Below are 288,358 nucleotides of genomic sequence, written 5' to 3'. Positions count from 1 at the left end.
CATTGTCATTTCCTCTGCAGCTGGAACAGGCAAGAGGGGAGAATAACACAGAGTTTTGGAAAACTAAACATTTACCCAGTGTGAGTTTGGGTGTTCCTCTGTGGAGCATCACAGAAAACAAGATCAGGAGAGATGGATAGAATCTGTTATCATCAAAGCACCATTTCTAAATGTCCAAACTAGAAATTACTATGTTGTTGTGCTCCAAGTTTTCTACTTGAAGGTTGTGGTTGTGGTTGATTGGTTCTACTGCTTTTGACAAACTGTGTCCCGGTGTACATCAAATAACACATTGTGTTATTATGCAGAATCCACAGGTTAATTTGTAAAGTGTTGTAGAGAGATTAAAGGACCGTATTTTTCTGAAGTCTGTTAGTGGTGTGTTACTCTCTCCAGGGTGTTTCTAGAGCACTGCAGACTGATTACTGCTTTAAAGGTCCACTGAAGTGCCTTGAAATGTGCAGCATTATTCAATGTGTTGATGTAATTTCCACTGAAACAGGAAGACAGGGCGGGACATATTGTATAGCTCCTCCCCTTTAAAAAAAATAACCAATAGAAGACAATGATTGATTTCTTTTATATCACAGCTCGGCCAGAGCCATTGAGCTTGGTAGAGCCTCAGTTTCCTCCTGATCTCTAACCGTTTCTCCTCCATATCGCTTTAAAATACAGCATTCTGTGCAGAAATCAAATGGTTCCGATACGTTTTGTGGTCTGCACCAACTCGTGCGTATGATCCGCTCTGTGCTAACATGTCTCTGGATCAGAACAGACTATGGACACTAACATGAAACCAGACTTCATTCGCCCCAATGGAAAACATATTTACACTGTCTAAATCATTTCCTCTTCTCTATATAGTGCACTATGTGCCATTCACCATGCAGAAAATAGTAAATGTGTGCGCAAGCGACCGATTTTAGTCACAGCTTCAGGATCGATTTATAATCTAGGGGATGGGATGCTTTAGATTCTAGAGAGCATTTGATTCGACAGAAAATCTGATAAGAAGCTAAAGTGTAGGGTGATGTCATCAAAATCATTGATCCATATTGGTGGAAGTGAGAGACTGTAAGTTTTGAATGCTTATATCTTCTAAATGCAAATTTTGTCATTTTTTTGGAGCACCCTGGCTTACAGATGACAGTAAGGCTAACATATTCATGCTAAAAGCCAAAACCTTTCAATTTGATTTCATGGGGACTTTAAACTGTTAAGAGTAGGGGATTGTTGGATTCCTTGAACTAGATGTTTTGTGGCCACAATATGAAGATTGGCTCTCTGGCTGCATTTGAAATGCATCATTCTGCATCTAGGTATGCACTTTTAACCCGTTTTGTTTTATTCTGTTGCTTGTTGTTGTTTTATTTATAGGTCTGGTGGACATAACATGGCCTAGTTTAGGGCTTTCTAAATAAAATCTATTATGAAAAGTGGCAATTTTGCACATCCCTACTACTTTTTGGACAACTAGTTGACTGTAAAACTGAGTAGTCATGCAAACCCTAGAAGAAGCCATTTAAAATTCCAAAGTAATGCACCCTCAGGCTCATGAAGAGCTCTTGTATGCTGAAGTCATGAAAGAAAGGGAACACCACTTTAAAACTCAATATTGAGTCTGCTGGACCACCCAGTGTCTGATAGACCCCCTGTGAAGGAGATCATGCAAACTGTCTTGATGCCAGACCTCATTACAGGGGCCATTCTGTGAGTAAACAGCCTTGTTTATTAAATAAACACAACATTACTGTGGCTTGGTTGGACTTCAGGCCTCAGACAACCGAGTAGTCCTGATCGCACTACAAGACTTACAGGCTAAAGGCCTTTGCACACTGAGTCCGAAACTTTCGCATGGGTTTTTTTGTATTTGTAATCCTAAAAATTCGTCACGCACAGAGACCTTGCACACTGAGTCCAATGCGTATTAATGAATGCGTTGCAAAAATAAATCACAAAACAATACAAAATGAAGTCTTCAAGCAGTGAGCACCATTTAGTTGTCCTCTCTCTCTTTAAAAAGAGGAAATATTGGGTCCATCCAATTTCGAGATTGCATAGAGAGAAAGGAAAGTTTCACCTCATCAAGGAGCTGCGTGATTATCCCGAGCATTTCAAAGTTTACTTCAGGATGTCAGTGGCTCAGTTTGATGCTTTGCTACTTGCACAATTTGTCTTTGTATTCCGCATGGTTTTGTCATTCAGTGCTGCTGTTTTGTGCTGTAGGCAACGTGGATCAACTTGTCAGATGGGCATTCGGGATTTTTGCGTTCGCTTACGGTGGCTCTGAATTGTCAAAACTTCTCTCAAAATGCGTGCCACAGATGCAAAAAACGCAGAAAATCGAACCTGATACGAATATTTTTTTGATGGACGAAAGTTTCGGAGGCAGTGTGCAAACGTGATTGACAAAACGTGAGGTCCAATTTATTTTTTAACGTGAAAATTTTGCATGCGAATTTCGGACTCAGTGTGCAAAGGCCTTAAAAGTCTATCTTTGTGGCCTTTAAAAAGTTTTCAAAAAATGTCATACTTTCTTGTCAGTCCTCTATAGACTGGTGCAGGTAAGACCCGAAAGTCTAATTCTCCACTGGTTCATTGGAGATTTTTCTATGGGGTTTTATAATGTTAATGTATAATGTTTTTTTTTTTTTTTTTTTTTTATGAGTGAAATAAAGCCTGTGGTAAACATAACTTGACGATACTTTAACGTTTTGTTCTACAACGTACACTGCACACACTCACACTCCAAGCTGTCTTATCCGATTACTTTTACAATGGGTGTAATTTATGTTATAGTAGAAAACAGTCAAGTTATGTTTACCACAGGCTTTATTTTACTCATAAATTGAAAAGCCCCATAGGAAAATCTCGAAGGAACCAGCGGCAAATTAACGCTGATTTATACTTCTGCGTCGGACCTACGCTGGAGCCTCTGCACCGTAGGCTATGCATCTGTTTTCATTTATACTTCTGAGTCGTTGTCCTCGTCGACGTGCATGCAGACCACTATGAGGCAGTGTCCGCGATCATGTTGAGTATCAAGGCAAAAGCCGAAGAAGCAGCAGCTTGTCATGTACGTTGTCAGAGAAGCTTACAAATCGAAGCGGCAAATAGGTAACGACTTTTGTTGCAGTATGACTGCATGAAACAGCATTTTTTCATTCATATGGAAGTTGAAAACGCTCCACACCAGTTTTTTGGCCTGAGCGAGGGGGTTCTAGCAGACCAATCACAGCCCTTGCTGTCCGCGTAGAATTGACGCGTTGTTACATTTTATGCTACGGCGTACACTGGACGCAGAAGTATAAATCAGCCTTCTGGGTTCTGATGACATACCTACAGCACTCTATTGTTCAGCAAAAAGGTAGTCTATTGGTTGAGCTCCCAGACCATTTAAACTGATTGCAAAGAAGTCTACTTCAGTTTGCTTCAGGAATCTCTGAATGAAAATTCTTAATAGAAACTGACTCCGTGAGATTCAGTGTATAATACAATTTGTCAGCATTTGTAATATGGACTTTCTTGCTTTTTGGCAGGTGGAGAGCAGAGTTATGGAAGCCATTAACATTCCGTGGCTACATGTGGACACTTGTTTATTTTTCCATATGTGGGTGGGGCAGGGAGAATATTGCACTTTCTGTCATTGGAGACAGAGAGGGGCTCTCTAAAGGGGGCCTGAACCCCTCCACCCTCCCCACTCCCGTCGAACAAAGAGCAAGGACAAACAAGTGCTGGAAGTCAGTGAGGTGGAAGAAGAGAGGCATTAGTACTGGATGGAGGGATGGCAGCAGTGAGGAGTTAGAGGAGATGGACAAAGCAGGGGCAATGAAAACAGAGGATAGCAAGACTATGCAGGGAGGTTCATTCCAAATATTCATTCTGCACCAAGAAGAACAGGGAGAAAAAAAGGATTTTACAAGCAAACATAAAAATATATTCTCATCAGTAACCACGAATATCATCTTTTTTTTTCATGTCAAATTAAATGGCATCTACTCTGACTAAGGTCTGTGCTGTAGATATTGATGTCAGCAGGTTGTTCTTGGGGAAAATTACAGAGTGCGGGCTGTCCTTAGAAGATCTTTCCACTGACCGTCACCAAACCTAATGGACACGCAGTAGTGTTTAATATCTCCTTGTGTCTGTTGTAAATCCATTTCAGGGACAAAAAGAAAAAAAAAAACATGGAAATATGAGAGTCATCCACCAGTTCTGAGCTCACACAATCCATACACTACGCAGGACTGAGAGAGAGATGATGCATTAAACAGAGAAAGGGAGAGAAAGAGAAATAAAAAAGAAACTGAGATCATAGAGGGTGTTTGAGTGATTTTTCTCCCCATTGGTCACTGCTAAGAAGTGAGACAGTCTGGAAGTTTTATTGGTTTACCAGTGACCAGTAAATTCAGACACACGCTGCCTCACCTTTAAAAAAGCTCTCACTCCTACTGTCTCACATTCTGTCTCTTGTGGCAAAAACATTTATCCGGCTGGATAGGCCTGTACCCTGTGTATACAGTTACATTTTGTGTGTGAGAAAGGGAAAAAATTGTAGGAAATAAAATAATATTCAAGAATGAGGTCTTGATACCTGTGTGTGGAAGTACTTTGTGGACAAAATTGTACTCAAATCTAAATATGATCAAACACTTAAAATGTCCTGAAGGTAAATGATTTATAAATATAGAAAAAATGCATAAATTATATAATCTGTTATTGTATAAAAACAATAGAGGCCTGTTGTATGTCCTTTCTCTATATAAGCTGAGTGTGGAGTATGTCCAGTCTAACCTATATTAAAGGGTTAGTTCACCGAAAAATGAAAATTCTGTCATAATTTACTCACACTCATGTCGTTCCAAACCCGTAAGACCTTCATTCATCTTCGGAACACAAATTGAGATATTTTTTGATGAAATCCGAGAGGTATCTGACTCCTCCATAGAAAGCAATTTAACCACCACTTTTAAGGTTCAGAAAGGTACTAAAGACATGGTTAAAATAGTCCATGTGACTACAGTGGTTCAAACTTAATTTTACGAAGGGACGAGAATACATTTTGTGCACAAAAACAAAACAAAAATAACGACTTTATTCAACAATATCCTCTCTTCTGTGTCATTCTCCTATGCTGTTCATGTTCAGAACTTCCAGGTTCTACTTTAGAACACCTGCTCAGTATTGGCCGACGCGGTTCGCGTGAGCAGAAAAAACAGAAAAACATTCCCAGAGCACAGGATTATATTTCAGTCTCAGTCTTTGGGGCATGTGGGATTGACACCCAGCACCTTTTATGAGCAGATACTTAGGTGATATCTTCATGCTTCAGTTGGCATGATTTGCGATGAGCAACTTTGCAGAAAGGAAACATTTTACGAACCTGTCTGGATCACCTCAGAATTATCACAGGTGTAAGATATCAAGGGATTTTACAAGCTGTGACGCAATTCTAAAACTCTTTCCTCAAATTTCTTAGGTCACATGTTCATTTTGTTCTTTAAAATTTGCTACAAATGATTTGCCTGTCTTGCGCCACGTGTGAATGTTTACAGTTAGACGCAGTGCAACAATTCCTTGAGTGGTCAGTACCATCCTCCCTGAGCGGTCTACACTCTATCATTACTCCCTCACTCCGCGGGGTGTGGAAGGAAACAGCTGGAAGGAGTGACCTTTAGTCTTATATCAACACACAAAGAGGGATACTATCCATATGACTTGGTGAGTGCAACCTACTCCAGTGAAAAGGCATTGCCGTGCCCCTCGGACCGCCTCAGCGACCCTGACTGTGACAGCTGTGTGCATTGGTGGTCCATTGTCAAGGCTTTTCCTGAGGAACAAAGTTTTCCATACTTGTAGGCAGGGTAAAATTTACAGTGTCCTGGATGAAGTTTTTAGAAGTAGGCCAGTGCACAGTGTCGACTATACCATGGAGGACCTTAGAAGACTTATTCTATCAAAAGATCTGGAATAATGTTCCAGGGTGTCCACCCCCAAATGACAAGCCCTGTTTGTAGAAAATGGGATAACTCCAGTTGATTTATATTGGTTATAGTTGTTTTTGGACTTCAATGTTGTTGAACTTGTTTGCAGTTGTTTGCCTCAATGTTCTAGAATTCCTGACTGGAATTCAAAACTGGAACTCTTCTTGTGAGTTTTGAATTTACTGTTGGTTCTGAGTCACGTATTACTCATGCTTCTGTCTCTTTGCATGTCGTCCCAGTGGACAGTGCAGACTCTGGCTGGATGCCTGTGACTCTGCAGGATCCCTTTGTCTATCAGGAAGTTTGGCTCCTTATTTTCTGTTTCTTGATCTTCCTCACTCCAACTGTGGACAACCATCACCACTGAGACATTAATGGCCAATTGCAAAAGCAGTAGAAACTGTTCTTGTCGCTGCTCTATTATTTGTGCTGTTCTCGTTCTGAAATTTTGCAGTAAGTCCAGTGACAGGTCCTGTTGTCCCTTGATTGGACAATGCGACTCCCACAAACTTTTCTATCTTTTTTGGGAAGGCTGATCTTGAACAGTGGTACTTGCTGAATGGTGTTTCGGCGGGAGGTGGTGCTGCATAAATGGATTTGGCAGGAGAAGTGATGGCTCCCGCTGCTGGGTGAGAGGACGTCTATGGGTCTCTGTCTTGGCCTTTACTGCTGGTTCAGCTTGGAGCTGACCTTCTGCTCACTTCACAGGGGCTCCGGAATTTTCCAAACCCCTGCCGATGGGTGTTTAGCATTGATACACAGTGGGGCATGCACAGTTCTCCCAGAAAAAGTGGAGAAATAACCACCTCGGTGGGAACTTGATTCACTTCCTCCAGCTGAACTGTCTTCTATTACAAACCTGCCAGATTGGAAAAGAGCCGTGCAGCTTTCAGTGCTAGTTAAAAGATCATTCATAATACATTATCATCAAAGACAACATTCAACTACATTTTCCTTTCATCTTAAAGAGATCAATTCAGACCTTGAATATTGAGAACCACCCTTTGATTTAGTTGACAGTCTTCTCAGTTTGCTTTTCCCCATATATTAATTTGCTTTTCGATTTGTGAGTTTCTCCTCTTGTCTATTGCATTGGAATTTCCATTCCTAGCTGATTTTTTAATTTATTTTTTTATTGTCTAAAATCCAGTCTCCAACCCAACCCAAGAGAAACTATTTTTAATTAATAAGCCAGAAACTAAGCTGTGTATGAAACCGTTGTTGCATCTACACTGGTTGTCTGCATCTAAACTTGCTTGTAGCTTGACTGTTCAAAACATGCACAGAAAGGCCTGGGATCAAAGTGTTTAACAAGCCTTTCAGAAGACTCTCTTGCCTTTAGATGAGACCCCTGAATAAAACTTTTCCCCCCCTTCAGTTGGGGGGGAATTCCTGAGCAGGACAAGATGACTGTGTAGGAGAAAATTCAGTGTGATTCCTTCATTCAGTCAGCGTGCTTTGAAAACACAAAGAGACCCAGAGGAAAGAAAGCTCGTAACTCCCCTCAGCAACCCTTCATCCTACAAATTACTCTTTCATCTAGTGGTTGAAAGGGTTGTAGTTCAAGTTCATGACCTAGCACGTATTTGTTCGCGCCTTTGGGATGCCTATGAAAATCTTCACCTCTAGCTTGTTACTTGTAGCTGGTGGCTGATGATAATGTCTTAATCTGGAAAGTACTTGATGTGAGGTCTCATACGAAGAATGAAGATTGAAGGTCATCCTATGTAATTGCATGTTTGCTCCATTACTTCTTAAAGCTGTTGTACACATGGTTTATGTTATCGTGTGTTTGAGATGTTTTCTATATATGAGTCCCTTGAAGATGGTAAAAAGAACCATATGTGAAATTTGAAGAAAAAGAAGGGGGGGGAACTTACCCAGGTTGATTGCTCTCTTAGGGCACGAGGTGGGGCCACAACATACATCTCCACTGTTTGTGTTTGTCTCCCTGGAAACCTCTGATAGTTCGGCTGAGTGGACAGCAGATGTTTTTAAGTGTGTGTGTGTGGAGGGCTGGTCATACAAAACTTGTGAGAAAGTCTTGTGGCTCATGGGGTAATACATCATTGTCTTACACACACACACACACACCCCCACACACAGACTGTTTTTTTTTCCTCACTGCGCAATACCCTTCCAGGAAACAGTTGTCCCTTCCTTCATCCATGCAAGTTTTGATTGTTTCAGTTAAATTTTGATCAATGACACAAATCTGTCCTTGTCACAAGTCCTTGTCAAGGCCAGAAGTTCAGCTTTATCTCATGAACTTCTGAAAGCAGTAATCATCTCTCTCGTAATCAACTCCACAATCGACATGACTCTGAAATTAAATTTTTCAGACTGCAACAATGGCATCTGCAGATGTGAATGAGTCTCTTGTTCCCTTTGTCTTTCTAATATTCTTTCTTTCTGTTTTTATTTATTCATTCCCATGCCAAGAATGTTGAAATGGCTCCACAGGGACAGTGAGATGGTTATGATGCTGTGTTAAAGGTTGCCTGTTGATATTCCCTTCGTTTCTGAATTCATCAAGTAATGTTTTGAGCTTGACCTGACCAGATAATGTTATCTGATATCAGATCAAGTAAAATGTTAGCTGAGACTTGGAGTTAGTAATGGGAAATTAAAAGAAGTTTACTGATTCTGGTTCCATTTCCGATTCCACCTGACAACTCCTGTTCCTTAATGGTTCTGTTACCGATTCTTTTAGTAATATTGATAAAGAATGAATGGAAAATTCTAGGAAAGCAATTATTTCCTTTAGAATCCTGTTATCAAAATGAAAAAAGTATTAAATAAATTATAGTAGGAAAAACAGGGTTGCAGTTTATGTTGTGGCTGCATTAAATTAGTAAACTATAAAGCTAAGATTTCCTCCTATGAACAGGTTTGACAGCACCATGTGATATCCACCATCAGGATCTACAGGATCTGTGCCTCTAAAATGACTCTGTCCTGAGGGGCTTGTACTTGTGTGGTCATGAAATAGAGAGTCACAGCAGTGCCATGTGATACATAGCAGTACACAAACATCCTCTTTATCAGTTTATTTATCAGCATCATCACAAAATGAGGTCTATTACACATGGCTGAATGGTTCTTGAATGGTTCTTTTGGGAAAGGATGTTTTCAATGCATGAGTTATATGGTGATTATTGGTGTTTGTTTGGTTAGTGCAGTCAGTGGTTGTCAAACTGTGATCCGGGGACAACTGATGGTCTGTGAAGGATTTCTAGTGGTCTGTAAATTGATTGGCAAATAAATAAAATACATTAAATTGACCAATTAATCATATCTTAGTAATTAACTGATTTGTTTGGACTTTTATTTTATTATAACTTCTTTGTTGTCTAAACTCAGTAATGTGCCTCCAATGTTTAGTCTATCTTTAATTTCAGTGAAATAAGAACAAAACAAGAGTCCAGCAAAATTATATGGCTCAGGACAAGATTTGTGACCGACCCTCAAATGAGGTTTGGTTGGTTAGGTGATTTATATAAATTGACACATTGTATATTTAGTATGCTAACAGAAACACTTGGAGTGTCTGAATGAAGTGTCTAATTTCATTGCAAGTTTGAATGATTGCCATCTCTATTATTCTGAATTGATGTCTTTTGTGATCAAAAGAGCAGCGTGTCTCTTTTTGTCATCAGCCATTACATAATATTTAAGCATGAATGAGCAAGCGAGTTAACAGGTTATTAGTATGAAATTAATGTTGGCACTGCTTTATGAAGAAGAAGCTTTGGTCTGCATTGAGAATAAAAGGATAGAATGGATGGCTAATTAAACACAGATCTGTAGCAAGATGAGAATGTACAGTGTTTTATTCAAGGTTTAAAAATACAGTAACTTCTTTGCTCAAGTTGCCATATTGTACACGTAACCTTTTTTTTTTTTTTCTTTAATGAGGCGTTTTTATACTTTTGCACGTTTTCAGGTCTGGTGGACTGGGAAGGGGGCTTTAGATTTTGAACTTTAAAGTATGACAACATTGTACATCAGACTCTTATTTCAAAAGAGCAAGGAAAATCCTGTTTTCCATTATATCCGCTTTAAAGTCTTTCATGCGCCCTGTGATGCTCTGACTCGGATTGAATTAAAACAATCGGAAATCAGCTCAAAACTCAAACAGTTCAAGGTAAAATCATTTCCCCTGAGGAACTCTCTCTCTAGATAAAACACACAATCATGGAGAGGTCACGACTGAGTGAAAACTACGGTATTTGTCAAGCTGCATCCGTTGTTTTTGGAAAAGTTGATGCACCTAGCAGGAAACTTCACCTTTTACTCTCTGACCAGGTCAGATTTTGGACAAAATAGGTAGTGTCACTTTTATCCTGCCCACATTTTAATGTCTTGGTCTATGTGTAGTTGAGTTGACATGGTTGTGCATTCAGAAGACTTGTTTACTATTTGCGCATTCCCATGGTAACTATTAACGGTTATCTGTTTAGAAGCCAAAATATGACGACGTACAGAGTCTGTTTATCTACTGTGTGCATGTTTTCAGGTCTGCTGCTCTGTATGTTACGCTTACTACACTTGGGGAATTCGTTGACAGCTATCAGGTGATGTTGCCCTTCAGGAGCTGCGGCGCTACAGGCGGATCTTGGCACACGCTTGTGCATCAACCATGAACTTTACTGTCTGGCCGACTGACAAACATGAGAATTTGATACTGATATGCAAGAATACCAATACAACCGTCCAAGCAGCTGTATTAAGAATGTAAATATATTTTCAGACACACTTTAAGTTGTGAAGCTAACAAAGTCAAACTATTAAAGACTTGCAAAAAAATGTGTTTTACCTACTTGTCTTGAATTGAAAGTTCAAACCTGTAACACTTTCGTTCATCTTTGGAACACAAATGAAGATCTTTTTAATGAAATCTGAGAGCTTTCTGTCCCTCTACTGACAGCCTATGCAACTACCAATTTCAAGCCCCAGAAAGGTAGTAAAGACATCATTAAAGTAATCCATGTGACTCCAGTGGTTTAACCTCAATTTTATAAAGCGACACCAGTGCTTTGCTTTGTTTTCGCAAAAAACAAACAAACCTAATTTACCACTTCATTTACGTAACAATGTCTGCTCTCGTGTCGACACAATATGCGTGCATCGTGGTGCTCTCGTGAACATGTACCGGAGATTAATATTTTGTTTACGCACACAAACTACCTTTCTGGGGCTTGAAAGTGGTAGTTGCATAGACTGTCAATGGAGGGACTGAAAGCTCACAGATTTCATTAAAAAGATCTTCATTTGTGTTCTGAAGATGAACGAAAGTCTTACGGGTTTGGAATGACATGAGTGATTAAAGGGTTAGTTAACCCAAAAGTGAAAATTCTGCCATTAATTAATGACACCTTTTAATATGTCTTGATGTCTAGATCACGATGTTTGCATTTGCCCATCTAGTTTCACTACTCCAGAACTAGTTTACCTAATAAATTCATTTCTATCCCTGAATACCACATCCAACAGTCTTTATTAGACTGTATGTGTATGTGTGAGTTCATGATCTTCTTAAATGCTTGAGATCACCAGTTTAATGAATTTGTCTCTGTTCCAAGTTTACGTGCAGGTTCAGTAAGAGTGTCATTTAAATGTGTGTGTTTGTGTGGAAGAGTTGTTTGACATGCACTGTCTGCATTGTTCAGAAGTCAAGGTGGGTTAAATATTAGCCTCTGGCCACAATAATTCTGCCCTTCCTTAAGAGATCAAACAAAAAGAGCTGCACTCTGATGGAACATGAGAAATGATGGCCTGATTTGATATCACAACAATGTGTGTGTGTGTGTGTGTGTGTGTGTGTGGTAAAGCCACAATTGTGGGCTACTTTACAGTTTTTATCAGTGCAAACAATGTTTCACACTGAACGCAAACAGTTCCTTAACACTTAGCAGTGACAAGGACTGATGTTCTGCAGAAGTCCGTTTGACATGAGAGTTCAGGGTTAAAGGACAGGTTATCAAATGTTGATTCGAACCAAGTGTACAAACCATGTGCAAGGCCCAGATGCCTGTTATTGGAGGGTAAGGCTGTCTGCAATGAGGTCTTTTGTTTCCATTCCGACATTTTTGCATCACGTAATGCAGTCGGACGTCGTACAATGAGATACCTGTGGGAAACATGGGGCAGACCGAGAGGACTGTACCACACACATCAGCGCCATCAGGGAGAAAGCAAACAGTGACTGGCGTCTGTTTGCGTAAGGCCACAGGGAAGTACGCACACACTTGCACCTGTTCTGTTGGTATTGCTCAAGTCAAATGTTAGGCAGGGAGAATTGTGGGAAAGGGAGCGATAACAGGGCATAGTCTCCGCAAAAGTGAGACTTTATTTCAGGCCAAACCACGAGGCAAAGATTTTCCACTCGATTTTGCCGGCTCACAGGAATTCCTCTCTGTCCTCTGGCTGTCAATCTGATTGACTGTCCTCCCACTGGACTTTTGTGAACTGTCTCATGGAAACCATTTATTTATAGTCTGTCTGTCTCTCTCTTTTTATCTGTCATAGCTGAAAGAAAGTTATTGGTTCACTTTGCCTTTAATCATATCCAAATGCTGTCATTAAATTGCACTCGATTTTTACATTTTCGGTAAAACTTTACAGTTAGGTCTCATTTGTTAAAAGTAGTTAATGCCTTAGCTAACGCGACTTAACAATGAACAATATGTTTTTTAAAAAAAAAAGCTTTTCTTAAACTTCGTTAACGTTATGCCTGTCACAGTTATTGATGAATCATCTGATTTGTGGTTATTAAATCTAACTGCAGTTATTTTAAACCGCAGAAAAGTAGTAAAGACATCGTTAAAATAGAATGCCGACTCGTCTTTGGCGTCAACATCACACGCATGTGTCGTGCTGCTCACGTGAACAGCGTCGGCCAGACATAGAACCAGGAAGTGCTGAGCGTAAACAGACTAACGAGAGAGACAAATGTTTAAATAAAGTTATTTTTGTTTTGTTTTTGTGCACAAAAATTATTCTTGTCACTTCATGATATTAAAGGGTTAATTCACCTCAAAATGAAAATTCTGTCATTAATTACTCACCCTCATGTCGTTTCAGACCCATAAGACTTTCGTTCATCTTTGGAAGACAAATGAAGATCTTTTTGATGACAGAATGCTGTCAAATTTCCCTCCATAGACTGCCTTTATAACTTCTATGACGCTTTAAAAACTTCATAAAGAGATTGGAAAACTAATCCAAATGAATCAAGCGGGTTAATCCAAATTTTCTGAAGAGAATTGACCGCTTGTTATGAAAAGATTTAATTTAGGCTTTTACTCGCATGTAAACATTGATCAATGAACATAAGCAGAAACTCAACCTAACTTGAATAACATACAACACTTTCTATGGGGGATAAAAAACTTATTGGATTTCATCCAAAATATCTTAATTTGTGTTCCAAAGATGAATGAAGGTCTTGCGGGTTTGAAATGACATGAGGGTGAGTGAGTGATGACAGAATTTTCATTTTTGGTTGAACTAACCCTTTTAAGTGACACGATGCTAAGGTGTTGCTAGGATATTCTGGGTAATTATTATGGTGTACTGGATGGTTGCTATGCTTACTGGCCCAAGTCTGAAGACCACACCCACAAGCCTCTCTGATATTCTGGTTTAGATTCATGTCTGTTAGATTGTACTGTTGGCTCCCTGTTTACACAACAGTCATAGGTGGAATAATCCTTACTTCCCTGATGTCATCTGAGATAAGATGTGTGTCTATGTGTGAGTTGTTTATCTGGGTTTACATTGACAAGAAAACAAGATTTATGATTGCGATATCGATGTCTGACGTTTCTGTCTACTCTTGAGCTGAGTTTTGATAGCTCACATTTTACATGCAGTACCCTTTGTTTGACAAGACAGAGAAAAAATATGTCTTGTTAAAGATGCTAACATCCCCAGAATGTTGTAGTTACAGCATCTACCTGCAGATGCTAACTGGGCCATGCTAACCTTAACCTCATGTTTTAGTCATACATTCTTGTATTACAGATGTTCACACATTGACACACAAAAGCACACTGATTAGAAGAGTATGCAAGTTATCAAAGTCAATATCATTATGTGATGTAAAGTGTCTCAAACTCTCTGGACGGCAAGTCGTGGGAAAATAGTTTAGTAATTTTGTTTAATTACTTGTGCTGGATGCTTTTAGAGGCCAATATGCTTGTTAAGTCTGACGTCACGCGTCATTGTTTATGGGTCCAAAAAACACTCTATCAGATGCCAAAAGCAAACAACAAATGGTACTAATATACACTCACAGTGTGCTCTAATCACGATCATAACCTTTATCTCCATACTGATATCCCAGATGGCCAGACAGTAATTCATCTTTTATGAATCATTAAAATATTGGTTTCCAGGATGCTGTGAGCCCAGAAACTGTAGTATATACACTGAGATACATATACAGTGCTCAGCGTAAATGAGTACACCCCCTTTGAAAAGTAACATTTTAAACAATAACTCAATGAACACAAAAACAATTTCCAAAATGTTGACGATGAATAAGTTTAATATAATATCTGTTTAACTTATAACATGAAAGCAAGGTTAATATTATAACTTAGAGGACACATTTTTCAGTTTTACTCAAATTAGGGTGATGCAAAAATGAGTACACCCCACAACAAAAACTACTACATCTAGTACTTTGTATGGCCTCCATGATTTTTAATGACAGTCTTCTAGGCATGGAATGAACAAGTTGACGACATCTGTCTTTTTCCATTCTTCAAGAATGTCCGCTTTTAGAGACTGGATGCTGGATGGAGAGTGATGCTCAACTTGTCTCTTCAGAATTCCCCATAGGTGTTCGATTGGGTTCAGATCAGGAGCCACTGAATCACTTTCACCCTGTTCTTCTTCAGAAATCCAACAGTGGACTTAGATGTGTGTTTAGGATCATTGTCATGTTGGAATAGTGCATGACGACCATCTTCTCTTTCAGTATAGAGCAGTACATCTGTGAATTCATGATGCCATCAATGAAATGCAGCTCCCAACACCAGCAGCACTCATGCAGCCCCACACTATGCCACCACCATGTTTCACTGTAGGCACTATGCATTTTTCTTTGTATTCCTCACCTTTGCGACACCATACAGATTTGAAGCCATAGGTTCCAAAAACATTTATCTTGGTCTCATCACTCCAGAGTATAGAGTCCCAGTAGTCTTCATCTTTGTCAGCATGGGCCCTGGCAAACTCTAGGCGGGCTTTTTTGTGCCTGGGCTTTAGGAAAGGCTTCTTTCATGGACGGCACCCATGCATGCCATTCCTCTGCAGTGTACGCCGTATTGTGTCACCGGAAATTGTCACCCCAGTTTGGCTTATTACTTCTTTAGATAACTGCAGTGAACTTGCATGCTGATTTTCTTCAACCCTTCTCATCAGAAGACGCTCCTGTAGAGGTGTTAACTTCCGTGGACGGCCTGGAAGTGCTACAGTATTATGACTGATAAGTAAAGCTTTGCTGATCTTCTTGTCGCCTTCACCTTTCTGGTGTAAAGAAATAATTTTCTATCTCAGGTCTTGTGACATTTCTCTTCCATGTGGTGCCATTGCTGACAGCATGAAATGGGAAGGGGTTTTAACACCCTTTTATAGTCAACTGTCTGCTGGACACCTGTGTAATGAATAATTAGACTCACCTGTGGTTGAATTCTTGTTAAATTAGACATTTGTAGTCTAAAATTTAGCTTTGCTCCAGAGACTTGGGGGTGTACTCATTTTTGCATCACCCTAATTTGAGTAAAAGTGAAAAATGTTGTTCTCTAAATTATATTATTAACCTTACTTTCATGGTCTAAGTTAAACAGATGTTATATTAAACTTAGTCTTGTCAACATTTTGGAAATTGTTTTTGTGTTCATTGAGATATTGTTTAAAATGTCAGGGGGTGTACTCATTTATGCTGAGCACTGTGTTTGTGTGTGTGTGTGTGTGTGTGTGTATATATATATATATATATATATATATATATATGTATAGATATGTGTATATATGTATATATGTATTGCTTGCTTTTTTAAACTAATGGAATGATTAGTCAAAATTATTGTCTGGTAATCCTCTGCATGTCACAGATGCTGTCGATTGGAGATGAACTTGTATTGAACCCAAAACATTGATTGAATCTGGAGTGCAGTAGAAAACAGTACCAAACTTTGCTGTTTATTTGTCATATTTTGTGTTGGCAATAAAACTGGCAGTATTTTTACAAGGTTGCTGTGAATCAGAGCTGTGTTCAAGCTGAATCTAATGCTTTAGCAGTGTCCTGTTCAGATCTATGTGTAGATTTCTTGTGTGTGAGCTATGAGGATAATTCAGTTACAGTGTGGATTTGTGTCATACTGTCATTATATCTCTCTCTCACACACACGCAGTGTATTGTAAACACTGACCTTTAATTCTTCTGGCTGGGACACGAGAGGGCGGGGCACAGTGGATATCCTATGTTCTGATTGGCCGATTGTATTTGTGCGCTCAGTGAAGGGGCCGGATTAGTAGGTCACATGACCACTTCAGCTTCTCTCACTACTGAAGCAGATCCTCACAAACACACACACACGAACACTACAGCCGAAAATCCCCCATTTACGAGGGCAAGAGGAGTGTCGCAGTGTGAGAGTTGCTTTTTGCGCTTTATTGAGTGGAATTGCGGACTGTTTGTGGAGTTTTTGGACTGCTTTTGTCGTGTTTAATCCTTTGAGGTAATCTGGGATTCTTCAGGCGGGAATGAGAGAGATGCGCTCGAGCGCTCACTGGACTTTCACTCTGTGAGGGGCAAACAGGTGAGTTTAACGGCATGAAGTGCAGAAAAACCACTCCGTTTTCTTCTCTGGTTTATTTTTTAACCCTACATTGTCGTTTAAATTAAACTTTAATGATTAAGTAAACGACAAGTATCGCTGCCTGTAATCACAATAGCGTTAAAAAGATTCAAAGAAGGACTTGACTATTTTTGTAAATTTAAACACTAAGTTTTTTTTTTTTTGCCGCATCTCATGTAATTTTATAACTTAGTACTTTTTTTTAGCTTACCTTATCGTTATTTTCTGCGCGAGCACGCACACACCCCCTCGCGCGCTGATAGTCCGCTATTCTGAGCGCGAGACCCTTTGCCACTACTGAAATCTGAGTCTGAAAATCTCTCGCGCTCTATTTATAGAGTTGCTAAAGATAAAAAGAAAAATAGTACGGCATGCTGACGATGATGAGGGGGTGTGGGAGGAAAAAGGGAGGGGGGTGCGCATTGTACAGTTGCCTAAAGGAACCTTAGGGTGCTTAAGACTCATCTAAAAATGTATAAATGTCATATGACATTCGCTTATTACAACGTTGCTGTTTTTTAATTCTGATTTAATATGAGTTAGTGTATATTACAAGTTCACATACAGTCCTCCGGTCACTCGGACCCGCTGTGAGTGGTAAGTAGTGATTGTAATGGTTCATTTGATGGTGGCTGCTGTCTGAAATGGGAATCCTGTCATACTGAATCTAAGCTGTGTGAGAGAAAGCAGTTACACAATGAGGCTTTGACTGTAGTACACACTGTGAATCTTGTGACTTGTACTGCTGGTGTCCCTGTAGTGTATTTTATTGTCTTCTGTGGCTATTATATTACTAGTGTCCTTTCTGTTATTAAAGCACTGCTCTCTATGCATTGTGTGTGAGAAATCCTGCTCAGCAGTTCATTATTGCCTGTATTCAGATGTCGAACAGCTGTTATAGTGAGGATTGAGGATCCTCCCCGTTTCTTTCTCCACATTTCCCACACTTTTTTTTTCTCAAACACCCACCCTGACAGTTTGAAACAATCAACAACACGTCCCAGATCAACACACTGCTTTACATAAAAGCAGTCGATAAGCTGAGATTGACAGTCAGGGTTATATAATTTCATGTACAGGACATCAGATAGATTCATTAGCAGTTTGTTTTCAACAGATGGAAATTTTTAAAGGGTTAGTTCACACAAAAATGAAAATTCTGTCATTCATTACTCACCCTCATGTTGTTCCAAACCCGTAAGACCTTTGTTCATCTTCGGAACACAAATGAAGAAATTTTTGATGAAATACGTGAGCTTTCTGGCCACCGATAGACTGAAACACAATTACCACTTTCAAGGTCCAGAAAGATAGCAAAAGACATTGTTAACCCTTAAATGCATGACTGTTTCGCCAATCATTCTTACATATTCAGGTCTTTATCGACCCAGATCTATATCTAACACTGATGGATCTCTGCCTGTCACGATAATGTAAAACTCCTCTGATATTAGAGTAACAATTATAGAAGAATAAAATAAAGCATATTTTGTTACCTTTTGGAGCTTGAAAGGGCTCCGTTTGAGCAGATGTTTTATGTCATCATCACTGTCCTCGTCAGAGATCATTTCCCAGTAAATTCAGCAAATAATGGGCTAGTTTTATGTTTGAGGTCACAAACATGAGCCCATTCGCGACCTCACACGTATTCTCAAAACTATATCATTTTCAACATCTTCAAAATCAATATTTCGATCACTAACAGCTTCACCAGATCCATCCAGTAACAGTTACAGTCATATTTGATTGCGTTCAGTACTTGCTCTGCAGTAAATCGCTGAGCCATTTAATGTTTTTCTTATTTCGTTTTCTGTCTGAATGAATCGTCACTTCATCATTGTGTATCAGACATTGCCACCTTGTGGAATAAAGTTGAATTGTACTTATTCCGTCATCTAAGATTCAATTATTGTTGTGAAGAAAAAGTATACATACACTCATACACACCTCGGGTCGTTAGTGACCCTGTACAATTTTTACAAAAAATGAATACAAAAATAGGCATTCTTTTATAATTTTATGATTTTTTTTCTTGTTATATTCTTTATAATGAATTGATTGAGGAATACCAAGAAGGTTGATGTCTAACTTTAAAAAATGAACGAAGAGGAGGGTAGTGAAAGACGTCCTTAAAGACCCGAGGTATGCATTTAAGGGTTAAAATAGTCAACGTGACTGCACTGGTTCAACCTTAATATTATGAAGCGGCGAGAATACTTTTTGTGCACAAAAACAAATTTATTCAACTATTTATTCTCTTTCATGTCAGTCTTCTACGCTGTTTACGCTCAGCGCTTCCAGGTTCTATGTCAGAACGCCGGCTCAGTATTGGCCAACGCTGTTCACATGAGCAGCACGTCACATGCGTGTGATGTTGACGCAGGAGCCGGCCAATACACAAAAAGTATTTTGGTCGCTTCATAAAATTAAGGTTGAACCACTACAGTCACTTTGACTATTTTAATAAAGTCTTTACTACTTTTCTGGGCCTTGAATGACAGTAATTGTATTGGAGTCTATCGGAGGCCAGAAAACCCACGCATTTCATCAAAATTAAAATATAATTTATTTTAATGAATTCATTTAATTTGTGTTCTGAAGATGAACAAAGATCTTATGGGTTTGGAACGACAATTTTCATTTTTGGGTGAACTAACCGTTTAAATGGTTAGTTTACGCAAAATGTACACCAGGGGTGTTCACACTTTTTTTGCCTGATGATCTACTTTTAAAATGATCAACTAAATGAGATCTACCAAAAAAAAAAAAAAAACAGCTTAATTTCAAATGCTTGTTGCTACTACTGCATGCATCTCTACATGGAATTCGGGAAAATAAAAATAAATGTTCATTGTTGATATTCAATTTTAACAATTTTCAATTTTAATACTAAACTCAAAATACTTACAGCACAACAGATTACATTAGCCAGGATGCATTTCCCGACTTCCTTAATTATCACTGTATTATACACTAACAAGCTCTATGTGCGAAAATGCAGAACATGAAAGAGATCGTGGATGTGTTCATGAAAATCGTCTGCTCAATACGTGCACGCTCACTTCAGAGACGGCTGTTTGTTTCGTGCGTATTTGGAGGAAGCCGACTTCGCGCTCTGTTCTCCGGCTAGTTGTCATGGCAACTGAATAAACAAAAATCTTGCCTGGTAAAAATGTATTAGTCAAATGCAAGTCAGACAGAAACTAAAAGGATAAGGGAAGGGTATTGTTATATTTCTTTTTAAAATTTAACAAAAGCATTTATTAGAATTGTGTGCGATCTACCAGCATTGTTTTTGTGATCGACTGGTAGATCGCGATCGACCTATTGGGCACCCCTGATGTACACTGACAAACCTCAAAAGTAGCATAAACGTGTTAGATCTGTGCAAAAGTTTGGGGTCAGCAAGACATTTTTTAATGTTTTGAAGTCTCTTATGTTCACCAAGGCTGCATTTATTTTATCAAAAATACAGTAATGGTTACATTGTGAAATATTGCAATTTAAAATAACTGTTTTATGTTGTATTATACCTTAATGTAATTTCTGTGTTCAAAGCTGAATTTTCAGCATCATTACTTGTCTTCAGTGTCACATGATCCTTCAGAAATTATTCTAATATGCCAGCTTTGCTGCTCAAGAAACATTTATTATTGTTATAAATGTTGAAAAGAATTGTGCTTCTTAGAAGTGTCTTTACTGTCACATATGATTTAATGCATCCTTGCTGAATAAAAGTGTGCATTTATTAATTAATTTATTTATTTATTTTTAAAATCTTTTTTTTTTTTCTCTTTTACTTTTTTATAGAACTAAGTAACTTTTTTTGTTGTCGTTCTGTGGATGAAAGGTGGTTTTCAAACAACAACATGAGGTTGAATAAACTGAATTTTCATTTTTGGGTCTTGAAGGGACAAATACTGTGGTTTTTTGTCTGGTAACATCCACCCATCTGCTGTTGTTGTCATTGTTTAGAGTTGTTCGTAGTTCTGCCTTTCAGGCTTGGCAGCCTTCGTGTTGTGTTTCTGTGTGGGTGTGTCAGAGTTGTCGTCATCTGTCAGCACACGACAGTTGTAGCCAGTGCTCGCTAGGTTTGAATATTGCATCATAAGTTGAAACGCGTGAGCTCTGTGTGTGTGTGTGTGTGTGTGTGTGTGTGTGCGCGTATGGCTTGTTGTCTAAAGCATAATAAACTTAAGCGGCGTCCCCTTAAGCTCCCCTCTTCCTGTTAGTCAGATGTGCTCAGATGGATTTTAGAGTTTGTAGCCTATTTGTTTGTTTTGTGTGTGTTTATTTGGCTTTTTAACCCAGAACACAACTCTTAATCAGGTTATAAGGGCTATTTGTTCTCTTTTTTTTAAGTGTTGCACGTGTGTGTAGTGCACATACCTAAAAATGTGTGGCATAGTATTGCTTCCTGTTGGCTTGGGCTCTGTTATTGAGCCCACCTTGTGCATAATTGTGTGTGTGTTTCTGGCAGAGTTGTGTGCCTCTAATCTGAACCATCTTTCCAAGTGCCATTTGACCTGAATGAGCAGCTTAGCAACGTACAGCAGAGAAAAGAAGCCCCCCACCCCTCTAGAATGAATTGGAGAAGAGAGTGAGTGTGAAAGCCCAGAGAGGTACAGGTGAAAGCTTTTTACTGAGGCCTGGGAAAATGCCTGACACAGTCTGGCACAACAGCAGAAGTGATTTGAAAAAAGGTCCCAGCTGAATGTCAAAACATTCACTATTGATCCTTTTAATGCATCCTTGCTGAAAAAAGTATGAATTTCTTATTATATTCTTATTATATACAGTAGTCAACATTTGAAGTGGATCAAAAAAGTTAATCAAAGTTGTCCTAAGAACTAAGCTGTCCTAAGAAGAAGATTTTCTGACAACTTTGATGAAAGGTTTTGATCCACTTCAAATGTTGACTACTGTATTTCGAATATATACACTACTGTTCAAAAGTTTGGGACCGGTAAGATTTTTACTGGTTTTAAAAGAAGTTTCGTCTGCTCACCAAGGCTGCATTTATTTAATTAAAAATACAGTAAAACAGTAATATTGTGAAATATTATTACAATTTAAAATAACTGTTTTTCTATTTGAAAATATTTTAAAATGTAATTTATTCCTGTGATCAAAGCTGAATTTCCAGCATCATTACTCCAGTCTTCAGTGTCACATGATCCTTCATAAATCATTCTAATATGATTTGCTGCCCCAGAAACATTTAATGTGTACAATTGTACAAAATATTTTTTTTTTCAGGATTCTTTGAATAGAAGGTTCAAAAGAACAGCATTTATTTGAAATATAAACTTTTGTAACATTATAAATGTCTTTACTGTCACTTTTGATCGATTTAATGCATCCTTGCAGAATAAAAGTAATAATTTCTTTCATTTCTTTTCAAAAAAATAAAAATAATTCTTACTGACCCCAAACTTTTGAATGTTAGTGTATAATGTTACAAAAGCTTTGTATTTCAGATAAATGCTGTTCTTTTGAACTTTCTATTCGTCAAGGAATCCTGGGGGTGGGGGGGGGTGAAAAAGTACACAACTGTTTTCAACATTGATAACAATAAATGTTTCTTGAGCAGCAAATCAGCACATTAGAATAATTTTTGAAGGATCATGTGGCACTGAAAACTGGAGTAATGATGCTGAAAATTCAGCTTTTCCATCACAGGAATAAATTACTTTGTATAATATATTCAAATAGAAAACAGTTATTTGTATTGTATAATTATATTAGTTAATTATATTGCAATAATATTTCACAATAACTGTTTTTACTGTATTTATTAATTAAATTTAATTAAATAAATGCAGCCTTTGTGAGCAGACAAAACGTCTTTTAAAAAACATTAAAAATATTACCGATCCTTTTGAACGGTATTGTGTGTGTATATATATACATATATATATATATATATATATATATATATATATATATATATATATATATATATATATATATATATATATATATATATAATATCCAAAACTTTTGAGAAATTCGTTTTTAGTACTCTACAGCTTGACTCAAACTAGAGAGAGAAATTCAACTGTGTGTGTGTGTGTGTGTGTGAGAGAGAGAGAGAGAGAGAGAGAAAAAATCAGGCCTAACTAAACCTGATAGTGTTATAGGATAGTGCTGCCCTCCTGTTGGTTGACCTGACGCCACCCTTCACTGTTGGCGGGACAGCCACTCTCTTCTTTTTGTCCAGGGTGAACAAAGAACAAGGTCCATTGTGAATAGTGATACTCTCAGCAAGTGAGTTCAGCTAATGTGCAGTTGCCTGTTTTTTGATTGTATTGATCGATGGGCTTGTGTGCATGTTTGTGTGGGATGATGAGTTTAGCCTCGGGACGTTTCTGATTTTGCCTGTCAAATGAAGTGCACAGACTTCCTCTCGCAGGTTTTTTTCATTCAGTGAGTGCACTATGTATTGTATTGCTTATTTGGGATGTGCAAAAATAAGTATTTACACATTTTTATATCTAATCGGTCTGGATAATTATGTTTCCACACATGCTCAAACTGAATCTTTTTCTTTCTCTCCAGGTGAAAACAGCAGGAAAATACATTAGAGATGAGTGGGGAGTCGAAACAGGGGGTGGTGACAACCCCTCCGCCCCCCAGCGTGGGGAAACGGGAGGGCTACTTCGACCGCATCAATGAAAATGACCCCGAATACCTGCGCGCACGCAACATGTCACCTGACCTGCGACAAGACTTCAACATGATGGAGCAGAAGAAAAGAGTCACACAGATACTACAGAGTCCAGTAAGAAAACACAAATGCTCACTGTCAATAAAATTGATTTTGATGTTGAAAATAAATCAAAGGTTATTGAATTGTTTTACAAGAAAATACAATTTCTGATAAATTTGTGTTTAATTCACTGGGTTACCTGCAATTTTTGGAAATATTTGTGAAATCTACCAGCAGTTTCATAGTGAAAATTGTTTTTTAAGTAGAATACTTTTTTCACTGCACTCCGAAACGACACTTGTGTACACAGTTTTGTTAAAACAAAGGTTTTGGTTGGTTTGTACTGTACAGGGATGTTTTTCCACTTTTCCACAGATTTAGTTGGCAAGAATGTGCTGTAATGTAAAACTGTTTACTTATAGATTTTACAGGTTGTCTCGAGCTGTGTGGTTTTGAATAAATGCCATGCCAGCATGAAGTTTACATTCAAAGCTTGGCATGAACTTCTAAAGTTAGTTTTGAACCCAGCTGCTTGCACCTTACTCGGCCTCTCTGTTCTCAATGAAAGATTTATGCTTTGTTCTTGTAGATTTGTCAGGAAGTTAATTGTGCGTCTGGTGTGATGTTTTGAGTTACAGCTAAATCGTACACACAAAGCCGCAGCTGCACCATAAAACCCATCTGGAAGACCACACCCCATTACATGCACACCACCAACATCCACATCTAACATACATACACAATCTTGCCAGCGAAGCACAGCCCAGCACCTCTGACCTACAGTAGAGAGAGATTATAGCGAACACACACAAGATTACAGTTAACACACACTGGAGAGATTACAGTGAACATACTGCACAGATTACACTCCTGCAGACATTTCAGTAAACACATACTGTGTTCAATTCAACGTTCTGGGTTCAATACAAGTTAAGCTGTATAGACGACATCTGTCACATACTGTTGATTAACATAGCGAATAATACAGACTCGTCCCTCACTTCATTAAAAAAAAATCCTAAAAAAATGTATCGCTGTTTCCACAGAAATATTAAGCAGCACAACTGTTTGCAACATTAATAATAATGAATGTTTCTTGAGCACTTCTTACGGACTTCGTTCAAAAACATTTAAAGGGTTAGTTCACCCCAAAATGAAAATTGTCATTAATTACTCACCATCATGTCATTCCACACCCATAAGACTTCTGTTCATCTTCAGAACACAAATGAAGATCTTTTTGATGACACAATGCTCTAAGATTTCCTTCCATAGACTGCCTTTGCAAACTACCACTTTGATGCTTCAAGAACTTCAAAAAGAGATCGTAAAACTAATCCATATGAAGAGCGGTTTAGTCCAAATTTTCTGAAGAGAATTGATCACTTGTTATGATGAAAACAATTTAGGCTTTTACTCGCATGTAAACATTGATCAGCGAACATAAGCAGAAGATCAACCTAACTTTAATACCTCACAAGAGCAAACCTCTTCCGGTAGCTCAATCGTGCTGCATAACATACGAGAATGAGCCTCATTTACGCCATTGGCGACCATACAAATTCACACGTTTATGACTGTAAAATTTGTATGTTATTTGCGTGTTCTGTGACCAGTAGCCTATCACATCATTTGTTGTGTTGACACAATTAAATGAGATGCTGCATGTGAATGTTTTACTGAGTTAGAGCGCCAAAATATGAACTGGTAGGGAAAAATATCACACACCAAACAGACGGCAATGAAAGCCGACTATGTTGTCGCCTCGCGTCTGTGCAAAACACTGCATTTTAACACACAGTTCTGCTCCTGCGTAAAAGAGACAACTGCCAATTTCTTCATATAAATTTGCAGACTGCAGATACACACACAGTGCAGCGCGTGCTTACTGTTTTGAATATCAATCATGCTGATCACTTTCATTATTTTACTCCGCTCATGCTCATCAGATAAATTTAAGGGCATAAAAGTCTTCAGTACCTTAAATAGTATAACAAGAGTATTAATGATCATTTTAAGGTTCCAGTACTTGTGATTTCTACAGATAATGTTCAACTAAAATATATTGTTCGACCAACAATATCTTATCAATTAATTATGACGTTCACACCCGGCGTTCTTGGTTTTCTTCCTATTTATTAAATCCAGGCAATTGGTTGATAAAACATTGATTAAAATTAAGATACAGTTTATACAAAACTAAATTCACTTTAAAGAAAGGATTACTACAAAACAAAACTTAATGAAGTGGTCAAAATCACATCTGACCCACTGAATGTCTCCCGACATATTGCTCATCTTATTAGCCTATCATGCTGTTCACTTTTAATAATCAACCTAAATGAAATTTAAAAACTAATATTAGGCTATAGTCTAATATTTAAACATAAATATGAAACTAAATAGGCTACGTTTTCTTTGACCCTCTGACCAACGATCGCGCCGATGTGTTCTGATGGATTTTTCCTCATGACAGCTGAAACAACTTAAAATAGGCCTACTCTGTCATTTTTGGCGAAACAGATTAGTGCAAAACATCATCACAAACTACAAATGGTCTATTTTATTTGTGTATGCTCACAATAAAAACAAAACCTTCTGCTTTTGTAAAATAAAAAAATAAAAACTCTGCGAATAATTATCACACAAACATGAAACATAGTCTACATCTAAAGAAAGTATAACATGTCTACTTTTAAATAAAACAATTCACATTTAAAGGTCCCGTTTTTCGTGTTTTTTTGAAGCTTTGATTGTGTTTATAGTGTGCAATATAACATGTGTTCATGTTTCGCGTGTAAAAAAACAGTATTTTTCACATAATTTACTTATCTGTATACCGCTGTTTCCACTGTCATAAAAACGGGCTGATGACTTCCTTGTTCTATGAAGTCCCTCCTTCAGAAATACGTAACGAGTTCTGATTGTGCCTGCGGTTCCTGTGTTGTGATTCGACAGCAGTTTAGCGCATCTTACCCGGAAAGGTCACGCCTCTTACCATAACGTGGAGATGCATGCGCTCAGTGTTATTGTAAACATGTCTTTAATTTTACCCTATCAATTTGAGCCGGAATCAGACCCGGTGATTGGACTGCGGGATGAAAATAACAGCGTTTCGACGACATGGCGACAAACACACTCTACAAACGCAACTCTTGTGTATTCCTGTGGGCGGAGGTTAGTCAAAAAACTGTTTTAGTGACGTCATTAAAGAAGGAAGTAGAGGGATGTAGTCCAAACTGGCCGTTCGATGTAGGCGACTTCTGTTAAATAAAATATCTCGCTTGGCATTGAACTTTGAGCTTTAAAATTTTACAGATTTTATTTATACTCTAACAACAACATTATACACTAACTAAAGTTTGAAACATGGGATCACGAAGAACGGGACCTTTTAAAACAAATATTCTCCTGCAATGTAATCTGTAAACTAAAGAGATGCACAATTTCTCCTGACTCATGTTGCAAATGCTGCGAGGGTGTTTCTAATACAATGACATAATGACATATAACAAATAAAACAAGACTATTCATTCTGTGGAATATTTTAATAGTTTCCTCAAAGTAGGCTAGGCTACTTATTGAATAGGCATAATTTGCGGGTGGAACATGTCTCGATCTCGCGGCACGCATGGACGTATCTAAAAGAAATAAACATCTCAATTCGATTAGAAATTTGTTGGTCAGTGTTAAATAAGAGGCGATCTCTCGCTGGAATGAGTTGTTTTTTATGCCACTGTTATCAGTTCTCTTGTTGCTCGTGCACAATGCACAGTCTTCACACAGACGATCATGCAATTCTTTCTGCTAAAAGCACAAAACAAAATGCACACAAATATGTCTTTGATCTTGATAGTTTTTAGTTTTAATGAGAAAAAAAAAAACTACAAGGACAGAATTATACAAAGTTTCAACAAGTTGCGTTTGGACGAGTGCGTTTATATCCGGACTGTTACCTCTTACCTGAAAAACAATGTCTAAAGAAATCAGAATTGAAGTTTAGCACAACTCACCAGAACTAAGCAATGTTGGGGTATGTTGAATTCAGCTTGTTCTTTCTGTTGCTTTCTCAGGTTGTAATTCTTTGAATAATTTATTGTACAAAAAATGGGTTACAAACGATGACAAAAACTGTTCCATAACTCAAAAGATATCGAAAAAACAACAAAGTTATAGAAATAAGTATTATTTCATGTTATTATTGTTAATATGTTATTGTTAACATGTTAATAATATATATATATTAAGTGAAAATAGTGACATTCGTTTCGCAGAAAAATCAGAGATAAGATGAAAATGCTGAAACTGTAAAGGGGAGATATATAAACACAACCGGATGAATAAAAGTAAGTGATTTAAAAAATTGAAGTTCCTTGTTGTTTGGCTCTTAAAAAGATTATTTGGCGCCTGTTTTTTCCCCCTATAGGAGCAAATGGCTCCTTAATGAATTTTTTTGTCTGGAGCCCTGTTTGGGGTTTCTTGAAACATAGTAACTGCATAGTTTCCAGATATTATTGTGAATTTGCTTTTGTAAAGAAAACATAAAATGGTATGTCACTTTCAGTATGTGAAAGTGAAATGCATTCTTTCTGTCATTATAATCTCTGTTATTGTGATAAAGACAGAGGTGGTGTGATAGCACGGTTAATTACGGCATCACCCACTGGGCTTTATTAGCAGCAGCTGTCTGAGCACGTGTTTCTGAGACACACTATATACTATTCTCACTCATCCTTCACTCTGTATGGAGAGGAGCCAGGCAGGGTAGGCAGCAGGTGTATCGACACACAGGGCTGTGTGTTTACTTCTGCACTATCGGAGCTGATTCAACAAGCCTCTCTTTCATCTTTCTCTCCCTGTAGCATCAGGGTTTCCACGTGTGTGTGTGTGGAAGAGAGCTGCTTAAATTACACGTCTGTCTGTAGACTGTGTTTAAGGTCAGACTATTATAGGCAGGGCGGAGCTTGCTATGCTTAGACCTCATCTGTGCTGTCAAGAACAAAACAAATGAAGACATCTCAAGTTCTGGAAACTGAGGAAAAATAGCAGTTTGCTCTGAGGGGCCGCAGGCATTGCTTGTCTGATATTTGCTTAGGAGGTTAAACAACATGTTAATGATATTAAACTGTAATGGCAAAATTGAATTTGTCTTGAATTTCCTCCCTTGAGTTATTTTTAGTTCCCCACTCCCCTCTGTTTCCCTCTTCAGCATTAAACCATGCCATTCCCAGAGTTGTAGCTGTTTTCCAAGAGCGCTGTGGTTTGGGTTGGTCAGGACCCTCACATTTGAGAGGAATTCATGCTGAGAGGCAGGCGGGATCGTTCATGCCTTGTCCCGGGCGTCCAGTTCTCATTCAAGCACAATTTAATACTCGCACAGGGAATTAGAGCACAGGATATCTCCATCTCACCTTTGTAATTCAGCTACATTTAGCCGGTTTTGGCTTGCGCCGTTGCGTTTGAAGAGCGGCCCATGTGCTCATAGAGTGAGGTGAATGGGTTACTAAAACAAATTCACCTTGTCGGATCAGACAGCACTTCAGTACTGACTGTTCAGTACTGAGCTTAGATAACATCTTCCACCATGACTGATTCAGTTTTATGGTTTGATATTAATGTTGCTATGGAGTTAGATCATCACTGCTTTGATCTAATGACAAGTGTGGGCATAATAACCCATGTTTTTGTGAGGGCGTAACCCTGTGCAAGCATGTTGGCTGCTTGGTTTGTTTTGGAGGCATGTTTGATGATTCTCACGGTTAATCTTTCATCATGCTGTTCACCTCTGAAGCAACTCGCTGAACGAAACCTGCACACCACAAAACTGATCTCAGAGTGCTTCTGTGTTCGTTCACACCTATTTAGTGTAGTTTACTTTGACAAGCCTCACTATTACTATTGCTCATAAAGTGCGTTCACATTAGCAAAATTTTAGCAAAATTTTCCAAGCCAAAAACATCCATTGTCTTTTGTCAATAGTGAAGTGATTTATGAAGCAGAGCTCACACAGAAGTCACTTTCAAACCAAGCAGTACTTTCTTTTGTTAAAGTATTAGTCCACTTTCAAATAAAATTATCCTGGTAATTTACTCACCCCCATGTCATCCAAGATGTTCATGTCTTTCTTTCGTCAGTCGAAAAGAAATTAAGGTCTTGTACGTGCTTCCGCTTTCCGTATTCTTCAAAAAGCTTACGCTGTATGTCCTACGCCTTCCCTATTCAACTTACGGAAAAAAGAGTAACTGCCACGTTCGTTCCGTAAGTTGAATAGGGAAGGCGTAGGACATACAGCGTAAGCTTTTTACGGAATACGGAAAGCGGAAGCACATACAAAGGCGATCATTTGTGTTTATAAAGCATATACAGTGGTCTTTTTTTTTCGAAAATGACCAATCATTTCCCTAGATAAGACCCTTATTCCTCGTCTGGTATCGTTTAAAGCCCTTTGAAGCTGCACTGAAACTAATTTTGACCTTCAACCGTTTGGAGACCATTGAAGTCCACTATAAGGAGAATAATCCTGGAATGTTTTCATCAAAAACCTTAATTTCTTTTCGACTGACGAAAGAAAGACATGAACATCTTGGATGACATGGGGGTGAGTAAATTATCAGGAAAACTTTATTTGAAAGTGGACTAATCCTTTAAGTATGGCGAATTTGCATGACCCACTTGAGCGTGTTATGAAATCTGTGTGGGGAAATTTTTCGCCTTCATGTGATTTTTCCCAATCTCATGGATTACTATTGAAATGACTGGATTTTGCCCACAAAAATTCTTTAATGTGACCACACCTTTACAGTTAAAACTTTAACAACCCCCTAACTGTAGTTATGAGCTATTATGTGAGCATTAAGGGCATGAATTTATGTGGCGGCTTACTTTCCCTTTATCTTCTCAGTGTATGTTTGATGAATTAGGCTCCCATTCAAAACCAAACAAACTTAAAGGCTAATTTAATTTGATTACTGTGTAGTTTGTGTCACCCTGGATTAGCTAATCAAGCCCCAGTAAACTGCACTGATGGACAAACCATATACATAAACTAGGAGAGAGTTTGGCAGGAACGGTCCGCACATGGACCGCACTTATTTTACACAGAATCACAAAGCAGAACAGTTCTGCTCATGGATATATAGTTAACTTGTATTAAGTGCCTCAAACAAGTTTCTGAGTGTCTCTCAAAGATTTGATGTCAATAACCATTGGCAAATTGAGTGATTGATTGATGCTTATTGCAGTCCGGTACTATATAAACACAACTTTAACCCATAAACCCAGTTGGTCAGATTAAAACTGCAGCTTTTTTGCTTGCCATTTTGTGTGCAAAATACATCAGGCTATCAGTGAACAGAGCATGCATACTAAGACTTGTTTACCTTTCTTATTCTGGTTTATGCATATATGTTTTTGCATAGTGTTTGCATGTATTCTCCATCTTTAGAACATATCAGTGTGACAGTCTCGCATACTGTGCCGAAGGAAGTTCACATTCATTAGCTCACATCCAGACACATACTCACACCTGGTAATAAGACAAGTCTTTATGCCATTGTACAGTAAGAAAGAACAGTCATCATAACTGAGGCATTGTGTCAGTGAATCTCCTCTGTTATTACCCGCATGTAAGCACTCCGTCAGCGTCTGTTTATCCTGTGATTCATTCTTTAGCCTGAACTCTTTGATCATTCAGCCTGAGACTCCGAGCAGGTGTGCAGAATGACAGCACATCATACAGAAGAGCTTTATCACTGGTTTTAAAATGGAGTTATGTGTGATTTCCTTCCTTAAACATGGAAAATACATTTTCAAGGCTACAAGGTTCCCGTGGACTTGAAAGGATTTTGGATGTTACCAAAGACAGTGTGCTTTATTGTGCTTTTATCCTTCACTGTCTCATTTTTGTCTGTAGAGAACATCAGATATCCTTCTGTTTGGTCACCTCTAGCTCTTCAGAGTGAGTGGAGTAGGCCTCTAGGTTAATATACTTAACTAGTTGCAGAGATACAAGTGGGAAAAAACTGTACATGATGGTTTAAACGTGCAGGAGTGTGAGAGGATTACAGCTGTGTGTTCATCTCTCATTACTGTGTGTGAGACATCTCTAATCTCATGCTTTCTTTCTCTTTCAGGCTTTTAGGGATGAGCTAGAGGGAATGATCCAGGAACAGATGAACAAGGGGAATAACCCAACAGGACTGCTCGCTCTGCGGCAGATCGCAGACTTCTTCATGGCCAGCTCCGTAGCGGGCTTCTCCACATCCCCCCTCAGTGAGTATCAGCATGGTGTGGCTCATCTCCACAGCAAAAGATTGCAACATTCCTTCAATCCTCCAATATCACAGACTGCCCCACTCATCCACCTGTTCAGAGATACACAGTTAAATTCCAATTTATTTATAAAGCACATTTAAAAGCAACCTTGGTTGACCAAAGAGCTGTACATAAAAAATACACAAATGCAGTTACAAAAGGCTAAAAGCACCAGAGAGAAGATGAGTTTTTAACATACAGGTCGTTAAATAATAGCTGCTCCCAACAAACATTGAGGGAGGAAATACAACCAGCCAACTCAAGAAAGCCTTTGCATTCTTTTATCTTACTTCTTCCTTCCTTATCACCCCATCCAGCCCTGCACACATGTGTCTGTTTTCTCTCTGTGCTCTGCAATGCGGAACTAATCAGTGGAACTTCAGTGGACCCCTTTCGATACTTACTGTACATTGAGTCAGAGCCTAAAACTCATAGGTGTCTGTATGTCTAGAGTATTTTCTAGAATATATCATGGAAAACTGGATCTGATATTTAGAAATAAGAGTTTAATATACTATGTAGACCGTTCAAAATGCAAAGCTCCCTTCCCATTTTGCCTTTCCCATTTATGTAAACTAAGTTGCAAAAACATGTCATTTAAAATGTCACGGTTGTGGTTTCTGAATCATTAACATAATAAAATATGACTGCCCGCATTTGAAATCTATTCAGTTGAGATTTTGAAAGCAATTCTCAGTCTTACACTGTAAACTCAGCTCCAGATTTATCCTGCTGGAGTTCTATAATGAGTTCTGGAATATTCAGTCAACTGGAGGTTTGAAATGAGTTCTAGAATGTTTAGTCAAGTGGAGTTCTGAAAATAGTTCTGGAACATTTAGCCATCTGGAGTTCAAAGATGATTTCTGAAATGTGTTATCAACTGGAGCTCTAGAATGAGATCTGGGCTGTGTTTCCCAAAAGCATTGTGAGCCAAAGTTGAGTGTGGAGACCACTGCCACCAGTGTTCTCTATGATCAAATTAGCTCTCTATGGTTTTGGGAAACGTAGCATGGGAATGTTTAGCCATCTGGAGTTCAAAGATGAATTCTGGAATGTTAGCTAGTGGAGGACTAAAAAGTGTTCCAAGGTTAATTTCTAGAATGTTTTGTGAAAACAGGAGTTTAAGGATGAATTCTGGAAAGTTCAGCCAAGTGGAGCTCACGAAACAGTTCTGGAATCCATAGTCAAATGAAGTTCAAGGATGAGTTCCCCAAACTTGTAATAACTGAAGGTCTGAAATGAGTTCCGGATCATTTAGCCACCTGGAGCTCAAGGATGAGTTCAGGAACATTTAGCCATTTAGTGGAGTTCTGTAAGATACACTGTGCTTTAACTGTAGTTCTAAAAAAAATATGTGATTATTGTAGATGTGAAGAGCTAATCAAGTTTTATTTCTTTTTAAAAGTATTATTGGATTTCCTTGTTCTTCTTTGACAATAATTCCTAAAGGTTCTAAATAAGCTATGTTAAATTGATTTCAGAAGTGTTTTTAGCTATATAAATTCAGTTGAACTAAAACATCTTTATTAGATTTCAGGCATATCAGTGTTTCATGGACACATCTGAGGTGTTATCAGTTAATCAGGACACACCACTGGCTTTATTTAGAGTCTGAGTTTGATAAGTATCAGGGTATCGATTTACACACCAATTTGTTGTCCATATTCCCATGTGAGCAGTTCTGAAATGTCAATTTTAAGTTATGTTCTCAGGTATTTTTTATAAATCTTAAATTGAAGTCCATCTTCTTAAATGATTAAAATCTATTAACACAAACAAATGAGAAAGAAGTGCTGTGTTTTTAAACCGTTCTTGAATTGTTCCCAATTGTTGTTTTCTCAGGTTTGGGCATGGTGACCCCAATAAACGACATGTTCAGCATTGAGTCCAGTACTATGGTGAAGGGAGAGAAACAGACCCGCTGCAAACTGGCCAGCCTCTACAGAATAGTGGACCTGTTCAGCTGGGCCCACTTCACAAGCTGTTATATTACAGTAAGGCATAGCTTTCTATCATTAATATTGGTACCAAAGATTAAATATTATAGTTGATTTTGTGTCAGTATTTTAGAACAAGGAAATGAAAGTGAATGATGTACATAGTGTTATCCAGTGTTTTGCAATCCATTCCTGCAGGCAATAAACATGGTTCAATTCATTGACCCAAGTAGGTCTGTAATACTTGGAGAAAGATATCTGCTTTTCTATTCGTTTCATCCCCAATAATGTCATATTATACTATTATATTATTATTGAATTATACATGGCTACATTTGAATGGCCGTCAATAGAGAAAGATGCTGTTTGTCATCATATTGTTTAGGGCTGGGACAATACTATCGACATACTATCGGCAATTTGTGAATCATTTCAAATATTTTCAAAATCCATCGCAAATCGATTCTGAGCTTAGTTTTTAACAGCAGATGGCACTCTAGGCTATTTTTTTACCGCATACTCAAATGCTCACGAAGAAGACCGCTCGTGCGTTCAGCTGAGTCTGAGAAGGTATTTACACCTCAAAATGCTTTTGTGATGCGAGATTAATGTAAACAGCCCACTGCAAACACCCTTGTAATTCGCTTCAACCTTTTCGAACTTTATGAATGATTATTTTATAGAAGGTAAGGAATTGGAAGGAAGCAGAGTATGTCTGTTTCTAAAGCACGCAGTGCCTTCTGCTGTTGAAAACTAAGCTCAAAATCGATTTGAGAGAGAATCGCGATACATACGCAGGGATCCAGACTGTGCATTTTGCGACCATTTTACGTGCTGGTGCAATCAAATTTGTTAGCAATCACGCTGACGCGACCACCATAACATTGCTCAGCAATAAATGGCAAACGTATAGGGGAACGAAACTGTGCTACTCATTTGTGCTTCACGGACCGTTTATCAGTTCGGACCAATGTCAGTACAGTGCAAGCTACTCACGACCCGATCTTGATAACGGAACATTGTTACTACACAGCACTGGGAGATCCAGTAAAGAAAGCATTTGAGTTCTCCACAGAATGAATAACATTGCTGCGAGATCTAGTGAGAAGCATTCAAATTTGGGTTCTCCATTATTAACCGCAGAGATAAGATCAAATAGAGCTGACGTGGAAACCAGGAGAAACATTGTGCCATGAATAAACAAGTTATAGAAGGCTTTCAGTCTACAAATGAACAACATTCGTCATGGATTTAATCTAGTAACACTAACTGTAACCGTGGAATTGTGGCAGAAATAGTCAAATGCCTTCAAGTACTTCACACATCTTTTTCCAGCAATTCAAAACTGTAATATTATCATATTTAAATGTTTTTAATGTGATGACCAAAACATTATTTGTTCATCCTTCATAGATTACCCCATTAATGAAACTAAAATTTTTAACATGTAGGAAAACTCACACTTATTTAAAAATAAAAAAGACATTAAATTGCCATTGTACCCAGTAGGTGGCTGTCATTTCCACTCCCTAATATATATTTTCAATCGTTTTGCTTTTGAATTAGTATTTAAACATTATGAATGATAATGCTGCCCTCAAATGTTAATCTGGAGCCTTGCAAACTTAAAATAAAGACGGCGCATTGTAATTTCTATAAGTTATGTCTATTTATTACAAAGGCATTTGTCAGTAATACAGTCAAAATGGGGGAAAATAGATTTAAGGTGTCCCCCTAAATTTTCTGCTTGTGCTCCTAAAATTTTCAGTAAGGGGCTACAGTGCTCCTAGTAAAAAAAGTTAGTCTGGAGTTATTAAATATTAGAATCGAATCAGAATCACTTCTCGATTCGCAATGCATCGATGTATTGTCCCAGCCCTAAAAATGGTGTAGGTACGGCATTTCTGCTCATGCTGATGTGCTAAAAAGAGAAATATCCAAATTTTGGAATATCTGGATGCCTGTTGGAACGGATTAAGAAACCTTGAGCTGAGTTGATCAGGAGAAGAAAAACACAGCTGCTTATTTGTGTTTTTTAAAACTTGTAGGTTCGTGTCAGTAAGGAGCAGGATCACATCCTCATCATCCCCAGAGGGCTGTCCTTCGCTGAGGCCTCTGCGTCCAATCTGGTAAACAAACTGTCTGTCTTGCATTATTACAGCAGAGCCTGATAGCGGTTCTGGGAACGGCTTGAGCATCACGCCCACAGGGCTGCCGGGGTCACTTTGAGGCTTTTGTCGTTCTTTCCTTCGGAATTAATTTATCAGTCACATATTATGTTGATTAAATGAGAAATTATTTCTTAATGCTTCATTTTGATCAAATAGCTTATAAAATAGGTTATATTTTGTGCTACTTTGGCATTTCTGTTTTCTTAGTGGTATAACATCCTGTTTAAATTGAGACATTAAGAGCTTAATAATGTTTTTTTTTTTTTTTTGTGAAATGTGCCTTGCACAGAGGGAACATGTTGGCAGACCTTGACTGATCTCTCTGATCGTTGCCAATGTTTGACGTGCTTAATCGGCCAGTTATTTCTTTGAAATCTCAGAGTGGGTTTTGGATTTATACTTGCCTGTGTGTTCATGTCAGTCGGAGGCTTTTAGTGCCTGTAGTTGTTCATGCTTAATTTGTAATTGTATTGTGGTGTTGTCTTTCCTGGTCCTGGAAAACCCCAGCACGAAACATTTTAATTTGGATATTTCCCCAAGTATACTCCAGTTGTGAAGTGAATGCACAGCTTTTTAAATTATACTTTGATAGCGTGCACTCGACACACTAGAGTGCACTAGAAAGCTGGGTGATAAAATGATAATCGTAATTATCGCTATATAATTTTCTTCGATAAAACGTTAACAAGAGTTTGATAATTGTTCAATATAATGTTTATGTGCCAAAAGCGGAATGAAACAGCACTGCTCGTTTGAACCACGCTTACTATAGTATAGCAGATGCGTTTACTCGCTGAACAGTCTCGGGCCTTGAGAAGCGTTTGATTTCAATGAAGAACACAAATGTCTCGGTGATTTAAGCTAGTTTAAAGGCAGGTGAAACAGCACTGACAAACAGGAGAAACACTGTGCGCAGCAATATAGTCCGAAGGCTTTTCAATCTACAAATTGCCATCACTTAGCCTACCCTGGATTTACTGTAGTAACACTAACTTCACCATGGTATTGTGGCAGAAATGTGGGATATTCATATTGAATTTTATTATATTATTAATGTAGACATGTTAAATGTATTAAAGGAGTAATGGAATATATTTACAGTATTTTTTGTGATTAAGCTATAGCATTTGTATAGCATTTATACTAAATGCATTTAGGCTAATGTTTTTCATATAAATACCACAGAATCCATATACTTATATTTCACCATGGTACTGAAGTGCTATGTGTGTGTTTTTTTAACTGTGGTTATCATGATCTAAATGTATGCTACTATATAAGACCAGTGAATTTTAATAAAACTCAAACAGTCAGAATATTTACATTTTACCATATAAAATGAGTTTTTACCTTGGTATAATTTTGTTGCAATATCTTACACACAGCACAAGGAAGCTTGACTTCGAATGGTAAATTGAATTTAACACTTAAATGCATACCCTTGGGTCTTTATCGACCCCTGACATCATTCACTACCCTCCTCCTCCTTCATTTTTTAAAGTTAGACATCAACCTTCTTAGAATTTCTCAATCAATTCATTATAAACAATCATAAAATTATAAAAGAATGCCTGTTTTCCCATTCATTTTTTTTTTTTTTTTTTTGTAAAAATTGTATAGGGTCGCTAACGACCCGAGGTGTGTATAAGTGTACGTATAATTTTTTCTGCACAACAATAATTTAATCTTTGATGATGGAATAAGTGCAATTCACCTTTATTCCACAAGGTGGAAATGTCTGATACACAATGCTGAAGTGACATTTCATTCAGATAGAAAATGAGAGAATAGGAAGTATCATTAGTAAAATGTGAAATGGCTCAGCAATTTACTACAGAGCAAGTACTGAACGCAATCAAATATGACTCACCTGATGGATCTGGTGAAGCTGTCAGCGATCAAAATATTGATTTTGAAGATGTTGAAAATGATATAGTTTTTTGAGATCGCGAATCGGCTTATATTCGCGATCTCAAACCTATTCTCAAAACTATCATTTGCTGAATGTACTGGGAAATGAGCTCTGACGAAGACAGTGATGATGGCATAAAACATCTGCTCAAACAGAGCCCTTCCAAGCTCCAAAGGTAACAAAATATGCTTTATTTTATTCTTCTGTAATTGTTAGGTAGGGATCCATTCGTGTTAGATATAGATTCGGGTCACTAAAGACCTGAATATGTAAGAATGACTGGCGAAACATTCATGCATTTAAGGGTTAAATAAGACAAGTAAACAGTAATAAGAACAAATAAATCACTAACAGCACAAATAAATACAATAGAATAAAGATACAAATGAAATAAACTGCTTTATTTTTCTGGTAGGTCTAACAGTAGTAGCCTAGCCCTAGCATTATTGAGGTAAGAAACTGAATAAAGAAACAAAGTAATCAAATTTAAAAAAAAAAAAAAAAAAAAATTGGATAATCTTCATTGTAAAAATTAAATACGAATCTGCGGGAATGAGTAGAATTAAGTAGGAATGCGCAATCTCGCGCTGAAATTCAGCCCCGGTCACACCAGCACAATTTAACTGGAGTGAATGAGACTACTGAATGAGAGGAGGCTGGTGCATGTCAACTTGCCGTCGGAGAGAAGAGCAAGAAGCTGGTATCGGTGTATCGATACTGCAGCAAGGAGTGTTGGTATTGTTTCAGATATTTCAGTATCGATACATATCGAAATATCAATATTTTTGACAACACTACTATCTTAACAATAATTTTTGAAGGTAACTATCATTCCTTCTATAGTATTTCTACTGAGTTCTAAGGTTTTTTTTACCATCACTGTAGCACAAATGTGCACACATCAAATATACACATTTGTATCTGTATTTACGCCCTTGCTAAAAGTTTGTTTCTGGCCTTAGATCTACAACCCTGGAGTTAGTTGGTGACAAACAGAATTGAGCATTCACTTTTGAGCTTTTTCTCTCCCGCTGGCGTAAAATGAGTTTTGACATGCTGCTCGTGGTGGATGGTGTTTTGACAAATTCCTACCAATCAGGTGATTTAATGCTGGAATGAATTTGTGAAGCACATTTGTCCTCCTGCCTGCAGCATTTATGACTCAGTGAACAGAATTGAAAACGCCTGAGGTGAGCAGCGGCAGTATCTGCGTCTGACTCGCACTCTTGTGCTGGCTAGTGCTGTTTTCTAATGCTGCACTGTGCTGGATTGTGTTTGGGGTACAGTTACGGCCACTGCCATGACAAACACATTTTTCACAGTTATGAAAAAATACACTCAGTCATTGTGCCGTTTCAGGGTTGCTGCAGATTTCTTTGCTCTTGTGCTTTAATCGGTGCTGTTGACCTTTTACTTATGGATCAAAGCCAGTACAGGTTTGTCCAGTTTCTGTTTGTGTGGACTGTGTTTTAGATAGTGAGAGTTGGATAAAGCCCAAATTCTTTTGCATATTCAGAACATACGGGATTTTTTTTTATCTGTGTGTGTCTGCAAGAGAGTGAGATCTCAGTGTTGCTGACACAGTCATTCAGAGCTCCTGTTCTCTGCTTCTGTGGGCGTGGCTGTGGGTCGTTGCCCGCTGGAATGAGGCCAGCTATCTGGGTCAGTTTTATTAACTCTCTGTGTGATCAGTCACTTTCACACTCTCTTTCATTTGTACACTCATTAGTGCTCAAAGCCCCTTAACAGAGAAGAACATGATGGATTTTAATATTTCTTGAAGAGAATGCCACACTGTCACGACATTGGGGTGTTGTGGGTGTTAAAAAGATCCAAGTCTTCATGACATTCTGATCTGTAGATTTGGCTTTGTTCTCTCCTTTTTAAGTAAATTTTGACCAAAAAAAAAAAAAAAAACACTATTTGGGGTCATTTTTAAGCTCCTAGCCAGTGCCAGCATTTTTGATCATGTTCACAAAACTTTCATGGCCCTCAGAATATTTTGTTGTCTGAATATGGAAACAGTCAATGTGAAACGCATGAAAGTTTTATTTAAAAAAAAAAAAAAAAAAAATCTGAAGAAAAATGTCAAAGACTTTGTCCTGATCAGATTCAGAATGACGATCAAGATGTGAATTAATGGAGATTGAGTCCATCAACACCCCCAAAGCTTACACAGTCCATTACCTCTTTGTGGGTTTCGGCATTTCATTCAGTAACATTAGGAAGTTTTGATTTATATGCCGTTGAATGTTTGATGATTGTGTTAGCTTACTTGTGCATAAACAACTTCTGTTCGCTCCTGGTTTACGCAGATCATCTTTTTCTTTACTTGTTTTTGGATCCGGAGATGCTGTACTATTTCAGAAGATGCGTAACCCCCATCATATAATGGTGAAAACACAGATTGCCATTAAAACTCATGAATGGCAGGGAAGCGTTGTCATAAATGACAGAAAATCAATCAATAGCGTGTAAAGAGTTAATGTCAATAGCACAAACTCTACAGGATGAGTTTAATAGTACTTAGGGTATGAAGGTGTGATCACATTAGCAGATTTTTGGTTAATTGTGGGCAAAAAAGGTCTTTGATCTATTTTTAATAATCGTGTACAGGGCTCTACGCAAACATTTCTCTTTAGGAGCACTTGTGCTCCTAATAAAAAAAAAATTAGGAACACATTCAAAAATTTAGGAGCATTTTCTGATCAATAACAGACATTAATTTTCCCATTAACTTTTTTTTTTCTAATCTGATTAAATGTATCATAGGCCACGTACACACTGCAGCTAAATTCGGTTGTCAGTTCACCTTTTAGTGCTTAATCGCGTTCTGTACACACACAGTTCAGTAAAATACGGGAGTGACAACCGCATTCTACAACCGTATTTACTCCCGAAAAATACAGGTAGTGACAACCGCATTTACAGAAATTCTATGCAGTGTGTACGGAACCGAACTGAACAACTAGTTGTTAATGACGTTTACGTGCACCGGTAACGTGTGTCTCTCGTGTATGCGCGGCGAATCACAGGGAAAGCACAAGCCTATCCAAATGCTTTATGCTGAAAATCGCGATTCATGTCTGCTCACTTTAATAACTCCATAAACCCATTCGCTTTTTGAGACGAGCTTAAACTACAAGCCCAAAAACGCTTATAGTGAGTGACCATGGCAACACAGAAAGAGCGCGCGCTGTGTGAAACAGGCTGTACAAACATAAACAAAACACGACGCCTCCGTCGACTGTGTTAGTGTGTTTAAATTGCTGAAAATATAACGACTGTTTTGTCACTTTAATATTACTTTGGTCACGATAACGAATACCAAACATGAGAGACGCCAGAATGTCGCTATGGTTTCCAAGATGTCAATCATTGCATTTTCGAGAGTGAGTTGTGTTCCGTACACACATGTAACGATAATTTAGGGGATTCACTCCCGCATTTAAATGCGGTTGTCACTCCTGAAACTTACAGTGTGTACGTGGCCATATTTTGTCAATTTCCTAAATTAAAATAGAATATTTGTTTTTAAAATCTTAAACAATAGTTAGAACAGTCAGTTAGAACAATAAGACCCAAACAGACTGTTACCTATCAAAAGAAATAAAAAAATCCATCTTTGCACTGCAGAAGTGGCACAGAAGCTCCATCTGAAGTGGTATTATTTAGACACATTTACAAACACTGCTTAATGCATCTCATTGGTAAATAATGTTGTACGAATGTTTTTAAATATTTTTTTGAATTTAGAAATATGTAAAAAAAAAAAAAAAAAAAAAAGTCTGATATTTTAAGTAAAAACAGTCTATATAAAGTGTAAATATGAAAATAGTTCTGGTGTGGCTTTGTTTGAAACTGTTTTCATGAAATGGAGCAAAAACAGACATCATTGTGTTTAATGTTAAATCACTTAATATCAACTTGTTTATTGGAGTTCAGTAAGATCAATAAGTATCACATATGCAATCATGCCAATACTCAGAGAAACAGTGATATTACATATTAGGCTTGCTGCGATCGGTGTTACCAGTGTTCATCCGCAACACCGGTTACATTACTTGCCCACCGTGACCGCGGCACCGCCCCCCACTGTTGTTTTGATTTTTTTAAAGTGATCAAAATAATTTAGTTTAGTTAGAGAACAGATACAGTTAAAAACTAAATGTGTCTGCTTAAATCAGTGAGCCGGACAAGTTAATTTTACCTCGATTACGATTAATGAACGATTTTTTTGTTTGTTTGTTTGTTTGTTTGTTTGTTTTGTTGTTGTTTTGTACTGTAGGTTTGTACTGTAAATATGCTTGACTATTAAAGGTGGGATATTTTTTCCCTATTGAAAGAGTGATCTGACATAACAGCTCACTTTCAGCAGTTATTTTATCTATGGTTCATAACATTTCTTGCAGAATTCTGCTTGTTGTAAATCAAATACAGATAAATTGGCACAGTACCAGTACGTAATGAGAGCAATTGCGTGTGTGAATTAGTCATAAGGTCTCTCTATTAATTGTGAAGCTGTGGGTTGTAAATAGTTACTTCAAAAGTAGAAAAATATATGCTATAATATTTTACACGGTAGCTCAATATAATAATACACATCTGATTGTCTAAATCGCTTGAATGTCCAAAGTGGCAAACACATACAACTGACAAAGTTTCGTGAAGACGCAAGGCTCACTGTTCGCGCACCATCTCTGTGTGTTGACTCGGCGTTCACGTGCGCGTTGACTGGACGGGCGGAGTCATGTGGCTACACACGCGGTAGTATGTTTTTAAGTGGGAAGTATTAACAGGATTAAAAAAACAAAATAACTGACATGGGAAAATTACTTTGGTTAGAGGTTCTGAACTTCGGTTTCGATTACTTTTCTATTATTCATCTAGCCCTACTTTAACCCTTTGTGAAATCTGCATGAGGAAATCATTCTCTCTCAAGCAAAACACCAGATTGTGTAGATTTCTATTGACATGACTGGATTTCGCCCATGAAATGATAAATGTGACCCACGTAAAGGAATGTATTCAAATCTCTAACTGCAGTGTTGCTTAGTAGCGTTTTTTAAAGCAAGCGTTTACTGTTACATAATGTGGCATGAGATTTCATGTCTATGAAGCAACTGCTGTAAACCTTTCCAAATGTTTGTGTAACAGGAAATTGTAATTTGTAACTCTTGTTTTTTTGTTTTGTTTTTTCCTTTTTATGCCTCTTACTTGCGCTGTTAAAAATGTATTTTACTCCTCAAAAATCTATTTGTAATGACGAATATAATAATGTTTGCTGGACTATTTTACAGCAAAAGTGACAACAGAAATGAAAGCACACATACACACTGATTAAAGCATCCCTCTGGGATTTACTGTACTCTTACCACTTATTACTTAATAAACAAAGATGAACTTTGAGCTACATCTCTCTTCAAATCAGATGAGAGATTTTGCCAGTTTTCTGACATCTCTTGAGAGAACTGCTAGATCTTGTTTCAGTCCATTAGCATTAGTGTGTTGGCATAAAACAGCAGATATGTCCATATTGAAGAGAACCAACTTCCTGTGCCCAGTTTAATAGTCAATATGTAACCAATAAAGAAAGAATTGCATGAGAAACAGTCATGTGATATCAGTGGCGTATGTAAATATGATCGGCATGAGGTTGGATGTCACTCGGAGCTCATTAACAGAGCAGTGGTACTGTGAGTTTATTTTGAGCTGGTAGTGATATGGGGTGCGGCACCAACTTGCATGTGAAGGGCATGTTGGGAGGCTTGTTACAGGACCAGCATGTGATGCAATTCAATATTTAATCAGAGCTCTAGAGGAATCAGACACGCACAAGCATCTTCGTTCGCTTCTCATGACAAAAACAACACACACAAACAATGATTGAAAAATAATTTATACAAATACACTGCCATTGAAAAGTTTGGGGTTGGTAAGATTTTTGTTTTAATGTTTTTTTTTTTTAAAGAAGTCTCTTATGCTCACAAATGCTGCATTTATTTAATAAAAATACAGTAAAAACAGTAATAATGTGAAATTATTTAAAAGTACTGTTTTAAATTTTAATGTATTTTAAAATGCAATTTATTCCTGTGATCAAAGCTGGATTTTCAGCATAATTACTCCAGTATCACATGATCCTTCAGAAGTCATTCTAATATGATGATTTGATGCTCAAGAAACATTTATGCTGACAGTTGTGCTGCTCTATATTTTTATGGAAATAATGGTAGATTTTTTTCAAGCTGCTTTGATGAATGGAAAGTTAAAAAGAACAGCATTTATTTAATATAGAATTCTTTTGTAAAATTATAAATGCCTTTAATTGCACCCGTGTTGAATAACAGTATCAATTTCTTTCTTTCAAAAATAAAAATCATACCTATCCCAAACTTCTGAATGGTAGTGTAAATTAAAAGCTTAATTAAGCTGTAAATTTCCTGGATTTTTCCCCCTACTGGTTATCCTCTGTTGAGGAGACCAGGAAATGGAGGCTTATTAAAAACATTAACCGAATTATACACTGGTTCTCAGTTTATCTGCAAGGATGGTTCCTTCCTGATTAGGTGGTTGATGTCAGTATTAATAAGAAATGAGAGAATGTGTAGTACACTGAAGAGAAAGGAAATAAAGACCTATAGTCTGTATATTGATACCTCTGGTTTGTTTAATAAGCACTCAGATAGGAGCAATCGGATGCTGTATCTGCGCTAATATCAAACTAGTTTAGCCTCAACACTGTTTGTGTTTTAGATTGTCATGAACTACATTATATGCCACATTGTGCATTTCTTTCATTCTCCAGGTGAAGGTGAACATTCTCGGTGATGTGATCGATCAGGGTTCCACCAACCTGCATATCGACCCGGCCGGCTTCAGCCCCCACGCTGCCATCTACTCCATGAGACCCGATGTGCGCTGCATCATCCACATACGCACACCGGCCACTGCTGCCGTAAGTATCCGCCCAGTTACACCAGCTTCAGCTTCATATGCACTATCATCAAACAAAACAGTTTATTTCAAAGAAATATGTCGCTTGTATTGAAATTATGCCTGTTAATTTTAAATGCCATGACTTGCATTAATTTCTTCTGTTATGTCAGGTGTCGTCTATGAAGTGCGGCCTGCTACCCATCTCTCAAGAGTCTCTGATCCTGGGAGACATTGCCTACTACAACTACCAAGGCAGTCTGGATGAGCCGGAGGAGCGCATAGAGCTCCAGAAAGCCCTCGGACCGTCAGCAAAGGTAAATTCAGTACCCAGTGACAGTTGCATGATGAAAGTGAGTATGTAAGTGAAAAATGCAGTACGTTTTTTAAATGTGCAAGATATTTTCCCCAAGATGTATATGTGTGTGTTGCAGGTGTTGGTTTTAAGGAATCATGGGGTTGTAGCTCTCGGGGAGACCATTGAAGAGGCCTTTCACTACATTTACAACGCTCAGTTTGCCTGTGAAATTCAGGTAAAATGCTCATGATGCTGGGTAATGCTTTTTTAAAATGGTTTTGGGTATTGTTTTTATAACATACACAAATTCACATGGCTAACAGAATGTCAGGGGCTCTTTGACCAAATGTTGATAGCTGTAGTCCACAGGGATATATTTAAAGTTTGATATGTAGTACATCCATCTTTACCTGCACACATACTGTACTCTTACAGCATGTCCTAACCAGATCAATATGAGCAGTATCACACGAGTAGCCATGCGAGATGACTTTCTATCAGCCTGTGGCCTCGTGCCTAGGGCCGAATTGCAGCTGTGCTAATATAGCTGTGCTGAGCCCCTTTAGGGGCTCCATACTAATCTGCTAAATGTGACTATAAAGATATTAAAATATAAACATTAACATCATGATTTATTGCAACGCTTCTTTGAAACATTGTGCTTTGTGAAAAGCACTAAACAAATACATTTTACTTGACACTGAAAAGTCACCATTAAGCACACTAAATGTTAAACTGCGCTCCCTTTCTGCAGAATGATCCAGAACTGCCATAAGATGTCTGACATCATTCTGTCTCTCTAGGTGAATGCGTTCTCATGCGCTGGAGGAGTGGAGAACCTGATCGTGTTGGATCTGGAGAAGTTTAAACCTCGTACACAGGGGGTGGCAGAAGCCGGGGTCAACATGGGATCTCAGCACAAGTGGAGGCTGGGAGAGCTGGAGTTCGAGTCGCTCATGAGAATGCTGGACAATCTGGTATGTTTGTGTGAGACTCAAGTACAGAGTTCTCCAAACTCGGTTCTGGAGGGCCACTGTCCTGCAGAGTTTAGCCCCAACCAGCTCCAACACACCTGCTTTAAAGTTTTTTGTATGCCAAGTGAGACCTTGATTAGCTGGCTCAGGTGTGTTTAATTGGGGTTGGAGCTAAACTCTGCAGGACAGTGACCCTCCAGGACTGAGTTTGGAGACCCCTGCTCAAGTACATTTACAATGAGCTCAGTGCCAATCATCTCCCAGTGTGATACAGAGACAGGATTTGAACTCTGCTTTGGATCAAGTGCCAAGTGTGAAAATAGTCAAAAGCATCTGCTAAATGACTACTTACTACTAGTCCAACTGTGTTTGAGAGGAATAATTACAGCGGAGAGACTGGAAAATCACTTCTTTTAGCCCTTTTCTTTCCCCACTCCCCTTCCTCTCCTATTAGGCAGACAAAAGGAGACCAATGCAAAGAGAGAGACAAACTGGAGTTGAAAAGCACTCTTGCCACAACTCTTTTCTCTTCTTTCTGTCCATGTCTTTCTCCAGCTGTGCAGACTGCACTGTTTTTTTCTCTCTGTCCGTGTGAAATAGGGAAGAATGCAGGCATGTGGAAAGTCTGTTTTCTCAGCCGAGGCAAAGTATGGAGTGATGTGGAAGATGATAATGATATGGTGTGTCGCTCAGTCAGCCGCCATTACCCACTTCCAGTGAAGTGATATGTTTTTCCTGCTTATGCTGGAGAGTTTCAGGATATGGTTACAGAATGCGCCTGATGTACCTTAAAGACTGTGTCTTTTGTAGTTGACTTTTTATGCACCTTCTGCAAAGTCATTTTTCAAGCAGTGGCTCATTTTATAAACCTATTCAAAGTGTTGACTTCTTCATTAGGCTCATTGATAAAAGGCCTCCGAGTCATTGAAGGCAATTAAATGATTTAATAGGTCTCATCCTTATATCATTCATTATATTTATTTTGAATTATTGTTATATTTTTACTTTCAGGGTTACAGGACAGGCTACACGTACCGGCACCCCATCGTGCGGGAGAAGCCGCGACACAAGAGCGACGTGGAGATACCGGCAACAGTGACTGCATTCATGTTTGATGACGACGACACTCCACGTTTCCCTCTGAAGTTGCTGCAGCAGCGACAGCAGAGGGAGAAAACACGCTGGCTCAATTCACCCAACTGCTACATGAAGGTGAACGTGTCGGACGGGGCTAGCGAGGACAACGGACGCACCAAGACCATGGTGAGACTCAGTTCATCTCTGTTATTGTGCTCTGAGATTTGTGCATTCCTGTTTTTGAAAGCCTTGCATTCAGGTAAATCTTTCTCATCAGAAAGTTCTCTGGTGGATTTTGTGGAAGAGCAAGAATGTAGTTATTTCCTGGGTATACCTGATGGTCTAGCTGCAGACGAAACTCATATTTCTGTCATTGTCACAGATAAACTTTTAAAGCCTCATAACTTCTGTCAGTTGACTGGAGGATGCCACTGTCTTCAAGGCTGAAGCCAAATGAACACAGTTCCTTACTGACCTCTAGTGGTCGAGGCTTTAGCATTACAACTTTGGCTGTATTTTCACCAAGAGCAAAATGTCAGCTGGAGCTAAATAGTCTAGATTTTCATAGCAAAAAATTGTGCTTGAAAGAAATTTGCTTGCAACTCTTCAAAACTGCTGTCCCTACTAGACTTCATGCCAATTCGGAATGACTGCAGAGGGCATTATCTTTCTAACAAAGTCTGAATTTATTTCTTGAATTCTGTACTAAATTCATTTCTTTTACACAATCTCTGCAGTGGATGAAGTCAGATGATGGTGGTAACACCAGCGGGACTCCAATCCGCATTGAAGATCCCAACCAGTTTGTTCCTCTGAACACAAACCCCAGTGAAGTTCTGCAAAAGAGAAATAAGGTGAGTTGTGTGTGTGATCAGATGGTGTATCATTGATGCAGAAGTTGTCATAGTTAGGCAAACTTCCATAGTGGGGGTTGAAAACTGCAACAATTTTTGTGTTCCAGTTTTCCCCAATAGCAAACATACAAAAAAAATTGATTCTGTGACTTTTTATGAAGAAAAAAAATATTGCGAGATTATGTTGGTCAGACCATCAGTCACCATCAGTCCCTCAGCTTATATAAGAAACACAAACATAGCAGTGCTAACTGGCTTTAATGTCAAGGTAATATAACACAAGTTTATGCTAGAAATCTACATTAACAATTTAAAAAAATAAAAAGAGGTGTTTTGCAAAATGTACAATGTTAATAAATGGAAACACATCAGACTCTTATTCACCATTTCATCACGGAGTCGTCACTGGGTCTTAAACCGCTTTCCTGTGATCTTTTCAGATTCGCGAACAGAACCGGTTTGATATGATGACAGCAGGACCGCAATCACAGCGGCTTGCAGGGATTGTGGTGGAAAGACCGCCGGTGAGTGTCAGAAAGCATTTTAAATAAACCATGTGTGAATCCTGAACAGTCAAGTAAGGGTTGCACAGACATCCGCGTCACTAGGTGGCGCCAGATCCTCTCAGAGACTGTTGAACAGTGTGAGTGGTGATGCATCACAGTTATGCTGGTGAAATTAGCAACAGTATTTGGGGAAAAGGTCTTACATTTTAAAGCAGGGTCTTATGAAGCTCTGTTTTTCTCTTTAAGGGACAATCGCCAGTTAAGGTAAAATCCCAGGGTGTTTTGTTTTGTTGGAAAAATCGCAATTTTCAGTTTTGAAATGTCTGCATGAGTCACTGTTATATTTGTAGTTTTGGACTTGCAATGTTCCTACTTCATTTTTTGTTTTTTAATATTAGAGGATTTGTGACACTTTTTTTTTCTTTTTTTTCAATCCACAATGATTAACATGCCTGTTGGTCTGTGTGTTTGAGTCGTTTTTGTCGTCGTCATGACTCATTTCATAACCAAGTTGCAATTCTGGTGTCTTATTTTGTGTTCTCTGCTCTGCCCACGCACATGCGTGCAGCCATACATGGGCGATGATGAGGAACAGACGGGCCCTCTTCCTCCAAACCCCTTCAGCGAGCTGAGCGAGAAAGAGCTGGACAACTACCAGAAGAGAGTAGAACGACAGCACCACGGATTAGATGGTAAAACATGCTCACGACCCCCTCACACCTCCACTTTATGCTACTGTTCAAAAGGTTGTAGTTAGTAACCCAGTAAGTTTTTCATTTTGTTTTTGTTTGTTTTTTTTAAAAGAGATTAACACTTATTATTCAGCAAAGATGCATTAAATTGATCGAGAGGGACCGTAAAGACTTTTATAATATAAAAATATTAGGGGTGTAATGATTTACTCGTTTTCTCGATGCATCGATTAAAAAACCTGAAGATGCATATGCATCGATCTTGAAACATGTTTTTTGAATCGTGAATCGTTAATTTCGGTCGATAATCAATGTAAAATGCTAAAAATCAGATTAATCGCGATTCTATGGACACTTTCATGGACACATTTTTGAGAAGCCCGCATTTGAGCTGTCCTCAGGACGGCCACTGTTATTCACATGAGCAGATGACAGCTCTCTATTGAGACAGCAATAGTCCTGAGTCAAACCGCTCAAGCCATTTATAAAGCTGCCAAGTCTTTGCGTGGTCACTACTGTTGAAATAAAACGATTTCATTGCATGGAAAGTCACCATTATTTTATATAAGATAAAATACTGAAGTTTTACGGAAGTGGGTCATACCATTGACATTAACTAAGCAGTTGAAGTAAAACCCCGCTTATTCAGGGGCGCGCATTTATTGCATGGACGGAGCAAACACATAATGTAAGTGTCTAAATGCAGCATATGCACAGTTTCAATGAATGATAAATTAAATTTAACTTTTGTTGTTAAACTGAATGTATGAAGGAAACTGCTGAAATAACTACAACATTAACAACACTGAAATAAGAGCGCAAGGTTTATCTATCAGTCAGATGCGCATTAAAGTTGTTCGTTACTATAGCAACAGTAGAAACTCAGCGCGTTTTCTTTCAGAATCATCATAAAACAGCAATATGCTCCGTATAAAGAGAACAAAGAGGGCTTTTATAACTATTCCGTGAAGAAAAGTTAGTTTAGGATTATTTGGGAAAGTGCATGATATTCTAGGGTAGTCTCTCCATGTAAGCATTAGTTTGTTTAATGTACCTGGAACACTTTAATAAGGTTGTGTAGCCATTAACACTGTCCTGCACTATAGTTAATATGAACATGAATTAACAATACTTTTAAAGCCTTTTTAAAATGTTGGCTTATGTAAATTTCTACAAATGCCAATTTTTAGGCTATTAAAATAAAGTTATGTAGCATCATTTAAGAACTAACATGAACTTACATAAACAATGGACAAAAGTTTTTTTTTTTTTTTGTCCTTACTCTCTGACCTCCTGAAGGCCGCTGTGTAATTCGCACCCTGACTAAGACACGTTGGGGTAAACATTTCAATGACCCTAATGAATGCATGTAAAAACGTCTAATCGAATTACATCGAATTTTAATGTGAATCGTCTCGAATCAAATCGTTCTGAATTTGCCAAAATTTGCAAAAATTTTGCAAAGACACCTATGAATCGTGAATCGAATCGATTTGCTGTCTACCCAAAGATTCACAGCCCTAAAAAATAAATAAAAAGAAGACTTGGTTAATGATAAAGAATTCATCTTTGCATCACTGGAATAAATGACATTTTACAATATATTGAAACAGAAAACTGTTAAAGTGTAATAATATTTCATACGTTGTATTTTTTGGTGAACATAAGAGACTTCTATCAAAAACGTTAAAAAATCTTGCCAAGCTCAAAACTGGTGCAAATGAATATAGACTGCTGAGATGCATGAAACCTCTTTTATTTTAAGAGCACCTCACTTCCTGTTCCCATGTCACTTTTATATGACCCAGTCAATACTAATGTTGTAACTTGGTGCCCCTTATTGCTAGAAATCAATACAGTGTGACTTGCACAGAACTAACATGAAGAATACATACAGCCAAGATGTCTGTCCTGAGAGTGTCTTACAGCTGTGACAATGTCCTTGCATGCTAACCTGTCTACTTCTCTAACTGTCTCCCTGCCTGTCTATCTGTTCACTAACCAACTCACTCCTGCAGATGAAGAGCAGCTCACGTCAGACGATGCTTCCACACTCTCTCAGTCAGTGTCCCAAACTCAGTCTCCTCAAAACACTCCAGCTAAAGAAGGTATAATGTCCTGAAAGAGCCAGCTGTCTGTCTCACTGAACTACAACTGTCAGTTTTTGTGAGAATATCACATCAATATTAGCACCAAATGTTTACCAGGGTAGCTGATAACAAGAAAACACAGGCGGTGAGATTGTAACATGCAGGTCATGTGTAATTTAATAGTGCTTTCATGCTGTTTGTGAATCGTACTGCAGTGCACATCAGTGTTGGTATTGTTAAGTAAAACTAAAACCATGAAAATGGCTATTTTCAGTCATTTTTAATAGTTGATGCTGAAATAAAATTAAATACAAATATTATATGAAAAAAAACTTGTGTATGTAACTGAAATAAACAAGTTTAAGTTGAAGTACTAGAATTAATGAAGAAGTATAAAAATAAAGAATAAAATGAAGTATAAAAATAAATTAAAGCTAAATAGGAATATTTAAAAAGTGAACAAAAAATGACAAATGCACTTAACAAAATTACAGAAAAATGAACACTGGTCCACCTGAATCATAGTCGTAGAAATCAGCTGTCCTGTTTGTTTTAAATCTATTTGCAACATGTTAAAATGGATGTTGCAAAACATTCTGGCAGGATGTTGCAGGACTTTACCTTGCTCTTCTGTGATGTTGCCTTTATATAAAACAAGCAATACCTGTTTCCTATTATAGAAGAGTGCAATTAAGTCAGCTGCAAGAAGTAGAGACCATTGCATAAACTGAAGATAAAGTCTTACATAAATGAAAGAAATGCTGATATGCGTTCATACACAGTGAGGATAAAGTGTCTCTTGGGTGGAGAAACAGGATGCGTTTGCCCTAGTCTCTCTGAACCAGTTGCATCAAAATTGCTGGGTTCCTAATTTACATGACCGCATTACATGACCGGTGATAAACAATTGAGGACGCTTTCAACATGTTTTTCTGTAGTGTAGGTCACACTCATGCCAGGACGTTTTGCCACAGAGCTTCTAGCAATGATGCAACATTTAACTTCTGTAACCTTAGGTATTATTCATTTAGATGTGAATCTGATGGTCAAAAAGCTTTTTATTAAATATTCATACAACTTTTTATAAATATGCAGTAATCAACTGTCATTCCGTCTAACTCTGTTCAAAGCAGTGAGTTAGTGATTTTTGTTTTACCATGTAGGGGTGTCAATACGATTATTTATTATAAATGTATAATTTTAACTAATTTATAAATAATATTAATAAAAAAGTACAAGAAATAATCGCAAGCATTTATTCTAAACTATATGTGTATGGTTTTCCAGCAACATTATTTATTAAACAATTTAAAAATCTATAATTTTTTTTTTTTTATAATAATAATTAGTTTAGAATTTGTTAATAATGCAATAAATAATGTCCACCACCATGAGCACTTCTGGCAAATAAAATAATTCATTAGCACAGCTGTTCTGTTTGTTGCCAAGCAACATTTTAACTTAAATGTAATAATTCTATTATGATATTATTTCTTCTAATTAATTTAATATTCAAATTTATTAATAATTAAATAACCACCACCACACAAATCTTCCAGCAAATAAAATAAATTTAATTAGCACCCCTGTTTCCTTTTTTATTTATTTTTTTAAGTAACATTGTAACTGAAAGAATTTAATTAATTTGTTATTATTTAAAAAAAAAAAAAAAAAAAATCTAATAATTAAATTTATTAATAATACAATACCAGTTCTTCTGGCAAATAATTCATTAGCACAACTTTTGGCTATTTATGGCTGCCAAGCAACAATTTAACTTAATTTAATTTATATTAGTTATTATTTTTCTAATAATTAGTTCAATGTATTAATACAATAAAAAGTAACCACCACAAACAATTCTTTTGGCAAAAAAAATAAAATTAATTAGCACAGCTATTTATGGTTGCCAAGTGTTGATTATGTGTGTTCTTCCAGAGAACCACACCGGCGTGATGCTGAACGGTAAAGATGACCACGGCGACGAGGATGAGCTCATCAAGCGTGTGAGCCAGCTGACCACCAGCGTGGAAAGCGTAGAGATCAACGTGCGCTCGGGAGAGAAGATCGAAGAGGCTCTGACACCCGAGAGCTCTCCCTCTAAATCGCCCAACAAGAAGAAGAAAAAGTTCAGAACCCCGTCCTTCCTGAAGAAGAACAAAAAGAAAGAGAAAGTGGAAGCCTAGAGGAGAGAGAGGATCCATGCCCACTTTGTCTGTCTTTCTGTTTGTCGTTGTATGTTTTTAAGTTTGTTTTTGTTAAGGTTATGTATGACAAAAACATGGCACATTTTTTGGGGAGTCGGTGAATAGATGGAGTAACATCCGTGCCATGTTCACGTGATCATAAGATGAGTTTTATACAGGAAGAGAAGCGAGGGAAACTCCTGGGAAACTGGCTCCTCTCACCTGATAGACTGAAAATGTTTCTGTACACAGTTTCCTGATGATTTTATCTCATTGATGAGCCCATACTGCATTATTTTTTCACATTGTATGTTTATTAGATTATCATACAGACCTTTTATGAGCCCCTTTTCTATCCGCCACATCATCTCTCAAGGTGTCAGTTCTGCTCGTTTCTCCAGCTGTAGGTGAACGGTAGGCGTAATTGGTTACACTACACAGGAGACGCTAAAGAATCACACTGGAAACCGTTCTGGGGTTATTTTAACAGGGTTTGTTTTATTTTGTTTCTCTCAGCTGTGATTGTCGAAGAAATGGGTGTGAAATTGAACAGCACGTGTGACGATCCTGTGTAGAGCCGCTCCAGTCTCCTCTCCGTACTGTTCTTTGCCAAACGAAAAGGTTTAAAAGCATAAAAAGCAGAGCAATCACGTTTTAGTGAACTGTAATCTTGGTAATTTTGGTTTCGTGAACATCCACTCTTTATCTCTAATGAAATAATTTAGCTTTTTTTTAATTGAAACAATTTAGGTTTTAGTCATTCAGTTTTGTACTCGTTTCTATACTTTAACAACGAAAAAAACAAAGTCTTGAAGCATGTTTTGCTAGCCTGAATTTATATGGCTGATAATGTAGCGGTGCCTGACTTCTCAGTCGTGTAATAGCTCAGATTACTAAACACATGTAACGAAAATATATGAAAACTGGAGTGATGTTAAAGATATATAAATATATAATATTTTTGTGCTGCACTTTTTAATGTGGTATACATAACAAAATGTGTCTATGGATGAACTTGGCAGTCGAAGGAGATCAAGAGTGAAAGAGGCGCGATACGAAAACATAAGAAACATGTTTTAGCATCTTGAAAAAGGGTGGAGAAGGGAAACTCGTTAACATATAAGAAACAATATATATTTGTAAACTGTATTTTTGAAAAAATGTCTCTGTCCCAAAGCAAAGTAGAGGCCTAATGGCTCTCACGGGTCTACCGTGGGTTCAAATCTGTTTAGTATGATTGATTCCCATCACGTTAGACATTTAAGGTTCATTCTGGGCCTTTATAGCGCTCTGGATGGCAACATCATTCATTATGACACCTTATGACAGTCATCACCATCACCATCCAACAGGCTTAGAAGTCTCCAAAGCATCAGTGTTACTATGGTTACCTGGGAAACGGCATTGTACAGTGTGGGGTTTTTTTTTTTTTTTTTTTTTTTTTTTTTTTTTCTGTCTGAAACTGGATTGATTTACTCATCTTCCCTCCGCCAGATGTAAGCCGTGAGTTCAGAGGTTGCTTGTTTCACCAGTTTTGAAGCGCCATGCCCCATGAGACACCACTCTGTGGACAGAATGTACTGAGTTTCACCAATCTGTTATGCTCAAGATTAGCAGTTTGACCTCAGTTTGAACTCCGTTAGGCCCGAATGTGGTCGTCATGCATCCCGTGGGGGGAGGCGGAACCACTGAGAAAGAGAGATGTATATCCCAGTGGGCAATGTGAAGTACTGGCTTGGGCACGGAGAGAGAGAAACAGACACTTCTAAGCTGTGTAAATAGCATGTGGTTTTGAACGCGGGCCAGACGTGGATTAAAACACATTTAAAGATGCATCGGGTGTGAGTTTAGAGCGACAACTGGGGAGATTAACTCATTTTATTGCTTTAAATTTTCTTGCCGTTTTCCTTATTTTGGTTTTGGCTCTTTTTGCTTCAGTTTCCATAGTGCACTGCGGTTTTTGCTTTCAGGAAGTGCAGTTCATACCCTACAAGCGTTAACTGGAATGTGCATCACATTCTCGCTTTATTTTACTTTTTGTTGCTTTTTTTTTTTTTCCTTTTACCCCTTCTGACCATTTTGCACCTTGTTTTACTAAAGCCTCTCTGTTGTAGTCTCTGGTTCAGAGGGCCTGTTTGCTTTGGCATGCGAGTTTGAGCCAAGCCTCTGTGACCTGTGAAATCATATATAAATGGTTATCTAACGGAATTGCTTCTAGATGTATTACTAATCAGTGTAAATTCACAAATAAACTATTTTAAGAAGCAAACACTGCACTCAAAGTCTGTGGGGGACAGAACCATGCTACATTTCACTCCATATTTTTAACATTTATGCATTTGTTTACATCATTCATTGCATTTCTCAGTTCTTCATATGCAACCATTTCACAGTTATGAAATGCAAATGTTAACGTCTAACTAAATGGGAACATTTGACTTCAAAGGTTAGTTTACCTAAAAAAAAAAATCATTTACTTGCTCCTCATGCTGTTAAAAAAAACAGATTTTGTTCTGTGGGACATGAAATGAGAGATTTTGAAGATGTTCACACTGCTCATTTCAATTATTTTGTGTTTTCTTTTTTTGTGGGGGGCTAATGAATCACACTCAAAATATGAGTGTTTTGAAGCAAGGAGTGTTTGTAAACCCTCTAGTGTTCTTCTTTTTAAAATGTTTTGACATTTTAAAAATCGCTACTACTTCAGAATGGTACGAAACTCAATGACTTCTATGGCAGTTACTGTGTGACCACAAAAAAACAAAACAAAACTTGATTCGAAAAAGTTAATGTTTGTCATGCATGTTGTTTGCGGTCGAAAATGACCCCCATTGGAAATGAATGGGAAATATGCAAAATACAGAAAATGTCTTGTGTGTACAATCTACAAAGCATCCACGCTGCAGAAAAAGAAGTGCACAGCAATGAAGCCGTGACACTTTAAAATATCAAGAGTGCAAAATAGACACATTCCACCCACCCCCTGCTCCTCATAGACACACATATACTGAAAATAAAAAAGTTTAATAAATAAATTGTTTTGACCACAAACAACACAAGTGTGACCCCCAAATGAACAATACCAGAGGGTTTACCATCAGGGGCCATTCAGACCAAATGTGTTTTTGCATTTTAAAACACAAGATGCAGGGCATGAAAAAATGAAATGGAAAGAAAAAACAAAGCAAGGTCTAGAGACATGTTTTTTTTTAAAGGTTGAACTCATTTTAACTGGAGTGCTGTATTTTTAGAATGGTGTGTAAAACACAAGATACTGCAAAATACACAAATGCAGTGATCAAACACGTCTGTCTAGTCCAGGGGTTTCCAAAGTCGGTCCTAGAGAGACACTGTCCTGCATAGTTTAGCTCCAACTCCAATTAAACACCTGAAGTAGCTAATCATGGTCTAATTAGGCATACTAGAAAGTTCCAGGCAGGTGTGTTGAGGTAAGTTGGAACTAAACTCTGCACAGTCGCCCTCCACGAGACCCCTGTGTAGTGCGTGTTTTACTAATAGAAAAACAACAGAAAAACTGCAGTAACAGTATCACTGTTAATTACCGGTCTTCTAAATATATACAATAGCTTTCGGATGTCATATCCATGCATTTTCAGAAATGGACCATCAAGGTTGATGTCAAGTTTGATGTCGTAGTTCTCGTGCGTCTTACAGCCAATCGCTGCAAATTAGCCTATGTTGTTTGAGAGTGATGATATGTTATGCATGCTGTTGTTTAGCACTTAAAAACGTATAGATTGACCTCTCGGTTTGTAAAAACATCCAAAAAAGTGTAGATATGCATAGAATGGAATTAGGGGCTCATTTTGTGTTCCACACAGTCTTGAGTTTACGGCATGAGGGTGAATAAACGATGACGAGATGTTCCTTCTTGAGAAACGTGGTTTCACCAAGATGTGTAAACAAACAGGATGTGCACCAAATTATCACTGTGCTTTTCTCACTTTCAGTTCTGGGATCTCTGACACAGCGAAACATGTTCCTAAAAGTCTCGTGTATGTGGTACAAAACCACATTCTCATGTAATAATGAGCCCTCGCTATCCCTTTGCATTTATGTTTGAAGCACTTTTAGTTGAAAAGTTCCTCTATGCTTCTTCTAGCTCAAATATGCACCGATAACTACCAAAGACCAACCCTGCTGCAGGATACAGTGAATTCTTTCTCCTTACTGCAAAAAAATAATGGCTGTACTTTACAGTCAGACAAGAACATGTTGAATTTTTAACATCCATATATTAACGTAATTCTCAGAGTTTGAAAAATCCAGTCTATTCTTCACTTTGACCTCTCAGAGACTGAATATGCATCTGATTCATTTTGCACAAGCAACAGACTGTTCGTTTGAAAGCAGGCGCTTCACTATTGTGTTTGTGCTGTTGTGCCTTTCTGCGTTTTTCCAATGAATGGAACAACTGAAATATGCAACACACTTATGGAGGCTGTATGCGTTAGTTAAACTGTGGGCGACAGAGTTGGCGGCAAACATGCTGATTATGGGTCAGCTTTGCTGTTTTAGCCAACAAAGTGGTCAGGTTGAGGTCAGGAAAGGCTGATTGTAAATCAGTAGTCTCACTTGGCTCATTTGCTTTCATTTTCCCTGCACATCTAATTTGATGATCCTCAATTGACCCATTTTGCTCTCGTAGCACCTCGGTAGAGCCATAGATTAATGCTGCCCTGAGGGCTGATCACGGGTCAGACCTATGCATAGTGAAACTGTTCAGATTAGCCTCTATGGTGTCCCAAATATTATCGGCCTTGTGATTATTTTGCCCATGCAGATGAATGTTTTGAAGATGTTTTGGTTGTATATGAAGCATCAAGATTAAATGGAAATGAATCAAAGAGGCTGTGTGATTATTATTCTTTTATTGTGCTCTTATTTTAAACAATGCTTTAAATTATGAACCACTGAAGTGTATGTTATGAAAATACAAACTTAAGATGGTGAAAATCATTAGATGTGCGAGATGCTTTTGATTGCAAAATGATTAAAGTCATTTAAAATTGCAGGTCCTAATAAAAGTCAGTTTAATAAGACTACTCTTCAAAAAACAATATTTACTCCTTGTATAAACTTGGTCAGTGTTTATTTTGCACCATTTCCATCACTAAATATGGAAGCTTGTTTCCCCACAGAATTTAAAAAAAAAAGAAAATGACTTTTTATCTCACAATTCTGACGTTTTTTTCTCACAATTGTGATTTACGTTTCACAATTCAGGCTTTTTTTTTCTGAATTGTGAGATGTGAACTTGCAATTACGAGAAAAAAAGTCAGGATTGCGAGAAATAAACTTGCAATTCTGAATGACTTTTCTCGCAATTCTGACTTTCTTGCAACTGACTTCTTTTCTCAGAATTGTGAGGAGGAAAAAAGTCATAATTGCAAGATTTAAACTCTATTGCAAGAAGAAGGGAAAAAAAGAATTGTGAGGTAAAAAGTCACAATTACCTTTTTTCAGTGGGGGAAACAAGCTTCCATAGAATACATCCTAAATAAACATATTAACAAAAGCAGCATTCAAACGTACTGCTAAGTAAACATTTCCATGTAAGCCCTTGCTTCAAAGCAGTTGGTTTTTAACCACACGTGCTACAGCGAATCCCAAAGCCCAGAAATGTCCTTCCTGTCGGGGAAAAAAGGCTCCTCGTTCCCCCAGCTGCATTGTCATTGTGTGTTTGGCCCTATGAGCTCATGACTGCAGGAGCTGTGGGAAGTTGGTCAGTGGGCCGAAACATCAGCTCTTAGACAATACAGCCATTCAGAGCCGGGGCGTCCCTGGAGAGAAGACAGACAAGAGCGCAAGCCGGGGCAGTGCTGGGAAGGAAGGCGGGAAGCTGGTCTTTCTTGTGGTCGTATCGTTTAGATGGGTTCTCGCGGAGGACTGCAGGATCTCGACATTAAGCTGGAGAACATTGAGAGGAATTTGGAGTGGGGGTGTTAGAAAGAGAGAGAGAGAGAAGGATGGGGGCCCCAGGTCTCCAGACGGTGTCTTGCTGTGAGTGTCAAAACAATAAAACTGCTCAAGTCCAGATGGATGCCCAGCCAGAGGGGATAAACAAGAGAGAGCAGATACAGGAGCGCTCCCTCTACAGGCAACTGCAGAGAGCTCTTTGGAGCTTATAGGGGGAGGGTGGATTTGTTTTCTGCAAAACCCTCAAAGACTCTGTTTTATTCTTTCAGCACTCCTACGTCACTCCTGTCCTCCCTGAAAAGCCAGAACAGTTTGTTCGTACACTCTCATGGACAGTCCTAAATAAACCATCAAGAGACACAATGTTCTTTATGAGCCTCGCCAAGTTCACTATCAGTTAGCAATACTAGAGAACTTGGTTCAGCAGCAGAAGTTGCCAGATGAATTGGATTTATATCCTGATATTTAAAATAAACTATTCTACTTAAGTAATGACACATTTACGGGAAAAAATGTACTGTATCTGTCAATCTGTCTGGATAATGTATTTGTATGTATAATTAATTTTATAATAATATATTACAATTTCAAATATTTATCACATTTTAAGATCTTTAAATTATGAATATATTGAATTATTTAATAAATATAACATTTAATATAATATCTAATAAGAGTATTGTGTGTATGTGTGTGTGTGTCATATATATAATATATGTATGTGTGTGTAATATATATATATATATATATATATATATATATATATATATATATATATATATATATATATATATATATATATATATATATATATATATATACATACAGTAGTCAACATTTGAAGTGGATCAAAACTTTTCATCAAAGTTGTCCTAAAACCTTCTTCTTAGGACAACTTAGTTCTTAGGATCAACTTTTTTGATCCACTTCAAATGTTGACTACTATATATATAATATATATATTCTAAAATATCAATATAACTAAAAAAAATTATTTTTTATATTTTATTATTAAGATATGCAAAATATGCAGTTTTTATATATAAATTATTTATAATGTATATTTAGTGAATTAAATATGTGTGTGTAACATATAATTTCCTTGGGTAACGAGTAACTACTGTGAACTGGTGTCCAATGGGCAAGACATCTGGAGCAGATGGTGTATTGGAGTCCCCCCAACTACTTTCAAGGAAGAAACTGTCCCATCCCTGTGCCAGGGGAAGAGAGAGGCAGACCCCATCCAAGCTTGAAAAGAGGTCAGCGGGGTCACAGTGGAGGGAGGTAGGAGGATGTCCCAACTAAGGGACAATGCCTTTAATGGAGACCATGGCACTGCAGGTCCTCACACACACACACACGCATAGACACAATCCCTAAGCATCGGCCTACCCACAATAGCACATGGTGACCTGGCTCACACTCTCTCTTTCTCACACACACAGTGTAGGATGACAGTGTAGGTCAGAGAGGGTTAATCAGGATCAGCCCTTGCGCTCTGCGCATTGTCTCCTGTGCGTCCCTCTACTGTGTTGACCTGAGCAGAGGGTCATGTTTCTTAAGTGACAGAGATGGATGTGCGTGGGTGTGACTTATAGCACTTACAGACCCATACCCCTGGTTTCACAGACAAGGCTTAAGCTAGTCTCAGACTAAAATGCATGTTTGAGGTGTTTTAACTGAAAGCAACTTGTACTGACATATCTTAAAAATATGTCACTGCCATTGTTTTGTCTCAAGATGCACACAAGTAATGTTTTTTCTAGGGTATGTTTATAAAAGCTACTTAAATACCCTAATTGAAATAAGGCTTAATCCTGGCTTAGCCTAAGCCCTGTCTGTGAAACCGGCCCTTGAAGTCTCAAGGTCTCCATGTGAAAGTAGGTGCATTTCAGCTACTTTTTTAGCTACCTGTTGCTGTGACTCTGCAAACAACAAGAAAGCAGAACCATAGACTGTTTACAAACTTGTAGAAAAAAACAATAGGTTTCGGTTTATATTGCAGCCCGGTGCTAAACCACCTTCCTCAAAAATTTAGCATGTTAACATATCTCTTTCTAGCTAATTAAGCTTTTTTAAACCTGTTAGTGTTATGCTAAGCTAGTAGGCTAGGTTGTTAGCTTGCTCACTGAAAACACAAAGAAATGTCTTCAGTTTTACCATTTTTAGCTTCTGTAAAATGTTGTGGTATGTACTTTAAAATATATTAACATTTTATTATGATTGATTAAGTAGATGGTATAGCAACTTGGCTTTGATGAGGAAGGACTTGATGACACTGGCGAAACCATGATTTGCTTCTTGCTAATTCCAGTCAGTGGCACGTGCTGTCAGGTTATTTTTATAGAGCATTATAAGTTTGTATACATGCCACTGCAAACAAATATTTAGAGGATTTCAATGCTAACAGACATGAACTAAAGGCTGCAAAACTGTATTCACAGGTGTTCGGTGGGTTTTAGCATGACTGGGACATTGTATTGACCAAACAGAAGCCAGAACTAGAATTATTCATTTTATAACATCTATTTTACAACAGCTTTGTTTTATAATTAGAAGTAAAGCGTGCAAGTCCAAATACATTACACTGCAATTCCACTTAAGCCAAGACTAAAATTAGCACCAGTCAGACTGTAACTGGCCTCAATCCGAGTTTGTTTCAGAGAGAACAGAAGCTTCTTGAATTGAAGCCAAACAGATCCAAAGCCATGTCAGCACTACGATGATAAACACGCTCCCATCAGCCCTCTAAATGAGGACAGGCCGCTATGAGTATCTGAAGGGGATTGTGTTTATACAGAATGACTTTGCAGCAAGACTCTAGGAGGCCAACTCGGCGCTGGGATCTGGCTCCGTCTTCACCAGTCCCTCTCTGCCTCCTTCCTAAATCTGATATTAAAAAGGGATTAAGGCACCGAAACAACACTGCCAATATCCGGCTGTATCTCTTCCTCCCTTTACCAGCCGGGATAGTTTAGGAACAGAGAGAATGCAACAGGGAAAATAAAAGGAGGGAGTCACGCAATGTGTCTCCCGTGTGACGGCTGGCTGCCAAGAATGGAGGGAGGGAAGTGAAGAGAAAAAGAGGGAAGGGGAAAGCATGAGATCATATTTAGGTTCATTTTGTACCTGTTGGTTCTCTCTTTCCTGTAATGCAATACTGTGAGAGCCGCCCTGTCCTGCAAACTCTCAGGATATCTTAGCATGCACAACAAGGACCTATCGGCCGTCTAATCCAGGACGACCCTGTGTCATAACGCACACACACTGGCCTCCTTGTGAGATAAGCCCATTGTGCGCATGTAATGCATCAGTCTCAGGGCAACTATATCGAGCAGTAGGTCACACTGATGCCATTGTGTTTCTCGAAGGGGGAAAAAAACAACCATTGATCAGTAACCTGACTCTGCAATGTAACGTGTTCTGAGCTCTATGGATTCTTAGGAACTGTACCTGGGTATCTGTGTCACTAGATCAGTGGTTCTTAAATGGTTTTGTTATAGGAGCCAGAATTTACACTGGATATCAAGAAGCAACCCAACAATGTACCAAAATTGTTTAGTATAGTAACTGTTTTTGTAGTAGTATGCAGCCAGCGGTCTTTTGTAATGGTATCGGGTTTCTTGCAGACCTTGTTGGTCATTAGCTGGACCAAGCTGGTCTTTAGTTGGTCAACCAGTTTCCATGTTCTGTAAACCTGATACGAAGACCTGGTAGTTGGTTTCTTGCTGGTCCAAGTTGGTGAAGAGATGGTAGACCATCTTGGACCTTTAACAAACCTTTTGTAGCTTTGCTTAAAATTTTCAAGGATGAAGACTGGTAACACAAAGCATCCGTCTATAGCATATACAAAGTGACAGATGAATTGACAAGTGGGTGACATGACGTCTCTAAACTGGAAAACTCAATTTATAAACAAATCTGTCAGCAAGTGCTCAGTTTTGCTGATTATAATGGTCAAGTCCTAGATTTGTCATGTTGTTTGTTTACAGGATAGATATGATGTAAGACCTCAGGATGAGATGGCTCTTCTTGGCAGTGGATATCAGCCTTGCACCCTATACCACACTGACCCACTTGCAGCAGGGGCTGAGAGTTGTTACTTCCCCAAGGACACATAGTCTCTGATTTAACAAAAACAACCCAAACTGTTCAAGACTGAGATTATAGAAGGCACAGATATGCCAGAGATAATGAAAAAAAGGACCGAGACAGGCGGTAAATTCAGAGAACATTAGCTGCATTTATATGAGGGGCTTTTGCACCGGAAGAACCTTTTCATAGTTCCTAGAACTATTTGCTAAAGTTCCCGGACTTTGCAAGGTCTGATTTTGTTCGCACTGCAGGAAATAGGAACGATTTTAGTTCTTGGAACTCCTTTTGGGGGAACTAATTAGCTCCTACTTCAGAGTAGGGTCTAAACCAGCACTATGGGAACTATATTTGAATGACTACGTTGATTGGTCAAACGCATGTCAAACACTGGCACCCGGCATTTTTTAAAAGCTGTGTAAACATATTTACTTCACAAACATGAAAAACTGCGATAACGGCATTTACCTGCTGGCAGGGTTGTGTTCTTTTCTCTGCCTCGATGATATGTAATACTGAAAGTTGTCATGGAAGATTTTGTATCTTAGCCCCACTTTTTGCTCTTTCAGTTGCGTAATTTATGCATTTACATTCCATCTCTGTTATCACGAAACCCACGACACACAACAAACACAGCTCCGATCACGGCATCCTCCATCCACTGTTTTTTAGAGCTTATAAATGCCGCGCTTAATGATACCGCTGCCGGCCGCTTCAGAGGTCCTATTGCCAGTGCGAATGGCCCGAGGGAGAAATTATTTTTCGGGGAACTATCCTAGTGGCTCGTTCCTATAACTGAGTTCCTAGAACTATATTTGGTGCGAAAGCCCCTAAGGACCATAATAATCTGATTGTAATCAGATGCATGTCATAAAATTTGAAGCTTGTGACATATAAATGCACACATCAACATGATCACTTTATTTATGTTCATGTAAACACTATGTTTGGATTGTATGAATGAATCACGATTGAAACCAAAGGTCAGTTGGCTGCACTTGGTTCTACCCAAAAATGTTCTACATGTCAATAAAGAGAAAAATGTGACAGCACAGTGAGCACACAAATCAAAAGACAACTTTTAGAATTTATTTTTTTTATATATATAAGAAACCATTCTAATTTGGAACGACATGAGGGTGAGTAAATGACTGAAAACAGTCCTGGTTTTATTTGGACCATTTTAGGCCCTCAACAGGGTGTCTCTCATATCTGTTTGAATAATCTTCCTGGTTAATAGTTACAGTACTGTCTGTCTCCTTAACTAGTTTTGGGTAATTCCTCCTTCCCAAAATACACAGTTAGCTTTCCAAAATGAAATGTCACACTCTCTCCCACTACTTCTTGCAGATGTCTGTCTTTACCCACCCCACATTCACCCCACCCTGAAGGCCATCTGCACCCATTGTCTGGGGCAGAGGATGAGGCTCCACCACCCCCTGCATAAACACACAATCAGCTTTGAGGAAGGGGGCAGGGGTCTGTAATTCCAACTGCAATGAAGAAACATGACTTACTGAGCAGTAAAACATCAACTCAAAGACCTAAAGGAACTAATCGCACTTCAACAGAAACTATCCTCAGCCCACACCGCTGTGCTGATTCTTTCTGTATGAAATATCAACTTTTTTTTTACCACCCCCTCCATCCTCTTGGGACAATATGACAGTGGATGTGCGAGACAGAGATAGCAGCAATGGACTTGGTCAACCAGATTATGGTTATTGTGTTTATAGAGTTTTTTTTAAGCCTTTCTGATTTGATATGAAATTTTGCAGGAGACTTTGTTCTAGATGGTTCTTCTGCAGTTTCTTGAATGAAATGAAAATACACAAATTAGACAATTATTAACATACAGCATGTTCAGAGTCATCATTGCGCATAGTATATTTTAGATCATTTGGTATTAGAAGAATTTGATTAAAAACATCTCTGAAATCATATCTCTGAAAATTGGTTGACTTTTGTATCTTGGCAGAAACATTTGGTAGAAATCTTTGAGACATTTTTTGAAACTCTAGAGTCTAGAGGTTAAATATGTGAGATTGCTGGGGAAAAAATCTGAGACGCAAATGTCCATTTTCTCTCCTTTTAATCTCATTGCTGTCTATGACAGAACTGCAAGGTTACAACCCGAAAAAGAGGTCGAGGACAGGGAAAAACAATGCTTATGCAAATAATTGTATTATCATGCTTATAAATTTTAACCCACTTTTAAAGCGGTGGAGAAAATGCTTATTTTGTTGTTGATGTCAAAGGTTGTATATCCAATCATACTCTGCCATATTTGACTCAAATTCATTTTGCCAACATGGAGAGGTTGTCATGACCACCATTTAATGTCAGAAAAAAATTGCAAATATTATTACATTTTTGAACTAAATTTGTATGATGGACCAATTTTTATTCTGAGTTGGTTTGCTACTTGATGTCCAATATAAAATCTGGGTTTTGAAGCAAAAGTCAGAAATAGGCTAACTCAGATACTAGCAATCACTCATTTAAGATTTGTAAGTATTGTTTTTCTTTTCTCTAGTTGGTTTTAATATTGCACCTAAACCTTGAAAGACTCTGTCCTTGAAGAAACTTACAGCCAGATATACCGAAGTTTACATGGCGCCATCTTAAATTTGCATTAACCTTCAAACTCAGACAAACAAAAGCATGTAAATCTTTAAGCTTCTAAGTTCATGTCCTCTTACTGAAGAGATCTCCACAATACTCGTGAAATCTCTATTCTACTGTTAAGTGAGTGAATAGATGCGCATGACGTCCAGATGTTCCTCAGCAAGAGGTGCCCCAGCGTCTCTCTTCAATCTGGCCCAGACGACAGACCTCTGGCAGAGTCTGCACGGGCCTTTTAGATCCCAGCAAACCACCGAGCATTGTCTGACCTAAACAGCCATCCCTAACGCCATGAATGGGAAGAATAAGGGTGAGCTGGGTTGAATGGAAGACCTACTTTACAGACGGATGATCTCTCTCGCTTTCTATCTCTCTTCGGGCTCTTATTGGCTGTCAAGGCCACGGTGAAGCAAGCGGAAGCCCTGGAGAGGAGATTGATTTTGGGATTAAACTCCAGGACTGGCGGCATTAACCAGACGGGTGAAGGAATATGTGCATCTGTCTGAAGCCATGTCCATGTAAACGATGAGAATTTGACTGCCGCGTAAGCAGAGTGAAGCATGCGACTTTGTCGAAAGTGATGTCAAACTATCAATGAAAGCTTTTTTTGCCCCAATGGCATGATGTAAAGAATGAAGGTTTTGGATGTAGGTGACTATGGGTTGGGGGACAAAAATGTCCTTGTGAGAGGGGGGCATTAAATTAAGGTGTTTAAAATGTCAGGGAGATGAGCTGTAGGCGGAGTCAGGGCACCGAATGATGAGGTTGTTGTTGCTCTGGGGCGATGCTGGCCTCTGATCCATGCGAATGTGAATAATGGCCATTTCATTAAGACTGGAGGTCTCTCATAGAATCACAATCAACAGCCATCATACTAAAGGAGACAGGCTTTGCTTCATCTGTCAGAGCAAATTTAAGACCTGGGAACATTAGTGTTTCTTTCAATGGTCAGGGTTTGTCAACTGCTCTGTCATCTAATCATTTGAATGATGTAACCCTTTGGGTGGTACTAATGTTTTATTAATCTTTTTCTTATGTGCTCAGTCTTTGATAAGCTTTCACAGTGATTTTCTTGTTCTAGAATCAACAAGCACAAATAATCCAAATACTCAAATCCCACCTCCAAGTCTGATATTCAGGCAAAACTTGTCCGATCATTCACTTGGGAATATAATAAATATGCATACACATGCACACTGCATATTAAAGCCACACAATTTGACAAATCATCCATGTTCGTGCAACAAATGGTGTGAGACGAGTCATGCACCAAAATGTAATACTGAAAAAACCCAAACCCTAAGTATGAACAATAGTAATGATGCTTGCCTCAGCAAACATCACTAACACAATAAAAACAGTGCCCTAGATTCTGACTGCAGTGTGCATGAGTGTGCATTTTCTTGCGGTTGACTTCCGGAAAAACTACCAGTTGTTAAACACACGTAAGCTAAATGATTCACCACTAGACTCTATCACATGATAGAGCAGCTGAGTCAAACATGAAGATTACATTTAAACACCCAAAACTAATAAAACCAGCTAACAATTGCGACACATGGAGTGACATCAGACTGCGAGGGCATTCAAATGCAGAAATCAACAAAGAAACAAACAGAAAAACAGTCAGCAAGATTATGGAAACAGACAACCACTCTGTGGTAGAAAGAGACAGAGAGAGAGAAACAGCTGTGAGGTGCCAGGAACTACATCAACTTCAGTTTAATATTAGCTCTGTTCCAAAACTTAGAGAGCTTTCTTGCTGTTTACTCCCTACATGACTCCCTCATTAATGACTGATTTGGATATCTCTACATAGGCAGCAACCCTGTGCACCTTAATAAATGGGACTCTCAATTCATTCCGATAGAGTTTGCCGGTAGCATGTTGCTAAGATAACAACGTGATACTCTAATATGCTATGTATTTTTAAGCTTATCGAAATATCACATACAATTTTGTAGTCAACATGTTGCTAAGTGAACAACATTATACTTTTATGCATAAAAACAGCACACAAATATTTAATGTCTTTTTAGGCTTATTAAAGTTTCACATGAAGTTTGTAATTAGCATGTTGCTAAGCTAAAAACACAATGCTTTAATAATTGTAAAGACTGTGCACTTTAATAATGTGACTCTCAATTGTTTCCAATAGAATTTGTTGTTAGTATGTTGCTAAGCTAACAATGTAATACATAATATGCTATATATTTATGTTTATTAGTGTACCATGTAAGATTTTGTAGTTAACATGTTACTAAGCTAGCAACGATACTTTAATATGCATAAAAGCTCTCACAAATGATATGTACATTTATGCTTATTAAAGTATCACATAAGAAGTTGTAAGTAGCATGTTGCTAACATCACAATACTTTAATAAACTTAAAAACAGCAGACAAATATGTATTTTTAGGCTTATTACCCTGTTGAAAAAACCAGCATATGCTGGTAAGGTAGGTTTTGAAACTGGTATGCTGGTTTGAGCATAGGACCAGCATAGCATAGGACCAGCACTTGACCAGCATTAACCAGCTCAAACCAGCATACCAGCTTCAAAACCTACCTTAACCAGCATATGCTGGTTATTTCAACAGGGTAATGTATCACATAAGAGATTGTAGTTAGCATGTTGCTAAGCTAACAATACAAAACTTTAATAAGCATAAAAACTGCACACTTTTTTCTGCTTTTTAAAGTATTCCATTATCATGTTAGCACCATGCTAACATCAAACTCTAATGATTTTTTGGAACAGACTTCAAGGCCTAAATTGTCATGTCGTTAGGCAGCTTATTAGGTTTTGGAACATAACAATTGTGTCAGCAGTGTAGGTGTGATTCCTGCCACTGTGTTTCAGTGATAAAAGCTTCCGTTTTGAGCTTCTCACTAGCTATACCATTAAAAACAAGTGCGTCACCATTCCTAGCCTCAATCACTGATTAAAAGTCCCCACCTAAATGTGTTTGTCCTACTGTTAAAGGAGGTGATGGATACATTCAACGTTCACAACTTCCACAACATCCTGGCCTTAGGCGGTCATTAGTTCTTCGACCTGTCCCTCTTCTTTAATCATCTCCTTTCCTTCCTTGTAATTTTCCGCGGAGGCCTCATGCTAACAGTTCCAGTGCTACGGCAGAGTCTCACCCCCTCAAAGAGCCGAAGGCAGAAACTCGTTTACTCATAGTTAGAGACCAGATGACACGAGAGACAGATGTCTCATCAGAGACAGGTGTCTGTGGCTGAGTGTCACACAAATAATAACTGGTTATCTGGTTAAGTCTGCAAACCGCAACAGAGTGAGACAGATCGCATTGAGTGGAGGAGAGTCTGTACCCCTCTTTTACACCAACCCCCTCTCTTTATCTTTCTCTCCCTAGTCCATTGTCACCAGCTGTCCCTCCTTGGGAACACAGGAAGACAATGAGATACAAAAGCCAAAGGGCAATTACGTGCTGCCGAGAGAGTGCGTAGTCATGTCAGGAGGGTTTGGTTGTGCATGTGGACGGACTTACGGTGTATGAGAGTGTGAGAGAGATGTGTGTGCTGATGGCTGAAATCCAGAGAGGGGTTCTGCTGTTATGATAGTCCAGCCGTGATAACTTCCAGGATGTCTCGGAGGCATCTGGTCGAACAAAAGACCCCCTGAGTGACATTTGATCAGCATCTGACCCAAACAAACATGATACAGCACCTGAGGGCCCAAAAGTATTAGTCAGGTCATTCCTATTATGCAGCACATTTTTATGTGATTTTCATGTCCACATACTGTACGTGTGAATATACTGGATAAACATAGATGTGATTTGAATAATTTCACTTGTTTAGTTTGAGTGGATATTGCCAATTTTTTTAATATCCATGTGCACCACTAACTTCTAACATGAAACTGGCAATTTATTCAGAAATATTTCAGGTGTTTCTTCATTTTCCATTTGCTAATCAAAATGTTTCAAACAAAACATGTTTTCTTAGTAATTAATGCTGAGTCTTTTGTAATACCCTAAGTTTCCTAATGACTTAATCTTCAGGAAGTGACATCAACCCTTTAGTGAGTATTAGCAATGGATTTCTGTGAATTCTGATATTTCGTGGTATTTGTCTCACTTTAAAATTATTCCATCCTGTTCAATAACATCCACAATTGATATAATACTATCAAAAATGTCATAAGATCTTGGTTGGCACATATTTAAAAGTTTTAATGTTCAAAGTTACTGCAGAGCAGGAATAACCCACTTAACTCCTATATTAAAGTGCTATCCAGAAGCTAGCAGCTAATTTTTGTAAATAGTAGCCTCACTGTTTTAAACATGATCTGGCAAAATCCAACAACTCTCGATGAATAAAGACCACACACACACAGCTGATTACACTTTAGACAAAGAAGGCCAGTTAAACAGTGCTGGTTTGTGCAGTCTGCTTAGTAAATGCCTCTAGTCACTTGCAGTTTACACTGATCACCATCATTAAGGATAGAACAACAAAGCAGCTAAGAGAATATTTGTAGTGGTGTTTTTATACTCATGGGTCAGCTTTACAGTGTAAACACACACCAACATGCACATACAAAACCCGAATGAGAAACACAGGGAAGGTCAGCATCACTAATTCACACTTAGCGGTGAAATGTAGCACCAAATGTGAGAAGACACACGGTTTTGAAATGCACTGCGTCACTGTTGAATGGTATACAAGTTTCAGAACAACTGCATATCCTGTTGCATTCGACAAGCTATTACTTAACACTGCAACTTACAGCTTGTCAAAATACAGTAAATCTGATCTCAATAGCTATATGTTAAAGAAGGATTACTGCTTACTTTCTGTACAATATTCTGGTATAATATGGCTTGAGTCAGTGTTAAGTTAATGTAAAAAAAATATATACGATCAATAAGTCATGGCAACCCTGCTAAATACATAAATAAATAAGGCCTAAGCTGGTTGGCTGGTCTTAGCTGGTCTTCTAGTTGCATAAACATAGCCACTAAGTTAAAGCTTTGTCTTAAGAACTAGTCTGACCAACTAGCATTTAGTCGAGGTTCAGTTGAGTTCAGATTCAAATTAAACATTCAAATTATGCAACCAGACCCTGGTCATAACTGGTTTAGCAGGCTGGTTTAAGAGGGGTTTTAGCCAATTTTTTAAATGGTCAGGCTGGGAGACCTGCTTGGTTAGCTTAAACCAGCAAAATCCAGCTTAAACCAGCTAAGACCAGCTAAGCTGGGATTTTTTTCAGTACGGATATGTTTTTTCATCAAAATAATTTAACCAATTTCTACTTCATTTTTTAAGTTATACGAGATTCAGCTAGACAATTTATACAGTCGAAATGATTTGTACAGCCAATTCTGTAAATAACTGAACAACTGAACTTAAAGGATTAGTTCACTTTCAAATGAAAATTAGCCCAAGCTTTACTCACCCTCAAGCCATCCTAGGTGTATATGACTTTCTTCTGATGAACACAATCGTAGATATATTAATAAATATGCTGACGCATCCGAGCTTTATAATAGCAGTGAACAGGGTTCACGAGTATGAGCTGAAGAAAGTGTCTCCATCCACATCAATCCATCATAAACATATTCCACACGGCTCCGGGGGTTTAATAAAGGCCTTCTGAAGCGAAACGATGCGTTTGTGTAAAAAAAAATCGATTTTTAACAAGTTACGAAGTAAAATCTAGCTTCCGCCAGACCGCCTTCCATATTCAAGTTACGAAGAAAGTGTAAACTGGCGTCGCGTCAGTTACGTTTTTTCCGTAAGTTGAATAGGGAAGGCGTAGGACGTAGCCTAAGCTTTTTGAACTGCAAGAGTTTTACACTTTCTTTGTAAGTTTTTAATTTGAATTAGCTGGAAATTTTCTACAGTGTGTAGGATTTTTACGGCCATAGAACTTGAAATGAAATGTACGGTTGTATTGATGCACTTTGATACTCTTTTTGTCTCACACCGGTGATTTTGTTGGAGGCTGCGGCTCGAAGCTAATTATCAAATGCTCACCCCCTAAAGTGAAGCTTTCCCTAGAGAGCCACAGATTGCTGGCATTTATTTTGAATGTCACAGAGTGAGCATGTAGGTGGAGAGACACCATCAGTATGGACGCACGTGGGTGGAGACTGCGATTATAGCAGTTTCATTTTGACAGTATTAGCTACTTATTCATCCGCACTCTATTATCACAATTACATATCTTATTTCCCCCAGGACCTGATGACTTCGAACAGGAGAGCGTCTGAATTCCTCGGTGAAGAATTTCAAACATGTTGTTGGAGAATGATGTTGGGCCCCAGAGCTTCAGCGACGACTTCCACTCACAGTCACAGCTTATTGTTTTTTTTTAAATGCTGCCAGCCCAGCAAGAGGATACTTTTTTTAATTTGGTTGTGTGAGTCTGGGCTGCGGGTTGTGTGAATGAGCGCGTTAAATATTTAAGCAGGTGGATGCAGTCTGGAGCCCGGGGGTGGAGGATTGGCTGGTGCCTGTTGTCATGGCTCCCAGACACACTCATGAGAATGACAGCGGTTATGAAGTAGTCTGACCCCAGATAGCCTGCAGTGCATGGTTGGTCATGTTGGCTCTAACAACAGCACTGGTCCACTCACAGTTCCCCTTTAATTAAGGTCTCAAAAGGCTTTTTTTTAACGTGCCTGATTGTAGAGTGCTGGGGGTTGTAAAATGCCATTAACAGCATTATACGCATTTAAAACAAAGCAGCAACAGGTTTAAGCAGCAAAGGCTGCAACCTTTTTGGTCTTGTCCAAATACAAGATATGTCTTTATGCTGTATAGGGAGACATAAAATCCATTTGCTTTGAAAGTGATATTACATAATACAGGACTACTGCAGTTTGCTACTCACTACTTCTACAGACCACAACAAGGACGCAATAACTTCACTGATGTACTAGTTCAAATATAAAACCCTATTCAGCTCAGTTCATCTCCCACCATGCTTTGCATCATCGTCAGGTGTGTGACTAGCACGCATCCACATCGGGTTGAAGGCCACGTTACCAATTCCTCTCTTTTTAGACGTCGCTGGCTTTCTTGTGCTTTCGACTTTCAAGTTCCCTGTGAACTTAACATCAAACGGTTGAAGCCCTGTGCACTGGCTTTGAAGTGCTGGGGAGAGCTGAGCTCTGCGATCCCCTTGTGTTGGCGCTGGTAAAAAGCTGCCATGCTAAAAAAGTCAAAGACCGCAGGGAACGGACAGTGAACTCAACCCACTCCGCCTTCCCTGTACACCTAATGGAGCCTCGGAGTCTTTGAAACATATTCCACTCTTGATAATGATGTTTCAGTGCTTCTGTCAGCCATGAGTGAAGGTGTGGGCATGTGTCAGGATTTGGGCCTTTCAAGGTTTCATCTAGCCAGAATCATTCATAACCTATAAAAGAGAGACCAATCAGTCTAAATGGGTGCTTATAAGAGGGTTTTCAAATATAAAATGTGCCATGTGCTATCATGAGTAAAAATTAAACCTTTAATTGCATCTCAAAGGCTGTCTCTGGATCAGAACTACAACTAAAGCTGCGATTCCGCTTAACTTGGAGCACACTGCAACAGATGAGATGTTGTCACACTCTGTGGCACCTTTTTAAAAAAAACATAAATTCAACATATGACAAATATACATACAAATATATATACAAAATGTATACATATTAGTGCTGTCAAATTGATTAATCGCATCTAACATAAAAGTTTGTAAATAATAATATAATATATATATATATATATATATATATATATATATATATATATATATATATATATATATACAAACTTTTATGTTAGAATATATGTATATATATAAAATATATATATATACAAACCCGATTCCAAAAAAGTTGGGACACTTTACAAATTGTGAATAAAAAAGGAATGCAATAATTTACAAATCTCATAAACTTATATTTTATTCACAATAGAATATAGATAACATATCAAATGTTGAAAGTGAGACATTTTGAAATGTCATGCCAATTATTGGCTCATTTTGGATTTCATGAGAGCTACAGCTGGAGAACCAATTTGCAACTTATTAGGTCAATTAGCCTAATATTTGGCCTAATATAATTTGATTGGCTATAAAAAGAGCCTCTCAGAGTGGCAGTGTCTCTCAGAAGTCAAGATGGGCAGAGGATCACCAATTCCCCCAATGCTGCAGCAAAAAAATAGTGGAGCAATATCATAAAGGAGTTTCTCAGAGAAAAATTGCAAAGAGTTTGAAGTTATCATCTCCTACAGTGCATAATATCATCCAAAGATTCAGAGAATCTGGAACAATCTCTGTGCGTAAGGGTCAAGGCCGGAAAACCATACTGGATGCCCGTGATCTTCGGGCCCTTAGACGGCACTGCATCACATACAGGAATGCTACTGTAATGGAAATCACAACATGGGCTCAGGAATACTTCCAGAAAACATTGTCAGTGAACACAATCCACCATGCCATTCGCCTTTGCCGGCTAAAACTCTATAGGTCAAAAAAGAAGCCATATCTAAACATGATCCAGAAGTGCAGGCATTTTCTCTGGGCCAAGGCTCATTTAAAATAGACTGTGGCAAAGTGGAAAACTGTTCTGTGGTCAGACGAATCAAAATTTGAAGTTCTTTTTGGAAAACTGGGATGCCATGTCATCCGGACTAAAGAGGACAAGGACAACCCAAGTTGTTATCAGCGCTCAGTTCAGAAGCCTGCATCTCTGATGGTATGGGGGTTGCATGAGTGTGTGTGGCATGGGCAGCTTACACATCTGGAAAGGCACCATCAATGCTGAAAGGTATATCTAAGTTCTAGTACAACATATGCTCCCATCCAGACATCATCTCTTTCAGGGAAGACCTTGCATTTTCAGTTATGTGAAGGCTTCAGTTGGTTATGGCTTAAGTGGACGTAAACAGGTGGGTAAAAACTGGATATGTGTCAGTATATTATGTCCATGCAATACCTGTCTGTCATTAATGTTAATCAAACAACACAAGATGTTAAATAAATGTATACATGTTAAATAACGTATCTGAAAAAAGATTTTTTTTAAAATTTACTATTGTTTTTGTAATTTGCTTCTTTGTTCTTTTATACAGCCTAAAAAAACCTTAAAATTAACTTAAAATTTCTCATATTAGCCTATGCTCATATTGCCCACCCCTTGCCCACCTGTACATTCCAGCTGATATACAATGTAGTCTTGATTTGGGTGGTCACTCTGCATTTGAAAGTTTCAAAGGGTTTCTAAATCATGTAAAATTACTCAAAATCAAGTAATTTAAGCATGCCAAAGTCAACTTTAATCATATAAAGTGTAATTTCCCAACAGCAAAAATTGTGGCCAGTGAAAATGCTGAGTGGCTAGTAGCTTTGGAAAACCACTAGCCACAGTGGCTGGTGAGCAAAAAAGTTAATGTCAGGCCCTGCATGTTTGAGCTTTATAAAGCTTAATAAACTTAACAACCCACAAACAAAGTTCTAAAATGTGTTTATTAAGGGAAGATGATTGACTAATGTCATTTTGTAAGCCTTCAAAATGAGACAAAGCTTACGGCCATTTAAATGTGCATTCTTATTATTTGTTTATGTTTAGTAGGCATGTGCTCTGTAGGCTGTTTTCAATGTAAAGCAGCATTTAGTTCCATGTTTATGTAGGAAAGTTTCCTTTGCTTAAAAGTAAATGAACTGTTCTCTCAATTTTCATTTTTTTATCTGAAACATTTTTTTTTACGAAGGCACGGGTCCACGTTAATGACGTCATTGATTGGGGGTCGCATTGTAGACGTGACAGGCGAGCACGAGGTGGGCGCTAGGACCCGGGAAATGCCCAAGTGTTTTATCTCCTCATCCATTACATTCCCCTCATTTATTCTGTAGATCCACTGAGCGCAGCACAGCACAATAACTCACATACAGTTTCAATTCCAACCATATTCGCTGCACGGGAACAAAATGGTGAGGAGTGAAAGGCAACGAAGAGAGGTGAAGACCGAAGACTTATTTCTGGAGTCCGAAACATCTTTGGATCAGCAAGATTTTGAGATGTCTACTTGTCCTTTCAATGACGTTTTCAACTCCAGAGACTCTTCCATGATAAACACTTTCCTGAAAAATGTACAAGTTTTACTGGAGGCTGCCAGTTACATTGAGAGCGCCGAGAGGAAGGATGGAAGTAAGTGAAATTATAGTGCACTTATGAGTGATTTTGACTCATTTGCGTATTGCAGAGAAACAGTTTCATTGTCAATAGACTCAGACAACAAAGGATTGAGTTCAACGAACAATCAGCCAAGTAGACAAGGAACATTGTACCCCGACATGCGATGCACAGCCACAATGCTTTTAAAGGATCAAGTTTCCAAAATGTAAAAGGAGCCCTTTTCATATTTTAACATGTGTTTATAATACACATAAGCTAATGCAGATAGTTAAATTGTTTGGGTTGATTTCAGAGCTGTTTTTAACTGCACAAAGTGATATAATGCCAGATTTTATAATGTTCATATATAATCAAACACACAAAATACAGGTGAGTAATTCCCTCTGCAACGCACTTAATGTCCCAAATCGCACACTGACTGTCCCAAGCTGGCATGCACTGTCATGGGGCAGTTCAGAGTCTAGCATTGTTCGGCAGTGAGACATGCCAGGCTGTTTGCCACCTCTTCCTCTCTCTCTTTTGAGGAACAACAAGTAAATAAATAAATAAATAACATTTGCTGGCACAATACACACACTGACGTCACCTTTTACTGGTACAGCGTTTCGCAGCTTATTACTCTCCATCGCGCACGTATAATTGTGTATGAATGATGATTGAAAACCACTCATCGTACAAATAAAGGCACTTGATCATATGACGTTGATTTTGTTTGAGCATTAAATTGTGCTTTGTCCAGATAGAGAATTCAAGGAAAAAGCTACTGTTTTTATTATTATCCATTTTAAACGTATAAGACTAATCGTCCCTGAATAGAAACTAAAATATTATAATGAGAAGGTTAATATAAAGCACTTCAGTAACAATAGAATTTGATTATACTTTCACCAATTCGCTCCATTAGATCGCCCGATTTATTTGCATTATACATTGCTATTTAAAGAAAGCACGAATCATACCGGGTAAATCTGAAATTTTATATGCAGACTGCATTTACTTCAAAAGAGTTCTCAATATTGCCTTCCTGTTTCTTAGGGGGTGTGTTCACATGACATCCACATGGCGCACATTGCGCTGATCTGATTGGTTAGAGCGTGTTGCGTTGGCGTACGCTTACTAGGGCCTCTGGCCAATCACAGAGCTGCGATGCTGTGATGTCATATGTTGCTGGGCCTGGCTTAAACGAGACTGGAAGTGAGGGGTTGTGGGAGTTGAAGTGCGCTGTATCCAAACTGGAAAAGAGCATTAAAACGGAATTTTTAAAAGATTAACAGCGTTATTATGCCCTTTACAATACATAACGCAGATGAAATTGTCCCTCTTGTTACATGGCTAATTACCAATGAAATAATAAATAAATGAATACATGAAATATTGAAATTTGAAATATTGTTATTAGCTTAGACTGCACTGCTATGTAGGAAACCTGGGTTTCAGTAACAGCATCGCCCGGTACGGTTGTTATTAAAAAAATGAAAATGAAAACAGTAATTAGTTTTGTATTAATGAATATAAAATGAATATTTAACATTTTCCAGCAAATAAGAGTAAAACATACATTATATATATTAGAGTAAAACATACATACAAATAAGAGTAAAACATACATACATACATTATATATATATATATAAGAGTAAATCATACATACAAATAAGAGTAAAACATACATACATACATTATATATATATTTATGTATGTTTTACTCTTATTTGCTGGAAAATGTTAAATATTCATTAGGTAGACTTTGTCTTATTTGTGTATAAATGTGCCCAATTGGCAATAATAGTTATTGAACTAATATTAAGGATAGGGTTTAACAATCTAAGCAAGGTTATTCTTTTAATATGTATCAGCAGGCTTTAAATCAGATTGTCTTTTCCGAGTTAAAGGGCCGGTTGGGTGAAGGACTCAATTTCCCACAATGCCCTGCGCCGAGGTCTCTATCCGCTCAGCTGTTAAAACAGTAGGTAAACAAACTGGGGGAGGAGAAAAGAGCGCAAGCATCAGGGACTTCGTAGGCTGGGCTCTCGGGGACTCTTTTGTACCTGTTTATATTAATTTTATACACTTTGTATTCGACTGTTTTCTTAAAGCACTTTTACTACTTTGATATTCAGGCGTCGGATGTTTTATTTGTGTTTAATTTCCGGTAGCCAGCTTGTTAACAGTGAAGGAAATACCTCGAGTCGACGGTTCAGCAAATAGAAACAAAAACACAAAACAAGTGAATCTTCGGAGGGTTATTCAATGCTACGTTTTTCTACGCGATAGCTGTCATCCTGATCACATATCAGATAAAACATCTCTAGATTGATTCAAACGATGACTGCTGTGCTGAATATCCAGAGGTTACTGGAAGCAGCCGAATATATAGAAAGGAGAGAAAGAGGTACATGATATTTGATGTTTATTAATCACTTTTACAACATGGCACCTGTCGTGTCGTGTTTTGAAGTGTATGTGGTATTTAAAGGGACTTGGACCGATTCTGTGCGATCAGAGGTGTGACACGTTTCTGCGGTGTCTTTTTCAGAGTGTGAACACGGATATGCCTCGACCTTTCCGTCTATTCAGCACTCCAGCTACCAGAGACAAAGGAAATTCCGAAATAAAAAGTGCAACAACAACCACAACAGGTAAGCACATGATCTGACTCCACTTCCACAAGTAGGGAAAAACTGCTGGAGAAAAGCCAGGGAGAGACGTGTGCATACTAAATCACACTGCTATGACATCTCTCAGGACCGATGACTTCATTATACGGCCTTGAATTATTGCTGCTGTATTTTCTTGAGCATTTTCTTTTTGCTTTTGAAACCCATTTCTGGTTTGGTTTTGTCATGTGTAAAAGCAGTATAAACTTTTAAATGCATGATCTCTGATGGACCTTGCTATACTTAGTTAAATGTACACATTTATGTTATCAAATGGGCATTGCAGCGTGCTTTATTATTATTATTATCATCTTCATTATGTTTCGTGCAATGTTTTGGGGGGAGGGGAACTCTCATCAGCTGATTGTCAAACGGGACTGCTGCAGCGCTGAGGTTAGGGAGCGTGCGAAAACTCACGTCCTGTTTTCGCCTTTGGGCGCCATGGGGTTTCGTTTTGTTTGAACCGAAAGTCTGTAATGTGGATATTTTCGGTTTATTTTGACCCGTAATCGCTTAATATCTGCCAAATATTCCGTTGAAGATAAACAACCAAATTAGTTTTTGCACTGTTTATCAAGAGAAGAGTATTTTAATTTGATCTCGGACCCTTGAACACACGACTCTTATTTACAGCAACTGTTGTTTTCAGGCTGCCAAGGTGAACAGCCTGAGGCGTCTTTATTAAATGATCTTTCCACGTTATTCTCCTCCTAAAACATGTTTTGGAAAATTATCATCGGTCATATCCCGCTAAATGTCTATTTAATGAAAGAAACAAATCGAAAAAGTAGTAACAGGCTTTTTAATCCGCCTTTTGTTGAATCTCGACAATGGTGCACGCGACTATGATGCAAAAAACAAACAAACATTAAAAACATTAATAAATAAAACATACATTATAACATACAAAAACACACATTAACATACAAAAACATTATTAAAAAAAAAACAAACATTAATTTGGTAGACAGTTTTCTAGCTTTTGAAATGCCCAAATAAATAAATATAATCTAGGTAGTCCGCTCACTAGTTTTTGTGGTGGCCAAAAATGCCAACTGGATAGGCAGTTCAGTATAATGCAGGCATAATTCATTTAAAAGGCTATACTCTCTTTATTAAATGATCATTCCACGTTATTCTCCTTCTAAAACATGTTTTGGTAAATTATCCCCAGTCCTTTTCCACTAAATGTCAATTTACTGAAAGAAACAAATTGAAAATACAGTAACAGGCATTTAAATTGTCTATTAGAAGATGCATCACTATAATGCCAACAATGTTACTTTGGTAGATGATTTACTAGTTTTGAGATGCCCAAATGGCAATAAATGCCAACTAACTTGGCAGTTCACTCTTGTTTATTAATGGATATAGGAGGCAACTCATGTTTTATGATGCCTAAAATGCTGTGGGTAAGTACTTCACTAGGTTTAGAGATGCTCCAAATTTCTGTTTCTGTAGGCATTTTTCCAGGTTTTGTGATAGCGCAAAATGCCATCTAGGTGAGCAGCTCACATGGTTTTGAGACAATGTGTGCGTGTTAGTATGTTTAGGGTTATGTGAGTGCCGTCTGTTTCGTTTCACTTCATTTCTAAGTATCAGACATCTTGATAACTGATCTCAGGTCTGTGTTACTGTACACAAAGCAAGCACTGATGGAGGGAATGTAAAGGAAACACTATCTGATCATCTGGCATGCCTGTGTGTAGGTGATTCAGTAGACTGACCCGAGGAGAGTTCATTCAGGCCACATCAGTTAAAATGGAGATGGTGGAAAGATAGTGGGAGGGGGGAATAATTTTCCACATATTTTAAAAACAAACTGTGTTGGGCATCCTCATTTTTGTGTTTTATCTGCCTTGGGCAACCCACATTTTTGTGCATTAAAACAAGATTATTACACTTGTGCTGTGAATAATAATTACAAATACAACAGTATGTACGTTATAAGAAAAAATTATCCGTTAAGTTTACGGACACAATGCAATGTGTAATTCAAACACCTGTGAAAAATACAAAAAATTCCCTCATATTTACACAGTATATTTGACTCTCTTTTTACAGACTTTAAGTATCACACAAAATTAAGACTATGAAAACAGTCATACTGTTAATGTTTTTTTTTTTCACGTCTTTTCCTCCCTCGCTCCATTTCTCCTCCCCACTGAGCTCACAAGCATCCTCCCGTGTGAAGCGGCAATACCATAAGGTCAGATACAGGATGCCAGAAAACATGCTCTTGGTATTAATAGTTGCCAATAAAGAGAAGTGGTCACATGACCCACAGAGAAGTAGGCCCTCGCTGCAGCCACGTCTTGCTGCTCCTGCAACGGCATTGCCATGCATCAGTTTGGCCGGCCATTTAGAGCTTTGGAAAAGCTTTCAGCATGTTGCCACACAAAGAGCCTCTTAGGGGGACGGCTGATTCACTTTACATTATTAACATAACACTGACTCGTGCTCTTAGAGAGGGCGAGAGAGAGAGCGTCCACTGGCACTCACTCATTGTACGAAGAGGAGAGCTCTCTCACGTGCTCGCATATAGGCTGGTCATTGTGCTCGCTTTCTCTGCTCTGCACACTTAATTTCTCTGTCTTTTTGCTGCAAACAAAGAGTTGCAGTGACATGTGGGTCATTTAGAGGAGCCTTTATAATTCCCTGAAGACACTGGATCGGTTATGATGGGGGAGCTGGTTCAACCCTCCAATAAAGATTAATTAGTAAATCCATTGGAACCTTTAATTACGTATAGTCTTGTTCTTTATGAGCGGCCAAGCTTTTTTCCTTTTGCACGGTCTCTGGTCTCACGATGAGAGCTGATGTTTAATTTAGGAGCTAAGTGCTCGAGAAATGAGCTTGTGTTTATGATGAGGGTTATGATAAATACCTTTAGTGCACTTAATTCCTCACAGACTCACAAACAAGTTGAAGTTTGCTCATTCATTGCTTCTGGTTTGTTTTATAGGTCCACACACAATGAGTTGGAGAAAAATCGGTAAGTACGATTATTACGTTTTTTTTTTTTTTTTTTTTTCATTTTAAGGCTAATTCCTGTTGCACCGACAGACATCAATAAATATGTTCTTCAGGTTTTGTTGAATCTTTGTGTTAACCCTGTAGGTGCTTGTTGTCATTGCTCTGCACATGTTTACACTGAACTTGTTTAGTCTGTGTTTGTCGGGTTGTGGAATGTCTGAGAAGTGATGTACTGTAATCTGGTGATTGTCACCGTCTGATGGTTCATTGTGAATTAGCCTTGATAGTATAATAGTGAGAACACAGGCTTAAAGGGTTAGTTCACCCAAATATGAAATTTGTGTCATTAATTACTCATCCTCATGTTGTTCCACACCCATAAGGCCTTCTTCGTTCTCCTACAGCGTGGTCTCCTACGCTGTTCACGTTGTAAACACAGTGCAATACAGGGTCGGAGTTCTGCCCTTTGTGTACTATGTGATCAGCATAGAAGACTGACAGGGAAGAGAAGAAATTGTTGAATAAAGTCATTATTTTTGTTTTGTTGTTGCACACAAAAAGTATTCTCGTCACTTCATAAAATTAAGATTGAACGACGGTAGTCACATGGAGTATTTTAACGATGTCTGTGTATTTCATCAAAAATATCTTAATTTGTGTTCTGAAGATGAACGAAATGTCTTTACGGGTGTGGAACGACATGAGGGTGAGTAATTAATGACAGAGTTTTCATTTTTTGGTGAACTAACCCTTTAAACTTGCATTAGCCTCATGAGCACCATGAATCAAACTTGTGCACTAATTGACCACATGATTACAAATAAAATAAAAATGATTAGAAAAAAGGTGAGAATCTGCAAGGAGCTGTGATACGATATTATATTTATATTTGGGCCCCAATATGAGAACATTGGTTTAGATCAGAGGTGTCAGTCTCAGCTCCTGGAGGGCCACAGTCCTACAGAGTTTAGTTCCAACCCTGCTCTGACACACAAACCTGTAGGTTTCAATTAAGCCTGAAGGACCTAATCAGCTGGATCAGGTACATTTAATTAAGGTTGAAGGTAAACTCTGTAGGACTGTGGCTGTTCAGGAACTAGATTCTTAGGGTATGTCTATATGACAACAATGTAATAAAAACGGATACGTTTTTCCTCTGCTTTTTTGTGTACAGATGACAACATTGTCAAAAGATCCTCAAAAATGACTAAAAACGCTGTGTTATACATGCCAGACCAGTAGTTGGCAATGTCACTTTGTAAAGAAACATTTCGCGCCTATAGACTGAACACATAATATGCATACACATGACATCACAAATTTGCATTTTTGGTGTGTACATTGAGATGATAACAGTATCATTTTCAAAAGCATTTTCAGGCCCTCAAAAGGCTGTTGTCTTGTAAATGAAAGACCAAATTGAAAAGTGAATTTTAAAATTCATAAAATATTAAAAAAATAAAAATTGCATTACATAAGGCTATCAGGAAGCTGAAGAATAGTCCTACAATTGTCCTCAGCTTGTCCCTGCAGCAACAGGTAAATAAAAGTGAAAGTAAGTGTTGACCCATTTCTGCTAATCTAAGGGCATTCCCTCTCCTCCTGGCTCGCCTGCCCCTCGGTCCTAAACAACTACTGCAGCCACAGATTACTAGCCAGAGTGCAGAGAGACAACAGAAACCAGAGACACAATCATATGTCCTTTCTTTCACAATGTCAGTTGCATAAGAAAATTCACAGAAGGAAGCTAGCTATTGTTGTAGGTGTACATTATTAAGAAAATACAAGTGTTATTTCTTTGAAATGTCCCAAACCCATGGGTGGAGTTTTTCGTTGAAATCACCACCCATGTGTGGCGTGAGCATAATGCGTGAGTGTTTACAGAGGATGGATTGTATGTTCTAGTCTCACAAGTTCTTATCTGATAGGCGTTCGACACCGGCAGTGCGGGGCCTGCTGTTTAGGCACTGTGCACGCGAATACTGGAGGCTCCACTTCAAAGACTCAAAATAACTCTTGTCTAGACGAGCAGGAACTCCTTTGTGACCCTTTATCTGAAAACCTGGAGCTCTATTAACTTGCCTTAAGCACAGCCTACATGGAGTGTCATGTGAATTTGCTTGCCAACCATTTTGGATGGGACATGGGTGAGACAGAAAACTTGTCCAAGTTTGGACAAAGTGAGCAGAGACTTATTGGTGGACCAAAACACAGTTTTAGTTCAAACTGTCTTAAATACAACATATGTATGTGCTTGAAAATAGTCTCATCTCCTCCCAGACCAGCTGTGTTTCTCAGATAACGTCAACACATTTGAAGGGTTGTCACTGTGCCGACATGGGGTTGTATGGGTTTGGGGCAGATAAAGATGCCAGGGCTTGTTGGACAGCCTTTAGTGTCAGCACAAACAAATATTACACAACACATAATGACGAGAGCAGCCACACCCAGCACTAAACCATATTTCCCCTGACTCCACATTAATATACTATCTATTACTGTTCTCAAATATTGGACACCCATTATTCTTATTTTACCTAATATCCCTATTTTATTTGACCTAATAACCCTAATATCCCTTCTAGCTTGTGATACACCACAATACCTTGAAATTGTCAAGCGCCTTGGGCGGCCCATACGGAAGCACAAGAGGACAGTTTCCTGCTTGCCAAAGCCTTACCGCAGTCCTGAGTGGCAAGCGGTAGCCATTTCGTGTCAGGCATCACATACACTTTCCGTTTGATGAACATGTAAGATAGCTCATAGTGTTTTTGTATGTCAGAAAGGAAGAGGAAGGAGATAAAAGCCTTGTGACCGCATTCCGGCTTCTCACAAGCCGCGACACATATACAGATAACATGTGTGCTCATACAAGCATGCCGCTGTTTGATCTTATGATGACTTTGAACAAATGTGGTGAACCTCAACTTCCTGAATTTGGGTTAGGTTGCTGAGTTCGGATGTCAGAATGTATTACGGGCTAAGGAAGATGTCGAATTGAACTGAAATCACTGATTTCATTTCCAATTATGGGTGTTATGTGGTTGTTAATTACTGGGTATATGCAAGTAAGGGTGTTTGTTTGTGTGTTAAGCACGTTGTCGTGGTTGTGTGGGCCGTGGTGTGTTTGACAGTCAGAATGCAAAGGCTCAGGAATAAAGCTGCCAAGCTGGCTTTCTGAAAATAGACCAACGGCCCTAAGAAAAGATCTTTTCAGAACGTAGGGGAGCATGGGCTGATTGGCTACAACAATCTTCAATGAGAATCATGAGGAATAAAGTCATAGAAGATAAACCGTCATCCGTAGTCAAGGTGTACTCCTCAAGAACTCGCTGCCGATGACCTTATGTGTTGTCCTCCCCATGTTCTAAGGCAGTTCAGAGGAAGCTGGAGTCAGAACATTCTGCTTCCCTTGGGAATTCCGGAAACCCTCTGGAAGGGAAGCCAGAACTGGCTGTTCTCGCTGACCTGATGCCTTGTAAGCTTTTCTTGGCCAGCAAAAGCAGCTTAGGAAGTGTGATCTTTGGTCAAGTAAGCAATGCAGACTCGTACACGTGCCAGGGCATGTTTGCAATGCACGCGTAGACGCACACTCATGCTATGGAAGGTTGACAAAGCTCTGGGTGTTTTGGGTGAGTCAGGAAGGACACACACCCTGTGGCAGTCTTCAAGTTCTGTTGGAAGGGTATAGCAGAGGACATTTGAGATTCGGAGGCCACTAATGCTCTGCCTTGCCCCACATATACTGTGTTCTGTAAAAGAACACTGTGTTTCATTGCATAAAGATACCCAGAGTCCCTTAAAATACAACACACAAGCAAATTCATGAATTACAGGCTGAAATCTAAAAGCAAGTAACATTCCTAAGTGGCATAATCAGTTGGATGTCATCAGCAACACCCTTAAAACCTGATAATGAAGTTTTTATGGTTTGTTTATACATTTGTGTCAAAGTATGACCATTTTTCAGACCTGTCAAGGTTGTAACCAAACACCCAAGACTGGGCAGGGAACAAATGTAATTGCTTAATGACTGGAGAATGAAAAACCCATCACTGGGCAAACTACTTATTGAAATATTGGGGTGATGTTTCGTTCTCAATGTATATGGTGGTTGTGGCCCTGGGGCCTACCGCAGAGTGTCATATAGTGAGTTCTGCTTGGTCTATGGAATCATCATGGCAAGCTGAACAAAGCCACACTAGCCACCTATCCAATTGGTGGAGCCCCTGAAGGTCAACCAATCATAACCAGCCACAGGGATCTGCACCATTTCTTTGTGTGTCATGGCCTTTGATCTGATTACGGAAGAGTCCTATGGCCGTTTGCCCTTCCACCACCGCTGTATTTATTTTTTGTGTTTGGATTAGGCATCCTTTTGTGGAAGTAAAGTGGATTGAGTGGATTTTCTGAGAGAGAGAGTGGTGTCATCCAAACATCTGGTGACGTTTCTGTTTTCTGATTTCATCCCGTTTGTTTTTGGGATCACCTCACGTTTATTAGATTAACCAAAGTGTCCACAATGTTCTGGCCAATTGAAATACACGTAATAAAGAGCCGTATAATAGAGAATCTGTGTTTGTCATGCACATGGCCATCTGCAGGAGCTTTAAGGATGGGGGAAGCAATCACATGACTACACACATAAACTCATGTGAGTGGGGTCTGCTGGTCTGGGCTGTGTGGAGCAGATTACAGCTCAGCACGTGTGAACTAATCCATGTGTTACTGATGGGCCAGAGCGGGCCTTGCTCCTCCACAGCTGTTACTGTCTGAGTTTATATGTGCTTCTTTATTTCCCTATGGTCTGTAGCCATCACTCTGCCAGTAGTGTGTTTATGTACATGTGTTTAATCAGGGGTGCAACAGTGGTATATCCTCGGCCTAATGTAAGTATCATTCTGTCTCTCCCTAATAGGGATGGGTCCCAATGTTCAGCTAATTGCTCAACAACTGACTAGATGATTGGAAGTATGACTAGTTTATCCATGTATTTCATTTGTTTTTAGTTTTTATATTTATGTGATAGTTCTATAATTAGCATGCTTTGCCTTAGTTTGTTAAAGGGTTAGTTCACCTAAAAACGGCGTCTGCCAATACTGAGCCAATGCTCTGAAGTGGAACCTGGAAGCACTGAACGTAAACAGCATAAAAGAATGACATAGAAGAGAAGATATTGTTGAATAAAGTCGTTATTTTTAGTTTTTGCGCACAAAAAGTATTCTCGACGGTTTATAAAATTAAGGTTGAACCACTGCAGTTACATGGACAATTTTAACAATGTCTTTAGTACCTTTCTGGACTTTGACTGTGGTTGTTAAATTGCTGTCTATTGAGCAGTCATAGAGCTCTCGGATTTCATCAAGAATATCTTAATTTGTGTTCCGAAAATGTCTTGTGGGTGTGGAATGACATGAGGGTGAGTAATTAATGACAGAATTTTCATTTTTGGGTGAACGAAACCTTTAATAGTTAATAGAAAAGTTGTGTCTTTAAATTAATCTCATTTAAAGGATTAGTCCACTTTTAAATACACTTTTCCTGATAAATGTACTCACCCCCATGTCATCCAAGATGTTCATGTCTTTCTTTCGTCAGTCGAAAAGAAATTAAGGTTTTTGATGAAAACATTCCAGGATTATTCTCCTTATAGTGGATGTCAATGGCTACCAACAGGTTGAAGGTCCAAATTGCAGTTTCAATGCAGCTTCAAAGGGTTTTAAACGATACCAGACGAGGAACAAGGGTCTTATCTAGCGAAACGATCTGTCATTTTTGAAAAAAATACAACCGTTTATGCTTTATAAACAAAATATCGCCTTGAACATACTTTCCGTTTCCACATTCTTCAAAACGCTTATGCTGAATGTTCTACGCCTTCCCTATTCTACTTACGGAAAAAAGCGAAACTGGCACCGCGTTCGTTCCATGAACATCTTGGATGACTTGGGGGTGAGTAAATTTATCAGGAAAAGTGTATTTAAAAGTGGACTAATCCTTTAAAGTAACTTTGCAACAACCTTACATGTACAGAAGGTTGACTTTGGCCATTGCAATGCATCTCAATGCATCACAGTTTTTTGAGTATCCCACCACAAGAATTGCAAAAAGTTAAAAATAGTCCAACTTTTAAAGATCCTTCTTGAAACCCTTGCAGCCCATTCCATTATGTTGTGCTCTGTTGATGTTGACTACTAGTCAGTCAAGTAGATATTTACACAACCCACCCACTAGTTGATTTTGAAAAAATGTATTTTTGCACACCCACCCCCCTTTGTGTGTCATACAGTAAGCTGTCATTGGTTCACCCCATGCACGGCTCAAAGGCTTCTTTGTTTGCGAGCATGTTTACATAGAGTGCCGTCACAGTGTCTGTCTGTACTGTATTTCCACCACTATCTCTCTCTTCCTCCCACCTCTTTATTCATCTCCTTTTCATTCCCTCCATCCTGACTACCCCCACCTTCTAACTTTACATCTGTAACCATCTCTCCCTCCTTCTCCCTCCCTCGCTCTCTGCCCACATTTAAAGGTTGCTTTTATTCCCAGCATGAGTGTATGTTGCTTTTAGGTTGGTACATCTCTTTAATGTCATGCTAACATAGCTTTTCGTCCAGTTTTCGGACAGATTACACGCGAACGGAAGACTAGCAGCAATAATGGCCACCCATCTGTGTGTGTTTACGTGGTGGGGGAGGATACCGCTCTCATTTAATCTGAGAGCTGTTTGAGAGCTCGGGACTATTACTGATATGATGGGAACACTTCTGACGCTCACTCATTGTGACATCATGACAGAAGCATGGGGACAAACCTTTAAATAAAACAAGGCTTAAACAAGCTGGTAACCCAGATGAAGCTGTCAGTCCCACTGTATTGATCCGATCCAAACTAGGGCTTGAGAACTCAGAGCCTGTTCTCGCTCTATAATCTGTGCACTGGTGTGCAATAACCCAGCCATGTGACCTAACACTCCAAAGGCATCATGTGAGGCATTAGATAAAACACACTATCAAAGGGGAATCTGTAGGAAAACCCTGCCTTTTGTAGAGTGCATGCATTGCTGTATGGAACCTCCATTTCTTGCATTTCTTATCAGTGCAGGGCTGTGCGGATTTATGTTTGCTGTGCAGACAGAGGTGCTGATTCTGCGTGGGAAAACGTGAGATTTCCTGCAGTGGATGAAGCAAGCTATGTTTATACACAAGTATATATGTATAGTTGGCAAATGGCCAAGCCTACACATAATATGCACCTTTTTTTTTTTCATGCGCTCTGTGGGAGAGAATATGTAGATTTTTGTGTTCTTGATGCAGATTACAATTTGAGAACGTGTTAGAATTATGTCCCTCTCTTGACCTTGACTTTAGTTATTACCATGTCAAGCCCATGACATTATGCCAACTCCATTCATTATTTACCAATAAACCACGCCGAATCTGGGGCAAGCATGTGTTTTCACCCCCTAATAAACTCCCCCACCACACTAGAGGGCCACACTCGCACTATATGATGTTTCGCTGTCTTACTGTTGTCCATATTCACATTCCATCCATATATGTCTAATATACATGTTATTTTACAATGTGCTGTATTTACTTAAAAATCTTAATTGTATTATTTCCCAGTGTAATTAAAGATATATGTTTATATTACAATGCAATTAATATCAATGCAACAGACATTGTTTGTATAGTTAAATGCAAACAAACATTTCATGATCGTGACAACCTATGTGTTTATTTTTATGAGTCATTTAAAGAGCATGTGAAGATGTTTTGTCATAATAAGATTCTTGCTCAGGGTGTAAGAGAGAGCATGTCTGAACATGCTGAACCATAAGGGGCACGTTTGATTTGAGTTATTATTAAACTGAGTTGTAGAGAATTCTCTATATGACTAATGCAGAGGAGTGTAAACTTCAGCGTGTTTACCAGAGCCAGATCTTGACCAGAAGCTTTGAAGCACAGATTCTGCACACCCACGATTATCAAGGGCCATTCATTTACTCTGTTTTAAAATCAAATTAACTGCCTACGGAGGCAGCATTTTAAGGCATCATAGTTCAATTGTTTTATTAAAATTCAAATGCTTCTTTGTGGAGAATGCAATCGCAGAATGCATTGCGACAATGACGAGTATTAAGAATAGTTGATAAAAATGGAATCGGTTAAGTCAAGTCTTTCTTGCAGAGGGCTGTTTTTATTTATGTCTGTTCATGTAGTGCTACGAATCAGCCACTTCCATGTTCCATCACTGTTCACTCTTGAAAATGAAGGTTCCAAAAGAGGGTTTTCTTAGGCAACGTTTACACTCTTCCGTTTTAAAATGCATTACTTTTGTTACTGGCGTCCACACTACTTCTGAGTTTTCGACCCTTGAAAACTGAGACTTTTGGAAATGCAGCCTACCCCATTTTAGATTGAAAACTCCAGGGTTGTGTTTTAGTGATGGACCAAAACGGAGACACTTGAAAACGAAGGTATGGCTGCCCACATTCACTTCCTGATTGGGTCTTCTCTTCTGGATCATTGCGTATCCTTCCCTGATTCATCAAGCCCCTATAATATGACCATTACGCTACTGGAAGACGACAATAACAGACCAGTGTAAACAATAACATGGAGACGGAACTGCAAGCTTTGCTGACTTCGTTCTTTTTAGCAGCCATTGCGCAGTTAAACTCTGCATTTTATAATACTGCAGCTACCTACAAGATGCAATCTAATATTAGAGCAATTGGCATGCCAAGTGTGAATGGTCATGCGTTTTTGAAAGTATAGTGTGGACAGAGATCTTTTCTTAATTGCAGTGGAAACTATTGTTTTATGGTAACACTTTACAATAAGGTTCATTAGTTAAACATTAGTTAATATATTAACTAACATGAACTAACCATGAGCAATGTATTTGTTAATGTATTTTCTAATCTTTGTTAACGTTAGTTAATGAAAATACAGTTGTTCATGTTAGTTCACAGTGCATTAACTAATGTTCACAAGATTTTAATAATGTATTAGTAAATGTTGAAATTAACATTAACAAAGATTAATACATGGTGTATAAGTGCAGTTCATTATTAGTTCATGTTAACTAATGTAGTTAACTGTTAACTAATGAACCTTATTGTAAAGTGTTACCGTTTTCATTGTGGACATAGCCTTAGCAATGCCATAGAAGAACCATTTTTGGTTCCCTAAAGAACTTTCAGCGATTCTTCATCTTAGTGTGAAGAATATTTCAACCCTTTTCCTCTGTTAAAAAAAACCTTTTGTGGAATGAAGAGGTTCCATGGATTTTAAAGGTTCTTCATGGAGCCATAGATGCACATAAAGAACCTTTATTTTGAGATTTAGGATGCCACCTTAGAAGGCAGCTGCCTATATGGGAAGCAAACTGTTAATTTTTGGAACAAAGCTAATGTGATAAAGTTCATCTGTTACATAACCTTGCTGTGTAATTCACACTGTAGCTAATTCATAGTAACGGAAACACACAGGAAACACACCTATGTTTAAATAGACCATTTGACGTCTAGCTGTTGTGTATGCGTGTTTTTGCTTTGTTTCAGTTTTGTTTTCTTACGTTATGCAATGGGTCTTTTTAGGAATCGCAGAATCTAAAGTGCATGATGTCATAATTGGGTCTTTTAAAGATGTTGTTTTTCACTTTGCCTTTGAGATGACGAACTTAGTGATTGTTGTTTGACACGGTCTCTGTCTGGTGAGTGAAGTGAAGTCATTTATCATGCCACACACACAGACCAAAGCAAACACGTATATATATATATACAGCCTTCCCAGCAAGCACTGCTTGTGTGTGTGAAGTGACGGCCATTATGTCTGGAGACAGATGATATGGGGGATAGCGTGAGAAGTATTTTAAAGATATTTGGGTTACATGTGGTTGCCGTGCTAATGGGATTGTAGGGCAAAATCGGTGTAGATGAACTGGAGGCCTGGTGCAGTAATTTGTACGTGCTACAAATAAGTCTAAAATACTAGTCTGCCACCTATAGCCATTAATGCACTAGGTTGATCAATCAATGTCCACAGAGACTGAAGGCAGACAGTGGAACGTCTACAACGTGTGTGTGTGTGTGTGTGTGTGTGTGTGTGTTAGACTGCTGTCCTGATAACAGTGCCCTCTCGGTGGTGCTCAGTCATGGCGATAAGGCTTGTGATAAATCTACCGCCATTGTCACAGGCCATACAGACTGTGTATGTGAAAGAAAGAGAGCAGCCATCTTCATTGCCGATAAGGAGGAATGCAAACGGAATTAGAGTTGAAAAGCTTCAATAACACAATTAGAGAGATGCTCACTGATACCGATCACCCATACGCAAGCATACTCATGCCAGTGTGCGCTCATAAAATGTAGACAGAGCATCAGCTTGTATTTTACGAAGGGGTGTTGGACATCAATATTATTTTAGTAACTTAAAAGTTATTATAGTTTTTGTTAATTTGTATGTTTATTTTGATATTTTCTGTTTTTGTTTTAATTATAGTTAAAGCTTTAGTAATTTTGTGCTTTTGTCATTTTTTTTGTTGCTTTTTTTTATAATGTTTTTAGTTTTTATTAAGTTTTAGTACAGTAAATGGAAATGAGTAATGTTTACTTATGAGACATTTTTTATATTTTATATTCAGTTCAGTAATGACAACTCTCAAAGTAGTTTAAGCATGTTAATTAAAATGGCAGTGTTAATGTATTTGGGCTTGGAGGACTAGATCTGTTATGCTGCTGCTGCATGAATAAACATACATAAATAATGGATCTTGTAACAGATCTAGGCAGGTGGAGCTGGGGGAGGTGGAGGGTTTCAGAGCACTGCAGGACTAGCTTACAGCAGATCGATAGATTTATCACAACCAGTGATTGAACCAGACTATTGAAATAACCCCGTTGGATGTATGGAGTGAATTCTGCAGCTCTCCTCTATGTCAGAAAGGAGACGATTACAACCTTGAGCACTTTGATTTCCCAGAATATAATCTTCAAGTAGTCAGTGGCAGGTGTGGGTGTGTGTGCGTGCTTTGTGTTTAAGGTAGATAATGAGGTGTTGTCTTGTAAGCTTTTGGCCAAACCACACATGCACAGCAAGTTCATTGCATTGTTTCAGGGTGTGTGCATGTGTGAATGAGGCTGACCATTCTTTTTTGTCATGTTTCAGACGAGCCCACCTTCGTTTGTGTCTGGAGCGATTGAAGGCTCTCATCCCGCTGGGACCAGACTGCAGCCGTCACACCACTCTGGGACTGCTCAACAAGGCCAAAGCACACATAAAGGTAAAGACACTTGTGAAGTGCTCCCATTGTCGTCTGATGCTCCTAAATTAAGCGAATGATGTCAGATCTGTGGCTTAGTGATTTACACACATCCTCTGACACATTAGCTGCTTTTCCACTGCTGGGCCAGTGCGAGCCAGGGCTAACAACGTGCCGTGTGGGGCCAATAGCCTTGCACCTCAAGTACCGAGGCCAAAATCAAGTTGCATTTCCACTATCGGGCCAGTACCCTCAAACCCACCCTTAACACACCACCAAAGAACAATGTCACACCATTTCACCAGCTGACTGAAAACTAGCTAGATTGCAAAATGAACATGACAGAAGCATACGTTTGGTCTCTACTTAAAGACTTAAGATTCCAACATCAATATTTCATCAATGTTTTACAATAAAAAATGTTACTGTTAACATGTTAATGTTAATGATCATGCTGAATCAAACTGGTTTTTACCATTGTACAAAACAACTCTGAGCATTTCTTTCTGATTTCAATTCGAGGAGGTTTGAGCTACCTCTCCGTCTCTATACTGTTATCCTTTCAGCCAGAGCAACAGAGGAGCTCATGAGAAGAAAACAGAAGTTATTAGTTATATGAGTTAACCGGAGTGTGTGACAGATCTGTGGATGCATTAGTCTTGTATTAACAAAGGCACAGGGAAGAGACAGATAAAACATTAAACCAAATAAATACTGGGTATTAAATAAATAATATATTCATATAAATAATTATATATGAGTTAAGCAGTCTCTGGTATTTTCCATAAATGTGTGTATTTATTATCACAATGATGAGCAGTAAAGTAGCCTTTAGCATCACAAATAAGAATATCTCTGCCTAAGGTGATCAGTAGCCAAATACAAGCTGTTTTATTTCACATGAATCAAGTCGACACAAGTTGGGGGCCAAAATGTTGGGATCACATGACTAATTTTATTAGTCTATATCACATATGTATTAGCTTATATATGTTTCTGATCTGAATCTGTGTCATAAACCACAAGCCAAAATGCATAGAGTATGTAAAGGATTACACCTAAGATATTCACATTATTAACATCCACACATTTAAACAACCACTACTCCTTAAAAAGAACACACCGCTTTCTGTAAATAGAGCCACGTCCCTTAATGTGACAATTTAGTTTCTATCCCTTAAGAACTTTATTGTAAAACACATGTCAAGCACTACGTACAGACAGATACTTGCTATTGTTGAAAATATGTATGTGATGATAACCCTTTATTTTCAGTTTGGTCTTCGTTTTGATGTCTTACTGGTTTTCCCTTCCATAACAGGTTAAGCTGTCCCGACCAGTTATGTGTGTGCGCACGTGTGTGCGTGGTTTTAGCTGGGGGTCATGCTGTATTGTTCTAGCGTAATGTATTATAAGGTCACGAGGGTCATGTGTGAAGGGATTATTGATCTGAACTGGGTTCGGAACTGTAGTAAACAAATCCATCAATCACATGAGCTTGACAAAACACACACCTCTTTAAATCATCCCATTATTTCCTGCTGTTTTATGTAGCATGATGTTAATTAAGTTATCAAAAGGTTTTTTAGCAACAACTGGTTAGTGTTCTTGGGGTCAACACAGGTTTGAATCTGGCTTGCAACATTTCCCAATCCTGAAGCAATGATAAAGGAAAAAATTAATTAAAAGTCTTGTAGTGCCAAATATGTCTTTACTTATGCATTAGTTGTAATAACCATTGATTACATTGTGAATTCTTTTGTATGTGCTGTTGGGGATTTTCTGTAATTATCCGTGAGTCACCATTCTTTGTCTTCCCACAGAAACTGGAGGAAGCAGAGCGTAAGTCTCAGTATCAGTTGGAGAATTTGGAGCGAGAGCAGCGCCACCTCCAGCGGCGACTGGACCTGCTGCGGGGCGGCGGGGGCGTGCTTGAGGGCGTGCTGAGGGCGTGCTGGAGGGCGAGAGGATACGCACTGACAGCGTAGGCTCCACCCTCTGCTCAGAGCGATCGGATCGCTCTGATTCAGACCAAGGTTGGAGCTTCATGATAATAATCTATTATATAGCCAGTAATAATAATAATGATAATAAATAAATAATATCTGTCTGTCTGTCTATGTATCTGTCTGTCTATCTCTCTGTGTATCTATCTGTGTGTCTGTCTGTCTATCTACCTGTGTCTGTCTGTCTGTCTGTGTCTATCTGTGTATCTGTCTGTCTATCTCTCTGTGTGTCTGTCTATGTATCTGTCTGTCTGTCTGTGTATCTATCTGTGTCTGTCTGTCTATCTATCTGTGTCTGTCTGTCTGTGTATCTATCTGTGTGTCTGTCTGTCTATCTATCTGTGTCTGTCTGTCTGTCTATCTGTGTATCTGTCTGTGTATCTGTCTGTCTATCTCTCTGTGTGTCTGTCTGTCTGTGTATCTGTCTGTCTATCTCTCTGTGTCTGTCTGTCTGTGTATCTAACTGTGTGTCTATCTATCTATCTATCTGTCTGTCTGTCTGTCTATTTATCTATCTATCTATCTATCTATCTATCTATCTATCTATCTATCTATCTATCTATCTATCTATCTATCTATCTATCTATCTATCTATCTATCTATCTATCTATCTATCTGTATGTCTGTCTGCCTGTCTGCCTGCCTGCCTGCCTGCCTGCCTGTGTATCTGTCTGTCTATCTGTGTATCTGTCTATCTGTCTGTCTGTCTGTCTATCTGTCTATCTATCTAATGTAATGAAAATGTTGTCTGACTTTGTTTCACTCTCTCTCTGTGGGCACAGAAGAGATGGAGGTGGACGTGGAGAGCACAGAGTTCTCTCATGGAGAGCTGGACAGCATCAGCACAGCCAGCACCAGCGATCTGGACGACCACAGCAGTCTACAGAGCACTGCCAGCGATGAGGGCTACTCCTCCTGCAGCATCAAACTGGCCTTCAGCTCATAAAACGAGCTCCCCTTTACACACATACACACACATACATATACACACACACATACACACTATCCCAGCCTTTGAAATGAGTCCCTTTCCCTCCTCAACCAATCAGAGACTTTTAAGTCAGGTGACCAGAACACCACCGCCCTATAGAATGCCTGATTTATTGTTTTAAGTTTGTGAATGTATCTGAGAGAATATGAATGAGATGGAAACAATCTGTGATTGTGAATTAATTGGGTTATTAGATGGTGTTTTATTCCTGAATAAGATTCTTCTGATAATTGTCAGCATCTAAATCCCCTTTTTCCGAAAGGAAAGCTAAGATGTATAAAAAAAATAGATGTTGATTTTTAATTCAAACCCGATTGTTAATTCTCTACATGAATGGGTCGTGAACTGGTCACTAGGGAAACTATTCAACTAAACCCACCAAAGTGGATCACCTGAGAAGCGTATCAACACAAGAAGCCCCAAACCTGTCGATTTCCTTTTCATCCGGTCTAATGGTTCTAACGCCGCTGCTCAACGGCGACAAGGACTGTCATTGGTGCTACGTGACAAAACCAATAAAGCAGAAAGATCTACTGCATTCATCAAAGACAACAGAAAAACAACTATCCCATGGCTGTGGGAATTTTTGGTGCATTTAAACCGTGGAACCACTTTCCACGCTGCAGCTAAAACCCAGCGATCTTTGCACTCGACCGCATAAGCCCTCTGTAGAACTGGCGCCACGTCAGAGAAATATCCACCCCTGCGTTTAACTAGATGTCTCTCCTGGCAGAAATAAGCAATAAACTCTTGTAGTCAGAACAACACATTAGCACTCCTACTCCTGAGACACAACGCTTGTGTCCGTCCAAAAGAGCAATGCCAACTTGCTCGTTTTTGTACATAAATACGATAGTTTAATAAATTAAAGTTAAAATAAAAAATGAGTTGAAAAAAGGTAGTTACCCATGGGTAGAAATTGCCTCTGTTGTCTTGTGTTTTGTGCATTTTAAATTATATTTTTGCAAAGATTGACTATCTTCCTCCTGAGAGTCTTTTGTGGTGGCATGGACAGTATTATTTGTTCATTATGCTGGATGAAACGCAAATAGTTTCAATTCTTTGGCTGCCCCAAGGAATTTTATTACTTTCTTTAAAACTAAACAACCAGAAGAAAAACAACACGCTGAAGTACTAAAATCGGACATCACACAAGAGGCAGTGGTCGTGGGACGCCAAGGCGTGGACCTCTGTAGAAGGTATGCTAACTCTGAGTGGCGCTCATTATTTATTGTTTTATAGCTGAAAGGCATTCCACTACTTGTATCGTGTGCTGTGGACGTGGAGTGAGCGGCGCTTTCAAAGGGTGCTTTCACACTGGCAGTTCAATTCAAAACGGGACACGGTTCACATGAAAATTGGTAATGTGAAAGCTGTCGTGCGGAACCCTGAGCACACAGGGGTACTGAACCCTAGATTACCTGTAGCAGGTGCTCTGAGTTCAGTTACACTGGAACTGTGGTGCGACACGCATGAATGTGAATGCAAACTTGGACTCGGGTGCGCACTTGTTCAGGAAGCAGAGTAACCTGCGCATGCAGTTTAGCCAATGGCAAAGTCATTAGTTAAACAAAATGCATGTAAGGGATGACATTGGTGATGATTTACCATGGATACAAGTGAGTGAGTGCAAATGAATGGTTCGCAATCCGCTGTCTCCTCGAAAATGTCCGTTTGCAAGCAGCAGAAGGCCGCCTTCTTGCGACGCACATACAGTAAACCCAAGTGTCCTTCACTCTGGTGCGCATAATAGGACCAAATGAATAAAAAAAACAATATATTGACCCTATCATGCACCGTGCACATTTGTGATGACGTACGATGATCGCGAATGCTAGAATTAAGTGTGAAACCAGACCAACGCTGCGGGGTCGCGCTGGGAACAAAATCGGACTCAGACCGCAGCAAACCTGCCCAGTGTGAAAGCCTCCAAACTCGGCACGAAGCGCTTCAAGCTCTTTCTTCCCGCTGTACTGTATGTTAAATTCATTTTTTTTCTCTCTTTATTTTGTGTGAAAAGAAGCATTCAGAATTTAACTTTCCTCAAGTCGTATTTATTTTCTTTCCTTGATCCGAAATCAGAGGTAAAAAGGTTAACTTATTTTGCTAGTAAAATCTATGATGGCATTCCCCTCCCAGTTCTGTTCCCTAGTTCTGTTGTAAACCGTAAATCCACTCCATCTGTGATGTATTATTTTTATTTTATTGTTCTTTCCCAAATGCAGAGCTGCTTTTTAGTGCATATTAAAGCCAAGTCTAATTTGTAATCGTTCTGCCTGCAATAGAGCAGCACGGACATCTGCTAGTGTCCCGATCCAGCATCAACCAAATGCTTTTGGCTGCTGAACAGCCCATATGTGTCGAGTAGTTCTACTCACCCCTGTTAAGAGAGTTTTAGTGTTGACTGTTTTAGTCGGGTGTAAATTCATTGTGTTTAGAATGAACTGTTTCAGTCGTGCGGAGGAAAGTCACTGTTTGCACGTTGGAACCGAATTCAAAGCGTTGCTCTATCAACACCTCGCCAAACCACAGACGAGAACCTCCATCGTCGTCCTCCTCCACAGAGGACACGGTTCTTTTTTTTTCTTCTTTTATTGTCTCTCCTTTTCATTCATATTGATTTATTGGTTTATGAATCTGCACTATTTAAAGCCAGGGCCCATACTTAGATGCCAGTGCTTTTTTGTTTTATTTTATTTTGTTTAATTTATTTTTTGAAGAGAATGGGCCATGTTCTTTTTAGGCCACCGTACCGACCCAGGCCCGTATTCAACGACACTTCCAAGAGAAATGGTGCCTGTCTGGGATCAGCTCTCCCACATCTCTGTGATCTCAGTCGCTCCTGAGGAAAAGAAAAATGTTTAACGGATCCTGAAACAGCATCTGTTTTTTTGTTTTGTTTTGTTTTTCTTTTTCAAGAGACTCGGGAAAAGGGGTTTGTTAAAGGCTGAGCTTTTCCACCCTGGGAGGACAGAGGTCCTTGATGAACTTGTGGCCATTCTTTGTAAACATGCACTCTGATTCTAGCTGTGAGTTAAAATGCAATACTTACAATAAACACCAAGATTGTCAAAAAAAAAAAAAAAAAAAAAAAAAAAAAAAGATCAAGTGCCTCGTGTTTCTCTTTATTTTAGCCACTGATGTTTTGTGCAAAATAGAAAACAGAAAATTAGTTGGTAATCTGCAATATTTTATAACACAGCATTTTTATAACATTATTAATTTCCAGTATGGTGTAATTCATTTTAAATATTTTGCTAATATTTCATAATTTAATTTACACACACAAATAATTGCATCTTCCAACACAAAATAATGAACTATTTTGAGAAAATACGAGCCATTTGTCTTGCGGTGTATGCAGCTGCAGTTTGGTTACGTGTGGTCACTTTTCATTTAGCGCCATCTTTAGGCAAAACTTGGTATATCCTCCTGAGACCCAGAAAAAAAAGTTTTTTTGAATTTAGTATTTTTTTAAAAATATATATTTTATTCATATGTTATGATATGTCCTCTGTAGAGGACACCAGGACTAAGTTGTTTAAAAAATAAAATGGCATGAAATGACATGTATAGGCAAAAACAATGGTATTTTTTTTAATCACCAATCAATTTTTAGGTTTCAGTTTTAACCAAACTTTGTATAAAGATGATTCTCAACTATGTTATGAAAGATGTAATGGAATTTATTGATATACCATTTTACTTTATGCAATATGTGGGTAAAATGGCCATACAGGGGTTTTCCCATTCAATACACTGTATCTATACACTGTATCTAATTTGCATATTAATGTGTTCTTGGAGCAACATGCAATGAAAAAAGAAGTGTAATAATGGGAGTAATAATTGGCAACATTTTCATAATAATATCTAATAATTAATAGGAATATTGATGTATAATTTCTTTCCCTGTTCAGTTCTTGTATCTCCTAAAATGCCTGATAAACATGATTTAAGTTCTGGTGTCCTCTACAGAAGTCATGTATGAAATCAATGTCCTGTTTCGTAACAGAAAGTCATATTTTGATTTGAAACCCCATAACATTTTCCTGAGATGTTGATTCATAACAAACAATTTGAAAATAAATTCGATTTAAATGATAATTACAAAATATTATATTTCCATAAGAGTTCATTTTCAGTCATATTTAAAGACCAAGAAGTTGTTGTCATATTGAAACCTCTAAAATTTTGGTTTCTCTGCAAAGCCCTGAATGTACTCTTTAAATGACAGCCAGACTTAAAACTGTGACATGATGTCAGAGAAAATCACTAAAATATAATGTCCACTACAGAGGACAAAACTTTATTCCTGGGTCCCAGGAGGATATAGTTTTCTTTTTTGCATAAAGAAACTATAATGGTGCAAAAATAATATACAAGTTATTATTATTATTATTATTATTATTATCATTATAAGATACATTTTCTAATATATCATTTCTAATATCTATTTAGTCTCATAACAAAGACTGATCAGAATAAATATATGCATCATACTATTATGGATATAAAGTTGTATATATTATTTATCCTCTTTTGCCCTCTGCAGGTCATTCATGAGAATGTAGAGTTGCGTATACCTCCTGTTCTAGGTACATTAACATACACTATATTGCCAAAGTTTTCGGACGCCTACCTTTACGTGCACATGAACTTTAATGACATCCCATTCTTAATCCGTAGGGTTTAATATGGAGTTGGCCCACCCTTTGCAGCTATAACAGCTTCAACTCTTCTGGGAAGGTTTAGGAGTGTGTTTATGGGAATTTTTGACCATTTTTCTAGAAGCACATTTGTGAGTTCAGGCAGTGATGTTGGCGAGAAGGCCTGGCTTGCAGTTTCTGCTCTAATTCATCCCAAAGGTGTTCTTTCGGGTTGAGGTCAGGACTCTGTGCAGGCCAGTCAAGTTCCTCCACACCAAACTCACTCATCCATGCCTTTATGAACCTTGCTTTGTGCACTGGTGCGCAGTCATGTTGGAACAGGAAGGGGCCATCCCCAAACTGTTCCCACAAAGTTGGGAGCATGAAATTGTCCAAATTGTCTTGGTATGCTAAAGCATTAAGAGTTCCTTTCACTGGAACTAAGGGGCCAAGCCCCAAACAACCCCACACTATAATCCCCCCTCCACCAAACTTTACACTTGACACAATGCAGTCAGGCAAGTACCGTTCTCCTGGCAACTGCCAAACCCAGACTTGTCCATTGGATTGCCAAACAGAGAAGCGTGATTCGTCACTCCAGAGAACACGTCTCCACTGCTCTAGAGTCCAGTGGCGGCGTGCTTTACACCACTGCATCCGACACTTTGCATTGCACTTGGTGATGTAAGGCTTGGATGGAGCTGCTCGGCCATGGAAACCCATTCCATGAAGCTCTCTACACACTGTACTTGAGCTAAACTGAAGGCCACATGAAGTTTGGAGGTCTGTAGCTATTGACTCTGCAGAAAGTTGGCGACTTCTGTGCACTGTGTGCCTCAGCATGCACTGACTCCTCTCTGTGATTTTACGTGGCCTACCACTTCGTGGCTGAGTTCCTGTTGCTCCAAATTGCTTCCACTTTGTTATGATACCACTAACAGTTGACCGTGGAATATTTAGTTATGAGGAAATTTCACAAATGGACTTATTGCACAGGTGGCAACCTATCACGATACCACGCTTGAATTCACTGAGCTCCTGAGAGCGACCAAAGAGTATAGAACCCAAGAGGCGACACTCTGATACTTTTTTGTTAACTGCCACTAGGTGGTGCTCCGGTAGCACGGCCGCCATTATGGGGTGAAAATACTAACTGGACCATAGAATCCTTCACATCTTACGCAACCAAAATCATCGAATTTCACTGCCAAATCAGAAGCACAATAGAATAGTTTGTTAAATTAAGTCACCAGTAAATTGTATGGCTCCTACAGTAAATGTTGTTTTGTCTTATATGTTTTATTTTACCAGTTATGAGTATGAGTATGAGTACTACCAGCCTACCAATACTACCAGTTTCAAGTCTTTACGATTTAGGGTTTGGTCTGCCCGATCACTTTTAGGGGAGAATACTGATCCTTGGAAAATTTAACAATAACAATATCATACATTCAGTTTTATGAAGATGATTCAAATTCACTGTGCTATGGAATTTTTTTCCAGTATTTTAAAATGTTTTTTTTTTCACCTGTGCTGTGTTTTCAATTGTAATACAAGATAATCACATTTGACAAATATTGAATAACTGCATATTATTTTATGACTATTTTCAGCAAAAAAAAAAAGAAAAAAAAAAAGATGGCTACAGCATGTTATTAAACTCATCTGAAACACAAACCAAAACCAGAAACGTAAACATGGTCTGTCACCTTTGTAAGTGACAAAAGCACAAATGAAATGACATTTAATAACATTATTTAGATCTAAAGTGCTTCTCATAGATCAGTGAGATTCTCTGATTGTTCTATAAAACCTCCTTCATCTGTTATTGACTGTAGAAGAGAGAAGCTGTACACGGTCTGACAAAACCTGCATCATACAAGTCATGAGAGGCTTCAATTATAGGATATTTTCACATGATCTGAAGTTCTTACCAATGTTTGCAATTAAAAACAATTATTGAAATAATTTTGAAATTTATTCTTCCAAGCTTGATGTGTTTTCTGACAAAGTGCAACTTAAAAATGTAAAGAATTTTAAATTTATTTAAAAAATAAAATAAAAAATACTATAGAAGAAAAAGGTTAACACCAATGTCTGAGAGGCCAAACCAATTAACCTTTGTATCCTGCAGTTGCTCTGCTGCCCTCTAGAGGCGGTAAATGGTAGTTTTCCACTCAATTTCACCAAGATCCACTGGAGATTTCTGGCTTCACCACTGGATGGCAGCTGTTACTCATTGATTTTTTTTTTTTTTTTTTATGTAGCTAATTGTCTGTTCACTGAAAACATCACACTTTCATATGCACATGTTCTTCATTTGCTTAGGATCAAACCCAGAATTTACATTTACAATGTTTATAGTGAACGTTGAGACCCTTGAACCCAGTCTAAACTGGGTTGGATTTGCATCTGTCTTTGTTTCAGAGCTGCAGTATACTTCATCTGAACTTCTGTGTGGAGAAACACAATTCATTGTCATAATCATGGAAACGTCATGAAGATCATTCAGCTTCAGTTCTGTGAGTTTATTACATGATATGAACATAAATTACTGAAAATGAAAATGAGGTTTATTGGATTTTACTGAAAACACCAGATCTTCCAACATTGATTCGACCATTCCCTACACCACAATCACCTATTTACTTAAATAAAACATTCAGAAAGAAATAATCAGTGCAGTTTAAACATTGCCTGGTTTGTAAATAATGTCACTGCTGATTAATTAGGACTTTACTGTATGAAAACAGGCACACCTCTAAAACTCAGCAACAGCTGACATTGATGCTTACATGTGTCATTTACTTCTTTCAGCTGTTTATGCACTTTATTTACAGAATCAACTCAATTAACAGTGTTACAATCATCCAGCTGTGGAGTTTATTGATCAGAATCAGACACAATATTAGATTATTATCATATCAGGTCTGATGAATGGGCTGCAGGTCACTGTGCTGATCGGTGAGTGACTGTTCTTCTCCAATTTTTCATTAATTGGAGCTTAATTGTGCTTAATTGTTTCCCAGTGTAATATCATGAGTATTAGAGACTGGGGCTGGTTATTATTTTTACACCAATAAAAATGGCTAAGAAATTGATTATAAAGTCAGTCAGTTTCTTTATGGACACATGCCATAAAGTCTTGGCTATAACAAAGGAAACAAGGAAACTAATGAAAACAAATTAAAGGTCCCGTTCTTCGTGATCCCATGTTTCAAACTTTAGTTAGTGTGTAATGTTGTTGTTAGAGTATAAATAAAATCTGTAAAATTTTAAAGCTCAAAGTTCAATGCCAAGCGAGATATTTTATTTAACAGAAGTCGCCTACATCGAACGGCCAGTTTGGACTACATCCCTCTACTTCCTTCTTTAATGACGTCACTAAAACAGTTTTTTGACTAACCTCCGCCCACAGGAATACACAAGAGTTGCGTTTGTAGAGTGTGTTTGTCACCATGTCGTCGAAATGCTGTTATTTTCATCCCGCAGTCCAATCACCGGGTCTGATTCTGGCTCAAATTGATAGAGTAAAATTAAAGACATGTTTACAGTAACACTGAGCGCGTGCATCTCCACGTTATGGTAAGAGGCGTGACTTTTCCGGGCACGGTGCGCTCAGAGCTGTCGAATCACAACACAGGAACCGCTGGCCAGTGTTGGGGAAAGTTACTTTTAAAAGTAATGCATTACAATATTGCGTTACTCCCTAAAAAAGTAACTAAATGCGTTACTTCGTTACTTTTTATGAAAAGTAATGCGTTACGTTACTTTTGCGTTACTTTTTCTCACCGGGGCTGGGCTTGCTTGTTTGTTTTTTAATAACAACAAAAAAGTTCTATTTTTGGCAAAAAGGCCCTTTCACACCAAAAGTGAAATGAATAAGCCTCAGGCTGAAGGAAATGCATATTTACACCTGTACAGTAGAGGGCGCAGCTCAAACAAACCTTTCAGCTGTGCTGCTATTCTGGATTAAAGAAGAATATGATACAGAAGGAAGTTCTAGTTCTTATTTCTAAATCTAATCTAAAGTATTTTTTGCTTATTAGTATGGTTGAATTAGGTATATTGAAGGTCAGCAGCAAAGACATTGGTTAATAATTGAGATTAAATACATAAAGTATATTTGTTTAATTTAATATAGTTTATTATTACAGGTTTGCAAAAATTGTTTTTATTCATTTTGAGGAATACTGAATGTTTTCGTGCAAGTGAGATGAGTAAATGCATGTTCACATTTAGTCTAAAACTACAATAATCATCATGTTCACACAGCGCACACAACACCCTCTGCACTTTATTTCTCTCAATATGGGGACAGGAGATCTGTCAGTCGATAAATGTGAAAAGTAACTTGCGTTACTTATTTGAAAAAGTAACTCAGATATTTTGTTGTAAATTGAAAAAGTAATGCGTTACTTTACTAGTTACTTGAAAAAGTAATCTGATTACGTAACTCAAGTTACTTGTAATGCGTTACCCCCAACACTGCCGCTGGCACAATCAGAACTCGTTACGTATTTCTGAAGGAGGGACTTCATAGAACAAGGAAGTCATCAGCCCGTTTTTATGACAGTGGAAACAGCAGTATACAGATAAGTAAATTATGTGAAAAATACTGTGTTTTTTTACACGCGAAACATGAACACATGTTATATTGCACACTATAAACACAATCAAAGCTTCAAAAAACCACGAAAAACAGGACCTTTAAAATTCCATGAAAACAGAAACTGAACATAATTGTGATATTACACCCCCCACTGAGAAGGCGTGACCTCGCGCCGTAACAGAAGAGGAGAGGGAATGTTGGGGACTTTGGAGGTGGACAAGGAGGCAGCAAAGGGATGGTGATTGGCGGTGGCCGATGGTACTGAGTGACATCACTGGCACTGGAGACCTAGACGGAGCCGTGGCGACGAGTGTCTGAGGTGGAGCCAGTGTGCCTAAGGACTGAGGCAGAGCTGGTGTGACAGAGGACAAAGGCGTGGCCGAAGGGAAGGAGGAATCCGCTGAAGCCATAGGGATGGAGACACTGAGTGCAGCGGAAGGCTCGCAAGTCCGTGGCATCAGCAGAGTGATGACTGACCAAGGGGGAGCCGGTGGGACGAGGGAACCTGGAGGAGCCACAAGGCCAAGGGTCTCTAGTGGAGCCGGAGATGGGAGGAGCCAAGGCGGAGCCGACAGGTCGACAGGCTGAGGTGGAGCGAAGGGATCAGAGGCTTTGTGGTGAGGGTGCTAGAGGTAAGCTTGACGTGATCAATAACGGTAATTCCAGTTCCCAACAGGTCAACAAAACAGTCTCAAAGCTGTCTTGAAACAAATAATACCAGGTGGGATAGGGTGGGAGCAGTGCCTCCGTATCCAGGTTAATCAGCCAGTCCTCAGTGTCCACTTCTACCTGTATCCCCTCAACCGCTGTTGTCGCGGGCTCACACCCCTGGTCAAACTCACTCTGGGACTCCTGTTTTGGGATGATGGTCAGCACTGTCCTCCTTTCCTTGGGCTCTGGCTCAGTTATTGTGGCGGGTGGTCACTCTCAGTCTGCGGTTGGGGTACATGCGAAATCTCCATGGTCGAAGATGGTGGATTGGGCTCTGGGTCTGGGCTGCATTTCCCAAAAGCATCGTAAAGCCTAAATTGATGATTGGTGGCAATTGTTCTACGATCAACTTAGGCTTAAGACTTTGGCTGTGCTCTGGACCGGGGGTAGACGCTCTCCTGAGGTGTTTGGGATGGTGATAGTTTGCCACGATACAGAATAACGACTTCAGACTCTTGTCATCATAGGGGCAGGTGACAGCGATATGGCAAAACCTCTCCATGTAATCCAGCAAATTGTGGCTCATCTGAGCCACAGCAGCAAGCTTTGCTGCATATTTCATTTTGTGGTCCAGTCTTCTGATAGAAGTGTAAGCACAAACTGAAGACAAAGCAATGAATAAAGCTCAAAGACAATATTTTATAAGAGTTCACTGGAAAATAAACAGAACGTAGCTGCAAACACATGTGATGTAATTTTAGACTGACAAGCCTATTGTTGACACAAGCAGAGTGAGACAAACAGTGAAACATCAGTCAAGAGACAAAACTACCTGTATAATCAACGTAAAATATTTTTTTCAATTACATATATGATTTATATTATATTTTCTTTAATTTAGTTAATCTATTATTCTGGTAAATTTGAAAACTTCTACACATACAGCTCTTTAGTCTAAAATGTAAAAATAAAGATGATGTTCAATTCAAAACATTCAAGTAAACATTTCTGCCTTTGCATATTCCTTTTCTGTTGCAGTGATGTACTGTTGTTAAATATTACCTTTTAAAGGGTTAGTGGTTAGTTCACCCAAAAATGAAAATTACCCCACGATTTACTCACCTCAAGCCATCCTTGATTTATATGACAATCTTCTTTCAGACAAACACAATCTGAGATATATTTAAAAATATCCTTAGTCCTCCAAGGTTTATAATGGTTGTGAATGGTAGGCCAAATTCTGAAGACAGAAAAAATGCATCCACCCATAAAAAAAGTAATCCATACAACTCCAGGGGGTTAATAAAGGCCTTTTGAAGTGAAGGGATGTGTTTTTGTAAGAAAAATATCCATATATAAAACTTTATAAATTCGAATAACGTAGATGACCGCATGCAGAATACGCAAGTTAACTTGTACCAAATGAGTAACACGTGACGCGATGTATGACTTAGGATGTAGGAGTATCGTAAGCTTAGATGCTTCTCATGGTTCAAACAAATACGGCTGGGCAACAAACTCAAGCTCCTCTTTTCTTATATCGAAATCCTCCAACATTTCTCTTTAAAATTACTCGTTTTAGACTTATAAATTTCTTACAAAAACACATCCCTTCGCTTCAAAAGGCCTTTATTAACCCCCTGGAGTTTTATGGATTACTTTTTTATGGATGGATGCATTTTTTCTGTCTTCAGAATTTGGCCTACCATTCACAACCATTATAAACCTTGGAGGACTAAGGATATTTTTAAATATATCTCGGATTGTGTTCGTCTGAAAGAAGATTGTCATATAAACCTAGGATGGCTTGAGAGTGAGTAAATCATGGGATAATTTTCATTTTTGGGTGAACTATCCCTTTAAATTACATCTTTATTAGTCTTTGTATAAACACTCTGTGTTTATGTGTCTTGAGTCTGGTCTGAACTTTATTCTTTTTGAGTCCCACTTCATTTTACAAAGGCAATTTATTTATGACTGCTGCACAATAAACATCATTAGCATTTATCTGCTTGTTATCACACGTAAACTGAATGCCAGTCCATGCAGGTCAGACCGAATGCTGCTCCGCGGGACCACAGCACAATGGAAGCAGAAAACACAAAGCAAGCGTGATGAACATTCCCATATTCTGAATATTGTTATAGTATTTTGAATACTATAACATAATATTACATCCACATATATTTTATTCATTCATAAAATACAATATTTTTAATCTCTTAAAAATTAACAAACATTAATCTTTACAGTTTCATCTTTGTTATTAATGGAAACATTACTTTATGAACTAATTTATCCTGAATGTATCATTATTGAATGTTATAGGAATAATAATAAAAAAAATATTCCTCCAAAATTTCAGAAACTCAACTGTGGTCTATGAATTAGACCTACACGTGACTCATTTTCGTCTGTCATTAGATGTATTCATCCAAACTCTCGATAGCTTGCTCTTTTGTGTATTGTCTCCATCCATACGAAATGTCATCCCACCTGTGGAATGTTTTCTCAAAGTAATCTTCCAGATCTTTCTGAAATCTACACACAAACCACTTCCAGTACGGCAGCTCAGAGAAGTCAGGGGTGATGCTCCACTCTGCATAAACATTTCCTGCATTTCTGTATTCTCTGCATGGAATCCACTGACCTGTGTAGAACATTTTACCAGTTCTCACTAATGTTGTGCAAAAATCTGCACTGAGACACTCTGTTTCCTCATAACAGCACCCGGTGAGCCCATCCACTCGATGAAAAGGAACAGTGTGGTCTCCGGTATGGTTTTCTAAACTGTTGGTGCAGGTGGCTGAACAGAATGGACACTGAATCCAACAACACTGACAGAGATGATCAATCAGAATCTCATCTGGTCTGTCGTTATGTTCCAGATTTACTGGAAATGTCTTTGTGCTGAATTCATGTTGTATTTCAGTTAACACTGAACAAAGTTCTTTGTGTATCACATCTTCTAGGAGATCGAAATCATCAACACCATCATGACTCACTCCACTGAGGTCCTTTACAGAGAAAATCAGCACATCTGAGAGTTGCAGTGTGAAGTGATCCAACCACTTCTGAACATCTCCGCTGGTAGTATTTACCCATGTAGTTGCTCTGTGAGCCGCTGCCATGATCTTCTGCTGCAGGAGGTCAATGTTCTCCTTCATCTTGGGCTGAACAATGACACTGAAGTTATCAGTAATGTACCCATTGACTTCATCTCTGATGAAACTCTTTAAGTGATCTCTGGGACTATTAAAGTATGTAAGGTATTTGTCAAAATCCTCCTGTTCTGCCAGTGTTTTGAGGATGTGTTTCTCTAGTTTAGATCTGTTTCCATTTAGCGATTCACAATTTGTCTTAATTTCATCAGTCAAATTTCTAGCAGTATCTTTGTAGACACTCATTTGAATGGGCTCTTTCAGTTTCTGACAGATAATCCCACCAAAAATGGCAGCTGATGTTGCACCTTGACAATATTTCTGGAAAATACTATAGTACTCTTTGCTCTTCTTTTCAAAGTACAAAACAGGATCGTTGGCTTCCCTGAACTTTCTGTACTGATCAGTAATTACTTGGTTTTCTTTCTTACAGATGGAAATAACCAAATCTATGTAAAATTCCTTTGTTAACACACAGTCCCTGGAACATTGCTCATAATTTTCTATTCTTTCTTTGATATGATTTGCAAATTCTTGAATGTAGGTGTTGTTGTAGCCCATCTTTGCAATGTTATACGACACAATCATTTTCTCTACTTGTTGAGCAATGTCATCGACTAAGTTTCTAATTTGGGTCTCAACCTCAAACTTCTGTTTAGCTGATCTGAAGGCATTTCCTGTAGTTTCACTGGATTTCTTTAACTGTACATAATCTGAATAATGGCGCACAGAGAAAATATCCCTGCTCTTCTTCCAGGCGTTTACAGGGACACTTTTGTAGTTGCTGAGGTGTTGCTTCATGTCGTTTAATACATTAATGTTTTTAATTTTAGGAGTTTCTCTGGTAATGTTCTTAACACAGTCTTTCCAAAAGGAATCAAACTCTGTTTTCAGGATTGTTTCATCATTGGCTTTGTCTTTGAGTTTTATTGCAAGTTCTTTGCTCTTTTCAAAGAGAGTATTTTCATGACGTGTCCTCTCAGCATCAATCTTTTTCTTCATATCTCGCTGCTGAAGAATCTCATTTAATTTCCTTGTTGTTTCTCTCACAATGTTTTCCTGAAGCTCATTGATTTTGATATGAAACGATGCTTTCCACTGTATCAATATATCTTTATCTTTGTCTTTGTCAAAGAATTTTGACATAGATTTTTCTACTTCTTCACTTTTTACTTGTAGTTTTCCTTGAAGATCACTTTCTGAAACCTCATTAATTGTTTCATTTCCTATGTTGTTGTGTAGTTTATTCTCAATTTCCAGCATGGCGCTGCGAAGACTCCAGGACCACTTGGTGTATTCTGTCTCCAGTTTTCTGTATGCTGCGATTTCCAGAGCATTTCTGAAGCTGAACACAAATCGTTCATTCAGTAAAGCCTCCCAGAGATCCTTAATGCGACTTTTCAGTTGTGTCAGTTCTAAGCCATCTGATTTTGAGGCATGGCTAAAAAACATTGTCTTTAGCTCTTGAATGTTTTCACATTATGATGGGTTTGGTGGTGCCATGGGTGGGCTGCCCTCCCAGAGCTGTGCAAAATACTTCACATCTTTCTGTATATCAAAAGTAATGACATCATTGAAACATTCTGCTACATAGACTTCGTCTTTAGCAGCGAGTTTTGTCATGTTATCTAGCGTCTCCTGTAGTCGCCTCCTTCCCTCCATGTTTTTCTCTCCAGCTGTGACTTCTGAAACGTTCTGATGCACAAACATGCAGCTGGGATTCAGTCTGACCTTCTTCATCCTCATGAAAGCCTGAACAACAATTTGAAGAATGTCCTGCAGCTCAGATGGGCTTTCTCCAAAGATATTGATCAATGTCAGATTGCCAAGACCAACAACAAATGTGGCCATTTCATTGTCCTGATGCCTTGTTGACCTTCCAGACAGTTCCAGAGCACGAAGCCCCTCAGTATCAACAACCAGAATATAGTCAAACTTCAGCTGTTCTTTCATCTTCTCTGACACTCTGACCAGCTGCATGAAAGCTCCCCTGGTGCACCTGCCAGCACTGACGGCAAACTGCAGTCCAAACATAGCGTTCAGCATAGTGGATTTCCCAGAGCTCTGAATCCCTAGAACTGACAGCACAAAGACTCTCTGGTCTCCCACTTTCTTGATGAGTTCATGTAGAACAGCAGTAACCCAGACCACAGGAACATGAGCAGCATCTCCATCCATCAGCTCCAGGGGAAATCCAGAGATCATCATGTCTGCAGCAAGACTTGGGAGAGAAGAAAAATTACACGGCAGTCCTTCCTTGTTACTGTTCACTGATTTACATGATTCATAGATCTGACCGATCTCCCTCAGGATGTGCTCCAAGCCAAAGGTTGCAGCTTGAAGTTCTTTTGATATCCTATCAAGTTCTGCATGGTCATTGGTCATGTGTTGGTCTCTGCATTTTGACCATTTTTCATTATACTTGTAATGAAGAGCAGAAAGGTCGGCTGAGGTATATTCATCCAGGAGGATTGCAAGCCATTTCAAAAAAAATATCTTCTCATTTGAAGATTGTGAATTCATTTCTGTAATAAACAACTTCATGAAACTACCAATATCCAACACATGTTGCTGTGCACGGATTATCTTCATATCTTGTTTCTGGTTTAGCTCCATGTCTACTTCATTTCCCTGAGATCGATGTAGTTCTTTGTTCTTTTCACACCATTGATGCCACAGTTCCCCCTGACAGGGTAGAAATGCTTCTTTGATTTTTGTCAATTCTTTTTCCTCCAGTAAACCCATCAACTGTTGGGCTGCTTGTTTTCCTTTTCTGCAGTCATTGTCATGTTCCTCATCTACTCTAATATCTGAGTATTTGGACACATTTTCAAGTCTAAAAATAGAAGATGATTCTGACGACGAGGATGAGAGACATTCATTTATAGCTTTTATGAGTTCCTCAGATACATCTGACTGATTCCTGTTTTTTAGTCCAATTTTGTATTTCCCTGTCCTCATCTCAGTTGCTCTGTATTCATCCTCAGTAAAAAGAAAAATGAGTGGCTTTCTGCCCCTGTACAGGTCTTGGATTTTTGTCGCATTCTCATCATTCTGGTCAAGTCGTGGTAGAATAACAACATTAACTGAAGACATTTCAGTGAGGATCTGCAGCTGTTTCTCATTGGCTCCTGCATCACCGTGGAGGTTACAGAACGCAACACACTGAGTAAATTTATCTGTCTTTTTCCCAGAGGGGCAGTACCAGGCGATCTCCACCACACCATCCATCAGTACTCTGGTTTTGCTGCTGCCAGGGCAGTTCCTGTGGAAGAACGTGTTGTGTTTCTCATTGATTAGATTGTTAATCAGCTGAGATTTGGAGGTCAATGAGCCAAACCTGAAAAAGGACACAATATGAGTTTCTGCCTTCCAGATTGGCTGGATTTTACTGATGATTTCATCATTGGCATTCTTCATCTTCCAGCTTTTGTTGATTTGTCTGAATGTCCAGAGAGGAAACTCAATCTCTTGTGTGAATGGATCAGGAACAAGCAGAGGCAGAGCGTACTGACACTGAGACAGTTTAGTCACAATGAGCTGCTTTAGGAAACTATCAGCACAATGAAACAAGGCCATTTGAACATCCATCGGGTGAATAGCGACTCTTCTGTTTGCTTCTTCAGGAAACAAAGATATTTCTCTGAAAATATCGGGATTACCATTGTCTTCAAATAAGTCATTGTTTATTTGTTGTCTATCATGCTGCGTATCTATAGTTTTAATGTATCTTGCTCTGTAGTTCATCATCAGTAGTTTTTGTAGGAAAGTCTGAATCAGGTCCTCCTCAGCACAAGACTCATGAGACTCTAATGAATGTTTAGTTAGTTGAAGAACATCTTCAGCTTTTAGTTTAAAGAGGTGCCTTTTATCAAGGCAAAGCCTGTGAAATAGATGCTCTGCTTTATCCCCCCTTCTGTTTCCTTTTCGATCCAATCTTGCACCATCTATTGATTGCTTCTCTCCCTGAGAAACATACAGCACAAGGCAGTTAGCTTAAAACAATTTACAATTAACTGAAAAAAAGATGAACCTTTGGATCTTAGTACAACCAGTAATTGTTGGAAAGAAATCTTCATGCCATCCATGTTCAACTGTGTGCACATGATTAGCTTTTTTTTTTTTTTTTTTTTTTTTTTACATTTAACCGTAAATATCTAAATAACTCCAAAACCATAAAAGGTCAAGAGAATCTATGATAAGGAAGGAATGGTCCCACTTTATATTAAGTGGCCTTAGCTACTATGTACTTACATTTAAATGAATCATTTGATACAATGCACTTATTGTGTACATACATGTTTTTACATTGTACTTATATTTTAAAAACACCTGCATGTAATTACATCTGTAATTAATTTCTGTAATTACACTTATAATTACACCATTAACCGATCCCTTACACCTTACCCCTACCCTTAAACCTACCCATATCACCAAAGCTTTCCCTAACCTTACCCGTATCCCACCTCAATAGCAGCAAAAGTGTTTTGCAATTCAATATGAACCCAATAAGTACATTGTACTTATTTTTTGATGTAAGTACATAGTAGGTAAGGACACCTAATATAAAGTGGGACCGAAGGAATGAAAATAAGGAACCACTCATTTAAAAAAATAAGCTGTATGTCTACATTGGTGTAATTCCTTCGAACTTCCTGCTCCTGTTCTATTTTTACACTAACTTGACACTTACCCCACGTCTCTCTCTTGTCTCGGTTGATGAGGTGTAGTCCATGCTCTTTTCAATAATTGTGGTTTGATCTTGTGACATAACAGAAAAGGTGACAGAAATATTAAAATTTTGTTAAAGCAAAGAGAAGCTCTTAAAAGAAACAATGACATTTCCTCTTTTTGTTGAAGACTGATATGACTAAAGTTTTCTTAATCTCATGTAAATAATTTTAGACTTAAAAAAATATATTTAACAAAACATAACACTAACATATTTGAGCCTATGATACTGTTCTAGCAGTTTCTTTTTAGCTTTTTGTCTTTTTTGGTTTCATTATCTTGGTTTCACTATCTTCTGTTAGTTAATTATTTCATTTAAAGTCTTTTGTATGGACTTTTTGTATGGAGCATGGACTTTAAATTGTGCATTTATAGTCTTTTCACAGTGTTGGTCTGGTCAAGTCTGTTCATTTATTTTGGAAGTTCTTGAATCTTGGCTCGACTGAGTAACTGTTACAAGTGGTAAATCATGAATAGAAGTGTTAGAGTCAGGGGAAAATAAACCAACATAACATCATTGAAACTAAATCTGTGTTCTTACCATTTTGACATGTCCTATCTTGCACGTCTTCTCTCTCTCTTAATGCAGTCTTGTAGATCTCACTAGTGTAGCACTGCTGGTTATTTTCAATAAACAGATGCTCAATCCTGTTCATCAGGTCTCTCATCTCTGACTGGATATTCATGGTTTTGCTGCAAGTATGATATCTTCCACCACATTTCTTCAGCAGCTGCTCCAGAGCATAGTTTTTCTTCAGATCATCTATTATAGAGTCAGACTCTTCCTCATTCTCATAGGTGAAGAGAATAATCACAAACGGAAGAACTCTGTCACCAAATACTCTCTGAAGCCACTCAATACCCATCTTATCAGCATCTGTTAACTGACCCAGTCGCACAACGAAGACGAAGGAGATGATTTCTTTTTCATTCATTAGTAGACCACTGAGTGGATCTAGATCAATCGCAGTCTCATGTAAGCCGATCATGTTGATCACTGAGACACATCGTCCTGATATCTTCATCTGCAAAGGAACGGTCCTGGATATTTCACCATTTTCAATATCTGCTTGTATTTCTCCAAGTAAAATATTGTCATGTTGCAACTGGACTGCCGCAGAGTTTCCAAATAACACAATGGTCAGATTATGATCTAGAATAAACACAGAAGAATCATTGTCAGATTCATCAATGCACTGCAACATAAGAACAATTATCATTCAGCAATGCAAAAAAAACAAACAAAAAAAACGTTTTCTTACCCATACTGCTGAGCGAAGGATCAACAAAGTCAGACAGTTGAGGTGCAAATTTGGAGATGCTCCTTTATTCTACAGGCTCTTCATTATCCTGAAAAAAAAATTATTTGATTTCTTTTTTAAGTCTAACATACTTTATATTTAGCTTGTGTTCACCGTCTGAGGGATGTATGAGTATTAAGTCATAACTACAGAGACTTCCTGCTTAGTAGATACAAATATAGGTTTAGATCCAGTCTAACAGGATTTGCAGTTTACAGAAAACATCTGATGTCTAGTAAATCACATGGCATTTTCTAAGAGCACCTGACCAATCATGCATTTTATTTAAATCCCACTCCCATAACTTCCTGTTTGTTTAAAAAAAGGTATTGTTAATTATATTGTTAAAACAATTACGTTGGTCTTTATTTAATCAGTATGTTTAAAGGTTCTATAAAACTTAAATCTAAATCTACAGTCATCTTTCAGAACTTTTTTCACCAAAATGAGATGTTACCACACCATTACTGTGCACAGTGACTAGGTCTGCATATCACAATGCTTCTTTCAGCTTCTTTCCTGAGGCCATCCATCTCCTCACTGGATACACCAAAATACTGACTCTTTATTTCCACAGCCTATAGGCACACAGTCTCAAAGGCTGCTTTTGTTTTCAATACAAACCGTCTGTGTCATGTAATACTTCGTCATCAACCCATTATTGTGTGCTGAATCCTTGTTATATTAAACTCCTCTATCCCTGTCTTGGCAAATAAATTGGCTAATATTTGAAAAACATTTAGGACACTAATAAACTAAGAACAAACTAATAAAATTAATGTTATTGAAAGCAGAGTTATAAAGCAATAAAAGAACCTGATTGTCTTCAGGTGTGTCATCTGTCCAGAATCCTAAAAGGCACATGAAAGCTGCTCATGTGTTATATGACATGTCAGAAAGTGAAAATGTATGTTCTCTTTTGTGATTGTGTACAATTTCACCAATTACTGCATATCTAAAAGGCTTTTTAAACAAATCACTAATGGTTTTTTATTTATTTATTTGTAATATTTAACTATAATTAAGACGTAATGACATATTGGCTTGCCATATTTTATTGTAAACTTAAGATGAGCCAGTACTATTATAATTTCCTCTGGTTCAAGTTTTAATTTTGGGGCACCTATGTACCTAAAAGTTCAATATTAACTTTCTTCAACTAATAATAAAGTTAACCAATGTTAGAACTTTATTAACTTATAGGGAAGTTGGTGATCACTGGTGAACACTGTGAGCAGTGTAAATTTACCTCAGTTATGTGACCTCACTTAAAACTGCCAGTGCGATAATTTACCTGACAGGAAATGAAGCAGTTAAGTAACTTTAAAAAATTACAGTTCTACCAGAAAGACTCGGGGAGGTAAGATAACGTGACAACCATATTTATTAACAATCAGCAAGCAAAATATTGTAAGATAAAGTTCTTTGGCGTAGGCCCCGTCCGTAGCTCAGATCCTAAAGGGTTGCGGACTCTGCATTTCCTGCCTGAAGATGAAGGCAGGGGCATAGCCGACCCCCCCTGGGAGGTATGGACAGGGACCATCCTGGTGGTGGTGGGGAGGATGGAGGTGAAGATTTACGTCAGCATCTGCGGACTCAAACATGTGTCAGCAATCTTATATACTCCAAGTGCAAGATAATGATTGGTTAGCTCTACACTAATTGGTGACGTAACATTGAGTCTTCCTGGCAGAACTTACGCTAGAGCTTTCATTTCTAAAGTATCATTTAATGTTTAGGAGGCAAAGCATTGTGTCAAAAACATGAATAAGAGATGTTTAATTTTTACCTTGCCCTCCTTGTTGAAAGCTGTCTCTTAAGTTGCGTTTTCTGAACATAAATATTCAATGGCCATTTCTCTTTTCATTTTTTAAAATGTTTTAACGAGTCACTTTTTTATCCTGATTAAAAGAATTGACATAACCAAGGTGCTTATCAGAAAGTATCTAAATCAGCAAGATTAAAGTTAGATTTATACAAATTTGAATAAAAGTTATTACAAAACTGGGAAATTTCTTTAGGATTTTCTGAAACAGACCCCCCAATATTTAATTGATAAATAGAATTTATTTAGCCCTATTTTTTGTAGTGAATTCCAGGGCCCAGTTTACGGCCGGGCCCCTCTCTCTCTGTAACAGTGGACAAAGGTTTGCTACATTTTGATTGGATCTCGGTGGACTAACACAAACAAACTGTCCAACGCCATCAGATAAAGATGTAAGGACAACATCCAGACCTCTCTTAGAGGGTAAGAAGAAGACCTCTTGTACCAAGCCTGGGAAGGACAAGACTTCTCATTGGTCCACAGGCAGTTATTACCCTTCACCCATCTAAACACTACTTCCTAAAGTTGGCCAGAGACTGCCATAAAAATTCCTTGGGACCTTGGCAGAAATGGGTGAAACAAAGAAAGATCACAAAGATCCATCCAAATCCATTCAAAACTATGTTTGAAAACCTTAGAACTGATGCAAACTACACATCCATTTCACACTTATTCACAGAAATAAGTATTCTCAGTGACAGCCATTTGTAGTGCAACATCTGATACAAATACAGCTGTTAATGTACAATTGAATGACAGTTCAATCTTTTTCCATCATGTTTAGTCTCTATTTGTTTAGAATATTGCCAAAGGTATTCTGGTGGTGGTTTGGAAAGTGAGAAATGCATTGGTAAACTTTAAAGACACTGTAAAGACTTCCAACTTTGTGCTTCATGCAAATGAGTTCCACAGGGGAGAGAAGGGTGGGCCACACTGTGTGTGTCCCCTCTGATGCCAGCAGCCAATCACAGCACTCGAATGGAGAAGCGCCAAAATGCAATCTCCTCCTCATCGGAAAGGGATAAAGGTACCCTTTCTACCGACACTCCTTGTTCTGAGTCTCCCATCGGGTGAGACAACAGATATTGTTCTGAGTCCCGGCTTGCGAAGCCGAGACACAACAGATACACGGTTCTGGGTCTTAACTCTGTAAGGAGTGAGACATTAACAGATATACCGTTCTGAGCCTCTGGTCCATCCAGAAGAGACAACAACAGAGACGACCATGTTCTAAGCCTCCAGCTTTTGAGGAAAGAGACGTTAACCAACACTACGTTCAAAGTTTCCATCCAGCGAAACAGTGACGACATCCGCAACAAGGTTAAGCTCAGGAGAGCAAACCTTCACTTCAAGGTACCTTCGTCTGCGTGTTCCAGATTGTTAAGGACCTTCTGCACCTACACCAGGGCCTCATCTGCGTGTTCCAGATTTTAGGACCCTTTGGTGCTCCAGGAGATCAGCATCCCACAGAGCTTCGTGTTCAAGACTGTTGAAACAGATTCTGGCTCCTCTCCACACTGCATTGTCACCCCGCACAACCAGTGGAAGACGTCACCATCATCGGACACGACCAAGTGGAACGTAAATATCACTTAACCAAACCTCTTTCCAGAGACCTTGGCATTGTTGTATGTTATCAGTATATAATTTCCTAATTTCCATTAGATGTAATATAGCTGATTTTAGTTAATAACAAATAATCGTTCGTTTATTTGTTTGGTGCATAATAAGGTTTTCCACCTTATTATTTTCAGAGAAACAGTTTATCTTTCCATAAGATAGCGTAACTCTTCCATAGCCACACCCAACTTAACCACTTGTATTCTATGTATCTTATGCACTTTATTCCTTTATCATTCATGGTATTCATTTAGTAGTTGTGTTAGTTATTCTTGTTTATCTTTTTGTTAATAAAATTTATTTTATTACACTTGTGTCTTCCTTGTGCTGATAATACAGAAGAGGTTCTACAAGTTAGCAATATCACCAATCTTTCAAATAAATCAGCTGACCACTTTACGTTAACTCTAAATGAATGAAAGCCCCTGTTGGGAGTGTTCTCATACTGCCAAGGTAACAGACCTTGACTGGTGCCCTGAACTAGGGAAAAAGGGGAAAGTGGTCATCTGATGTACTCATAACCACACCTCAAGAGACGTATGATCCAAAAATCACAACGTCAGCGGTGACTTGAGTACCAATCCCTATTTTACTTTGTGTCCTTTGATGGACAAAGTAAAAAATCACTACATTTTCATTTAATTTAAGTTTAAAAATAAGAAGACATCTGTTCTCCATATTCTAGCCACCTTTGCATTGACCTAATGAAAGCACAAATAGTCAACTAAATACACTTTCTGAATATCTGATCAATTTTCGGGTAAAATCTTGGTAATATACGAGATTAATGACAACCTTCATTTCTTCAACACGTTTTGATTTAGCCAAATTAGAACTAAATTTTCTTAAATATTTCCCACTTTCAAATTTTTACAATTTCCAGTTGGTGCTGAATGAATTTTCTTGTTTAGCTTTACTCCAAAAAACAAGCCTATCCAGCTCTGACTTAAAGGATTAGTTCACTTTCAAATGAAAATTATCCCAAGCTTTACTCACCCTCAAGCCATCCTAGCTGTATATGACATTCTTCTTTCTAATGAACATAATCAGATATACAGTACAGTCCAAAAGTTTGGAACCACTAAGATTTTTAATGTTTTTAAAAGAAGTTTTGTCTGCTCACCTAGGCTACATTTATTTAATTAAAAATACAGTAAAAAACAGTAATATTGTGAAATATTATTACAATTTAAAATAACTGTTTTCTATTTGAATATATTTCACAAAGTAATTTATTCCTGTGATGCAAAGCTGAATTTTCAGCATCATTACTCCAGTCTTCAGTGTCACATGATCCTTCAGAAATCATTCTAATATGCTGATCTGCTGCTCAAGAAACATTTAATGTGTACAATTGTACAAAATATTTGTGTACAATATTTTTTTTCAGGATTATTTGATGAATAGAAAGTTCAAAAGAACAGTGTTTATCTGAAATCTAATCTTTTGTAACATTATAAATGTCTTTACTGCCACTTTTGATTGATTTAATGCATCCTTGCTGAATAAAAGTATTAATTTATTTAATTTCTTTTCAAAAAAATAAAAATAAAAATTCTTACTGACCCCAAACTTTTGAACGGTAGTGTATAATGCTACAGAAGCTTTGTATTTCAGATAAATGCTGTTCTTTTGAACTTTCTATTCATCAAGGAATACTGAAAAAAAAAGTACACAACTGTTTTCAACATTGAAAATAATCAAAAATGTTTATTGAGCAGCACATCAGCATATTAGAATGATTTCTGAAGGATCATGTGACACTGAAGACTGGAGTAACGATGCTAAAAATTCAGCTTTGCATCACAGGAATAAATTACTTTGTGAAATATATTCAAATAGAAAACAGTTATTTTAAATTGTAATAATATTTCACAATATTACTGTTTTTTACTGTATTTTTAATTAAATAAATGTAGCCTTGGTGAGCAGACGAAACTTCTTTTAAAAACATTAAAAATCTTAGTGGTTCCAAACTTTTGGACTCTACTGTATATTAATAAATATCCTGACGCATCCGAGCTTTATAATGGCAGTGAACAGGGTTCACGAGTATGAGCAGAAGAAAGTGCTTCCATCCACATCCATCCATCCATCCATCCATCCATCCATCCATCCATCATAAACGTGTACTCCACACAGCTCTGGGGGGTTAATAAAGGCCTTCTGAAGCAAAGTTATGTGTTTGTGTTAAAAAAATATACATATTTAACAAGTAAAATATCTAGCTTGCGCCAAACCGCCTTCCATATTCAAGTTACGAAGAAAGTGTAAACTGGCATCGCGTCAGTTAAACACTTTCCCTAAGTTGAATAGGACAGGTGTAGGACGTAGTGTAAGCATTTTGAACTGCAAAAGGCATTACACTTTCTTCGTACGTTGAAGTTAGATTTTTTACATTCAAAAGAACTCACAAACACAATTAACCTGCTTTAAAAAAGATCTAGAAAATCAAAAAATTTTGAAAATAGGTCATAAAATCAAAAAGTGCTGAAAAAGGTCAGATAACAGCAGCACCATTTTATACCTCAAAAATTGCAAGAAGAGCCATAACAAAAACCAGAGGCAGTCTCTAAAAAGTATGTATGTCAAAATCCTTATCTGAAAAGTATACCTGACATATCAAACAGTCAAAGTCAAAATTGGCAACGTCAGGTATTAAGACGAAAACATCTTATGTAGAGAGAATAATTTCACCCTGTCCTTGAATGAAAGCTCTGCCTCTGACAAAGTATGCATGTGCCTTTCCCTTAGGGAACAAAAATAGGAATATACTGCAAAATATAATGATATATATTACATAATACATTTCTATAAATGGGAAACTAGTGCTCATTTATGGCCACCGCTGGGTACTAAGTACATATGAAGGATATTCATTTAAAATATGCATATCTTAATAGTGCATAATAAAACAAGTTTGTTCACATGATAAACTGTTAATTCATTATTATTAATAATAATTGCATATTAAGTAAATCACTGAACATTAATACATTCTTTTTATAACTGAAATATTTGGACGTTTAAAGTGCCCCTATTATGCCATTTTTAAGGTTCTTAATTTTGTATTGGAGGTCTCCTATAACATTTTCTCATATTATACATTGCACAACAAATTTTTCAATGATTCTCAAACGACTTGTCCAATGCTTCAGTCTCTCTAAATCCCTCCTTTCTGTGAGCCTACTCAGCTCTGATTGGCCAGATGGCATAGTCTGTTGTGATTGGTCTACTGCTTGTGGTTAACTACTCCCCAACACTGCTGACACTATTGTGTGCTGGTTACATCATGACGCAAGAAAAGACATTATTTAAAGAAATATTAACATAAGAAATTGCACCTGACCTATAGCCCTTACTACTTTCCAATTGTGGGTAAGCAATGTACAATACAAGACAAAATATATAATAATGCAATAAAAACTTATACTTAACCATGATATAAGATTTTGGCCAAGTCATTCATCCCAGTATTGCATAAATTAAAATTAAAATGTAATTATATTAAATATAAGTAGGCTATAATAAATAAAAATATCAGTATTCTTTAAAACAAATAGTTTTAAATGATGCAAACTGATGACTTCAACAAACTAGAATATCCATTAACATCCTCTGATAGTTACAGTAGGACTGTCTCAAACAATTTATTTTTGGAGAAAATGAAATACCATGAAAATAGTTTTAGTTATGATTTTCACCTGTTTGGTTTAGTCTAGTTAGTTTTGTATCAAATACAATGTGATTCAGTGATCGAGATCTGGCAGCAGCTAATTTTTCCACTTGGGCGAGCGATCTGCTCACAGCTTATCCTGGCCATGAAATTACCCATATACCAGCGAACCAATGAGAACACGGGACAGTGATGATGTTCCATAACAAAAGCGCAAAGGCGCATTCCTCCATTCAAATAAAATGCAGAATATAAAGCAGGATTAAAAATGGCACAATCCTCTCTGCTTTTGATTCCACTCCTTGGTTTCCTTTGCCGCCTGTAAGACAAAACATCAGAAAAACATTTAGAGATTTTTTTTGTTAAATCAGTCATTAACAGTGTATTCAAATTTGGATTTTTAAAAAAAAAAATAAAGACAATTATATGCAATAATATTGCATATACCTTCGATGAAAAGCTGTGTGCTTGGATTTTGATGTGTCTTTGTGATGTAGCAGATGTACTTTCCTGTATCACTGTATTGAAGTTTGTTGAGTTTGAGTGAGAAGTTTCCTTTCATATACTCCTCAGGGAAGGTTTCGGCTCTGTTCTTGTATGCCGGATCCTGCTTCTCCATTGAACCTTTACCCTCAATTATGTCATAAACATTTTGGCTGCTATTATGTCTCCAATACACTGTTATATCTTCATATTTAAGGTCATTGTCAATCGAAGAACAAGGCAAGACAGCAAAGCCTCCAATATTCCCTTTAACAGTGGCCTGCAGACACACTGAAAATGAGACACAGCCTTGAAAATCAATTCTACCTCTTTCCTGATTAATTTTTTTTAGTTTTTGTTACTGATGCATAATATAAAACAGTCAGACTCAGGGTGCTTTCACACCTGCCTCATTTAGTTCGTTTGAATCGTACCAGAGTTCGTTTCCCCCTTTGGTGCGGTTCGTTTGGGCAGGTGTGAAAGCAGCAATCGCACTCGGGTGCGCACCAAAAGCGGACCAAACAAGCGTACCGAGACCTGCTTGAAGAGGTGGTCTCGGTACGCTTTCAAACGAACTATGGAGCGGTTCGCTTGAGATGTGAAAGCAATCCGACCCAGTTAACGGACCAACGAACCAAATGATGTCATAATTCATAACGGGAAATTTGATATAAAAAGCGGTAGTGTCTGATTCTGTGAGTGAGCACATTATTTACCATAGCTGAAAACCAACGAGCGCCTCTGTTGTGTATTTGCACTTCTCCGTGCGAGAATGCTGTCCCGACAAAGCCTTTCCCCGCTCTGCTTCATTATAAAATGTATATGGTCTCTCTCGACACACTGACAACAGTTCGCCTACTACTAGACAGCGCTGGGAAACCAGAGACGGACCGAGAGAGAAAGAGAGAGAGGGCGTTTGAATTTGCCGCAGCATTAATATATGTAGTATAATTTAAAAGTGTTTGCGTGTGTCTCGACAGTTACAAATAAAGCCACAATAAACTCATGGACGAACTTGTCAATCATTATTTTGATGGATACGCAGAGAAAATTTGACCAATAAGAGGAAGTTTTACTCGCATGTGACTTGCCTAACGCATTTTGTACACTTTGGGTCTTTCACATTAGACTTTTGGTGCGCACCCGGGTTCGATTGACGTCAGAGTTCGGTACGTTTGGAATGTGAACGCGGTCTTCTGAACTCGGGTGCGCACCCCGAACGTACCCGAGTCCGCTTAAAGGGTGGTCTGGGGTGCGGTTCAAGTGAATCCGGACGGTTCGCTGATATGAATGCAAACGTACAAATTGCGGAAGTGAACCGCTATTAATGCCGTATTATTTGATAAAAATGTGTGTTTGTGTGTGTGTTTCATCACTTTCCCAACGAGCGTATGACGTTGCAAGCAGAGAGCTGATGTAGCCTTTCTTATTTCTGCTCACCTTCCGTACTACAGTCGCGGAGATAAGGCAATTCGTTATGAACAAAACCAACGGTTAAAAAACAAAAATATGAAATGAGGAAGCAAGTTATGATTTTGCCACCTTCTCCTGCGCCGTCGTTACTAAGCAACGGAGTAAACAGCGCTGGTTTGATGACGCAAACGAACCGCGGGTCGGACCCAAATAATATAATTGAACACAGCCAGTGGGGCAGGGGGAGGGGGGAGCAACGAACTCAGGTTCGGTCCAGGCAATCGAACCAAGGTGAAACACCCTTTGAAATGTTGCTATGTGAAAGCGAACCGAACCAAGAAAAAAAAGCAACATTGTAACAAATTTAGTCCCTGTTTCGGAAAAAAACAAGCGATCCATAGGTGTGAAAACACCCTTAGCCAATGAAAATGTGGTTCCTACTAAACTCACCTTTGTTTATCAATACTGCAAACACACAGATACAGAAGCTGTAGAAAAAACATTTTATATATATATGATTTGATTTGATTTATATATGATTATTTGTAGCACATAATAAACACATCACTGGCCAGTCTTGCCAACAGTACATGTATTGGTGGTCAATACTGGAGTTAAGAGCACATATAGTGTTATTGATTGACTTTCTAGAATAGCTGATGCAGTGCTGAACTGCAAAACGGCAGTATTTGTGGTGCACTGACACAGCACAAACTATTGCACAGAACTACATCTTTTTGTAGCACACTGTTATAAAATAATCTTACCCATCATAGATTACAGTTCATTACAGGACAAAATTCTGGGAAATACAACCACAGTTCAGTGCATTAGAATGACACTGGAGTGTAATCCAAGGACATGATATGAATAGCACACTAATGTGGGCCATTTGCACAACTAATCTAAAATTAGAACTTGCTCCAGTTTAAAGCAAACTGCTTGTTTGGAACAAATTAACAAACAACTAAATTAAATAATGTATTACCAGTTTTGCCTATGCATTTATTTGATTTTATGCTGTTTTACTTGAGTATTTTCTAGGTCCTGAGGTAATTAATGATAAAGAAAAACATCAATCGACTGTACTGTATATAACACACATAAAAAATATAGGCCATACCTGGTTCTCATGCTGCAAACTCTCACACAGGAAATACAACATAAGCCTTATTTTCTGCTGCAAACACTCCAGTCTCTTCGACGTGGATAACATGGGTTACAAGAGGAATAATTCACATTTCTATCTTAAACCTGAGCTTCGGCATAATAGCATGAACAGCCCTCTAACTCACACACATACAACTCACTGCTCTTCTCTTCTGCCACTGACTGGACCGCTCTTGTTTCTCAGCACCACCCAACCCTTACGGAACAAAAATATATAGGACTATACTGCAAAATATAATGCGATATATTAAATAATACATTTCCATATATGGGAAACTAGTGCTTATATTTTTCAATATACTGCAATATATGCATTAACCATGTATGGCTATATATTGATACATATAAAATATTTATAAATGAAGACAAAAATAGCATTACATTCATAAAGTTTTATCCTTTATTGTGTACATATATTGCACATACATCCCAGCAGGCACCGGACGTCAATATAACGTCAGATTGACGTTGGACCACTACGTTGGATAGACGTTGCATTTTGGTTGAAAATGAAAATCTGGTTGACGTCATAACCAGACGTCAGACTGACGTCAATCTCCAACGTTGGTAAGACGTTGCATTTTGGTTGAAAATGAAAATCTGGTTGACGTCATAACCAGACGTCAGACTGACGTCAATCTCCAAAATTGGTAAAACGTTGCATTTTGGTTGAAAATGAAAATCTGGTTGACGTCATAACCAGACGTCAGACTGACGTCAATCTCCAACGTTGGTAAAACGTTGCATTTTGGTTGAAAATGAAAATCTGGTTGACGTCATAACCAAACGTCAGACTGACGTCAATCTCCAACGTTGGTAAGACGTTGCATTTTGGTTGAAAATGAAAATCTGGTTGACGTCATAACCAGACGTCAGACTGACGTCAATCTCCAAAATTGGTAAAACGTTGCATTTTGGTTGAAAATGAAAATCTGGTTGACGTCATAACCAGACGTCAGACTGACGTCAATCTCCAACGTTGGTAAAACGTTGCATTTTGGTTGAAAATGAAAATCTGGTTGACGTCATAACCAAACGTCAGACTGACGTCAATCTCCAACGTTGGTAAGACGTTGCATTTTGGTTGAAAATGAAAATCTGGTTGACGTCATAACCAAACGTCAGACTGACATCAATCTCCAACGTTGGTCAGACGTTGCATTTTGGTGGAAAATTACAATTTGGTTAATGTCAGAAACCAATGTCTGACTGACGTCAATCTGCTACGTCCAACATATGTTGCATTTTGGTTGAAAATTTAAATTGGGTTGATGTCAGAACCCAACGTCAGACTAACATCAATCTCCTACATCTGAGACATTGTGCTTTGATGGAAAATAAAATCAAAATCGGTATCTGTCAAAAACCAACAACAAATTGTCAAGCTGTCAAATTCCAACTTTAAAGAAAGATATGGTTAGTATGGATTTTGTTGGCATGACATTAAACCTTCAATTTTGTTGTAAAATAAAAATCAACATTCAGAGAGAAAAAAAAAAAAAAAAAAACATACCAAGAAACTCTAACAATAAGATCAGAGAGAGATCAAGATCCAATGTGAGACTACACCAAATTATTACATTTTAAGACATTAGCAAAAAGAATAGTTTAACTTAATTTGAAAATGGAATTTACAAATGTTTGGTGGTTTTATCAGAAAAATGACAAAGAGATGAACTGGATTACAACAAATATGATTTATTTATTTGTTTTATTATTACCATTATTGGAACAGAACATTTTCAAAATAATTTAATTTTAACACCAACCTTATTGGAACAGAACATTTTCAAAATAATTTAATTTTAACACCAACCTTATTGGAACTGAATATTTTTCAAAACATATTAACATCAGTTTTATTCACAGCTTTTTTTCCTGCCACCTCCACCCACCCTGTCTGGGGCATATTTTAAACAAATCGCAAAACAATACAAAATTAAGTCTTCAAGCAGCAGTGAGCACAATTAAGTTGTCTCCTCTCTTCTTAAAAAGAGAAAAAGAAACAGGAAGTATTGGGTCCATTCAATCCCGAGATTGCATAGAGAGACAGGAGAATTCACCTCATCATCCGAGCGTTTTCAAAGATTACTTCAGGATGTCAGTGGCTCTGTTTGATGCTTTACTACTGGCACAATCTGTCTTTATATTCGGTCTCTTGTATTCCTCACGTTGTATGTCATTCAGTGCTGCTGTTTTGTGCTGTTGACAACGTGGATCAACTTGTCAGCTGGCATTCTGGATTTTTGCGTTCGCGTACGGTGGCTCTGAATTGTCAAAACGTCTCTCAAAATGCGTGCCACGGATGCGAAAAACGCAGAAAATCGAACCGGATGCGAATATTTTTTTGACGGACGAAAGTTTCGGAAGCAGTGTGCAAACGCGATTGACATAACGTGAGGTCGAATTTATTTTTTAACGTGCGAAAGTTTCGCATGGGAATTTCGGACTCAGTGTGCAATGACCATGTTTGATTGGAAGTGGATGTCTTGGATTAAACGACTTGAACGTTACAGCAGAATATTACATCTGCATATAAATGTGCATGTATTGTACACACATATATATACACATTCATGGAATTTACAATCAGTTACAACAGACTTCTAGTTTCCAGCATGCTTTGCTTCTGACTGTTAAAGGAGAGTAAATGTTAAAATTAAGTGTTATTTCATGTGTTTTGCTCGATATTGATATAGGGGGAGATCTATTAGTGTTTTCTGGTATGTGTGAGTTTTTGGGGTTACCATTGTGCTGAAGAGTAGAGCCTGTGGTGAGGTTTATGATTGGCTAAACACCATTAAGACTATAATAACTTTATTAAAAAAGTAACAGCTGTGCACACTATCACATTGATAGTCTCTTTGCTAGAAACTTCAGTACATGCAGGTGTGCTAACTTGAAAATATGAAACATTTAAAATATAAATCATTATAAAATATAAGAAATGTGTTACACAATATATTTTACCATATATGTGTGTATATCTGCAATATATTATGCATGGACTACCATATCTGATCACATATAAATCTATATATTATGAAGTATATTACTGAATATAAAATTACATACATTACGATATATTAGTAAATATATTATCACATATTTTTCAATATATGAAAAGCGGCAATTTCTTATGTATTATTCAATATATTGTATTATATTTACGCAATATATTTTTCTGTGTATTTTCAAATTTACTGTTAAATCATGTAATATATTGATCATTCATATATAGGGACATATGTTTTCCTTCCATAAGGGAATGCACAATGAAAAAAACATCAAGAATGTTCAAACCTATTCAAATATTTACTTGCATTATTTTCAGATTATTTTATATATTTTTATTTTAATGTGTGTATTTGTGTATATTACTCACTTGCATCAGCAAAATGATGTAACTGAGCAGTGGCCACTTCTCCAAAGTTCAGAGGTTTTAAACATCGTCTGATGATGAAGCCTTCCAACTGATGTAGCTCCTTCAGCCAATCTATCCACTCCTGAGCAACCGCTGCTGGTATGACGTCATCCCATCCTAACCGGTTCCGACACAGATCCTGAAGAATCCTTTTCGCTGTAAAATCTACAGGAGCTAGGATCCCCAGAGGATCATAGAAAGAGCTGACAGTTGAAAGGATACCTCTGTGGATTAATGGTCTCTCCTGAATAGTTATGCTGAACTTAAAGGTGTCAGACTGGACACATCAACGCACTCCCAGTGCTCTTTCAACAGGTAATGAATCATGGTCCAGATCCAGGTCTTTAACTTCTTTTGCTCTCTCCTCCTCAGGTATTGAAGCCAACACACCTCGGCTGTTGCTTATCCATTTCGTTAGATGAAAGCCGCCCTTGGCACAGTTTTTTTAAGATCTTTATAGAGGGATATAGCTTCCTGTTCTGAAGCTACAGAAGAAAGGCAGTCATCTACATAAAACCTGTACATGATGGTCTCAAACACTTGCTGGCTAAAGAAGTCTTTGTTGTATTCTGCGCATCTTCGTAGAGCAAAATTAGCGCAACTTGGAGAAGATGTTGCCCCAAACAAATGGACAACCATCCTGTACTCCTTCATACACTGAGTGAAGTCTCCAATGGCCACCAAAGAAATCTCAACAGGTCCACATCCTCCTCTGGAATTTGAACCTAATGAAACATCGCCTCCACATCAGACATCAAAACAACAGGCTCTTTGCTGAACCTGGTCAGGACTCCAATTAACGTACTAATCAGATCAGGACCACTAAGGAGTTGTGCATTGAGTGATGTGCCTTGAAATAATGCTGCACAATCAAAGACAACTCAGATCTTCCCTTTCTTTGGATGGCATACCCCATGGTGTGGGATATACCATACATTTCCATCACTGCGTGCCAAATCTGTGGTTGGCACTCTCTCTGCATAGCCATTGGATAGAAGGTTATCCATAAAGGCAGTGTAGTCCTTATGGAATAATGGATCTCTGAGAAACCTTCTCTTCAGGTTAAGGGTGCGTTGTTCTGCAATGTTACGGTTGTTTGGCATGCTTATCTTTCTGTCCTTCAGAGGTAAGGCAATACTGTAATGGCCATCAACTAATTTCACAGTATTGTTAACCATTTCTAAGAATATGCAGTCCTCCCTTGAAAGTCCTGGCTGTTCTTCCTGACTACACTCTGGAAAGTCTGTCTTGAACTGTTGTTTCCAGAGTTCATCAAGTGTTACAGCAGAAATTTTGTTGATTGATAACTGCAGACTGATACACGTCAGGTCCACCTAGAGGTCCATTTACCGTCCAACCAAGCATTGTCTTGATGGCATACGGCCCTTTATCCACACTCCTAATAATTTCAAGTGGTTCCAAAGCTCTGGGCACATTCATGCCTATCAGAAGCTCCACATCTGCATCTATCGCAGGTAAGTACACATGTTTCAAATGAGGCCATTTATGCAGATCCTCCTGTCGTGGGATGTTACTCCTATTCACAGGCATCCTATGTTGTGTGAAGATATCTGGCATTTCACAGTACTATCCATCAAACCCATTGTACAGAAGGATGCTGAACTGCCCTGGTCCAAAAAGGCATAGGTCTCCACTATCCTTTGACCACTGTTTGATTTTACCTTTACTGGTATGATGGCGAGCTTAAAGTCTTGTTCACCGGCCCCAGTAAGACCCCTGGTTTGAACTGTAACCAAAGAACTGCGCACTGCACTCTCTGAGTTGCTCTTGCCTTTCTCTACATCTGCTTCCTTATCCTTGTGGTGGATGTGAAGCATACTAGGGTGCCTTAAGCCACATGTTTTGCAAGAGAGACGTTTCCTACACTCCTTACTGATGTGACCAGTACACAAACAGCCAAAACAAACTCCAGTCTTTTTTAGGAAATAAATCTTCTCACTTTGAGCTCTCTTCTCCAACAGAGTACAAAACTCCAACATGTGTCCACCTTTGCAATACAGGCAAGTCTTTTCAGGTAAATTTTCATTTTTAACCTTGTGTTCTGTTAATGTCTTTTCAACTGTAGCAGCAGTGGCAAAGCTACTTCCTTTAGCCCTTGGGCGAGGTCTTGCTGCCTTCTTTATTTGCCACCAACGTTGGTGCATCCTGTAGGTTTCCAAACACAGGATCTATCATGATTTTCACTTGGCGCTCCATAAAAGTCACAATATCAACAAACATAGCTCTCCTGTGATGCCTTTCCTGAATGTGACATGACACTGTTCGCCACTTGTCTCTCAGTTTGTAGGGTAATCTTTTAATCACAGTGATCATATTAGCAGGTGTATTCAATTCACACAGACTATGAACCTCATCCATGGCACTGCAACATCCATGCAAGAACAGAGTATATGCTTGTAAAGCCTTTCCATCTTCTGACTTAATTGTTGGCCACGAAGAAACCTTATTCAAATAGGCAGATGCAATCATATACTCATTTCCAAAGTGTTCATGCAAAAAAGTCTTTGCCTTTGCATATCCTGAGCCATCAGTCACATATTGACAGCTCTTAACAAGTTGTTGTCGTTGCCCCCTAGTGTACTGCTCCAAAAAGTGCAGGCTATCTTCAACATTGTCAGTCTTTTCCTCGATTACTTGTTCAAAAGACAGCATGAAAGAATGGTACTGTAGAGGGTCGCCATCAAATATTTGGATATCTCTCCTAGGCAGTGATGCAAGACATTGCTGATGCACCAGCATTGATGTTATCTCATTCTGTTTTTCCATTACAGACAACATGTGTGTGACGAACAGGGCGGGCGAGAGCCGTGAGAGAACGGCGCGAGGCCGGTGACGCGAGTGATAATGAGCATCACCTGTGAGGCGCGCCGGCCTCGAGTCTCTCACGGAGGAGCTCCAGAGGCATAAAAGGAGGAGCGACGACAATGAAGGACGAGAGAGGACCAGGCCTGGACTTTATTTTATGTTTTATTATGTTTGTGTGGCTGGCAGACGTCCGCGAGGGTCTGCCGGCATTACTTTCGTTTTGTTCTTTGTTTATTTTGGTATTAAAGTTTTGTTGAATGTTCGCCGGTTCCCGCCTCCTTCTTCCCGTATATACGAACTGTGTTACAGTGTGGTTCTGGTAATTGTTATTGTTCATGGAAAGGGGTGCATGGACATATCTACGATGAGACGCTGGAGGTGCAGTAGTATTTGGAACTGTGAGCTGTCTCATGAGCTCCGAGGGCCTCTGCTGGAGATCAATAGTATTGTCTGCCCTTTTCTGTTTTGGCCTTCCAAAGTGTTAATCAGAATTTTCAGTCGCTGGTTTTCCCTTTTCATCCTTTTGTGGAACCATGCCATCAGATCGATGAGAAGCAACACTCCGCTCACCAGATCCAGAGGTCCTTAAAACATTCACTTTTGCCAATGATGCAGCTATATCGGCCTTAAGCTGAAGTTGTTCTTTTTGTTGTCTTAATTTCTCTTCCTGCTCCCCAAGAGAATGTTTATCCTTTAGCAAACTTTGACGGGCAAGCAGAGCAGCTACTTCAGCCTCTGCTTTGAGACGAGCAGATGAAGTAGTGGAGGACGAACGTTTGATTTTGAACCTTGTTTTCTACTGCTTAGGTTTGATATACTGTCACATGGTAATATGTCATCCTGATCATCATGTTGAGAAGATGGTTGCTGTTGACCCCTTTCTACAGCCTCATGAATTTCACTTTCTTCCCCTGACAGAACTTTCTGGTGACACTCAACGTCATGAGTTCGCTCTGAACGAGGCTTGTTGATTTCTGAAATCCATACTTTAACATCATTAATAAATCCTTGATTGTATTCGGTGATGTTTGCGAACCATGCATTTTGTCTTTCTTGTTCATCAGGATTAGAGGCATCAGAGATTTGTGCAATGCAGTGGCATTTTCAGACAATCGCAATAAAACATCAAGCTGTGCTTTAAGTTGTAAAACCTTTTGATCATCTCTCATGAGCTCTTTGAGAGACAATATCTGGCTCTTTAATTGTTTACTTCTCCTTTACGCTGTTTCTGAATTGACTTAATCTTGCTTGCCAAGGCCTTTGCAGTCAGAGTGATTTTTCTTTTCTCCATTTTAGATGAAGTTGAACCAGCATTTGATCCACTCATTTTGTGCATACAGGCAGATGCCAATAACCACCACAGTACGAACAACGTAAAGCCAACAACCAATAGCCACAGCAATCACATGTAGGCACGATATAATCAACCAGCGCACTGAATACAACGTAAAGCCAACAACTTCAATAACCACAGCAAATCACACACAGACGCGATATAATCAATGTGCCGAATCCAACATAAAGCCAACAGCATCAATAACCACACTTAAGCCAACAGCCCACTCTAACACAACAAACACATACCTGATCAGCGGCAATCAACTCGCTAGTAAACAACAGCAGCACCAAACTTCAACAAGTGGCAGTAACCCCCCAAACTGCGTTCATACAAGCCATAACACAGTACAAAACTCAGGTTACATCCCACTGTTTGTTTGAGATGTTATCAGGCAGCTGCCGCTCTCCAAATAATCAAGCCGGGACTGCGTGTGTGATCTCATGGCCGATGATCCGTTGCTCCATGAATGGTTACGGGCTTTGATGAGTGTTGCTTCCTTTCCTTTTGTCGTAGACATAGATTTACTGACAAATATTGGCGACTATCTTGGACCATAAAATTTTGCCGTCGAGAGGCTGAGTAGGGGAAATTTACTTATTTGATGCGCTTGTAATGATCATGAATCCAAGGACTTTGTTTCTAAATTTATTTGCACAAGAAATAAACAAAATCGTGCATCCAACACATACATCTAAAAGTCATGATGAACTCCATTAAAGGCTTTAGCGGTCAGCAAAAATAAGCCTTCCCCCGTCACCCTCTCTCTCTCCATGCACAAAACACACAGGTGAACACAGGATATACTTTTACTACTTCCGCCCCCACCAGGTGCAGTAATCACCATAAGTGGCCAAAAAAGTGTTAAAAATAATAAAACTATACCTGGCTCCTACAGCGCCAGTTCAATTATTTTTTTTTTTTGTGTTGTCTCGATCACACAACCACTAAACAGAGGTCTCAGGTAGAAGCTGCAAATCTCTCTGTGATTTAATTTAGTTTAAAGCCAGTTGAAACAGCGCTGACTTAATCAACAACACTAACGTGCAAATCAGGAGAAACATTGAGCCGATCCAGTTAGAATACTGTTCAACCAACAATTCAACAACATTTATCATGGATTTACTGTGGTAACACTAACTGTAACCGTGGTATATTGTCAGAAATGTAGGTTAATATCTTATTTGATTTGATTTTTAATGTAGACTTGTATGGAATGCCAATAAGGCCACATTACACACTATTTTTGTCATACATTCATATTTATATTAAATGTGTTTATAGACTAAATACCTTAAAGCTATTCTAGATATAGAAGCAATATTTTTACTTTTTACCATGTAGTAAAGTGCCATGTGTGGTTTTACCTGCGGTGAGAGAAACCATATTAACGGTGGGTGTTGAAAGTCTAGAGGGGAATTGTGTGAGTGTTTGGGGAAAGACCAGCCATATATGCAGCAAAGCCACAACTTTCAGCAATGGTGAGATTCTGTCTGATGACAAAAGTAAACAGCAATACCTCCAATACAGAAGATCCGTGGTAGTTATTTTCTGGTTGACTTTCCATTCAGCACAGATGTTTTGATAGATGGCTGATGTGAACTGTTTACCTCGATTAGACAGGATGAATTCAGGTACCCCCCACTGAGTGAGGTTGACTTCTCTGAGGTGTGAAGCGACAGTTTGAGCAGTGGCATTTCGCAAGGGTAATAGTTCAAACCTTCAGGAATAGTAATACACAAACACTAGTAGATATTCATGTCTGTGGGAGCTGCAAGGCAGAGGACCCATGATATCCACTCCCAACATCTCATTTGGAGGATTGGTGGTGGTCTGTTAAATTTTCCCAGCAGGTTTGCGGTTCTCATTTTTCAAAGTTTGGCATTTCATACACCTTGTCACATGTTGTTTGACAGATGTCCACATGGCTGGCTAGAAGGTGACCTGATGCACTCTCTGGTAAGTAAATTCCCAAATGACCACTTAAGGGATGAGCATGGTAATGTTGTAGAATGTTTGGGATGAGGATTGCAGGGACATAGACTATAGTGCACTTGACCATTTGTCAAATGAGTTTGATGATATAGTTTGTCTTCAACTACTTCATATTGGTCTTGCGCCGAATAATTATTTTCTGCTAGTGACTGAAATAGCTTGGCAATTCCCTGATCTTTGTGTTGTTCTTCCCAGATGTCTACTGTTGAAACTGGTGTGGTGGATTTTCATCTACGCACCTGACTAAGTTTACCTGATCACCTGGGGCATCTCCTAATCGACACCTGAGCATCTACTGGCGACGCTCAATAATATACCTGATCTTCCGGGCATCTCCTAATCCTGATCTGTAACTATTGTGAAGAGTTTCGGTTCTAAGCAATGTTGCCATTTTTCTAGCACCCACGCTATCGCAAGACACTCTTTTTCCATAGCTGAATAATTAATCTCAGCTTTGGTTAAAGTGTGGCTGGCATAAGCTATGACTTCTTCCAAGCCTTGCATTTTCTGTTGTGTCAACACTGCACCCAATCCTGAGATGACGAAAGGAAGCTGGAGATCTGGATGACGCAGGATGGGAGGTGAGGTGAGACGTCTTTAATTTCTCAAAGGCTTGTTGACATTGTGGTGACTACTGGAAAGTATGTCTCTTTTTCTTCAAGGCATTTATAGGCTCTGCTATCCGAGAGAATTTGGGCGCAAATAAGTGGTACCATCCCACCAATCCAAGAAATCGTTGAACCCTGAAATCGGTGCAGGGTAAGAACAGATGACCTCTACTTTGCTAGGGTCTGCAGAGATGCCTTTTGTGTTTACCACATGTCCCAGAAATGTTAATTCCTGAAGGTTGATTATTAAACCGGCTGTGTGCAACCAGGAGAAGACACTCTGCAGAGCATGTAAGTTTTGGGTGACAGAGGGCGAGTAAATGATAATGACAGTAAACACAAAACACATTCTTCCTCATAGTTCACCTAGCACAGTCACCATTAATCGCTAAAATATTGCTGAAGCATTCTTCAGCCCAAATGGCATGACACTTAATTGATATAAACCAGATGGAGCGATGAATTCTGTCTTGGACTTGCCAGTACCCACTGTTGAGGTTAATGCTGGAGAAAATAACTGCACCATAGAGGGATTCCAGGATGTCAGTGATATTAGGTGGAGGATAGTAGTAGTCCAGAATCTCAGGCTGCCATCTTTCTTTGGGACAAGAATAATGGGTGAAGCCCAAGCAGAGTATGACAGTTCTATGAGATCATTCTTCAGCATTTCTTTAACTTGTTCTTGAACTACATCTTGTTTCTCTGTGGTTTCTTATATGGACACTGTTTGATGGGTACGGGGTGGACAATGCTGGAGTAATGTCGTTCTTTCAAGCCGGAGGGTACAGACTTGAGGATTTCTATTTCTGTTTTCTAGGTGGTGAAGTAATTGGCACTTTCTTTCAGGTGGAAAGTGTGCTTTGTCTACTAGAGTCCTTATTAAAGTTTGGTCATCCAGATTATCTGTTGGCTGGGATACCCTTGTAATTTGTGGTGGTGGAATAGAGCTAAACAGTGATGCAGGATTCTTCTAGTGTTAACGCTTGCTTGTCTGGCCTGGAAAAGATATTCCTTGTTGGGAGTTGACTTGAAAGAATATTTTCCATCTACAACATTGATCTGCAGGCCACTGGTGAATATAAAATCCAATCCTAAGTCTACAGAGTACACAAGAGCTTTGGAGGAAAGAATGCCTACAGGTATGGAAAAGACTTGATTGGACTGTTTGTCATTATTACCCAAGTAGAGGGGACCAAGGGCAATGTGTCAAAGGAGGTGAGCTCTGTCCATAAGCTTTTGTATAAAAGACTATAGCTTGCCCCTGTGTCGACTATAGCTTTTCCTGTTCAGATGCCACTGGTAATTAGAACAACTAACTGTTGAGGTATGGACTCAAGTTAAGAAGTAATAGTTTCAGTCATGGCAGATGGTTGGGATGGGGTGTGACACACAGTGTGTTAGTTGATGTAGTTCCTCCTGTCTTCTGCATGGGAAAAGTTCACTTATTTCCTGCAGTTTGACGTGGACTTGGAAGCAATGTGGAAGGTGAAGTAGAGTATTGTGGACAGTATCCAAATTGATACTGACCTTTACATCTCCAGCATTGAACAACAGGTTGGTTGGAGGTAGGCTTATGTGGTATAGGTGAAGTTACTGTCCGCCCATCATAATGCAACTGTTGAGCATAGTTTTTTTTTTCCAGCTGATGAACAAGTTTTACCAGTTCATCCACTGTACTTACTCTGCTGTGCGAAGTTGACTGTCAAGGTACGGTTTAAAATTCTTTAGTATCATTTTGACTAACTCATTCTCTGTTCGTGAAGGTTTCCATCACTTGCATAGAGCTCTGTAAGTGAAAGCTAAATCTCTAACGGGCTCCTTTTCTCCTTGAAATCTGGTGCGTATATGCTCAACTAGCTTGTCTAGCGGATCTAGCCACTTCCCACCAGTCCCGTTCTGTTCCATCGAGGACAGTGCAAAAGGTTGCCAGAATGTCTGCATCATCCAGATGGTGTAATGCCAGAAGTATTGACATCTGGTTAAATATAACAGAGGGTAGGTTAGTTTCAAAAGATCACTCTTGTCCTCAGATGTTGGGTGCGGATGAAGTGGAAACATAGACATAGACTGTTTTGAAACATAGACATGCTCTGGATGTCTTTCTGCACCTCTAGCTGCAATTGTTGGACCATGAATTGAACTTCTGAGACTATGGTGCATTCACTTTTCCTTAGTTCTCCTGCTACCATCACCTTCAGGGCTTTTGTCAGTTGATCAGTGTCCTCTTCTTCATGTTGTTTCTGAGCAGTGATCGTATTCTGAAGCTCCAGAAGCTCCAGAAAATCCAGATGGTCGTCAACCCAGCTGTTATATAAAATGCTCTGCACTGAAGAAGCCTTTATTTGGGGTGTTGCACTCCTGCGTCCGCTCCAAATAAACACAGTGTTCTACCAGCTGATGGCTGATCGCCCAGGTAAGTGCAAATATGTTCACCAACTTCATCTTTTTTTCCACCCATTTATTTTACTTTTCCTGAAACTACCAGCAACAGATCTTCCATTTAGTGCTGATTTGATGGTTTTCAGCTTACATTGAATGTGACTTCACGGCTCTCACCTCGTTGATGCTCACTCAACCACAACCTCAAACACGACTTTCACAACACTTTTTCTTCCTCCCTCCTTTAGTTTAAATTCCTCCTTTTATACCATTACCTCATTTCCGTTTTCAATTTGGCAATGGAAATGGGCGGAGATTTCATGGATGAATTTGTTTTTGTTTCGTCATTTCAGCTCTGCCACAAAATAGATGTACAGCAGGGATGGGCAACTTCAGTCCTGGAGGGCCACTGCCCAGCAGAGTTTAGCTCCAACCCTAATCAAACACACCTGAACCAGCTAATCAAGGTCTTTAGGATTAGTAGAAAGTTATAGGCAAGTGAGTTTTTATCAGGGAAGTTGCCCATCCCTGATGTACAGTATCAGAAGTTGGATGCTTTGATATTAAATGTAATGTTTTATTAATTCTTCTTTGCTTCAATTCAAGACTCATAGTCCCACCAAAATACATTCTGCTCCCCATTGTTTTACTATAAATATCTATACTTTGTAATATCTCCTCTCAGTTGAAGGGGTTGGATTCTAGAATCCACTGCCACTTCAATATATCTTTTGAGTGATTTATAATCAATTTATTAATCAATATTTATCCTTCTAAATATTACAGTATATGAATATATACTTTAGCGTTTGTTAAAGAATTTTTTACTTTCTATCTTTAGTCAATAGAGTGTCTGTACCTCTTACTGTGCTGAGTGTTGAGAACATGTTATCAGTATGTTTTGGGGAAATATCCTGTTCGACCAACTTCAACCTTGAAGAAGCTATGTATCTGTGTATGTGCGCTAGGATTTTTGTTACAGATCCTGTATTAGAGAGGTGGACAAACTGGCACCCAGAAACACAATATCTGTGGCCTATGTAACTTTGTGCCTAAAACTGGGATCCATGGTGTCAGCCGTACAATTGATGGAAATGTGCTTCTGCCTATCAGTCCATGTGTGGATATTTTCTAAGTTTATGATGTAGTTATTGATCTCTGTTAGAGTATAATTGCTGCTGCATTGAATGTGTACGCAGAGTGGCCTACGAACTCCTTGTGAGTGTTGATCTCCTTTTCCCAGACATGTCCTCTTTTTGGACCTAAAAAAATGCATCTGGCCGGGCTTTCTAAATCACCCAAAATGTCCTGGATTCGGCTTTTTGCATTCTACAGTCCCTATTCCTTCTCACAATGCAAATGTAGAGAGAATTTTTGATGCAAAGCCAGTGGAGAAAGGAAAGGAATCTGTTAAGTCACGATGTTTCCATCCAAAGTTGCGAATTTAACTGAATAAAATCTGGACTATCGCATAAAATATTTGCGCATAAAGCTATCCAGTGAGCCGAAGAGAACAAAATCATCACTTCCTGATAAACTAGTGCTAAATATCACTAAGAAAAATGGAAGTTGCAGCAGTAGAAGCCACTGTATATAATATTTTCCTTTATAATAAATTACTTGCACCAGAGCGTGAAGATGAAACACAAACATTGCTGTCATGTTAACTTGCATTCAGATGCCTGGTGTTTGTGAACGCAATTGCGTGAGGCACTTCTGGGAGGGAATTATATAGAACCACTGTAATGACCAAAACAGCATTTCAGATGCATTGCAACAAGATCAGTCCTATGGTTGGTCCAGTTATGCCGTGCCATCGCAAAGTCACATATGTCTTTTTTGATGCGCAAGAAATTGTTTCCATAGTTTATGCGCATGTTTCCGTATCACATTAAAAAATTATCTGACTCAGTTGAGCACATACATTTTTTTATGCACATTTTTACAATTTATGTGCATCTTGATGTTTCCATTCAGCTTTTTTTTTTTTTTATGCGATATCCCAAAATGTGTGTAAAATAGGTGGATGGAAACAGGGCTTCTGTGTACACAATACAACTTTAAACACACGTCTTGCAAAGACTTTAATGCCTTCTTGACTGGACTGTTGAGAAAGATTTGATCTTTAGGAAAGTAGACTATACCAGAGAACATCAGGAGGACTGAAATTATTTCTGACTAAAATAGTAGATTTTTTTGTCATGGCAACTGGAAATATGATGTTTTTAAATGAAATTATACTCTAAATAAGAAACTAAAACTGCCAGTAGGTGGCGGTAAATGTCTAATTCAAAATTCGTTCAAACAGCTGATTCATTCAGGAGTGAAGTATTGTCTAAAATAACACAATATTAATTTCTTAAAATTTAGATTTCACTGATTTATATATCTGCATTTTAAGATGCTTGAAGGCCAAAAAATTGGACAATAATAGCTTTAAAATCTCTCCTTGTCATCTCCATCATCACTTTCTTTTTTCTCCTCAGTCTCCTTAACTTTGTCTCTTCCCCTCCTAAAGCTGAGCTTTGACTGATAGTCTTTTCATTTTCATCTGTATCAATCTAGAAAGTAAACATAGGGTCAATTGATATTTATATGTTTTATGAATCATTTTCTAAGATAATTTAGTTTACTGAAGGCTACCCGGAACCTAGGTTTAAGCAAAGTATATTAAATTAATTCACAATATGTGCATTTATTAATAATCATATGGTTTTGCCCATAGAAAACCCACATGGGCCCCCAGAGAGTTAGCCCATGCAGGTCCCATAGCAGTTTTGTCAGTTTGGGCCACCATGAGGGTTTAATCTGGGCAACCCACTATGGGTTTGCCCACAGAAAACCCATAAAGGTCCCCAGTGGGTTAGCCCATGCCTAACAATAACATATTTGTCAAGGTGTCTGTCTGCCTCCTGCATCCACTGTCCTCTTTTTTAAAAACTACAATATGGTCACCCTAATTGAAGCTGCAAACTATTCTTCAGTAAAGTTTTCTTCTGTTTTTTTTTTTTTTCTTCATTCATCATATCCGGTCATTTGGTCTTTAACTGTAAATTCCCCTACACAGTCACTTATGAAGTGAAGATGATGGGTGGAAAAAAAAAAAATAGTGGTCGGAGCAAACCTGACTTCCTGTGCTTGACATGTTTGAACTTTTCCTCTCTTTGCTCTGTACTAAAGTTCATCGCTGTCTGGAGGGACCCAGGTTTCATATTCAAGTATTTATTTACAACTACAATATGATGATTATGCAGCTTTATCTCTGTGAGTATTTTGGATAGCTTTTCATGTGCTTTATTTATGTAACTTTTTTTCATGTATCCAGTCAAATGCTTGGACACATTGCACTAGATTGAATTCCTTGATACATAAAAACATAAAAATGGTTGCATAATAATGATAAAGAATTAAATGTGTATTTTTTACTGGCAGCATATGGAAGCGTTCAAAGAGGATACTTCTAAATGCATGTGATTCTGTGATTTTCATCTTGTAGATCTACTCATATGGTGTCAAGCTGCAGAGACTTTAACAGCTCAACTAACAGATTTGGGGCAAAATGTGACCATAAACTGTGATCTTGATGAAAATGAAGTTTTTTGGTTTTTACTGAAACTTCCAGATTCTTTGGCTGTGATATTGCGCACTTTCTCACACCCAATTCCTTTTTACTACAATGAAAGATTCAGACACAAATATTCAGTGGACTCTAAACATAATCTGCTCATAAATAATGTCACTACTGATGAGTTAGGAGTTTATTACTGTATGAGCACAGATTCGAAATTCAGCAATGGCATCAGACTACACATCATTGGTGAGTATACTTTTAGTTATATTGTTCAGTACATTGATAATTTAGAGATTATTAACAGATTGTATCTTAATTCTTTCTTTACAGAACCAACGCCACAAACTGAGTGCCAGAATCAGAATCATACAGTCGTACAGTATATTCAGCAGAATCAGACGGTGGTGAAGTACATTCAGCAGAATCAGACGTCATGGCAGACTCTTACCCTCATATCTGCTCTGTTCAATGCTGTTTTGGTCGTTGTGGTCATAGGTGAGTTTTCATCAGTGTAAGTAAAATTACGAAGAAAGAGATACACCAATAAGCCGATAATAATTATTTTCGTGTTATGTCTGATAATCGTTAAATGGCAATTCTATTATATTTAAATTTTTCAATCATTTTAAATTTAAAAGTAAATATAGGTATCACAAAATGGATATTCATTTTGAGATTTGTAAAGATTACTTTTAACAGTGAACAAATTATTGGCGTTTCTTAAAGATGAACTAAGTGACAGTTGGATGAAGGTAATCTAAAATTAAATAACAATAGAGGAAATAAGCATAGACGATAAAATATCAACAGATATGATACATTATATTGCTAATATCATTCGAAAACTGATGTGATACGTTATATTGCTAATATTGGCTATTATTAAAAATACAGTGTAGGGGTTCCATCTGTGAAAATATCATCATAATGCTATAAGTGTTTAATTGTATAAACCTACATTATTTAATTCAATTTCATTTATTTTATTCAATTCTCAGGACTTTTGAAGGCTTGTGCTGTTAGAAGGCCTGCAGAACAACAACTTCATAATACTGATGCACAGCTGACACAAGATATAGAAGAGCATTTATATTCAAATTAATTACAGGTACACCATCCATCCATCCATCTTTTCCTCATTGTTTTTCAGCATGCTGAGGTGGAAACTTCTGTCCTGGTCCAATCAATAGCAACTGTAACATTACGGCTGGCAAAATAACAAACAAATAACATATTGTGGTTTTGCAGAAGCTGTCATCCGATTGGTCATATGCATTCTGGTGGGTGTGGCTACTGTTGCTGTTTTGGTTCAGACACCATGCAGAGCCAGAGGCCTGTTCAACAAAAGTTTACCAAATAAGCCAGGCTTATTTCAGTCTGACTCATTGTCATTTGATTTGGTTCCATAAAGCAAATTTAACATAGCTCAAGCTCAGTCACTCTGGCAATTTATGTTAGTAGGATTTTTACATAAAAAATTGTCAAAATTTAGAAATAAAAGGCCGTTTCGGCCACATTTCAGATATGGCCTACATTTGATATTATTAAAGTCCCCCTGTAGTCAATTATTTTATTCCTTAAAACTAATCTTTGATCACCAAAATGACATATTTAAAAAAAAAAATTCAAGTGAAAAAAATTTCTTCATGCCTTAAAATAGCTTGAATGTCACTCTACACCCTTGCCTCATTTAATATACACGGATCAATGAATATGCAAATTAGCCCCACCTCCACTCGCTCACGCCAGCTCAGAGAGTATAGCCTACTATTGCTGCAGTGTGTTGTGGATATTTAAGAAAAAAAAGCTTCACTTCGTATATTCAGTTTAATTTCTGACGCTTAAATTGTGTTTTAAGTTATGAATTGGTAAAACGCCTTTGAATCCACATTCATTTGGACTGCTCTCACTGAATCACCTTAAGCGATTTCTCAGTAAAACAGACAGTATCGAGAGAATAAGCAGCCGTTTGCCTCTATTAACATGCGCCAAATGGATGTATGACAATTTCGTTGCTTTTTGGAGTTTTCAGATGTAAAAAAACATTCAGATGAAATCCTGCAAGCTCTCGTGCCTTCTCCGTACATGAAATAAATGCACATCCTTGAATGAGCGCGGATTTCCAGCGTATTTACTTGAACTTATCAGGTAGGCTAATATCTATGGTTTGATCCATTCCAGAGCTGGTCAAAATCAGAATTTATAATGGTATGAATAGCAGAACTTGATGTGCGATTCCACACTGACTGAATATGCACAAGAATCACGGTCACACGCACAGGCTCAGAGCAATATTGTTTAAGCTATGTTTTATAGTATTAAAATATTTCGAAGGACAAAAACATGAACTTTATGAACATGAACGCTATATTGATAAATCTACACAATTTTTCATATCAACAGAAAATATACCGGGGTAACCTGGCTTCTCGAGACTTTCCTGCTTCAGAGCAGTCATAGTTAATGATATGCTAAAGCCTGCCGGCACGTTGTTGTGATTTATTACGAGGTAGTCTGTGATGTCACAAACACCCATGATTTCACACCGTGGGTTTTAGACTGTCTTTGGTTTACTGCAGTTTCAAACATAAAATACTCAGCAATGGTGCTGACTTAAGAATTTGCACATGGTTTGTCTTAAAGCATATTAAAAACACTACATAGACATATAAACAACATTAAAAACTTGATTTCCCTTTCGTGGGAACTGTTGACGCTGCGTGGAAAGCATTGGGGACCTTCTGCGTGATGTCGTCACTGAAGCGCTCATGTATCTAACCAATCGCGTAGCGAAACGTCAGAGGCTGGTGACGTCACGGTCCAGGAAACTATAAAGCATACCCGGATGCAGAGAACGCTAGCTTCTGTGTCTTAAGTAAGCACTCTATGTTATCTTGTGTGTCTTATTTGGTGTTGTTTATCTCGCTATATTGCCACAAAGACAAGATCTCTTCGTCTGAGGACAAGAGTTTCAGTACACCACACAAACATATATATATATATATATATTGTGAGAAATAAGACACGTTGAAAAATGGCGGAAGGTAGACGATACAAACAATGTGTACATCCCTGCACCAGATATATCCCAGATGGGGATACACACAAAATGTGTGCCGTTTGCCTGGGGGTTGAGCATGCACAGGCAGTTCTCGAGGGAGCTGTCTGTGTTCATTGTGAGAAGCTCACCCTCAGAGTGTTGAGATCACGCCGGGCACTCTTTAATAATAAAGAGGGTGCTCCGGTTGGTGTTCCCCGCGGATCGGGTCCCGCTGTTGCTGAGGCACAGCACCGACTTCATTCGTGGGGTTCGCAAATGGAGCTGGCAGAGGGGGTTGAGACGGGCCCAGCCTTATCTCGCCCTTTACCTGCCAGGCCCAGTGTCTCTTCTCAGGCGGTGGAAGCACGCGTAGCAGTTTCTTCCCCCAAGAGAGAGGCACCGACGCTTCACCTCTCTTCCTCCGAGGAGGTTGATGTGGTGAGCATCGAGACTGGGGAAGAGGAACCGCCATCCTCTTCCCCAGCATACGAGGAGCTCCTGGAGGTAGTGACCAGGGCTGTGGCCAAATTAAAGATCAATTGGCCAGCAGAGCGGGCAGAAGCGAGACCGAAAAGCAAGCTGGATGAGCGCTTTCTCCCTGCTCGGCATATCAGCATATCAGGCTGACCTGCTGGGGGAGATTGATGAAAGCGGGGAGGCCACTTTTGAGTGCATCCAGGAGATCAGGATGGCAATTGACCTGGCTCTCCATGCCACCAAAGAGACGGCCAAAGAAATCGGTCGTCTATGGAGCCTTGGTGGCCACGGGAGGCACTTGTGGCTGACCTCTCGGACATAAGGGACGTGATAAAGCGCCCTTATGGACACGCCGCTGTCTCCTGTGGGCCTCTTCGGTGACGCTGTCACATCAGTCGTCGAGAGGTTCCAGGAGGCTAAAAAGCAATCTGTGGTGTTCCAGAGGTTCCTCCCCTGCCGATCTAAGATTCCCCCCGAGGCTGCTGAGCGGGAGCAGCCTCGGCCGTCCACGAGCTCCTCGGCGCACCACAGAGTGCAGCAAAAAGTGAGCGTGGCCACCCGTGCTCCCCCGCAGAAAGCTTGGGGATTGGGTCGGTCCGCTCAACAGAAGCCTTCTAAGGGTAAGACTTATTATTGCTCGGAAGGCTTTGAAGCGGTCCTGACGTCTGTGGGTCAGGAACCAATGAGGGCGGCCCCCTCCGAAGGGAGCCGGGTGAAAATATATCTCACATCCGCTCCCCTTCGGCGCCCTCAGGGGACTGTTATGCCAACCCTGCCACCCAGTGTGCGTCAGGGCGCAGCGGTCTCCGCCGACCCTCTGAGGAGGGCCGGTCACTTGATTCGACTGTCTTCTGCCGGTGCGCCGCTTCAGAGCATCGAATCAAGTGCTCAAAAAACACCAGAGGCCAGTCTCGAGAGACTGGTTCCCTTAGTAGATTTTATGGCAGAATGGAAACTTCTACCGAATATATCGAAATGGGTGCTGCTCATCATAGAAAAGGGTTACAGAATTCAGTTCGGGTCTCGCCCGCCCAGATTCAACGGGGTCCTTCCCACTGTGGTGACCCCCGAGCAGTCTCTGGTTATGGAACAAGAGGTTATGACACTCTTGCGAAAAGGAGCTATAGAAAGGGTTCCTCCTCCCAGCAAGCTGTCAGGCTTTTACAGCCGCTACTTCATTGTTCCAAAGAAGGATGGGGGACTACGTCCTATCATAGATTTACGTGTGTTAAATTGCTCAATACAAAAGCTCAAGTTCAAGATGCTTACACTCAAACAGATTATTCCACAGATCAGGTCCGAGGACTGGTTTGTGGCAATAGACCTGAAAGATGCATACTTTCATGTGTCCATCCATCCTTCAGGTTTGCTTTCGGGGGCGAAGCTTACCAATACAGGGTTCTTCCATTCGGCCTATCATTATCACCCCGCACATTCACGAAGTGCGTGGATGCAGCGCTGGCTCCGTTGAGACTCCAGGGCATCCGCGTACTGAATTACATCGACAATTGGTTGATTTTAGCTCAATCAGAGCAACTGGCAGTTCAACATCGAGATGTTGTTCTGTCCCACATGAAGAGGCTTGGGCTGAGGCTCAATGCCAAAAAGAGTGTGCTAGTTCCAGCTCAGACTACCAATTATCTAGGTGTAGTCTGGGACTCCACCACGATGCAGGCACATCTGTCTCCTGCTCGTGTGAGTTCCATTCTCGGAGCCGTGAAAGGGGTGAAGTTAGGCCAGTCACTCACTGTAAAGCAGTTCCAGAAACTGCTGGGTCTGATGGCAGCTGCGTCCAACGTGATACCTTTTGGCCTTCTGTACATGAGACCCTTACAGTGGTGGCTCAGGACCAGGGGGTTTTCTCAGAGGGGAAATCCTTTTCACATGATCAAAGTCACGCGGCGATGCCTTCGTGCTCTGGCCATGTGGAAAAATCCCTGGTTCCTGTCCCAGGGACCCGTGTTGGGGACTTCTGGTCGTCGCGTAATGCTTACGACAGATGCTTCCCTCACGGGCTGGGGGGCGATCATGAGTGGTCGCTCAGCTCAGGGTCTATGGGAGGACCATCAGCTCTCCTGGCACATAAATTGGCTGGAGATGATGGCGGTGTTTCTAGCATTGAGACACTTCCTCCCAGACCTGAGAGGCCACCATGTGTTGGTCTGCACAGACAACATGTCGGTGGTCGCATATATAAACCATCGGGGGGTTTGCGGTCTCGCCAACTTTACTACACCCCGATGGAGCTTCCCCTCAGACAGGACCTCCTGTTGCAAGCGGGCGGCACAATAATACATCCCCGCCCAGAACTGTGGAAGCTATGGGCCTGGCCTCTGAGGGGGCCAGGTTCATAGATGCTGGTCTCCCAACTGAGGTTGTGGAGACCATCCTTAACTCTAGAGCTCCTGCCACGAGGAAGCTGTATGCCTATAAATGGGTTTATTTGCTACTTGGTGTAGTCAAAATAATACGGACCCTGTCCATTCCTCTATTAGCTCTGTGCTAAGATTCCTCCAGGAGAAATTCTCTGAGGGCTTATCTCCTTCAACCTTGAAGGTTTATGTTGTGGCTATCTCAGCCTATCATGCTCTTCTTGAGGGGGATTCCTCGGTAGGTCGAGACCCCCTCGTCACACGCTTCCTCCATGGCACACTGAGGTTGAGGCCTCCAGTGCGCACAAGGGTTCCGGCCTGGGACTTGGCCTTGGTTTTACAAGGGCTAGCCGAGACTCCCTTTGAACCACTAGAGGAGGTTCCTGAGAGGTTCCTCACTCTGAAAACCATTTTACTACTGGCTATCACTTCTTTGAAGAGGATAGGAGATTTACAAGCACTTTCTGTTGCTCCTTCATATCTTGAATTCGCTCCAGGAATGGTGAAGGCATTCCTGTAGCCTAGACCGGGTTATGTCCCAAAGGTCCCTACCAATGTTCCAGGTCCCATTGTGCTCCAGGCCTTTTATCCTCCTCCCTTCGAGTCATTGGATCAGGAAAAACTGAATCTGCTCTGCTCAGTAAGGGCTTTGGATGCTTACGTCTGTTATGGGTCCCCTAGAAAACGGGGCCCAGCATCTAAGCAGAGGATGAGCAAGTGGGTGGTCGAGGCCATCTCACTTGCTTACGAAGTGGCCGGACAGCCTTCTCCATTGTTCGTGCCCATTCTACCAGGGGTATGGCGGCATCAAAAGCTTTGATGTCGGGAGTATCTATCAATGATATATGTGATGCAGCTGGATGGTCATGCCAGCACACATTTGTCAGGTTTTACAACCTTGATGTTGGCTCCACTCCGGGGTCCTCTGTTCTGTCAAGATAACTTTGACAAGTATTTGAAGCTATGGCACAGTCGGGATTGCGTTCCCAATGCGTTCCATGCAGCGTCGACAGTTCCCACGAAAGGGAACGTCTCAGGTTATAGATGTAGCCCTGGTTCCCTGAGTAGGGAACGAGACGCTGCATCTCTTGCCATACCCCCTGCATACTTGCGAGTGCTTGCTTCAGACTTATCCAGAAACTAGCGTTCTCTGCATCCAGGTATGCTTTATAGTTTCCTGGTCCGTGACGTCACCCGCCTCTGACGTCTCGCTACGCGATTGGTTAGATACATGAGTGCTTCAGTGACAACATCACGCAGAAGGTTCCCAATGCGTTCCATGCAGCGTCTCGTTCCCTACTCAGAGAACCAGGGCTACATCTGTAACCTGAGACGTTTCACCACAGGGGGTCTTTAAATATTATAATGGTAAAGAAATTAAAGATCCATCTTTGATTTTCAAAAGAATTCCATGTGCAGTTCACTCTCAGCCAATAAGATTCCATGTAGCAGTTTCATGGATCAGTCGTCTATTCTGATTGGTTAATAACGTTTGACATCTTTTAATCCAGAAGCAAAGTTAGCGAATTAATTTTTTTGTCCAAGAGCACGCAGAGATTCGTGAACACACACACAGTTTGAACGTGCACAAAATATCTGAACGAGAGGAGAGGCAGTTCATAAGAGAGCACTGTATATTTGAGAGCGCGCATCCAGTTTTTTGCGAGAGCAAAGGAAATCCGTGCACGAGCGGAGAGATTCGCGCTCGCGAATTACATTGATGTGCTCTCGTGTCACAATAATGTGCTCTCGACCTTTGTCATTAAAATAACGCTATAGAGTATAAGCATTGTAATGGCACTCATTAGTAGCCTATCTAAGATTGAAAATGTACCATTCGTTCAAAGCAACCAGTCTGACGCGACAAACTCATCCAAGTCGTTATATTCCTTTTTGATTCTTGTTTATTTTGTACTGCAAAGCAGGAACAACCTTTTAAACTTTATATAACAACACAACATGGAACGACGGTCAAAAAATGTATCGCTCCGTCACTTGATTACGATCCACTAACCCGGATGTGACGTTTTTAATCACCTCATCAGTTAGCAAGAACATAATAAAAGCATATAATTATAGCATAGACATTCTTAATCTATACAAAAAATACAATAAGTAATAATCTAACAACACATTAAATATTATCAGATTTGCACAATGTGTATTATGGCTCTAACCAGTGTTGGTCACGTTACTTTAAAAAAGTAATTAGTTATAGTTACTAGTTACTTCTCACAAATAGTAACGGAGTTAGTAACTGAGTTACATCATTATAAAAGTAACTAATTACCAGGGAAAGTAACTATTGCGTTACTTAAAAAAAAATAAAAATAAAAATAAAAATATGCCAAATAAATTGAATGCCCCCAATATTACATATAAGTCTAATGCTGCGTTCACACCGAACGCGTCTGGGGCGTCTGAGGCCTCTGATTTACATGTTAAGTCAATGTAAACACACGTCTAGGTGTCCTGCGGCGCGAATCAAGCGTCTAGCGCGGCGCGAATCGGCCGTTGACGCGCGAATAGCGCGGCGCGAATTGAGCGTTCACGCGGCTGACGCGCGAATTGAGCATCTGACGCCCAAACGCCCGAGTTGAAAAATCTGAACTTTGGCGTAAATTCGCGGCGCGTTAACCAATCAGGGACTCTGCTTTGGTAGTAACGTGTTTATGATGTGATCAGTGGTGGAGACCAGAACAAAGATGTCGCTGTGTGTGTGGCCACCCTGAGCTCCATGATGTCTCATTATATTTTTATCGAGACAGGAATAAAAAGGACCTTGCCTGGAAGAGAATAAGCGAAGAAATCGGACAATCTGGTTAGATGTAAAACTTTTTGCATGATTTTAGCTGTTGATAGCCCACCTTCTAGCTAGCAAAAGTCGGCCGGCATAACCGAGTTAAATTGCCGCTACGGGTTTCCAACTGACGAGATTATGTGTTTATTCAGAGGATCTGTGCAGAAAGAGATGAAAGCCCCTCCCATGACGCAAATTCGCGTCTGAACACACTTTGTTTAGACGCGCGAATTGAGCGAATTTTACGCGCATCTGAAGCATCTGACTTAAAAATTTCAAGCGTCCAACTAGACGCGTCTGGCGCGAATTTGACGCCCCAGACGCGTTCGGTGTGAACGCAGCATAAGAATAAATTATTCTTGATGCGACTTCTGACTCATGATCCGCTCTTGCTCACGACATGAAATAAAGAAAACGTAGTTTCATATTTATGTTTAAATAGTCCTATGTTATGTTTTAAATCCATTTATTCGATTATAAAAAGTGAACAGCGTGAGTAAGATGCATCATAAGATGCGCAAATATATCGGGAGACATGGAGTGGGTCAGACATGATTTTAAACACTTCATTAAGTTTTGTTTTATAGAAAGCCTCTCTTTAAAGTGAATTTCGTTTTGTAAAAATTGTATCTTAATTTTAATCAACGTTTCATCAACCAATTGCTTGGATTTAATATATAACAAGCAAATATAGCAGACAATAAAATCATGACATGGAGGCGCAGGCGCGATCACTGGCGCGTGAATAGGCTAAATGAACCGAAACTCAGAGGCTGCTTGCCTCGCAGACATGAGAAATATATCTATAGAATGCTTGAAATATCTACTTTAACGAAAATGAAGTAATTAAACACAAAAAGAAAGAGGCTACTCTGATTATATAGCCTAATCCGAATGAAATGTGCATTATCTCTCTAGGCGCGTCCATATGAGCAGATGATCAGCAATGAGAATCAGCAATGTCAACTTCATCTTTGCAGCCGACACTGATTCAGAAAACATTACTTTATTAATAAACAATTAAAATGTCTCCTTGCTGTTTTTGTCACACTCATAATCATTACTTTTGCCGGTTCTTTATGGCAATTATGCGTGCCCTTGAGTGCTATATAGCCTATATTATGTAAACGCTCCTTATTATGGTTTATTCTCTCCAGTATTTAAGAAATTAAAATAATATAAATGTAATTAGTCAACTAATAGCTTAAATGAACAACTACTAGTCGACTAGAAAAAAACTCATTTCACATATTTTCGATCAAGCATCAAAAAGGGTATTCTGGTTTGAGCTCGCGCTTCGCGCGCATGCTCTGACAGACACACACACAGCGCATCATACATTATTATCAGTTTAAAATTATATTTGTGTATGACTAACCGCAGCACACACCAGAGAAAAAAACTTTGCAGGTCCTATGGCTGAGAGAGAGCTTACTTGGATGAAAACCGCTTCAGTGAGCTCAATTATAGTAACGCGGCATTTTTTTTGGTCAGTAACGCTAACGGCGTTGTAACGGGAGAAAAAGTAATTCGTTTGATTACTCGTTACTGAAAAAAGTAACGGCGTTAGTAACGCGCGTTATTTATAATGCCGTTATTCCCATCACTGGCTCTAACAAGCATGCTTACCTCTCTTTAGTCTAAACTGTTCCAGCATCCCACCACCTCCCCAAACTCCACCTTCATCTTAGGTACCTTGCACAATGTAATCATATCCTGGTCACTGTGGGGGTGTATCAGAGCTCATAGCATCATGGCACATAACCTTATGGGCAATGTATTATTAGCTTTATTTGTTTTACTGAAACCACTAAACTCACTATTTATTATTATTTGTTCGTTCTCATACTGAAAATGTCAAAAATCATGATTACATCATTGATAGCTCCATCAACCGAATTTATCCAGCACTTGATATATTAATTTTGTGCAATATTTGTAAAGTTATAATGCATGAATAAAGCAGCTAAATGGAAACAGAAAGAATGAAACCGTTTCTTGGGTATGTCACATTTCCACACCAAGTGGAATATATATATATAGTATACCACAGGTTGGCTGGTGTTAATGTCAAGCCCTGAATGCAAACCTTAGAATGTAGAAGTATGTTATTTTAACTTTTAAATAAATAAAAGGTTCATCAAATCATATGTGTTACTGTAGAGTCTCTGTAGACAGAGGATAAAAGTCTAATGAGCATAAATGGGAAATATGACTGGTCACATTCACACAAAAAGCAAATGAAAGACATGTAACCACACTTCTGGCTGATTGTGTTTGACGTCTCACACACATACAACCCTGTCAAAACCTATCACATTCAGACAGCAACAAACTGGAGCAAAAGACAAAACACTTCACATAAAAGTGGTGCCACACACAGTTGTATAGAAGTCTGAATGCCACACTAGTAGCCTCTTTATTCTCCTTTTTTTCTCTATTTCAAACTAAAGTCTGTTTGTGTACTAATATCTTCTAGGTGTGTTAGGTGTTGAGACAGGTGAAATGAAGACTTTATTCGATTCTGGATGGAGAAAATGGAGATTCTGTCACTCTACATACTGATTTTACTGACATACAGGGATATATTACAGTGATACAGTGGATTTTTGGATCTGAAAACACAGATATTGTCATAGCTGAAATCAATAGAGAGGCAACGAGTAATGATGTTCATGAGAGATTCAGAGACAGAGTGCAGATGGACATTCATACAAGATCCCTCACCATCACAAACTTTAGAACCACAGACTCAGAAAGCAATTAAAATCTGCCAATTCAGTGAATTAACCGAGCAGCACAGGAAGGTGCTGGCTGCGCCGCACAGCGGACCTATGAGGGTTGATGCAGTACATTATAATGCAAAAGATAGAAAATCCATCGTGCACCGGCAGTAATCACAAGATTCGCCTATGCATCGATCGAAGGGATCCGAATGAAGCTCTTATGCGTCCTCACCATCCCATGCGCACAGTAGAGGAAGTAGCCTCACAAATGTCCAATGCCAGCGTCTTCTCAGTGCTTGATGCTAGAAGCTCATTCTGGCAAATCAAGTTAGACAATGAATCTTCCCTATTCACCATTTTGCAACACCTTTTGGCAGATAACGTTTTTTGTGCATGCCTTTCAGTATTAATTCAGCATCAGAAGTGTTTCAACGGGCAATGGAGCAGATCTTCACAGGCTTCCTATGTGCCATAATCATCTAGCCATCATGGTTGGAGGGAAAGGGTAAGAGCATGATGAGAACTTGAGAAAGGTTCTAAACAGAGCATGGCAAGTGAATCTGAAACTAAACCCACAAAAATGCAAGTTCAGTCTCTAAAGAAGTTATGTGGGCCACCTGTTCACAGAACATGGATTAAAACCAGACCCAGCCAAGATACAGGCCATCACAGAGATGCCACTGCCAAATGACAAAGCTGCCTTGCAACGTCAATGACCTGGGTAAGTTTATCCCAAATTTCAGTGAACTGGCGACACCACTTCAGCGGCTGCTCCACAGGGATGTAGTTTGGTGCCGGTCACAGCAACAACAAGAAACATTTAAAATGATTACAAAAAAAAAAAAAAAACTGCATCACATGCCCACCAGTGCTGAAGTACTTTGATATAATCAAACCTGTGACTATCACATGTGACGCTTCTCACTAGGGATTGGGTACAGCATGCATACAGAATGGTGAGCCAATCAATAATGTCTCACGCACTCTAACTGAAACAGAAATTAGATATGCTCAAATCGAAAAGGAGCTACTGGCAGTGGTCTTCGGCTGTCAAAACTTACATCTACGGAAAACCGGTCTTGGTGGAAACAGACCACCAACCCCTTGTCACAATTCTAAACAAACCCCTACACACTGCTCCAGCACGACTTCAGCGAATGATACTAAATCTACACAAGTTTAACCTGACTCTCATTTACAATATTTGAGACATTTGACTGGAACAGCCAACAGTACCTAGTGCTGGTGGATTCCGACTATGGGTGGTTTGAAATAAACCCACTTAGAACCTTGTCATTGCAAAATGTCATCAACAAACTGAGGCACTTTTCTGTGCACGGTATTTCCCAGAAGCTAATCGCTGACAATGGCACCCACCCAGTTTACGAGCCAGGTCTTCAGAGACTTTGCAAGTTCTTGGGACTGTCATATCACTAGAAGTCCTGAGTATGCACTGCTGAATGGTCTTGCAGAAAAAGCCATACATAGTGCAAAGTGCATAGTGCAAAGTGCCTGGTCGAAACCACTAAGAGGGATGGGACAGACGCATCTGAATTTGTCAAACATCCGCAACATTCTCTGAGATAAGATACTGGGTTCACCGGCACAGAGATTGATGTCCAAGGTAATGCGTACCAACATGCCCATCAGCGAGCAGATGCTAAAAATAAGGTCAAAGGATGCTCATCATCTCAAAGCTCAACTCTCCAAAAAGAGACAAATGCAACAGGTGTACTTTGAAAAAAAAGGAGTAAACCACTCTCTCCTCTGCATGAATCTCAAGTGGTACGGATGCAAAAGGTCACGACAAGACTGGAGCACTCTCACAGAGCCCAGATCTTATGTTGCGGAGTCAGACGGTAAATAGTACAGGAAGTTTACTACTTCCTGTAAAAGAACTACTCCCACACTGCACACACGCCGATCTGGAGGACTTATTGTCACAACTCAAATCTGTGCCAGACAACAACAATGTGTCTTAGGATGCGCTGCATGCTGAAGAAAACATTCCAGCTGGGCCAACTGCTCAAAAGTTAACATATCGTATAGATACGGCCAGATTTCTAAGCCTAGTCTTAAGTACACTGTTTAACAATGCATGTTGTTGAAAATCTGGTGTAAGAATGTGTTATTCTGATATTTTCATTATTTCAGTTGCAATTTCAGTTTTGCATTACATAAATGTTAAAAATGTTTGTGAAATTATAGTACTTTTGAGTAGAGGAAAGTATAGAACTAAGGAAAGGGGATGTAGATAACTGATGATGTGCCATCCAGTTAGTTAAAGGTGCAATATGTAATAATTTTGCAGTAAAATATCCAAAAACCACTAGGCCAGTGTTACATATTTTGTTCACTTGAGTACTTACAATATCCCAAATGTTTCCAACTATTTGTAAATCGTGAGAAAATTGCAATTTTAACCAAGGCTCCAGGACGTGTGAGGAGTCGCCTGTCAATTGCGTCATACCCGCGTTACCCTCGGCTTCCTGTTTTATTAGAAACCATGGAAACACCAAAGAGGCTTTAATATATTGCATGTTTTAATAGACAATGAAATAACTGTTATGTGATATATTTATTGACAGAAAACGAATTGTTGTTATATAGTTCAATACATTTAATCTAAATTTCTTGATTTTTTGCGAGTACCATGCTTTACCATGCCTCAGAGAAAAACACTATTTTGTCAACTAGCTAACATAGCATAATCAGATGCAGCTTTATTTTTAGTAACAGTAATACAGAATTTTCTCCATCATACAATACGTTTTAAAATTAATTGCATGCCATTTATCAACACAAGCCATCCAGCATTTAATATGATATTCAAAAATCGATCTATCTTACTGCAATGTGTATCAAAGAAGTCTTACAGCAGCCGCCACTCAAATGTATCTAATATGATAAACAGAGCTGTGTTACCTCATACTCCTGACCGGAAAAGCGGAAGCAGCACCAGCGACTGTGTCATAATAAAAGTTCCGCTGCTCAGAGGCGTGTGTTGCATTCGTCTCTCGTTAACAATTGCTCCAGCGGCCTCGTGCAGCTCTAACAACACCCTGTCCTCCTCTGCTTCATTCATTATTCTCCACCGTCCGTTGAGGTGAAGACCACATGTCCCAAGATTCTGCGCTCAAACTTCGCGTCATCAAGCTACGCCTTTGTTTTGAATAGGCCTCTAGCGACCTCTAGCCGCAGAAAATCCTACATATTGCACCTTTAAGATATACTTGGGGTGTGTTAAAGGAAGCTACGTTCATATATGGTCTTTTCCTGTGTTGTAGTGCCCCCTTGTGGCAAGGCAAGTTTATGTACATGTGATACAAGTGATTCGTGCTCTCCAGGATAGCTAATACAGAATACAGAAGCCTCTGTTTCTATAACGAACTACAAGAGGTATTCCAGAGCCTTGCAGATTATGTTTCTTAACTGCAACATTAAGCTAATAGTGTTTGCTAATACTGGTCGCTCAATCGCTTTTTCAGCATACAGAGGTGGACATTTCCACATTGGTTAAAAGATTCAAGCCTTGCCAGCAAAACCCGTGATGTTTCTAGTGCAAGTAGTTTATTATAGTAAATGATTGGAGTTATATTTAGATTTTAAGAGTGGGCAAATTCACTAATGTAGCTTCCTGTATTTACTGGTTGCCATACTAACACTGTGTGTCTCACGAACTGAAGCTCTAGCTCTTCCATTCAGACAGGGGTGCCCAAACTCAGATTCAGGTAGTCAGAACCAACTGATTGCGCTTTATCTATGTAACCTTTTTTTTTTTTTATTATTTTTTTTTTTATTATTTTACTTTTTTATACTTTTATTTAATCATTTTTATTCTCTGCTTTTATTATGATTATTTTAATTAATTTTATATGTAAAGCACTTTGAATTACCATTGTGTATGAAATGTGCTATATAAATAAACTTGCCTTGCCTAAACAAATTGGAACAATATTGAAAGACAACAAGGGAAGATCATTAGATGATCAGTATGAGTAAAGTTTCACACAGATGTTTATTTTCAGCTGTTTTTAATCGTTAATTTAAAATGAGGCAGATTTATCATTATAATATTAAATCTCTCAATTATAATTCTGCATAGTCTCTAAATGCTATATGGTCTATAGAATTGACTAGTCAAGCCCAAATCTCAATTGCACACACGGTGCATGTTGGAAGACACTGGCTACTAGCATAATGATGAAAAATATCAGACATAAGTTTTGTACATTGATGGTATCAGATACAATGTTCCTCCTGAATTATTATTACTTGTAAAAGCATAATATTTACATAATAAAGATAATATAATCAAATATACTGTAAAGAATACCATACTACAATGGCACCATAAATAAATAAAAAAAAAAATGCATTCATCACCCTAAATGCATTTGTTGACCCTTGTGTATCAAAAAAAGAAACCACGATGACAGCAACATATCTCTAATAGTGTCTTGAATTTTATGTACACACTTTTATTTCCTTAAACAACGCTAGATATTTGAATGTTGCTAAACTAACCATTTCAACAAACCAACCATGAGCCGAAGGCACAATTATCATTCAGATGTGGTGGAGAAGAACAAGGGCTCAAAGATTCTGGAAGTAATTTTCATGGGCAGTGAAAAGAATTTAAAAAGCCCTTTGATGGACCCATGGAGGACATTGTCTACTTACAATTCCCAGATGCTTCGACACACAAACACATTTTAGACATACTGTAAACGGAGCAAGATGAGCTGTTGTGGAAAACTTTGCTTTTCTTAAAATGACATGCTTAGAAATCATAAAACAAACACAATATTTACTCAAGGATGTTCTCAGGAAAGAACAGAAGAGATTGTTCTTGAAGAGGAAGGAAACATATGAAGGGTACATCCTGGGCAAACTTCCTCTGAACATGGAGGCACCTGCAGTTGTCAGAACAAACATTTGACTGTATTTGACAAGAGTCCAAATATAATAGCAATACAATGATATTACAAATCTAGGGACTATTTAATCTACATGCCTAGTGAAAGCAAGAGAAGTCAGTTCATCTTTGCACTTTGTTAGCTTGTCCATTTTCAGTATTAGCTTTCCAAGCATACCTAGCATTTAGCATAGGTGCTTGTTTTTTAAGACGGTTGACAAACAATAGAAACACATTGAAAACATTACAGAAAAATTATGCAAAATGTGCTCAGCTGGATGCCAGACTGCACAAATTCATAGTTGCACAGCTACAGGCTGTTTGGTTATACTGTGTTAAACCTACACGCTAACACTAGCACAGGCTATAAAATAAAACTTAAGAGAGGACTTAATAGAAGTATAATACAGTTCTCAAGGTCTGTAGCCCTTTGTTGTTGTGCTAACAGTAGCAAGTGGTGGCTGCAGTAGCAAGTTGGAAGTAGCCTTTGTAGCCAGTAAGCTACAAAAATGCTAATTGTCCAGATAAAGTCACACTCTCCTTTTCATCAAAAGTCTGCAGTTTCACCTTGGTCTAGAGACTTGTAAGGTGGATTTTGTCGCCTAACTCTCGCTTTACGGTTTTCAGACACCTGCTTCCATTTCAGCGTGCGAAGTTTTTGCTGTCGCCGTTTTTCACGGTACCAAAGATGTTCACAGTACTCGTCAGCTGTTAGCCCGCTAACTCCCATTAGATGTAGTTCCTTGAAGCTCCGCGGTGAGGCTGCGTAATTTCCTGGATGGGTGTTCTGCACTCTCGACATGTTGTTCTGGGGGATGACGTGTAGTTCGTAGCGGGCTATCGTGCGGGAGAACGAATGTTCATAGGCTACGCAGAGGTACAGGCCAGCATTAGAAGATGTTATCTGTTGGATGAGGAGCCCACGTTGCATGTGGATGTGGTTTTCTTCACCTGGAAACAACTGAGATACAGACAGGGGTTTGTATTTGAGTAGAAGTGAGTTAAGTGTGAATCCACTTATCAGTTTATGATTAAATGTTCTCTAAAAACGTGTGGACATACCTCTTTGCTGTTCTGGTTGTTGTTTGGCTGAATTATCCACTTGATTGTGGCTTGTGGTGAATGTGGGACACATTCCAAGAAGGTTGAGTTCGTCTCAAAGCCATATACCGTCTTGAGTTCAGGGTGCTTTGAACCTGCAGAGAGGAATGGAAACTTTTAAGGCCTTATATACTTCAAGCATTAAAGGTGCCCTAGAATTAAAAATTGAATTTATCTTAGCATAGTTAAATAACAAGAGTTCAGTACATGGAAATGACATACAGTGAGTCTCAAACACTGTTGTTTCCTCCTTCTTATATAAATCTCATTTGTTTAAAAGACCTCTGAAGAACAGGCGAATCTCAACATAACACCGACTGTTACGTAACAGTCGAGGTGTACGCCCCCAATATTTGCATATGCCAGCTCATGTTCAAGCATTAGACAAGGGCAGGACGTCTGGATGTGCACAACTGAATCATCAGACTAGGTAAGCAAGCAAGGACAACAGCGAAAAATGGCAGATGGAGAAATAATAACTGACATGATCCATGATAACATGATATTTTTAGTGATATTTGTAAATTGTCTTTCTAAAAGTTTTGTTAGCATGTTGCTAATGTACTGTTAAATGTGGTTAAAGTTACCATCGTTTCTTACTGTATTCACGGAGACAAGACTGTCGTTATTTTAATTTTTTAAACACTTGCAGTCTGTATAATTCATAAACACAACTTCATTCTTTATAAATCTCTCCAACAGTGTGTAATGTTAGTTTTAGCCACGAAGCACAGCATCAAACTCATTCAGAATTAAATGTAAACATACTTACGCGATTAGACATGCTGCATGACGAACACTTTGTGAAGAACAATTTTGAGGGTTATATTAGCTGTGTGAACTTTGTTTATGCTGTTAAAGGCAAACGCGAGATCCATGGGCAGGGAGCGTGAGCATTTAAAGGGGCCGCAGCCTAAATCGGCTCATATTTAATGATGCCCCAAAATGGGCAGTTAAAAAAATTAATAAAAAAAAATCTATGGGGTATTTTGAGGGGGGGGACACCTTAGACTTATATTACATCTTTTGAAAACACGTTCTACGGCACCTTTAAAGAATAAACTGGTGTGCCATAATTTTGAACAAAATCAGTCCAAAATGAAGTTTGTTTGGCCAAAGCAACTTTCCCGCAATGTTTTTAACGTGGAGAACTAAACAGCTGTTTTCTTGCTGATGTCATTTTTGTTGCGTTTATTTTGTTATCGAGAAGAAAGCATGCAGGATATATTTACATATTCATCTAAATGCTGATCAAATGAAAAATATCTTCAGGGACTTTAGCTTCCTAAAAGACTTTTTTTTTTCTTTGACATATGTTCTAATGATTTGTTCACAGTAATTGAGAAAGTCAAGAAAGTAAACTGATTTCAAATTGAACTGTTGCACACATCTTAGTATGTGTTAGTATCCATTTTGCACACTAGAGGGGAGTAGTGTACATTTTATTCCAGGACTGGGCAATATCATATACATCCTGATGGTGTAGAGTCTTGAGGTGAGCGGAAAGTGATTTATTACCGTCTCTCATGTCCTGACACTGGCTCCAGGGGTCTCCATACCTCACATCCTGTCTCCGGGCACGCCTGCGGACCACAAGAGGATGTTAGCCGCCTTAGGACCCCACCCTCAGGTCCATTATTTGACAGGTTTGCTAGTGGTTTTCAGTATTAATATTTAGGCCCATTTTGATGACTAATAAATAAGCTTACACTTTATTTCAATAGTCCACTTTAGAGATTCTACTAACTGTAAGTAACTTTGCAACTACATGTCAGCTAGTAGAATAAGTAGTACCTTTTGTTGCTGGGGAAGTAGTTAGTACAGGAGGAGCCGTCCCAAGCGCAGTATGGGTCTCGAGCTAAACAGCAGTCTACACAGACTTTACCATAGAGCTCACACCTCTGAACAGGAAGCTGGACGACACCCTCATCACTGCTTATGAACAGCACTTGCTAGAGAAGAAATCAAATAAAAATGAGGATGTATGTGTGAATGCAATATAAAAAAAGTCTAACCTTTAACAAATTAATTTAAAAGGTAATTAGACTGATAAACCTTAATCAACTCCAACTTTTACAGTGATGCACTTACAATAGAATTCTATGAGGCAAGACATTATGGCAGGTTTGAAAGCAGAATCATGAATCTCATATTGTTGTTAAAGAAAGTTGAAGTCCTTATAGTATTATTTAGTGGCCACCCACCAAACACGTCCACTTACCCTCTTGGTGGAGAGCTCCATGCTTAGTATTGGAGTCTACAAAACGAAAAAAGAGAGGAAGAAAAATGTGTCAACACATAAAATGAATCAACTCCCAAACAAAGTGGGGGATGACATGCATTGTTGGCGCTGAATGAGCAGCTCATCATAACAGGCCCTTGTGAATGTTTTAAAGCTTTCTGCTCCATTGGTTCATTTCACTTTCATATACAGCAGCAAATGAGCCTTGACACTTAAAATGAATCTCGCTCTACAAATGGCTGGTGGGACGCCAGTGGACAATGTCTGCTATCATATGTCTCCTGACAGGTTTGACTGACACGTGACATTATTTATTCATAATGTATTACCATTTTTTTGTGTTTTAGTCAATGAGATGTGAGGGATGCAGTGGTATTCAGGGAATAATTTACATTTTAAGTGAAATTTTGGTTTGTTCCTCACACAAAGTCATTGACTTAAAATATAACACATGAGTTGCATGGACTACTTTTATGGTCTTATATTTCTTAAATAAATGATAACTGCAAGCTTAATGTTATTATAAACCCATAATTACAAGCATCTCATATGAAAACTGTTGACTTCTGTTTGCTTACATTCCCTCCATCCCAGAGCAAAACTGACACATTCCTCACTGCCTAAAGTTTTGTATAAATTAGATCTTTTCCTGGTGTAACTTTGCCTCTCCTGTCCCTGGGTTTGGTCATGTAAGTAGACAGACATGGGAAATCTAAAAGCAATCTGTTTTTTTTTTTCTTTAATAGTTATTTTTGTTTGGGAAGTGCTTGACGTGAAAACAACAACCAATGAGAGCAGGGTCAGGGGTCATGAGGGAGTCTAGCAGATGGCATGACAAACAAGAAGAGGAGAGAGAAGAAAATGAGATCTTATTAAATTACCTTGAAGACATTCAACTCTTCTAGAATGATTTCTTCAGTTTCCCAGTTCTCTTTAGGTACAGAGACAACCTTTATTACTTTGCCATCATCTGGAGATAGAGAAGATTAACCATATGAGATTCCACTCTACAGACTTGACAGACAGATAGATAGATAGATAGATAGATAGATAGATAGATAGATAGATAGATAGATAGATAGATAGATAGATAGATAGATAGATAGATAGATAGATAGATAGATAGATAGATAGATAGATATTCACATTAACTTTTAAATATATCCCATAATGCACCCTTACTTAGTTACCTAGGTGAGTGAGCACTGGCTTTTGGCGTGTGGATTTATCCAGCACCCTGTGGGCTGACAGCTGTTACACTGTTCTAGTGCTACACAGTGTAAAATTGCAAGTCTGCTCTCTGTACACACAGGTTAAGCATATTTATCTTGAACAGAGTATCTATTTGCCCTAAATGATTCACTTAGACTTGGCAGAGTTCACGTATACACCCATCAGTCCAGGGGGACAAATGTTAGGCAGGAAAAGAAACATTGTGTCCTCGAAATGTTAGGATAATCCCAGGCAACAACACCACTGACCAGCATGGGAACATAGATAGTCTCTGATAGCATTTACTGCAGGATCTGGAAGCCTATCTAGGAGATTTCCATATTTGCAGTGCAATTTAGGTCTAATGTTTATGTAATAGGGAACACCAGAGATAGTTGTCACACTTTTTTTTTTTTTACTAGTATAAAAGATTCAGCTCTTTGAACACACATTGGTCTTTTGTTAACCTCTTTCCAACATACCTGTACCAAGGTGTAAGACATCATACTGGCCATCCTCTGCATCAACCCTGTCAACCACAAGCTTCTTTAGCCTGTAGGGGGCATTGATCCGAGTGAAGACCGGACGCCTATGGATGGGCACCACTGGCTCCCACATCAGCTGATGGGTCCTCATGAAGCTCACAACATCGTCTGGGAAATCACGGGTGGACTTGTGCAAAGGGTCGTAGGTCTCGCTCGGACACTGTAGGGACATAGGACAGTTAGTTCCTTGTTATTGTGAAAAAAAAAAAAAAAAAACACTATATTGCTCCATTTTTTGCATAATCTTTGGTAAGTAAAGATATTTTTATTCACAAATCAACTTTGTCTAACACAGTTTTACTGTAAATTGAGAAAATATCAATTATTATGTTTCTATATTGCAACGCTGTACCACAGTGGAATTGCAGTAATGTATTTCCCCATTGGATTTTTTTATAGATAGTAGCATCAATAATATGATTGCAGTTATTTAATTATTTGAATTGTTTATTGTAGTATAGTTGTATTTATGTATAAATAACACAATTATTTAGTCTTTTCAGAAAATTAATACAGCAATATTTTACGGAAAGGGCAATAGGAAGAGTGCAGAAATGGCAGATGAAAGTGAGGACGAGTTAGCCTTCAGTGACTGTGACGATGAGATGGAGTTGAACGAGGGCAGCGAGGGAAAGTCTTTACTCCCAGAAGTGACGGGTATGATCTTATGGATAGTAGTAAAGAATAATGTGTGTTAACGTGTGCATGTGTATATTTGTTTTTGTGTGTGTGGCAGATTTTGATGGAGATTAAAATCAGATGTATCAATTTCTAAAAGAAATGTGCATTTAAATAGAAAAGAAAATCATAATTTTATAGAAAAATCGGTTTTGATTTGTATGATTGAAGCAATTTCATGTAATAAAAACTTATATATTTCATGGTTAGAACATAATGCATACCATAGACAGTTAAGCTCATATTCTGCAGCCCTGTGGGGACTGAATCTGGTGTAACAGTCCCAGAATAAAGTAAAAATAGTGAAAACATTTTTGCAGATGTGGATTTTGGCCACTGTTTGAGATCATAGTGCAGTAAGCATCATAATCCTTATTTTTCCATATTGAGAAATTCAGTTTCAAAGGAATCTTCTGTTGTCAGTCAGTTTACCCATTGAAGCGAGTCCATCTAGGATCCCAAAGCGGGGCATGTTGCAAGTGTTAACATGAAGCTAGTTTGATAAACTTGCTTACTTTAATCCAATATTTCAACCTCTGTCATGACCTTGTAAAGCTGGTAAACATGGCAACCTATACACAATATGTGCAAAGTAAGTCCTGCTGAAATATGCTGCATTGCCGGTCACCAGCATAAGGTATATTTTGCATGCTTGGACCAGCATGGGATGCTGATGGCTGTTTTTTTTTTTTGTTGTTGTTGTTTTTTTCATTTTACTACTACATGTAAAACGAGTCTAAAAGAGGTTCATTTAGTTTCAACATGATTTTAACAGCACCTTCTAGTCAATAAACCCCATCATTTGAAAGGGTTAATCTGTCTACTAAGAGTTCAGGTCAACTCCATGGTTGTGAATTCAACAACTAATGGAGCAGAATTCACAGCCCTGATAACTGACTTCCTTCTGAAGACCTCACCACTAAAGGTCCACACTCCAGCCACTTCACAAGCCTCCCTGACATGTGACCCCCAGAGTGCCTGACGACATTTTTACAGTCCCTTTGAGGCAGTGCAGTTAGTGCGAGGAGTGATAGGCCGCATGATTTCCAAGCTGCCCAAACACATCTGCGATCCAAAACGAACCATAGATCTCAAAGCTTGCGTGCACTTGTGCAGCTCGATTCCACCCATAGTTGTACAAGTTGTCAATAAAAAAGCAAAGTATCCCTTCACATGACCATCATCTTCTCTACCCTACCAAACATAATACCTCCCTGTTGAGAACTTACCGTCCCTGGCCGTGGATAAGGGATCTTCCCCTTGTATTCCATCCAGCGATAATCGGGCCCCTCCTTATGCGCAAAGGGCCCATTGAAGGCAGCTCGGATGGAGGCCATGGAATAGACGCAAACGGCTGAACCTCTGAAGACGGAGCTTTTGAAAAGGAAACATGTATTAGTCTGATGCCAGGTTAGAATAACAGAGTTCTTCAAGCTTGGTGACCTTTCACCCTCCCTTATGGCCTCAAGCTATCCATTCCTTGGGTGGGAGCACCGAGATAGATTGTTCTAGATGGATCGGGTGGGAAGGAGACCATCCTGTGACCAGACTGTTGATTTTAGGGGCGTTTTGATACTGATGTCAGTTCACAAGATAAACTGAGATAATCAGATTTAGGTTGTTGGAACAAACAAGGGAGGTCTGAGAACCTGAAGGGTAAGTTAAATGGGAATGAGTGTGACGGATTGGTTGATTTGGATGGAGCCAATGATAATGCAGAAATTGAGGTAAACAAATATAACATTGACAGGAATGTGGTTCTAAAAAGTTAAGAGGATTACGGGGTGGTGACCCAATGAATGACTCATAAAAAAGACTTTCCAGTTAATGAACCTACCTGGAAGTGGAGAAGACACCATAGATGACTGGATTTTGTGGATCTTTGGTCTCCAAAAGAAATATGTGCTCTAAACATAAAAAATGGGCAGAAAGTATTACTAGTGTGAATTTTTGAGTTCATGTTGACTTTAACAGATGGATGATTGTATGTGTAAACATACCCAGCTCATCAAAGTGTGTGTCCATGCCTCCAGGTCCTGGTACTGAGCACACAAGCCTGGCCTTCAGGAAGGTGCTCCAGCGATTAATCAAGCTTCGTTTTCCTCCTATGTCATTCTGATGAACACCAAGAGCTTGCTTTATATACACTACACAACTTTTAAAAGATTTTAAAACACCAGGCATCATACACTTGATTACATCATAAATGGTTACAGAGGAAAAACTGGGCGTAATTCACTAAATGACTGAGGATCACACACTACCAGACATTTAAGCTTTTCTGAACTCACACAGAAACGTGCCTCATTGCTAGGAGACAAATGAAAAAAATGTGTTCTAAAATCGACTCAAAATACCAAAAATGTTTGATCACCTCTGACTCAATGGAGTCATTGTCTGAAGCTAAAAACATTGGATTCAGTGCCCAACATACACTACATGATTGTCTTTGAAATCTGTCAATTCCGACTGCCTAAAGTCTGCAGATTGGCTCTGACTTTTGGCAACTAGCGTTGACTCCTTAAGACTGCAGATCGGTGCAAATATCTGTGCAAAATTCATGTAGTGTATTCCAGCCTTAAGCAATAACATTATCTCAATAGCAGATAAATAATACATTACATTTCCATACATTGCAAACAAATACAGCATAAAACAAATGAAATATATAAAGCACTTCAAGAATGCTGATAAGATAACCTTTTTTTTGCTAGATTTGTTGCTAGATTAGTGTTTAATTACTGTCAAACAAACACTTCATTCATCCATTATTAGATACATGCTGCTACTACTGTGCAACAGATGATACTGAGGCCTACACGTCCATTCATTTATTCCTACAAAAGACTCATTGATTCTGCATACCAAACAAAGGTCTTTTGGATCTATTTCATGTTTTTATTGGCTCATTACGGCGCTGGACTTGGCATTCACCTTGCAGACACGGGCCACTCGACTGTAGATACGCTTGTCGAGCTGATTGGACTCTACAGAGGTTTCTTTAAAGAAGAAGTAGACTTTGTCATCGTCCAAGCTGTGTGTGTCAGGGATGGAATATGATCCCACAAACTCTGGCTCTGTGAAAAGAAATTGGCATCAGAGTGAGGGTGAAGGAAGTTAATTAGGCAGCACCAGAACCCCAAAACAGAGATACTAAGACTTAATATAAATTAGTTATTTACAAAAAACATACTAATCTCAAAAAGTTTATTATAGTAGATGTTTCACCGGTGACTTAAAATATGTTCTGTTAAAAATATGTTCAAATATGGGTCGCATAACATATATTACAGGTGATTAGCTTAAAAAACTCTCCTCTTGGTGACTGTTTATAAATTTCTTTCAGATAATCAAAATAGCATTTTCAGGTATCCTTTTGTAGCAGTGGTATCTAAGCTAGCTATCTATTTGTATGCTGTAAATGTATGCTACTCAGATGGACTAATATGTTAGCTGTATGCTAAGCTAAGAGGCAAAATTAATAATATACAAAAGCTAATAAGTGAGATATACACTAATCTAACAGCCTAATTTGCTGGCAGTATCCTAAGGCAGCCAGTTAACTGTTGCATGCTGTTAGAAATATAGTAATCCAAATGTGTAGTACATATAGTACATAGCTATAGTACATTTTTTTTTTTTTTTTGTAGATTTTGTATCTACCTTTATGTTTGCTTGTTAGCTTGAACAAAACAATGTTTATAACTGTGATATGAACAAAATCATTTGTTATTTATCAATGAAATATAACTAGATCACTTTCTCTACCAGCCAAGTTTGGAAACCAAGGCCATGCTCTTTTTACATACACAATAAAAACAATGAATGTTTTATTTCACTTCTCACCATTTAGCCAGTGGTCCTGGTAAGCTTCAGTGCGGATATAGTGTTGATTGCTGCTATGCACAGATGTGCGAAAAATGGCGGCATTCGTTCCCATGAAGTCTACGGATGTCCCAGCATACAGGTCCCCATCTAAGGTGAGTATATCCACAAAATCACATCCAGAACGACTAAGAATGACAAATGATTTTCTATGATGCATAGCTCATTTTTAATGATTCTACCCTCTGACTCCACATCCTTTGTCAAAATACTCTGTTTTACAGCAGTAATACAGAGTTTTGTGTGAAAAGGAAATTTAGATTATTCCAGAGGCATCATTAAATGGTCAAAAAGGTCTCCGGTTGCAGTAATAGCCTTTAATTAGGTAGCATATGGTTTATGCATTATGGCCCTCCGGGGTGTACTTGCTTTAGAAAAAAAAATCTAAATATAATATAAATTTTGCAGCTGGCTTTCTTTTCCTGACCACACTGTAACAGCAACTGGGCATTTTTTTTAGTCAAATTACTGCCTATTAAATGTTCATTAGAGACAAATATGGGTGACAAACCTGTTTACAGGGGGGAACTTCCAAATTTCCCCATGCACACTAACATCTGGTCTAGAGCTATGAAGATTTATTTATCAGTGACTCATGCATTTTTCCTCAGTATTTCTGCCTGCAAAGGGCTGCTGGGCTGTTTTTGAGGACAATGTGTTTAGGGTGTAGGGTCTGGAAACTCACCAGTCAGATGGGCGGTAAATGTCTCCTGCGGACTGAAGGGACATTTTCCTCTCCCGGATTCTCTAACATGGCTGAGGAGCCAGAAAGTTGGTTTCTAGGACACCAAGACAAGACTGTCACTCTGTTTGCACCACTGCCCTCATTATTAGTTCAGCTCTGCAGTCAATAAGCCTCTGTTGGTGCTCATTTGTACAAGATACACTTAAAATGTGTTTACTGCATTTCACACTGGTTAAGTTCCAAAAAAGAGAGACTGCTCACCTCAAGATTGTGTCCCAGGTCAATGTAGGTGCATTGTGGGTGGAACGCACCAGTTCCACATACATAGACATGAGTTTTATTGAAGGGCTGTAGGAGTCTCACGTAATTGGCACAGTCCATCTGAGAGATGCATGTGGTATGTGATTAAAAGCATAATTTTAAAGAGTATTTGTGAGGATGTGAAGCATTTTAAATCACACAGTAACACACCTACAGATTTTTGCCTGTTATTGGAGGGGGGAATTATGTTAAAACTTCAGACTTGCCCTCCTTTAAGACTTCCCAACTTGAAATATTCTCTCCATAGAGCTATAAATATGATTTTTCAGCTTTTATTCTTATCTCGGTCTGTGAGAGCACTTTAACAAAAAGGCATCTATGGGTAGTTGAAAGCTTTTTTTTTTCTCTACATTTGTGCCCTTTTAAAGTTGTAGCATCTTACCGATATATTCTTTCCTGCATATTTGCAGTGTTCAATGTGTTCCTGTCCAGCTGGCCAGTGAATCTAAAAATAAAAGAGATAAAAGAGTTTTCCCAAGGAATTCTTTAAAGATAAAAGAGAGTTTTCCCAAGAAACAGAAAATAATGCATAACAAAAACATAATCAGATTCACATTATAGCAGAGAAAGATGTGCTTAAACACTCAAATATAAATAAATACATAAATAAAAAAAAATATATATACACACATTGCCCTCATTATTGGCACCCTTAGTAATTATGAGCAAAGGCGGCTGTGAAAATAAATCTGCATTGTTTATCCTTTTGATCTTTCATTCAAAAAATTCACAAAATTATAACCTTTCATTGAAAGAAAAGAATTGAAAGATTTATTTCATAAATCACATTATGAAATAAATGTTTTTCTCCAAAACATGTTGGCCACAATTACTGGCACCCTTTTATTCAAAACTTTTTGCAACCTCCTTTTCCTAAGATAACAGTTCTGAGTCATCTTCTTTAATGCCTGATGAGTTTGGAGAACACCTGACAAGAGATCAGAGACCATTCATTCATGCAGAATCTCTCCAGATCTCTCCTTCAGATTCCCAGCTCCATGTTGGTGCTTCTTCTCTTCAGTTCACTCCACTCATTTTCTTTAGGGTTCAGGTCAGGGAACTGGGACGACCATGGCAGAAGCTTCATTTTGTGCTCAGTGACACATTTTTGTGTTTTTGTTTTGGATCATTGTCCTGATGGAAGATCCATTATTGGATTTCTAGCAAAAGCGGTCAGGTTTTGATTTTTTTATCTGTTAGTATTTGATTTGAATTCATGATGCCATTTATCTTAACAAGATGTCCAGGACCTCCAGCAGAAAAATAGGCCCAGAGCATTAAAGATCCAGCAGTATATTTAACCGTGGGCATGGGGTACTTTTTATCCATGTGTGCACCAAACCCATCTGGTGGGTTTGCTGCCAAAAAGCTCTTTTTTTAGTTTCATCTGACCATAGAAGCCAGTCCCGTTTGAAGTTCCAATCTTCTCTGACAACTGAATATGCTGGAGTTTGTTTCTGGATGAGAATAGTGGAAATGGGGATTTTCAATGCTCTAGCTTTTTTCTTATAGCCATTTTCTATTTTGTGAAGCTCAACAATGTTTTGCTGCACATCAGAACTATATTCTTTGGTTTTACTCATTGTGATGAATGATGTGGAACAGGAAGTCATGGCTGGACAATTTCATGTTCATGATCACCCTAGTGTGCTAAAAAATGTAAATATGAATGGGAATATACTTCAGAGATATTTTACTCATAAGAATTTCTAGGGGTGCCAATAATTGTGGCCAACATGTACTGGAGAAAAACATTTATTTCATAATGTGAGTTTCCCCCCACTTTCAATTGTTTTACTTCAATGAAAGGTTAGAATTTTGTGAATTTTTTGAATGAAAGATCAAAAGGATAAACAATGCAGATTTATTTTCACAGCCACCTTTGCTCATATTTCTGTGTGTGTGTATATATATCTATATATATATATATATATATAGGACATACTAAAATGTCCTAAACCCTTTTTTTTTTTTTTTTTTTTTTTTTTTTTTTATGAATGAATGAATGTTGTTTTAAAAATGTGTGCAACAAGTATTGAGTTGATTAGCTCAGACCCTCCTTGGCACAATACCATCATTACTCAACAATCTACATGCCTTTCAAATTGTAATCATTTCCATGTGGATATAATGTGCATGTATTGACCTAATCATTAGCCGGCAATCAGCACACTGTACATAATGATATAATTGGAAGATCGAGAACTTGACGTGCTTTAGTTCTTTTGAAGATCACGTATCTATGACTGTGCCATGACCTTACGTTTAACCTCATCATTTCTTAAAGGCATCTTTTGGTATTTCACTATTATAAAAGACAGAATCAATTAATACTGAACCAAATGTAATGTTTATTTAGCCGTGATGATGTGTAGTGGAGAATATAGGCCTGAAGTATGCAAATTCAGACTTAAATGCCTGGCCAACACATTGCAAGCACACAGTCCAGTTGTACCTACTTAGCGTACAAACCTCCATACTCAAGGAAGTGATAGAGATAGGGTGAATTCAGGGTGATTTTTGCCATTGAGATGACTTGAAAAATGTATCCCAAGCAACCTGAATTCACTCTACCTTCAAATATTAAACTGGATGGATATGTTAGTTGACATGAAAACTGTAGAAAAAGATGAAAATATATGTTGAGATTTCAATGCATATATCGGTTTACGAAATCGGTTGGCATACCGGCATATCTAGTGTTTGTGTTCAGTTGAACTTTTGTAGAATACTGTATTATGGGACTGTCATGCTGTCAATGAACTTTTTGTAAAAACTAACAAAAAGTGTGTTTTAACTATAATAGTTGAGTTCAAAGATTACTTTGCTTCAGGCCTGTTCACACCAAGGATGATAACTATAATACTAACGATAAAGATATAGTTGTAAAAATTGTTCTAAATATAAATGAATAGCAGTTCTCACCACAAGTATAACGATAAATGCACAGAAAAAGAAATTAGTTTGAATCACTTTCAGAATGATTTTTTCCAGCTGATGAATGATAAATACATTGACAGCCAATCACAATCGATCCATCATTAAAGAGCTTGAGCATTTAAAGAGCTCGAGCATTTCAAATGCTAGACAACATAACTGCAGCACGTGCTTATAATAAAAAGAATGATATTGTACACTGGTGTGGTCGCTAATATAGTTATCTTTATCGATCTAACCCAGCTAACAAATATATGTTCCCAATTCCTAAGTTATGAAAATGTTAGTTCTGAATGTTTTTTAAACTTTCAAAACATCCAGTTTTTTATGTATTAAGAAAGTTTATTCATGGTTATGTGAAAGTTAGAGGAACATTTCATTATATAATTTTAAAAAATATTCTGAATTTGCTATATATCACTTTATGTGAATATACCATGTGTATGCAGATAAAGTTGGGTATGGGCCTACTTATATATACAACTTTATATAGAGAGCTGTGTGATAAAATAGTTTACATTTTCTGAGTTTACTATTTTGTATAGTTTTTGTATAGTTTTACAATTGCAAATAAACTACAGTAAATGCATTTCATACACTTTTACTGATGGACAAATCAATTTCATTTTCTGTGCTAATTGACAGATGTATGAGATGGAGTAGTTTTAACACAGAATCCTGTAACTTCATAAGATTCATGTAAATAGTAATACATTGTAGTCATGCTCTGTTTTCACTTTAGTGACCCTTATTCTCGAGGTCTGTAAATGACATCATGAGCTGTCAGACCATGTTAACTTTGCGCGCTGACCTTGCGTGCTGGTTGGGTGAGGCTGTCAGAGTTTAGCATGTAGATGTGGTCTCGGCCTCCAACTAGCAGCCATCCGCGGTCCTCATCCAGCAGTAAGGCCTGGTATGCTCCCGCATCTCCATCATCCCAAAATACTGCAGAGCTGTTCTTTGACCTCAGTTCTGCCAGAAAACAACAGCAAGGTTTTTAAAAAAAGTTGTTCTGAACTCCCAAATGTTCTGGTACCACATGATTTAAAATAGAATATTGACTGTATGCTATTAAAGATAAGCTACAATCTTAAAAATAAATGATCTAAAGGGGTTTTTCACAGCAATGCCATAAAAGAAGCACTTTGGGTTTCCCAAAGAACCTTTCAGTGAACTGTTCTTCAAAGAACCTTTTTTTTCCTTAACGTGAAGATTTTTTTAATTTTTAAATCTAAGAACCTTTTTCCACTATAAAGAACCTTTTGTGGAATGAAAGGTTGTCATGGATGTTAAAGTTTCTTCATGGAACCATTGATGCCAATAAAGAACCTTTATCTTGTATATCAGTGTATTTTATGGCATAGACTTATTTTGGAAGGATTGTGTTGCAGTTTGAAGCTTGTAAGATTGAGTTCATTGCAAGGTGGTTCTAATCTTAATAGAAATGTAAAATAAATATGCCAATCATATGCCGAAATGGTTTTGGCATGCTCAAATTCCAGGTTACAAATATCAATATTTTCCTACAGTGGCATTATAATATACATGAAGCATTCTCATACTCTGCAAACCCCCCTTGCTGGTGTTTAAGCAGAGAAAAACAACCCTTCCAATTAAGGCCAATTAACCCTGAACACGTTCCTTGACAGCTGCACTCGTGCAACCCACAATTCCGGTGGGATGAGGGGCCCACATATGTGGCATAAGTGTGCATAATTACATGTCGACAAGCAGTTTGAGTAGCAGAACTTCCAGCTTTTGGAGGTGTCAGGCATGTTGTGGTCAGAGGAGGACTGTGGTAATAAACTTTGAAGGTGTTTTCTTAGCCGCAAACCCTGCCTTGATATCGATGAAAGGGAGTTGAGATGTTGCAAAGGAAATAGCTCAAGGTCTAGAGACTGCATTCTTTACTTCATGGTCTCTCCAAGGTGAAGGTTAAATGGTGAATCTGGATGCTGCTTTCCTGTTGTTGTTGTTGTTTTTTTAAACTTGGCAATAAAGGGGCCATTTTATGCCCTTTCACAAAGTCTTGATTTTGTTTTTGGGCTCTACTAGAATAGGATTTCATGCTTGATGTTCACAGTATTTTTCACATATTTGACATTGTTGCAGCGGGAAATATTTAAATGAGGAATATTGTGACGTTTTCATTCCCGGAAGAAAACTCAAGACTAATAAACTTTGCAGACTGTTTTCATGCTCAAACAGCAACATTACACTAAAGAAAGTTGAGCATGTAAAAAACATTTCTTTAAGAAATAGTGTGCTATGAACTTGATATTTTTACATCTATCTCCAGCAAAATTTGCAAGCAGCCATTGTGTCAAATATGTGTCAAATGAATTGCATTGTTGCTTTCATGTCTAATTACATGTTTTAACTTCATTGACAATTAAATAAAGCAAGCAGAAACTGGATTAATAAATGATATCTGTAACTGCTCTTTTAATGCTCTTTTGCATTAAAAATCCCTTCCAATTTATTAATCCAATATTATTATATTGTTTTAACTAAAACTATTACTAAAGCATTAAAACCATTAAAAATGAGACATGTCCAGGAACGTGATCCATTAAAATACATAGACTTAATTACTGAATTGTCTGCATATGCAATCAAAATGAATGCAATTAGGATCTGTGATTAATGCAAGCAGAATGTCATCCTGGATTATATTTCACTTCTTTTCCTGCTTCAGTTTTCTCTTTTAGTTTTCATATTCCATTAAAGCAGCACATTGCATGACTCACCATTAAAGGAATGCTTAGATGACACAAGGTGATTTCTCACTGACAAGTGAAATAAATCTCTTAATTGGGGCATGTTGATGCTATCCATCATGAAACTCATTTAGCAAGAAGGCCAGCACACAAGTCACAGCACCTGCTGGAATCTTTTCCACTCCGGCTTCCAGCGCTCAGCTAGAATGTTTCCGGAAGGAATGAGTTGTTTGGAACTTCGTCAGCTTTGGAGAATTTGGCTCATTTCATTTGGAGAGTTCACATAGGTGATACTTACTGGTTTCGGCATTTAATTTTTTTTTTACTCTCAATACAAAAATCAAAAAGGATATTTTCAAACTTGACTCCTTTTGATAGAAACAAACTTAAGTTTTAAGAAACAATTTAAGTGAATCAAAAAGTGAACAAGTAAAAAACAACACAATTGCATTCACATTGATCCTGGCCTTAAAAGTAAAGTCAGATCTCATTTCAATATAGTTCAGTGTTCTCCACTTTCCTGTTTTTAATGCTTTTTGAAACTTGGATCACTAGAATATTATATTAACTATAAAAATATATATTTCTTTCTTTAGTAATTATTCTATTTTTTATTTTGTCATTCAGTATTTCTAATATTCTGTATTTAGACGTGATTGTAAGAATGGTTTATTTATTTATACAATTTATAAATTAGTCTTATTAGTTGTATTTATTTAGTTCTTTCATTTTATTTAGACATTCTTTTTATTTAGTTAGTATTCTTATTTACTGTTCTATTTATTTAGAACTTATTATGCACTGTTTTATTTTATTTTATTTTTGAATTTTTTATTTTATTTTATAGTAAAAAGAATTATAATTTGAATATTAAATTATTATACGAGGGTAATATATTTCTTTTGTGGCTTTCTTTCTTTCTTCCTTTCTTTCTCATTTTAATAATTATTCTTTATTTATTTTTAAATGTATTTGATTCTTTTTATTTAGGGATCTTTCTTTATTTTTTTAATTTTTTTTTTTTTTTAGAAATTACACTTTTTATTTAGTTGGTTGGTTTGTTTTATTTATTTAGAAAATATTATATTATTTTATTTTAATTTATTTAATAGTAAAAATAAGACATAAATTGATAATTAAATTATTAAACAATGGTAATATATTTATGTTGTGGTGAGTTTCATATTTTATTTTATACTTCTTACTTAAAAAATTATTTAGACATGATTCATTTTATTTAGGAGTCATTCTTTATATTTATGTATTTATTTTGTTTTTTATTTTTATATTTAATAGTAAAATAGGAAATATAATTATATTAAATTATACAATGCTTATATGTACATCTTATATGTGTGTTGTACTGTTTGTTCATTTTTTTCTTTCATTTTGAACCTCATGCCTTATTTTACTCATTGAAACTAAAGAGGAAGACCTTTGAGTCTGAGTAGTTTACATAGTTTTCTAATAAGACCCTCATTCAGTTTAATCCAAAACACCAGAAGCTCATCTGTTCCTCTCTGATGGTCTGACTTTTGTTCGCTAGGGTCTGAGTTCATTTGGAGTGTTCACAGTTTGCATAACACAATCTTACTAGACATCTTTATTTTATTGTCGGCAAAAGAAACAGCCTTTCGATGAGATCATGGCCATTGAGAGTCTAGCATGTGTTGATCGTGTGTCATGCGTTGGATCAGGAACTTTTCCCACACAATCTTTTTATCTGTATTTCTGATAAATGAGGAAAAAAATCCCTCTTTTCCACCCCCTTCCTAAAAACACAACTTCTCATTACTACAGTCTTAGTAACAAGAGTGGCCACAAAAGACTGCATTTCCTTATATCTCTTTCAAAGACACATCTGGTGGTGACTCCACCCTGTCCACTGGGTCCAGTTATCAGCATGATGGACAAACTTTTCCAGGCTGTTCAGATGCTGTGCCAGTGTACAGGTTCAAGTCTTATGATTTCATGAAACTATTTCGCAGGTCTAGCCAGAAAATGGTTTGCTTTAATGTGTCCCAATCATAAAACACCCAAGCACTGACCTGAGGTCAATGACGTTTGCTCATAATATGATGGTTTGGAAAAGTTAGTAAGACATAATTGAACACGCGACAGAAACCTTAACACTGTGCTACTTAGCAACTAGCATGCTGATTGACCTGTGATTGATAAAATGATTAGGATTGCAAAACCGAGGAGGGAACAACGTTCCTGAGTTGTTAATTTTCAAGATATTTGGCCATTGTTTCAGGGCGAATTACATCAACCACACAAGTAGACTTCAATGAATAAAGTTTAAAATTATATATTATATTGTTTGTTTTATCCATTAATGTGTTTAGCTTGCTGTCAACAATTTTATTTTACTATTCAGAATATGTCATTGCAACAAAATGTTTGGATTTGGGGATCAGCTGGTGGCAAGATGTTGCTTTCCATGATAAGAGACAGAAATAGGGCTGAAAGTCATCTTGTTTTCTTCAGCAAAAGGCCAGTGACACATTTTTGTGTTGGTTTTGATGTTTGTTTTAGATCACTGTCCTGATGGAAGATCCAATCACTGCCCATTATTGGATTTCTAGCAGAAGAAGTCAGGTTTTGATTTTTTATCTGTTGGTATTTGATAGAATCCATGATACCATGTATCTGAACAAGATGTCCAGGCCATCTTGTTCAGACATTAAAGATCCAGCAGTATATTTAACCGTGGGCATGAGGTACTTTTTATCCATGTGTGCACCAAACCCATCTGGTGGGTTTGCTGCCAAAAAGCTCTTTTTTTAGTTTCATCTGACCATAGAAGCCGGTCCCGTTTGAAGTTCCAGTCGTGTCTGACAACTGAATATGCTGGAGTTTGTTTCTGGATTAGAGCAGAGGATTTTTCTTGAAACCCTCCCGAACAACTTGTGGGGATGTAGGTGCTGTTTGGTAATTTTTTAGGCTTTCTGAGACTCAAGACTCAACTAATCTCTGCAATTCTTCAGCTGTGATCCTTGGAGAGTCTTTGGCCACTCAAACTTTCCTCCTCACTGCGCATCAGGATGATTTAGACACGCGTCCTCTTCCAGGCAGATTTGTAACATCTTTAGTTGATTGGAACTTCTTAATAATTGCCCTGATAGTGGAAATGGGGATTTTCAATGCTTCAGGTATTGTCTTACAGCCACTTTCTATTTTGTGAAGCTCAACAATCTTTTGCTGCACATCAGAACTATATTCTGTGGTTTTACTCATTGTGTTGAAAGATTTTGGGAATTTGGCCTTTGTGTTTCCTCATGTTTATATTCCTATGGAACAGGAAGTCATGGCTGGACAATTTCATGTTCATGATAACCCTGGTGTGCCAAAAAATGTAAATATGAATGGGAATATACTTCAGAGAAAGGTGTGGCCAACATGTTTTGGAGAAAAACATTTATTTCATAATGTGATTTTCCCCCCACGTTCAATTCTTTTCCTTCAATGAAATGTTAGATTTTTGCTAATTTTATGTATTAAAGCAATCTGGACAAAGTGGACTGATTAATCCCCACATACAAGGAGTTACAATAGTCCAGACGTGAAGACACAGATGCATGCATCACTCTCTCAAAATCATAAAATGACAAGAATGGCTTGACCTTTGTCAGTGTTCTTAATTAAAAAAAACTGATCTGACAACAGCATTAATCTGTTTGTCAAATTTTAACAACTCATCAAAAAGTACTCCTTTTTTTTTTTTTTTACCATGGATTTACCATGAATACCTTAGTGAAAAAATAGTATACTTAAACACAATTTATTTGTATGTACTTTAGTATAACTAAATGTACTTGTGGCACGCTATAAATTGGTATACTTAAAGTCTTATAAATTGGATCAACTAATTTTGTACTAAATGTCCAAAAGCAGTGCTGAAGTTCAACTAAAGTTGTATTAAATATACTTGTTTGCGCTAAGGTGGAACTATTCCAAGTATACTAAAGTACACTTTAAATATACTCTTGTATTTAAATTTTGAAATGCAGAATTCACTCAGCATAAACTTTAAGGCCCGGTTTCACAGACAGGGCTTAGCCTAAACAGGATTAGGCCTTAGTTCAATTAGGGTATTTAAGTAGCTTTTATAAGCATAACTTAGAAAAAAACATTGCTGGTGTGCATCTTGAGACAAAACAATGGCTCTGACATATTTTAAGATATGTCAGTATACTAGTTGCTTTCAGTTAAAACAGCTCAAACATGCATTTTAGTCTAGGACTAGCTTAAGCCTTGTCTGTGAAACCGGGGGTAAATGTATTTTGGTGACATTAGAATTGCAATTCAATGACATTGAATGTTGAACATACATTAATATTATACTGATAACAAACGTTTAGTGATTTTAAAACACATTGCAATGGCATTCCAAGTTTACTTGTAGTGTGCTAATGGCATCATTATAATGTGCTTCAAATAGGCTACAATAAAGTAATCTTTATAAATAAAGTCACAGCTTTAGAATATGCCTTTTACAGACAGCCCCAGTATACCAGTAACTTGCTTATCCAGTGAACATCAGTGAGACAATGGGAACAGATTTATATGCATTTTGAATGCAGGAACCAGTACGGGCTGGAATCGAACCCGGGTCACGCGGGCCGCTGTCGCACAAGAGCACTCGGCTTACTTGTTGCGCCACCACACAAATATATACACAAATTATATGGATTAAATGACTGTGAATCGGCGACAAAATTATTAATATAGACACAGTAAGTGGTGCGTGAAAATAAACGTGAAACGGCCTGTTGCTATACAACACGAACGTGCATTAAACTTTAAGCTGAAGAAATAAAACCATTAGACGCAACATTAAATATCAAGAATGTTTTACTTCCCTTTTACCTGACATTATCTGTCATTAACACAACATGAAGCAATTGTATAAACCGGCACATTAGTTTTTTTCTTGTGCACGCACTAAAACACAGACAGTTCCGTTCGTTAGTGGAAAAATGTGAACATGCAGAACTGCTTGTTTTTCTTTATTTGTCATAATTACAAATATTTACTTATGTAACTACTTTCTATATGTATGTATATCTGTTTGCAGCCATGCAAAATTGTGAAAATGCTGTTGAATTAAGTTAAACAATAGCCTAAAAAAGATTTGGGATGCATATTTGAGGATGAAGAATGGGGGAGGATCACTGGGAATTTAAAATCGATGTGCCCTAGTGAAAAAACCCTACCGAAATGTATTTAAAATAGGCCTACATTCATTTCACACTAGCTAAAAACCCATTAATATACAGTAGTCAGCATTTGAAGTGGATCAAAAAAGTTAATCAAAGTTGTCCTTAGAAGAAGGTTTTAGGACAACTTTGATGAAGGTTTTTGATCCGCTTGACTAGTTCTTCTTTATTTGCAGAATGCACAATGCATATTTCTAATTAAGCCTAAAATGTGTTTAATATCACTATTAGTAAGGATAGTATGACCACTGTATAATTTGAATGCAAGATATATATACTTGTACTAAAGTATACTTGCAATAGTTTCACTTTAGTTGGAACTCAACACAAAAATACTTGTTTCAGTTTAGCAGACTTTAAATATACCAATTTAGTACACTAAAAGTACAGTTGCAGGGTATTTATATTAAGTACATGCAAATGTAAATGCAACACTTAGCATAAAATAAATGTATTTCAAATAGATTTTAATATATTTATTTTTCACTATGGGTAGATAAAGGGCCTAAATCAAACTTAGGCAACCCATGTGTATTTGGGGGTGCAAACACAATAATCCCTGTTTTAGATTCATTCATATGCAAAAAATTCTCATCCAACCAAGTTTACGACATGAGAGAACACTGTTGCACCACTAATAATAGCGGCAACGAGCACTCAACATGATATAAAAAACAACACATCCCAGTGCCAGATCGCCTATTATTTAACACAAATGAATGAATTGCTAACTAGAAATGTTTCTTTTGTAATAAATACATCTGTGCCGCAAGATGTTTCAAAAAGTGGTGAGGACAATATCGACCCTGGCAAAAAGCGGTGGGGACATGTCCCACTCGTTCCACCCGCAAATTACACCTATGATTGAATGTATTAATTAAAAATATTTTACAATCAGTATGATTATAATAGTTTGATACAGTAAAGAAAGGCGTGGGATTGATATTTAATGTGGACTTCGTTATATGGTGCTTTAAAGATAAAAGTAATGGGCCACCAATTTGTACACTGTCAGATACTCTTCCATCAGCTATCTGACACTGATGCACCAGGGAGTGTGTCTTTTGTTCAGCCTCAGTTAAGTGTTTCAAAGGCCAAGTTGCCGAAACCTTAAAGATTTAAGAGGTCAAAGGTGATGTCTTGATTACCATTCCTCTTTACGTACTGAAACTTGTGGATTAGGCTTGGAAATGGAATTAGGCCACCCAGAATTCTATTCAGCTTTGAGCTTTTCGACAAAGTATTTTTATAAATCCAATATCAATAAAAACGAAATCCTGATAATCAAGTCCAGTGTTGTTTTGCTTCTTGTATGTTGGAATGAGGTGCTGGTGAGTTCACAGTCTCGAGAGATCATAAAACTCAAGCGCTCTCTGTCTTGTGTCTGACGCAAGTCAATTGCGAACATTTGCTTGTAATCCATGGGCACATCAAACAAAGAGGTTTTGCTGGGACTTTGCCAAACACCTGTAACAATCTCTCGTCTATCACACAAGGTCAGAGGGCAATGGAAATGAGCAAAGGAGGGAGAAACTTTTCAAACAGACAGTTCTGAGAAATTAGGAAGTGTGCCTCTAATGGAACACAGAAACTCAAGAGCTTTAAAGAAACAGTCCAGCCAAAAATAAAACCTCATTAAAACCATCATTATTTACTCACCATCATGCGCAAACAACATCATAACAATGTTTCTGCAACACTGTGAATATATTCATTTATTATGTTAAAATACAAGTTAGAACATTAAAAAAATGTAGCTGAGTGTACTTTCATGGCATTTTTTTTTTTTTTTTTTGGAACTTGACAGTTCTCATCACTATGATTTGTCATATGGAATGACTTGTAAATAATGACAGAATTGTCATTTTTAGGTGAACTGTCCCTTTAAGAACGATCAGCCTTGTGGTGATTGCTTCTTATCAGACTATTCAGTTTCTCCATTGGTATGAACGTTTGAAACAGTGCTCTCATTATAGCAGACGGATGATTAGCTGGAGGAGGGACTCTATTGACAGGTTCTGTCACTCCTCAAGCAGCAGGGAGTCTGTTTCCCTCGTTATCTCGGATTTCATCAAGTTCTGGTGGCCATTGATTGGGTGTAAAGCTTGAGTGATGGGAAAATCACCGGAATGCCAAGGGTCGGAAGCTCATTGGGAAAAGCAAAAGTCTCAGCTGTAAGGGGAAGATTTAACAGAACATCTCCCTGCCATTGCATCTGTGTCTGACCACTTGAATAAGCAAACTGTTAGACAGAATCAAAATCAACATGGACATGTAGATCTTTTCCATCTGCTAAAGCAAGGGATGCGTGTCTTTGCAAAACAACATCAATCTGTCAAAGAATCACGCAAGCTAACTTCTGTTGGCCTACTGTACGGTTATCTGTGCCAAATTTTTCAGGTAATCTTCTGAAGTGAGAGTGACATATAGAAAGCTAATAAACTTTACTCTGCTTCCTCTCTAAGGCCCTATATACCCTAAGGGGTGAGGAAAATATAACTGCTTATTTATTCCTCTTGCTGTTTTGGCTTTCTACGATTGCTTTGATTGCTGTTGGCACATCTGTAATGACTAAAGACCCAAGAATTGTTCCATATAAACTAAATAAAGCGTGACCAGGGAATAATGATAAAAACTTAATGAACTTGTTGCGTAGAGAACATTGTTTATACACTTTAATGTTACAAAACCTACTGGGCATTTAAAGGTGGAACATTTTAATCCCTTTTTATTCAAAGTAATTCAAATTCAAAGGCAGCATATTCATTGTAATGAAGGCTATCCTATAATGCACTGCAACAAGATCAATGAAAAAATTAATCCAAGATGGCAAACGAATCAAGAGACAAGTCAATACTGAAGAGCATTGATGTAGAAAGTTAAAATGCTCCTTTTTACCCAATATCTGTGTTACATATTTTTATACTTGTTAACTTAGCAACATGTTACCATTAAACTCTTGGAATCAACTGTGATTGTACATAAGTGTTTCAAATCAGTAACTTCAAAGCATTTAGCATCTAGCCCCATGAGACAAGTCAGTTAGAAATATATTTTATTCAATTTTGACAACCTTTGATAAAAAAGTAGTTTTTTTTTTAAATTTACATTTGTGTGTTTATGTATTTGAGTGTTTAGCATTGTTAGCTTAGCAACATGCTAACATCAAACTCTGTTGGAATAATGTCGAATGCTATTTGAACTCCACACAGATTTACTGCATATGAAGTGTGCTTCAGATAAGTAACTTGTGAGTAATATTTCAGTTAGGATGCCTTTGGCGTCTAGCGTCACAACAGTAAGAACGTTTTAAACACATCTCAAGATTCCTGCATTCTGTTCCATTTTGTTGCGCTCCATTGAGTTGTTTTGGAAAGCCAGAACACATGTGAATGGCCCCTTAAAGGCAACTGTCTATGTAGGCATTGGGTTTTAAAACATTGCTTCAGAGACTGAACTGTCCTTGACCTGTAACACATTCTCAACGTCTTGTACATAACATCTGGAATCTGAGGTTGAGAAGAAGCTGGCTCCACAATAGTTTGGACCAGACATACCTCTTACTCCGCAAACACAGCAACCATATTGTGCAGATCGTAATCTTTGCAGTTTTACAGTTTTTTCAAACATTCAACTTATGTGTAGGTATAGAAGATTTGTTTGTACACCAAATGCAGTGACATTTGATTTGTAGTGACTAAAGTATAGGCAGAAATGGATTTCAGGACACTAAGATGAGTTTCTTGAGTTACTTTTGTGGAGAGTATAAGTTAAGATAATGGGATGTAGAATTGCTTAGCAAGTTATTTAGAGATAAGAGGTTTTCCCCTGTTTGATTAAGTGGAAAAAGGAAACAGTTTCATTGAGAATCAGAAGGGTCAGGAAAGCATTATGAACTTTAAGTGACCCTGTAAAACTTCAGTCAATAGTTCTGCTAAAAAGAACATTAAGAGTCAATTTCCTAGATAAAGATCAGGTTGACTGAAAACTCAATTACTGATGAAAATCAATACTACAAGACTAGACTTTTAACTGGTATTATAAACAACCGATACAAGCGTAATACCATTAGAACCACTGGATATTTGATTATCATAGTTTTCTGAAGTCTTTAGGGCAACCAAAGCATTTATCTTGTGGTAATAGTAGCACAAAGTGTCTGAACAAGAACGAAACTGGATTGAATGAATCTGGTTTGGATTTGTCTAAACTTGACTTGCAATAAAACAGAATTGGCAAGACAAAGGCTGCGGGCGAGCGCTTAATGAAAACTAATAAAACATTAAAAGTTTCCCAAGAGCTGTATAAAATATCTCTCCTGACCAATTCTGACTGTTAAGAGACAGTAATAATGATGACTTTATTTTTATTTTGCCACAGTTGTGAGAGCCAAAATGACCACACAAATATAGTAAACTTATTCAAAAAGCCAGACAGTCCTTATTAGAAACCTGAAACGTGCCAAATAATGTCTCAATTATGATATAAGCAATAGAAGTCAATGGGAATTCACAAGTGCAGAGTCGGCGCCAGAGCAGATCTACTGGAGGGGCATTGGGTCATCGGCGGGGGGGCACTGCCGTTTGAGAAATATTTTTACACAGTGGCGACATCATAGCAGAAATGCAATAAAAAAAGAGAAACACGTTTTATTATTATTATTATTATTAATTATTATTTGCGAGTTTTATTTATTCTTGTTGTTGTTAATTTCTATTTCATGTAGCCGCGTTTCCATTAGAGATTTGCGCAAAACCTTTGCAATATTTTTTTTAACCATTTCGTTATTTTGGCTTGAAATTTCGTTTGTTGGAAATATGAACTGAATTTAGAAATGCTTTTGAAATTAAAAACATTGCGTTTAATAAACAAAATGAAGACAGCGTTTGGAGTGGAGTCACATTAAAGGGCAGAAAGGGGTGGGGTAAAGTTATGCCCTCTCTCTACTCGAGATCCAACTCAGTCACACACAGCGTAGGGCTGTCGTGGAGGCTATACGCAAATAAATGCAGTTTACCCATCTCTGACATGTCAGAAATAGCTTCCACCATCATCAAAAACACCCCTGGACAACATATAAGTAACAGGACAGGACTGCTGACATAACTGAGGCACGCATTCGGGAAGCAAGTAGCCAATTGGACAAGCCACACACCAGGCAGAAATGACATAAGCATATCTTACAGGCAGCCAAGTATAAAACACACAGACCCAGCAAACATTCATCAACAATTCTACTGCTTAATAGGCCTTATCATCAAAGCCAGGGCTGGCTTTAATAAATGAAATGAACAAACGACTTACCCTCAGAAGAGTTGCAGGCGACGAGTGTTGTTCGTAAATCCATTTTTTTGTCTATAATTAGGCTAACAGTTAGCACTAAATGTCTATGATAAAGACGGACAAACTGAAATGGATTATGCCCGCAGCGCACTGAAAATAAAATGTAACAAGTTTACTCAGCGACCAATAAGCATTGACCTATGATGACCAAGCTTAGTAACGTCATGAACAACCAAAATTAATGTTTTCCCCGTTGATTTCATTTATTTCATTTAAGTTACAGTTTGTGCATTTAATATTAAAAGAATAACTAAAAGTTTTTTTGGTTTTTTTTGGGCCATGCCATGGCCTGTGGTAGGAGGGGCATCAATGACCGCTAGGGGGGACACGGCCCTTGAATGCCCCACCACAGCGCCGACACTGCACAAGTGTATGTGTGCTATTACTGTGAGAATGACGGCCATGTTTGTTTTGTCTTTGTATCAGGTGGCTGACCTACATCCTCTTTCTGTTTTTCAATGCCTGGATGCACTGAAGTCTCATTGCCAGGGCGCTTTCCAACTGTTTGTTCAGGATGAACACAAGGAACATTCAAGGTGTTCTTCTTGTCATTATGTTTCCTCCTGTATAAACAGGTCTGGAGAAAATTGGCCTCTAGTATGCACTGTTGATCTGTTCCCAAGGCAAACAGTACTACTTCTGAGAAATTACATTTAAGTAGCGTATAAATTAAAAGACATGCTTAAACTTTTAATATACTTTGAGTAAAAATACACTTGAATTAAAGCTGCAGTCCGTAACCTTTTCTGGTTAAAAAGATCTAATGAGCAAGTACGTAACCAGCCAGTGTTCAAAACTATCTCCTTACCTTAGCCCGATTCACAACGGTAAGCTTGTAATAATGTTTTATAATTTGAGTGGTACTGGTAGGTTTCCACGGGAAATTCAAGCATGCCGCCATTCGTCTTTGTGTCATTACGTCACGTTTGTTTACATAAAGAAGGAGTCCCAGCTAGTAGGATATATGGCATGTGAAGATGCTGCAGGTGATGGATCATTTATAGCCTTTTCTCACAGCAGCTGGAATAATTACATTTATTTTGATGGCATATTGTATGGTATGATAAATTAATGTTAGAAATTAGACTGTACAGAAATTGAAATCTACAGGTAATGCTAATACACACCAAATACACATAGTCACGCAATGCTAATATTGTTAACATTAACAATTTGAGAAAAAAGTATAACTCAATAATAATAATTTGCATGGTTTGATGTGATATGAGCTAAACGATTGCTAGATTTAATCATCATTGGTAGTGCGATTTATTGTAATGTTTTGTTTTCTCAGTTGGTCAGAACAAAAGGGGCAGATTTGTTACATGTTCAGATGACATTTTCCAATGAAAATTCTTATTTTGGTCAAACTTCCAAGACTACAATCTGTGATTCCAAAGTACAGTATCCACAGGTGCGGTGACTGACAGCCACACATTCTCCTCAAACCATAAGATTCATCTGCGCTGAGGAACCGTGCCAATGTAAAGATGAGAATTCCACAAATAACTGCAATTGCAGGTTTCGAACAGAGATGGCGACAAAGAGGCAAAACTTACGGACTGCAGCTTTAAATTAAAAACTCTTTTTGTGGCTTTTATTTTGACTTTACAGAGTATTCAACAATAACAACAACAAAAACTTCACTCAAAAACTCATTAAAGAGCAATATTTACTCTCTAAATATAAGAAATCTCACCAGTCACAGAAAAATGTACTGCTGCATTTGCTGCGATTCATGAAACTGACACTAGCTGTGAGGGTGGGAGAAGTGTTAACATCAATATACCTCCTCATTTATCTCCCACATTCATCAATTTCCCTGTCTTTTCCCATTCTTCTTTTTTTCAAACTGTCCAGAAAAGCTTTTTGTGGTGATGGAAGACATAGATGGACTCCATTTAAACTGACTCCTTTTTTTCCTTTGGGTCAGTGACAGCTAGTCATTCGAATTACCCACAAGCTCCGGTTGTAAGTTGTGTTCTGGGTCACCCACATTAGCAGGAGAAAAAGAGTAAAAGAGTGAATGGGAAAACCAAAGGTATTTTGTTCATTTATCAACCTTAGGTTTTTATTCAAATGACAAATAACGGATGTCTTTGTAGGAATGGATTTCAAAACTCTTATTCATGGAGTAAAGTCACTGTTTTAGGGCTTTAAAGAGATGTACATTTGGCCAGACTCAGTATTTTGGTTAAAAGTAGTGTATCTGCAATTGTTTGTCCCTGTTTATTAAGTCTTTCTAAAAGTGCACTTTTAAACCAGCAAAACAGAATTAATTTGTGACTAAACACCATATTGTGTATGTGTCAAACAGACCAGACCAATGTTCCAAGCCATTTACTGCCTATAAAGACAGACCTTCTGTCAGCTTTTACTAACTCAGTATCAAATTCCCTCCAGATGTAAACATTGTGATTTATGACACAAATGTCCCAGTGTTATACTATCTATCTATCTATCTATCTATCTATCTATCTATCTATCTATCTATCTATCTATCTATCTATCTATCTATCTATCTATCTATCTATCTATCTATCTATCTTATATAGTGGATTTGATGGCATCCTCAAATCTTTGTCTTTTGTCTCTTGAAACACTGCACTATATAAGCCTGGTCTGTAAAATATCATACCGATGGTAATTCATCTTCCAGGACGGGTTTAGACACTCCGTTAATTTCTCATTTGTGTCCTTGCATTTGTTTTTACAGGCTTTGTGGGACTTTGCAGCAAAGATTAGGAGGTTGTTGTACTTCCTCAAACTCGCTGTTGGTGCCAAACGTCAGATCTGTGAACTTTTGCAAACTTTGTGTCAACCACAGTCAGCTAGCACTGAGAAGTAACATTAGCTTCAACAAGAATCTCAAAATCTTTTTAAGACCAAGGACTAGAGAGTCTGCTGGAATCATATGATAGCTTTCTGTGAGGAACACAACGAAACTTAGTTTGTTACTCATGTAAGATTGTTAAATGAAGATTCTTTTTATCTATATATAAAATATCTGTATCTGTAAAGATTAAAACGTTTTCATTTTTTGTTCCACAGATAAAATAAGAGCATACTGTACATGTTTAGAACGATATGAGGGTGAGGAAATGACGTTAGAGTTTTCATATTTTTGGAAAACTCTGACTCTAAGGGTGAGGAAATGAGTTTTAATTTTTTGGGTGAACTACTCCTTTAATACTACAATGCCATAGGACCTAAGCTATAGCCTTTAGGGACACTATTTATCAGATGCCTATAAAGAACTTTCATTTGTTTTCTAATAAGAAATAATGGTTGTCTATAGAGTGATAAACAATGACTTCCCAATCATTACGTGTTGAAGAGCCCTGGAGTAAACATAAACTAGGAATAATGGTCTTCTGTTGACCAGCACATCCCACTTGAGGTTTTTGTGGTTGTGACCTACGTGTTTTTGAGTTCGCTGCCTATTTAGGAAGAGTGTGGACTAAATTCCTCTCTCTAGGGGGAAAGCGTGCCTCTAGAAGCACAGCGCTGATGAGAGGCCTCTGCTGCGGCACATTCGGCCCCAGAGTTGTTTTCTTCATTACGCTTTGGAACGTTCTGTACGATGTCATCTCCCTAAAGGGCCATGGGGTGCATGTTTAATTGCTTCAGTCCTGGGCTGGAGGTGTTCGCAAACACACATGGACACACATGGACGTATACGCTACTTAAGTGCAGTGTGAGAGATAATCAAGTCAAGTGAGGCAACCCAAATCCTGTCAATGACCGAACCCAACCGATGCCCCTGCTGCTTAGCTCAAGACACATTATTATTATCTATCATCATTATGCAACTTTATCTGCTTTAAATGAGAGTTGTATGGCTTTGGCATTTATCACCTATTGCCACAAGGTTGCTGTGATCTGGTCTGAAAGTATTATTAGAAAAAATCAGCAGATTGACCATGCTGTTTAGGCTTTGGGTGGACGTTTTGTCTTGCATTTTAAAGAATCAGGGACACTTCAACAGGAGACACAACTAAAATCAAATGTTGCACTATAAGTGTAGATATGAATGAATAATAAATATATTTTTGAAGGTTAAAAAGAAAGAGGGAAGATCAGAGTGACTGACTTCCAGATTGGTTCTCAAATAAAAATCAGTCCCAAGTTATACAGAAACATAATTTCCAAGTAAGCAAATGCAGATGCAGACGCGCAGTTTGACTGTACTTAGCATGTTTTGCATATTAACCGGTGCTATTGTGCTGGCGGTAACATACAGGAGGAGATACTCTTTTAAAAAAGTAATTTAAGTCTTAAAATTATATCTTTAAAAACTGTACTTGCAGATAATATAATATTAAGTAAATAAAAGGCCATTAAATGGTACTTAAAGAGAATGCACTTTCTTCTGTTTAACACTCTTAGGTACATTTTTAAAAAGTGAACTTTGTAATAATGTCAAATTAAAAGTTTTACTATAAAGTACATTGTAAATAATTGTTTTAATAATCTTTTGATGTGCTTTAAAGAAGTACACTTATTTTGATGTGTTGACTAAGATAAAGTGCATGTAAAATACCTGATTATAATTTTAACTGTAGTGTTAATCAATATTACATTTAATATATTTTAAAAATACTAAATTGCAACTTCATCATTACAAATGTGTAATTACAAATATTTTTTAAATACATGACATAAGTTCCAATAGAAATGACATTCGAGTATATTTTAGTTTACCAGTATATTCGTCAGTAAACTTTAATCATATTTCAAAGACAATAAAGCTCTACTTAAGTACAACTCAAGTGGGTGAAAAATCTCTTTAAAGTTAAGCTAGCTAACTGAATATAAAATGAATTTACATATTTTAAGGTCCTGTTCTTCATGATCCCATGTTTCAAACTTTAGTTAGTGTGTAATGTTGTTGTTAGAGTATAAATAAAATCTGTAAAATTTTAAAGCTCAAAGGTCAATGCCAAGCGAGATATTTTATTTAACAGAAGTCGCCTACATCGAACGGCCAGTTTGGACTACATCCCTCTACTTCCTTCTTTAATGACGTCACTAAAACAGTTTTTTGACTAACCTCCGCCCACAGGAATACACAAGAGTTGCGTTTGTAGAGTGTGTTTGTCGCCATGTCGTCGAAACGCTGTTATTTTCATCCTGCAGTCCAATCACCGGGTCTGATTCCGGCTCAAATTGATAAGGTAAAATTAAAGACATGTTTACAATAACACTGAGCGCGTGCATCTCCACGTTATGGTAAGAGGCGTGACCTTTCCGGGCAAGGTTCGCTAAACTGCTGTCGAATCACAACACAGGAACCGCTGGCACAATCAGAACTCGTTACGTATTTCTGAAGGAGGGACTTCATAGAACAAGGAAGTCATCAGCCCGTTTTTATGACAGTGGAAACAGCGGTATACAGATAAGTAAATTATGTGAAAAATACTGTGTTTTTTTACACGCGAAACATGAACACATGTTATGTTGCACACTATAAACACAATCAAAGCTTCAAAAAACCACTAAAAACGGGACCTTTAACTATAACAAAATGTCCGTTAATTACAATTAACATGAAATGTCCATGAAGTCCATAAAGTGTCCAAAAACCTTACATTAAGTTTGCACTTAAGTATATTATTTTAAGTTTATTATTAAGTACTCATTTTAAAAGTATGCATATAAATAAAAAAGGTGTTCTTTTTCACAAGATGTGCTATTAGCTTAACAGCTAATTTTTTCTCTAAATATTCAGAGGGTTTATTTTGAGAAACTTCATCATCTTCACCTTTCCTTCCTCTAATTAGCAGCATTCTTCTTCCTGCCTCTGTTTAGTGTTAATGCCCCGATAGCTTCATTATCCCCTGCCAGAGCCCGGGACCCCAAGTCATCTGCTGTGCTTATCTCCTGCACCTTGTTGCCAAGGATACAAAGGGGTTACACAGTCAGGGGTCATCACCGTGACGCAGCACTGAGTCAGCTATCAGGAACTACATCCCACAGTTCACATTCCAAGTGCCAAAGAGCCATATTTTTACAATGATGGAGACCATAATAAAAATGTTTTACCGTCTTTCTAAGATTTGCCCTCTGAGGGCTATTGTAAAAACAACCCAGCTTAATTTAGTGGTTCTCTTAGAATATGCCACTGTGAACCAGTCAAAAAGTCTTGAAAATTGAAAATGAAGGTATTCTTAAAGGTACACTATGTAACTTTTTTTTTTTTTGCTCAACATTTACAAAATGTGTATAATGAGTGATCGCTGAATCCAGCTTCCAAACTTATTATACCTATAATAAGTGTCTATATTCTGACTATTTTAGACTGAGTGGGATGCCAACCACTGTGGAGTAGCCCAGTACCTGTGTGACTCGTCATATACATAAACAGAAAGCAGTAGCTCTGGCTACAATGTTCTTCCACAAGACACCCCTGTCAAAAAAATAAGTATACTTCAAGTTCATTTTATTAACTTTTATCACTTTTAAGCATATTTTAAGTATAATTTATGTAGTAAGTATACTAATATCAATGTACAGTACTAGAAGTGTCTTTCAATACTACTTGGGACTAAATTGGCCTACTTTTTGTGTATAAACCATAGACTGTAAAAAATATGGACGAAGTGTCCGTGACGTCACCCATAGAGTTCTGAACAGCAGTTCTGAAGCGAAAATGAGGCCGCGGCCATCTTAGCAGCGCGTCACCGCACGTCACTCCCGGATAACTGAAAATGGGTAAAGAGGCGGAGAGGTGGTTTGAGCTGATGTGACTGGTTGCTGAAACCATGCCTGCCTAGCTTGATGTGACCATGTTAGCAGTCAAAGGAGTGATCTATCTATCTTAGATATGATCTAAAATATTAATGAAGATAAGTTGTATCATTAGAAAGTTCTAAAGGTTTACTGTCAATCTACTGTGTTTTATAAGATATAGATGCTCCAACACCAGTTATTTGTGTTGGGTGTGCAAATAACAACATGGAAAATCAAATGGGACTTCATACCTTTATAATGAAATAGAGATTGCGAGATGAATCCAGTCTGTGGCGCTTGGGTAAAATATGAGTGTCCATTGCAAAACAAAAAAAACAGTACTTTTTGTCCATGAAAGATTTATATTTTGTCCATTGTTTGCATCACATTTCTTCTGAATGGTCTGCTCTCTGTCGTCGTTCTTCAAGAAATAATGCAATCTGAGCAGCGTTTATGTTGTAAAACTGTATACGATCGTATCTAACAAACAAATGAGCCCATGTCTAAAGTATATTTTTTCAAAATAGTGCAGCAGTTTTAGTTATAATATCCAAGCAGTGCTGTCGGATTTTGATATCCTCCTGCCATTGTCATTGTAGTAAATCTTACAACCAAAAAAAAAAAACCTCTCTTCCCCATGCATGCACATCTACACAGACACACATCAGTCTCGAATATAATGCAGCAAGTTATAATTGTATAAAATAATAAAATAATCGAGAAAAAAGCACAAATACGGCTGAGATGCCAAATTCAGCGGCTGGAATTAGCTGAGGTAAAGTGACGGCTCACAGACAGCAGCGCAATCTACCTGTCACTCAAGTGACCACGCCCTTAATTATGCAGAACTTTAAGGCTTAATATAATTTAAACAGATGAGTTATAAATAAAGTCACCCCCCTCACAGTTGTCATGAAGGGCAAAATTAGCAGTATAGACCAAAACCACAATTTGAACCAACTTGTAAACATGTTTTTTTCTGCTATAAACTTAACATGCCAATTTAACATGGGACTCAATGAGATTCTGCTCTCTTATGAAGCCTGTCCCTAGCGGCCAGTCGATGAATCGCAGTTTAAGTCACTTCTGTATTGGCTTCACGAGAGACTGGGAGAGGTTGCCGCTTGGTATAAACATACTTTTAAGTGTAACAGTATTCAACTTTGAGTACAAAACTAGTACACAACCCACCATATGTAGAATAAAAGCTGTTAGCAGTTTAGCAGTAAAGACTCATTTTAATTATATATCAATTTCTCTGGTTTATGTGGGTGAATCTTCATTGTGTGTCCAGTGTTTTGATAATATCTGAGATATTCTCTCAAAGGGTGCTATCTTCCCATTACACACACTGTAAAGCGCAGCTATCAAAATGAGACTGGTGGGTGTCAAACAAAAAAATCCTTCCTGTCGTGGAGAAATTGAGACATTTATCTAGTCACAAATGCCAGGAATGTTTCTTTTGGTTTTAATCCACCCAACTGTCTGAAAGAAAATCCCCAAAATGTCCGGGACTTTTACTAGTGAACACCAGTGGGAAATTGTATGTGTTTCTGCCAGCAGAACTTCATCTTCAGAAGTTAAACAAGCAGTTTAAAAGTGATGAAGTTGACTCAATTCAAAAATAATGAAGCAAGTCATTTTAAGATAGTTGAGGTGATAGTATAATAGCTGTGCAACAGTATGATAGCTGTTTGACAGCTTTATAGCAGAGCAAAATGAGGTGATAAACACACTTGTGTAGTTTATTGGTTCATTCGAATGGTTAATTTGACTGATTCAAATTAGCAAATTACACATTAGCATTAGCATATTATGATGCATTACCTACTTCATTAACAACCACTGTTTAGTGTCAGTAAAGTTGCACAGATTTTACAGCCAGTTAAAAAAAAAAAATTATCGACTGATTCATCTGCCTGTATGACACGGTATACTACAGGGTTGTAACATATCGTAAAAATCAACTATGACCTGAACTTGAACCATCATGTCCCTCAAAAGCCTGTGTTTGACTTCTTTATGAAACCTTCATATTCAGCTATTGCAAAAGACTTCATTGTTTACTTGATCTCATTTCCTGTCTTCTTTAGTGTGGCTTTCAAATCAGACTCTGAGATACCTGCAAGCAAAACAAGTCACTACTCTCCATTAATGAATAACGTCTGGCTTTTGCATCTCGCTGCCAACCTTTGGATGTCTGCCACCCTGCGCTCGTAAACAGATGGCGCCCCTGAGATCATCTACATGCTTGGAGTCTTCTATTAACAGCCCTGGAGATAATGGGAAGCATGTTACTACTATAGGTACAGTGTGCTGTCCGACGCCACTGTATACAGAACCTTCCTGTGAGGAAGCTGCCGAGCCCCGCAGGTTCCGGAAGGTTCTGAGAGGTCAGAAACAGGGGCTGCTGTGACGTGCTGATAATGGGAGATGGCTCATGGGATGCGACTAAGTGGCGTGGGTGTCCAGACAGACAGTCGCAGAGCAGTCTGGTGACTAATCACTGGGTGGCTGGCAGTATTGCTAATGAAGCCCACATTGTTATGTCTTTATTAGTGATCATGTTGTTTTGGAAGGGAGGTTAGTTCATTAGAATTCATTAGTTCTATTGGTGTAAACTGAGTTTTGTTGTGTAATATCTTTGGTAACACTTTATTTCAATAGTCCACTTTAGACATTCTACTGACTATATTGTATGTGTGTGTGTGAGTGTGTGTGTGTGTGTGTAACTTTGCAACTACATGTCAACTACCAGTCATCAGAGCATTAGTCTGATGTCTGCTTATTAACTGCCAACACTTTATTTTGATGGTCCCCCAACAGACATTCTACTGACTGTAAGTAACTTTACAAGTACTGTACATGTCAACTTATTTTACTAACCCAAACCCTAATAGTCTACTAATACTCTAATGAGAGTAAGATGACATATAGTTGCAAATTAATGAGATGGTTGATCTGTAGTTGTAAATTTATTAGTTGACATGTAGTTGCATATTAACTAGTTGACACATAGTTGCAAATTAGTTGACCTGTAGTTGTAAATTTATTAGCTGACATGCAGTTGCAAATTAATGAGTTAGTTGACCTGTAGTTGCAAATTAACAAGTTAGTTGACACATAGTTGCAAATTAGTCGACCTGTAGTTGCAAATTAATGAGAGTTAGTTGACCTATAGTTGCAAATTTGAGTTAGTTGACATGTAGATGCAAATTAGAGTTAGTTGACCTGTAGTTGCAAAATTATGAGTTAGTTGACCTGTAGTTGCAAATTAATGAGTTATTTTGACCTGTAGTTGCAAATTAATGAGAGTTAGTTGACCTGTAGTTGCAAAATTATGAGTTAGTTGACGTAGTTGCAAATTAATGAGAGTTAGTTGACCTGTAGTTGCAAATTAGTTAACCTGTAGTCGCAAATTAATGAGCGTTTGTTGACCTGTAGTTGCAAATTAATGCAAATTAATGAGCTGGTTGACCTGTAGTTGCAAATTAATGAGTTAGTTGACCTGTAGTTGCAAATTAATGTGAGTTAGTTGACCTGTAGTTGCAAATTAGTTGACCTGTAGTCGCAAATTAATGATCGTTTGTTGACCTTTAGTTGCAAATTAATGCAAATTAATGAGTTGGTTGACATGTAGTTGCAAATTATTGCAAATTAATGAAAGTTAGTGGACCTGTAGTTGCAAATTAATGATAGTTAGTTGACATGAAGTTGCATAATTAAAATTATAATTTAATGTCTAAAGTGGACTGAAATGTAACCATATCTTTTAAAAAGATGTATTATTAAAATTATTTATTGCAATTAAAATCATTATTTTATTATTAAAATTGTATTTTACTAAGGTAAAAGGGGGAGAGGCAGATGGAAGGGGGTTCGATTATCACATGCAGTAATTTTTTGTTTTGAGATATTTCTGATATTCATTTTAATATTTTAATATAAATTCATATATTAATATATGAGTAATATAAATTTTATATATACATATATATATACATTTTATCATTTAAATATTTTAATAAATAATGAACTTAAATTGTAATAATTTATGTAATACTACGTTTAAAACTGAATATCTAAAAACTGAATCTTATAAATTATTGAGATTTTAAAATTATTTTTTTCATATTTTATCATTTTTATTCATATATATATATATGTGTGTGTGTGTGTGTATGTGTGTGCGTGTGTGTGTGTGTGTGTAAACAATTATTTATAGTGGTGACAATGTGTGGTCACATTGCTGTCGTCGCTGTTATTTATTATATTTATGTACTTTTTTAATGCATAACAGTGCAATATTATGGTATATTAATAAATTAAGGTTTAACAGAAACAAAGCAAAAAAAAAAAAAAAAACTTGAAAGAGACTTCCAAAATACTGTAGATTAATTAACATTTTCAGGAAGTAGAGGTTAATGGCACTCTTCCCCTGTTGCATTGTGTCTGTTAAAGCTGCCTGACCCTGCTGATGTCCTCACGGCCAAACAGAAAGAAGGAAAGGCAGCTTGCTCTGTGTCTACTAGCACTCTTTATTGAAGACTTAAGAGAGCGTATTAACATGAAGATTTACAGACTGCCACAGTATTGTAGACATGATTTCATCATTTTCTGCTGTCTTTTGATTCTCTCTATGAAAGTGTATGTCAAATCGTTTTTGAGTATCAGTATGTGACAGCATGAGTTCTGACCTGTATGAGTGAGCTGTAGTCGTGGTATATTCTGGTTTCCAGAATTACTGGACTGTATAAGAGGCAACAGTGAGTGGAGCAGAAAGACCAGCAGGGGACTGTATCGCCCAGTCCTCCACAATCCCACAATCCTCATCTCTGGCTTCCTGTTGTCTGACAGTACAGGGTGTCTTCAATGTCACATCACCTTCGTAGTGCTGGAAAAATAACAAGCAGATATAAGCATGTAAGTTGACATTAAATGTATGCTATGTCACTCTTTTTTGTTCAAAATGTACATAATGTATATAATGTGGAAGTACATCATGAATCCATCTTCCAAACTATGGTTTTGTCTTATCCTAAATCACTATGGTATGCCTATAATAAGTGTTTATTCAGACTATTTTAGATAACATAATATAATATAAAAATGACATAAAAATATATGTAAAATTAAATGAAAAGCTATTTAACATATAGAATTATAGAATTATTATATTTCTAACCTATTTTTCAATTTTTTTATAAAAAATAAAATATAATTAGTTTTAAATTTTTATTATTTTTAATTTTCTTCAAATCATCTATAATATTTTAATCCTTATTAAAAATAAGCTTTATTAAACAGCGGTGTCTGTTGTCACTGTTTTATATTACATAATTATATAACATTTTTAAAAATATATATATGAAAACAAGGCCGAAACAAGACATACGTGTTACAATAATACAATATAATATAATATAATATAATATAATATAATATAATATAATATAATATAATAAAAATATTATAAAAATATTATAAAAAACTGAAATTTCACTCTGCAACTGCTAATAAACTTTACAAATAATTACAAATCAATGGCTTGAAAATGTGAATTTTTGTCAATTTCATTCAAAATAAACAGCTTTGACAGTAAGACACCCAAATAGCAAAATGTTATATGCCTATACCAGATGTTTTTCCACATCAAACATATTTTTTTTGCCTCAGTATTGAGGAGAAAACTCCAGATGGCATTCTTTCACAATGACAACCCTGTAGATGTCATCTTTTCTAAATAGAAAACAGAATATACCACATCAGCCCAAGCAACACTAGCACCATCCAATGTGGTTTACAGTCTCCTCAGGTCAAAAAGCGCTTAAACCAGAAGGTACAACAGATGCTACTTCAAGAGCGACAGATTTTCATCACCGACTGGAAACCCAAAACCTCCAGAGCGTGTGAGCGGCGTGCCGAGCTCACGACTACGCGAGAACAAGCCTCGCGTGGAGAAGGAAACCGAAGCATTGTCTCGAGAAAAGTTCCCATGGCTAATCAGCTGCCCTGATCTCTATTTTCTTTCCTTTAAGAGGTCACCCTACATAAACAGATCACATGCGCAGCCTAGAAACACTCAAGCAGCTTCCTCCTGTAAATGCTAACCGCTAACCACTGTCAAAGGACATGCAAGAGTTCAGTCCAGTGGAATGGATTTCATTTGTCCATTTCGTACAACGCGCGGTATAGAAAGTTCAACAATCGGCAAGCTCATTGAAAGAGCAGCACTTTTTGTGTTGGCGCTCAGGGGAAGCATTTTCCCATCATGAGGGTATTGTATGTTGCGCCACTTAGACTCGCGAGGGGACCCCTGGGGACGGTTTCAACATGAAAAAAGGCCTTGAGCTTAAACATATGCAAAATGAAGATAGGCTTTCTGTATTGCCCCATTCATCACCTCAAAATCTAAGCTCATTACGCTGCTACTCAGACATAATAACTGTATTCAAGTTCCTTGAGTGACGGAAACCAAATGCTCTTTGGTACGGTAAATGATTTATTGCTAAATTTATTATCACAACATTTCAACGTAAAAAAACAGCTATGTTTATCAGACATCCAATAGCCGGAATTCATTTCCCAGTTTAACTGAAGTGCTCAGGTTCAGGATTTACTGTGCTGGCATGAGCGCAGGTGCTCAAGGAGAGATCAGGGACTCTTATTAGCTCTGTTTGTTGACTTAAACCTATTAATCTCCCTGAGAAAGCAAAAGAAAACATATCATTCCTGGCCCGACAACAACTATGTGTGAGCTGTGCAAGGTGGTGATGGTCTGGCAGATACTAATATAGGCATATTTTTCATTAGAACGCTTATGGTATTCTTTATGTCTCCGTTTAGCAGATATGAATTCAGTTGGGAGAGATTTGAATTATGTTGCATTAAAAAGTCCCTTCTGTGGCCTTGGTTTTTATAGAATGAGTGGGATTTGGTTTCAATCATTATTAATGACTCTTTGGAGACTATTTGACCTATTATGTGCTGCTACTAGAGTCAGTAACGTTGTACTATTAGTCTCACTTTTAACTACTGGCATCAAGTCTGGTCCACTTTGTCCAACTTAGGCCTATTCTGAGCAGAAAACTACAGAAATACTGCAAAAACAAAAATTAAAGTGTTAAAAATCCATGAACTTCGTATTATTAGAATTAAGGCCTGATACCAAGATCGATAACTATAAAGATAACTATAACAATATGTATATATTAGTGTCCACACAAACACGCAATATTGTTCTGTTATATAGTGTGCACTGCATTTTTGTCGTCTGCTGCTTTAAATGCTCAAGCTCTTTAAAGAGGATGGATTCTCATTAGCTGTCAATGTTTTTATCGCTCATCAGCTGGAAAAAGATTGTTCTGAAAGTGATTCCAACGATATTGTTTTCCTGTACTGTTATTGTTGGACGTCCTGATTTTGCAGAGCTAGACACGTTCCTGGGTCAACATATTTTGTTGATCCTGGAATTTAGTCCTAACCCTATCCCTTTCCCTACCCCCGAACCTAACCCTATCCATAACGTATCCCTAAAATCAAAGGGAAATGATAGGTAAATAACGCTGATGGAGAAGCACCTAACCCTGGTTGTAAGCCTAAATTTTGTTATAAACTGTAAACTTGTACCTTAAATCTCATTGGTTGATTGGAATGTTGTTCCAGGATCAACAAAAAATACTGATCCAGGAACATGTTGCACTTGGTGAAATCAGATTCTGTGTTATGGTTAGTTGTGGTATGGACTATTCTTTTATACTTCGAATGATTTTTATAATTATGTGTATGAATGCCTTTCAAATAATCAGTGTGACGCAGCAATTATTTCATGCTAGTTTAAGTGCAAACCACAATTAGTTAGGTAAGTGCAAACCACAGGTTATCAAACATGAATCATTCAAAAAGTCTGTAGCTCAAATTCCTGTAGCTCAAATGAGGGGAGCATCATAATATGTAAACCTTCAATCAAGTCATTTCAAATAAAAGCGTCTGCCAAATGCATAAATATAAAGGATAGTGAATCTTTGTGAATATTGATGAGAAAGAAATAATCATAGACATGGTAAATCAGATTGTAGATTGACCTGCTCCCTGCAGACAACAGTTAGTCATCAACTTTTTCAATATGAGGAAAGACAACAAACAAACACTAACTGTGGGAAAATCATCAAGCTTCGGGAAGAGGAAGTAGTTGATATTAACTCATTTCCAGGCGACAAAAGCCACACAACTTGAAACTGGAGAGCAATGGCAGCTCACTTCAAATGTAGAGCCTGTTTCCTTGGATACATGTTTTCCTACAATGGTAAGAATGACGAAAAACTAGAGCCTGTCAGTGTCGCTTCCGAAAAATGACCTAATTTACAACCTTGACTGGCAAAGCTTGAAGAGTGCTTTTTTAGATGATTGAAAATACAGTGCTCTGATCACGGGTGCTGGAACAGTTTTCTGTCCAGACCTCACAAGTTAAGCACAGTGAGTTTTCATCTAGTATAAAAGGCCTCTCAAAGGAAGGTGGAAAGGCCAAAAACACCTTAACAGGCAGACTGGAAATAATGATCCCTGCAGGGTGACATAGTAAGGGACAAGGTAATGGATGAATACTCACACTTCCTCTTGGGCTTGTGACCGGACAGAATAGAGGTACCGGCGGGGAGCCTTTCACCGCTTTGCACCAACAATCTCTGATCCGATCCGACAAAAACCCACCACTTGAGACTCTGAATTTACACGCCACTAGTGGCACCAAACAGAATTGCAATCTATTTGTTTAAAACAATACAACCAAGACTAACTTTTTTTTGTTTTGTTTTGTTTCTGAAATATCTTCTAAGCCTCATATTTATGTACAAACAATTGATATATTTATTTAAAGCAGATTCATAAACATTCTAAAACAAATAGCGCAAAAAACAGGTAAAAGTTGTTCAAACATCCGATAAAGAACTGTGCTATCAATAAAATAAAATCTTTAATATGAGTCATTTTATATCATGGTAATTGTATATCTATTTCATATCATAATATAGTTATTTTGTTGAACATTTTTACGTTTCGGCGAATTTATATGAATTTAATTTGTTTTTGTGATTTTACCAAACTTATATGCTTGTATTTGGGTCTTTCTTCAACCATGGTCACTTTTATATTGCATTTTTTAAACTTGTGAAAATGTCATTTTTTGATACATTTTTTGATAAGTAATTTTATATCATGGTAATGGTTTATCTATATTAGTCATTTTTGTTGAAAAACCAAAAAATCATTTATATAATAAATTACCAACACTCATGGCAAGTCATAACTATTTTATGTTTTGGAAAATTCAAATGAGATTTCATAAGAACCAAACGAATAGCTGTACAAATAGTATCGTCACACATTATATACCGTTATACCTCCCAGCTCTAATTAAATTAGCTCTTACATTTTACATCTTACATTTACATTTAACTGTATAAAATGAAAGTGAATTAAAAAATGAGCAGCCAAACTTAAATTGTACAAAGAGAGATGCATAAAATTACTTATTCTTTAAAAGTAAATGAAAAGGGGCCGGTCGGCACATTAAGATCCGCACCGAGCTGTGAAAAGATCTGCTACACCGTGAGCAAACAACACTGGGCTCAACCAGCCGAAAAACAAGCAACTAGTCTCCCGCTTAACACTCACAAAGACACCAGCTTAACATTGTGGGACACGCACCCAGGGGCGCTTTAACACTAAACGCATTCAAAATCAGCCCTATTCTTTCCAAACCGCTGCCATTCAGTTCAACAAACACTGAATTTTTCACAATTCATTAGTCTTTTTATGATGCAAAAATCCGCAATTTAGAGAAACAACAGTCTAAAGGTTTCATGTTCCTAGGGAATCATTCACTGTGAGCAAATGTGGATACAGACGTCTTTAGGCTGTTCATCCAGGTGTCCATCATTCCCATGGGTAATGTTGCACAAGTGAGCTTCTGGTGACACAAACACAGCCCATGCCAGCCGATTTTGTAGTAGAGAAAGGATAATTTACATGAACTCCTCCGCCTCACTTTTTGGTGAAGTTCAAACTCATTAGGAAGACTTTAGGTTTTCAGGAAGGATTACAGTTTCTCTGCAACATAATATGGAACAAATGAGCGACAAATGTGTCGAGGTCTAGAGGGCGGGAAGGTTATCTGAGTATGTTTGGTAGGTGTCATGATGGAATGAGTATGTGGACCTCCTCCCTCGCTGCAAATATCTATGCAAAGGCAAAAATGTTAAAACCTTTTCTATTAAATGTCATTTGTTCTTTTGTTTTGACATGCATTAAACTGCTCAAAATTGATAGTTCACCCAAAATGAAAATTCTGTCATCATTTACTCACCCTCAAGTTGTTCCAAACCTTTATGAATGTCTTTCATCTGCTGAACACAAGAATATATTTTGAAGAATATGGGTTAACCCATGGGCCCCATTGACTTCCATAGTATTTTTTATTTTATTTTTTTATTTAATGGAAGTCAGTGGGTCCCATTATCTGTTTGGTTACCCATATTATTCAAAATATCTTCTAGTTAACAGGTTAAAGGGAACTATCCCTTTAATGTAGAATGTAGATTGGAAGTAAATTGTAAATAGGAAGGCAGAAAGTCATCTATAAAGCTCTATGAGACTATTTTAATATGAATGAAAACTGGTTATGAGCCCATTCTCAATATATCAAAACCTCGAAGTAAACCTGGTCAAAACTTTTTTACTTGGTCTGTTTAATGCGTTTTTGTAATATTATGAAGCTTGTGTTTGTGTGGAGTTGGTAAGATTTTTTGTAATATTTTTGAAAGAAGTCTCTTATGCTTACCAAGGCTGCATTTTTTGATCAAAAAAACAGCAATATTGTGAAATATTATTAAAATAAATGTATTTAAATTTAAGAGTGGTGGGAGGCCAATTGTGTTTAGCGATCATGTGAACATTCAGCTGGACAATAACTCCCCCATGCCTCAATAGATGGACCCCCTAGGCAGTTTTGGGAACTTGGTTTCCTTCATAACCAAATAACCAAGCATGGCCGTGTCGCATGGTTGCTGAAGACTGCACGTTTTGGCCTGTATGAGATCGTTCAACCGTACAGCCCTAAAACTCCCACACCAACACCCAAGTGATCTTGAACATCCCAATCCGTTCTATGAGTCCTGTTCTGCACTGAAGTCAGTAATCAACAGACCAAAAAAGCACTTCTCCTTCACATACCAGCCCAACTTTGCAATCCTCACCTCCAGATACCTACTTCTGACAAGGTGGGGTGTAACAAAATGAAGAGAGACAGATGAACTGTCCACTTCAGCTGTTTTCAATCTGACAGGATCCAGGGCTATTGGCCACTTCTGCCTTAAGGAGTGATGTGATGGGGTGCCTGAAAAGGCCAGAAGTTATAATAATATTTAAAATGGTAAAATATCTGCCTCATCTTGTCCAGGGATCTGGATTTTCAAATATACAGCACTGATGAGTAATGTTATATTTACTATTCTTCATTGTTTCATGTATTGGTGAGTAAATTCCAGCAATTCTTCAAACATTTGTTTCTTTAACCATTTACCAGCAAGAAACAATGAGATGAAAAAACAAAACAAAGGTTGTTCCTTCTCAGGATGTGTATTATTAGAGTCTGTATGTGTGAGAGTTAGTGAACAATATACAATACTATATATATCCTATTATTATTTTTTCTGCATTATTATTTTTATATTAATATTGTATGACTAGATTTGCATTTCCTGAAGGCATCAAAAAGAATAGAACTGAATAAATGGTTAACTATATGCAAGGAAGACAAGACCAATAAAAAATTCTGTATGGAAATATTGTTACGATATCATCACTGTCGATATTTTGCATGCTGAACATATTGTTTGAAGGCAGTTGTTGGAAGGAGAGGTTTTCATTGTCTTATGTTTACCAAAAGCATAAAATTGTTAGTGGACCTAAAGTTGAAATTATCCACAAAACAAAGATGTTTAAGCCTGTACGTTAAGTATTCTGAACAGAACAAAACAAAACAAAACAAAACAAAACAAAAAACAGAAAAGCAAATAAATAAATAAATAAAAACAGGAAAGCAAAACAAAACAGTAAAGCAAAACAAAACAAACAAAAACTTTGTTGTTTGAGAAAATTCAGCAAGTTCCTTGTGTGAACTTGAACTTTAAACTTGAACCTTAATAAATCTGAATATTGTATAAAAACTCCATAAAACCAACATACTAATTTACAACCCACAAATTTTTTAGCCATTGCACAATGTAAGGCCAGCAAATGATTTGAACTAAATCTTTTCATTTCTTGATAATACAGAGCTGAGTAATATGTCATATATCAAAACTATATGTCTTCCCATAGTGTCAAGGAAAATTTACTGTCTACTTATCCGCTGGAATTTTCTGTTTCCTATCAGCATCCAAGAATCCCATTGGCTCTATGCAGAACGTAAACTGCGCACAACATGGAACAATTTTAGCATGCTTAATCTATGATTGTCTGGTGGGGGCCATTCAGTGCAATTCAATTTGATATCAGAGGCGCCATTCCCGCACCCTTAATGACGTCCAACATCACCACAAAGCATCTAAAAAAGAGTCCAACCTACATTCTGAACTCTGTTATTGTCTGTCGGAAATGCTCCATGCTTATCTGGGAATCGTGAAGCAGCAGTCGGAGAGGAAAAAAGTTAGTTAGTAATCCATCAACTCACGTTCTACTACTGGAGGTTTTAAATCAACGTGCAACTGTAAGTGATCGACTGTCAGGCCCATTACGTCTCACCACATTAAAATAAACAGCCGTTAGTCTGTGTATTTTAAAAGCGGGGGAATATCCAGCATGTGAGATGTGAAATTGAAATGTTTGAAAATAGAGTTAGACAAATAACTCTGCTTTGGGGAGGGAATGGAATGAGCGAATCACCCCAGTTCAAGAATCCTGATAGAATGTTGTGGTATTCATTCCAGACAGCTGATTTTGAGTCAAACAATACATGTTGCACATCCCTAAAACCAGGAAAACAACTGTCTAGAAGGTTCAGTAATGTTCCCAAGAGAATCTGAATTACAAACCACGAGCCTTGACCAATACGCAATTGGTGCTTGCAATGGAATAGGAAATTTGAAACACAATGTGCAAAATTCCACCTCATTTCCTCCTTTCCAAGGATTCCGCAAGCCATTCCTGCTAGTAATTGTGAGGTCAACAAAACAACAACAGTGTACAACTTCACAGTTCCATGACCTTGGGGTGGAGAGCAGCCTTAAGCACACTGACTCCCTCTTCTGCACTCTTTAAAACGCAGCATGAACCTGCCGGGCAAAGGATGCTGACGATTTTCCCATTAGCTGTTTGGTTAAGATCCACGTAGGAGATTTCCTCTCAAGACTTTACTGCAGCAAACCCTCAGGAATTAAAATCATGACTTTCACTTACATTTGGCACAAGCTAGATGTTAGTTTTATTCCAGCTTGATCACATTAAAATTTGTAGGTATTCGTACATAACGTTTACACTTTAAATATGCTGAAAAGTACAATATGCAATACAGTATATAAATGTGCACAGCTTTAGTAATGAAATTGTAAATATATTTGTATAGTTTACATTTTACTAGATGTTTTAAAGCCCCTAGACCAACAACTGCCCTAAAAATAACCACTTCTCAACAATACACTACTATATAGTAGATTAAAGGTTGTCATGTTGTGATTCATCTCTGTGATTCACTAAAAATGACTATGGTGAGCAAACTGGAAAAATACTTCTGGAACCAATGAATAGGTGGGCGTTCAAGGTTTCACTCTATTAAAGCTCATATCTTCTCTATATTGGGAGTTTTACAACAAAGGAGTTGTTAAAGGCAGCTTGTTAACATTACTGTCTAGACACATTATGTAACTTTGTTTTTTGTTTAGTCTGAGATGAGAGGATGCCAGACAACACCTGCTGGACTTAACACCAGTTTGTTTCAGTGTAAAGACACAAACAAAACACACTCATCCCTACTTTGGATCCACAACAAAGGCTTCACAGCAAAGGCTGCTGTGTAGTAATGGATGCTTTGAACAAAAACACAAATACCAGAGAGAAATCAAAGTGTTGAAAACAAGTCAGATGAGATGTAGTTACTAAAGGATGTTTGTGTAATTAAAACATGTAATCTCCTGGTAAATTTGTTATCACATCTCATTTAAAGTCATTATCAGTGCAAACACCCTTCATTACTGGCAAATTTTGTGTAAACTATTTCTTAATTAACTTTAAAAGAATTTTTAAATGGACAAGTTATTACAGGCCAGGCCACTTCAAAAGGTCAAAACAGAATAAAAAAGCTCACAGTCTTAATCAGAAGGAAAAAATTTGAGCTATTTTCTTAAGAGGCCAAATGAAAAAAGCCTCTTGATAAAATATTTTAAATTTCTTCGGATTAAGAGTGTATATTTTTTATTCTTTTTGGATACAAATTATTTCCTGGAATTTAAACATTCCAATCTTACGATCGAATGTTTGGCGCATAAACCTTAGCTCATACAGTTCTTTTGAGTTGGATCTTTTCAATGAATCAGTTGACTCAGTTCATCAAACTGGTTTGAATGATTTGTTCATGAATCAGTTTGATCCTCCTCTTGAGTTCACTGACTCACTGACTTGATCTCAGCTTATTATGTGGTCTATTTCTCACAAACCTTTATGATATTTTTATGGTGATCTTTGTGTAATTTTTGTAGCTTTATGACTACATTCTCATTCATTGTAACTACATGGGAAAAATGGCCAACATTAAAATCTCTCAACAGAAGAGCGAAAGTCTTACAGGTTTAGATCCATATGAGGGGGAGTAAAATGACTTTGTTTTCTCTAATGCATGCAGACTTTATATTGTCATTAATCATTCGAAGTCCTCTTTAATTATTGCATAATTTTATCATTATTAACAATTATCTTGATTCATGTGCGATGCTCCTCATATGTCTGCCCATACTAACAATGTCAACAAACTCCTGCTCAGCAGATGATACAGACTTATCGTGTGTTTTCATCCCCGGTGGTCCGAGTGACCTCATTCCAGGCATTGGATGTCACACCACCCATAAAACAGGCTGTCATGGTTCCCTGTGGAGCAACCTCAAGTACTGACATTCAGACTGCAGATTGGAGTCTCAGACTGTCAGTGGAGCCAGTTTGTTTAAAATGGCATGCTTATTTTGTCTTTCGCCTCTTCCTTTTTCTTAAGGCTTTTGTATGCTGTATTTGGAACGCATTATTGTTAGACTGAGAGGACAGAGAGGACCTTTTCCCTTTGAGTGATTTTTCTTTGATGGGTTTGTGTTTGCAGACCAGTCCCAATACGAAACATATCTTTCAGTCGAAGGGGGTTCATTTATACACCTCTGGAAAACATCTGCCACTTTTTCCTAAATTGGCCTTTCCGTCATCAAACGCAATTGCAAAAATAAACACTGTTTATTATTGTTTTTTTTAATTATTATTTATTATTTTCCATTATTATTTATTATAGAATAATTAAATTAGCCTATATTTAAATGATTTATTTAAAATTGATAATGATTAATTAATATATAGTTTTATTATTATATTTTTGTTGATGTGTCTGAAAGAGACACTCTTATATGAAGTTAATTAATTAATATTAATAATATTTAAGCTTATAGAGTACTTCTTATTAATACAATTCAATTAATATGTAGTTTAATTATTAATTTTATTAAGTGTCTGAAAGAAAGTTCATTAAAATTAATTACTAATATATTAATATTAATTTATCAATAAAACTTGAACAATTATGTTTTATTGATTAATTAATATTATTATAATAATTAAGCTTCTAGAGAATAAAAATAATAATAACTAATATTTAGTTTAATGAATATTAATTGTTTTGTTGACATGACTAAAAGAGGTGCAGTTCAATGAGTTACTGAGTTGACTCAATTTATGAATCATTCCGACTGGTTAAGTGAACAGATTCAATTGATTCATTGAAATGATGCAATTCAAAATTAATTGACAATCAGGATGCTTATGCTGCCTTCACGTGCTCTATCAATTATCTTAAATATGAGTTTCCTAGGTAAAAATTGCACATGAACGCCCTATTTTTAATGCGATGAGCTCGTAATCATAATTTCAGAAGTGGGAATTATCAAATTTTCTCGATAGTGAAGGCAGCATTAATCACAACACAGTTTACACTTTTCCCAGAAATCAACCTACACAGGACTTAAAGACTCTGCATAAAAATAAATAAAATAAAATTCCATAGATTTCCCACCAAAATCAGTGCATATAATTTAAGATTCCCTATGGGCATTATAAGATAATCCAGTGGAATTAAGCAAAGTATTTCCAGAGAGACTCTTTTGTACATTAGCATGTCCCCAGTGCATTTGAGGGAACTTGTATTTACAGCAGTGATAGACCAAAATTAGAGGGCCTGTTCTTGTTGTTGTCTACGAACGCTGTTCATTAGGAAAGTTTGAAGACTCTGTTTTGCCTCACATGACAGAACCTGAGGACATTAATTAAAGCCAATTACATACAGCTTCAAATTCCCTCTGCTAAGCCTTTGAGAGCAATTTGCAGGTCCTGGAGATGAAACAGAACGGGTCAACTGTCATAATAAAACAAAAGAGTGCATCTCTACAACATGTGGCCTTCGACAGGAGTTAGCTTAGCGATAACTTTAGAAGATGATTTACACAAATACACCTAATCCAAAACAGATAGTGAGCAGGATACTAAATTACGAGTACAGCTTTTATTCTTTTAACTAAACCTATTAGATTCTCGTACCTTTGAATTCATCTACTACATCACAGTTAAAAAAGAAACGCGGCCTGTAGGATGCAACAAATAAAAAGAAAGAAGCTAAATCATGGTTGATAGCAACCCCCATGATGATTTTATTTTTTTTATCTCTGCAGAAGCGCAGTGCTCTATAATCTTCACTTGATTTATCTTTGCCTCTTTGGCCTTGAAGAATTCCAGTGCAGTTCGTTTGAAAGGATGAGAAAACAGAGTGAGAGCCCCATACCGGGAGGTAAGGATCCCTGCGGAGCTCTCTGACATGCCAGGACCTCAAGGGTCATCCAACCAGAGGGGGTGCTAGTATCTCTGCTCCGGGTGGAGCGCTATATGACGGCATGGAACGCAGGGTTCGGAGGTTTAGACAGGCATGTCAGGATATGGCTAATCAGATATATGCGTCCAAGACACCTTAGTCTCTGAGGTCTAGTAAAAATTTGTATCATGATATTGGGGTGTAAAGGTTAAGTGTGGGATTTCTGCACTGCTAGTAGCACCAAACAGAACTGTAATCTGAGCCCATAACGTAACAAATTCAGCCAACGTAGGCTCAAGTGCCAAAACTCCTGCAAAACTCCAAAAATGTACCTGTACATACAATTCACTGCAGTTTCCAGCTGATATGAACACTAGAGGCAGTAAAACACCAGTAACTTTTATTACTTTTCACACAAATTATGATTACAGGACTTATGATTACTTGTTGTTGTTCCCTCAAAACACTTTTACCATAGTGTATGATTTGTAAACTAATACATTTTGACATTTACATCGAATTGCAGAGTGCTCAGGTACGAGTCCCGTGAAACATGTCTCAGGATGAAAAGCTTTAAGAAACAAGCTAAACTGGCATGATTGCTTCAACAAATGCATTGACCTAAAATCAAAATCTCAAATAATTGAACATTTTACCTCGATTACAATTAATGAACAATTATTTTGTATTCGTTTCTGTTTTTTGTTGTTGTTGTTGTTGTTTTGGCCCTCATAGTTCACTGACAAGGTTTGTACTGTAAATTTGCTTGAAGGTGGGATTTTTTTTCCTAATGAAAGAGAGATCTGAACTACAGTAGCTCACTTATGTATGTAAATCAGATACAGATAAATTAGCACAGTATTAGTACTTTTATTTGAATGCATTATTGAGAGCGTGTGTGAATTAATCATATCGTCTTCTCTATTAATTGTGAAGCTGTGGGTTGTAAGTAGTTACTTCAAAAGTAGAAAAATATATGCTATAACTTTTGAGTTTCTAAGCTACTTTAGTGATAAATCACAGGACAGTGCTGCTGACAGTTTCTGCGCTCCTCTCTGTGCAAGCGATCTTCACGTGATGTGCAGCTACTGTCTGTATGAGTGTTTGTGTGCACAATGCATCAGCGCAGTAGCTCAACATAATAATACACATCCCATGGTCTAAAATGTCCAAACTGGCAAGCCTTAAAACACATACAATCTCACTTCAGGGCTCGCCTCTCACTCACTGTTTGTGTGTGTGTGTGTGTGTGTGTTGACTCGGCGTTTGAGTTTGCTTCCGTGTTGCTTCCATGCCGCTGACTGGATGGGGCGGAGTCACGTGACTACACACGCGGTAATGTTTTTTTTAAGGGAAAAGTATTAACAAGATAAAAAAAAAAAAATTAAATAACCAACATGGGAAAATTACGTCGGTTAGAGGTTCTGAATTTCGGTTTCGATTACTTTTGAATTAACTGTCCAGCCCTACCATGATGCTACATGTGAGATGTTATCAGAGTGTTGCTATATGGTTGCTAAAGTGTTCTGGGTAGAAGTTATGTTGATTAGCTCCCTTTTTATAGCATTATATTGCCAGTCTGAATACATTGCGACTTATTGTGGATGTCATAGGAGCTTACTTGATTTTTTGTGTGAGACTACAACTATAAAACAACACAAATGTAATTATTGTTCCCTATTTGGAACTTTTATTGTGGAGCTCCACACACTCCATGCCAATTCTGGAAGAATAAACAGCTGCAGATTACAATGAAATCACTCAGAAACAATGAAAGACAAATATATACATGATTCATGACCGGCACATTGTGAATCTCCTTGATATTACAATGATAACCATGCTTGTTTTGGGCTCTGTAAGCCATAACACATCAACATTTAGCTTGGCTGAATAATTCAGTTTGGCTGAATGATGACGAAGTTACTATTATTTGTCGAAACAGCTGGTTGGGTGTTTAGACAGAGCTTCCCTTCGCTCTGGCCCACACATAGCCACTTCCAGCCTCATTATGACCTTCCTGGGGTTGGCGCCAGACAGAAGGTTCGAACAGATGCATTGTGGGAAGGAAGTACCAGGTTTGCCAGAGCATTGTTATTGTTGAGCTGATAGAGAGAAGGGCCAATTAATTAAGATAATAGAGAGGACTACAATGGGTTATTGAGTCATTTACTCAGGATGTTGTTTGCTGTCTTGCCAACACACGCAAATTCAGAGCAATTCTTTCACGGACACCCAAGTACAATGACGCTGTTCTGCATCTCTGGCTATCTTCCCAAGATCCACCTGCCCAGGTTACCAGGTTCAATGAAGTACTCAAAATAGCCAGAAGAGTCTTTCATCTCATTTGGATATTTCAAAAAGGCAAGGTTTTATAGATTTTTTTTTTTTTTTTACATATTAACATGAGGCAAATCTTAATCAAGGCTGGCATCGATTCATCTTTTTCATATGGATGAGAGCAAATTCACTTTTTCTATGGGAAAAAGGATTTCTTTTAGATGACCAAGTTATTTTTTCCCCACATTTTTCCACAGAATTATATAAAGTGGTTCTACTGTAAGCTTTATTAAGCCAAGAGTGAATGATAGAGGCAGTGACTTTCTTGTTGGGTAGTCTGTGTCCTCTACTATTTCCATAACTTTTTTCTTACATTGCATACTAAGTTTGGGTGTAAAAGGACAAATACTGAATCGGTCAAAAGTATATATTTAATGTTAGTCAAAAATAAAATGGAATGAAACATTTTTTTTTACTCTTAATTTCAAAGGGTTAAATAAGAAACATTTTTCATCTCAAAGCTCTCGTCCATTTGGTAAACTAAAAAGATTGCCAACATAAGAGTATAAGAGAGAAAAGAGACATTAACCAGATACAGATGCTCTGATAATCTGAAACAGATCTGAATGTATATCAGTCCAAGATTAGGACATTCCCAAAAAACTGTAGATATGCGTAGCAAGTACAAAGGACATTGATATATCAGATTTTCCAGAGCCAAAAAGTGAAATGATGATTTATCACAAGGAATAAAAAGGTGAAGAACTTCTCCCTAAACTCCATAAAATGTCATCTGATATCCTTAACACAAACTTCAGCCGGTCAGATGGGTATCACACCAAACCAGAATCCTCAAACACTTTGATTCCTTTACATCTTTTTTTGCAGGGTTAAGCTAAGTGAAACCACGGTATAAGAATGTTTCTATCAAAAAAACCACATTACTCCTCTGGGCTCAAGATCAGAACATTTAACCAACCCAAAAACTTTAAAGGGTTAGTTTAATTATGTCATTAATTACTTACCCTCATGTCGTTCGTTCATCTTCAGAACACAAATAAAGATATTTTTGATAAAATCCGATGGCTCAGTGCGGCCTCTATAGACAGCAATAACACTAACGTTTTCAAATGCCCAGAAAGCTACTAAAAACATATTTAAAACAGTTCATGTGACTACAGTGGTTCAACCTTCAAAGCTTTATGAATCTTTTGTGTCGAATCAGTGGTTTGGAGCGTGTATCAAACTGCCAAAGTCACGTGAACTACTGAAGTGTCAAAACACTTATGACGTAACGAAGCCTCGTTCACTGAAATCATGGGATTTTGGTGCTCTGAACCACTGATTCAAAACAAAAGATTTGTAAAGCTTCGAAGCTTCATGAAGCAGTATTTTGAAATCATCCATCACTAGATAATTGTGAAATAAAGTCACTATTTTGTTATTGGCACAAAAAAAATATATATATTCTCATCGCTTTATAATATTAAGGTTGAACCACTGTAGTCACATGAACTGTTTTAAATATGTTTTTAGTAGCTTTCTGGGCATTTGAAAAAGTTAGTGTTATTGCTGTCTATAGAGACCTCACTGAGCCATCGGATTTTATCAAAAATATCTTAATTTGTGTTCTGAAGATGAACGAAAGTCTTACGGGTGTGGAACGACATGAGGGCGAGTAATAAATGAATGAAATGAATTTTCATTTTTGGGTGAACTAACCCTTTAATCATAAAACCAATTATATGCATTGTTAACTTCCTACGCAACTTACAAATTAAATTAAGAATTAAAAGAATATTTCAGGTTAAACAGATGCTCTACTGATCCTTTTAATAATTAAAAAAAATTATAAAAATAATAATACAAATATTTTATGAATAAAAAAAAAATCTCTAAATTTGTAAAATAAGCATATTCTTAAATTAAAAATCATTAAAAAATATTTTAATAAAATGTGTAAGAATTTGTAAAAAAAAAAAAATCAATTATATGAATTTATTCATAAAATAAAAAAATATGCTGTTAAATAATGTAATAAATTATTATTAATAAAATAAATAATTGCACTAAATTTGTTTAAAAATATATTGTTAATTAAAAAAAATAATAGGTAATTAAATTAAAACAAAAGAAAAACAATTGAAAAATCTTTTTTTTTTAAATTTGTAACATTTTTTAAACATTTTTAAATAAAATTTGTAATAACAAAACAAAAAAGTTTAAAATTTTAAAAATTATTCATAAAATCATTTACTATAATAAAGAAATGCAATCATTTTGTAAAAAAAGGTTTTTTTTTACAAAATCATTTTTATAAAATAATTAAAAAATACTTTAAAATAACTGCATATATGCCTATTTTGTTAAACTTAAATTAAATTTAATATCAAAAATCTCTAAAAATAATTACAAATATATTTCAGTAAAATAAATAATTATACTCAATTTGCAAAAATAAATGTATGTATATGTATATTGTCTACTGTATACTGTCTGTATACTGTCTAAATAAAAATATTATTAATGCACAAGTTATGCACTTTTAATGAAAGTTTATTGCTTTGGGGCAAGTGGGTGAGTTGGAGTGGATAGTGAAGGAAAAGCAGCAAGTGTCAAGCACATATAGTCCTTCAACACTGTTTAAAAACAATTGCATTATTATGTCACATTTTTGGATGTTACAAAACACTAAATAATGTGTAAAATATAGTAATAATAAAGAATGAGTGGGTTTATCAAAACTCTTGACTGGTAAATAAAAGCACAACTAGAGGCAAAGTAACTTTGTTTGTGCAGAAAGTAACTTCAAGTGTACTGACTGAGCAATCATAATGTATGACTGCTCACATGCAGCTGAGCTATTGTTACCGGCACAACAAAGCTCACTCCAGATAAAACAACAATAGCCATGGGGCTGCAGTGCTGGCCAGCACAGATAAGGGTCTCACAGTCACCGCCTGGCTTTTCTCATGTGGCTCTACGTGAGGACTCCTCCCAAAACCAGATCACAGTCAATCTGTCAGCTTCTCCTCTCCCTTTCAAGTGCTCAGAGTGAGTGTGAAACAGAAACCCCCTCTGAGAAGAACTTACAGCCACTATCACAATCCAACAGTCTTCAAAACAAAGAGAATCTGAGAAAGGACTCGTCAACTTCACAAAACTTGTATAGCCTATGATTTATAGCTTAAAATGCTGACTTGGGGCCAGATGCATAAACTTAGCCAGTATGTTTAAAGGATTAGTTCACCCAAAAATGAAAATTCTGCCTTTAATTACTCACCCTCACGTTGTTCCAAACCCGTAAGACTTTTGTTCATCTTCAGAACACAAATTAAGATATTTTTGATGAAATCTGAGAGCTTTCTGTCCCTCCACTGACATCCTACACAACTACCACAAGCCACAGAAAGATAGTAAAGACATCAATAAAGTAATCCATGTGACTCCAGTGGTTTAACCTCAATTTTATGAAGTGTGCTTTATTTGCACAAAGAAAAAAAACATAATTTAACACTTTATTTACAAAGAGAGAAACATGGCACATGCAAGTTGTGTTGACGCGACAGCAGACATTGTTGCATGAACGCGCGTCGGAGATTAATATTTTGTAAAATGGCAATTTTTTTTTTTTTTTTAATGCAAACAAAGCACTAGCGTCACTTAGGTTAAACCACTGCAGTCACATGGATTACTTTATTGATATCTTTACTACCTTTCTGGGGCTTGAAAGTGGTAGTTGCATAGTGGAGGGACAGGAAGCCTTTCAGATTTCATTAAAAAGATCTTCATTTGTGTTCCAAAGATGAACTGAAGACTTATGGACGTGGAACTACATGAGGGTGAGTAATTAATGACAGAATTTAAATTTTTAGGTGAACTAATCCTTTAAGGTTGTGTCTTAAGAACTAGTTTGACCACTAGCAGTTAACCATGAGGTAATCAGTCTAACTTGTCCATGTCCAGTTCAAATTAGACCGATCTACCTTTTTATTTAACGACTTTAAAAAAGTTATGACCAGTCTTGAAGAAAAAATCTAGATGATTAAGTTTTAAAATTAGTCTAAGCATTAGACTAAGCAGTTTATGCAACCGGCCACTGGTTTTATAAGAATTCACAGCGCTCTGGAATACTTGATTCTGATTGGTCGTCCGTGGATTGGTCTATTTTTTTTTTCCTCATAATAAAAATACTTAAATTAGGATCAATGGAAATCAAGTACTAAGTTCATACCCATGTCAATAAATATTTTTGATAAAATAAATAACAATGGTTCAAGATAATTTTAGAATATCCCTATATATGGAAGTGCGGAAACAAACAAATCAGAGTAACACAATATGTACACAATCCATGCAGCAAACAGGAAGAGGAAAGAATCAGGGGACAATGAACATCACTAGCATCCAAACATTTAAATTCATTCAATGTACATCCTGTCCTGACCACAAGGGTGAGGTTGTGTAAGGCTACACTGTCTATACTGTAAAAGCAAGGTATTTGATATCAAACTGAATTGTTTTAAAGTATTAAATGATTAACAGGTTGACACTTCAAAGGCCTTCTTTTTTTCCAGTGTTATTTTAAACAAATTCTGTTAATAGCACTTTTGAAATGTCCTCCATTAATGATTTTACATCTTCAGTTTAACAAATACTTCAGTTTGGGGTCACAGAGACCCAGGTAAAGCATAAATGAAATGTATATACAAAACAGACTTTAAAAACCATATCTGTAAAAATAGCCATTATTTCTTAAATCATGTAAACAAACAAAATATCAAACTTGCAGCCTTCACTTTAAAAAAATGTGGCAAAAGTATTGCCAATATACCGTAATTAAACACGGTCCTATTATTTGAAGAACTCTTTAGAATTATGTAAATAATATAGCATATGAATTGGTAATATATCAAAGTATTATCATCTTACACCATCACTATTCTGCACCATGGTAATTTAAAGTAGACGGAATACCCAAAAACAATATTTAAGACCTACCGAGTGTTATTTCCCCTCGTTCTTGACGCTTTTATTCCACTTTCTGATGTAATGTCAGTGATGTGAGTCGTGTGAAGATGCGCAGTGAGTCGCTCGTGCTGTCGCACCTCCTTCAATATAAACAAACGAGCAGCGCGCGCCTGGAGCGCAGAGAGCCACTCCTCCAGCTGCACGCGATCCCCTCCAAATCCCGCTTACTTCTGTCATATCCGTCCAGTGTGCTAATGACGCACTCTGTGAGTGTTATAGTGCAGGTGTATTGTTTATCCGTCAACAACAGGTCAGTACAACTTCAGAAGAACAGTAGAGAGTCTGCTCTCCGTTTGACGGGAACATTAGGTGTCCTACGAAAAGCCCGTGACAATATAGAAGGACCGGTGCTAGTTATATCTCAGAAGCCTGTCTATATAATTTAAGTTAAAAAGCTCCATTACACAAATGTGTTTTCTCTAACAGAGGTTTCCATTGTGACAACTTACCCCACACAGTATGAGTTAGGATGAACGTGCAAATGGAACTGTATTATTTTTCCAGGGAAATGGCTATCCTATTTTTTTCCGTTACCAAAATCCGTATACAGAAACTGACTTTTAAAATGTACATACCCTGAGAAATAAAGACATTTATAAGCCCTTTCAAATTATATCATAAAATATCACTATTTCAAAATATCATATTTTAAAAGAAAATCTAAAAATGTAGCTAGCAAAACCCCTGCACTATTTATGGCAAAAAAATGAAGTCACAATAATTGTAATCAAAAATAATTTAATGTCATATATATATAAACAGTAAGTAAGTAAAAAAAAAAAAAAAAAAAAAAAAAACATGCTGTTATTTGCATATATGAGAGAATGAAGAGGGCCTTTATTTGGCCACTAAGCATTTAGTAATGTTCAGTTAATCAATATTAAAATATAAATAGTTTATATACTGTATAATGTGTAATTTAGAAGTTATAAAAATGTATGAATTATTATAAGATGATTTTGGACAAAATAGAGTTACTACAAAATGCTGCAGGAAGTGGGGTATTTTGAAGTGTGAACCTTGTTTTCTCTCCCAAAAACAAAGTAATCATAGTCTTTCCCACTGTAGGCGTAATATACATGAGTGAGAGGAACCAGCTCGATCGTTTGACGCTGTAAGAGAATGAGAGAATGTTACTGTACAAAGAATATTACAAAAGATACGATTCACATCTAAATATGGAAAACAATTAAGGGTTAAACTCAATTTTATAGACCTACACATACATTTTAGACTTTTGAGTTGTTCAAGGCAGTGCTTCCACCTAGAGGTCAGATTTGTTGTTGCATCCTCTTAACCATTGCAAATGCAATTCACAAGTCAGATTGTATTTATTTTATTTGAATATGCCTAATTGAATATCTCCTTATCATTATGTTCATTGTTAATAACATATTGTCATATGCAGGCCAACTCATATTTGTTTCTGCTCACCTGCTGCAGGATGCGGCTCACAGCAGAATATTTTAGCAGGTGATTCTGAATCGCTGTTTTTGAGGCATCGCAGATATCCTGGTCAGGGAAGCCCTCTATCGGATAAACCTGCAAACATGCATTGCGCATTATGTCCTATACACATCTGGGCACATAGTGTATGATATATAGGCTATTCCGGAAACGCTGATTAGACAAGATGTATTAAGCGCATTTTTGAACATTCTATTACTATTTTATCCCTCATCTCAATACCATACATAGCCCATTCCAATAGCCTAATTTCGAAATTATTTTATATCTTATTTTGCCTGAAAATTATTTTAATAAGATCCTCTGACCTGATAAAAGGCACTTGGAAATATGTAAGCACAAACACGTCTGGCGGCGCAAACTTGACTGCACGTGCTTCGTTTCGACGCATTTGCGTTGCAATCCCAACATCGCCTAAAGGGGCGCTGTCACGGGCATTAGCGGTAGCATACGGTTTTACTAAAGATTTAACCCTTGGTTTTACCACAGCAACAAGAGGTAAAAAAGTAGGGTTGCCAACTTTTGGGGTGGGTGTTGTAAAAAACAAGGAGAGAAAAAAAAAAAAACCGCAACACAATTGTGATTTTCAAAACATTTGGTAACTAAACAGAATTTTACAACATGATACAATGTTTACATGGTACAGTAACCGGTAGCCTACTGTTATTATTATTGCTTGACACAAATTTCATGATTTCAGCTCATAAGCTTGCGATACGATTCTGATCTTGATTCAATATTGATTAATGTAGATAAATATTTTCTCAAGAAAAAAATCTCTCAACTAATTCTGTAAACATAGAGGAAGCCATGTCAGCTGTTACTATTATTAAAGGTTAAAATTAACAACTCAAATTAACAATAGTTATCTTAGACATGTAAATCTGCTTTGTATGCACAAATACTGTTTCACAATGCCACCTAAACATCTTCTGTGATCGTCATGCAAGTGGAGGTCAGGAGCTTACAGTGACCTTTCAGCATGGTGTGGGGAAAATGTGGTTGGTGCAGACTGGTCCAATCAAGAGGTTGCAAGTTTTCATTGGTTTAATTAAAATTATGGATGGGTATCGTTTGAATTTTAACTATTCCGATTCTGCATATCAATTCTGATTCTTAATTAATCTTAATCCCTAATTCCTAAATTATTTTTAAAAATAGACATTCACATTTATTACTGCATTTATTATATACAAGTCTTATTGCAAAACATTTCATTGTAGCTGAATACCATGAACAAAAATCAACAGGCTAAAGAACACTTACACAAGGAACTTTTGCCTAGGGTTTAAAAATACCATAGCAAAAACAACTAGCCTAACTAATATATACTTCAAACATTATTAAAGAAAAGTAAACACTCAGTAATTAAAAAAAGAACAAATCTACAAATTAGCAATCACACAAATAAATACAACTGAACAAAGATACGACTGAGATAAACAGTGTTTTAAGATTTTTTAGGAATGTTGTTTTGCATGTTGCTATGTAGTTGCTAGGGTGTTGCTATGTGGTTGCTAAGGAGTCTAGAGTGTTTTCATACAGAAACTGTAATCAAATGCAAAATAACACTGCACTTTATAAATAAAATATACATTACAAATATAGTTACAAAAGTTACTCAGTTATGAACAGCGAGTGAATTCTCTCTTTGTCTTTTGTTGTTTTATTAACGTTACTATAAAGACGGCAGCAGGAATTTTAGGCTGCTGTCACTTTAAGAGCTGCACGGATCCAATATACTGTCATGCCTTTTCTTTGTCAACTTTTTACGTTTACTTAAAGGGGCTCTATGTAAGTTTTTGACTGTATTAAAGCATAAAAATTACCATAATATGTTTGCAGATATTTATTAAACATGCTCAGTTCACATACTCGTTTCTTTGAAAACCATTGCTCAGGGGCGCAGGCGACATTTTCAAAGTGGGGGGGACCAAACTGTGTCCGGGGGTGGGGGGATGGGGGTATTGTTATGACCACGGACGGTGCATGTGTACATGCGCAGAACGCGTCTTTCTGTTCTCATGGGCAAAGGAGTTCTTTGAAAGGCTCGCGCGCTTGAGCGGAACACGGGAAATGAAGTATACCTGGGCCTTAACTGCTCTAAATTGTAATGGACTGGAGCTCACGGTTCACATCGGGAGAAATGGGAACGCGGGGGAACCGCGATGCGACCGCAAAGGGCACTTTCACTTTCGCGATCAAAGTGCACAGCACTGATAAGCATTGTAAATGCAGTATTACAGTATACACATACCAATTAAACGCGCAGGTCTCCTCTCTTGCGTCCTCCCCACTGTGTCGCCGGTCGAAGCAATAACTTTCGTTCGCTTTCAGATATCTCTTTTTTAGATGCCATTAATGCATTTACCTTTCTAGATGTAATTACCTAAATGAAAACAGTCCATAAACTATAAATCCTCACGAAAACTTCAGTAAAGCCAGCTCGTGCGTCAACCAGAGAGATCAGCCTCCTTACCTTAAAGTGTCCAATTTCTCGGGTTTCTGAATAGACAGTTTGGCTTGATTGACAAACGCTAATATTCGGGCATGATTTATATACCATCGACCTGTCCTAAAATGTTAGCAAGCTGTGATCGATTGTTTGGAGATCGCGTGTTTCAGCATCTATCTATCTATCTATTGATATCACGATATCAACTCGTCATAAATCAATAAATCAACTAATTATCTTACAGTGTGTAAGTCACCTCGCCTTCCAAAGTCGCTCCCGTCGCGTCCTCAAACTGGCAACCCGCGAGAGCGTCGAGTCTGAGGAGGAGGGGCAGGACGAACAATATTTTGAATTTGAACTGCAGTACCCATTTCAACCACTAGCTGTCATTCTCACATAGAGCCCCTTTAAGACATAACCGATTGTGTTTACGATAATATTTTTACATATATTTTTGTGTGTATTTGTCCTTTAAAGTGCAAAAAGATGCAGAAGAGAACTTAGTTCAGTATCTTATTTAGTATAAGAGAGTCGGCTTTCTGTGCACAGCTCAGAAAACAGCATGTGAATCTTCTTGTGCCTGAATCATATTAAAATGCAAACAAAGGAATCGATAAGAGGAATCGTAATTTTAATTTTATAACAAGTATCCGATTTAAAAGCACGGCTTTCATGATGTCATACGCCAAACGGTCTGTGCAGCTCATTTGGTGTGAGATTTACTTGGGTAGCGTGAGGGTGAGACAGAGCCAAATGCGTGAGAGCTGGCAACTCTGAAGAAGACAATTTGATTCCAGACAAAAACGTTCGAAAACTATATACTCCAGTCAGATATTCTTATCATGTGAGAATTCATTGAATTTATTCATGTTGTAATGTTCTCACGGATGACGGTCAAAGCGTATTGGAAAGTCTCAAAACATTACAGAACGTAATGAACTTGATAATGTAACATATTTCGAGCCTTCATGTCTAAGAACATGGGGGTTAACTACATCTGAGTAAACATCTGAATAAATATCTGCATCAGAATTAATGAATCAATCATCAATGAATTAATGAATCAATGTATACCAGGAGGTTTTCATCTACAAAGAACGCTTCCCCAGACACCTTCTCAAACTTCTTCAGTGGGAATTCAGGCACCCGGTCAGGTATAAACTCAAACACCTGGTTCTTCCTGTAAAACAGTGTGATATTATACACAGTTAAAACACAAAGATGAACAGGCCAGATTCTTGTGTAACCAAAACAGGAACTAAAACAGGAACTGAGATCATAAAAACTAGTAACAGTCTGATCCATCTACCACAGACTGTGTAACATTTCACATATACTGTAGCTTACTTCAAACTTTCAAAACACACAAACACATTTACCATGTAATGGTAAGCTGTATGAAATGCACAAGGTTTCTGTGGCCGTTACATGTGAGACAGCCTTTGTAACCCTTTCCATGACAAGACACACACCTGAAAGAAGGGATTGAGATATTTTTTTTATTATTTTTACATGACACACATAAAACACATTAGAGTATGATTATCTATCAGTTTATCCCTCAAACAACCTTTTTCTTCCCCTTCCATGGCAGGTCGTGCACCGTCGGTTGCGACTGTGACCAGAGCCGTGACAGAACATACAGCGAGTCTGAATTTGTTTTGGAGGAAACAGTCAGTAGAATAAAACATTGGCAGATATATGATCATGATAATTAAACATCTACATACCAGTCCTCGTCCGTGGCAGTGTGTACACCTGACTTTGCCGTTACCATGACAGCGGTGGCAAGGCTGCAATGACAGTACACTAATGTAATCCAACAGGCATCAAAACATGAATAAAAGTCTGACTTATGGTGATAAATTTAGAGCAGGATGCACATTAGGTAAAATACTCTTTGTTTTGAGCTGGTTTTGATGGTAAATTACAACATTTATATGAATATAGATTGTTTATTTTAAAGATTCCTAATTATGTTTTGAAGGTCTCCTACAACAGCTTTACATGCATCCAAGGTCAAAAAAAAATTCTAATAATACAGTGCAGCATCACCTCTTTTCTCACAGTGCCTGAAACAGTTTGATGCAGGATCCGGTCTAAAACCCTCCTTTCCGAGAGACTGCTCTGATTGGTCAGACAGCCCAGTCTGTTGTGATTGGTCTACTCTGCTCTGATTGGTCAGATAGCCGTCTGTTGTGATTGGTCTCCTCTGCTCTGATTGGTCAGATAGCCATCTGTTGCGATTGGTCTCCTGTGCTCTGATTGGTCAGATAGCCATCTGTTGTGATTGGTCTCCTCTGCTCTGATTGGTCAGATAGCCGTCTGTAGTGATTGGTCTCCTCTGCTCTGATTGGTCAGATAGCCGTCTGTTGTGATTGGTCTACTCTGCTCTGATTGGTCAGATAGCCGTCTGTTGTGATTGGTCTCCTCTGCTCTGATTGGTCAGATAGCCATCTGTTGCGATTGGTCTCCTGTGCTCTGATTGGTCAGATAGCCATCTGTTGTGATTGGTCTCCTCTGCTCTGATTGGTCAGATAGCCGTCTGTAGTGATTGGTCTCCTCTGCTCTGATTGGTCAGATAGCCGTCTGTTGTGATTGGTCTACTCTGCTCTGATTGGTCAGATAGCCGTCTGTTGTGATTGGTCTCCTCTGCTCTGATTGGTCAGATAGCCATCTGTTGCGATTGGTCTCCTGTGCTCTGATTGGTCAGATAGCCATCTGTTGTGATTGGTCTCCTCTGCTCTGATTGGTCAGATAGCCGTCTGTAGTGATTGGTCTCCTCTGCTCTGATTGGTCAGATAGCCGTCTGTTGTGATTGGTCTACTCTGCTCTGATTGATCAGATAGCCATCTGTTGTGATTGGTCTACTCTGCTCTGATTGATCAGATAGCCGTCTGTTGTGATTGGTCTACTCTGCTCTGATTGATCAGATAGCCGTCTGTTGTGATTGGTCTACTCTGCCTTGATTGGTCAGATAGCCGTCTGTTGTGATTGGTCTCCTCTGCTCTGATTGGTCAGATAGCCATCTGTTGCGATTGGTCTCCTGTGCTCTGATTGGTCAGATAGCCGTCTGTTGCGATTGGTCTCCTCTGCTCTGATTGGTCAGATAGCCGTCTGTAGTGATTGGTCTCCTCTGCTCTGATTGGTCAGATAGCCGTCTGTTGTGATTGGTCTCCTCTGCTCTGATTGGTCAGATAGCCGTCTGTTGTGATTGGTCTCCTCTGCTCTGATTGGTCAGATAGCCATCTGTTGCGATTGGTCTCCTGTGCTCTGATTGGTCAGATAGCCGTCTGTTGTGATTGGTCTACTCTGCTCTGATTGGTCAGATAGCCGTCTGTTGCGATTGGTCTCCTGTGCTCTGATTGGTCAGATAGCCGTCTGTTGCGATTGGTCTCCTCTGCTCTGATTGGTCAGATAGCCGTCTGTAGTGATTGGTCTCCTCTGCTCTGATTGGTCAGATAGCCGTCTGTTGTGATTGGTCTACTCTGCTCTGATTGATCAGATAGCCGTCTGTTGTGATTGGTCTACTCTGCTCTGATTGATCAGATAGCCGTCTGTTGTGATTGGTCTACTCTGCCTTGATTGATCAGATAGCCGTCTGTTGTGATTGGTCTACTCTGCCTTGATTGGTCAGATAGCCGTCTGTTGTGATTGGTCTACTCTGCTCTGATTGATCAGATAGCCGTCTGTTGTGATTGGTCTACTCTGTCTTGATTGATCAGATAGCCGTCTGTTGTGATTGGTCTACTCTGCCTTGATTGGTCAGATAGCCGTCTGTTGTGATTGGTCTACTCTGCTCTGATTGATCAGATAGCCGTCTGTTGTGATTGGTCTACTCTGCCTTGATTGGTCAGATAGCCGTCTGTTGTGATTGGTCTACTCTGCTCTGATTGATCAGATAGCCGTCTGTTGTGATTGGTCTACTCTGCCTTGATTGATCAGATAGCCGTCTGTTGTGATTGGTCTACTCTGCTCTGATTGGTCAGATAGCCATCTGTTGTGATTGGTCTCCTCTGCTCTGATTGGTCAGATAGCCGTCTGTTGTGATTGGTCTACTCTGCTCTGATTGGTCAGATAGCCATCTGTTGTGATTGGTCTCCTCTGCTCTGATTGGTCAGATAGCCATCTGTTGTGATTGGTCTACTCTGCTCTGATTGGTCAGATAGCCATCTGTTGTGATTGGTCTACTCTGCTCTGATTGGTCAGATAGCAATCTGTTGTGATTGGTCTACTCTGCTCTGATTGGTCAGATAGCCGTCTGTTGTGACTGGTCTACTCTGCTCTGATTGGTCAGATGGACAGACGGTTGTGATTGGTCTGCCATTTACAATGTGTGTCGGAAACTAAACGCTCGCTACCATATCTGAATTTCAGCTCCGGAGACTTCTGATACAAATAGTAACAATGGTGTCCTCGCCCCTTTAGAAGAGCATGCAAAGTGTATTTGCTTTCGCAGCACAGAAAGCAACGTCTTCTCGACATGTCGTTAACAAAACAAACTCTTCCAGGCCTCAAATACAACTACAGTGTTTGAGGGTCAAAGTAAACGTTGTTTGTAGGCAGCCAATGAAGACCATAGGCTGGCATTATGCAAATATATTACAAACTTAGGTAGGTTTGAGCAGGAAGTGAGACTGGAATTACTGGCAGTTCAGAATTTGGTTCTTTCTTTTGGAAGACAATGATTTTTTTCATTTCAATTCATTTTTTTTCAATTCATTCTTTGAAACCTTGCAGTCCTTTTACATTCAGAAACAACTATATTACACATGTCATGAAAGGTAATATCTGAAAAAGCATAATAGGGGCACTTTAAAGGCATACCTTTATGAATGAAGAGTGTGGGACCCTGACTTTCTGAACGGCGTCAGTGAATTTGGGTGGGTAAGACACCTGGACGTGCCATGGTGGAGGACTCACTCCATTCTGGGGCCCATCCACACACTGACCTGAGAAAAATCTATTAATTTGATACGGACATTTTTATGATTTCTTTAATTGTATTGGTGTCATCAGGCACCTGTGTGCGGCTCCGATTCCCATGTACTTGATCTGGACTCTGTAAATGTTTCCAAGCGGTACTGAAAAGACAAGGGACAAATGGCACAACCATATAACTATTATATGTAATAATAATATAGGATTCATTCCAGATCAAGATGGATAATATTGCGGAGAGATTTACACGGTAAACTGTAAAAGGCTTCAGCTCTTTGAACATCAGGTTTTTGGCAGGTTTGCTGCTGTATGTCCATTTTTTACCCACAAACTGGAGTAGAGCGTCTCTTGCTACATCCTCTGAGACGGTGGGGACCCTGTCAGTAAAATAAATAAATAAAAACATAGATCTATATGCAATGTGCAGTAAAGAAAATAATAATGGTATGGCAAATTTTGTATGTACATGTTTTTGTATTCATAACATCCTACAAAAAAATGACATTGCACATTGAAAAGACAAATTGTACCTACATGACATTTGGAACTGAGGCGTTCTTGTCATTTTCAGGCTTAGGGACAAAGTCTGGTGGAGGAGGACAGATTTGATCTGTACAGTCTACAATCAAGCACACAAAAATAAAAGATGAATATGAAAGATGAACTTAAGCATTCAAGACATCATAATTGATATTAGGTTATATGCGACATGCAGTATTTATATGTTTTTACAAGATGTTAAAGATCGACCAATATTATGTTTGTATGACCAATACCAATAAAGCCATTTTTAAAGCATCCGATATGCAAAAGCAATTTTTAATTACTTAAGCATTTTCACACAGTAACACAATATTCATTATAATACAACAATAAAACAAAATGTTCATTATATTTTTATTATTATTATTATTATAGTTGCTGTTATTATATGGATAAGGTATAATAGTGTATTATCATAATAATAGCGTCTTAATAATAAAATATTGTTATGGTGCTTTAGTGTATATAATAGTGTATTATTATTATTAATTATTATTATAGTGTCTTGATAGTAATACTTACGGAAGAGGATTAGGGCCAAGCAATAATAAAAAAAAAAAACATCTCGAGATTAAAGTTGTTAAATTTCGAGAAAAAACTCGTTAAATTTCGAGAAAAAAGTCGAGATAAAATGTTGAGAATAAACTCGTTAAATTACAAGAAAAAATTCGTTAAATTAATAACTTTTTTCTCGTAATTTAATGAGTTTATTCTCATAATTTAATGACTTTATTCTCAACATTTTATCTAGACTTTTTTCTCGAAATTTAACGACATTTTTCTCATAATTTAACGATTTTGTTCTCGTAATTTAACGACTTTTTTCTCGTAATTTAATGACTTTATTCTCAACATTTTATCTCGACTTTTTTCTCGAAATTTAACGAGTTTTTTCTCCTAATTTAACGAGTTTATTCTCAACATTTTATCTCGACTTTTTTCTTGAAATTTCACAAGTTTTTTCTCGTAATTTAATGAGTTTATTCTCAACATTTTATTCTGACATTTTTTCTCATAATTTAACAACTTTATTCTCGAGATGGTTTTATTTTTTTTTTTATTATTGCTTGGCCTTAATCCTCTTCCGTAAATACTAATACTAATACTACTAATATTAATAATAAAATAAAAATTATTATCACTATTAAGATTATCAAGCTATTATTATTATATTAGTAATAATAATTATAATGCCTAGTGTATATATTAGTGTATAATAATAATAATAATAACAATAATGAAATGTTATTATATTATAATAATATCTTAATTACTATAATAATAAAAATGCATTGAATTATTATTATTAATGTGCTTTAGTGTATATAATAGTGTATTATTATAAAATAATACCTTAATAATAATAACTGTTATTTTTATTAATGGCTTTATATGTATTGTATTTATATGTATTTATTTTCACCTTTGTTTTGGGCTGTTATTGGACTGTTGTTATCAGTCTATCTCTAATGTATGAGTGATACACATGAAGCTCTTTCACCTCCGCCTTTGTGTTCTTCGTAGCCTGTTACACTGTCCAGCCAGCCTGGGGGCGGCGCAGATGGACCCTCCTCAGGAAGGCTGGGGTCAAAGGTGTCTACAGCAAGACAGAGAGACATTATCATGTTTCTGATTTATCCAAGAGCAACATGTTCCTGTATCAACATCCTTTGTTAGCCCTGGAACAACTTTCCTATCAAACAGTCACCGCCTTAAATCAGTGACCGAATTTTCCATGAAGTCCGTTGATCATCATTCTTGTTGATCCTGGAGCATCATCAAGGATCCTGGAATATTTACAAGAAAAAAAATACCCCAACCTAAACTTAAATGACGATCCCCTGGTTTCACAGACAAGGCTTAAGCTAGTCCTAGGCTAGAGTGCATGTTTGAACTGAAAGAAACTTGCACTGACATATCTTAATGTATCTAAATATGTCAGTGCCATTGTTTTGTCTCAAGATGCACACCAGTAATGTTTTCTTTTTTTTAGTGGATGTTTATAAAAGCTACTTAAATATCCTAACTGAACTAAGACCTAATCCTGGCTTAGTCTAAGCCCTGTCTGTGAAACCGGGCCTGGGACATTCTATTGGTATTCACAATAGTGGTTTAACTTGTCCTTCCTTTTCCTTTCTCTATTTTCCATTTTTCTCTTTCTGTTTTTTTTTTTTTTGTCATGTTTTGTTTTCATGAAACATAGGCCTACATGTTATATTCTGCTGCATTGCTAGGCAACAGAATATAAACACATTTCTTAGCAATCAGTAGTTGGCACCTGTTCATTAAGTCATTAGGGTTCTTTTCCTCAACAGTGCTTGTCTGAATGCATCAGTGCATTGAGTTATATATACTTCACACAAACATCTTGTTACGTTAGTGAACAATGCCACTAACAAGTGGATATAAATATCAGCTGGAGTGGGTTTCCTTCAACAGAGATTGTGCTTCAGATTTAGCATGAAGAATGGGCGAAATGAGGCCTGTATACCAGAGAAACAATGCCCTCAAAATATAGCAGTGAATGATGGGAGGAGCAGGTTGTCTGTGATATGATTTAAACACTAATTTCAAAGCACATACATAAAAATTTTATAACTATGAAAAAAAACAATGATATTGTTCAAAGAAGAATGATTAGTGACGGTTAATATAGCATATTTCTAAGGTGCTTAGTGTTAGAGGTTTCATGTCAAGTCAAGTCACCTTTATTTATATAACGCGTTTTACAATGCAGATTGTGTCAAAGCAGCTTTACAGTGATAAATGGCAAATAATTTTGGCTGCACAGCAGCTCTTAAAGAAAATGGTGTCATTGTCCAGCTTAAATAAATTCAGTATTGATTCATTCCGTTGTAAAAATCAATAGTTATTAATTTAGGTAATTTATCTATATATCAGCACTGGAGAAAACAGTGATGTCATTGTCCAGCTCAGTTCAGTTCGCATACAATGGTGTCAATGCAGGCAGATCAAAAACTTTGTTGAATATCAAGTGTCCCCAACTAAGCAAGCCAAAGAGGACAGCAGCAGGGAACCCAAACTCCAGCATGATTATGATTCAGGCAGCGTTACAGGTCACAAGTCCATTTTCATTTAGGATGATTTTTTTTTTTTTTTTTTTTTTTACAAAATGTATTTTTCACTTGAATATATATAATTAATATATATATATATAATGGATAAAAAAAAGTCTAGATTTTTCTGGCATCTTCTTGTTTGCATGCTACTACAAGAGCCATGGGGCACAAAGAGCTAATGAAGTATCTATGGGATCTCATATACCATTAGATATACCATGGACCACAGTGAAGACAGTCATCAACAAGTGGATAAAGTAACACAGTGCGTCCCTTCAAAACTGATGAGAAGACAGAGAAAACTGGTCATGGTGGCTGTTAAGAGGCCTACAGCAACATAAAAAGAGTTGCCACTCTTTCAGGCAAGTACTTATTCCCTACATGCAACAAATATCTTGTATTTCTCCATCTGTCTGGGCTATCGGGCAGGGTGACAAGATGCATGCATTTTAAAAAAAAAAACATCTGAGCTGGGCTAAACTTTGCAAAACATATACCACAGGAGATGCCCATGTAATTTAACAGATCTGGAACGTTTTTGCAAAGAAGAGTGGGAAAATATTCCCAAGACGAGATGTACCAAGCTAATAGACTCCTATCCAAACAGACTGCTGTAATAAAATCAAATGGTGCTTCAACTAAGTATTAGTTTAGGGGTGTGCACTTATGCAGTTAGTTATTCCAAGTTTTTTTATTTTCTTCTCTGAAATATGTCACTTTGTTTTACAGTGGCATTGCATACGTTGTAATTTTTAGATTAAACTTGCAAAAGTTCTGATATGATTTATCTTTCATTTTTTACATCACGAAAACTGAAGAATCTGCAGGACCTGAAGGGTTTTTCTGAAGAACAGAGCTCAGTTTAACTGCTCAGAACAAACAAGGGACTCGTGAACAACCATCACAAAAAAAAAAAAAAAAAAACAGTCATGGATCATCCAGGTAACCACACACAGTATTAAGAATCAAGGGTATGTAAACTTTTGAATGGGGTAATTTTTATAAATTTTGCAATTTTTTTCTCTTGTTGACTTTATGTAAACATCTATTATGTGAAATAGTTTATTAAGGACAAATAAAAAAAAAACTAAATAAAAAATAACATGCAATTTTCATGATCCTTCTTATTTTGTTAAAATTATTAACATTTTTGCAGATTTTGCAAGGGATGTGTAAACTTTTGAGCTCAACTGTATATACAGTGTATCCGGAAAGTATTCACAGTGCTTCACCTTTTCCACATTTGGATTAAATTATTTTGAGATTATTTTCCTCAAAATGCTACAAACAATACCCCATAATGACAACGTGAAAGAAGTTTCTTTGAAACCTTTGCAAATTTATTAAGAATAAAAATAAAAAATAAAAATAAAAAATCACACGTACACAAGTAAAGGAATTTGGTCTACTCAATTCCAAGGAATTGTCTGTAGACCTCCGAGACAAGATTGTATCAAGGCACAGATCTGGGGAAGGGTACAGGAAAATTTCTGCAGCATTGAAGGTTCCAATGAGCACAAAGGCCTCCGTCATCCGTAAATGGAAGAAATTTGGAACCACCAGGACTCTTCCTAGAGCGGGCCACCTGGCCAAACTGAGCGATCGGGGGAGAAGGGCCATAGTCAGGGAGGTGCCACTCCTCAGTAAAAGGCACATGACAGCCCACCTGGAGGATTCTCAGATCATGAGAAACAAAATTCTCTGGTCTGATGAAACAAAGATTGAACACTTTGACTTGAATAGCAAGCATCATGTCTGGGGGAAACCAGGCACCGCTCATCACCTGGCCAATACCATCCCTAGAGTGAAGCATGGTGTTGGCAGCATCATGCTGTGGGGATGTTTTTCAGTGGCAGGAACTGGAAGACTTGTCAGGATCAAGGGAAAGATGAATGCAGCAATGTACAGAGACATCCTTGATGAAAACCTGCTCCAGAGCGCTCTGGACCTCAGACTGCGGCAACGGTTCATTTTCCAACAGGACAACGACTTTAAGCACACAGCCAAGATAACAAAGGAGTGGCTACGGGACAACTCTGTGAATGTCCTTTAGTGGCCCAGCCAAGCCCAGACTTGAACTCGATTGAACATCTCTGGAGAGATCTGAAAGTGGTTGTGCACGATGGTGGAATAAGGCTATAACAACAAAATGTGGAAAAAGTGAAGCGCTGTGAATACTTTCTGGATGTGTGTGTGTGTGTGTATATATATATATATATATATATATATATATATATATATATATATATATATATACGGTATATATCATTATGACAGCTGATGGCTGCGACCATTGCGAGCTGGATGTGGAGGTGTCCAGCGATACAACAAAGTTGACAAATGTTTAACTTTATGGTTTCGTGAACACAGATAGATGAGCACTTTGCCGCAGATAAATAGCTGCCATGGCAAAGAGTGTGCCTTGTGTCTCGTTCATCTTTGATATTAAGCATTTTTAAGCTTTTAAGCATTATTTAATTTAAGCATTATTGATTCCATTTATTCCAGACTTCTTCCCGACAGGCATAGCGGTGTTATGTCACGAAAGTGCTGACTCGTAGGAAGACAGCGAGTGTTTAGGGTGCCATTTGGGACAGGGCCAGTGTCATTCATAAATGTTACTAGGCAACCAGTAGTAAAGTAGTATCAATGTAAAGCTGCTTTGACACAATCTGCATTGTAAAAAGCGCTATATAAATAAAGGTGACTTGACTTGACTTGACTTGACAGTAGCAACCTAACCACCAGCCACTGGTGGCATGCAGCAAAAAAGACGATGGCAGTGTAAACGCAGCTTAAAGGCATGTACACACGAGGACGAATATCGCACGCGTTTATCGCCAGTGTTTTTCGAGATGTTTTTTTGTGTTCATACCCAAGCGATTTTCACTGGAGATGCGCAGAGTGAACGTGCAAATTCACTCGCTGACAGTATGTGGCGCTTGTGCTTAACAGTAGTGCAAATAAACATATTTATGATATTAATAAAAAGTTAATGTGACATATGAGAGATGGTAGTCAGAAACGGTAGTGCAAATAAGTCACAATGACAGTAAATGCAAGTGAACGGTAGTGCAAATAAACATATTTATGAAATAGACATTCTCAACTATATTTCTTGAATGTAAAAGAAAAAAAACAAACAGTAAAAATACAGAAATAATACACATCTATTGGTGTAGCCAAGAACTGGCAGAGCATCCATAGCGTGCGTCTCAATCAGCTCCCAAGTTCAGTAGTCAGGGCACTGATCAGGGAGTCTGGCCACATTCATTTACATGATATACTGATTATACTGATAAGCTAGGGAGCTGTTTGAGACGCAGGGATGGTTTGTAGGGGTCTTCCTTGTCTACTTACTTTCTCTTCGTCGTCTTGGTATCAAGACAATGAAGAGAAAGTCGTCTTGCTCGGCAAGACCGTTTTTTGTGCTTGAGCGCCACCAACTAAGTCGTGTTTTACTGTAACTTCAGCAGCTCCAGGCACGTGAACAAAAGCGCCACTCTCATTGGTCTGCCGGTTTTTAACACGGCGTGTCAAACCAAAAAAACGAACCCGAGGCGTTTTTTAAAAAATGACGCTTTTACGCCTCGCGTTTTCTGCGTCAGTGTGCACATTCACATTGGCGCCCTTTGTATAGTCACGAGGCGTTAAACGTCAGCGATAATCGTGCGCAATATTCGTCCCGGTGTGTACAGGCCTTAAGTGTGAAAAAAGTGTGAAAACCCCTGCATTGCTTCATGTTGCATTCTCAGCATTAAAACAACAGCTGAACGTCTGGGAGACGAGTGTGTCACGTTCTTTAACGGTCCACCTGGAAACAAACCTGCAATGAAGCCAAACCCCCTCATGGAATAAGAAAGCAATCGTGTTTACAACTTTGATAATGAACGCTTACCAGGATCAACTAAACCCTGGATTTTCAAAAGTATGTGAAGTTTGCGTCTCCAATTGTTGCTGTAAACTTGCAAAATAAATAATTTATTACATGCACGCCGGCCTGTTATTGTAGGGACATCTTTGCATTTTCACGCCCCTAAACATGACATGGAACAAAATGAACTGTGATTGGTTTCTTTACATGTTGGTCAGGCGTCCTCTTGGACGGTCCTTGGCCAATGAATGCTGCGATGGAGTCAGGTCAGTCTGAAGGACTACGCCAGACTAACTGTCATGACAGAGCAACAGTCTGAAGAGAATGGCCCTGTCCCAATTGGCAAACATAGCCCGGTTTCACAGACAGGGCTAAATTAAGCCAGGATTAGGCCTTAGTTCAATTAGGGTATTTAAGTAGCTTTTAGAAATGTACCTTAGAAAAAAACATTACTAGTTTGCATCTTGAGAAAAAACAATGGCACTGACATATTTTAAGAAATGTCAGTACAAGTTGCTTTCAGTTAAAACAGTTCAAACATGCATTTAAGCCTATAGGACTAGCTTAAGCCTTGTCTGTGAAACCAGGTATTGATGTGTACTCGCACTTGATGTGTATTTGCAAAAGGAATATAACCTTAAACCCCTAAGAACAAGTCTTTCTAACATAGTCTGGAGCCAAATAATATCGATGCAAAAATAAAATGCACTGATAACAGAAATAATACATATAAACAATTGCTTCAGTCTGAATTCAGTTGGTCGTGGTGCCTTTAAGAAGCTGGTATGTGATTAATTGTGCTCATACTGACAGACATGTGCTGCTACTTTGTGAAGCAGAGATCTATTTAGCAAACAGGATATGCTTATTTTTAAGATAACATTTGCAGTTAACAGTTTCAGACTGTTAATTTGTCCTCAGACTGCATTATTGCTCTTTCAATTCATGAAAGCACTTTGGAGTTTGGCGTCATAGGTGAAGTTTAAAAAAGGTTCAAGTCTAGATAACAAAGGCAGTATTATGCGCAAATTATCAGTAAACAGGTCCTGTTTTAGTGTTATTGCTGAAAAATACTATTTAAAAAGCTTTAATCTTGGCTTGAACCAGATATAGAACAAAGTGCGTAGATACCCTTGTGAAAAAGAAGTGTGCTTAATTGTATTGAAAGTGCACTCGTAGTGTAAATCTGAAAAGTATATTAAAAAAAAAACTACTTGCAGTTTAAATAAAAGGCCATTTAAGTGTACTTAAAGAGTACACTTTAATGACTATGTTAACACATTTAAGTACAAAAGTGAAATTTGTAATAATGTGAAATTAAAAGTTTTATTTTAAAGGTGCCCTAGATTCAAAATTTGAATTTACCTTGGCATAGTTGAATAACAAGAGTTCAGTACATGGAAAAGACATACATTGAGTTTCAAACTCCATTGCTTTCTCTTTCTTATGTAAATCTCATTTGTTTAAAAGACTTCCGGGAAACACGCGGATCTCAACATAACACCGACTGTTACGTAACCGTCGCTATTTTCATTTTTAAACACTTGCAGTCTGTATAATTCATAAACACAACTTCATTCTTTATAAATTTCTCCAAGAGTGTAGCATTAGCCGTTAGCCACGGAGCACAGCCTCAAACTCATAGAGAATCAAATATAAACATCAAAATAAATACTTTACTCACATAATTCGAAGCATGCATACAGCATGCATGACGAACATCTTGTAAAGATCCATTTGAGGGTTATATTAGCTGTGTGAACTTTGTAAATGTGCTGTAATATAATCGAGAGCTCGTGTGGCATGGAGCACGCGAATTAAAGGGGCGGCGCACTGAAAAAATCAGTGCATAGTTAATGATGCCCCAAAATAGGCAGTTAAAAAAATTAATTTAAAAAAATCTATGGGGTATTTTGAGCTGAAACTTCACAGACACATTCAGGGGACACCTTAGACTTATATTACATCTTGTGAAAAAGCATTCTTGGGCACCTTTAAAGCACATGATCATTGTTTTAATAATTTTGTGTTGCGCTTTAAAGTACATTGCCTTTGATGTTCTGACTAACATACTAAAGCACATGTAAAGTAGCCTACTTGGTTATAATTTGAACTCTAGTGTGTTATTCAATATTATACTTAAGTGTAATATATTTTAAAAGCACATGATGAACTAAGATGAGTGACAGCTTTTTAAGGATTATAAAGGAAGCGCTCTTTGTGCACTTTCTATGCTATATATCAGTGTTGTAGTCGAGACCAGCTCATTCGAGTCCGAGTCAAGACTGAGTTCAGAGTATGTTGAGTCAGAGACTGAGACCAGAAAGTTTGGAGTTCTAGACACGAGAGGTATCTAATCTTTCTGGGGAACAGACGTGATAAATGTGAGGTGACAAAAGAAAGAACGACTCTGATCTGGAGGTGAGGTGAACTATCAGACTGGATAGCCTCAAACCCTGCTAAGCAATCAATCAATCAATCAATCAATCAATCAATCAATCAATCATTTTTTACTCATAATTTGGCAGTTGCGCACAAGAAAATCACCAATCATTGGACCTGTCAACCAAACATCAATTTACAGAAATAATAACATACAATAATAATCATGAAATATTTTGAATGGGACTCGGGAATGAGTCAGATTCCTAATACTTTCGTGTACGGGTCAATTCCGAGTCAAAATGCACACGAGTCCATGACAAGACCAAGGCCATTACAGTCTCAAGACTGAGTTCAAGACCGAGTCCGAGTCTCGAGTAGTACTACAACACTGATATATATATATATATATATATATATATATATATATATATATATATATATATATATATATATATATATATATAATCCATTCAGAATTTGTATAAAAAATTTGTTTTTCATGCTGCTAAGAGAACCAATGGCCACGTACACACTGCAAAGTTTCGGGAAAGTCATCCGCATGCAAATGCGTGATTCATTGAAATGGCATTGACATAGTGATGATAACCACAGTATTGTTTGTTTCTGAATAAAGCAACTTTTTTGAGTGAAACGGTTGAATAGTCTACTGACTGACTCACTCATAAACACAGTCACTTGTCGCCATCTACTGATGTAACAATGTAACTGCAATGAAATCATTAAAAATCCCCACCACTAACACAGAGATTGACACTGTCTCCTGTCTTGATATCTAATAAACCAGATTCATGCATTTTTTTTATTTTATTTATAAATTTTTTACACATAGCATAACTGTTACATCAATCATCCAGTTGTGTTTTTAAGGTAGGGCCTAGTAAATACCACATTGGTAAATAATGCTATAATTACTCTCTGTTGGATTTATATTTCATTATATATCCTGGACTGAAAATGTATATATTTTTTTATTCTTAATCAACACAAAAGCCTGTTCTTTCATCTAAGTCTGTTTTAATGTATAATTTTAATAAACTGTGTGAGCGATGTTTTCCATTAGAATCTAGTGAGATGTTCATGTGGTTGAAGATGCAATTGAAATCTGTCCAAGAGGTAACATGATCCTCAGCGTGACTGTTAGTGACTTATTAATCAAAGTGTTCAACAAAATGAGTTAAGCACTGCGTTTAGACACTTTGGGAATAGTTTTGTTCAAACTAAAACAGAATGAATACTTTTTGCAAACCGTTTGATTTGACACTGCAAAAGCAAACACGATATAGATTCTAGTGCAATGGTGTCCCAAGTAAAAAAAAAAAAAGGATTACACGCGCATCAGGAGGAAAAAGCGTTACTAGACCACAGTCTCTAAAATCAAGTCGTTACTGTTTAATCATTTAATTTAATCAGTTTAAATGTCGTATGCATTTGTATTGAATAAATGCATGCATATATATAAAACTTTTTTTTTAAATAAATAAATAAATAAATAAAATTACCGTTTTTGCTACATGCTACAGATGTGAACCATTTAGTTTCTTGCAAGCTCAGAGTAGACAATAAACATATTATAATAAATATTTAAGTAAAACTTGGATAACCAAAACAGAAAAAAAACCGTTAGCTGTCAAATAGCCTACACATCTAACGTTACGCACCTATATCTTCGTCTTTTTCGTCCATCACGCACAAAATGCTGATGAGGTCCGTTTTACATTGATCCTGGTTACAGCAATGCTCTACATTTATTTACTGAGATCCTTTGTTCAGTTTTGAACTCTGAAAATTGGACAGGAATGAAGAAACGCCCACAATAACACTCTGGCAGCCTGGTTTAATGGAGAAATGAAGCGCGTCTGCTACAACTCACAGAACTTACAGAATCCTTAAAGGCACAGTCTACTCAAAATTAAAGTTCTGTCATTTACTCACGCTCAAGTCATTGCAAACCCGTATGACTTCCGTGAGGCACAATTGCGATGTTCAGCAGAATGAAAGTGTCAGTCGACATTCGCTTGTAAAAAAAAAAAAAAAAGAAAAGAAAAAAAAATGAAGCAAGTGGATGGAGACAAATCTCATTTTGTGTTTTGCGGAAGAAAGAAAGTCGAACGGATCTGGAACGACATACGTTTGAATAAAGTTTAAAATGCCTTATGGGTAAATGATCCCTTTAGCAATGACTTGTAGACTGCACATACAAACGATACATAGGCCTATACAAGTTATTGCATAACATAACTAGGCCTAAGCAATAAAAGTAAGTAAAATATTTTTTTTGTAACATGGTACACTTTCATAATAGTCTCTGTGTAACAACTAACATTAGCCTGTGTTTCAAATTAAACTGAAAGTGAAATTTTTAGCAAAAGTAGATATGACAAGTAACAATATACTGTAACATAGTATTTGACCATAAAATCAAAGGTAAAAATAAAATGAAGGCTATTTTTTAATGCTAAAAAAAGATAGTGTCCAGATAGGATAATTTTCATTACTGTGAAATGAAAATGATCAGTGAATGGAAGCTTTCCACCAAAGAATGCAAAAGTCATATTGTGAGATAAAAAGTCACAATTACCTTTATAATTGTGACTATATATATATATATATATATATATATATATATATATATATATATATATATATATATATAAAGGTAAAATGAAACTCACAATTGAGAGAACAAAAGTCATATTGATAAAAAGTCACAATTACTTATAAAAAGTAACAATTACCTTTATATATATATTACAATATGACTTTTGTTCTCTCAATTGTGAGTTTCATTTTACCTTTTATATATATATATATATATATATATATAAAAGGTAAAATGAAACTCACAATTGAGAGAACAAAAGTCATATTGATAAAAAGTCACAATTACTTATAAAAAGTAACAATTACCTTATATATATATATATATATATATATATATATATATATATATATATATATATATATATATATATATATATATATATATATATATTTTTTTTTTTTTTTGCTCAGAATTGCGAGTATATATCTTACAATTCAGAACTTTTTTTCAAAATCGTGCACTTTTATATCACATTTTAAACTTTATAACTCAGAATTCCAAAATCAGATCTCACTATTCTGAGGAAAAAAGTCAGAATTGTGAGTTATAAACTCGGAATTGAGAGGGAAAATAGCAGAATTGCGAGTTTTATTGTCTGAATTTCGATACATAAACACAATTTTGGGAAAAACATTTTTAAGATTCATATAAATGCATGTTCTTTTTTTAGTTTGCTTACATTTCTTTATAATGTGTTCAAATATGTACTAAAAAACTATTAATATGAAGATGATATTATAGCTGTTTTAACATCTGGCAGAAGCTACAGCACAGGCAGCCATTACTGCATGTTTAAAGGATGGAGCAACAGCAGCATTTAGCAGGATAATCCTTGGTGTAAACTCTGTGTTCAGTTCCATATACAAAATAAATGTAGGTTTTTTCATTCCAGGTGTAATGCACTCTTGTGATAGGAATTAGCTCAATGGTCTGCCTCTGGAAAACAAACACACACACACACACACACACACACACAAAAAAAAAACACACGGTTAGAGCTTATGTCTCTGACTTTCTACATAAAATGTTTTTTAATGTCCAGAGAAGAGACAGGTATGGTTTTCTCAACATTCATATTTAGTTTGTTTGAATATATGGGAATATTTAGACTGCTTGACAGAATGACAAACAACTTGTTATTAACCACAAGCTCTAATCTGCTTTCTTTACTCATTCCATGGGAGTGAGCCAACAGGAAGACATCATTAATTCCCAGAAGAGTGGAGGCTGAGAGCTGGCCTTAAAGAGACAGGCGTATTTTGGTGTTTCATCAGAAGCAATGATTTGTTTTATCAGATGAATTATACTCAACCTGTTGCAGAATACGACAAGTGGTGGAGAACTGAGCCTGGTGTTCCCTCACTGCGCTTTCAGACGCTACATTCACAGAGCTGTCCGGGAACCCGACCACTGGATAAACCTGCAGCAATGAGTCCAAACTTTAGTGTCAAAGCCAAACAAGGACAAACCCTAAATGTTTGAAGAACCCTAAATGTTTTAAAGGGGTCAAATCATTATTTTATATTACATTGTTTCCATTATATTCCATTTTATCTGCACATATGGAAGAACATAGACAGGGTGAGACACCCCCCCCCCATGCTTGGTCTACCATGCCGAATAGGTTAACACTAGTGGCCTATGACCATGTCAGCCTGGTCTAACATGCCGAATGTCTTAGTTCTAGTTGCCTGACTATGTATGCCTAGGCTACCATGCCGAATGGCTTAGCTCTATAAACACGCAATATGTGTTCTCATTAACACAAGATATACAGTACTTTGCAAAAGTCTTAGGCCACCACCAGCAATGGTTTAATGACCACCCATATTTATTTTTTGGTCTTTATTACGATACAAACAGAAAATACAGGAATTATGTAAACAAAATGTAACAAAGAAAAAAAGAAAAATCAAAACAAAATGGCTTCTTTAAGCAAAAATCAATATTTAGTGTGACCTCCTGGACTTCTTCTCATCATTTTTTGTTAGTTTTCTTGGCCCTCCAGTCCTTTTCCATGCCATTTAGGTTTAAGAGAGCCAGATTCCTGCTATTGCTCAAGTGTAAAGTGAGGTCACTAAATAATTGCCATTTTCAGTTTTTTAATACTACATACAAATTTCCTGTATTTTCTGGTCATATTCTAATAAAGAGACTGAGAAATTATCATATATGGTCATTATTGCTAAAACAACATCTTATGGTGGCCTAAGACTTTTGCACAGTACTGTACGTTGCAAACTGATAGCGATAAGAAACCCAGCAACCACCTGAGCAAGTATCATAATTAAATAATTTGATGTATCATTGACATAATCCTTTACTCTTATTGATAGGGAAAAAGCCATTGAGACGATTAAGACAGTACTGCGCTCTGATGCTGTGTTCAACTGAAATCAGCAAAACATTGCCCTTGAAAATAAATGAATTCATCATTAGAGTTATGAAACTAAACATGTTAACATTGTTGAAAGCGTGAATGCTTATACGGGTTATATGCCAGCGGCCAAATGACACTTCCATGTCAACAATCAACCAGAGCTATTGAAATTTAATATTTACAAGTAATTTAGTCTACAACACCCCATAATTCGCACCTTCAAAATTAGCCTACTATTGCCTTATTGGTATACAGCCTTATTGTTTGGTTATTCTATAGCCCTTCATCAAACTTCTCAACACACAGCCCACCTCAGAATATTTTGATTCAATGCACAAATCATTAAAAAAAAAAAAAAAAGATTAATGATTTCCTAAATTCTGTTTGGGTGGGCTCAGCCCACCCCTGCCCATGCCTAGATCCGGCCCTGCTACCAAATGAGTTAAGGACCATCAGCCTGTGCCATCTAGAGTTTCATGCCAGAACTAGGTCTTTTAGTTTTTAGTTTTTATTTATGTCCAGTTAATAATTTTAATGCCTCAAACTTTAAACAATTTTTGTTTAATTTAAGTTTTTCAACTAATATTTATATTTAATTTAATTTCAGCTTTATTTCAATTAACAGATTTTTTTTTAATATAGTTTACACAGCAGGCAATGTTTCTGAACACCTAACAGACATCATAAGGGTGTAAATGTTGACAGTGTACTCATGGTTGTGACATCACAAAGCGCAAATTTGTTTCAATAAATATTAATTATTAAATATTTCAATATTAGTTTCAACAAATTTTTTGAATTGGGGAGGGTGTTTTTGAGTTTTGGAATTGCAATATGTTTTCATACTTCTCAAATAACTTAAAATTCAGAAAACCCCTTGAAGTAACAAAGACATCGTGAGCACCATGATGTTTCCTTGCTCACCATTGGAGCCATATCAGTTAGAAGTTTCTCTCCAGTAATTTGTTCGAGAAGTTCAACAGGGAATCCCGAACGCTTGTCAATCACAGCCACATGAACGTTGTTCTTCCTGAAAAGATAAACGTGTGGAGAAAAAAGCATGAATAAGAAAGTACATTCGCTTGTTTGCACTGATTAGTGGTATTAATTGCATGTCTTCTCACCATGTAATTTTAAGTTTGATGAAGCAGAGGAGCTTTCCTTGCCCTTTGCATGTTGTGCAGGTAACTGAACCAACTCCTCCACAGGAATGACATCTGGAATACAGATCATTTAATCAGTGGTTATTCCACACTATACTTATAAAAGACTACTTCCACTTCGAAATACGAAAGAACGTTAGTTAAGCGAGATGCAGAATTACAGAAAAACAAAACAAAACGAACAAAAAAGAAGCAAAGGCGAAATTTCTAAAATAAAATAAATCAAATGGAATAAATAAAATATTAATTAAATTAAATAAATCAAGCTGTACAGTGTTTTCTCTATTTAAAAACCAGAGAGTTCACTCCATACCTAATCATGCCAGAGCCCTGACACATCGTACAGCGTTGCCGTTGACTGGTTTGAGTCCAACCCATGCCATTACACGGTCCACATCGAGTCTGTAATAATAGAAATATTATAATGAAATAATGGATAGAACATTCCCTACAAAATATTAAAAACGACACGTGATCGTCATACTTACCCTGCCTGAATTTACGCATCTTCTGCATGCAGATCTTCCAAGATTCAGACATGAATGACAACCCTGAATTTTAAATTTAACAACAAAAATGAATCACGATGAATTATTCATTTAATGTGATGAATGGAAGACTGAAAAAGTGTTACTTTGACAGTAGACGTGTGAGGAACTCGGACGGCTTTCTCGCAGTCTTTAAAGAGGGAAGGGACGGGCACAGGTATACTCCATGGACCGGGGGCCGCTCCAAATCCATCCACCACCTGACCTGATAAATGAAATGACACTGAATGATATACTTCACGTGAAATCTAAGAACGAACTGGTGTGACGTCATTTTGAACAAAATCAGGCCAAAACAAAGTTAGTTTGGACCTCATTTCTAGAATTCAAAACAGCTTGCTAAACTTTCCGGAAAAGTTCGCTCTGGCTGATAAACATTTTCAAACTACCACTGGTTGGTGGTTATGATGTAATAGGTAGGTGTGGCTCTGAGGATCCGCCTTCTTTGACATGAAAATCTTCACTGGTTCATTTCTTCTGTTCAGTCTGTTGAGGTCGGACATGAACACACTGTAGCTGCTTTATAGTAGAAACTGAAGTTGTAATTCTTATTGAAAGAGACACTGACATTAACTGTTTTTTCATGTTTAATACTGTAAAGCTGCTGCTTTAAAGCAATCTATTGTATAAAGTGCTATATAAATAAATGTGACATGACTTGAAAGGAGTACCGAATTGGTACAAACCATAGACTGTAAAAAAAGATGCATGGATGCCACACCTTCACTCTATTCCAGAAGGCTTGTTAAAATAAGGTATATACAACTACTATCCACATTATCATATCTCGAAAAAAGTCTGTTGGTGCCTCTGTGACAACTTCACTCAGAGAAGCTGTCAGTCACAGTTGTCAATCATGACATCACACCCCCTTTTTTAGTACCAAATAGCTAACTAAAACCAAACTTTTTTAAAAAATGAACACTTGATCTTACATCAACGTGATAAAATTTGCCTAAAATGACAGAAACAATCTTTGGAACAAATTTATTTGAAGTGTAATGGATTTTTTAGTTTGGCTCGCATCCCATTTTTCTTTTACATGAAGAGGGCAGGGTTTATGACCTATACTGTATCCAGCCACCGAGGGGCGATCTAAATCCTTTGGCTTCACTTTTCAGGATGTGTGCGGCACACCCGGTACAAACATATCCACATTGCTATGATCAGATGCTTTCTGAACTGTTTCTTAACAGATGCTTCTCACTGCTGTCATTTTTGTTGTGTTTATGTTGTTATTGAGAGAAAAATGCGCAGCACAAATTTACATATTCATCTAAATGTCGCTCTCAGCAGTGTATGCGACATCGGGCTGTTTGCTAACCGTATGTCACTGTTCTTCTTTTTACCTCTAAGCAAAGAACGAAAAAAAACGTTACCGTGAGTATATAGGGACCTTTAATCACACATTTTTTGTGAACCTAACATTAAAATCTGTAACATATTTTTTATTATTTAATACATATTTTCACATTGAATCTCCAAATTAATGTAAAAACAACATAAAGATGGTATATTTTAAAATTTACTAAGTACTATGAATGAAGGCCAGCATCAATTTTAAGGGAACAAAATAAGTTAGTATAGCCATTCAACTTCACAGTATAATTGAAAGACATTATTTTTTAACATTTAATAGTCTTAAAAAATATTATAATAGCTTTTAATTTAAGTGAACTTAAAACAATCTTCACATAAAACATTGTAATAAATGTCATATTCAGCTATGCCTTTAATATATTGTGTTGTGGTGTATATATAGTCATGTTTCTGACTCTGTCAGTATCAGCTCTCTCAGTTTGAATGAGAGCTGTCAGTTCATTTTATTTTGCACAATACTTTTCAAAATAAGTAAGAAAATTACTATTTAAAACATTCGGTATCAATATTTCTATGTTAGAGTCGATCCTCTGACAACATCAGTATAGAAAGTATGGTCACTTATTTTCACACTTGTTTTCATTGAGACAAGCAAGTCACTGACAGTGTATGTATGTGTGTATATATATATATATATATATATATATATATATATATATATATATATATATATACACACATGTAGTTGTGATTGAAAATGTGACTCTACTCACCATTGTATGGTTCACTGTCCCACTCTGTTGTTCTAGATTCTGTAAAAGTCTCCAATCGGTACTATAAAACAAACAGACATTCAGCATGTGTGAGCATGACACCATATATAGTTTGATGTGATGCATCTGAATGTTTGTTGACGCTGACCCGATATGTGTTGAGGGACTGCAGGTCTGTGAACACCATCTCTTTGGCTGGTTTAGAGCTGTAACAGCATTTGCTGGTGACATATTTCGTGAAGGCCTCCTGTGCAAGTTCTTCACTGATCGCAGGAATGCTGAGGACATGACATGTGTCAAGAGTGCAATTTAAAAACCCATACCCCATACATCAGAGGTCTCCAAACTCGGTCCTGGAGGGTCGTTGTCCTGCAAAGTTTAGCTCCAACCCCAATTAAACACACCTGAACCAGCTAATCAAGGTCTCACTAGGCATACAAGAAACTTTAAAGTAGGTGTGTTGGAGCTGGTTGGAGCTAAACTCTGCAGGACAGCGGCCCTCCAGGACTGAGTTTGGAGACCTCTGCCATACACCAAGCAGACACATTTTCAAAATATTGATTATGGTCTTATGAATGAAAGAATGAATGAATGAATGAATCGATACAGAGATATATAGTTGGTTACCCACATTCTCCAAAACATATTCTTTTGTGTTCAACAGAACAAATAAACTCATACAGGTTTTACAACTTGAGGTTGAGTAAATGATGACAGAATTTTCATTTTTGGGTGAACTATCCCTTTATACGAAGCCTGGTACATGACATGCAGGAAAAAATCGTAAACTCATTCTCTATGAAGGATGTCTATTAAGTAAACCTATTGAATTAAAGGTGCCGTAGAACGTCTTTTTAAAAGATGTAATATAAGTCTAAGGTGTCCCCTGAATGTGTCTGTGAAGTTTCAGCTCAAAATACCCCATAGATTTTTTTTATTAATTTTTTTAACTGCCTATTTTGGGGCATCATTACATATGCGCCAATTCAGGCTGCGGCCCCTTTAAATTCTCGTGCTCCCCGCCCCGGAACTCGCGCTTGCCTTTAACAGCATAAACAAAGTTCACACAGCTAATATAACCCTCAAAATGGATCTTTACAAAGTGTTCATCATGCAACATGTCTAACCGCGTAAGTATGGTATTTATTTGGATGTTTACATTTGATTCTGAATGAGTTTGATAGTGCTCTGTGGCTAACGGCTAATGCTACACTGTTGGAGAGATTTATAAAGAATGAAGTTGTGTTTATGAATTATACAGACTGCAAGTGTTTAAAAATGAAAATAACGACAGTCTTGTCTCCGTGAATACAGTAAGAAACGATGGTAACTTTAACCACATTTAACAGTACATTAGCAACATGCTAACGAAACATTTAGAAAGACAATTTACAAATATCACTAAAAATAGCATGTTATCATGGATCATGTCAGTTATTATCACTCCATCTGGCATTTTTCGCTATTGTTCTTGCTTGCCTACCTAGTCTGATGATTCAGCTGTGCACAGATCCAGACGTTAATACTGGCTTGTCTAATGCTTGAACATGAGCTGGCATATGCAAATATTGGGGGCGTACATATTAATGATCCCGACTGTTACGTAACAGTCGGTGTTATGTTGAGATTCGCCTGTTCTTCGGAGGTCTTTTAAACAAATGAGATTTATATAAGAAGGAGGAAACAATGGTGTTTGAGACTCACTGTATGTCATTTCCATGTACTGAACTCTTGTTATTTAACTATGCCAAGATAAATTCAATTTTTAATTCTAGGGCACCTTTAATATAATGTTAAATAAATTAAATAATTATGCCTATATAGCTGCTGTGAGCGAGCAGGTAAGTGAAATGTGGAGTGCACTGAGTGCACAGTGGCACAGATGCATAAGCTTCTTCACTTCTCTTTTTCACAGACCGCTGGAAAGTTTGTAGTTTGGTCAAATATGGCAATAGCAAAGAAAGTAAAGGAGACGAGGAGCATATTAGTAACGTTAACAGGAACGCAAACGTAAAGAGAGAGAGCTTATACTGTTATGTGATTTATGTATAAACAAGTGGTTCCCTACATTATTACAGGAAGGCAGTACAGTAATCACATGATGTTTGCAAGAGGTTTTCTGTGCGCAAACATCCAAAGCGCACCCAGATAGCTGCCTCTCAAACAGTGCACGAATAGCATCATTAGCCAACTATGGTCGTAAGTCCCATTGAACTCTATTGGTAACGACGAAACTTGCGACCATAGTTCGCTTTGGGAAACACACCCCAGGCCAGTATCCTTGTGAAACATAGTCGGTTAAGTGAACGTAAACAGTTGAGAAAGAAACAGCAAAAGACAAAAAGAAACTCACTGCTCTTCACTGTTTGAGCCCTGCTGGAGCAGCTCTAAATATTCACTGTGCTTATAAATCAAAGATAAACTATGATAGAGCAATAATATGAACAGTGAAAGTAACAGTAGCTCATATAATACATTTTAACATGCATAATTAGGCATTAAAATAACTGAAGGAAATATCCATTTGCTAAGCCAACTAATTTGATTCATATTCTTTTGGTTTTTCTGCCCAATATTGCCTGTGTTTGGATTACTCTCTTGCCTTGCCTTCTTGTTACTGTTTGCTGGTGTTTGACCAACAGCCTGTACAACTATGCTCTTATTAATAAAGCCTGCACGTGGATCTCCAACTCCGTTGTCCCGTCCCATCTGTTACAAAAATACAGTTATCGGTACTAGGTATCTGCAAGTACTAAAAATAAAATTATCGGACTAGTTCTGGAAAAAAAGTGGTAGCGCTAGTGTGCACAATACAATAATTAGTTCCCTCGATTTACTAAAACATGCACAATTTACTAATTTGTTCCATCATTTTATGTGAATTGTGTGCACAATATAATAGTTTGTGTTCTCGATTTACTAAATCATGTGCATGATATAATAATTAGTTCCCTCAATTTACTAAATTGTGCGCACAATTTACTAATACGTTCCCTCGTTTTAAGTAAATCGTGTGCACATTATAATAAATCATTCCCTGATTTACTAAATCATTTGGACAATGTAATAATTTGTTCCCCTGTTTTACTAAATCGTGTGCACAATATAATAATTCATTCCCTCGGTTTACAAAATCGTACGTGCGGCATAATAATTTGTTCCCTAGTTTTACTAAATTGTGGTTAAGTTTTAGTAAATTAAAAATGAGGGAACAAATTATTATATTGTGCACACAATTTACTGTTTTCTTTTTTCCCTGCATGTCATGTGCGGTGCTCGGTACCAAATAAATTATAAAGAACTTAAACTTATTTTCATTAACTAGCTGCCAAGTTAACATTTCTCATTTTCATTTAGTTTAAGTACTAAAATAAATAAAACTAAATAAACTAAATTTAAAACTTAGTATATAATTAAAATAAATAAATAGGCCAATGACAAAAAACACACAACCATATTAATACACCTTTAACTAAAATTAATATTTTTTATTTATTAATGCATTCATTAAATTTGCAATAATAATTAATCACTTTATCCTTTATCCTTACATTTAGTTGTATTCATTTGTACACTTATGTTTTGTCTGTGTGTGTGTGTGTGTGTGTGTGTGTGTGTGTGTGCGTGTGTGTACGTTTGTGTGTGTGTTTATTTCCTATTCCAATATGATCATTAGAGGGGATGTTTAGTTTGGCTGATTGATCATTAAATGTCTTGCTGACTCAAGTTTCTTCTTTCTTTTACCTGGTTATGCAGCATTCAGATATGTTGCACTACTTAATTTTAAGTCTATATTACAGAATACATGACCAAACTTGGGTCTAGTGTTCTAACAATGACAAAGGAACTAGGTGGAGTTAAATAAATCGAGAATTGCCACATTCATAAATTCACACCATGACAAGAAAACAAGTCAAGCAAGGCAGGAAAAATCCCCAACATGACCAAATACAAGAGACAACACTAAACTCCTACTTAGCATAAAAACTGTAATTGCAGAGTGATGTGCATTCAAATTATTCTTAATGAAACAAGACAGACACATTGGGCAATATTTCTTTCAATTTTCCACTTACTGAAGCATTTTAAGCCCTAATGCACCAATATAGAGAGTGAATAATGTGCTCTACATTTATAAATGATGCTCATTCAACTGTGTTTTGAAAATTCAAGTGATATCATGAATCATTTTATTGTGTAAGTGCTGGAGCTCTTACTCAAAGCGTCTCTCTGGAGCACTGGATGGGGCTTGTGGCTGCACCGATCCAAAATCTGACGGTGGAATAACTGTGGATGTAATAACAAATCCACTGTCATGTTCATGACCAACATTTTGCTCTCTGTTTCAAATAAAGCTACTGAAATTATTCTCACCATTAGGTCCCAAACTTTCATATCCAGGAACAACAGGCATCAAATCTGCAGGAGGAGCCGTCGCCCCATCATTTGCCACTGTGTTTGGATCTGTTTAATGTACATCACAAATTTATTTCACCATACAGTCTTTTTAAACTTGCTTTAAAGCTGTTATCCGTGCTATGAGGACACAGAAGAAGGGTAAACAGGAAACATGCTTCTGCAATGTTATGCTGAATGAAGCTTTTGTTGAAGTGAAAATGGGGTGAACTATTTTTAAAAGATTTTTAAAAGATTTCAGTTTAAATATTATGTAACGTGGTTATGTGGGTTACACTTTATTTTAGTTGTCCTTGATAAGAGTGTAATTAGGCTACATTTAAGTAGCCTTCTCAGTAAAATTAACTAGCCTACTACTTACTAGGCCTATATAGGGTTAGGGTTAGGATTAAAGTTTGCTTTAAGGTTAGTTGCATGTAATTATGCATAAATTAACGTGTATCAAGGACATGACAAAGTGTTACCTAAATGTGTTACTTGTAGACTAGTATAAAGCTGCGGTTGTTTAGGGATATTTGAGTACATCTTCAGGAAATATTTTTTGATTACCTGCATAAGATCCGGCAGGACATGATGGGCCAGTGTGGACTTCATCCTGGTCACTGTTATAAAACCAAAACAATATGATTTTATTAGCCTACTACCACATCGCTACCCAAAATACAGGTCGACACCACAGCCTATATGTCATTGGAAATAAATAAATAAAGAAAGAAATAAAGAAAGAAATAAATAAACAAAGAAAGAAAGAAAGAAAGAAAGAAAGAAAGAAAGAAAGAAAGAAAGAAAGAACACGTAAATGCCTCATTGCCTTTACAAAGCGACCGGAGCCTTAGTTCGTCATAAATTTTAATAGCCATTTCCGAGATTCAGAGATAACACTTTTACACGCTGTTGCGTTATGGTAATTAAATGCATATACCTGACAATTTCTCTGTTAAACAGCATTTATGATTTCTTAACGGGATTCCCTTCATAATTTCGTTAAATTTGTCGAACATACCTCAGCAGATGCGTACTGTCCATCCTTTCGCGCGAGTGGTTAACTTTCGGTTTGTGAGAAGCGAGAGTTAAGGAAGAAAGAGGGGAGTAACAGTGTAACCTGAGATCCTTTTCAAGTTGAAAATTCCAGAGGACATCTCTTACATGGCAAACATCGATGTTAAACTCCCTAAACTAGGCCTATATTACTTTGTAAAGAATATTTGTTTATTTATTATTTGTTTATTAAGCTTTATAGCGTCAATAATTGAACGTCGACAACAGATAGTAGCCTAAACAGTGCTGGCAGATGTTTTGCGTATACCAGCATGTATTACAGATATCTTCAGCGGTTAGCCTATTTGAATGAGGATGTCTCCCTATAGAAAATATAACATAAGTATCATTCAGGTTCAGCATTATTTTTATGACAGCACAGCGCTAATTTTCTGTAGAGAACAAACCATTTCAACAACAAATATTAATTTTAATTAGGCTTCTATTGGGCCTATATTTACTTAAACTTACTATTTTTAGTCACAAATGTAATCAATTGGTGAGCTACTAAGCAATGTAACATTAAATGTATGTAGAACTTGTAATTTTCTGAAAGGGACTTGTAACACATGGCCGCTGGACCACCTGCAGATGGTTATTGTTAGTTATCGTCCTTGATATGAACAGCTCTTTACAGTTTATAGCATACATGCCAACGATGCAATGGGTTCAACTCAAATGTTCATTTGAACTGCCCACATATTATAGGTTATCAGGTTTCTTCATAGGTTTCATAGGTTTGTTTGACCTGAGGCACTGCGCAGGCTGATCGGTGTATGACCTCAAAGTACCGCAAGAGCGATTCGCAGGCATACAGAGCCATCTGCTCTCTAATCGCTCTCGCGGTATTTTGATGTCATACACCGATCGGTCTGCGCAGTGCCTCTTCAATCTTGAGCAGTTAAAATGGCAAACAACAAAACTGCAGCATGTTTATCGTGCGGATGCTATATAGCCTAGCATTATAGTTATCTTTATAGTTACTGTTTTTGGTTTGAATGGGCCTTAATATTATATACAAAAATAAAAGTATATGTTAGGGCGCGACTCCAGAGAATTTCCAGAAAATTGTGAACATGACACGTTGATGATGTGGTGAATGTTAGCTCATGGGGCAAACATTTGCTTTTCTTTAAGAGACATGATTGGTCAAAGCAAGGAGCTCTAAAGTAGGCCTACTCAGAACCCCAATCCATCCTGTGAATCACATTCAAATCTTAGTGCATTTTATCAACTAATCAAACCAATTGTGATTGGTCCATCCTGGACAGAGATAAGAAAAGTGACTGATGTAACAACGCATGTTTTACTTTTGTGGCTAATAGAGTAGCCTACCTCAGAGATGACGTGTTTTTGTAGGCCAACCCCGAAGTTAGCGGCGCACAGGTTCCCTCGATCGAAAGCCTATACATTTTTCCCATAGACTTTTGGAAAATCGCAAAATGTGTATGAATACTTATCCACTTTCTTTTATGAGAAATGCTGTCCAAATGTCCTATTTGTCATGATGACGTCTAAAGTCCCCGCCAAAGGAAGTAATCCCTTTTAGCAACTTGTTAGCAACCGCCGTTTTTAAAACACAATAAAGGTTTAAAAAAAATCACAAGTGGGATATAACTGGTGTGTTTTATGTCATAGATCAAAACATGAAAATAGTTAGATGCTTTGTTAACCACAGACCTTATTTCAGGCGATTTAGCAAAAAACCATTCAAAAAACCCATAGACTTTGGGGCGATGAAACCGGAAGTCCTAAAATGCTAACTCGCTTTCGGGTTTTGCCTACAAAAACACGTCATCCCTATTTGTACAATCTCATTTATACATTTTCATACGATCCGCTTATGTTCCACTGACGGTTACTTTAGGGGTGGACCTTCATGCTTGCTTTTTTTTCTCTCTAAAAATCGTGCTTTTCCATACAAATCACAATGATAGCATCCGAAAGCTGAAAAATGCTTCCTCTTCAGAGAAAGGAAACAAGGCATGCCTGAAACCAATGATTGTAAGATACCTTCACCTGATCAGTTTTTGAAGGCAGCAGATGACTCCTTCGCTGCCTTTGATATCCCACAATTCTGTAAGTTCCATTCTGTGACCATTGTGAAAATCATGTTTTTAATGTTGTTTATGTCTATGTGGTGTTTTTAATATGCTTAAAGACAAACCATGCACAAATGAATAAGTCCACACCATTGCTAAATATTTTCTCCTTAAAACTGCAGTGAAAAAAGACAGTCTCAAAAACACGGTTTCAAATCTGTGTTTCTTACGTCACAAACTACCTTGTAACCAATCACATCAATATGCTTGCAGGCTTTAGCATATCATTAACAATCCTGCAAAGTAGGGGAGTCTCAAGAGAAGCCAGGTTATCCTGGAATATCTTCCCGTTGATATGAAAAATTGGGTAGCCTACATTTAGCAATATAGTGGGTGAATTATGTATATGATTGATGTTATGATGAACTATAAGCCTTTCTCCACTAACGTTCAAAGTTGTTCCAAGCGTTTCTAAGGATGCTGATTTTTTGAAGGTAGACTGGCAAACGGGAACATGGTTTGTGTAACATTAGCAACACATTATTAGCTGCTTGATAATGTCAAGCAAAAGGCTAATCATATTAATTACCGCTATGTGTAGAGAGAGGTACGTAAAATGCATTACCATTCTGATACATCGACTTGTAGATGAGCCTGTTTCTGGTTCAAACATATATGGCTAAATTAAACTAGTATTTCCACTTGCCATTGTGCAGTGTTTACTACAGTAAAGTTGAGTGAGTAGGTCAGGTATTCCGCCTGCAACGCTGGCTGCAAAGTCATTGCTTGATAGGGCAGAGAGGCAACAAGTCAGCTGCCTATAGCTTTCAGATGCTGTATGATTTCATATGTGTTTTTTTCCATAAGAATGGTTTGGTAAAATAATTTTTAAAAAGCAGTTAAAAAGAGTTTTTTTATTTTATTTTTTTTATTGCCGAGGTATCACTAAAAATGTCCATGAATAAAACACAAATTCAAATGTACATACTTAAAGGATTAGTCCACTTTTAAATAAACTTTTCCTGATAATTTACTCACCCCCATGTCATCCAAGATGCCCATGTCTTTCTTTCTTCAGTCGAAAAGAAATTAAAGTTTTTGATGAAAACATTCCAGGATTTTTCCATATAGTGGACTTCAATGGGCACCAAACAGTTGAAGGTCAAAATTAGTTTCACTGCAGCTTCAAATTGTTCTACACAATCCCAGACGAGAAATAATGGTCTTATCTAGAGAAACCATCACTCATTTTCTAAAAATAAAAAAATAAAATTTCATACATATTAACCAGAAATGCTCATCTTGAACTAGCTCTTTTCTTCTTCTCTATTAGAATTCCGGCAGTGTAGACACTGCTAAGCATATTACTGCCCTCCACAGGTCAAAGTTTGAACTAATTTTTAAATGCAATATGCTAGTTCAATAGTATATAACAATTAGTTCAAACTTTGACCTGTGGAGGGCAGTAATACACTTAGCAGTGTCTATAGACAAATCCGGCGAAACACGGAAGTAAAGCAGCGCCGCCATTACTGCGTGCCTTGCTGCTAAGGAAGTAGCAGAAGTAGCGTGTTGGTCCCGTAGGCGGCTGTAGCAGATGTTAGCTATATAGTTTTTTTAGTATGTATGCTGTCCAGTGATGCCGGGCAGAGTGTGTTGTGTGGTTGGTTGTTTTAACAACAGCACAAAACTACAGGCCTGGAATAAAACCGTTTGTGTAATCCATGAAGCTTTGTTGCACAATGACTGCCCATGTTTACGGCCATACGGATTGCACAGAGTTCCTGGTCGAACGGAGGACCAAGATGTGCGTCAAAAGTGGATGAAACACATAACCGAGGTGGCTCATCGCATGCCAGATGATTAATAAAATAATCTTGAATACCTGTAAGAACATGTATTTTATTGCTACTACTGGTCGTGGCTAAGGCCATCCTTAAAAATATTTTGGTTTGCCGTAACAGCCAAAAAAATAAAAAATGGTCGGTAGGTTGTAAAAAATGTAAAAAAAAAAAAATTTTATTGCATCACATTAAGTGTATTGTGATTGTCAAAACATTTTAGTAACTAAGCTGAATTTTATTAGGTTTAGTGACATGTTACAATGTTTACATGGTAGGCTACAATTTCTGGTAAGCTACACTTTTTTATTATTTTTATTCAATTATTATTATTTAATTATTATTGTGATTTGATTTAATATTGACTCATTTGGATAAATATTAGGTAGGCTATAATTTTTCTCAAGAAAAAAACAACTCACCTAACTTAATGCTGTAAACATACAGAGAGCCCTATCAGCTGGCAGTATTATTTAAAAATAACAATTTAAATATAATGCATTTTTTATTATAATAACAACTTTATTTAATGATATAAGTAAAAATATAATAAAGATGTAATACAGTACACATATCAGCCAAAACAGGTTCTGTGTGAGGGGCTGTAGCTGACAGCGTTCGGTCATTTCTGAGAGATTTACCTCAGACGAAGGTAAGTGTGAATACATAAATCCATTTTGAAAAACATGTTTACAAGAACATAACATTATACGTCGTTTGATGTTGTAATATTTTTTAATCTGTATTTCTAGCATGTCACATTTACAAGCACCAAACGGTATTTATTGTTTGAATTTCGTAATAAAATTGACAGAATCTGAGAGCTGAGATTTTTTTCTATCATAAGTAACCTGCTCTGTCTAGTCTGTCGGTCTCTGTGTCCTCTTTACTTCGCGATTTTTCTGTGTGAGAAAATGGATGTGTGGCGTGAGAGCGTGTGAAAAGCGTCAATTGCATGTGTCTCACATTTTATTGCATTTGTATTAACGTTAGCTGTTTGAAGAGTAAAAAAAATCCGTGGGTCTTAACGCAATTACAATCGGCAAGTCGGTCGGACTAAAAGGGGAAAAAATAATTAATTGGGTCGGTCCTAAATTGACAGGGTCGGTCGGGTTATGGCAAACAAGAATATTTTTAAGGATGGCCTAATAATTATTTAAAACTTGAAGCTTGTGAACATATTAGCAACACAGCTAGTAATGACAGCGTTCGGTTTTATTGTTGTCATCAATTAATACACTTCTTAATTACATTACATTACATTTTTACATTATTACATTATGTTGTCAATAAATTACCTTTATCGGTAAGTTTTGGCCACTGCCTGACATCATCTAACCATGTTCCCTTTCACCAGACATTTTCTTTAATGAGCAGGATGCGCTTTAATTGAAATGTCATTAGAGGGCACCGGCAAGTGTCACACCGTCACACTTCGCAGGCACGCAGTAATGGCGGCAGGCAAGATGGCGGCGCCCATAGAGTTCGCGGCGGATTTGTGTATAGTACAGATAACTAGGAATAAAAAGCACCAATTGTAAAAAAAAAAAAAAAAAAAAAAAAAAAAAAAGGGGGAGGGTAATAATAAAAATATTAAAAAGATTTAAGGAAGTGCAGTTTGTCTATATCCTTTTTGGGGAGGGTAATAATAAAAATATTAAAAAGATTTAAGGAAGTGCGGTTTGTCTATATCCTTTTTTTTTTAAACAAAGGCTTGAAAAATGTTTTATTTGGTAAAAACTATGAAATAATTTGAAACAACTTTTCCCCAGCTGTATTACTTATATACCTAAAACCACAGACTGTAAAACTTTTTCCATGCAACAGTTTGACAACACCCCAGCTAATGTTGTTGTGCACGGCCACATTTCAGAGCAGGAGTGACTTCCGCTGCCTGATATTATTTCCAGGCCGTCACTGCGTCACTTCCTCCTCTTCTTCAGGACTGTCTTCGGTATAGGCAGGCCGAACGGTGAGCGGATTCAAATCTAAATTCATCCTTTTACATTCTGAAGAAAATAAACATTTGGCAGTCCATGGTGTTGTATTATTGTTCACTGAACTTAAATGGGCTGATATTGCAGCTCATGCAGCGATGGAATACCCGATATTTATATGAATTATCACACGGGGTCTGTACATGGCGGCCATTGGTGTGATCTGTATGAAACACTGAAGTCGCAAAACATAATGAATGTGCTCTGCTCGCTTTAACATTACAACAGAGTCCCTTATACTTCAAAATGGACGACTTAGACTCTCGCGCTTAATACAGCATCATGTTATGTTTAGTACTTGTGCTAGTTCAATGTGTTGTGCATGTTGTATCGTGGTCGCCGTTTAGGGCATAGTTTAGATATCTGCCATAGTTTTAAACGATAAAGAGTTTTGTTAAACTTGTATTTTATAGCGTGCTGTAACTTGTTTTTTGTTGACAGAGACAAAAGACGGTTTAATAACATTGCTAAAGTACATGCATGTCAACATAGATTGCCATAGTCATTTTTCATCACGAATGATTTGTTAGTTTTGTAAGTGTATTTTTGTATTGTATTCCCTGTGCTTTGAAACTCATTGTCTAATTAATTTTTGCTTGTACATTACGTAGGCATCATGGCAGCCCTCAGACCCCTCACCAAACCTAATATTGTCAAGAAAAGGACCAAGAAGTTCATCAGACATCAGTCGGACCGCTATGTCAAGATCAGGGTAGGCAATCTGTCGTTACCGCTGTTTCATTGCTACTTTAAGCACTACAGTACTTGATCAGCTTTTTTAGAATGCAGTGTATATTTATGTAACTTGTATTGCATAATTGCTGGACCCTTTCAGCAAGATCTCATTTGAGCATGAGCAGTAGCTTTTATGCAGAAAATGTTTTTCAAATGCAATAGCTGTCCGAAACGCATTCAAGATGAACTTGAAGGTTAGTTAATCAAAAATGAAATTTGTCATTACTCACCCTCATGTTTTTCCAAACCTGTAAAATTTTTCATCTTCAGAACACCGAAGGTCTTTTTGATGAAATCTGAGAGATTTCTATTTCTCCGTAACTGACAATTTGAGGCTTCAAAGTTCATAAAGATATCGTAAAACTAATCAATATGACTTGAGTGGTTTAGTCCAAATGTTTTGAAGAGACACGATCGCTTTATATGATGAAAATACTTAAGTTTATATTCACAAACATTGATCAGCAAACATAAACAAAAGCTCATTGGACCTGCTTCATGCACGAGAACAAACCTCTTGTAGAAGCGCAAACGTGCAGCATTTCATGAGAACGAACCTCATTGGTTCTCGGACTCGTCAAGCAAACATGCTTGAGCTTCTGTTTACCACAACTAATGTGTGTATGAATAAAAGCCTAAATGTTCATCATATAAAGCGATCAAGTCTCTTCAGAAAATTTGGACTAAATCGCTCCATTCATATGGATTAGTTTTATGATCTCATTATGAACTTTTTGAAGTGTCAGTTGCGCAAGTTGTCTACAGAGGGACAGAAAGCTCTCAGATTTCATTTGTGTTCCGAAGATGAACGAAAGTCTTGCGGGTTTGAAACGACATGAGGGTAATTAATGACAGAATTTTCATTTTTGGGTGAACTAACCCTTTTAGTATTTTGATATAGTAGACAATTCAATTAATTAAGTTTTCTATAACATTCATGAACTAATATAAATAAACTCTCTGTAGAAAAACTGGAGGAAGCCCAGAGGTATTGACAACAGAGTGCGCAGGCGCTTCAAGGGTCAGATGTTGATGCCCAACATTGGTTATGGAAGTAACAAGAAGACCAAACACATGCTGCCCTCTGGATTCAAGAAGTTCCTGGTCCACAATGTCAAGGAACTTGAAGTCCTCATGATGAGCAACAAGTAAGAGCAAAAATATTTTTAGATTGCCACTTTTATACACAATGTGAATTTGCTTAGATTTATCATGTGTAAATCCTTTATAATTTATTGTGGTCTGATAATATGTAACATAGTTTTCATTTGTTTAAAAAGCTCTCTGTCTCTCTGTGATCATACCTGCTGAATTGTCCATATTCATCCCAGGTGTTGAATTCAGAGAAATAGCATGGCGGAGGAAATACCCATTCTACCTCTAGCTCTTGCCATAGCCAGCAGGTGGAAGATAATCTGCAACAAGTGACTAGCGCTTGTATTTGTGCCTCTTCGAAGTATAGCTAGTTTGTGTACAAGTGTAACTTGAATGTGTCTTTTTCTGTTGGGGGTGGCAATGTTGCATTCTCATTGTTTTTAAAATGGGAATTTGTGATAACCTTAATGTTTTTTCTTTCTCTGTAGGACTCATTGTGCTGAAATTGCCCACAATGTGTCCTCAAAGAACAGGAAGCTGATTGTGGAGAGGGCCGCACAGTTGGCCATTAAGGTCACAAACCCCAACGCCAGACTCCGCAGCGAGGAGAACGAATAATCTGGTTATCTTGTTGTCTTTTCAATAAAGTGAAAAATATAAAACCACACCTTGTGTGTTCCGTCTCATTTCTTCTTGTTTAGAAGATGTGCTGCGTCCCAGTTTACCTACTTTATACTATGCTTTTAAAGTATTTACTGTTTTTGTGAGGAAAAAGTACATACTTTTGTGTGTAGCGGAGGGGTATGTAAGCTTTGGGACATACACTACTTGTCATAATTGCGTCTTTAACAGACCACACAGTTTAAACTGCCGTCAATCATCTTGTCAGTTAAAATCCTCCACATTCAATTCAATTTCCTACCTTTTCGGGGAGAAATGTAGCAGCACGTTGATCTGCCAGTCGTGGGTCTTTCATGCGGAGACTCTCATGTGTTTGCATAATGATGCATTTAAAAGTTCATGACCAAACATCTTTATAAAAGTTCACAATGCTGTTGCAGATGGAATATCTGTTTATAACATTGAATATCTTTTCGGCAGGTTAGATAATTAATCGCTCAAACCTCTACTTAACTGTTGGGCTCACACATATGCCATATTTGTAGTTTTTAATTTTTTTTAGCCTTTTATTTGTGTTTGTAGTTAAAATTGAATCCTTGTCCAATGTGCAATATCAGCTGTTGGTGTGTATGGATCTGCACTTGGTCTACTTTTTCTGGTTAGAATCTATCTGGATATCTTTAGAATACTCATTTCAACATAGTATGATTTAGGATGAGCAAATTTTAATTTTGAATCCTATTTAGGATGGATATTGATTTTGTAGAAAATTAGCTTCAAGCTGCAAAAGTGTTTATTTTCACAACAAAACTGTAGTCCATTGCAGGTTGTGTAACCACAAACGATAACACCGAGCCGAGTCCTAACTAGTGTCCATCGATTCCACAGCCCCTGTTAAGGGGTCTCCTTGAAGGCTCTCGAAGATGGTGGCCATCTCTGCATTGCTTCTGATTTGGTTGGCAAAGTCTGCCATTGCAGGGCTCTTTTCCACCTCGCTGATGGACAGCAGGGCAGCGACAGCACGCATGGCAGAGCGCCTCAGCTCTTCCTGTTTCTCAAACTCTTGCTTCACTGAACCAGCTTTTACCTTAATAAAGAAAGATATAAAATAAAAATATCTACATTAAAAAATAGACAATTGTTTACTGAGAAGCAGTGCTGGGTAGTAACTAATTACATGTACCCTGGATTACATAATCAGATTCTGAAAATGAAGTACTTGTTGTTGGATAGTACATTTTAAAATACAGTTTTATTTTGCATGATTACATGTTGTTCTCACAATGGCAATAATTAATTCATTGATTCACCCTACTACTTCCTTTATATCTTTTAAATTTTCCTTTCTATAAAAGTCTGCTGCTTGTATATGTTCAGAAGGTCTTCCAGGTTTGTGGAATTGCACACACAGACCAGCCACTAGTCATGTAACTATCACTGAAAACAGACCCACAGAATTTCATCACTGGATTTACAGAAATTATTTCAGTTTTCAAAAGTGTTTTCTCAACACTGCGTATCTAATCAACTCCCTGGGAAACACATTAATTATTATTTGAATTATCATTAAAGGTGCTAAAGAGGATGTTTTGTTTTATACATTTTTGCAATATTACTTGAAACTGTCTTTACTAACTGATAAAAGACTATTTATTAGGTGCACTGAAAGGAATAATATTAATATACATCATCTGTGCACGAGGTAGGGCCTTAAAAACATCAGCTAATCATTTATGTGATCATCGCGTAAACGACTGGCCCTCTGGCTTGTCAATCGCTGGTATTACGTTCCTTGTGAAAGACGTGCGTGGATTGGCCCTCTGGCTTGTCAATCACTGCCATGACGTTCCTTGTGCGAGACGTGCGCGGCTGCGCGCTCCAGTAACTTTCCACACTCTACAGGCGCCGCATGCAATGTTTTTGTCAGGAGACAGGAGTAACAACTGCAGATTATGAGTTACCTGCGGTGAGTCCGATATTCAGTTGTTAAGTCTGACGTCACGCGGCAGCGCTTCCGGGTCCTAACGCTCTATCTCATACCACAAGAAAACAACAAATGGTGCTAATATACACACACGATGTGGTGTAATACTACAAAAAAAATATAATCATAACCTTTATCTCCATACCAAAATTCCAGATGGCCAGACAATGATTCATCTTTTATAAATCGTTAAAATATTAATGTCTGTAATGCTGTGAGCACGGAGACTGTTGTGTAGACTGTAAGTATTTAAAATGTTGAACTTTTTAAAATGATTGATGTTTAATATGAATAAATAGCGCTCATAAACGGCCGTCGATGGCATTCTCAAGTGAAATGAGTCGAGGCTTGGACCCGGAAACGGCGTTCCTTACGTCATGACTTAACAAGCGGATAATGAATCCACTAACACAACACAGCGAATGCCGGTGGTAATCAAACACTCGTGTTCCAATACTCCTGCACGAGATTTGAGAGGCGTTCCCTCGAAATGAGCTGTGAAGGAGCGGGGTTGTTCTTACACATGCGCTCATTTCAAAAACTCACTAACAGTCTTTGGTTTCTCAGTAGATGAAAAGATCCTCTTTAGCACCTTTAAGTGAGTCATTTAACCTCGTATTACTGTCTTTCCCCCCTTCCATGTAAAGTGCTTTGAGGTCAGAGAAAAGTGATATATACTGTAAATGTAACGAATTATTATTAATTTTTGTCTTTTAAACACATTAAAATGTACAATTTCAGAGCATTTCTTATTGGCATGCAATGCAGGGATTCCCCAACTTTTTTGTCAGCTGAACCTTTTTTGACCTAATATATTTACTTGAAGTAAGCCTTTAGATTTTAAGTTAATAAGTTAGGTCAATAATAAAATTAAGTCAATAAAAATAAATAGTTTATGGTTCTCTGGTCATGGTCACATGACATGCAGGTGAAAAAAGAAGTTTTGATTGTTTTTATTTTAAAATTATTTTAATTTTAAATATTTATGATTTAATTAATAGCTTTTTATTAAGCTCATGATCCCCTGCAGTTATATCAGTCTGGGAAGCCCTGACATAATGTAATATTTAAAGGAACAATAAGTGATTTCTGAGAAATGCTTGAAATATTTGAAATCACCAAAACAAACACGCCCCTACCCAAAAGATAGCCGAATTACACTTTTAAACATGATTATTGGGTTTCAGCTTAGCCAAATATCTAATGATTCAAATGTAAAAGTTTTTAAATCAGTTCAAATGTTGACATATCTTACTAAGATGCAATTATATATAGTTTATACTCATTATTATATAAAGAAATGGACCATGGTAAACATATTTAGACAGTTTGTGAACCCTGTTTTGTTTTCAGGCAGTTTAATATAACTTTCAAAAAAGTCCAGTACAAACGTTACTGCCACTCATCAACGTCAGCTGTCACAGTTGCTAGTTGACAAAAACAATCGTTTGTAGGCTAGCATGTCCCATTTAACAATGCTCATTCCAACTTTCGTGGCCTTTGAAGTCAGCGTCCTTAGAAGGATGCAGATAAGGGAGATATATCCCTTACTGGTGATTGGCTACGAGTGTGTTTTGGTGCTCGGTCTGATCCACTTTCAACAGCGTTTCTCAGAAATCACTTACTGCAACTTTAATGCACTATGTGTTGTTGATGACAAAGAAGTAACATATTATGTTCCTCTTTGTATTTTTATATCAATATGATGAATGAGTTAGGTCAAAAGTAATCTAAAAATAATCAAAAAGTAGCCAGATTATATTACCATTATATTACCTTAAATGTGAAATGTAATGGAACAAAAATAATAAACCATATAACAAAAATAAAACAATGCAAATATTACAAACTGTGACTTTCTGTGCAGGTGTGTGTGCGTTTGAATGAGAGATAGCAGGAGAAACAGAGTGTGTACTTTCATGACATAATAAAACGTATTCCGTAACCGCTGACATATTAAGTCTTACCTTTGTAGAGCAAGTAGCTTTCAGTGGTTCCACTAATCTGTCCAGCCTTTGTACCACAGCAGCTGGACACAGTTTAGAAACTCTGGCGAGCATAATGAAGGTCAGCATCTGAAAAAAAAAACAGAAACATGAGCATCTTAAAGGGAATGAATGGTGAAAATATGCTTGCTTTAATCCTATGTAATGTATTGGACAATGTAAAATAATAATGCAATTGCATCCGATCCTTACCTCCCCGAAAATACACTTACTTTAATGTCATAGTGGTCTTTCAGGCCTTCCTCAACGTGATTCAGAAACTCAAAGATATCCAAACAGTCCAGGCAGCTGTCCAACAGAGTGTACATGCATTCATACGCCGCCTTACGGACATCCAACCCATCATCTACTGTGTGCTTGAAGGGGCCCATCTCTACCTGAGGTGTGATTTAACATGCCATAATTTGGTAAGATCTACAATTAAATTTCAAAAAGAATTTGAATTTCTTTTTCAGGGATTGTGTACAAGTATTTACAATATTTCACACATCACATTGTTTTATATGGCAGGTTTCATGTACTTTTAATGTTCATAATTTGTACCTCTCGAACAAGGTCTTTTCTGATCTGGGTCTCATTGTATAGATGTGGGAGAAGTGATGTCAGAAGTCCACGGATCAGGGAAGGTTTGTTGTGGGCAGCTGAATTAAACATGACTAAAGCCACTCTCCGAACATTGAGGTCAGGGTCCTGGAGTGTTTTCAGGAAGTCACCTAATAGCAGAATTACCAACTAGGCCATTAGTTCAAGGGTTTAAGACAGTATCTCTCATGAATTCACCAAAAAATTATATATATCATTTACATTTATTATCCACAGAAAAGTACAAAGTATACGCAATTTACCAATGCATCCTTTGAGGAGTGAGTCTATAGGCATAGGGTGGTCTACGATAGTGAACTTCACTGCAGTTACAACCGTACTGCGGGAAAGAGGAGACCCTGGAAGAACAATAAATATTTGCTTGCTTATTGTTTATATTTGTGCAGCCTACTCATGTATTTCAAACACTTCACTTGATTTAAACCCCATTTTAAAACTATACGTTTGCAACAAATCCATTTTCTACTGAGTAAAGTCAAGGTAATGTTTCATCTCATATTACCTGAGGACAGCTGTTTCTTTAGCCTTGGTAGAAGTTCAGATGGACTGACCAATGTGAGTTTCCCTAAACATTCAGCTACAATATTGCGAGTGCCCTCCTCTGCGCATTCACAGTGCTTGAATAGCAGAGCCCAGATGTTCTCCACATGAGGCTTGAGACTTTCGGCTGACAGAGCAGTGATCATTTCCTTGAGGGAGTGCAGAAGCAAGTACTGTCTCTTTGGTTGGCTGCCGATCTCCTTGAGCATGAATGGCAGATACTCCCCCAAGTTTCCAACACAAATGTTTCCCAGGGCGAAAGATGCGGCAGACTTAACTTCCTCGTTCAGAGAACTGAAGGCTTCCATCATGACTCCCTTCAGTTCCTTGTGCCCTTCGAAGTTCATAAACCGTCCAATTTCCCCAAGACACAACAACGAGAGAATCCTCACCGACTCGGATGATTTGGGGTTCTTTACATCCTGGATAAGGTTGGTAACCACTGCAGAAGCTTCTTTGGGACAGGCCGTCGACAACGCTGCTACACATTTGGCCACGGAGTAGTAGGACTGTTTATGCACGGACATGGAGTCAGACGACTTTGAATCGTAGAAAGGCCCTCTCAAGGCTTTCAGAAGGTCACTGTAACCCATGTTGTTGGCTTTTGTTGCTACAAGAACCTGGAAGAACTCAAGTATTGAATTTAGAGCACCTCCTTGTAGCAGTGGAGAATGGACTAAGTTAAGCACTTCAGGTAAGATCGTCCCCCCAATTTTGCTCAGAGAGGACGGGCAAACTTTGGCCATACACGTGATCAGCGTTATAGCTAACTGTGAGATATGCATATCACTTTCTTGAATCAAAGCAGGTACCTCACACAGTATGGACTCTATCATTGGGGGCTTGAAGCTGTCGCTATATTTTGTGACCATCACATTCAAGGCTGTTATCGTGTTCAGCTTAAGAGCCCGCTGGTTTTTCCGCAAGAAAGATCCAAGCATTGGTATCCCCTCTGTTAAAATGGGTCTTAGGTCAATTTTAAGTGGCGAGGAAGCGACAAGAGTCAAAGTCTTCACTGCAATAAGCCTGGTGATTTCATTTTTAAGCCTTTCCAGAAATATCTGCAAGGTGGGCTGCAGGTCAGCACCAAGCTGGTCACCCAAATGACTCAAAATGTGGCCCATGCAGTAAATGGCTTTTTCTTTCACTTCTTGGTCTATGTCAGCTGCCTTCAACCTCTTCGAGGTACAAGCAAACACGTTCTTTATGTAAGGCTTGGCGTCAAAAGTGATGGGCTTGTCCAGCGGCCGCATGAGCTTGACAATCTGTTGGGTGACTTGGAGGGCCTCAGATGTGATTTTATAAAATGGGTCTTCGACACATTGGATCACCGGTGGTAAGATGACATTAATGTGTGGGTGGAAGATCTCTGGGTTATGGCTACTCAAGAGAACATTGAGGAAAGAAAGGGCGTCAATCTTCATATTTGAAGAGGTCGACTTGTCTGTCAAGGAGAAAATAATACCTAAAGAGAGAGAAAATCTGAAATGAATGTATACACTGAAAATAATATGCTACAAAACTGGTTAAAGAGATTAATTGGACGCAAAAGTGCCAAAGGCAAGTTGATAGTTAAAGTATCAGGGATTAATTTATTACAACTCTGTTATATGAGACTATATTGATTAAGTGATTAAACTCTGCCAAGAAAAGACAAGAATTGACTAATATAATACATTATACACCAGGTGTGACCATTTTCGCATTACATTTTGTCATGCTGCAACCGCTTGAGGCTATCTATGATGGAAATGTCAAAGCAAACTTTCCAAATTAATTGTCCTTCTTGTCAGAAGTAGTGCAAGCTTGTGGAGTATGCCAGAAGTTGCACGGGGCATCAGTTTACTGTCTGCAACTCGTCACCCTAAATACTTAAGTGGTTATATTGGGTTCTAAACGTTTTTGATGTGTCGCACCGATCATGTACAGTGTAAACAGGGTGTTAGCATAGCATTTCATTCTTTTAATCTGACCTGGAATGAGGACTGGTATGTGCTCTCCTAGTTGACTGGGCAGTACATTGGCCATCTCTGTCAAGAGATTGAAGCAACCTTGCCTACTTCTCATGCTTTTCTCCTTTAGCTGTCGGTGTAAGGCTTTTACTATCGTCGGTACCTGTGAAAGCAGGTGAGAGCTATTTTTAGGAGATATGCACCATGGAGTTTGGGTCAATAACCTGCAGACAACTATACCTGTTTCTTCAAGAGAGAGACAGTTGGCTCCTCTTTAGCTTCCGTGTCCAGAGTGGCACCATGAGGGTGTCTGGTCTGTCTGAGCAAAGCCACAAAGGCTGAGAAAATGTCAGTCTTAACATTCTCCTCACGTTCTTTGAATCGGGACACCAACACTGGGCCTACAGATCCATAGAGCTCCACCAGCAGATCCCTGCGGCTGCTGATTATCGCCTCCAGACATTTCACAGAGGAACGCCGCACCTTCCAGCTCATGTCCTCATCATCACTGTATTCATCATCAGACTCTATAGATTACAAGTGCGTTGACTGTGAAAATCACACTCAGAGTGGGCAGAACTACATCCGCCATCTGCCTAATCTCATACATAGCTAGAGAAACCTGACTTTTTATGTACCATTTGTAATAATTTGTAATTCTTTCCATAAAGATAATATTGATGTGTGCTTAAAGATGGAATTATAACTTCTAAAATTGCACAGTGATGGTCAAATTAATCACCCTGATCTTCATCCTCTCTTTCCTCAATGTCCATACTGTCATCCTGGTCATCATCAGCATCATAGTTGTAATTGGGGTCATAGGTTATGTACTTCAAACACAACTTGATAATTGTTGGGAGGTGAGGGGACATTTCCTTTGGACATCTGTCAAAAAAACAGGAAAGAATTTCTGAATTAATATCTGACATACAAGTACACACAGAGAGAGAAAGCATTGTTTCATGATGAAAAAGTAGAATTTTTAAGTTATAAACCAAATAATATAGATGTAGTTTTACCTGCTAAAAAAAGCTTCAAAAGCTTGAAGCAGAACTCGCGTAGCTCATCATCTTCCACGTTACAAAACTTCACCACCATGGGCACAATCTTCTCCAGGTGTTCACCTTCATATCATAAGACTCAATATTAATACAGCAACAATACCATATTCAAAATCTCCAAAAGATGAAGATTTTACTATGTTTTAACTTGTTGATTTTAGCTTTGCTAGTCTCTTCAGCTCCCTCTGCTGGTCACACTGTAATACTACATGCCCTCAACATTGACGGACAGAATTCTAGCAATAATATAAAATCAGCTCTCACCAATTCTGTGTCCTCCTCGTCTGCTGACTGTGGCCAAGCACTGGATGAAAGTGCGGACATTGGCTGTGGGCGGTCCGCGGGACAGCTCGCCCATGAGGTGTTCGGTGAGCTGAGTGAACAGAGTGGGACTACAACTTGGCACTAGGTGACCCAGCGCTATAATAGAGCGTTTCCTTACAGCCATACGAGGACTCATGAGCTGGGCGAGGAGACTGGTCAGAATCGACTGATGGAAGCTCACCAGAGCAGTGCTCAACCTGTCAAATAATGCGATCAGACTGCTGGGTGAATGTTGATAAACACTTTTCATGCAAGTACAAGACATTTTGACCAACCTGCCCAACATGTCGGAGAGAATATCCAAAGCCTCCAGTTGAATGGACACGTCGTCTTGCATTCCCAATGCTCCAATCAGCTGGGACGTGATCTTCCTACAGACGTTGACTGTGAGGCTCAAACCTTGAATACAATACAACAACTATTACCAAAAAGATCCTGAAAAGTCAGAAATCTCTATTATATCGCCATGTTACCAGCAGATGAAGGTGGCAGTTCAGCTATGACGGTCTTCAGGCCCATGCTGGAAATGTCCCTCAGCTGCTCTTTGTTGGACACCATGTTGGAACAGAGAGTGTCCACCATCGTCTCCACCTGACACTCCTTCACTTTTCCCACAAGAGGACCAAGACTACACAAACCAGAAATAGTCATAATCACAAACCATATATTGTTCATGTTTGGAAGAAAATCTGAGTGAGAAAATACCATTTGACGGCCAGATTCTGCACTTCTCCGTTTTTGTCTTCCAGAAGTTTGAGCAGCATGGTCACGACTTTCCTCTCGCTCTCCTCGTCCAGTTTGATCGAGTCCTTCTGGAGCTCCATCATCAGGTCATTGGCGGCCATAAACCTTTCATTAGTTTCAACATAGTGCTCATCAGTTTTGATGTACTTCACAACCACATGACTCAAATCGCAACATGCCCAAATAGCAGGGTACATGTCCAAAACAGGTGGAATTACCATGGTAAATACTAGTGAAATAGTAGTACTTAATTAGCAAAAAAATTGTTTGGCATGGAGACCCATTTCTACCACAAAAATATCAAGCTTTGGCAAATAATATTATGAGATGAAAAGTCGAAATTATGATATAAAAAGTTGAAATATGATGCAAAGTCAAAATTATAGTTATGACATTAAAAAGTCAAAATTATGACAGTCATAATTTCTCTAGATTCAGTGGAGAGGATGTGCTTCGGGTCTTCGGATCAGTGTACTTCAGATCAGTGAAGAGGATGTGCATTGGGTCTTCAGGAAACAGAAGACAAGGAAAGCACCAGATCCAGACGGTGTCTCACCAGCCTGTCTAAAAACCTGTGCTCTCCAGCTGGCCTCCATCTTCTCACAGATCTTCAACAGATCACTGGAGCTGTGAGAAGTCCCTTCCTGCTTCAAATGCTCCACCATCATCCCCTCCCCACCCCTCTCATTTGAAAGACTGGTGCTGTCCTACCTAAAGGACATCACAGGACCCCTGCTGGACCCCCTGCAGTTTGAGGAGCCTGTTTGTGGACTTCAGCTCAGCCTTCAACACCATCATCCCAGCACTCCTCCAGAGTAAGTTAACCCAGCTCTCTGTTCCTAGCTCTATCTGTCAGTGGATCACCAGCTTCCTGACAGACAGGCAACAGCTAGTGAAAATGGGGAAATTTACATCAAACACCTACACAATCTCCCCACAGGGATGTGTGCTCTCCCCACTGCTCTTCTCCCTGTACACCAACGATTGCACTGTCAAGCTCCTCAAGTTTGCAGATGACACCACAGTCATCTGCCTTATCCACAACGGTGATGAGTCTGCATACAGACAAGAGGTTGAGCAGCTGGCTGTCTGGTGCAGTCATAGCACCCTGGAGCTTAACAAGCTCAAAGCAGCGGAGAAGACTGTGGACTTCAGGAGAGCCCACCACTCTCTCCCCACTCACCATCATGAACAGCGCTGTGGCAGCAGTGTCATTCAGAGTCGTTCTGGTTCCTGGGCACCACCATCTCTCAAGACTTGATGTAGGATAATCATATTTGCTCTATTGCAAAAATGGCCCAGCAGTACTTCCTCCGTCAGCTGAAGAAGTTTAACCTGCCACAGGAGCTGCTGAAGCAGTTCTACTCTGCAGTCACTCAGTCTGTCCTCTGCACTTCCTTAACTGTCTAGCAATACCACTCATAACCAACCTCTTTTCTTCCATTCCCTGTAAAATTACACTCTGCTGTATACAGCACACCTGTACAATCAAATTTGTCTATTTTTGTTTATGTATTACACTGTATGTACATATGTGTATCTTATTCAAATATCTTTATTCTTTATTTTTCTATCTGTGTACTGTTGTTGTCTCTGTGTACTGGAAGCTTCTTCTTTCACCAAAACAAATTCCTTTCTTGTGCAAACATACTTGGCAATAAAGCTCTTTCTGATTCTGATTCTTTTATGTCATCATTTTGATTTTTCATCTCATAATTATGACTCAGTCATAGTTATGGGTAAATATGTTTAAATTTGGACTTTTTATTCCATATTATTATTTAGTATGTCATCATTTCAACTTTATTTCATAATATCAAAGTCATAAGAATGACTTAGTATATCATAATTTAGACTTTTGATGTCATAATTTCAATTTAGTATCATAAGAATGACTTAGTATGTCATAATTTAGACTTTTTATGTGATAATTTCAACTTAGTATGACTTAGTATTTTGACTTTTATGTAGTAATTATGATTTAGTATGTCATAATTTAGACTTTTTGTCATTAAGAAATGCTGGAAATGGGCTTCCATAATTTGGGAACAGCATATTAGAAACTGAATTCTGTAAGAATCATGACAGTAATCATTAATGGTGATTAAGTTAATATTTCCATTTAGTCACCAAAATACAAATAAAATATAATATATAGTCTACATATAGTCTAGGCCTAATTTAAAATGTCACGCAAACAAGTTGTCCACAAAAGTTTTCATTTACAAAGAAGCCAATCAATGTTTATTTCAGTTTACTATTTCAAAGCGTTAAAGTGTTAATATAAATCTGAAAATGATTATTTAAGCGACATGAAAACGGCAGGCCGTTGCTTTGCTTTGTCATTGGTCTATTTTTGTAAACATTAATCATGAGTCTAAAACATGCGTCTATAACACACACTGTCTTACCTAAAGTCTTTGTCAGTTGATGTCATTTTTTCCAATAGATTGGAAATGTAAAAGGTGACATTCGACATCTTGACTTTTTAAAGTACTGCACTGAACGGCGAAGTAAAAATTAATACAGAAAGTTGAGCTTGATGAAGATCATAGCGCCTGGCTGGACACTGGACAGACTGGGACATATGACACTTTCGGACAGTTATAAATAGAGATGGGTGATATTAATTTAACTCGCTTTGTCGCCTTCTGCTGCAATCAATGTGAACTGCAGGACAGGGACGGAAGAATAGAGCGGAACCTTTGTTTTGTTCCACCCGGAGACTTTAGCAACGGAAATACAGTCCGTACTGGGCGGTCAGTCTGCCACGTCGGAAATATTATCAGTAATTTCATTTCGGAAGATCAGAAGAGCAACTAGGGACGTTTTTTTTTTTAGGTGTTGAGGGAGTTTGTTGGAGGGATATAATTAAATATGGTGAGTGTTACATTATTGACTGGGGTTTGATTGTTCTCAGATATCTAAGTGTTCGGATTCTGTAGCTTCATAACAAATGACTAACGTTAAATGGAAAATTAAATGTATTTTTACATGTCAAACCTAATTAGATATTGTTTGTTTTCAAAATCTTTATAAAAAGCCCTTGTAATATAGAACAATTATCTTTGATTCTGTCAAATAAGTATGTTAACAAAAAAGTACCATGCTGTTTTAGCTATGTTTGATCCGAGTTTAATGAGCTATCAACTTAGATTTAATACTTTTTTTTTTTTTTTTGGGACAAGTCTGTAAATAAAACTACTTAAATGTTTGCAGTATATTTAATTTAATGCTGTCAATTGATTAAAATATTATATCCAGCTAATAACGTGATAATTATTAAATAACAAAATAATCAATTGCATATATCAGTATTGGCAGAAAAATGAAAAATACCCCCAAATAATTAAAAGACTTTCTGTGTGTGTGTGTATATATATATATATATATATATATATATATATATATATATATATATATATATATATAATTTTTCTCTTCTAAATACAATCTAAATACCTTAGTACATGACTATGATAATCATCCAGTTCCAGTGTAATTCAAAGACACCATACTTGTAATTTTTAAGATAAACTGAATGATGAAATCAAAAATTCCGTTATCACTTAGTTTAATCTGATGCACATTAAAGTTAAAAATCATTGATTCATTAACAGCAAATATTAGTTTAACTCACATTTCAGCACATCTTGTGTCTTTTTAGGTTTCGGTCATTAACACAGTGGACACCTCGCATGAGGATATGATCGTGAGTATCTCCATCCATCCTGTCTCCATCTTTACTTTTACTGCATCTTTTTCAACATTATGACTCTGATTTGACGTTCTGTGTTCAGCATGATGCTCAGATGGATTATTACGGCACCAGACTTGCCACCTGCTCCTCTGATCGCTCCGTAAAGATCTTTGACGTCAAAAACGGAGGGCAGATCCTTGTGGCTGATCTGAGGGGGTATGTGAAGCACTCAACTAAAACTAGGGTTTCCATGGAGTCGGTTTTGATTTTAATTCTAATACTCTATTTGCAGCCATGAGGGTCCAGTGTGGCAGGTGGCCTGGGCTCACCCCATGTACGGCAACATCCTGGCATCCTGCTCCTACGACAGGAAGGTGATCATCTGGAAGGAGGAGAACGGCACCTGGGATAAGATGTATGAATACACAGGCCACGACTCCTCTGGTAACTTCACGCTTTTGATTCTCATATCAAACACTGTGACACAGGATCACGCTGTGGACAATCACACATTCTGTTCTCCTGCAGTGAATTCTGTTTGCTGGGGACCGTATGATTTCGGGTTGATTCTGGCCTGTGGCAGCTCAGATGGTGCAATTTCAGTGTTGACCTGTTCTGGAGATGGACACTGGGATATTAAGAAGATCAACAATGCACATACAGTGAGTTTTACCTTTATAAGAGATCATAAAATATACATATACAGGGCTCCAAAAATCATTATTTGATTATTGCAGTAAATTGATTTATTTAACTTTTAATTTAATGTAATTGTTTTTAAAATATTTTTAAGTTCAATTAACTGTCCTTATGCATTCAAAAACTACCAACACCTTTTGCATTACTGGGTCAAAACCCATAACCTGACCCGGTGAGGTTATACCACAGTCATAACTTAATATTTTTCTACTAAAACCATATTATATCTGATCAAGAACTTCTCATTAATGAGTAAATGTGCAAACATTTCAATATTTTTGATGTTACAATGTTACAACTATGTTATTACTGTACAATTACTGTCATAGCTTTTTTTTTTTTTTTTTTTTTTTTACTTTTTTTAGTAAAAAAATGGAAATTCTTTGAAATTTCGGACCCACTTTATATTAAATGGCCTTAACTACTATGTACTTACATTTAAATTAATCATTCGATACAATGCACTTATTGTGTACATACATGTTTTTACATTGTACTTATATTTTAAAAACACCTGCATGTAATTACATCTGTAATTAATTTCTATAATTACATTTATAATTACACTGTTGACCCATCCCTTAACCCTTACCCCTACCCTTAAACCTACCCATACCACCAAAGCTTTCCCTAACCTTACCCGTATCCACCTCAATAGCTGAAAATGTGTTTTGCAATTCAATATGAACCCAATAAGTACATTGTACTTATTTTTTGATGTAAGTACATAGTAGTTAAGGCCACTTAATATAAAGTGGAACCTAAATTTCTCTTGAACTACAGCAAGAAAAAAATACTGCAGAAAAGATGCAAGAAAGAAATATTTTTTTGCAAATTTTTATTTAAAGGGGCCTGATCTGTACAGGCTCTTTGGGAAATTATAAATCATATATTTTGACATCTTGAATGCTGATTGAACAAAACAGGGTTCAAGACATGCAATTAAGAGGCTTCGGCCAAGTATGGTAGATGTCATAAAAGACTGGCCCAATTGTACTTCATCCTGTTATTTGAGCTTTTAAATGGTTTCTCTGGTCTTTATGGCAGATCGGCTGTAACGCTGTGAGTTGGGCCCCAGCTGTTGTCCCAGGAAGTCTTATTGAGCAGCCAACAGGACAGAAGCCCAACTACATCAAGAGATTTGTGTCTGGAGGCTGTGACAATCTGGTCAAGCTGTGGAAGTGAGTGCAGCCCTTATTTTAGAGTGCACAGTGACTAGCACCTGCTGTCAGCTTCTACACTTGGTCATAAATAGACCCACACAGAAATGAATAGAATTGAAAAAAAAGAATAAAGCTAGTTTTTATTTTCTACATTGTGGTGATTAAATGTATTTAAATGTCATATAACGGTGCTAAAACTGCTACATTCTTATTGATGCTGACAGCATTGTCAAATTAGCTAATAATAAGTGACCCTATTATGCTATTTTAAAGGTTTCTAATTTTGTTATGGAAGTCTCCTACAATATATTTACATGCATCAAAAGTCAAAAAACACTTTTCTCATAATATACATTGCACATCACCTCATTTCTCAGAGAGTCTGAAAATGCTTTGTTCAAAGATTCAGTCTCTCTAAACCCCTCCTTTCTGAGAGCCTACTCTGCTCTGATTGGTCAGATGGCCCAGTCTGTTGTGAAATGAATCGCAGCCTTTGCGATTTCATAATCGCACTAAGAATTGCGTTTAAGCGCGATTTCGATGTTATTTTTCGTATCGTGCGATACATCGTGCAGCCCTAAGTACAGGTCTCAGCTACAACTAAAGTGTTTGAGGATCAAAGTAGACATTGATCAAGGGCAGCCAATGAAGATCATAGGCTGGCATTATGCAAATTTGTTACATTGTTCCATAGGTACGTAACAGGAAGTGAGACTGGAATTACTGACGACTTGATTCTATCTTTTACAAGACAATAACTTTATTTGTCATGCACTTCAATCTTTAAAACTGTGCAGACTTTTATATTCACAAACTGCTATATTGCACACTGCATGAAAGGTAATATCCAAAAAACCATAACAGCAGCACTTTAAAGGTGCCCTAGATTCAAAAATTTAATTTACCTCGGCATAGTTAAATAACAAGAGTTCAGTACATGGAAAAGACATACAGTGAGTCTCAAACTCCATTGTTTTCTCCTTCTTATATAAATCTCATTTGTTTAAAAGACCTCCGAAGAACAGGCGAATCTCAACATAACACCGACTGTTACGTAACAGTCGGGGTGTACGCCCCCAATATTTGCATATGCCAGCCCATGATTGAGGCATTACACAAGTGCAGCCTGTATTAACGTCTGGATGAAAGGCATTAGACAAGGGCAGGACGTCTGGATGTGCACAGTTGAATCATCAGACTAGGTAAGCAAGCAAGAACAATAGCGAAAAATGGCAGATGGAGTAATAATAACTGACATGATCCATGATATCATGATATTTTTAGTGATATTTGTGAATTGTCTTTCTAAATGTTTCGTTAGCATGTTGCTAATGTACTGTTAAATGTGGTTAAAGTTACCATCGTTTATTACTGTATTCGCGGAGACAAGAGAGCCGTTGCTATTTTCAGTTTTAAACTTGCAGTCTGTATAATTCATAAACATAACTTCATTCTTTATAAATCTCTCCAACAGTGTAGCATTACCCGTTAGCCACAGAGCACTATCAAACTCATTCAGAATCAAATGTAAACATCAAAATAAATACCATACTTACGCGATTAGACATGCTGCATGTCGAACACATGCAAGATCCATTTTGAGGGTTATATTAGCTGTTTGAACTTTTTTTATGTTGTTTAAGGCAAGCGCGAGCTCTTGGGGCGTGGAGCACGAGATTTAAAGGGCCACACACCCTGAATCGGCTCATTTCTAATTATGCCCCAAAATAGGCAGTTAAAAAAATGAATAAAAAAAAATCTATGGGGTATTTTGAGCTGAAACTTCAGACACATTCAGGGGACACCTTAGACTTATATTACATCTTGTAAAAAAAGGTTCTAGGGCACCTTTAAAAAGAATAGTTCACTCAAATTCAAATGGAAATTTTTATTATTATTTGAGTTTGAAATACAGCACCTTTTAATATCTAATAGAATATTTAATAGAGTAAAATGTGCTGACATTCATACTTTCTTTCCAGAGAAGAGGACGGCCAATGGAAAGAGGACCAGAAGCTGGAGGCGCACAGTGATTGGGTGAGAGATGTTGGCTGGGCTCCTTCCATTGGTCTGCCCACCAGCACAATAGCCAGCTGCTCACAGGTAATAACAGACAAATGTTTACTCTAAATATTGTACTGTGTGACTCTTCCAGTATCAATGTGAATGATAATTGTAATAAAAATACAATTAAAGTAAATTGAATTAATTGTTTTATTTTATTTTATTCCTGTAACTCAAACAATAGAGCATGGTATATTAAATTATATTATAGGATGGTCGTGTGTTTATCTGGACGTGTGATGACCCAGCCGGTAACACCTGGACGGCCAAACTTCTCCACAAATTCAACGACGTGGTGTGGCACGTGAGCTGGTCCATCACAGGAAACATCCTTGCTGTGTCAGGAGGGGACAACAAAGTATGTACCTGTCAAATATGGCCCTAGAATTTGAATTTAATAAATAATTTATCTTTGGTCTTTGGAACACAAACAAAGATTTTTAATGTAATATTTTTAAATGTCTCTTACGTTCACCAAGGCTGCATTTATTTGATCAAAACTACATTAAAACAGTAATATTATGAAATATTATTACAATTTAAAATAACTGTTTCTATTTCAAATATATTTCAATTTTAAGATGTAATTTATTTCTGTAATCAAAACAGAATTTTCAGCATCATTACTCCAGTCTTCAGTGTCACATGATCCTTCAGAAATCATTCTAATATGCTGATTTGCTGCTCAAGAAACATTTTTTATTATCAATGTTGAAAACAGTTGTGATGCTTAATATTTTTGTGGAAACTCTGATACTTTTTTCAGGATTCTTTGATGAATAGAAAGTTCGAAAGAATATTTATTTTAAAAACAAATCTTTTGTAACATTATAAATGTATTTACTGTCACTTTTTATACATTTAATTCTTCCTTAACATTAATTTCTGTAAAAAAAACAAAACAAAACAAAAAAAAAAAATCATACTAACCCCAAACGTTTGAACGGTACTATATATATCTACTCCAAAACTAATTAAAAATGACTTTTTTTAATCAACCATTGTAGCAAATTAAATGGTTAAAGTAAGAGCTAAAACAATACAGTTACAGTATAGTTAAATCTTTTATACCAATATCTTTTTTTTTTTTTTTTTTTTTTTTTTTTACCAATATATTGTAAAAATGAGCAATGTTTACCCAAATATATTTTACTTGTATATTATTTTTGCTTTTTAATATATGAAGTTTTGAATCAGTTTATTAAAATGGACAGTTTGAATTGTGCATCTTTTTGCTGGTGGAAGTTTAAATTAGGGATGCACCGATGCCACTTTTTCCAGAATGAGTCCGATATTGATACTTTCATTTTTAGTACTTGCCCATACCAAGTAGCGATACCTGTATTATCATTGCATTTTTAATTTATTAAAAAAAATATTGGGCTGCAAAACCAAAAGAAGATTAATCAAATTAGTTGGCTCAGCAAATAGATATTTAAATGCTGTAGAAGTATTGTTCATTCTTAGTTCATGTAGTTAACTAATGTTAACTAATGAACCTTATTGTAAGGTGTTACTGGATTTTTTTCTACTGGTTTGGTTGGGCCAGTGCTTCAAATTTTTAGATATCAAATGTAAAATAACACTGCATAGTTTTCACTCTATAAAATAAATATAGATTAATCATTTCTAAAGTTACAAAAGATATTCAGTCAAGAGCAGTGAGTGATTTTCTTTCTTTTGTTTAACATAAGACAGTAGTATGTTTATTAGGCTGCTGTCACTTTAAGAGCTGCACGTATCCAAAATACTGTTACACATTCACTTAAGACATAACCGACTATATTTCACAAGGATACTTATGCATTTTGACATAATCGTGTGAATTTGTCCATTCAAGTGCAAGGAGACATGAAAGAGAACTCAATTTAATAGGCTATTCGCACACTGTCTGAGAGGCACCTATCTGGGTGCGCTTCAGATGTTTGCGCTCAGAAAACTTGGACTGTACCAACTTCCTGTAATAATGTAGGGAACCACTAGTTATACATAAATCATGTAACCGTTCATGTTTTTACTTACCATACCAATTAGTATGGTACATACTAAATGGTACATACCATTTAGTTTTAATCCAAATGAAGCATATGTGCTGAGTGAGCGATCAGCAATCAAGAGCATGAATCAGAAGTGCGCTCTCTCTCTTTAACGTCAGTTAACGTTAGTACATGTTCATCATTTTACTTCCTTTGCTATTTTCATATCTGACCGAACTATAAACTTTCCAGCGATGTCTGTGTGCGCTCAATCCACTCTACGTGCTTAGCTTATAGCAGCTATAGCATGAATATTTCATTTGTTTTATATTCTCTTAATAAGATACATTTACTTTATAGACATCCTTCTCTATATCTACATTGTGCTCTGTCTACTCTGTTGTCGGCGTTTCTTTGACTGGACATAAACACTACACACGCTGCGTGCTATCGGTTTTTGGTATCGGATTATTTTGATGATTTTGAGTACGAGTACACGAGCGCAGTATCGGGCCCGATACCGATACTGGTATCGGTATTGGTGCATCTCTAGTTTAAATAACAGGCTCTAAAAATTTTCTCAAGAATGGATCATCAAGCTAGTCTAATGACAAATAAACAGCACACAAATCATTGTGATATTAACACTATATATTTGTTGTGTGGCAAACTCAAACATGATTCACCCTGTCACCAACTAAAGGACAGGCAATGAATGTTCTTTGAGTAATTCATTATGATTCATTGACTTTTCACCATGAAACTTATGTTGACAGTCTTCGGTTGTCTTCCCGTGGGATTACGGAATAAAGATGCTGCCGTTGGAGCATGTGGGCAGCTTACAGCCCTGCAAAGCAGCGATTTACCCAGCATCATTACTCATTTTACAGTGCCTGAGTATTAAAGCACTCTCAGGTTCAGGAATTAATGACTGAGGTTATATCACCCAGCACTCGGCCCTGTGTGAGGGAATCGGTCCCCGACATTGCCGCATATTGAAATGAAGACTCCGGGTTGTTGCGCTTTCAGTGAGATGCTCTGCCTTGTAATTATTCACGGCGGCAAGCGACGGGTCGAGCCATTTACTCTCAGACGAACGTGCCATTATCTGATGCATTTATAAAACAGACAGCTTAATAATGCAAAAGGGCTTTGAAAAAACATGCAGGTTAAATACAGTTCTCTCGAGGTGCTTCTAGGGAGTTAAAGTAGGCATGTTTTTGTTTTTTTACTTATGGTGTGTATGCAGTGATTCTAAAAGGGGTTTTCTATGCCTTGTTATCTCGCCATAATTATCTTACACCACCTACATTGAAAAAAAAAATTGTGTAGAAACCATTTTCACTCAGATATTGCTAGTAAATTTCACCAACAATCACAAAGAAACAGCAATTAACAGATTTAAACATGGAATTTCAAATAGTATTTTCTTGTAAAACATAATCCAGTAACCTTTTGTTTTATTTACAACTACAAAAATCTTTTTCTACTGAGTAGATGAGCTTTGGGGTTTGGACCAAAAAAGAAAATATTACATTTAGTCCTAGTTCACTTTGTGTTCACACTGCCACCAAACAAAACAGCTTTTATGGCGTATATTTTGCAACTGAACTTGCCAAACATGCAAAACCTTGCTCGTTGTCTGTGCGAACATGTGATGGTATTTTTGCAAGCTGAAAGCTCATGAAAAGTTTATAAAATGTGTAAACGAATCCAAAGTGCGGCAGGAATTCCTCCGTTACACACACAAAGATTTGCTGCGAGGAGACATTTGCTTGATCTGGTTTGCTTGAGCATTCTGTTCTTTTTAGGGTCACATCTCGTGACATCATGTCCTGTTTTTGGTTCATTTTAGATGTTTTTGGTCCATGTTGCGCTCATATTTCAGTCGAATCAAACTAAAGTTCATTTGGAAGTGGACTGAGACCCACCTTTTGAGTGAAGTGAAGTGAAGTGACATGTGGCCAAGTATGGTGACCCATACTCGGAATTTGTGCTCTGCATTGGATGGGATTTAACCCATCCAAGTGAACACACACACCGTGAACACACACCTGGAGCAGTGGAGCCATTGCTGCGGCGCCCGGGGAGCAGTTGGGGGTACGGTGCCTTGCTCAAGGGTCTCACCTCAGTCGTGGTATTGAGGGTGGAGAGAGCGCTGGATATTCACTCCCCTCACCGACAATCCCTGCCGGACATGAGACTCGAACCTATGACCTTTGGGTTACAAGTCCGACTCTCTATCCATTAGGCCACGACTGCCCCACAAGCAGGCCCAGCCCATTTATTTGGCGTACATCAAAGTTCAAATGGCAGTGTTCACACTTATTCAGATGAACCGCACTAACAAAGCAACTGCACCAGAGTTTGTTTTAATCGAACCAAACCTGCCAAGTGTGAACACGCCCTTAGATTGCTTCACTATCACTGGAACTGGAAGATGCAATGCTTTCCTTTTCCTAACAGCTTCTAACCTGGTAGTGTTTTTAAAGGAATCATTCAAGCACTAAAGAAATTACATTATTTACATTGTTTCCCATTGACTTTTGCTCATAGGTGACCCTGTGGAAGGAATCAGTGGACGGACAGTGGGCCTGTATCAGTGACGTCAACAAAGGCCAGGGTGCCGTGACCTCCATCACAGACAGCCAACAGAACGAGCAGTGAAGCCCATCTCCTCTCTCGCCCGTGGTGGAGCACCTCTAATCAGACTAGGGTCACATCCTTCTGCCCTCAAAGACTTTTCTCCAACGTTAAAAGTGCATCTCACTCCCAGGCGGCAGAACCCAAATTAATTTTTTTTTCTTTTTTCTTCAACATTGCCCTGATTTTTAGATCATTTCCATTGGTTCATTTCCAAACCGGATGTTTGAGCTGATTTGTATTGTTTGTAAAAATTCTTAACATGTCAATTATGTTGAGAAGGAAAAAAAAATACAATATATGAAACATTGGACATTAGTGTGTTTCAAAACCTGGACGACCATTGAAGAATAAAGTTTTCTATACTAAACTATAACTAACCTGTTTATATATATATTTTTTTTTTTTTACAATTTGTTATTAATACCACATAAAATATCTCAATCATTTTAATTAACTTTTAAAGACATATCAGTACTAACCATTTACTTGATCAATACATGTTACTGGTTTGTGCACGAGTCATGTTTTTCTTTTTACAGAGAAAAAAAAATCTTTGTCTTTATTTTATTTTTTTCATCAGAATGCAGGCCCTCTGAAATCACTTTACTTTTTTGAGGATCACATCACAAATTCCTCTTGTTTTTAGCCCTTTTCCTTTTAACGACCTTGCTCCATTCTGGTAAATATCGTACATTTTCACAATCTGTGTTTCCCAATAGCATCTTTAGCCAAATGGTCGCAAGTTCCATCATTACCAACGTTCTGTTTCCCGAAACCACAGTTTCAAGGAACATTCGCAAACAGCTTCGCAAAGTTGTGTGATTGGACAGTTAGCTAGTTAATTTTTCCAATGATGCATTATACTATGGTAGTTATGCAACAAATGAGATCATACAAATTCGCCATCAATTTGCCAAAACATAAAATAGTTATGAATTGCCATATGAGTGTTGGAATGAAATTGGTTGTGAATGACATTTCATGTTGACTTTAAACCATATTTCAAAAAGCAATCCCTAGAGCACCATTAAACAACTAAACCATGAGCAAAACCGTTGGCATCACCTGCATAATGTGTCAAATAAACATGCCGTCTAAACATCCAGCGTGAACATACTATGGCAGTTGTTTCCATTACTGTCAGATTAAATTATCCCTCGGTTACAGATTTGGCAGAGTTGCCCAAGGGTTCAAGAGATCAACACAGAGGCCTGCCAACCCCCCCTCGGCCTCCAGTTATGAGTTTGCTTCTAGGATGGTGAAAAACCTCCATATGTGTGCCAGCCTCTAACTAGCGCAAGTGAAGTGTCACTTAGAATTACGTGTTGATATTGTTTTGAGAAATGCGTACTTTCACAGACTGGGTTACACATCAGCTTAGCGCTTGTGGTTTACAGTTCTGACAAGTTCCTTACTCATATTACAAAGCCAAAATCACTCATCTTCAGTAAGTTTCACCATCATTTTTCAATAGTTTTCTTTTTTCTTTTAAATTCTTTAGTATGTTTCAATGACCGAATCGAAACTTGCAGACTGATATTAAAGGTGCCGTAGAACGTGTTTTCAAAAGATGTAATATATAAGTCTAAGGTGTCCCCTGAATGTGTCTGACGTTTCAGCTCAAAATACCCTATAGATTTTTTTTTTTTTTACTGCCTATTTTGGGGCATCATTAAATATGCGGCGATTCAGGCTGCGGCCCCTTTAAATTCTCCTGCTCCCCGCCCACGGAGCTCGCGCTTGCCTTAAACAGCATAAACATTTAGAAAGACAATTTACAAATATCACTAAAAATATCATCATGGATCATGTCAGTTATTATTGCTCCATCTGCCATTTTTCGCTGTTGTCCTTGCTTGCTTACCTAGTCTGTTGATTCAACTGTGCACAGATCCAGACGTTAATACTGCCTGCCCTTGTGTAATGCCTTGAACATGGGCTGGCATATGCAAATATTGGGGTCATACATACATTAATGATCCCGACTGTTACGTCACAGTCGGTGTTATGTTGAGATTCGCCTGTTTTTCGGAGGTCTTTTAAACAAATGAGATTTATATAAGAAGGAGGAAACAATGGTGTTTGAGACTCATTGTATGTCATTTCCATGTACTGAACTCTTGTTATTCAACTATGCCAAGGTCAATTCAATTTTTAATTCTAGTGCACCTTTAAGTTTTAACCCTGTATTTTTACATTGTGACATTATTTTATTAAAAATTAAGCACTTCCAATTCACATATAAAGTGACGTGACGTGAAGGCCAAGTATGGTAACCTATACTCAGAATTTGCCCTCTGCATTTAACCCATCCAAGTTAGTGCACACACCCCTGGAGCAGTGGGCAGCCATTTGCTGTGGTGCCCAGGGAGCGATTGGGGGTTAGGCAAGGGCCCCCTCAAGGGCACCTCAGTCATTTCCTGCCAGTATTGAAAATCGAACCTGCAACCTTCAGGTTACCAGTCTGACTCCCTAACCATTTAATGATTTAAATTAACTTAAAAAAAAAAAAAAAAAAATTAACTTTTAATATAAATTCAATATTTATGTAATTAATTATTTAATAGATTACTTTTTTTAAATAGTGAATTAAAAATAGTGGAAAAAATAGAGAATTGTTTACATAATTTAATTGTAGTATTTGTTGTACTGGCTTTAAGCTGATATTAATTAAAATGTTTGGCCATTTGATCCTAATTTTTACTACATTACAGAAAGGAATATATACACTTGCAAAATATAGTTTTAATATTTAAAAAAGCTGAAAATGTTCTCACAAATTAAGAAAAGTAATGTTTAAAAGCTCTAATGATCTTTCTGCTAAATAAAAAGTACCATGATAATGTGTTTGGGTGTACTATTATAATCTTTGAAGTATAATCCATGGTGAATGAATATGTTAATCATTCAATAGCGTATTGAATGGCAGCATCTGTACTACTCAGAGCTCGTTAGAAGGTAAGGGTTAATCCGTTTGCTGTGGCATATTGCGTGGATCTGAGAGTGTGCCGGCGGTCCACGCGTTCACACACTTTGGTGAGGCGGTGACACTCCTTGAGTCATTTGCGCTCCGGTCTCAGAAGTGACAGCTGATGCCCGCTCATGGACCACTGCATGAACACCACAGAATCTGTCCACGATACACCTGATCACCGACATATCTTCGGCGTGTTCCCTAACCATTACAAACGAGCGTCCGTTTCTGCCTCTCTCCGCATAACGCATTACTCTTAGTTATTTGCCATGCCAAGCTGGAGGAGAAACCTGACTTTTTGCCTGCAGAGAATGCACGACGAAGGTAAGTGAATTGATTTCACACTTATGAATCGAGTTTCGTGCGTACTTGCTCATCGGTTCTAATGCGCATATAAAGCTACGGCGTGCGTAATAGACATTAGCTCTGTGAATTCTGTGTCTGCTGCTCTGCAACCCACGTGTTAATGAAGTGGCATGTGTTTTCCCTTGCTTTGTATCTATAATGATGCCTTCAGTTGTTTCAAGCAAATTGTGTAGTGCCCCAGGACATAGCCTTGAGGTTCTCCTCTATAAATGTTGGGTGATTCCTATTGTGCAGCACTTTTCCATGTCTTTATATATTGGATAAATCACAATAAAATGAACATGGTGTGAATTTTAAATAATTGTTATTAAATATACGAGATGCAACTTTTAACATGAAAAACTGGCACTTTATTATGAAGTATTAAATGGAAATATTTCAAACAAATCATATTATATTTGCAGAATATTATTTTTATTTGGTAATTAGTTTATACTTTATAATACCTTTATAATATAGTTTATAATATAAATAATTTATAATTTATACACACCTGGTGAAAATAAACAAGTTATAATCAATAAAGTTGAAGCATCCAGTCTTGACCAGAACATGTTTCTAAAGTCTTGTATACTTGTTTTTAAATAAATGCTGCTTTAAATTACAACACAGGAATTTATTTTTAATTACAAATTACAGAGTTGCCAAGTATTGCATAACAGGAATGATCCCCTTAGTACATAGCCTTGAGGTATTCCTGAGCTCCTAACAATAATAATGTCAAAGGCAAAATGAGTTGTGCCCCAGAACATAGCCTTGAGGCACTCATCAGCATCTTGATCAGCGATGTTCAAAATAATATTGAACTGAATGTTCATTGACCAGGGGAGAGATTTTGAGTCACTTAACCTGACTCAACTCTCTCTATCTCGTGCATTTAGAAGATGACATGAATTGTGCATGCAGAGAGGTTATAATGTCAGAGATGTTGTGTGAAGCCATTGCATTGCAGATGCTTTTAATATTAAAGTTGGTCACAATCAGTAAATGACATAAGTTAATTAGCACTAAACTCAGTTGGTCACCGCTGGCCAAAATGTTGTTGAAACACTCAGAAGAACAAGGAGAAAATTGCATTTTTATTCTGTTTTTCTATCTCTCATTCAGGAGCTAATCCTCTTATCAGAATTTGAATTCCAAGACTCGAGATCCCATTAATCATAAGAACCAAGTTAAATTAGAATAGCGAGGATGAATTTGCAGTATATGATGACAAAGTATGTGTGTGTGTGCATTTGGAGGAAGTTGTAGCACTGATAGAGCATTGCCTGATCATATCTGGTACTGGCTGCAGCAGTATATCTGGACAGAATCCCGCGTCTAGCTCCAGCAGAATTGATCGTAGCTGCATGACTGCTCAAGACCTTGAACTGAGTTCTGCACCAGGTTTTTGTCCATTTGCTTTTTAAATTCTGATCAATTGTGATGAACCTTCCTGTTCCTGGTTTGTGTGTGTGTGTTTCATCAATGGGGCCCTGTATGCCATGGCATTTCAAATGGCACTTCAGAAATATTTCCTCTGCTTTGGTCAGATGAGGTCAGAGAGCAGAATGCTCATTTGCCCTCTGCTATAGAGCCGTCATCTTCCTCCTATTTTTAAAACACTCTGCAATCACATGTATGTTAAATATCAAAGGGTTGTGCCCTGTTGCTGAAGTCCAATCATAGCAAACATTGTTTGACAACCCACAGAAAGATTGTCTCAACCTCTTGAAGTCAATGGAATGGTTCTTGGAATGGTTGTTTTGAAAATGTGATCATGAGGGCAGTCATAAGGTTATATATACAGTGCCTTCCACAAATATGGGCACCCTTAGTAAATATGAGCAAAGGTGGCTGTGAAAATAAATCTGCATTGTTTATCCTTTTGATCTTTCATTCAAAAAATTCACAAAATTCTAACCTTTTATTGAAGTAAAACAATTGAAAGTGGGGAAAAACTAACATTATGAAATAAATGTTTTTCTCCAGTACATGTTGGCCACAATTATTGGCACCCCTAGAAATTCCTATGAGTATTCCTATGAGACATTTTTTAGCACACCAGGGTGACTAGGAGCATGAAATTGTCCAGCCATGACTTCCTGTTCCACAGGAGTATAAACATGAGGAAACACAAAGGCCAAATTCCCTTAATCATTCATCACAATGAGTAAAACCACAGAATATAAAGAGCTTTTTGGCAGCAAACCCACCAGATGGGTTTGGTGCACAAATGGATAAAAAGTACCCCATGCCCACGGTTAAATATACTGCTGGATCTTTTATATTGTGGGCCTATTTTTCTGCTGGAGGTCCTGGACATCTTGTTCAGATACATGGCATCATGGATTCAAATCAAATACCAACAGATAAAAAAAATCAAAACCTGCTTCTGCTAGAAATCTTATAATGGGCCATGGTTGGATCTTCTATCAGGACAATGATCCAAAACAAACATCAAAACCAACACAAAAATGTGTCACTGAGCACAAAATGAAGCTTCTGCCATGGTAGTCCCAGCTCCCTGACCTGAACCCTAAAGAAAATGAGTGGAGTGAACTGAAGAGAAGAAGCACCAACATGGAGCTGGAATCTGAAGGATCTGGAGAGATTCTGCATGAAGGAATGGTCTCTGATCTCTTGTCAGGTGTTCTCCAAACTCATCAGGCATTATAGGTGAAGACTCAGAGCTGTTATCTTGGGAAAAGGACATTGCAATAATTGGGTGCCAATAATTGTGGCCAACGTGAACTAGAGAAAAACATTTACTTAATAATGTGCTTTCTCCCCCATTTTCAATTGTTTTATCTAAATGAAAGGTTAGAATTTTGTGATTGTTTTAATAAAAGATCAAAAGGATAAACAATGTAGATTTATTTTCACAGCCACCTTTGCTCATATTTACTAAGGGTGCCAATATTAGTGGAGGGCACTGTATATTTGGATATTTGGCCTTTTTTTGGATCATGTGGAACACCGTAAGCCATATGAAACATGCAGAACAAATATCTATGTAAATCAATTGTGAATCCAATGCTTTAAATTGCATTTTATAAAAATACAACAATTTATATAAGGATAGAAAGTTGCATTCATTCATTTGCATTGGTTTCGTATGGTTTTGAAAAACTTTTATACCCTTTTTGAGTTTAAATGTTATGTCATGTTTTGTAACGTTGTTTTAAAAAATGACAATTCTATTAAATTAATTTAATTAAATTAATCCAGAATTTATTAATAATTTGTTTTGGGGGTTATTTTACAACTGAAACAAAACTTAATATATTTTTGAGACCTTAATTTGAGACTTGAAAGTCATGAGGGTTTGCAGGGGTCCTCTTTATGATATCATTTGCTGTTTTTATTTATTTATTTATTTATTTATTTATCTATTGCATGTTTTATTTATTTATTGTATTTATTTCACTATTTGATTTGGTGAACAAATGTGTTTTTTTTTTAAATAAGAAATAATATTTTAACAATGCTGCCTCTTGTTAGAAATAATAATAATTACTTTTATCTATCTATCTATCTATCTATCTATCTATCTATCTATCTATCTATCTATCTATCTATCTATCTATCTATCTATCTATCTGAGTTGTTTATTTTCATTATGATAGGAGATTTTTACTATCTGGTCCCAAAAATATCAAAACGAATCCTAAGAGGTGTATTCAAGTAATTTTATGTATTAATTGAATTAAAAAAACTAACTTTCATGTAACCCCTAAATTATTTCATGTAACCCCCACCCCCCAATTATATCTGCAAAACTGTTGAATCATATGGCTCCAGGTGGATGAAAGGACCTGCTTAGCTGTGTCATTTGAGGTCACATACACATTTAAATATTAAAGTATCAAAGACCGAGCCCATTAACTCACTACAAACCCCAAACTCCACTCAAGTTCATTGTAAGTTCTTCATTTTTCAGTGTTTCCCATCTATTTTCATAAGCGATCAAGATAACGTGTCCAATTTACATAATCTACTTTGGAGCCACACTTTACAAATCCCTCTGGCTAACATACCACTTCTCGCAATTCACTGATTTTACAAATGACACTAGTGGCATCAGGCCTTCATCACATTAGCGTCTACGCTCAACCTGAAATGTGTACGTCCCCGTTCAGGTCTTCAGTGATACGCTTTCCTCGTTTAATTCACCCTCTGCATAAATCTACCCTCATTCCACGGAACGGCAAACCCACGACTCCTCTTCAACGCTCATCCTCAGAAGCGCTCGAGGGTCCATTATAAATATATTCAGAGCTTCAGGAATTTTGAAGACTCTGGGGTATCATTCGGACAAGCAGATGTGTATAGTATGGGGTTAGAATGGTTGCATTATTCCAAATAAATAGATTGAGATTCACAAATAAATGTAAAGAGATTCACAAAAATTCATAAATAAATAAAACGAGATTTATTTATTTTAGTCTTTTTGGTATTTGCTTTTGATTTTCAAAACTCTTAGTACAAAACTCCAAACTCATCACACTTGTAACACAGCTAGTCATTCTTTCAAAACCTGATCTCATGCTCTCATTCTAGTTGTACAAATTTTCATTCTACATAATCACTGTTTCAAAACACAAGATCTTGTAATATGTAATGAGAACATTTGGTTTAATCACTGAAACACAACAGTATGTTCTTCTTTCAGTTTAGTACTTTTAACAATCAGTTAATTCAATAGCAAACAACGCATTATGCATGCTTCAAATCACCCTTGTTGCTGAAATAATTACAGTAACACAGGCTATGCCACCTTAGAAAATACACTTACATTACCTAAATTACATAACTGACATAAAATTAATAATGTTTGTAATAGTATCTATTCAGTGTGTTATCAAAAGGTGTAAAGTATGACATAGTCGTGAGGTTTTGTGTAGAACAGAGTGTGCTGCATATACAGTAAATGTTCTCACTGTACCACATGACTGAATCTATACTGTAGTTGATCTTTACAGATGAAGGGTGAGTTACAGTATGTGGCAGTCTCTACCACGGTAATGCCTCTTTTTACAGTATCACATGGCATACTATAATGTATAACAATGCCATCTGTCTCCCTTCTTCTGATGCACCTCTAATCAATCTGATGTTATACAGTCATTTACTGTTTCTTTTCCCTTGTACTCTATGCTGCTCTGTGTTCACAAATTTCAAATCTCTCTGCATCTGTATCTCTCTCTCTCTCTCTCTCTCTCTCTCTCTCTCTCTCACACACACACACACACACACACACACACACACACACACACACACACACACACACACACACACACTGTTTTACGGTGACTCTCCATAGACATAATGCTTTTTTAACTGTACAAACTGTATATCCCCCTACACTACCCGTACCCCTAAACCTACCCATCACAGAAAACTGTCTGCATTTTTTGAATTTCAAAAAAACACAGTTTAGTATGTTTTTTAAGCCATTTGGTTTACGAGGACACAGAAAGTGTCCTCATAAACCATGTTTATGTTGTAATACCCACGTCATTCATTATACACATTTGTGTCCTCATAAACCATGTATACAAGAACATACACACACGTTGGCATATGTGGTTTACGGGGACTCTCCATAGGCGATGATGATGATTTTTATACTCTACAAACTGCATATTCTATCCCCTACCCCTACCCCTACCCCTTAACCTACCCATCACACTTTCTGCATTTTTACATTTTATAAAAATATCATTTCATATGATTTATAAGCTGTTTTCCTCATGGGGACCAAAAAAATGTCCAAACAAGGTCAATTACCATTCTTGTTGGGACATTTGCTTCACAATGCAGTGTTTACCAGGACCACACACACACACACTCTTTGAAAATTGTGGTTATCATCTAAGATAAATTGCTTATAATTCATTACATTTGATTAACCATATCGGAAATAGCAAATAATTTCTATAGAAACTATGACTATAGAATCAATCTACACAGCAAAATCCCTAGAGTTAAATAAACTCTGCTCAGAATACATATGGTCCCTCTCTAAATAGTGTTAAAATGACACTGAAGCAGAGTTAAAGTTAATGAGATAATTAAGCAATTAATTAAGTAATGATTGAGCATTAGTGATGAACACCTGCTGTTAACAAGCAGAATCACTGAAGAAAAGAGAAACACAAGAACTACGACTTCAGTCACAGCCTTAGA

General features: G+C 37.7%; 11 protein-coding genes and 1 long non-coding RNA gene across 21 annotated transcripts in view; 5 read left to right on the top strand and 7 right to left on the bottom strand.

Moving 5' to 3' along the window:
• Window positions 1-16,521, bottom strand: part of LOC125253480 — a 67,068-nt gene extending 50,547 nt beyond the window's left edge. The window contains exon 1 of the long non-coding RNA XR_007181453.1: window positions 16,430-16,521. This is a non-coding gene — a long non-coding RNA (uncharacterized LOC125253480). The remainder of the gene's footprint in view (window positions 1-16,429) is intronic.
• The window catches only part of add3a (adducin 3 (gamma) a), a 116,804-nt gene extending 60,488 nt beyond the window's left edge, over window positions 1-56,316 (top strand). For 3 of the 8 annotated variants that reach the window (XM_048167407.1, XM_048167421.1, XM_048167415.1), the window contains 15 exons: window positions 23,420-23,642; window positions 31,703-31,841; window positions 33,726-33,877; window positions 35,869-35,949; window positions 44,712-44,861; window positions 45,013-45,156; window positions 45,274-45,372; window positions 45,941-46,114; window positions 47,123-47,374; window positions 47,926-48,042; window positions 48,483-48,566; window positions 48,795-48,812; window positions 49,117-49,240; window positions 51,259-51,348; window positions 53,269-56,316. In XM_048167407.1, the coding sequence (XP_048023364.1) occupies window positions 23,448-23,642; window positions 31,703-31,841; window positions 33,726-33,877; window positions 35,869-35,949; window positions 44,712-44,861; window positions 45,013-45,156; window positions 45,274-45,372; window positions 45,941-46,114; window positions 47,123-47,374; window positions 47,926-48,042; window positions 48,483-48,566; window positions 48,795-48,812; window positions 49,117-49,240; window positions 51,259-51,348; window positions 53,269-53,516 (2,067 nt within the window). In that variant the 5' untranslated portion in view covers window positions 23,420-23,447 and the 3' untranslated portion in view covers window positions 53,517-56,316. Of the gene's footprint in view, window positions 1-16,571; window positions 16,820-22,985; window positions 23,129-23,419; window positions 23,643-31,702; window positions 31,842-33,725; window positions 33,878-35,868; window positions 35,950-44,711; window positions 44,862-45,012; window positions 45,157-45,273; window positions 45,373-45,940; window positions 46,115-47,122; window positions 47,375-47,925; window positions 48,043-48,482; window positions 48,567-48,794; window positions 48,813-49,116; window positions 49,241-51,258; window positions 51,349-53,268 lie in introns of those variants that run through there. The other 5 variants (XM_048167398.1, XM_048167423.1, XM_048167441.1 and 2 more) reach the window with 5 other exon arrangements.
• Window positions 56,317-76,022: 19,706 nt separating this feature from the next.
• On the top strand, window positions 76,023-99,348 carry mxi1 (max interactor 1, dimerization protein). The gene is given in 7 exon segments (XM_048167387.1): window positions 76,023-76,351; window positions 78,876-78,978; window positions 81,962-81,991; window positions 93,150-93,264; window positions 95,067-95,177; window positions 95,180-95,279; window positions 96,032-99,348. Coding segments are annotated over 7 exon segments (843 nt in total). The 5' UTR covers window positions 76,023-76,131; the 3' UTR covers window positions 96,196-99,348.
• Window positions 99,349-107,948: 8,600 nt separating this feature from the next.
• zmp:0000000606 (interferon-induced very large GTPase 1) lies at window positions 107,949-122,635 on the bottom strand. Its single transcript, XM_048167361.1, is given in 6 exon segments — window positions 107,949-113,279; window positions 114,010-114,077; window positions 114,589-115,200; window positions 115,310-115,397; window positions 116,165-116,936; window positions 122,498-122,635. Coding segments are annotated over 4 exon segments (5,391 nt in total). The 5' UTR covers window positions 115,314-115,397; window positions 116,165-116,936; window positions 122,498-122,635; the 3' UTR covers window positions 107,949-108,572.
• Window positions 120,984-125,711, bottom strand: LOC125253418 (V-set domain-containing T-cell activation inhibitor 1-like). Of its 2 annotated transcripts, XM_048167376.1 has the most exons (4): window positions 125,489-125,711; window positions 124,816-124,853; window positions 122,917-123,243; window positions 120,984-122,788 (listed from the first exon to the last, which is right to left on the bottom strand). In XM_048167376.1, the coding sequence occupies exons 1-4, from the start codon at window positions 125,497-125,499 to the stop codon at window positions 122,703-122,705; spliced, it is 462 nt and encodes a 153-aa protein (XP_048023333.1). In that variant the 5' UTR covers window positions 125,500-125,711; the 3' UTR covers window positions 120,984-122,702. The 2 variants fall into 2 exon arrangements, with proteins under 2 accessions (XP_048023333.1, XP_048023325.1); XM_048167368.1 differs by lacking the exons at window positions 124,816-124,853; window positions 125,489-125,711 and adding an exon at window positions 123,669-123,905.
• Window positions 125,712-141,260: 15,549 nt separating this feature from the next.
• On the top strand, window positions 141,261-155,463 carry LOC125253389. The gene is made up of 5 exons (XM_048167343.1): window positions 141,261-141,367; window positions 141,600-141,920; window positions 142,005-142,169; window positions 142,673-142,782; window positions 152,843-155,463. The coding sequence occupies exons 1-4, from the start codon at window positions 141,343-141,345 to the stop codon at window positions 142,774-142,776; spliced, it is 615 nt and encodes a 204-aa protein (XP_048023300.1). The 5' UTR covers window positions 141,261-141,342; the 3' UTR covers window positions 142,777-142,782; window positions 152,843-155,463.
• Window positions 155,464-157,533: 2,070 nt separating this feature from the next.
• si:dkey-49n23.1 (semaphorin-3D) lies at window positions 157,534-216,358 on the bottom strand. The gene is made up of 18 exons (XM_048167335.1): window positions 216,016-216,358; window positions 196,328-196,524; window positions 172,425-172,585; window positions 169,059-169,121; window positions 168,617-168,736; window positions 168,356-168,449; window positions 167,632-167,760; window positions 166,720-166,862; window positions 165,786-165,900; window positions 165,623-165,692; window positions 165,015-165,159; window positions 163,045-163,267; window positions 162,232-162,320; window positions 161,330-161,365; window positions 160,903-161,060; window positions 160,627-160,691; window positions 159,070-159,203; window positions 157,534-158,968 (listed from the first exon to the last, which is right to left on the bottom strand). The coding sequence occupies exons 2-18, from the start codon at window positions 196,461-196,463 to the stop codon at window positions 158,555-158,557; spliced, it is 2,295 nt and encodes a 764-aa protein (XP_048023292.1). The 5' UTR covers window positions 196,464-196,524; window positions 216,016-216,358; the 3' UTR covers window positions 157,534-158,554.
• Window positions 216,359-216,823: 465 nt separating this feature from the next.
• On the bottom strand, window positions 216,824-237,465 carry ssuh2.1 (ssu-2 homolog, tandem duplicate 1). The gene is made up of 12 exons (XM_048167324.1): window positions 236,470-237,465; window positions 226,953-227,048; window positions 225,443-225,527; window positions 225,156-225,285; window positions 224,991-225,051; window positions 224,795-224,919; window positions 221,698-221,760; window positions 221,538-221,617; window positions 221,347-221,439; window positions 221,042-221,147; window positions 217,480-217,587; window positions 216,824-217,157 (listed from the first exon to the last, which is right to left on the bottom strand). The coding sequence occupies exons 1-12, from the start codon at window positions 236,492-236,494 to the stop codon at window positions 217,023-217,025; spliced, it is 1,107 nt and encodes a 368-aa protein (XP_048023281.1). The 5' UTR covers window positions 236,495-237,465; the 3' UTR covers window positions 216,824-217,022.
• A 519-nt stretch (window positions 237,466-237,984) lies between these two features.
• On the bottom strand, window positions 237,985-249,170 carry ssuh2.2 (ssu-2 homolog, tandem duplicate 2). 2 transcript variants are annotated; one of them, XM_048167312.1, is made up of 13 exons: window positions 249,017-249,170; window positions 248,563-248,615; window positions 247,972-248,061; window positions 247,815-247,884; window positions 243,746-243,875; window positions 243,598-243,658; window positions 241,591-241,709; window positions 241,445-241,507; window positions 241,270-241,358; window positions 240,918-241,010; window positions 240,718-240,823; window positions 238,726-238,833; window positions 237,985-238,349 (listed from the first exon to the last, which is right to left on the bottom strand). In XM_048167312.1, exons 1-13 carry the CDS (start codon window positions 249,037-249,039, stop codon window positions 238,206-238,208), a joined length of 1,149 nt encoding a protein of 382 aa, XP_048023269.1. In that variant the 5' UTR covers window positions 249,040-249,170; the 3' UTR covers window positions 237,985-238,205. The 2 variants fall into 2 exon arrangements, with proteins under 2 accessions (XP_048023269.1, XP_048023263.1); XM_048167306.1 differs by lacking the exon at window positions 249,017-249,170 and adding an exon at window positions 248,936-248,976.
• A 5,624-nt stretch (window positions 249,171-254,794) lies between these two features.
• Window positions 254,795-257,428, top strand: rpl32 (ribosomal protein L32). Its single transcript, XM_048167292.1, has 4 exons — window positions 254,795-254,906; window positions 255,543-255,643; window positions 256,633-256,814; window positions 257,250-257,428. The coding sequence occupies exons 2-4, from the start codon at window positions 255,548-255,550 to the stop codon at window positions 257,377-257,379; spliced, it is 408 nt and encodes a 135-aa protein (XP_048023249.1). The 5' UTR covers window positions 254,795-254,906; window positions 255,543-255,547; the 3' UTR covers window positions 257,380-257,428.
• Window positions 257,429-258,157: 729 nt separating this feature from the next.
• Window positions 258,158-269,166, bottom strand: cand2 (cullin-associated and neddylation-dissociated 2 (putative)). The gene is given in 16 exon segments (XM_048167273.1): window positions 258,158-258,469; window positions 261,334-261,441; window positions 261,585-261,749; window positions 261,916-262,085; window positions 262,218-262,313; window positions 262,478-263,980; window positions 264,489-264,630; window positions 264,708-264,994; window positions 265,210-265,355; window positions 265,490-265,517; window positions 265,520-265,594; window positions 265,796-266,052; window positions 266,131-266,254; window positions 266,329-266,483; window positions 266,561-266,704; window positions 269,011-269,166. Coding segments are annotated over 16 exon segments (3,693 nt in total). The 5' UTR covers window positions 269,079-269,166; the 3' UTR covers window positions 258,158-258,244.
• A 147-nt stretch (window positions 269,167-269,313) lies between these two features.
• Window positions 269,314-279,220, top strand: sec13 (SEC13 homolog, nuclear pore and COPII coat complex component). The gene is made up of 9 exons (XM_048167285.1): window positions 269,314-269,479; window positions 270,267-270,311; window positions 270,400-270,515; window positions 270,592-270,743; window positions 270,828-270,961; window positions 272,046-272,179; window positions 274,144-274,264; window positions 274,437-274,583; window positions 278,758-279,220. The coding sequence occupies exons 1-9, from the start codon at window positions 269,477-269,479 to the stop codon at window positions 278,866-278,868; spliced, it is 963 nt and encodes a 320-aa protein (XP_048023242.1). The 5' UTR covers window positions 269,314-269,476; the 3' UTR covers window positions 278,869-279,220.
• The last annotated feature ends 9,138 nt before the right edge of the window (window positions 279,221-288,358 follow it).

The sequence above is a fragment of the Megalobrama amblycephala genome, linkage group LG2, assembly GCF_018812025.1.
Source record: "Megalobrama amblycephala isolate DHTTF-2021 linkage group LG2, ASM1881202v1, whole genome shotgun sequence".
NCBI lineage: Eukaryota > Metazoa > Chordata > Actinopteri > Cypriniformes > Xenocyprididae > Megalobrama > Megalobrama amblycephala.
Note: the sequence above shows the minus strand (reverse complement) of the source record. Positions and strands in the feature narration are given on the sequence as shown.

Excerpts from the sequence above, each read along its gene's own strand:
- LOC125253418 (XM_048167368.1), bottom strand. The coding sequence starts at position 123,762 with ATGAAGCAGAGCGGGGAAAGGCTTTGTCGGGACAGCATTCTCGCACGG. Across the intron at positions 123,244-123,668 it reads CTCGTTGGTTTTCAGCTATG|TGTGTCTGCAGGCCACTGTT; the intron begins GTAAATAATGTG and ends TCTCATTTTCAG. Across the intron at positions 122,789-122,916 it reads CACACAGCTTTTCATCGAAG|GCGGCAAAGGAAACCAAGGA; the intron begins GTATATGCAATA and ends TTTGTCTTACAG.
- LOC125253389 (XM_048167343.1), top strand. The coding sequence starts at position 141,343 with ATGATGATTATGCAGCTTTATCTCT. Across the intron at positions 141,368-141,599 it reads GATTATGCAGCTTTATCTCT|ATCTACTCATATGGTGTCAA; the intron begins GTGAGTATTTTG and ends TTCATCTTGTAG. Across the intron at positions 141,921-142,004 it reads CATCAGACTACACATCATTG|AACCAACGCCACAAACTGAG; the intron begins GTGAGTATACTT and ends CTTTCTTTACAG.
- si:dkey-49n23.1 (XM_048167335.1), bottom strand. The coding sequence starts at position 196,463 with ATGAGGATTGTGGGATTGTGGAGGACTGGGCGATACAGTCCCCTGCTG. Across the intron at positions 163,268-165,014 it reads CTTATCCACGGCCAGGGACG|TGTCCGAGCGAGACCTACGA; the intron begins GTAAGTTCTCAA and ends ATGTCCCTACAG. Across the intron at positions 159,204-160,626 it reads GTGTCAGGACATGAGAGACG|GTTCAAAGCACCCTGAACTC; the intron begins GTAATAAATCAC and ends TCCTCTCTGCAG.
- ssuh2.1 (XM_048167324.1), bottom strand. The coding sequence starts at position 236,494 with ATGGACGAAAAAGACGAAGATATAG. Across the intron at positions 225,528-226,952 it reads CGAAGAACACAAAGGCGGAG|ACTGTACAGATCAAATCTGT; the intron begins GTGAAAGAGCTT and ends GCTTGATTGTAG. Across the intron at positions 217,588-221,041 it reads TTGTAGATGAAAACCTCCTG|GTTTATCCGATAGAGGGCTT; the intron begins GTATACATTGAT and ends GCATGTTTGCAG.
- ssuh2.2 (XM_048167306.1), bottom strand. The coding sequence starts at position 248,961 with ATGCTGTTTAACAGAGAAATTGTCAG. Across the intron at positions 248,062-248,562 it reads TCCTGCCGGATCTTATGCAG|ATCCAAACACAGTGGCAAAT; the intron begins GTAATCAAAAAA and ends TACATTAAACAG. Across the intron at positions 238,350-238,725 it reads CTTGTCGTATTCTGCAACAG|AGGCAGACCATTGAGCTAAT; the intron begins GTTGAGTATAAT and ends TTTGTTTTCCAG.
- rpl32 (XM_048167292.1), top strand. The coding sequence starts at position 255,548 with ATGGCAGCCCTCAGACCCCTCACCAAACCTAATATTGTCAAGAAAAGG. Across the intron at positions 255,644-256,632 it reads ACCGCTATGTCAAGATCAGG|AAAAACTGGAGGAAGCCCAG; the intron begins GTAGGCAATCTG and ends AACTCTCTGTAG. Across the intron at positions 256,815-257,249 it reads GTCCTCATGATGAGCAACAA|GACTCATTGTGCTGAAATTG; the intron begins GTAAGAGCAAAA and ends CTTTCTCTGTAG.
- sec13 (XM_048167285.1), top strand. Across the intron at positions 270,744-270,827 it reads CACAGGCCACGACTCCTCTG|TGAATTCTGTTTGCTGGGGA; the intron begins GTAACTTCACGC and ends GTTCTCCTGCAG. Across the intron at positions 274,584-278,757 it reads TGTCAGGAGGGGACAACAAA|GTGACCCTGTGGAAGGAATC; the intron begins GTATGTACCTGT and ends TTTTGCTCATAG.